Source organism: Rutidosis leptorrhynchoides, chromosome 10 (genome assembly GCF_046630445.1).
Source record: "Rutidosis leptorrhynchoides isolate AG116_Rl617_1_P2 chromosome 10, CSIRO_AGI_Rlap_v1, whole genome shotgun sequence".
NCBI lineage: Eukaryota > Viridiplantae > Streptophyta > Magnoliopsida > Asterales > Asteraceae > Rutidosis > Rutidosis leptorrhynchoides.
The window spans coordinates 156952875-157241232 of NC_092342.1; the positions used below are offsets into that span (position 1 = coordinate 156952875).

At 31.8% G+C, this 288358-nt stretch overlaps 1 non-coding gene across 1 annotated transcript; it reads right to left on the reverse strand.

The window, feature by feature from the left end:
* Nucleotides 1–126208: 126208 nt before the first annotated feature.
* On the reverse strand, nucleotides 126209–126315 carry LOC139874061 (small nucleolar RNA R71). Its single transcript, XR_011767763.1, has one exon. It is a non-coding gene; the product is annotated as a small nucleolar RNA R71 (small nucleolar RNA).
* Between the last annotated feature and the right edge of the window lie 162043 nt (nucleotides 126316–288358).

Below are 288358 nucleotides of genomic sequence, written 5' to 3' on the forward strand. Positions count from 1 at the left end.
ATACTTCATTAACAATTACACCAATTACCTTTGAATGTAATCCACTCATGTTTTAATGAATCCATTAATTATTAATCCATCCCCGTGTCCAGTCAAATGAACAATAATTTGTATTTATAAATATCCCGCCCACCGTACCCGATTAAGCGTATGTGGTTATTTATAGATACGTCAAATTGTAACCTTTATATTAAATTAATGAGGTATCGTTTAGTCAATATAAAGCCCATTAATAGCCCATAGTCTAATTTTCACAAGTGTCGTTCTTTTGTCCAAACCTCAATTATGGTACAAAGCCCAATTACCCCATCTTTAATATTTAGTCCAACATCACGATTACTTCGGTTTAAATGAGCATAATAATAACTTAGCTACGAGACATTAATTTAAAAAGGTTGAACATAACTTACAATGAGTATTAATCGCGTAGTGTTACACGGACAGAGTTTTGACTTACAAACTTAAAACATTCGCTAACATAACCTTATTATTATTAAACTTAAATTAAAATTAAAATTATAATTAAAATATAAATATAAATATATATTTGAGAGATAGAGAGTAGATGGATATATATTGGTTTACTCCATTCGTCAGAAATATGCTGCTATTTATAGATGTGGTCACACTGTTGGGCTCATGTGATCGCATGAGATTTTCTCATGCTGGCCATGCGATCGCATGGCCGCCTATTCCTGGTCACTCATCGATTAAAACGTAGGCTGCTATGATTTTTTAATATATATAATATAATATATATAATTTAATATAATTATATATATATATATATATATATATATATATATATATATATATATATATATATATATATATATTATATTCTTATGTTCCGTTGATTTGTAATTTTAGCTCCATTGACTTGCGCGTTTCTTCTCGGTTTATGTCCCGGTTCCAGATTTTTGAACGTCCTTTCGTACGATTTAATATCTTGTACTTTGCGTTTCGCAGCTCATACTCTTGTAATTTATAGACGTTTCTCATTAATCATTTGAATCACTTGGATTGTACTTTGTACTTTTTAGCGTTTTGGTCATTTGCGTCTTCAAATCGTCGAATCTGTCTTTTGTCTTCACCTTTTAATATTTAAACGAATATCACTTGTAAATAGAATAATTGCAACTAAAAGCTTGTCTTTCTTAAGGAATAATGCTATTGAATATGTGTTCGTTTTTAGCATTATCAACAGGCATGCATACCATTTCTTAATATATCAATCTATCAATGACTTAATAATAATCACGTTGAACTCGACGACTCGAATGCAACGTCTTTTGAAATATGTCATGAATGACTCCAAGTAATATCTTTAAAATGAGAAAATGTACAGCGGAAGATTTCTTTCATACCTGAGAATAAACATGCTTTCAAGTGTCAACCAAAAGGTTGGTGAGTTCATAGGTTCATCATAAGCAATAAAATTCATCATTTTGATAGACCACAAGATTTAAATACAGTACACTTATCTCGTGTACAAACCATTTTTCATAATGCTTAGCAGAGTAGGTTCATATCCTTTTCTCCCCCGTAGGTTGCCTTGCGATTTTTAAATAACTGTACACATATCTCGTGCACAAAAATAATACACATAACCTGTGTATAAAAATCATTCTCTCGATACATAACATTCAATTTGATTTCATTGCTCAACATGATAACCGAACTTAACATATAATGCGCATCAATAATATCCCCAAAATAGAACATCTCGTCTGTATAATATATAAACTTCGAAGTACTAAACACCACGCCCACTAGCTCTTCTGTCTAGTGAACATTCTGGGTGGGGGTGTTAAACCCGGTAGCTACCTTTAGGATTCGCGTGAATTAGGGCCATACCCGTTTCTAATTCTTAGGTTACCAAGCAATAATAATCAGGGAAAAAATATTCACAACAATTAGTGGCAATTATCACATCCAACTATTTCAATAATAATCCACAGAACTTCTGTCTGCATAATAATTCATTCGAGGAATGTTTTGCTTGTGTCTATCTCGTCAAACATTTATAAAAGCATTTCATGTATTCTCAGTTCAAAATATATTTCAAAAGCATTTAATAAAGCAGTTATAAAAACAGCGCATGTATTCTCAGTCCCAAAAATGTAAAGAGTAAAAGGGAGCAAATGAACTCACAATACTGTATTTCGTAGTAATTATGTATATGACGGCATTGAACAAGTGCAAGGTTGGCCTCGAATTCACGAACCTATATAATTTGTATATATATTACAACATGTAATCGTAATCGATCAAGTTTAATTTTATTATTATTCTTGTTTTATTAGTAGTTCGTATGCTATGTTATTAATTATAACTATTTTATATATTTTAAGTATATAATTAAGGTTTAAATATCAACTTCTTTATTAAGGTATTTTATTTAGGATATATATCTATTATATGTCATTTATTATAACTGTTATATTTTAATAAAAAAATCTTATATACTGTATTAAAACTTAATATTATTTTAAAAGGTAAGTTATCAATGTTAATATTTTAATTTAAAATATTTTAGTATTAGTAATAATAATAACAAAATGATGGTAGTTTTAATAATACTTGTAGTGATAATAATGTTAATAATAATAATAATAATAATAATAATAATGCTAATTATAATAATGATAATATTAGTAATGATAATATTAGTAATGATAATAATGATAATAATAACAGTGTTAATAATAATAATTAGGTTTATTATAAACTCCGTGTTTAATTTCTAACTTATAACTATAGTTCATATAACTTAATTTCATAGTCATATTCATAACTGTCCATGTTATCATATAATTTCTTAACAATTTTTCTAAAATTTTACCACAACAACTTTTATTATTATCTTTATAATATAAACGTTATTAACATGTTCGTAATCATACTAATAATAGTAACGGTAATACTACTATAATAATAATACTAATAATTTTTAATTAATAATACTAGTACTATAACTAATAGTAATTATAACAATGATATTAATATTTGTATAACGATATTAATATGATAATAATACTTGTATTATGATAATTTTAATAATGATATTCTTAACAATAATAACAATAACTAATAATAACAATAATAATAATAATAATCATAATAATAATAATAATAATAATAATAATAATAATAATAATAATAATAATAATAATAATAATAATAATAATAATAATAATAATAATAATAATAATAATAATAATAATAATAAATAAATAATAATACTAATTTTGATATGAAAACTACCTCAAAAGAAGCTAAAAAAAAATATTGCCACGAACCGGACTCAAACCCTTGATCTCTCGAATACCCTTTAACTCGTTAACCAGCTGGGCTGTTGCCCCATTTCTGAAATTATATCCACTCCAATTTTATTTATCCAGTTTATATTTTCATGTTTCACCTTCTTCTTTAATACCAATCGACTAATGAAATCAACAATCATCAAAACAAGGATTTTAAATACTTCAAATTAATAATAACAATCAACATCAATTGTTTATATTAATTGAAAACACAAAAAAAAAAAAATTTAAAACAGACCCTGCTGTTCGACGCAGGTCTTCAAAAAAAAGAAAAATTGATTTCGAATTTTATAAGGATTTGGACCATTGTTACAACATGAAGTACGTTTCAAATCATCTATAAAAACTATTGGAATCGTTAATTTAACTTAAATCATAACATAAACTTCGAATTCGTTCAAGAACAAATGTTTGACTTTTAGATTTAAAAACTTTTACTCAGAAATTCGAGTTCGTTAAGATGAATTGGAATTTGATATTTTGCAGAAAGTTTGAGTGAAAGACTCCTAACACAACTTCATTATTACTTTTTGTAATTGAATTCAAATTCTCATTTTTGAGTTTTGCACCGAGAACACTATAAGCTCAACTCTTGATTATGAATTTAAGATCGTTTTAGATAATAATTTTTACATGAAATAAGTTCTAAATTGATTTTAGAAACTTTCTGGATCTTCAATTGATCCTAAATCATAAAAATGAACTCGAATTTTATCATGAACAAAACTGTTGACTTTTTGAACTTAATGTTTGACTTCAAAATTTGAAATAAATAGAAGGGATTGGAAGTTGGAAACTTACAGAAAGTTTGCTTAGATGATTACTAACACGACTGTATTGTTAGATTTTGAAAATTGGTTTGAATTTGGTTTATGATAAAATTTCTTCGCGTACAGAGTATATTTCTAGGTTCTTTCTTTTCCCATTTTAATTAACAGATACATTTGATGTATTACTTATACTCACTAAATGTTGTTGTTTAATGACCAAATTAAAACTGACTGGTAACGATTTACAGACAGAGAAATCAATTAGCTATAGTGGATAGTGATACCTAACAAACTCAAATAATTTATCTTTCTATTTTATTAATATTAATAATTAATATTTATATTTATATTTATAATAATAATACTAATTATTAATGATAATGGTAATAATAATATCTAATAATAATACTAATATTAATCATAATAACAAAAATTATAATTTTATTACAAGTTATAATAATAATGATATTAACATTTATAATTATAATATTAATAATAATAATAATAATAACATAACAAATCAAATGTATCAATTTTTATATTATAATTTTTAATAATATTAATAGTACTGATATTAAATAATAATGTATATATCAACTAGAATTAACTTGTAATTTCATTTTATATTTTAATATTATAATTTATTAATTATGTAAGATTTATTAATTGTGTAATATATAATTTAATATTTATACACTACATATATATATATATATATATATATATATATATATATATATATATATATATATATATATATATATATATATATATATATATATATATAATTACATATTTAATTACAGACAAATTGTTCGTGAATCGTTGGAACTGATCGAAGGTCAAATGATTTCATAAAATAGTTCAAAAATTTTGAGACTCAACATTATTGACTTTGCGTATCGTGTTGAAATAATATAAAGATTAAGTTTAAATTTAAATTTGGTCAGAAATTTCCGGGTCGTCACACAAGGCCTTCTCACCTCCGAGCGGGAAATTAAGTGTCACGACCCGGAAAATTTCGACTAATTTTGAACCAAACTCACGATACGATTTCATAATTCTGACAAGATAAGCAAAATCCGTTATGTTGCGTCTCAAAAATTTTGAACTATTTTCGTACATTCATTTAAATTCGACCATTTCTGATGATACACGAATAATTAATTGTAAATAGATATGTGTGTGTGTGTGTGTGTGTATATATATATATATATATATATATATATATATATATATATATATAATAATTGAAAATATAATTTGGAATATTATATATTATTGTTACTAAAATTAATTATGTAAAATAAAATAAAAATATGATATTATGATAATTATTATTTAAAACAAATCTATATAAATAAAGTATATTAAATATATATTTTGTGATTTCAAATCTATTTTGTAAACGACAGTAACAATTAATTGTCATTCGATCGATATTAAACAAGTCTAAATGCGAACTTATGTGAATTTAAAAATAAACGATGGTATGTAACTAAGTTATATAAATTTTTGACTTATTAAAAATATATTTAGATACTTTAAGTTAAATTTTAATACTCTATACTTTGAACTTGGGATTGGGGGCTAATAAAAGGCTAACTTTTTATGATTGATTTTAGACCCTAAAAGACCGAAATAAATAATTATATTTAATATAAAAATTTAGAATTTTTCTGAATACTTTTATCCGCCATTGATTAACAACGAACCACGATATACCCACTCCGTAAAAACCATCGGTAATGTCAGACAATTTAAATTCACATGACTCATTTTGATTACTGTTAAATCATGATTCAATTGATTGATTAATGATTAAAGTAGAAATTACTGTGTATTAGTTTGATTCTTTCCATTTACTAGTATGATATATACATAAACAATGACAGTTATGAGACCACTCATTCATACAAGAAAACTTCATTATGTTAACCCTTTTTACCATCTCAAGCAACCCCTTTCTTTGACAAAGCATTACAACCAATCACTACCACCACCATGCTCACCTTTCATCACAACCCGACGGCTACACTATTTGTAAATTATCAATTTGGATGTTATTTTTTTGTGACCACCATCGATCACCAACATCCAACATGTATCATCTTTATTTTCACCTTCAAGGTTGTCTCCTTTCACCACCTACAAACCATACTATCACCCTGCATCACTTATTTTGTTATGCTTTTCCATATTTTTTTTGTCGAGAACACCAAGCAATATCATCATTTTTGCTGGCCATCACCTTATAACCTAGACCATTGCTGTCGAGCAACTTGATGCCCCGTTTATTTTCTTTTTGTCTTCGACACCACCACATACACCATCACCCTTAAATTGAATCACCAACTTATGAGTCTTCTTCTTTTCTGTCAACCAGGCCACCATCTACCACGACACCACCTTAAACCCGCCATTTGAAACCACCACTCCCACACCACCAAGAAAACCATCCTCGCACCACCATCATGTATAACCATCACTATTACTCCTGCTGCTCCACGTACCTACTAAACTGCTGCGGTTATTCTATTTCTGTTTTGGATTCACAACTGTCCACCACCAAAACCCCACTGCTACATCTACTATTTTTACTATTCTTGCTATTTGTTTTTTTCAAACCACCACAACAGCTTGCTGGTGCAGCTGAACACATCTTCAACCATCAACCAATTACAACACCACTCAAAACCCACTTCTTTCTGTTACTATTTCCACATACCACTTGATCGAGAAATCGCCAAACACCACTTGTTTATCTGCTATCATGCTGCTGTTGTTGCTATTAATTTTCATAACCCAAAAATGCCACCCAAAGTAGCCACCACCACCGTATCTGTTACTGTTTTGGTTTACTACTGCAGCTACAGTAGTGATTTAAAGATAATGATGTTGATGTGATGATGGAGCTGTTTGAGGACGAGTAGAAATGTTAAGATTACTGTGATTATGATCGATGATGGGAAGATAAAGACGATGAGGTGACGGTGGAGAAGACGATAAATAGTACGCAAGTATGATCACGATGACAATAATATAAGTTGATGATGATGACTTGATGAAGAATGATGATGATTTTATGATGATAATGATGCTTACAGTAATGGGTTACGATGGATAAAAATGATGATGAGAATCATTTAAGATGATGATGATCATGAAATGGGTTTAGTGAAGAAGAAGGATACAGAAATAAAGTTAAATATAATTAAGGGACGTTATATTTCAGAAAAGAAGAAGTAGAGTAGTTGGTTAGAGTGTTCTTGGTTTAACCAAGAGGTCTTGGGTTCGAGCCCGGGCAATGATATTTATTTTTTTAAAACCTTGTTACTCTAAGGTAGTATTCTCATTATAATAATAATTATTATTATTATAATTATAATAATAATAATAATAATAATTATTATTATTATTATTATTATTATTATTATTATTATTATTATTATTATTATTATTATTATTATTATTATTGATATCATGATTTTTATTATTATCATTAATATAGTTTACATTATTATCATTTATACAAGTATAATGAGTAATATTTATATTAATATTTATATTATTATCATTATTATGAACATAAGTATTATTATTAATATTATTATTATTAACATTATTAATAATATTATTATCATTATTACTATCATTAATATAATTATTAGTAAAATTATGATTTTTAGTATTATTATGATTATTATGATTATTATTATTAATATTATTAAGTATTATTATTATTATTAGTATTAGAATTACCATTTAACATTAAATACTAGTATTATTATATGATTATTGAAATTACTATTAAAACTATCATTTTAATAGATAAATATTTTATATATAAAAATATACTTATTAAATATACTATAATTATATTAATATTTCATATAAATATATATCAAACAAATTAATATTATTTATATAAATATTTACATATAACAAATTATTAATTTTTAATATAATATTATATTTATATATATATATATATATATATATATATATATATATATATATATATATATATATATATATATATATATATATATATATATATATAACTATATAAATATTAATTATTTTAAATATATATGCAAATTAAATATATAAGATATATAATTTAAGATATAATATATAAATTTGTTTGATTATGATTATACCTGTTAATATATATACTTGGTATAAGATCGTGAATCCGAAGCCAACCCTGCAATTGTTAAGTTCAGTCTTACGCATATTTTTACTACAAAATATCGTATCGTCAGTTCATTTGCTCCCTTTTTACTTACTTTTGAAATATATATTTTTGGGACTGAGAATACATGAAATATTTTTATAAATGTTTGACGCGATAGACACAAGCAAAACATTCCTCGAATGAATTATTACAGACTAGAAAGTTCTGTCGGTTATTATACCGAATCTTTCCCCTTATTATTATAGCTTGGTAACCTAAGATTTAGGGAACTGGCCCCTAATTGACGCGAATCCTAAAGGTAGATCTATGGGAACTGACATCCCCCATCTGGGTTACGGATGCTTTAGTACTTCGAGGTTTATATATTAAACAGCCGAGAGGTTCTGTATTTATCATACTGATTGCTTTATGCCTGTATGGTTTGGGGATATTCTTTATGCGCATTATATATTAAGGTCAGTTACCAAGCAAGGTTATATATAGAGAGAATGATTTTTATACACAGGTTTTGTGTATGATATTTTGTACATGAGATTTTTATACGGTTATTAAGAATTTTGAAAAATGGTTTCGTACACGAGATAGGTGTACTGTATTTAAAAGAAATCGCATGGACATTACAGGTGGGTATAGGATACGGACCCATTTGTACCATGCATATTTAAACCTTGTGGTCTATCAAAATTATGAAATTTATTGTTTATGATAAACCTATGAACTCACCAACCTTTTGGTTGAAACTTTTAAACATGTTTATTCTCAGGTATGAAAGAAATCTTCCGCTGTGTATTTGCTCATTTTAAAGATATACTTGGAGTCATTCATGGCATATTTCAAAAGACGTTGCATTCGAGTCGTTGAGTTTAAAAAGATTATAATTAAGTAAATGACAGATTAAGTAATTTATAGTTTGGATATTATGAAATGGTATGCATATTTGTCAATTTTCGATGTAATGAAAGTTGTCTTTTAAAAAAGAATGCAATGTTTGTAAAACGTATCATATAGAGGTTAGTACCTTGCAATAGGACCAGATGTTAAAGACTTCGTCCCGATGGATTTGGACGGGCCTTTACAGGTAGTATCAAAGCTTTGGTCTTAGCGAACCAGGTCTTGCATTAGTGTGTCTAACTAATAGTTGTTAAGATGCATTAGTGAGTCTGAACTTCGACCGTGTCTGCATGTCTAAAGTTTTGCTTATCAATTCTTGTTGGAAAAATTACTTGCTTATCATTCTTAAGTCTAGACACGTCTTACTACATTTATTGCATAGATAGTGTATAGGCAAATTCATATCTTAGCGTATCTGTTACTGTAAACTTTGCCTGACAGCTTCCGAAAGTTCATCCGTAATCTACAGAATCTTCTGTACTATATATAGGTATTCTATATCCAAAAATCATTTCATATCGAAAATCCTTTATCCGACCGTACCATATGGAACTCGCAACTATTTCAAATTCCTAGGATTCCGATAGCTATTCCGATATGGATTTCCACACGAGCTTCAAAAATAGTGCAACCAAAATGAATCACCCGATTAGTCATCTTCAATTCTGGATGAATTGGGATGGGTTCGTAGTCAACTTAATCAATGGAGACGAGAAGAAGGCGATCCTTTCCATCAACCAAATTTTCCTCTTAACGAAGAACCTAGAGCACTTACCGGTGAACCAGTCCGAAACACCATCTTCACCCTCATTTCCATAATAGCTTGCAATGACTACATAATCACTACAATCCTAAATCTTATTCAACCGTTTATTCAAACTGCCAATCATCCCGGAATAATAGAAGAAGTCAACGAGCTTCACGCTCGAGTTGTGACTTTGGAGAATGTGGTGCAAAACTTACAAGCACCAACAGTACCACCAGAATCCACAGCTGTACCACCAACAAGACAAGCCCCAACATCACACGCCTCAATATCACCATCCGTACCTCGAGAATAATCATCATCCTACATATCGTTCTACATCATTTATCATCGTCCTACGTATTGTTCTACATCAAAGATTCTTTTGTACAAACTATTAATGGTGAAAATATTTTAACGGGTAGGTAATACCCGAGAAATATTTAGATTTTACATTAATACGATATACTGTACATCCTTCAATTCTGATTCAACCGTCATTAACTATATACGTATTCGTTCACCGAAAAATAACCATTTTCATTCAAATTCAATTTCATATTTAGATTTTGACATATCAGAATCCTACAAGTGGCATAATGAAGAAATAAAGGACACAATAAAAATTGATTAGAAACAAACTAATTAACAACATGAAATTTTGTTAAGAATCCTAGCTAACTGTTCCTATATCCGTTATGACTATTTCCTTATTACATTTTATTTATTGCCATTTTAATTATCGCAATTTTAATACTCGCAATTTTATTTATCTTCATTTAAATACTATTATTTATTTTACGCACTTTATTTATTGTCATTTAAATACTGTTATTTATTTTACGCACTTTGTTTATTGTCATTTAAATACTGTTATTTATTTTATGCACTTTACGTATCGTCAGATAAATCGGGACACATGTACACAATACGTCGGATTAATTCTGAGACAATAGTTGTACAATGGGTCACGATACGTCGATTAATTCTAAGATTATATATTGAACTATATACGTACTACTAACTGTGGACTACTAACTATGGACTACTAACATTGGACTAATAACATTGGACAACTAAAAGGTATTAAAATATTGATTATAACATATGAAACTAAACATTTCTTCAAGTTTTCCACTTGATTTCATCTTAAACAATCTTTTGTATCTTGACGATTACAATCTGCGTTCAAACCCTTCAAAATTCTTGAAAACACCTCGAATTGATAAACAATGATTCAGATATGATAGCATTGAATGCTGATGAAGCAGCAAAAATTATAGATGGTCTTAATGGCCAGAAGTTTGATGATAAAGAATGTAGTATTGGAAACGCTCAAAAGAAAACTTGGTACTGGAAAACAAATTGAGCAAACTATGAAGGAGACTATTGACAAGTGGTTTCGTACACGAGATAGGTGTACTGTATTTAAAAGAAATCGCATGAACATTACAGGTGGCTATAGGATACGGACCCATTTGTACCATGCATATTTAAACCTTGTGGTCTATCAAAATTAAGAATTTTATTGTTTATGATAAACCTATGAACTCACCAACCTTTTGGTTGACACTTTTAAACATGTTTATTCTCAGGTATGAAAGAAATCTTCCGCTGTGTATTTTCTCATTTTAAAGATATACTTGGAGTCATTCATGGCATATTTGAAAAGACATTGCATTCGATTCCTTGAGTTCAAAAAGATTATTATTAAGTAAATGACAGATTAAGTCATTTATAGGTTGGATATTATGAAATGGTATGCATATTTGTCAATTTTCGATGTAATGAAAGTTGTCTTTTAAAAACAAATGCAATGTTTGTAAAACGTATCATATACAGGTCAGTACCTCGCAATGGGACCAGATGTTAAAGACTTCGTCCAGATGGATTAGGACGTGTCAAAACTCGTCCAAATCCATATGGACGAATGCAATAACATCTCGTCCCATTGCGATGAACTACTCCAAGTAATATATTTAAAATGAGCAAATGCACAGTGGAAGATTTCTTTCATACTTGAGAATAAACATGCTTAAAAGTGTCAACCAAAAAGTTGGTGAGTTCATAGGTTTATCATAAACAATCATTTCCATTATTTTAATAGACCACAAGATTTTCATTTCCATTTTTCATAAACATCATACAAGCATATAGCTGATAGGTCAGATCATGATGAGATTGAGAGAAAAGATAAGATAGAGTGAGATTCGGTATGTAGGAAGATGACTCGGTATGAGAGAGAATCGGTAAAATTACATTCCACAGCTTCTAGAACTCAGTTACAATACAATGGCTATCTAATTAGGACTACTTAGGTTCCTTATATAGCCCTCTTCTAAGGAACCTTCATTTAAGCTTAATTCACATTAACATTATACAACTTCGGGGTCCTAATAATCTCCCCCTTAGTGTTAAATGTGAACTTTACAATATAATCCTATTGTGAAATCTTGAGAGGTCCAAACGTTAGTTTCCATCGTGAGCCATCTGGTTTTGAAACTTCTACTTAATTTTCTGAAATTTGCTTAGAAGTTTTCCAGACACCCCACGCTTTCCTTGGATCTCCCTCATGTAATGGATATTCATCCATTTCCTTGAAATACCTTCTCTTTCTCTGACCACGAAGAATCTCAAACTGTCTTGTACGGATTCGGAGTTTTAAACGATCTCTGATATGCTTTATAAACTCTCTAAGACCCATTTTTGTATCAAAGTCATCAACCTTGCTTTGACGAATTTTAAGATACTTCAGTGCAACAAGTGTTCCATCTGAATATTTGTTCAGCTCTTCAGTACGAATGAACACCTTTTCCTTTTGAGAATTTACAAATACAAACCCTTCGGGTTCGAATTGCATTTGAAACATCCTCATATCCTTCAGTCCCTCCGTAAATTGATTCGGACACGTTATTCGAATCTTTCTCCTATTTGATTCGAGACCTATTTGATAATCTTCACGTCTCATCAGTTCAATTGTCTCCATCATATATATGTTCACAGCTTCCAAAGCTTGAGCTTTAGCAAACGGTTGAATGGTGATGATGCTGAGGTAGTTGTAGATGTGAATGATGTCAAGCATATCAAGATTATGAAAATCTGCTTCTGTGAACTTGTACTCTTTCTCATCTTCTCTAATAACGTGGAACTGACTGATGACGTCTTTCTTTTCACTTATCTCTACTCCGACTCGAGCAATATTCAACACTTCTGAAATACGATATTTTCTTTGAAGCCACAAATCATCTTCATCTTTGTTGATATGTTTCCTCCACATAAACTCATACCAATTCCTTTCACTTGCTGGAAGCAATCGTGAACCTATATAAGTAAACCTTTTACTCCTTGGTGTATCATTGATGCGGAAGATCTTGTAAGAATTTTCTTCGATGAATGTGTTTCGTAACGTTATAAAATCATGTTCAACTCCCAATAACAATCTTTGTTCCTAATTCTTAAAGAATATTCCATGGTTGTATTTGAATCTGGAATTTACTGTTTCACTTGATGTAGATGTACTAGAAGTTGAGCTATCATTAGCATTTATTGGATGTGAACTCGATGAGGGTGTAGAATTCGATGAATGATCAGTAGGATTTGTTACATCATCATTTGGAACATCATTATCTTCAATATGATCAAAGATATCATCATCATTTGGATTAACATAAAGATTGTCTTCATCGTCATCAGAAGAATCCATTTCATCATCACTTTCTATTACTGGATCAGGATTTCCTTCATCTACAATCTCTACATCTTCTGGAATTGAAGATACTGAAGATAACTTGCTTAAGATGACAAACCCATCATCATCCGTTTCTTCAAGATAAAAATCACTTAAGTTCAAATCCTCATCTACTAGTCCACTATCAGCCTCATTATGAACAATTGGAATTATAACTTACTCAGGCTCCTTATCATCAATTTCATTATGTGTAGAAACAATTTTTGATTCTGTTTGAACTTGTTGAGCTTGTGAAGCTAATGAAGACCTCACACCACCACCCTTGGTTGAAATGTTCAACGATAGAAATTCTCCATCTACTCCTATCTCCCCCTCATGGCTATTCTGAGGATCAGAATCGTCATGTTCATCATCACGGTGAGGACTCAAAGGAGAAGAGCAGGAAGTAAGTGGATATCGAACACGAGCACGAAACACTGCTTGAAGCGAAGTACGTCGAAGAACATCAAGATTGACTCTAGAAAACATACGATTGAAATATTCTTGCTCCAAAGCATCATAGAAATGTGGTAAACAAGAGGGTGATGATGGAAAAGTAACAATGGGAACAGCAGCAGCAGCAGCAGTACCTGTTGAAGGTGATGTCGATGGAAGTGTTTGAGTTGCCGTGAGGGCAGGAAAGGATGATTGTGCGGTATTATTCTTATATGTAGGGCTGTACATACTACTAGTCAGATTCGTGATATCCCCTTCTGATGGAGGTTGGGTAACAACCGGAGTTTTCACCGGCGAAGTTTCTTTCGAAGCATCCGCCTCCATGACTTTAGTCTCATGGGACTCTTACAGAGTAGCAGAACTACCCGTCGGTTTAGCTCTCGCAGAGATATTGCTATCTCCGACTCCTGAAATCATTGATATACCATGAGGTGGCAAATCTCTTCCAGTTAAAGACTCTTCCTCCAAACTCTGAGTTTTAGAATCCGGAAGAGAAGTGGTTTGATCCAATGGATCACTTTCATGAACCAAGGGATCAGTCTACTGGAAGTCTGATAAATATCCCGAAGGATTGTCATGTTGACTCGTTTCCATGGGACGCGGCAGAACTCCCTCATTAAGATAAGCCGGACCTCGAGACCCTATTGTACGTTGAGGCACAGGAGGATTTCCAGCCGATACGCAGGGTGCCTTTTAAAGATTTTTCGGCTCCCCTTCGGCCGTTCTGGACTTCAATGATTGAGTTTCCTCAATCGATTGAGTCAACACAGTCTTTACTACAGAGGAAGACTTTACTTCCTTAGATGCCGAAGCACCTTGCTTTGTAGGATTTATTCTTAAGTCCTGTTTAGATTGGATGGGCTTAGTGTTCTTTTTACCATTCGTGCGTTTAAATCTCTTGCCTACCGAAGCTTGCGCTTCATTTAGCGTAGGGCTTACTGTTATTATTGGATGTGATACGGAAATGGGTGAGGGTGACCTAATTGGTTCTAGGTCTTGGTCCGTATCACCAACGGTTGTAGTAACTGTTTGGCAGACGATAGGTGTCGAAGTCCTAGATCTAGTTACTCGTTGGGTTGGCGGAGTCTGAATCATCTCATCAGGCACATATCGAGTTCTCTTAGGAGAATGTTCGGGAGACGATTCAGATGCTGTTTCTAAAGTGTCGGTGTCACTGCTCACTTCGGGTGTTGTGGAAAGGGTTGGTTCAAACCTAGTTGAACTAGGTTCCTTGATCCTCACGGGTTGAGCTTGGTGTGCTGCCCTAGATCGCTTAAGGTTCACCCTAAGTGGAGGATTTGATGGTCCAGGTGGTTGAACTACAGGTTCCTCTACAACCTCTGGGGCTGGAACCGCGGCGGGTTTAACTTGTTCTTGTTGTACCGGGTTCGAAAGAGGTATTCCTACAGCCTCAAAATAAGAACGCATACGAGCGTCTTGGGGTTCAGCTAGCCTCACTAGCCAATTTGTAATCGGCGCAGTGAATTGATTATCAGATACCATCGGGGTATTCATCTTCAGCTCTCCAAATCGTTTCATCTGTAATCCATGTGTACCTGGTACAAATATATTTGCATTTCTGCAAGCATTTATAGCATCATGGATAAAGATATAGAAAAACCTTTCGCAAGGGATGTATGAACCCCTTGGCTTATCAACTTGAGCTTGAACCAAATCCCATATTAGTTCTGCATAGTCGGGAGCTTCTACTCTTATGAAAGAGTAGAACAACTTCAGCATAGGCACAGTCAGGCTGTCGGATCTACTCCTTGTCATCAGCAAGCATCTGTTGATGACTAAGATGATCACATACCACCTTGAGTGCAAATATTTCTTCTGAAACTTAGCCGGAGGAACATTGCGGGCTCCAACATAACCAAGATCGAAGACAGATGACATCATCTGCTGAGTAGCAGGAAAAGCAGGAGCATTCTGCACAACAGGAAGTCTGAATATCCTCCTGAAATCAGCCTTAGTGATACTCCTCCTCCCTTGAACTCCTCTCAGTTGAAATTCAAAACGATCTTGTGTTCCCTTTGGATTTTCAGCAGTAGGTTGTGTGACTTCCACAAACCTAATTGTTTTGTTAAGTAGCTCCAGATCTGTTACAGGTACACTGAATGTAGAGTTTAGAGCAGGCCACAGAGTGTGCCTCTCTAGAATTGCAGTCCAGTAGTTGTAGGGATTGTTGGTTTCAGAGTTGATGAAGTGATTGTTCGTCATTTAGCTGTATAAATAAGAAATAGAAGACCACAAGATATTTAACATAAAGCATATATCTCTATTCTTATTTGCCTTTGAAATCCTTTGTATATGTTTTATCTTTTATATTTTATAATTTTTATGGTTTTTCAAAGATATAAAATTCCTTTATTCTCAAATATGAACAAGTAATTGACAATCATGACATTCATACGATATTCATCACAATACAAATTCATCATGCAAAATCAATTATATAACACAAAGAATCAGAACAACACTTAGTCAATTTTTAAACACAATTCAAGCAGATTCGGTAGTCATGAAAACTTGAGATTCTGTAACCAAATAAGCTTGAGTTTACAGATCAGAAAGATATAAAATAAACATGTTAAGTGTTTGAAGATAAAAATCAGAAAGTTTCAAGGTACCAAAAGTCAGACTCGGTATCAAGAGAAGAACAGATTCGGTATCTCCAAAATTAACATAAAGTCACTCAAACATGCATATTCTATCATGTAAAATCACAACCATAATCAATTAACCACTCAATTAGAAGCAGATCAACATGTTAATCGTATGAACAGACTCGGTACAATAGACAGAACATATTCGGTAGATACAGAATCCATCAAACAATCAATTAAACATGTAATCAAACTTGGTCAAATGATAGATCAATTAATATAACTCAGAGTCGACAAGAATTCATGTTAATTAACCAAATCAATTGAGTTTAATCAAAGATTAATAGAATACGACTCAGACTCGGTATAATCAACAAAATTTCAAAATTGAGAGTCGCAATCCAGTTATTTTGATCTTTTCTGGTTGAAAAAACATTTAATTATCTCAGATCTACACGTATGTATCTAAAGCAATGATTAAAATGAAATTATACCAAAGATTTGAAGAAACAGAAGAACCGATTCGGCAGATTAGGCAGATTCGGTATGTTCAATTAGACTCGGTAGGTAATTAAGCACAGTAAGAGAGTTAGTTTGACTTTGACCCTCCTTTTATAGATACCGAAGATAAAATACCTAATGGGCTTTACCGAATGGGCCTATTTTACCGAATACAGTCCACTTTTCAAAACTTTATCAATTTAACTTCATAATCTTGATAAATTGATTTTTCCTATTAAAATTCATTTTAATCTTTTCATGGTAAACAATTCTGAGACAATTTTTGAAAACTTTGAACTTACCGAATCTGTACTGTTGGATGTCAGATTTGGTTTAATGCTTAAAATAGCATTTATTCAGTAAAAAACAAATATTTTTGGATTTTATCTTTTCCAATTTTTATGAATTTTTCAAAATAAGATTTGTACTTAAAAGAACTTTGAATTTGTGAACAAAGTACAAATCTTCAGTGATACCAATTATTAAAACGGGTTGCATACTGAGATGTATACAAGCCTTAGTGAATTATTTTAGATATAAAACAAAGAATTTATGAATTCACTTTTGAAAAACAATATTTTTAGTAATTTTCTCATTTTCTCCCTTTTTCTCCCCCTCAAAATGTGATATACAGGAATGTAAATCAGCATTTTGATAAAATTCCCAAGAAAATGAATTAACTCCCCCTTGAAATATGATATCAATGAGTTACCTCCCCCTTTCGTAACCATTGAATAATTATATCTAGGAAGTTATCATAAGTCTAAAGGCTCCCCCTTAAAAGATGATATCCAAAGCATATTTAAGTAGTTTCTCCCCCTAGAAAGTATCTACTCCCCCTAAACACAAGATCTCAAGAATAAGTCCCAACAGATCTAAGGAATATCAAGCACTATACTCTACCATGCCAATCTATTTGATCAAGAACTTTAGCCTAAGTTCATCTAAGGGCTTAGTGAACATGTCAGCCAATTGCACTTTGGTAGGCACAAAGTATAACTCTACATCCCGTTTCTCAACATGGTCCTTAATGAAATGATAGCGAATATCTATGTGTTTAGTCTTAGAATGCTGGACCGGGTTGCTTGTTATTGCAATAGCACTTTGTGAAACACAGTAAATCGGGGTCTTAGAAAACTTAAAGCCATAGTATGAAAGTTGAATTTGCATCCACAAAACTTGTGAACAACAATGAGCTGCAGCAATGTACTCAGACTCAGCTGTTGATAAAGACACACAGTTTTGCTTTTTGGATGACCAACCAACTAGCCTATTCCCTAACATCTGAATTGATCCATATGTGCTTTTTCTATCAACATGGCAATCGTCATGATCCGCATCAGTGTAAGCAGTGAGATTGAAATCGGATCCATGAGGATACCAGATCCCAAGGTTAGGTGTACCTTTAAGGTACTGAAAAATCCTAACAACCACTTTGGAATGAGATTTCTTAGGGTTTGACTGAAAGCGGGCACAGACAGTTACAGTAAGTGTAATGTCAGGTTGACTTGCAGTCAGATACATTAAAGAACCAACCATGCTTCGATAAAGCGTAATATCAAAGGGTTCTCCATTAGTATCAGCATCCAGTAAAGTCCTCATTGGGGTTGTCATTGGTTTTAAAGCAGTCATTTTAAAACTTTTTAGCATATCATTGATATACTTTGTTTGACTGAGAAAAATCCTGTTTGGTAATTGTTTTACTTGTAACCCCAAAAAGAAATTTAACTGGTCAAGCATGCTCATTTCGAATTTGTTAGCCATAAGGTCACCAAATTCTTTGCATAAGGCCGGGGACGTGGAACCAAAAATAATGTCATCAACGTAAATTTGAACCAAGAGAATATGACCGTGGTTTTTACGGATGAATAGCGTTGTATCAATCGTTCCATGAGAGAAGCCATTGTCCAGCAAATACTTTGTTAAGGTCTAGTACCATGCACGCGGTGCTTGCTTCAGACTATACAAAGCCTTTTCCAAGTAGTATACATGATTTGGATGAATGGGATCGACAAAGCCTTCTGGTTGATCGACATAGAATTCCTCTTGAAGATCAACATAGAATTCCTTTTCCAAGACGTGCCTTATTCCGAACCACAATTCCATCAGAATCCTTCTTGTTCTTAAAAATCTACTTAACCCCTATTGGTCGTTGACCCGTTGGTCTTGGAACTAATCGCCATACTTTCAACCGTTCAAATTGATTGATCTCTTCTTGCATTGCAACCACCCAGTTCAGATCTAGTAAAGCTTGAGCAACTGTTGTTGGTTCAATCTTACTAAGAAAGGCAGTGTATAGATACATATTCCAAGTAGCCCTTCGAGTTGAGACTGGAGCAGATGCATCACCAATAATAAGATCTATTGGATGACTTTTAGTCCATCGGTTGTGTGGAAGAGGTTGTACATCAGTGGTATCCATTGAAATATCAACCGTTGTTGATGTTGAGCCTTGATCCGCTTGATCTGATGTAACATTATCTAATGGATTCAGTTGAGTATCTGTAGAAACAGCTGGAGTTGTATCAACTGATGAATCTTGAATTGGTTCAAGATTATCTGTAACAGGAGGTGATAGGGAGAATGAAGAAGCAACAGGTGAATTAGTTGGTGTTGTATCTTCATCAAAAAGACTTTATTGAGTCTCTACAGTAGTTGACTGTGACGGTAACCGGTACAGCTTGAACATTTGAATTCCGTTGAGGAGCATAAAGACTATCAAACAAGCTATCCAGTTCCTCTGATGTAACCGTAGGAACATCCTTCGTCGAGAAAATTGAGTTTTGTGCAGAAGAAGAAGTAGCCAGGTTAGGATCGGTTTTTGAACTGAGTTGTTCAAAAGCCATTCCCGAAAATTCATCGAACTTGACATTTATGCTTTCTTTAATCGATTTTGTCCGTTTGTGATAAACCCGATAAGCAACTTTGTGAAAGGACCCATCCTAATCCATCCGGAAGAAGTCCATATCGATTATAAATGATTCCCAACAATTGATTACATCGCGAGGTACTTGACCTCTATATGATATATTTTACAAACATTACATTCGTTTTTAAAAGACAAACTTTCATTTACATCGATAGTTGACAGACATGCATACCATTTCATAATATATCTAACTATAATTGACTTAATAATAATCTTGATGAACTCGAATGCAACGTCTTTTGAAATAAGTCATGTATGACTCCAAGTAATGTCTCTAAAATGAGCAAATGCACAGCGGAAGATTTCTTTCGTACCTGAGAATAAACATGCTTTAAAGTGTCAACCAAAAAGGTTGGTGAGTTCATTAGTTTAACATAAATAATCATTCCATAATTTTAATAGACCACAAGATTTCATATTTCCATTTCTCATAAACATACGTCCCATGCATAGAGACAAAAATATCATTCATATGGATTGAACACCTGGTAACCGACATTCACAATATGCATATAAGAATATCCCCATCATTCCGGGATCCTCCTTCGGACATGATATAAATTTTGAAGTACTAAAGCATCCGGTACTTTGGATGGTGCTTGTTGGGCCCGATAGATCTATCTTTAGAGTTCGCGTCAATTAGGGTGTATGTTCTCTAATTCTTAGATTACCAGACTTAATAAAAAGGGGCATATTCGATTTCGATAATTCAACCATATAATTTAGTTTCGATTACTTGTGTCTATTTCGTAAAACATTTATAAAAATTGCGCACGTATTCTCAGGCCAAAAATATAAAGGGTAAAAAGGCAAATGAAACTCACACATATAATTATTGTAAAACAGTTAATAAAGTAATTGCATGTATTCTCAGCACTAAAAATGTAAAGAGTAAAAGGGGAGCAAATGAAACTCACACATATAATTATTGTAAAACAGTTAATAAAGTAATTGCATGTATTCTCAGCCCCAAAAATGTAAAGAGTAAACGGGGAGCAAATGAAACTCACATAATGTATTTGTAGTAAAAATGCATATGACTATATTGAACCATGCAGGGTTGGCCTCGGATTCACGAACCTATATCATTTGTATTTTCATCAATACATATAATTGAAATTGAATAAATTTATTTATTATATCTTAATTTATATATTATATATTTAAGTTGGGTATATATATATATATATATATATATATATATATATATATATATATATATATATATATATATATATATATATATATATATATATATATATATATATATATATATATATATATATATATATATATATATTTAAAATGGTTAATATTTATATAGTTAATATATCCATACTTGTATACATACTTGTTTAATGTTATATTTAAAAGAGTCGATAGTTTGTTATATGAAAGTATTTATATAAGTAATTTTAGTAGTTTTTGATATATATAATTAGGTGATATTTTAATATAATTTTAATATATATAAAAAGTATATTTCGTGTACAAAATATTTATTTGTTTAAAAAAAAAGTTTTTGATTTTGAAAATAATAATATTTATAATCATATTACTTACTAGCGATACTTATATTCATATTAATATTATTAATAACAATAATAATAATAATAATAATTATAATAATAATTATAATAATAATTATATTTGTAATTAAGGTTATGATAATAATAATAATAATACCAATATGATTTTATGATATTACCTAATAATAACCTTAATAATAATAATACTATTAACCAAAATTTTCAATACTTGATAATAATAATATTAATAACAATAATATTAGTAGTCCTTAATAATAATATTAATAATAATATCAACAACTAATAATAATAACAATAATACTAATAATAATATTAATAACTTGATACTAATATTAATATTAATGATAATAATAATAATACTATTAATACTTTATGATATTAAATAATAACTAAATGATAATAATAATTCCTTTAATCATGAATTTTATTATAATTATATTCATAACCAAATCTTTATATCTTATTAATCATAAACATCACATAATTGTATTAAATAACAATAATAATAACCATAGTAATAATAACTGATAATAGTGATAATAATAATAATAGAAATTAAAATAGAGATATATACCCTTGTAAAAGCTTTTCTAAAAAGAATTTGTCCCGAACTGGAATCGAACCCAAGACCTCTCAAATACCCGTTAACACCTTAAACCGTGGCTCTAATGTTGTTTTTCTGGAATTATTTCATTTCTAAATATACTTAAACTATTTTTCTGAGTCTACCTTCTTCTTCCTTCTCAAATAGTCAAGACTTGCCATTATCAAATCAATCAACTAACAAATTAGTTTCCACACTTTGAAACCCAAGCTACCTGAAATTGGTGATCTTAAATTACTAGACTCAATAGCAAAAAAAAAAAGAAAAGAAAGAAGACCTACTGCTGTTCGACGCAGCCTTTTAAAAAAAAAATTTGATTTCAATTTTTTATAAAAAATTGGACAATTGTTACAACACAAAGTATATTTTAAATCAATCCTAGAAACTATAAGAGTCGACAATTTAACTCAAATCATCACAGAAAATGCGAATTCAATTGATGAACATAATTTGACTTTTTACCTCAAAAACTTTGACTTGAAGAATTAACAATCAAAATGATAAATTGAACTTTGGAAATTTACATAGAGCTTCAATGGATGATTCCTGATAACTTTGCAATAATAGATTTTGGAGATTGATCCGAGATTGGGTTATGGATTTTAATGGGTCACGAACAAAAAACAAAAAAAAATATATATATATAGTTTCTGTTTGAGTTAAAGGATATCAGTAGGTACGCTATGGTGTAATTGAAGGATTAATGAAGTAGCAAGATAATTTTAGATTTGATCTTGTGAAAGTATCTGGCTTGACAATATATCACGAGTAGAAGAAGGAGAAAAAAAATAAAGAAAAGGAAATCAGAAGAAGAGATAATACATATTAGAGATAGTGTAGGATCTGCTTCTATATGAAAAACCAGATATTACAAAACAAAAAAAATATAATCGATGATGCCATATAATAGTTGGATGTTCGACTAGGAGTCACAAGTAGAGAGTAAACCCAAAAAAAAAAAAAAAAAAAAGATAGTAAAGACATAATTGTTACGCGTATTTATATATTATATATCCGAATTATATATATGAATTGTATTACATTCAATTTAATATTAATAATTATTAATTAATAATATATGATAATAATACTAATAATAATAATATTTATGTAAAAATACACTAACAAGGTTATATGATGAAAAATAATTTCGAAAATTATAATAGATGCTAGTTTTCATAATAATACTTTTATATTAATAATATTAGTAATAATATAACAAATCAAATTTTATATCTACATATTATATAATAATAATATCCATAATACTGATATTAATATTAATGTTACTATTAATTAGAATAATGAAAGTAATAATAATAATATTACTATAACCACTTAAGTTTTAACTTGTAATAAGAGTTCATATTTTAGCCTTACATGTTATAAATTATTTAATACTTATGTTATATAATAACCTCCTTGAATATGTAATATTTTTATAATTTATATAATACAATGTGCATATTTATTAATTATATAGAAATCATTCATCTACATATATATATTCATTCTAATAGCAAATTAGCTAATATATATGTATATATATATATATATATATATATATATATATATATATATATATATATATATATATATATTATTTTACATTTTTAACTTTAATGTTTATATTAAATTTTATTATTTCCAAATATTATTATATATATACTTATATTTATATTTACATATTTATTTACACACAATTGTTCGTGAATCGTCGGAGACGGTCAAAGTCAAATGCATTCATGGAAATAGTTCAAACATTATGAGACTCAGTTTAATAGACTTTGCTTATCGTATCGAAATCATATAAGATTAAGTTTAAATTTGGTCAGAAATTCCCGGGTCATCACAGTACCTACCCGTTAAAGAAATTTCGTCTCGAAATTTGAGTGAGGTGGTCATGGCTAACAATAAAAATGTTTTCATGACGAATATGAGTTGATAAATAGAGTTTTATCATCATTGAGTAATATGGATAAAATGATTCGATTAATCGAAGCGTATGAATGAAGCTATCACAAAAGATCGAGATGAATAAATGGAGATTTTTCCATAACTTTTGACGTAGTCGCGATTGAATTCAGGAATTCAAGGGATTTAAAGAAAATCTTCGAAATCTGAGAGATTTGATTCTTCGGCGAATAAGGAAATTAAAATCTCTATAATTAAATACGGTGATCTGCCTCGATTACTCTGTCTGATATTTCCATTATAAATTAAACTCTTTCATTCCATTATCCTCATCATTCCTATACTTTCCTTCTTAGTTCATACATCCAAAAGGTTGTGAAAATGCTTAATATAGTTCTAATCCTTAATATTTTCTAATTATCTTTTCTGTTATCCTTCTTTTCAATCTTCCACCAGAAAAATATGTTTGGTTCTACTATTACCTTAGGGTGATACTATTCTTAATTATACCGTGTCTTTATATTGCTATTCGTATTAATATCCACGGTTTGTAATTTCTGTATTATTGTTGAGCTTTATATTTCTTTTTTATATTTTGGAGCTCCATGCTATTGCTTTCTCTTCCCGGCTTCAAGTCAAACGGATAATGGCCCAGAATTCATAGATATGGAGTTTCGAATGGACACGACTAATGTTCTAAAAGAGAGATTGTAACAGCACTATCTTGATAGGTTAAATTATCAGAATTCTAGATAAAAGATAGAACTATCAGGAAGATATGTTCTCGATATGTTTAGAGATTAGATAGAATGTAAGAGTCGTGTAACATGGCACATGATGACGTTATAGTCTGTGAATCATCACGTTTCACTAGAAACTCAGCATGACTTACTATAATATAATCACGTTGATCAAGTGTCATTATATTATACTAACTCATGCTTCAGTTCCCAACACTACTTCAAAAACATTCATAATTCAAACTCAAATTTTAAAGAAATTTAGAAATTAAGGTAGTTTCCTTTATGATGTAATATGGATAGCACGAAGAGATAAATAATTTCGGACGAGAATATTTATGAAAATATCTTCAGAAATATCGAAGATATTTATGATGATATTTTGAAATCTCTAAGCTCGATGATTGATGAAGAAAGATTTTCCACAAAATTTTGACATGACTTCGGAGCAGGATATTCTCTAAAGATTTCATTGGATCCAGAACTACCTGGATTCTTTGAATATAGGATATGGTCCTTGTATTTGTCCTTGGTCTCCTTCGTGGTTAGCTCAATCCGTTTTCCAGTTCCAACTTTTCTGAGCTTTTCCAACATAATATTCTTTATCATTAAACTTCTGATGATTAAAGTCACTTACGGTTGTCTACGGTTTCTGCTGCTTCGTTCAGCTTTTTTAACATTCAGAGTATTGGTTTGTAGACTGAGTGCTTTTCAGAATTTTAGAATGAAAGATCATTATTCTAAGAGATAAATGTTATACATATAACTGTTGATGTAGATATGCTGTGAGATTTCAAAGTACTGATTACCGATTCCTCTACATTTACTGCTACCATATCTGAATCATTGGTTATCGATCCGAGGTGATTTCAAGAGAATTGTGTTTTTAGATGATTAAACGCTGAAGGTAATATGGTGGAATATAAAAGGTTCTCTGGTAACAATAAATGAGTATGCATATATATCAAGGTTATAATATGGTTGTTTCGAACGAATAATCGAAGTTGATTTGCTGGAGCTGTGACAAAATCGACTATTTTGAAAAAGAACTACAAAGTTGTTTTGGATAATAATAACACTAAAGGATTTAGCACAACAACGTGTTAAACGTTTACTCAGTTTCCAAGAGTTTTCAGGTGCATAACTATATGTATTAATCTTTTCTTCCGTAGATGAAGTGCGGTTGGTTCCTCCTATCGATTGAGGTGTTTTTCAAAATGATGAAAGGTTTGAACGCAAAATGTAATCGTGAAGATACAAATGAGGTTTAAGATGAAATCAAGTGGCAAACTTGAAGAAATGTTTAGTTTCATACGTTATAATCAATATTTTAATTCATTTTAATTGTCCAATGTTTTTAGTCCACAGTCGATAGTCCACAGTTGATAGTCCAATAATTCATATATAGTTTAATATATAATATTCGAATTAATTAATACGTATCGTGACCCGTATTCGTCTCAGACTCGATCACAACTCAAACTATATATATTATTGTAGAATCAACCTCAACCCTGTATAGCTAACTCCCGCATTACTGCATATAGAGTGTCCATGGTTATTCCAAATAATATATATAGGTGGGTCGATATGATATGTCAAAACCTTGTATACGTGTCCCGATATTTAAAGTGCGTAAAATAAATAACAGAAATTAAATGACGATAAATAAAATTGCGAGAATATAAATTGTGATAAATAAACTGCGATAAATAAATTGCGATAATTAAATTGCGATAAATAAATTGCGATAATTAAATTGCGATAAATAAAATGTAATACGGAATTAACAGTTAGCTAGGATCTTGTTAGCGTGGTTTCTTAACAAAATTTCATATTGTTAATTAGTCTGTTTCTAATCAATTTTTATTGTGTCCATTATTTCTTCATTATGCCACTTGTTGGATTCTGATAGATCAAAATCCAAATATGAAATTGAATTTAAATGAAAATAGTTATTCTTTGGTGAACGGATACGTATATCGGTGGTTGTAAATAGGATAGTAAATGATCGTTGAATCAAATTCGAAGAATGTACGGTGTAACTTATTAATGCGAAATCCAAATATTTCTAGGGTATTACCTACCCGTTAAAATATTTTCATCATTAACAGTTTGTACGAAAGAATTTTTAATTACAATCTTTATGAAAATATATATACATATATATTTCTTCAGATATAATCATGGATCTAATGAGTCAATATGATATTAAACTCATTTGATTTATTGTTAGAACAAGAATATATAATCTCTAAAACATTAGAGATTACATAATCGCCATACTGAACGAAGATAATTGATGTAGAATGATACGTAGAATGATGATTAAGTTCGAGGTATAGATTGTGATGTTGAGGCGTGTGTTGTTGTGGTTTATGTTGTTGCTGGTGGTACTATTGATGCTGTTGATGTTGCTGAAGCTGGTACGTTTTGCACCATATTTTCCAAGGCTACAGCTCGGGTGTGAAATTCGTTGACTTTTATTACTCCGGGATGATTGTCGGTAGGAATGAGCGAATGAATAAGGTTTAGAATTGTGGATAGAATATAATTGTGACGAGCTACTCTAGAAATGAGGTTGAAAATGGTGTTTCAGATAGGTTAGTCGGTAAGTGCTTCAGGTTCTTTGCCAATCGGTGAATTCGGTTGGTGGAAGGGATCGCCTTCTGTGCGTCTCCATTGATTAAGTTGACTACGAACCCATCAGATGAATTGGGGATGGATGATTGGTTGATTCATTCTGGTTATACTACTTTCGGAGTTCGAGTGGAAATTCTTATCGGAATAGCTTTCGGAATAACTATCGTAATAGCTATCAGAATCTGAGGGACTCGAACTGGTTGAGGGATTCATCTCGTACGATCAGATGAAGGATTTTCGATAAGAAATAGATTATAGGATGTAGATTAGTACCCTGTAATACATAATTTACATATGCATATATAATACTAAAATCCCATAAGTTATGGAGGAATCTACGGAAGCTGTCAGACAAAGGTAACATTAACAGATACGCTAAGATATGAATTTATCTATACACTGTCTATGCAATAGAGGCAGTAAGACATGTTTAGACTAAGAATGATAAGCAGGTAATTTCGTAAGGATGATAAGCAGATGATTTCCGACTAGAAATGACAAGCAAAACTTTTGACATGCAGACACGGTCGAAGTCCAGACTCACTAATGTATTTAAACAACTACCAGTTAGACACACTATTGTAAGACCTGATTCTCTAAGACCATCGCTCTGATACCAACTAAAAGGACCCGTCCTAATCCATCCGGACGAAGTCCATATCGATTATAAATGATTCCCAACAATTGATTACATCACGAGGTACTTGACCTCTATATGATACATTTTACAAACATTGCATTCGTTTTTAAAAGACAAACTTTCATTTACATCGACAGTTGACAGACATGCATACCATTTCATAATATATCTAACTATAATTGACTTAATAATAATCTTGATGAACTCGAATGCAACGTCTTTTGAAATATGTCATGTATGACTCCAAGTAATGTCTCTAAAATGAGCAAATGCACAGCGGAAGATTTCTTTCGTACCTGAGAATAAACATGCTTTAAAGTATCAACCAAAAAGGTTGGTGAGTTCATTAGTTTAACATAAATAATCATTCCATAATTTTAATAGACCACAAGATTTCATATTTCCATTTCTCATAAACATACGTCCCATGCATAGAGACAAAAATATCATTCATATGGATTGAACTTCTGGTAACCGACATTCACAATATGCATATAAGAATATCCCCATCATTCCGGGATCCTTCTTCGGACATGATATAAATTTCGAAGTACTAAAGCATCCGGTACTTTGGATGGGGCTTGTTGGGCCCGATAGATCTATCTTTAGAGTTCACATCAATTTGGATGTATGTTCCCTAATTCTTAGATTACCAGACTTAATAAAAAGGGGCATATTCGATTTCGATAATTCAACCATATAATGTAGTTTTGATTACTTGTGTCTATTTCGTAAAACATTTATAAAAATTGCGCACGTATTCTCAGCCCAAAAATATAAAGCGTAAAAAGGCAAATGAAACTCACACATATAATTATTGTAAAACAGTTAATAAAGTAATTGCATGTATTCTCAGCCCCAAAAATGTAAAGAGTAAAAGGGGAGCAATGAAACTCACACATATAATTATTGTAAAACAGTTAATAAAGTAATTGCATGTATTCTCAGCCCCAAAAATGTAAAGAGTAAAAGGGGAGCAAATGAAACTCACCTAATGTATTTTGTAGTAAAAATACATATGACTATATTGAACCATGCAGGGTTGGCCTCGGATTCACGAACCTATATCATTTGTATTTTCATCAATACATATAATTGAAATTGAATAAATTTATTTATTATATCTTAATTTATATATTATATATTAATTTGGGTATATATATATATATATATATATATATATATATATATATATATATATATATATATATATATATATTTAAAATGGTTAATATTTATATAGTTAATATATCCATACTTGTATACATACTTGTTTAATGTTAAATTTAAAAGAGTCGATAGTTTGTTATATGAAAGTATTTATATAAGTAATTTTAGTTGTTTTTGATATATATAATTAGGTGATATTTTAATATAATTTTAATATATGTAAAAAGTATATTTCGTGTACAAAATATTTATTTGTTTAAAAAAAAAGTTTTGATTTTGAAAATAATAATATTTATAATCATATTACTTACTAGCGATACTTATATTCATATTAATATTATTAATAACAATAATAATAATAATAATAATTATATTTGTAATTAAGGTTATGATAATAATAATAATACCAATATTATTTTATGATATTACCTAATAATAACCTTAATAATAATAATAATACTATTAACCAAAATTTTCAATACTTGATAATAATAATATTAATAACAATAATATTAGTAGTCCTTAATAATAATATCAACAACTAATAATAATAATAATAATAATAATAATAATAATACTAATAATAATATTAATAACTTGATACTAATATTAATATTAATGATAATAATAATAATACTATTAATACTTTATGATATTAAATAATAACTAAAATGATAATAATAATTCCTTTAATCATGAATTTTATTATAATTATATTCATAACCAAATCTTTATATCTTATTAATCATAAACATCACATAATTGTATTAAATAACAATAATAATAACCATAGTAAAAATAACTGATAATAGTGCTAATAATAATAATAGAAATTAAAATAGAGATATATACCCTTGTAAAAGCTTTTCTAAAAAGAATTTGTCCCGGACCGGAATCGAACCTAAGACCTCTCGAATACCCGTTAACACCTAAAACCGTGGCTCTAATGTTGTTTTTCTTGAATTATTTCATTTCTAAATATACTTAAACTATTTTTCTGAGTCTACCTTCTTCTTCCTTCTCAAATAGTCAAGACTTGCCATTATCAAATCAATCAACTAACAAATTAGTTTCCACACTTTGAAACCCAAGCTACCTGAAATTGGTGATCTTAAATTACTAGACTCAACAGCAAAAAAAAAAAAAAAAAAAAAAAAAAAAAAAAAAAAAAAAAAAAAAAAAACCTACTGCTGTTCGACGCAGCCTTTTTTTAAAAAAAAAATTTTGATTTCAATTTTTTTATAAAAAATTGGACAATTGTTACAACACAAAGTATATTTTAAATCAATCCTAGAAACTATAAGAGTCGACAATTTAACTCAAATCATCACAGAAAATGCGAATTCAATTGATGAACATAATTTGACTTTTTACCTCAAAAACTTTAACTTGAAGAATTAACAATCAAAATGATAAATTAAACTTTGGAAATTTACATAGAGCTTCAATGGATGATTCCTGATAACTTTGCATTAATAGATTTTGGAGATTGATCCGAGATTGGGTTATGGATTTTAATGGGTCACGAACAAAAAACAAAAAATATATATATATATATATATATATATATATATATATATATATATATATATATATATATATATATATATATATATATATATATATATATATATATATATATATATATATATATATATATATATATATAGTTTCTGTTTGAGTTAAAGGATATCAGTAGGTACGCTATGGTGTAATTGAAGGATTAATGAAGTAGCAAGATAATTTTAGATTTGATCTTGTGAAAGTATCTGGCTTGACAATATATCACGAGTAGAAGAAGGAGAAAAAAAATAAAGAAAAGGAAATCAGAAGAAGAGATAATACAGATTAGAGATAGTGTAGGATCTACTTCTATATGAAAAACCAGATATTACAAAACAAAAAAAAAATCGATGATGCCATATAATAGCTGGATGTTCGACTAGGAGTCACAAGTAGATAGTAAACCCAAAAAAAAAATTAATGATAGTAAAGACATAATTGTTACGCGTATTTATATATTATATATCCGAATTATATATATGAATTGTATTACATTCAATTTAATATTAATAATTATTAATTAATAATATATGATAATAATACTAATAATAATAATAATATTTATGTAAAAATACACTAACAAGGTTATATGATGAAAAATAATTTCGAAAATTATAATAGATGCTAGTTTTCATAACAATACTTTTATATTAATAATATTAGTAATAATATAACAAATCCAATTTTATATCTACATATTATATAATAATAATATTCATAATACTGATATTAATATTAATGTTACTATTAATTAGAATAATGAAAGTAATAATAATAATATTACTATAACCACTTAAGTTTTAACTTGTAATAAGAGTTCATATTTTAGCCTTACATGTTATAAATTATTTAATACTTATGTTATATAATAACCTCCTTGAATATGTAATATTTGTATAATTTATATAATATAATGTGCATATTTATTGATTATATAGAAATCATTCATCTACATATATATATTCATTCTAATAGCAACTTAGCTAATATATATATATATATATATATATATATATATATATATATATATATATATATATATATATATATATATATATATATATATATATATATATATATATATTATTTTACATTTTTAACTTTAATGTTTATATTAAATTTTATTATTTCCAAATATTATTATATATATACTTATATTTATATTTACATATTTATTTACACACAATTGTTCGTGAATCGTCGGAGACGGTCAAAGTCAAATGCATTCATGGAAATAGTTCAAACATTATGAGACTCAGTTTAATAGACTTTGCTTATCGTGTCGAAATCATATAAGATTAAGTTTAAATTTGGTCAGAAATTTCCGGGTCGTCACAGTACCTACCCGTTAAAGAAATTTCGTCTCGAAATTTGAGTGAGGTGGTCATGGCTAACAATAAAAATGTTTTCATGACGAATATGAGTTGATAAATAGAGTTTTATCATCATTGAGTAATATGGATAAAATGATTCAATTAATCGAAGCGTATGAATGAAGCTATCACAAAAGATCGAGATGAATAAATGGAGATTTTTCCATAACTTTTGACGTAGTCGCGATTGAATTTCGGAATTCAAGGGATTTAAAGAAAATCTTCGAAATCTGAGAGATTTGATTCTTCGGCGAATAAGGAAATTAAAATCTCTATAATTAAATACGGTGATCTGCCTCGATTACTCTGTCTGATATTTCCATTATAAATTAAACTCTTTCATTCCATTATCCTCATCATTCCTATACTTTCCTTCTTAGTTCATACATCCAAAAGGTTGTGAAAATGCTTAATATAGTTCTAATCCTTAATATTTTCTAATTATCTTTTCTGTCATCCTTCTTTTCAATCTTCCACCAGAAAAATATGTTTGCTTCTACTATTACCTTGGGGTGATACTATTCTTAATTATACCGTGTCTTTATATTGCTATTCGTATTAATATCCACGGTTTGTAATTTCTGTATTATTGTTGAGCTTTATATTTCTTTTTTATATTTCGGAGCTCCATGCTATTGCTTTCTCTTCTCGGCTTCAATTTAAATAGATAATGGCCCAGGATTCATAGATATGGAGTTTCGAATGGACACGACTAATGTTCTAAAAGAGAGATTGTAACAGCATTATCTTGATTGGTTAAATTATCAGAATTCTAGATAAAATATAGAACTATCAGGAAGATATGTTCTCGATATGTTTAGAGATTAGATAGAATGTAAGAGTCGTGTAACATGGCACATGATGACGTTATAGTCTGTTAATCACCACGTTATACTAGAAACTCATCATGACTTACTGTAATATAATCACGTTGATCAAGTGTCATTATATTATACTAACTCATGCTTTAGTTCCCAACACTACTTCAAAAACATTCATAATTCAAACTCGAATTTTAAAGAAATTTAGAAATTAAGGTAGTTTCCTTTATGATGTAATATGGATAGCACGAAGAGATAAATAATTTCGGACGAGAATATTTATGAAAATATCTTCAGAAATATCGAAGATATTTATGATGATATTTTGAAATCTCTAAGCTCGATGATTGTTGAAGAAAGATTTTCCACAAAATTTTAACATGACTTCGGAGCAGTATATTCTCTAAAGATTTCATCGGATCCAGAACTACCTGGATTCTTTGAATATAGGATATGGTCCTTGTATTTGTCCTTGGTCTCCTTCGTGGTTAGCTCAATCCGTTTTCCAGTTCCAACTTTTCTGAGCTTTTCCAACATAATATTCTTTATCATTAAACTTCTGATGATTAAGGTCATTTACGGTTATCTACGGTTTCTGCTGCTTCGTTCAGCTTTTTTAACATTCAGAGTATTGGTTTGTAGACTGAGTGCTTTTCAGAATTTTAGAATGAAAGATCATTATTCTAAGAGATAAATGTTATACATATAACTGTTGATGTAGATATGCTGTGAGATTTCAAAGTACTGATTACCGATTCCTCTACATTTACTGCTACCATATCTGAATCATTGGTTATCGATCCGAGGTGATTTCAAGAGAATTGTGTTTTTAGATGATTAAACGCTGACGGTAATATGGTGGAATATAAAAGGTTCTCTGGTAACAATAAATGAGTATGCATATATATCAAGGTTATAATATGGTTGTTTCGAACGAATAATCGAAGTCGATTTGCTGGAGCTGTGACAAAATCGACTATTTTGAAAAAGAAAAACAAAGTTGTTTTGGATAATAATAACACTAAAGGATTTAGCACAACAACGTGTTAAACGTTTACTCAGTTTCTGAGAGTTTTCATGTGCATAACTATATGTATTAATCTTTTCTTCCGTAGATGAAGCGCGGTTGGTTCCTCCTCTCGATTGAGGTATTTTTCAAAATGATGAAAGGTTTGAACGCAAAATGTAATCGTGAAGATACAAATGAGGTTTAAGATGAAATCAAGTGGCAAACTTGAAGAAATGTTTAGTTTCATATGTTATAATTAATATTTTAATTCATTTTAATTGTCCAATGTTTTTAGTCCACAGTCGATAGTCCACAGTTGATAGTCCAATAATTCATATATAGTTTAATATATAATATTCGAATTAATTAATACGTATCGTGACCCGTATTCGTCTCAGACTCGATCACAACTCAAACTATATATATTATTGTAGAATCAACCTCAACCCTGTATAGCTAACTCCCGCATTACTGCATATAGAGTGTCCATGGTTATTCCAAATAATATATATAGATGGGTCGATATGATATGTCAAAACCTTGTATACGTGTCCCGATATTTAAAGTGCGTAAAATAAATAACAGAAATTAAATAACGATAAATAAAATTGCGAGAATATAAATGTTGATAAATAAACTCCGATAAATAAATTGCGATAATTAAATTGCGATAAATAAATTGCGATAATTAAATTGCGATAAATAAAACGTAATACGAAATTAACAGTTAGCTAGGATCTTGTTAGCGTGGTTTCTTAACAAAATTTCATATTATTAATTAGTCTGTTTCTAATCAATTTTTATTGTGTCCATTATTTCTTCATTATGCCACTTGTTGGATTCTGATAGATCAAAATCCAAATATGAAATTGAATTTAAATGAAAATAGTTATTCTTTGGTGAACGGATACGTATATCGGTGGTTGTAAATAGGATAGTAAATGACCGTTGAATCAAATTCGAAGAATGTACAGTGTAACTTATTAATGTGAAATCCAAATATTTCTTGGGTATTACCTACCCGTTAAAATATTTTCATCATTAACAGTTTGTACGAAAGAATTTTTAATTACAATCTTTATGAAAATATATATACATATATATTTTCTTCAGATATAATCATGGATCTAATGAGTCAATATGATATTAAACTCATTTGATTTATTGTTAGAACAAGAATATATAATCTCTAAAACATTAGAGATTACATAATCGGCATACTGAACGAAGATAATTGATGTAGAATGATACGTAGAATGATGATTAAGTTCGAGGTATAGATTGTGATGTTGAGGCGTGTGTTGTTGTGGTTTATGTTGTTGCTGGTGGTACTGTTGATGCTGTTGATGTTGCTGAAGCTGGTAAATTTTGCACCATATTTTCCAAGGCTACAGCTCGGGCGCGAAATTCGTTGACTTTTATTACTCTGGGATGATTGTCGGTAGGAACGAGCGAATGAATAAGGTTTAGAATTGTGGATAGAATATAATTGTGACAAGCTACTCTAGAAATGAGGTTGAAAATGGTGTTTCGGATAGGTTAGTCGGTAAGTGCTTCAGGTTCTTTGCCAATCGGTGAATTCGGTTGGTGGAAGGGATCGCCTTCTGTGTGTCTCCATTGATTAAGTCGACTACGAACCCATCAGATGAATTGGGGATGGATGATTGGTTGATTCATTCTGGTTATACTACTTTCGGAGTTCGAGTGGAAATTCTTATCGGAATAGCTGTCGAAATAACTATCGTAATAGCTATCGGAATCTGAGGGACTCGAACTGGTTGAGGGATTCATCTTGTACGATCAGATGAAGGATTTTCGATAAGAAATAGATTATAGGATGTAGATTAGTACCCTGTAATACATAATTTACATATACATATATAATACTAAAATCCCATAAGTTATGCAGGAATCTACGGAAGCTGTCAGACAAAGGTAACATTAACAGATACGCTAAGATATGAATTTATCTATACACTGTCTACGCAATAGAGGCAGTAAGACATGTCTAGACTAAGAATGATAAGCAGGTAATTTCCTACGGATGATAAGCAGATGATTTCCGACTAGAAATGATAAGCAAAACTTTTGACATGCAGACACGGTCGAAGTCCAGACTCACTAATGTATTTAAACAACTATCAGTTAGACACACTATTGTAAGACCTGGTTCTCTAAGACCATCGCTCTGATACCAACTAAAAGGACCCGTCCTAATCCATCCGGACGAAGTCCATATCGATTATAAACGATTCCCAACAATTGATTACATCGCGAGGTACTTGACCTCTATATGATACATTTTACAAACATTGCATTCGTTTTTAAAAGACAAACTTTCATTTACATCGACAGTTGACAGACATGCATACCATTTCATAATATATCTAACTATAATTGACTTAATAATAATCTTGATGAACTCGAATGCAACGTGTTTTGAAATATGTCATGTATGACTCCAAGTAATGTCTCTAAAATGAGCAAATGCACAGCGGAAGATTTCTTTCGTACCTGAGAATAAACATGCTTTAAAGTGTCAACCAAAAAGGTTGGTGAGTTCATTAGTTTAACATAAATAATCATTCCATAATTTTAATAGACCACAAGATTTCATATTTCCATTTCTCATAAACATACGTCCCATGCATAGAGACAAAAATATCATTCATATGGATTGAACACCTGGTAACTGACATTCACAATATGCATATAAGAATATCCCCATCATTCCTGGATCCTCCTTCGGACATGATATAAATTTCGAAGTACTAAAGCATCCGGTACTTTGGATGGGGCTTGTTGGGCCCGATAGATCTATCTTTAGAGTTCGCGTCAATTAGGGTGTATGTTCCCTAATTCTTAGATTACCAGACTTAATAAAAAAGGGCATATTCGATTTCGATAATTCAACCATATAATGTAGTTTCGATTACTTGTGTCTATTTCGTAAAACATTTATAAAAATTGCGCACGTATTCTCAGCCCAAAAATATAAAGGTTAAAAAGGCAAATGAAACTCACACATATAATTATTGTAAAACAGTTAATAAAGTAATTGCATGTATTCTCAGCCCCAAAAATGTAAAGAGTAAAAGGGGAGCAATGAAACTCACACATATAATTATTGTAAAACAGTTAATAAAGTAATTGCATGTATTCTCAGCCCCAAAAATGTAAAGAGTAAAAGGGGAGCAAATGAAACTCACCTAATGTATTTTGTAGTAAAAATACATATGACTATATTGAACTATACAGGGTTGGCCTCGGATTCACGAACCTATATCATTTGTATTTTCATCAATACATATAATTGAAATTGAATAAATTTATTTATTATATCTTAATTTATATATTATATATTTAATTTGGGTATATATATATATATATATATATATATATATATATATATTTAAAATGGTTAATATTTATATAGTTAATATATCCATACTTGTATACATACTTGTTTAATGTTATATTTAAAAGAGTCGATAGTTTGTTATATGAAAGTGTTTATATAAGTAATTTTAGTAGTTTTTGATATATATAATTAGGTGATATTTTAATATAATTTTAATATATGTAAAAAGTATATTTCGTGTACAAAATATTTATTTGTTTAAAAAAAAGTTTTGATTTTGAAAATAATAATATTTATAATCATATTACTTACTAGCGATACTTATATTCATATTAATATTATTAATAACAACAATAATAATAATAATAATAATTATATTTGTAATTAAGGATATGATAATAATAATAATACCAATATTATTTTATGATATTACCTAATAATAACCTTAATAATAATAATAATACTATTAACCAAAATTTTCAATACTTGATAATAATAATATTAATAACAATAATATTAGTAGTCCTTAATAATATCATTAATAATAATATCAACAACTAATAATAATAATAATAATAATAATAATAATACTAATAATAATATTAATAACTTGATACTAATATTAATATTAATGATAATAATGATAATAATAATAATACTATTAATACTTTATGATATTAAATAATAACTAAAATGATAATAATAATTCCTTTAATCATGAATTTTATTATAATTATATTCATAACCAAATCTTTATATCTTATTAATCATAAACATCACATAATTGTATTAAATAACAATAATAATAACCATAGTAATAATAACTGATAATAGTGCTAATAATAATAATAGAAATTAAAATAGAGATATATACCCTTGTAAAAGCTTTTCTAAAAAGAATTTGTCCCGGACCGGAATCGAACCTAAGACCTCTCGAATACCCGTTAACACCTTAAACCGTGGCTCTAATGTTGTTTTTCTGGAATTATTTCGTTTCTAAATATAATTAAACTGTTTTTCTGAGTCTACCTTCTTCTTCCTTCTCAAATAGTCAAGACTTGCCATTATCAAATCAATCAACTAACAAATTAGTTTCCACACTTTGAAACCCAAGCTACCTAAAATTGGTGATCTTAAATTACTAGACTCAACAGCAAAAAAAAAATAAAAAAAAAAAAAAGAAAGAAGACCTACTGCTGTTCGACACAGCCTTTTTTAAAAAAAAAATTTTGATTTCAATTTTTTTATAAAAAATTGGACAATTGTTACAACACAAAGTATATTTTAAATCGATCCTAGAAACTATAAGAGTCGACAATTTAACTCAAATCATCACAGAAAATGCGAATTCAATTGATGAACATAATTTTACTTTTTACCTGAAAAACTTTGACTTGAAGAATTAACAATCAAAATGATAAATTAAACTTTGGAAATTTACAGAGAGCTTCAATGGATGATTCCTGATAACTTTGCATTAATAGATTTTGGAGATTGATCCGAGATTGGGTTATGGATTTTAATGGGTCACGAACAAAAAACAAATATATATATATATATATATATATATATATATATATATATATATATATATATATATATATATATATATATATATAGTTTCTATTTGAGTTAAAGGATATCAGTAGGTACGCTATGGTGTAATTGAAGGATTAATGAAGTAGCAAGATAATTTTAGATTTGATCTTGTGAAAGTATCTGGCTTGACAATATATCACGAGTAGAAGAAGGAGAAAAAAAATAAAGAAAAGGAAATCAGAAGAAGAGATAATACAGATTAGAGATAGTGTAGGATCTGCTTCTATATGAAAAACCAGATATTACAAAACAAAAAAAAATAATCAATGATGCCATATAATAGCTGGATGTTCGACCAGGAGTCACAAGTAGATAGTAAACCTAAAAAAAAAATAAAGATAATAAAGACATAATTGTTACGCGTATTTATATATTATATATCCGAATTATATATATGAATTGTATTACATTCAATTTAATATTAATAATTATTAATTAATAATATATGATAATAATACTAATAATAATAATAATATTTATGTAAAAATACACTATCAAGGTTATATGATGAAAAATAATTTCGAAAATTATAATAGATGCTAGTTTTCATAATAATACTTTTATATTAATAATATTAGTAATAATATAACAAATCAAATTTTATATCTACATATTATATAATAATAATATTCATAATACTGATATTAATATTAATGTTACTATTAATTAGAATAATGAAAGTAATAATAATAATATTACTATAACCACTTAAGTTTTAACTTGTAATAAGAGTTCATATTTTAGCCTTACATGTTATAAATTATTTAATACTTATGTTATATAATAACCTCCTTGAATATGTAATATTTGTATAATTTATATAATACAATGTGCATATTTATTGATTATATAGAAATCATTCATCTACATATATATATTCATTCTAATAGCAACTTAGCTAATATATATATATATATATATATATATATATATATATATATATATATATATATATATATATATATATATATATATATATATATATATATATATTATTTTACATTTTTAACTTTAATGTTTATATTAAATTTTATTATTTCCAAATATTATTATATATATACTTATATTTATATTTACATATTTATTTACACACAATTGTTCGTGAATCGTCGGAGACGGTCAAAGTCAAATGCATTCATGGAAATAGTTCAAACATTATGAGACTCAGTTTAATAGACTTTGCTTATCGTGTCGAAATCATATAAGATTAAGTTTAAATTTGGTCAGAAATTCCCGGGTCGTCACACTTTGTTCGAAGAATAACCGAGAAATATGGCTTGATCGCCATTTGGATCAAACTTTCCGAGGCTGTTAAAATCATTAAGCACATAGCATATACAACCAAAGACACAGAAATATTTGACATTCGGGCGTCTACCATATAATAACTCATATAGAGTTTTATCAAAACGTTTATTAACAATACAACGATTTTGGGTATAGCATGCAGTTGAAATGGCCTCCCCCCACATTTTTGGAGGTAGTTTGGAGTAAGCAAGCATCGTTCGAGCTGCTTCGCACAATGTATGATTACGTCGTTCGACTACTCCATTCTGTTGGGGGGTACGAGCAGCAGAGAACTGATGTTCAATGCCTTGGTCTTTCAAATAAGTATCAAGCGGGGTATTCTTAAATTCCGTCCCATTATCAGTTCTAATGCTCTTAACATGTTTGTTAAAAGAGAGTTAAGTCTTTTTAATGAACTCAATGATAATGACGGGGGTTTCTGACTTAGTTCGCAAAAGAAAAATCCATGTAAACCGGGTATAGTCATCGACAATGAGAAGCACATGTTTCTTGCCACCGAGGCTAGAAATACGCATGGGTCCACATAAGTCCATATGCAATAATTGCAAAGACGATGAAGTATTGGGATTTTGCTTAAGCGGATGATTAGTCCGTTTCAGCTTACCCATCGCACATGATGGACACACATGATGCTTATCATAGTGAAAGGTTGGAATACCATCAACTAAGTCTTTAGAGACTAGTCAATTGATACCCTTGTAATTCAGGTGTGACATCCGATGATAACATAACCATGAATTTTCTTTGGTAGAACGAGTAGCCAAACACATGGTTGCATGAGAAGGTGCATCATTGAGGTCAATAGTGTATAGTGAAGCACAACGTTTACCAACAAGAAGATCATTTCCTTCAGTGGATTGCACCGAGCATTGTCGACGTTCAAACAGAACTTTAAGATCTCCATCGCAGAATTGACTCACACTAAATAAACTGCACCCCAAACCTTCAACATATGAAACCCGTTTGATTGTTATGCCATTTTGCACATAATCTCTGTAACCTGTTATCGATGCAATTTCATCATTTCCAAAAGTAACCGTTCCTAGGAATTTGTCAATGAAGTTGAAAAGCAAGGATTTATCGCCAGTCATGTGTCGAGAACAACCGGAATCGATATACCAAACACAGATGTTGAAATGCTGTAAATGTGAATTTCCTAGAGTTTAGGTACCCAAAGTTTCTTGGGTCCTCTACGGTTAGTACAAACAATAAACTTTGGATCAACGACAAGATAATCACGTAAAGCATCATGCAGTTTAGATAATAAAGCATCATTTAAAACCACATTAACATATTCCAAGTAGATGTTTTGTTCACAGACGAAAATTGAAAAATATGAGATGATTTCCTAGGCCGACTAGCAGATTGCATTGGTTTGGTTGCTATTTTCTTAGTCGTGGACTTAGGAACCCATACAGATTTTTAATTCAAGTTTGGATTATGACCTGTGACATGAAAAACACCTTTGTTAGTTAGACGTCCAAACATTTCAGTTGACACATGAGATGATTGATTTTTCAAAATTTCCAATTTGATTTTACGTTCTTTTGCATCATACTCACTTAAATCAGGTTTAGAACTTGTGTGTTGTGTGGACTTAACTGATGTCATTAAAAGACTCGCTTTTGAAGTTTTTGTCATTGGAATCATAGGAATCTTTTCAGTTGACACATAACCATCTGGAGAATGAACCTTTTTGACAACAAATTGAGTTGTATAAATAACTTTTGAATCACGATTGCCAAATTGAGAACGTAGAGGATTTTTAAGAATAGTAATGGGTTTTACATCCTTAGATGTCGTTGTTCCCTTCCCCTTCTTAGTAATCCCACCAATACATTCAAGCACATTGGTTTCAACATTAGACGATTGCTTAAGTGTGTTAGCCTATTTCAGTTGAATTATCTTTTGTTTTAAGCTTTTAATCTCAAGACATAATTCTTCAGCAGATACTATCACTTCACACTCCTTAAAAGCATAGGTACATTCTTTCTTAGGCAGTGAAGGCAATTTATCACACAAAGCAAGCATTTGTTCTAATGATTGGCACTTAAGTTGCAAGTCAATATTCTCCTTTTCCAGTTGAGCTACTATACGATTCAAATTACGTACAGCAGGTAAATGCAAATAATAATCGTGCAAAGGATCAAGTTGACTTTTAAAATCTATCAAAGGTTCAATGATCGGTTCATTATGAGGTTCTATTTTTTCATCTAAAGAATTTTGACCTAGAGATTCTGTCTCAAAGAAAAAAGTTAGTTCATGTGCTAGGTCTTCACGGAAAACATTATCAGAACATGCAGGTAAAGCAGGTAGAATTGGTTTCACATCAAAAGTTGATTCATCAAACACCTCATCTATGTTAACAATGCTAGAACTAGGTTTGTTAAACACTTCATTCTCAAGCATTAAAATGTATTTCTCTAGCATGAGTGTAGGAATATAAACCAATCTACGTGTCGGCACATAATTAGCACATTGCACATTCTTTTCAGTTTCAACAAGTTCCTTCAAGAAATCAGGATTTGATTTACCCATTTTTGAATTAATTTTCTCATACATTAAGCTAATTTGATGGTATTTTTTAGATTTGCGATTAACAATAATATCATCAAAATCAGCATCAGAAGAATGCACAAAATGCGATGGTAAACCAGCTTGAAAGTAATCAGAATGATATAATCCTGAAATCTTTTTGGAAGCTCCATCTAAGATCTTAGGACTTCAAAACCCAACCCCCACTTTTCACCATGAATCATTTTTGGTCTGTTCATGAAAATTGTTTGTTTTGAAAGTTCTAAATCAATGATAGCTTTAGATTGCTCTGTACGATAGAGTTTTTCCTCATATCGAGCAAGTTGAGCTTTCATTAGAACAGACTCTTTTGACAATGAAGAAATTTTAGTGTCTTTTTCAATTATGGCGTTTTCCAAATGAATAATTTTCTTGTTTAGCTTTGAAAGTGTGGGTTCATGTTGGTTTTTTAAGTCAGAAAGATCTTTTTCTAAGAATTGAACTTTTTCTGCAAGTCGTTCAGATTTTAAACGATAATCAGTTCGTTCGACTTTAATCGGATGAATTATCTTCTTAAGATCTTCCAACTCAGTTTCCGTAGAGCTGAGTTGGAGAGTCAATCGTTGCACATCCGTTTGCAATTTGGATGAGGAAGGACTATTCTCATTTAGTTTGATTTTATCTTTTAAAAATCTTGTTTTCAGATTTTAAGCCTTTGACTTCTTTTGACGTTGAGACCAGATTCTTCATCAAGTCATTTTGCATTTTTATAAAATCATGTGAGATTTCAGTTGAATGTACCTCATCATCGACAGATGTTGAGTCAGAATTCTCCAATGTTTCCTTAGCTTTGATGAGCTTAGTCACCTTGAAAACATTTGCATGTTCCACCTCTGAGTCTGAATCATCAGTCCAGTTAAACAAAGTATCATCAACCGGTTTCAGCTCTCCCACAGTTTCCACAATCTTAGCCATCAACATTTTCTTCTTGTAGTAAGCTGCATCCTTCTTCTTAGGCATCTTGCACTCACGAGAGTAATGACCAGCTTTGCCACAATTGAAACAGATTGAATCTTCCTTCTTGGAATTATCAACACGTTGTTGTTTGGATTGGTCAGCTTTCTTTTAGTACGAGGAAGATGATGAGTGTTTGCGTTGATTGCTTGATTTGCCTTTAAACTTGTGTTTGTTCAAGGCGTTTGTGAACATGGCTGCCATCTTGACTAATTCAAGGTGAGAATCATCAACATCAGAAAGATTCAACTCTTCAGAATCAGTTGATTCTTCAACAAGCACTTTCTTGGACAAGCTTTTGGAAGTCGTAAAAGATTTGCTCTTCTTTTTGGCAATTAGGGCAAGAGGATCGCCCGGAGAAGACTCTTTCCTTCCTTCTTGAAGTTTAGACACCTCAGGTTGGTAATGCATAAGAACTCCAACAAGCTCATGAATAGTCAACTTGTCAATCTCTTTGGTAGATCGAATAATGGTTCCATAAGGAAGCCAATCAGCATTGAGCTTTTTGAGGAATTTCATGTTGACTTCAGCATGTACTTTTACAATCTTACACCTTTTCTACTCATTGAGAACACCATTGAAATGATGGTAGGTGTCCTTGAGTAGTTCTTCTGGTTCCTGCTTGAAATCTTCATACAATCCCAGAGCCTTATTCAATTTAGTAACGTCTGACATGTCATAACCTTCTTGTTGTCGTTTGATCTCATCCCATATATCTTTTGCAGTAGTGTTGCTATCAACATTTTCAAATAGCTCATATGGGATAGCTTGCATGACAATATTCTTAGCCTCTATGTCACCCTGAGCTCTTTCACGTTTATCACCAGAAAGTTCATAGACTGGAATTGGCATACCAGTATCCGGATGAAAATCAACAACTGAACCATCTCTCAGAGAAGCCCATATATGTTTAGCTTTCTCACGATTATAGTCTATGTACTGAGTGATACGATGAAGCCACTGAGTGTACTTGCCATCAAACAACACTGGAGGTCGGGAATCTGATCCAATGATAAGAGTGTCCTGAGTAGACATCTTAAATTGAAGTAGATTCGGTATAGATTCGGTATTAAACACAATCTATGATCAGGGTTCAGTATAAAATCTAACAAGAATGTCAGATTCGGTAAGTGGTTCGGTACTGTAGCAGATTCGGTAACAATTCGGTAAACCAGATTCTGTATCAGAAACTGATAAGAATCACAAGTAACACACCCAAATTTGGTATGGATTCGGTAACCACACAACTTGAAGCCTCAGAATACTTAAAACCAACGAATTAAGTGAACCCGAGATTCTGATTCGGTAAATGACTCGGTAGTCAAATTCTGTAAAATATTATGTGTAAACTCAATCCAATTCCCTTGAATTAGAATCGGTAACCTTGCTGCACAAGAAAACAAGTTAGTAACAAACAGAATATCAATGATACCAAAGATTCAGGATACCGAATGTCAACTGTAGCAGTTGACAATACCGAGTCTAAGTCTAAAACTTAGAAATATAACAGAATCCTTTCTCAAACCACACCAATTAGCTGCGTATAATCAAACCGAATGTGATAGAATCACAAACACACCACAATCTGCAACACTTAAGATGAATTTTCAGTAATGAAGCAGACTCGGTATGACGGTTATGATACCGAATGTTGATCAAATCTTCAACACTTGAAGAATTGAAGAAATTGAATCGACAGAAATGTGATTTAACACCTGACGAACACAACTGAATCTTTAAATCTTCACAAAAATCCAGAATCAAGCTTGGATTAAGCAATACCGAGAGTTTTAGCCACAAACTCTAAAAATCAACTTGATTCTCCATAATTGAAGTTAATAAGATGTAATGATGATCGAAACTCTTTCTAATAGACCTAATACACCTTCGCTAAACTTATCACAAGAATCTGAACGTCAGATTATCAAATTCGATAATACCGAATCTGATTCATTTTACCGTGAGTATTCAAATTCTGTAATCTACAATCTCTGGATCGATATAGTGATATAGAATCACTTCCTGAAAGCTATGATACCAAATGATAGGTCAGATCATGATGAGATTGAGAGAAATGATAAGATAGAATGAGATTCGGTATGTAGGAAGAAGACTCAGTATGAGAGAGAATCGGTAAAATTACATTCCACAGCTTCTAGAACTCAGTTACAATACATTGGCTATCTAATTAGGACTACTTAAGTTCCTTATATTGCCCTCTTCTAAGGAACCTTCATTTAAGCTTAATTCACATTAACTCTATACAACTTCGGGGTCCTAACAATAGCAATCTGCATAAAAATCATTCATATAGATTGAACACCTGGTAATCGACGTTAATAGGATGCATATAGAATATCCCCATCATTCCGGGACTCTCATCGGATATGATAAATCGAAGTACTAAAGTATCCGTAACCCGGATGGGGCTTGTTGGGCCCGATAGATCTATTTTTAGGATTCCCATCAATTAGGGGCCATTTCCCTAATTCTAAGGCTACTAAGCTAAAAAGGGGCATATTCGATTCGATAATCCAACCATAGAATGTAGTTTCAATTACTTGTGTCTATTTCATAAAACATTTATAAAAGCAGCGCATTTATTCTCAGTCCCAAAAATATATATTGCAAAAGCATTTTAAAAGGGAGCAAATGAAACTCATGATATGATATTTTGTAGTAAAAATATGCATACGGAGGAACTGAACAATGCAAGGTTGGCCTCGGATTCACGAACCTATATCAATTATATATGTTAATACATATAATCGTATTCGAACTAATTTATATATATATATAAATTTATTAGTTATATCATTTTTATTTTAATAACTTATATGTTTCATATATTCATAAAAGTATTAATATTGTTAAGTTATATGTATTGAGTATAGTTTTAATAGTTATTTGATAAATTAATATTAATAATATTAAATAAAAACTTGTATTATCTTTTAATAATAATAATAGTAAATATTTTTAATAATAATAATAATTATAGTAATAATAACCATGCTAGTAATAATGTTAATAATGTTAAGTTATATTATTTTAAAAATATTACTAATATTAATATCTATATATAAAATAATGATTTTAATAATAATAATTATAATAATAAAAATGAAATTTTAATAATAATGATAATGTAAATAATAATGATTCTTTTGGTAATAATAATAATAATAATGATAATAATAATAATAAAAATGTTAAAAATAATAATAATGTTAATAAAAATGAAATTACTTATAATACTAATAATAATGATAATACTAGTAAGAATAAATAAAAATGTTATAAGTTAATAATAATAATAATGATAATCCTTATATTAATTCTTAATGATAATACTAATAATAATAATAACTATAATTATAATTATGATAATGATAATATTAAAAATAATAATAATACTTATAAAGTTATTAATAATAATACTAATAGTATAATATTAGTAATAATAATAATGATACTAATTATATTAATGATAATAATAATCCTAATATTAATGTTATAAATAATTAACATATAATAATAACAACAATAATTAACAATAATAATAATAATAATAATAATAATAATAATAATAATAATAATAATAATAATAATAATAATAATAATAATAATAATAACAATAATAATAATAATAATAATAATAATAATAATAATAATATACCTAATAAAGAGTGAAATTGCCTTTGTTGGCGGCTCAAACAGATCGAGGGTAGCATAAACAAACTCGCAGAAAAATCACGGTTCAAGGATTATTCGATTCTTCAATCGATCAATCGATTCATGCAACAATTTGAGGTATAACCGGTCATCAATTCATCATCATCATCGTTTCAACATCATCATAAATCTTCATCATCGTATCATCATCATTCGAACAAATAGGCTTGATCAAGAATGGTTTCAAGGATTGTGATGGAGATTTACGGTTATTAATAGGAACAATAGCCATCGGTGGTGTTTGATTTGTTGTGTTGGTTTGAAGCGAACCGAAAATAGAAACAGGATAGTATGAAGTAGATGAACACGAGCAGGATTAGGGTTTCAGTTTCATGTATCGAATCATGGAATGTAGTGGTAATTGATCAATTATTTGTATAGGTAGTGGTAAATGATTAATTATACAACTGTTAATGGATGGCATTCCTGTTCGATTAGACACACGATGGTACAGACAGAAGTTGGAACAACTTGCAGGTGATTTTGGATTCTGGGTTTAAAATGAACAGGGGACAGGAACTAAGATGATAGGCTGCGTGTGGTGGTTAAATGCGTTGGTGATAGGGTGGTGGCATGGGAGGTTATACGTGGTGGTCCTTCGTGAGTAAGAATAGCAAACAACAATATAATTTTGCAGGTTTATCGATAGTAATACTCGATTGTAAAGTTAACACAAACACATCAGCAGTTTTGGTAAGTTTGTGTGTCTGTGACATTTGAAATAGAAAACAGATTGCAGTAGCATAGTTTTCAAGCTGATGGTTTATGATTGAATTAATTGTAGCAGTTCACGAAGGAAAGGAAGTAGAAACAGAATTGTAGTGTAGCAGTAGCAGTAGCAACATTAGTAATAAACTAAATGATCTTGGGTGGTAACGGGTGGTTTGGTTTGGGTCTGGTTTGAGTTGAAACAGAATTTAATTAGCAGCTGAGCAAGTGTACATAGCAGTATGCAGTAGCAATTGCTCGGAACAGAAACATGGCAGCAAATTAGATTTATTTCAATTAACTAGTTGATGATGGTGGTTTGTGGTTGTCATGGTGATGGAGGGTGGTGATTTGTAGTGGTTGAGTTGAATAAAATGGAAACAAAAAACATTAGTAGCAGCAGCAGGTAAGAGGAGGTCGATGGTGACCGAGATTAAATGATAATGGGTATTGTTAAACTGAGTGATGGGTTTTCATGGGTTTGTGTTTGTGTGTGTAATGGATATGTATATGTATATATTTGTAATATAGATAGATAAAATTTATTAAAGATAGATAGAGACAGATAACAAGATGTATCAAAAGTAGAAAGGGAAGAGTGGTTCCCGGTTGTGTGGTCTAGGGTGGTGGCGATTTGGGAATGAAGATGGTGATAGGTAAGTTAATGATGTTGAAGAATCAAGTAAAAGAGAGTGACATGTACAAGCATGCTATAACGTACAAAAGGTTGAGACACTTGATATACAAAAGGTTAAGATCATAAATCTATAGCATGTGCTCATTTTATATATGAGATATGTCAACAGAAATGTATGTTGTTGATACTAACATAAATGCATGTGCTCATTTTTATATATAAGCCGTATACATGGATACACAGAATCAATTGCAAGTGTCGAAATGATGAAAAAGCAAGATACTCAAAATTCATAATTCTAGTTAGGTGGCTTTAATCATAGAGACATAAAATTTCAAGTGGGGTGAATTAGGTGATATATAATTATAAGTCTAAAGGTGATAGTAACACAAACAGTAATATCTCAATCAAACACAATCAGTTTGTAACTTGGAAGGGAATCGTTTAACAAACTTTAATAAAGCAAATCATTTAATAATTAGAATAACTAATAATACTAACTATAATGATAAAGAAACGAAAGAGAAAGTGCATTCAAGCACAGTGATTTCAAATATAATAAAATTTTAAAACATAAACGTGTGAATAATTAAGAAAATTCTGACGACAGATTTAACGGAGTGTTATATCGTAGTCCGTGGTTAATCAGTGGCGGATTAAAAGTCTTCGGATAAATCCCAAAATTTTACAACAAATATATATATTTATTTATTTTATAAAGACGGACATTAATTGTTTATATTTTATTAGATAAAAATTAACTCAACTGCCCGTGCTCAATCCCAGGTAAAATATAAAAAGTGTTAAATTTAATAATTAGATCCTAAATACATTTCTAATAAGCCTATAATTTATATCACTCATTTTCGGATCACTGTTTATTTTACAAACATATAACTTCGTATTTAATTTGCTTAATATCAATCAGAACATCAAACGAGTATTACAATTACTTAATATTTATTTTTAATATGCTTTATATATATATATATATATATATATATATATATATATATATATATATATATATATATATATATATATATATATATATACACACACACACACACATACACACACACATATCTATTTACAAATAATTGTTCGTGAACCGTCGGGAATGGTCGAAGGTCAATTGTTTATATGAAATACTTCAAAATTTTTGAGACTCAACCTAGCTGACTTTTCTAATTGTGTCAAAAATATAATATCGTATCGAGAGTTTGATTTAAAATTAGTCGCAATTTTCGGGTCATGATAGTACCTACCCGTTAAAGAAATTTCGTCTCGAAATTTGATTGAGGTCGTCATAGCTAACAATAAAAATGTTTTCATGACGAATATGAGTTGATAAATAGAGTTTTATCACCGTTGAGTAATATGAATAAGACAATTCGATTACTCAAAGAGTACTAGTGAAGCTATCACAAAAGAGTGAAATGTGGAGGATAAAGATTCGTCTTACTTTTAACGTAGTCACGGTTGATTTCTGAAATTCAAGGAATTTAATGAAAATCTTCTATGGGTGTGTTTGGGTGACGAGTTTGTTGGAGCTTATGGGAGCTTGAGCTTATGATTTTAATAAGCTCCAAGTCATAAGCTTCATTTGATAGAGAAAAAAAGTAGAGCTTATGAAAATCATAACCTCTGAAAAAATAAGCTACTTTTAGTAGCTTATGAAAAAAAATAGAGCTTATGTACTGGAAAATAAGCTCCGGCTAGTTTAACAAACACTTATAAAAAATAATAAGCTCCAGCTACCAGCTTAAAAAATAAGCTCCAGCTCCAGCTCTATCTTACAAGCTCCAGCTCCAGCTACTTTCATCCAAACACACCCTATATAAGATTTAATTCTTTGGTAATTAATGAAATTATGATCCTCTTTGATTTAATGCGGTAATTTTCCTCGATTGCTATGTCTGATATTTCGCTATAAATTCATTTCTTCCGTTCCATTATTTTCATCACTCCTATACTTTCTTCCTCAATTCATACTTCCAAAAGATCCGTTAATGTGCTTAATCCTGTTCTGATCCTTGACCTCATTCTGACTATCGCAACAATCATCCTTCTATTCCAACTCATATCGGAGGAATCTGTTTACTTATACTTCGCTCTCGAGATTGTTGCATTTATAATTCTCCCGTTTCTTTATATTGCTATACGCATTGATATACATGGTTTGTAATTCTGTGTTGTTGTCGTGCTTATATTCTCCACTATATTTTGAAGCTTCATGCTTTTGTTTTCTTCCCGACTTAAAGTAAAGCGATTAAAACGTCTCGGATTTGTATGTATGAAGTTCGAATGAACATAACTAATGTTCTAAGAAAAATTTGTAATAGCACGATCTGATTTGTTAAATTACCAGAAATCACGGAACAGATAGAACTATCAAGAAATACTTTCTTGATATCCTTAGAGGTTAAATAGAATGAAAGAGTTATGTAACATGGCACATGATAACGGTATAGTCTGTGAATCATCATGTTCCATTAGAAATTCAGCATGACTTACTGTAATATAATCACGTTGGCCGGGCGTCATTATATTATACTAACTCATGCTTCAACTCCCAACACTTCTCCAAAAATCATTCATAATTTAAACTCAAATTTTATAGAAGGATAGAAACTAAAATAATTTCTTTTATGACGTAACATAGATAGCACAAGGAGATAGATAATTTTGGACAAAGATATTTACGAAGGTATCTTCAGAAATATCGAAGATATTTATAACGAAAGGTACGATGATATCTTAGAATATAAAATATCTAGAATCAAAGGATGTTGCAGAACTTTTCCGCAAGGATTTATAATAAGTGAGGAGCAAAGTATTCGCTAAAGATTTCATCAGATACTGAATCATATGGATTCCGTAAGTACAGATTTTGTGATTTATCCACAGCCTCCTTCATAGTCCGCTCAATCCGTTTTTCAGTTCCAAAACTAATCTTTTTCAAAAAACTATTCTTATTATCAAGCTTTTGGCCATTAAGACCATCTATAGCTTTTGCAGCTTCATCAGCATTCTCAAAGTTAACGAATCTGAATCATTGGTTATTGATCCGAGGTGTTTTCAGGAAATTTTGAAGAATTTGAACGCAGATTGTAATCGTCAAGATACAAAAGATTGTTTAAGATGAAATCAAGTGGCAACTTGAGGAAATATTTAACTGTAGTAGATGTAACTTATTAACGATATTTTAAATCAAAATGTGTTATAATTAATATTTCCTACTCTTTAATACTTTTTAATTATCCAAGGTTAGTAGTCCAATGTTAGTAGTCCAATAGTCCAATATATAATCTAGTTAATCAAGGTTATATTATATTGTCTCGGGATTAACCAGAACTAGTATATTATGACAGTATTTAAATGACGATATTTAAAGTGCGTAAAATAAATAACAGTATTTAAATGACGATAAATAAAATTGCAAGTATTAAAATTGTGATAAATAAATTGCGACAATTAAAATGACAATAAATAAAATGTAATAAGAAAATAGTCATAACGGGTATAGGAACAGTTAGCTAGGATTTGGTTAGTATAGATTAAAAATTTTCGTATTTAATTAATTTATTTTTAATCAATTTTATTTTGTCTATAATTTTTCTCATTGCGCTACTTGTTAAATCTTTGACTTGGATTCTGATCTGTCCAAAATCAGAATATGTATTTGAATTTGAATGAAAATGGTTGCTCTTGGGTGAACAGATACGTATATTGGTGGATGTAAATAGGATCGATAATGACTGTTGAATCGGAATTGAAGAATGTAAAATGTAATATATTTATGTGAAATCTAAATATTTCTAGGGTATTACCTACCCGTTAAAATATTCTCATTATTAATAGTTTGTACAAAAGAGTTTTGAGGTAGAACGATATGTAGAATGAAAATAAATGATATAGAACGATATATAGAACGAAAATTATGCTCGAGGTACAGATTGCGGTGTCGAGGCTGGTGATGCAGGTGTTAGTGTTGGTGGTATTGTTATTGCTGTTGGTACTGCTTGTGGTACTTGCATAGTGGATGCGATCCAAAATTCCAAATCGAACACCGTCACCTCCAAGGTTTCTATTTTACCCTCGAGTCTATGAATTTGTTCTACCCATTCTTCTGTAAGGTTTGTCAATTCTTGATATTTAGTCTGAAATCTCCTAACTTCTTCTACTAATCCTACCTGATTAGCATTCGGGAGTAGAGGACGAATACTATCTTTAACTACATCAAGTCGACCTTCGAGGTAGAAAATCCTTGCGAAAAGAGTGAAAATGATGTTGCGAACAGGTTCGCCGGTAAGCAAATCGAGTACTCTGATGTTAGGTGGTAAGTTTGGCTCGTGATACGGAGTACCTTCTTCATTTCTCCATAGGGTAAGTATTTCGCGAACCCATCCCCACTTTCTAAAGAAATCACGATAGTTGATCGGTTGGTGCGCTCCCATCACGCTGTCTTCAGAGCTGGAGGAACTCGGTCTATTCGAAGAGGTCATCTTACGCGATTACAAAAAGTTATGAAATGATTCTTGATATGAATTGAGGGCTGTATACTGGATGATATCTCCGTCTTCTCGAATACATATATATATAGCAAAAAGATTCCGTAATTTACGGAGGAAATTTCGAAAAGTGCCAAAAAAGATCCACCATAATAGATATGATAGGATATGATATTCGTCTATACATCATGTATGCAATAAATGTAAAAACACGTGTCAAGACTTAGGAATGATAGGCAGGTAATTTTCCACTAGGAATGATAAACAAAACTTATAATATGCAGCTAATGTCGAATTCCAGAATTGCTAATGCATCCTAGCGACTATCAGTTAGACACACTAATGCAAGACCTGGTTCGCTAAGACCACCGTTCTGATGCCACAAGTCAAAATCCGTCCAAATCCATATGGACGAATGCAATAACATCTGGTCCCATTTGGATGAACTACTCCAAGTAATATCTTTAAAATGAGCAAATGCACAGTGGATGATTTCTTTCATACCTGAGAATAAACATGCTTAAAAGTGTCAACCAAAAGGTTGGTGAGTTCATAGGTTTACCATAAACAATCATTTCCATTATTTTAATAGACCACAAGATTTTCATTTACATTTTTCATAAACATCATACAGGCATATAGCAATTTGCAGAAAAATCATTCATATGGATACAACACCTGATAACCGACCTTAACAGGATGCATATAGAATATCCCCATCATTCCGGGACTCTCATTGGATATGATAAATCGAAGTACTAAAGCATCCGTAACCCGGATGGGGCTTGTTGGGCCTGATAGATCTATCTTTAGGATTCGCGTCAATTAGGGGCCATTTCCCTAATTCTTAGGCTACCAAGCTAAAAATGGGGCATATTCGATTAGATAATCCAACCATAGAATGTAGTTTCGATTACTTGTGTCTATTTCGTAAAATATTTATAAAAGCAGTGCATGTATTCTCAGTCCCAAAAATATATATTGCAAAAGCATTTTAAATGGGAGCAAATGAAACTCACGATACGATATTTTGTAGTAAAAATATGCATACGGCGGAACTGAACAATGCAAGATTGGCCTCGGATTCACGAACCTATATTAATTATATATATTAAAACATATAATCGTATTCGAACTAATTTATATATATATATATATATATATATATATATATATATATATATATATATATATATATATATATATATATATATATATATATATAAATTTATTAGTTATATCATTTTTATTTTAATAACTTATATGTTTCATATATTCATAAAAGTATTAATATTTTTAAGTTATATGTATTGAGTATAGTTTTAATAGTTACTTGATAAATTAATATTAATAATATTAAAGAAAAACCTGCATTATCTTTTAATAATAATAATAATAGTAAATATTTTTAATAATTATAATAATTATAGTAATAATAACCATGCTAGTAATAATGTAAATAATGTTAAGTTGTATTATTTTTATAATATTACTAATATTAATAGCTATATATAAAAAATGATTTTAATAATAATAATTATAATAATAAAAATGAAATTTTAATAATAATGATAATGTTAATAATAATGATTCTTTTGGTAATAATAATAATAATAATGATAATAATAATAAAAATGTTAAAAATAATAATAATGTTAATAAAAATGAAATTACTTATAATACTAATAATAATGATAATACTAGTAAGAATAAATAAAAATGTTATAAGTTAATAATAATAATTATGATAATCCTTATGTTAATTCTTAATCATAATACTAATAATAATAATAACTATAATTATAATTATGATAATGATAATATTAAAAATAATAATAATACTTATAAAGTTATTAATAATAATACTAATAGTATAATATTAGTAATAATAATAATGATACTAATTATATTAATGATAATAATAATCCTAATATTAATGTTATAAATAATTAACAAATAATAATAACAACAATAATTAACAATAATGATAATAATAATAATAATAATAATAATAATAATAATAATAATAATAATAATAATAATATACCTAATAAAGAGTGAAATTGCCTTTGTTGGCGGCTCAAACAGATCGAGGGTAGCAGAAACAAACTCGCAGAAAAATCACGGTTCAAGGGTTATTCGATTCTTCAATCGATCAATCGATTCATGCAACAATTCGAGGTATAACCGGTCATCAATTCATCATCATCATCGTTTCAACATCATCACCAGTCTTCATCATCGTATCATCATCATCCGAATAAATAGCCATGATCAAGAATAGTTTCAAGGATTGTGATGGTGATTTACGGTTATTAACAGGAACAATAGCCATCGGTGGTGTTTAATTTGTTGTGTTGGTTTGAAGTGAACCGAAAACAGAAATAGGATAGTATGAAGTAGATGAACACGAGAAGGATTAGGGTTTCAGTTCCATGTATCGAATCATGGAATGTAGTGGTAATTGATCAATTATTTGTATAGGTAGTGGTAATTGATTAATTATACAACCGTTAATGGATGGCCTTCCTGTTCGATTAGACACACGATGGTACAGACAGAAGTTGGAACAAATTGCAGGTGATTTTAGATTCTGGGTTTACAACAAATAGGGGATATGAACTAAGATGATACACTGTGTGTGGTGGTAAAATGCATTGGTGATAGGGTGGTGGCATGGGAGGTTATTCGTGGTGGTCCTTCGTGAGTAAGAACAGCGAACAACAATAAAATTTTGCAGGTTTATCGATAGTAATGCTCGATTGTAAAGTTAACACAAACGCAGCAGCAGTTTTGGTGAGTTTGTGTGTCTGTGACATTTGAAACAGAAAACAGATTGCAGTAGCATAGTTTTCAAGATGATGGTTTATGATTGAATTAATCGCAGCAGTTCATGAAGGAAAGGAAGTAGAAACAGAATTGTAGTGTAGCAGTAGCAGTAGCAGCAATCTTGCGTGGTAATAGGTGGTTTGGTTTGGGTCTGGTTTGAGTTGAAACAAAATTTAATTAGCAGCTGAGCAGTAATATATAGCAGCATGCAGTAGCCATTGCACAGAACAGAAACATGGCAGCAAATTAGAATTATTTCAATTAACTAGTTGATGATGGTGGTTCATGGTTGTCATGGTGATGGAGGGTGGTGATTTGTCATGATTGAGTTGAATAAAATGGAAACAGAAAATATTAGTAGAAGCAGCAGGTAAGAGGAGGTCGATGGTGACTGAGATTAAATGATAATGAGTATTATTAAACTGAGTGATGGGTTTTCATGGGTTTGTGTTTATATGTGTAATGGATATGTATATTTATATATTTGTAATATAGATAGATAAAATTTGTTAAAGGTAGATAGAGACAGATAACAAGATGTATCAAAAGTAGAAAGGGAAGAGTGGTTCCCGGTTGTGTGGTCTAGGGTGGTGGCGATTTGGGAATGAAGATGGTGATCGGTAAGTTAATGATGTTGAAGAATCAAGTAAAAGAGAGTGACATGTACAACCATGCTATAACGTACAAAAGGTTGAGACATGTTATATACAAAAGGTTAAGATCATAAATCTATAGCATGTGCTCATTTTATATATGAGATATATCAACAGAAATTTATGTTGTTAATACTAATAGAAATGCATGTGCTCATTTTTATATATAAGCCGTATACATGGATACACAGAATCAATTGCAAGTGTCGAAATGATGTAAAAGCAAGATACTCAAAATTCATAATTCTAGTTAGGTGGCTTTAATCATAGAGACAGAAAATTTCAAGTGGGGTGAATTAGGTGATATATAATTATAAGTCTAAAGGTGATAGTAACACACACAGTAATATCTCAATCAAACACAATCAGTTTGTAACTTGGAAGGGGATCATTTAACAAACTTTAATAAAGAAAATCATTTAATAATTAGAATAAGTAATAATACTAACTCTAATGATAAAGAAACGAAACAGAAAGTGCATTCAAGCACAGTGATTTCAAATATAATAAAATTTTAAAACATAAACGTGTGAATCAATAAGAAAATTCTACCGACAATTTTAACAGAGTGTTATATCGTAGACCGTGGTTAATCAGTGCCGGTTTAAAAGTCTTCGAATAAATCCCAAAATTTTATAATAAATTTATATATTTATTTATTTTATAAAGACGGTCATTAATTGTTTATATTTTATTAGATAAAAATTAACTCAACTGCCCGCGCTCGATCCCAGGTAAAATATAAAAAGTGTTAAATTTTAATAATTAGATCCTAAATACATTTCTAATAAGCCTATAATTTATTTCACTCATTTTCGGATCACTGTTTATTTTACAAACATATAACTTCGTATTTAATTTGTTTAATATCAATCGGAACATCAAACAAGTATTACAATCATTTAATATTTATTTTTAATATATTTTATTTATATATAGATATATATATACACACACACACACACATATCTATTTACAAATAATTGTTCGTGAATCATCGGGAATGGTCAAAGGTCAATTGTATATATGAAATAGTTTAAAATTTTTGAGACTCAACCTTAATCTAATAAATATAGTCGTGTTAAAAATATAATATCGTATCGAGAGTTTGATTTAAAATTAGTCGAAATTTTCCGGGTCATGACAGGACAAGCCTTTACATTAAGTACCCGAAGATGAACGCCGAAGATTGCACTAGGATCGGCCTAGAGGATGTCAGCACTTGTAATGGTCCAGATCTAGTCTTTAAACGGTGAACGCCTTCCTTAATCTAATAAAGTTATTTTGTTACTTTAAGTTGCTTTTATCTTGCATGCTTGTATATCCGTTATAAATGTTTATTATATGTTGAATATCTTACCTGAAACTTATTATATTGTTATGCTAAAACCTTAACGGTTTAGAAGTCTAATTCACGGACTACCCTTTCCATTTACTCACGTTCCTATAACCTAGTATTAGGACCTGATCAACCCTAGAATACAAGTTAAGTAGTTATGTGTGCTTAACGTCACAATAGGGAAATAGTACCTACGTACTGTTAATCACTTATCCGTCAAAGAAGAGTTTCCCATTAAGGATGTGATTAGAGTAGGCAATATAGAGTTTAGTGAACACTGGCTTACTCAAAAGCATGATTAGCGTCAGAAGCAATGTTCTTGAGATGTTGTAAGATGATCCGGAGTTGAGTAAGTGATCGTAAAAGAGAGACCTTTAACCCAATTAGCAGTACCTTGGGATATCTAAGATTGCGCAAATGTTAATGTTAAGGCATAGTTTAGTATTAAGTGGAGGAATGTTACTGTAGTTAAACCAACTAGGATTAAAAAAAGTTGAGACTTTTCTTTAAGGATATACCACTTTATTCATGTACCTAGGATTCCATCCTTAAAGTTGTTTAAACCCTTTTAGGTTAACGTTGGGAGTAGGGTTATCTGTCTTAGCCAGAATCTTCAAAGCCTAAACTCTTAGTGACAAATTATAAGGTTCTTAACCCGATTGATTGAGGTTTAGTGTTCATTCTAGGAAGTTAAACTCTTTTAACAGTTCTCCATCAGTATCATATTCTCCATACCTATCCCTTTTTATTTTTATAGTTCATACTACCTTAGTTAAGTTTAATCTATCACCACTTGTCACTAGGGTTAACAATTTAGGCACTTTTGTCCCACATTACTGAGCAAACATACAAAAATACGAACCTAAATTATTGATGTGTGCGAGGTGTAGTACGTAATACTATTATATTTTTAATATGAAATACTGTGAAATATGGTACAAGTTTTATTTATTTATATAGATGGATATATCTAAACCTTGCTACAACACTTATAGGCAGTGTACCTTGAAATGTCCCGTTCTTATTGATTAAAAACGTTCCATATTAATTGATTTCGTTGCGAGGTTTTGACCTCTATATGAGACGTTTTTCAAAGACTGCATTCATTTTTAAAACAAACCATAACCTTTATTTCATAAATAAAGGTTTAAAAAGCTTTACGTAGATTATCAAATAATGATAATCTAAAATATCCTGTTTACACACGACCATTACATAATGGTTTACAATACAAATATGTTACATCGAAATCAGTTTCTTGAATGCAGTTTTTACACAATATCATACAAACATGGACTCCAAATCTTGTCCTTATTTTAGTATGCAACAGCGGAAGCTCTTAGTATTCACCTGAGAATAAACATGCTTTAAACGTCAACAAAAATGTTGGTGAGTTATAGGTTTAACCTATATATATCAAATCGTAACAATAGACCACAAGATTTCATATTTTAATACACATCCCATACATAGAGATAAAAATCATTCATATGGTGAACACCTGGTAACCGACATTAACAAGATGCATATATATGTCAGAATATCCCCATCATTCCGGGACACCCTTCGGATATGATATAAATTTCGAAGTACTAAAGCATCCGGTACTTTGGCAGGGGTTTGTTAAGCCCAATAGATCTATCTTTAGGATTTGCGTCAATTAGGGTGTCTGTTCCCTAATTCTTAGATTACCAGACTTAATAAAAAGGGGCATATTCGATTTCGATAATTCAACCATAGAATGTAGTTTCACGTACTTGTGTCTATTTTGTAAATCATTTATAAAACCTGCATGTATTCTCATCCCAAAAATATTAGATTTTAAAAGTGGGACTATAACTCACTTTCACAGATTTTTACTTTGTCGGGAAGTAAGACTTGGCCACTGGTTGATTCACGAACCTATAACAATATATACATATATATCAAAGTATGTTTAAAATATATTTACAACACTTTTAATATATTTTGATGTTTTAAGTTTATTAAGTCAGCTGTCCTCGTTAGTAACCTACAACTAGTTGTCCACAGTTAGATGTACAGAAATAAATCGATAAATATTATCTTGAATCAATCCACGACCCAGTGTATACGTATCTCAGTATTGATCACAACTCAAACTATATATATTTTGGAATCAACCTCAACCCTGTATAGCTAACTCCAACATTCACATATAGAGTGTCTATGGTTGTTCCGAAATATATATAGATGTGTCGACATGATAGGTCGAAACATTGTATACGTGTCTATGGTATCTCAAGATTACATAATATACAATACAAGTTGATTAAGTTATGGTTGGAATAGATTTGTTACCAATTTTCACGTAGCTAAAATGAGAAAAATTATCCAATCTTGTTTTACCCATAACTTCTTCATTTTAAATCTGTTTTGAGTGAATCAAATTGCTATAGTTTCATATTGAACTCTATTTTATGAATCTAAACAGAAAAGTATAGGTTTATAGTCAGAAAAATAAGTTAAAAGTCGTTTTTGTAAAGGTAGTCATTTCAGTCGAAAGAACGACGTCTAGATGACCATTTTAGAAAACATACTTCCACTTTGAGTTTAACCATAATTTTTGGATATAGTTTCATGTTCATAATAAAAATCATTTTCTCAGAATAACAACTTTTAAATCAAAGTTTATCATAGTTTTTAATTAACTAACCCAAAACAGCCCGCGGTGTTACTACGACGGCGTAAATCTGGTTTTACGGTGTTTTTCGTGTTTTCAGGTTTTAAATCATTAAGTTAGCATATCATATAGATATAGAACATGTGTGTAGTTAATTTTAAAAGTCAAGTTAGAAGGATTAACTTTTGTTTGCGAACAAGTTTAGAATTAACTAAACTATGTTCTAGTGATTACGAGTTTAAACATTCGAATAAGATAGTTTTATATATATGAATCGAATGATGTTATGAACATCATTACTACCTCAAGTTTAGTAGGTAAACCTACTAGAAGTGACAAGAAATGATCTAGCTTCAAAGGATCTTGGATGGCTTGAAAGTTCTTGAAGTAGGATCATGACACAAAAACAAGTTCAAGTAAGATTTTTACTCGAATTAAGATAGTTTATAGTTATAGAAATTGAATCAAAGTTTGAATATGAATATTACCTTGAATAAGAAAGATAACCTACTGTATATAACAAAGGTTTCTTGATCTTAGATGATTACTTGGAATTGATTAGAAAGCTTGGAAGTAAATTAGTAAACTTGAAGGGATTTTTGAAGTGTTCTTGAAGTGTTCTTCCTATGATGATTATAGCTTGATTCTTGAAGTGATCTTTGATGAATATGATGATTAACTACTGGAAAAATACGTTCATAATAGTGTGTGTGTGTTGAGAGAGAATTAGAAAGAGAATTGGAAGTGAAATGGAGTGAATGATGAGTGGTAATTGGTGAGTGGTGAGTGGGGTTAAAAGGAGTTCTAGTTAGTTCACTAGCTCATGGTAGAAGTTAAAATTGATTAGTCATACATGACATAATCAAGAGTGGAATCCCATGCTAGTTCCTATTGGTATATACTCATAGTAAGTACGTTTTGAAGCTGTGTATAATACGGGTAAGAATACGACTAGAATTCTTGATGAAAGAAAAGAATGGAAAAGTAACTGTAACCCTTTTCGTTAAGTATGAGTGTTTTGATATATGTCTTGAAGTCTTCCAAAAGTATTTTAATACATCTAAATACACTACATGTATATACATTTTAACTGAGTCGTTAAGTCATAGTTAGTCGTTACATGTAAGTGTTGTTTTGAAACCTTTAAGTTAACGATCTCAATTAATGTTGTTAACCCATTGTTTATTATATCTAATGAGATGTTAAATTATTATATTATCATGATATTATGATATATTAATATACCTTAATATGATATATATACATTTAAATGTCGTTACAACGATAATCGTTACATATATGTCTCGTTTCGAAATCCTTAAGTTAGTAGTCTTGTTTATATATATATAACTCATTGTTAATATACTTATGGAGATACTTACTTATCATAATCTCATGTTAACCATATGTATATCCATATATATATCGTCATGTCATTTTTACAAGTTTTAACATTCGTGAATCGCCAGTCAACTTGGGTGGTCAATTGTCTATATGAAACATATTTCAATTAATCAAGTCTTAACAAGTTTGATTGCTTAACATGTTGGAAACATTTAATCATGTAAATATCAATCTCAATTAATATATATAAACATAGAAAAGTTCAGGTCACTACAGTAACTACCCGTTAAATAAATTTCGTCCCGAAATTTTAAGCTGTTGAAGGTGTTGACGAATCTTCTGGAAATAGATGCGGGTATTTCTTCTTCATCTGATCTTCATACTCCCAGGTGAACTCGGGTCCTCTACAAGCATTCCATTGAACCTTAACAATTGGTATCTTGTTTTGCTTAAGTCTTTTAACCTCACGATCCATTATTTCAACGGGTTCTTCGATGAATTGGAGTTTTTCGTTGATTTGGATTTCATCTAACGGAATAGTGAGATCTTCTTTAGCAAAACATTTCTTCAAATTCGAGACATGGAAAGTGTTATGTACAGCCGCGAGTTGTTGAGGTAACTCAAGTCGGTAAGCTACTGGTCCGACACGATCAATAATCTTGAATGGTCCAATATACCTTGGATTTAATTTCCCTCGTTTACCAAATCGAACAACGCCTTTCCAAGGTGCAACTTTAAGCATGACCATCTCTCTAATTTCAAATTCTATATCTTTTCTTTTAATGTCAGCGTAGCTCTTTTGTCGACTTTGGGCGGTTTTCAACCGTTGTTGAATTTGGATGATCTTCTCGGTAGTTTCTTGTATAATCTCCGGACCCGTAATCTGTCTATCCCCCACTTCACTCCAACAAATCAGAGACCTGCACTTTCTACCATAAAGTGCTTCAAACGGCGCCATCTCAATGCTTGAATGGTAGCTGTTGTTGTAGGAAAATTCTGCTAATGGAAGATGTCGATCCCAACTGTTTCCGAAATCAATAACACATGCTCGTAGCATGTCTTCAAGCGTTTGTATCGTCCTTTCGCTCTGCCCATCAGTTTGTGGATGATAGGCAGTACTCATGTCTAGACGAGTTCCTAATGCTTGCTGTAATGTCTGCCAGAATCTTGAAATAAATCTGCCATCCCTATCAGAGATAATAGAGATTGGTATTCCATGTCTGGAGACGACTTCCTTCAAATACAGTCGTGCTAACTTCTCCATCTTGTCATCTTTTCTTATTGGCAGGAAATGTACTGATTTGGTGAGACGATCAACTATTACCCAAATAGTATCAAAACCACTTGCAGTCCTTGGCAATTTAGTGATGAAATCCATGGTAATGTTTTCCCATTTCCATTCCGGGATTTCGGGTTGTTGAAGTAGACCTGATGGTTTCTGATGCTCAGCTTTGACCTTAGAACACGTCAAACATTCTCCTACGTATTTAGCAACATCGGCTTTCATACCCGGCCACCAAAAATATTTCCTGAGATCCTTGTACATCTTCCCCGTTCCAGGATGTATTGAGTATCTGGTTTTATGAGCTTCTATAAGTACCATTTCTCTCATATCTCCAAATTTTGGAACCAAAATCCTTTAAGCCCTATACCGGGTTCCGTCTTCCTGAATATTAAGATGTTTCTCCGATCCTTTGGGTATTTCATCCTTTAAATTTCCATCTTTTAAAACTCCTTGTTGCGCCTCCTTTATTTGAGTAGTAAGGTTATTATGAATCATTATATTCATAGATTTTACTCGAATGGGTTCTCTGTCCTTCCTGCTCAAGGCATCGGCTACCACATTTGCCTTCCCCGGGTGGTAACGAATCTCAAAGTCGTAATCATTCAATAATTCAATCCACCTACGCTGCCTCATATTTAGTTGTTTCTGATTAAATATGTGTTGAAGACTTTTGTGGTCGGTATATATAATACTTTTGACCCCATATAAGTAGTGCCTCCAAGTCTTTAATGCAAAAACAACCGCGCCTCATTCCAAATCATGCGTCGTATAATTTTGTTCGTGAATCTTCAATTGTCTAGACGCATAAGCAATCACCTTCGTTCGTTGCATTAATACACAACCGAGACCTTGCTTTGATGCGTCACAATAAATCACAAAATCATCATTCCCTTCAGGCAATGACAATATAGGTGCCGTAGTTAGCTTTTTCTTCAATAACTGAAACGCTTTCTCTTGTTCATCATTCCATTCAAATTTCTTCCCTTTATGCGTTAATGCAGTCAAGGGTTTTGCTATTCTGGAAAAGTCTTGGATGAACCTTCTGTAGTAACCAGCTAGTCCTAAAAACTGGCGTATGTGTTTCGGAGTTTTCGGGGTTTCCCACTTTTCAACAGTTTCTATCTTTGCCGGATCCACCTTAATACCTTCTTTGTTCACTATGTGACCGAGGAATTGAACTTCTTCCAACCAAAATACACACTTTGAAAACTTAGCGTACAATTCTTCCTTCCTCAATACTTCTAACACCTTTCTCAAATGTTCACCGTGTTCTTGGTCATTCTTTGAGTAAATAAGTATGTCATCAATGAAAACAATGACAAACTTGTCAAGGTATGGTCCACACACTCGGTTCATAAGGTCCATGAACACAGCTGGTGCATTAGTTAAACCAAACGGCATGACCATAAACTCGTAATGACCGTAACGTGTTCTGAAAGCAGTCTTTGGAATATCATCTTCTTTCACCCGCATTTGATGATACCCGGAACGTAAGTCAATCTTTGAATAAATAGACGAGCCTTGTAGTTGATCAAATAAGTCGTCGATTCTCGGTAGTGGGTAGCGGTTCTTGATGGTAAGTTTGTTTAAATCTCGGTAGTCGATACACAACCTAAATGTACCATCTTTCTTCTTGACAAACAAAACAGGAGCTCCCCACGGTGATGTGCTTGGTCGAATGAAACCACGCTCTAACAGTTCTTGTAATTGGCTTTGCAGTTCTTTCATCTCGCTGGGTGCGAGTCTGTAAGGAGCACGAGCTATTGGTGCAGCTCCTGGTACAAGATCTATTTGAAATTCAACGGATCGCTGTGGGGGTAATCCTGGTAATTCTTTCGGAAATACATCGGGAAATTCTTTTGCAATGGGAACATCATTGATGCTCTTTTCTTCAGTTTGTACTTTCTCGACGTGTGCTAGAACAGCATAGCAACCTTTTCTTATTAGTTTTTTGTGCCTTCAAATTACTAATGATATGTAGCTTCGTGTTGCCCTTTTCTCCGTACACCATTAAGGGTTTTCGTTTTTCTCGTATAATGCGAATTGTATTTTTGTAACAAACGATCTCTGCTTTCACTTGTTTCAACCAGTCCATACCGATTATCACATCAAAACTCCCTAACTCTGCTGGTATCAAATCAATCTTCAATGTTTCGCTAACCAGTTTAATTTCTCGATTTCGACATATATTATCTGCTGAAATTAATTTACCATTTGCTAATTCGAGTAAAAATTTACTATCCAAAGGCGTCAATGGACAACTTAATTTAGCACAAAAATCCCTACTCATATAGCTTCTATCCACACCCGAATCAAATAAAACGTAAGCAGATTTATTGTCAATAAGAAACGTACCCGTAACAAGCTCCGGGTCTTCCTATGCCTCTGCCGCATTAATATTGAAAACTCTTCCGCGGCCTTGTCCATTCGTGTTCTCCTGGTTCGGGCAATTTCTAATAATGTGGCCCGGTTTTCCACATTTATAACAAACTACATTGGCATAACTTGCTCCGACACTACTTGCTCCGCCATTACTCGTTCCGACACCATTTGTTCCTTTCGTTCTATTAACCCCTGGTCCGTAGACCTCACACTTCGCCGCGCTATGACCATTTCTTTTACACTTGTTGCAAAATTTGGTGCAGAACCCCGAGTGATACTTTTCACACCTTTGGCATAGCTGCTTCTGATTGTTGTTGTTGTTGCGGTTATTATTGTTGTTGGGATGATTGTTGTAGTTGCTGTTATTGTTGTTGTTGTTGTTGTTGTTGGGCCGTTTGTTGTAGTTGCGATTGATGTTGCGATTGTTGGGATAATTGTTGCGATTATTTTTGTAATTGCTGTTGTTGTTGTATTGGTGATTCTTATCACCGTTTTCCTCCCACTTTCTTTTGACTTGCTTCACATTGGCCTCTTCAGCAGTCTGTTCTTTAATTCTTTCTTCAATCTGGTTCACTAGTTTGTGAGCCATTCTACATGCCTGTTGTATGGAGGCGGGCTCGTGTGAACTTATATCTTCTTGGATTCTTTCCGGTAATCCTTTCACAAATGCGTCGATCTTTTCTTCCTCATCTTCGAATGCTCCCGGACACAATAGGCACAATTCTGTGAATCGTCTTTCGTACGTGGTAATATCAAATCCTTGGGTTCGTAACCCTCTAAGTTCTGTCTTGAGCTTATTGACCTCGATTCTGGGACGGTACTTCTCGTTCATCAAGTGCTTGAATGCTGACCACGGTAGTGCGTACGCATCAACTTGTCCCACTTGCCCTAGATAGGTATTTCACCATGTTAACGCAGAACCTGTGAAGGTATACGTAGTGTACTTCACTTTGTCCTCTTCAGTACACTTACTTATGGCAAACACCGATTCGACCTTCTCGGTCCACCGTTTTAATCCGATCGGTCCTTCAGTTCCATCAAATTCCAAAGGTTTGCAGGCAGTGAATTCTTTGTAGGTGCATCCTACACGATTTCCTGTACTGCCAGATCCAAGGTTATTGTTGGTATGTAGCGCAGCCTGTACTGCGGCTATGTTTGAAGCTAGAAAAGTACGGAATTCCTCTTCATTCATATTCACGGTGTGTCGAGTAGTCGGTGCCATTTCCTTCAAAATAGTCAAATGGAACAAGTTAATCATACAGAATATTAAGAGTAGTTAATAGTATTTCGTAGCATAATATGAACTCATTTATAAAAGCTTTTTCTTCATATTAGCGTTTTATAAGTTTAAATTCGGGTAGTACCTACCCGTTAAGTTCATACTTAGTAGCTAATATACAATTCAACTATTACAATTCTATATGAAAAACTGATTGTAATAATATTTCGCGTTCAAACTTTTATACAATATTTTACAAACTTACAATACCGCTTATTTTACATAAAGCATGAAATATAGCACACAATAACTTTGATACAAGATAGTTGTGAAGATAATTCTAGCTAGTACACAAGTCGTTCAGCAAAGGCAATAAAGACACGTAATTCATACGTCCAGAAACAAGTCATGCATTCTGGTTTTACTAGGATTACTTCCCATCCTTGGTCTTGTGGAACATAACCGTTATGGCCGTTGATAAGACAGCGTGTTGTAACGTCGTCAAAGGGACGAGGGTTACGTAATGTCCAACAGTCCCGTAACAATCTAAAAACCTCATTTCTTACCCCAATTACCAACTCCGTCACTTGTGGGAACGTTTTGTTTAATAGTTGTAGCCCGATGTTCTTGTTCTCACTTTGGTGAGAAGCGAACATTACTAATCCGTAAGCATAACATGCTTCTTTATGTTGCATGTTAGCCGCTTTTTCTAAATCACGAAGTCCAATATTCGGATATATTGAGTCAAAATAATTTCTTAACCCATTGCGTAAAATAGCATTTGGGTTCTCCGCAATATATGCGTCAAAGTAAACACATCGTAACTTATGGATTACCCAATGTGATATCCCCCATCTTTTGAACGAAAGCCTTTTATAAACCAAGACATTCTTGGAACGTTCTTCGAATGTCTTACAAACTGATCTCGCCTTAAATAGTTGTGCCGAGGAATTCTGACCGACTCTAGACAAGATTTCATCAATTATGTCTCCGGGTAGGTGAAATGTCCCGTTCTTATTGATTAAAAATGTTCCATATTAATTGATTTCGTTGCGAGGTTTTGACCTCTATATGAGACGTTTTTCAAAAACTGCATTCATTTTTAAAACAAACCATAACCTTTATTTCATAAATAAAGGTTTAAAAAGCTTTACGTAGATTATCAAATAATGATAATCTAAAATATCCTGTTTACACACGACCATTACATAATGGTTTACAATACGAATATGTTACATCGAAATCAGTTTCTTGAATGCAGTTTTTACACAATATCATACAAACATGGACTTCAAATCTTGTCCTTATTTTAGTATGCAACAGCGGAAGCTCTTAATATTCACCTGAGAATAAACATGCTTTAAACGTTAACAAAAATGTTGGTGAGTTATAGGTTTAACCTGTATATATCAAATCGTAACAATAGACCACAAGATTTCATATTTCAATACACATCCCATACATAGAGATAAAAATCATTCATATGGGGAACACCTGGTAACCGACATTAACAAGATGCATATATAAGAATATCCCCATCATTCCGGGACACCCTTCGGATATGATATAAATTTCGAAGTACTAAAGCATCCGGTACTTTGGATGGGGTTTGTTAGGCCCAATAGATCTATCTTTAGGATTCGCGTCAATTAGGGTGTCTGTTCCCTAATTCTTAGATTACCAGACTTAATAAAAAGGGGCATATTCGATTTCGATAATTCAACCATAGAATGTAGTTTCATGTACTTGTGTCTATTTTGTAAATCATTTATAAAACCTGCATGTATTCTCATCCCAAAAATATTACATTTTAAAAGTGGGACTATAACTCACTTTCACAGATTTTTACTTCGTCGGGAAGTAAGATCTGGCCACTGGTTGATTCACGAACCTATAACAATATATACATATATATCAAAGTATGTTCAAAATATATTTACAACACTTTTAATATATTTTGATGTTTTAAGTTTATTAAGTCAGCTGTCCTCGTTAGTAACCTACAACTAGTTGTCCACAGTTAGATGTACAGAAATAAATCGATAAATATTATCTTGAATCAATCCACGACCCAGTGTATACGTATCTCAGTATTGATCACAACTCAAACTATATATATTTTGGAATCAACCTCAACCCTGTATAGCTAACTCCAACATTCACATATTGAGTGTCTATGGTTGTTCCGAAATATATATAGATGTGTCGACATGATAGGTCGAAACATTGTATACGTGTCTATGGTATCTCAAGATTACATAATATATAATACAAGTTGATTAAGTTATGGTTGGAATAGATTTGTTACCAATTTTCACGTAGCTAAAATGAGAAAAATTATCCAATCTTGTTTTACCCATAACTTCTTCATTTTAAATCCGTTTTGAGTGAATCAAATTGCTATGGTTTCATATTGAACTCTATTTTATGAATCTAAACAGAAAAAATATAGGTTTATAGTCGGAAAAATAAGTTACAAGTCATTTTTGTAAAGGTAGTCATTTCAGTCGAAAGAACGACGTCTAGATGACCATTTTAGAAAACATACTTCCACTTTGAGTTTAACCATAATTTTTGGATATAGTTTCATGTTCATAATAAAAATCATTTTCTCAGAATAACAACTTTTAAATCAAAGTTTACCATAGTTTTTAATTAACTAACCCAAAACAGCCCGCGGTGTTACTACGACGGCGTAAATCCGGTTTTACGGTGTTTTTAGTGTTTCCAGGTTTTAAATCATTAAGTTAGCATATCATATAGATATAGAACATGTGTTTAGTTGATTTTAAAAGTCAAGTTAGAAGGATTAACTTTTGTTTGCGAACAAGTTTAGAATTAACTAAACTATGTTCTAGTGATTACAAGTTTAAACCTTCGAATAAGATAGCTTTATATGTATAAATCGAATGATGTTATGAACATCATTACTACCTTAAGTTCCTTGGATAAACCTACTGGAAAAGGGAAAAATGGATCTAGCTTCAACGGATCCTTGGATGGCTCGAAGTTCTTGAAGCAGAATCATGACACGAAAACAAGTTCAAGTAAGATCATCACTTGAAATAAGATTGTTATAGTTATAGAAATTGAACCAAAGTTTGAATATGATTATTACCTTGTATTAGAATGATAATCTACTGTAAGAAACAAAGATTTCTTGAGGTTGGATGATCACCTTACAAGATTGGAAGTGAGCTAGCAAACTTGAAAGTATTCTTGATTTTATGTAACTAGAACTTTTGGAATTTATGAAGAACACTTAGAACTTGAAGATAGAACTTGAGAGAGATCAATTAGATGAAGAAAATTGAAGAATGAAAGTGTTTGTAGGTGTTTTTGGTCGTTGGTGTATGGATTAGATATAAAGGATATGTAATTTTGTTTTCATGTAAATAAGTCATGAATGATTACTCATATTTTTGTAATTTTATGAGATATTTCATGCTAGTTGCCAAATGATAGTTCCCACATATGTTAGGTGACTCACATGTGCTGCTAAGAGCTGATCATTGGAGTGTATATACCAATAGTACATACATCTAAAAGCTGTGTATTGTACGAGTACGAATACGGGTGCATACGAGTAGAATTGTTGATGAAACTGAACGAGGATGTAATTGTAAGCATTTTTGTTAAGTAGAAGTATTTTGATAAGTGTATTGAAGTCTTTCAAAAGTGTATAAATACATATTAAAACACTACATGTATATACATTTTAACTGAGTCGTTAAGTCATCGTTAGTCGTTACATGTAAATGTTGTTTTGAAACCTTTAGGTTAACGATCTTGTTGAATGTTGTTAACCCATTGTTTATTATAACAAATGAGATGTTAAATTGTTATATTATCATGATATTATGATATATAATATATCTCAGTATGATGTATATACAGTTAAATGTCGTTACAACGATAATCGTTACATATATGTCTCGTTTCGAAATCATTAAGTTAGTAGTCTTATTTTTACATATGTATTTCATTGTTAATACACTTAATAATATATTTACTTATCATTTAACATAATTAACTAAGTGTATCAATATCTTAATATGATTCATATGTACCTAGTAAGACGTTGTTATAGCGATAATCGTTATATATATCGTTTTCGAGTTTCTTAAATTAATAGTCTCATGTGTATGTATATAACTCATTGTTAAAATACCTAATGAGATACATACTTATAATAAAAACATGTTAACTATATATATAACCATATATATGTCATCGTATAGTTTTTACAAGTTTTAACGTTCGTGAATCACCGGTCAACTTGGGTGGTCAATTGTCTATATGAAACATATTTCAATTAATCAAGTCTTAACAAGTTTGATTGCTTAACATGTTGGAAACATTTAATCATGTAAATATCAATCTCAATTAGTATATATAAACATGGAAAAGTTCGGGTCACTACAGTACCTACCCGTTAAATAAATTTCGTCCCGAAATTTTAAGCTGTTGAAGGTGCTGACAAATCTTCTGGAAATAGATGCGGGTATTTCTTCTTCATCTGATCTTCATGCTCCCAGGTGAACTTGAGTCCTCTACGAGCATTCCATCGAACCTTAACAATTGGTATCTTGTTTTGCTTAAGTCTTTTAACCTCACGATCCATTATTTCGACGGGTTCTTCGATGAATTGAAGTTTTTCGTTGATTTGGATTTCATCTAACGGAATAGTGAGATCTTCTTTAGCAAAACATTTCTTCAAATTCGAGACGTGGAAAGTGTTATGTACAGCCGCGAGTTGTTGAGGTAACTCAAGTCGGTAAGCTACTGGTCCGACACGATCAATAATCTTGAATGGTCCAATATACCTTGGATTTAATTTCCCTCGTTTACCAAATCGAACAACGCCTTTCCAAGGTGCAACTTTAAGCATGACCATCTCTCCAATTTCAAATTCTATATCTTTTCTTTTAATGTCAGCGTAGCTCTTTTGTCGACTTTGGGCGGTTTTCAACCGTTGTTGAATTTGGATGATCTTCTCGGTAGTTTCTTGTATAATCTCCAGACCCGTAATCTGTCTATCCCCCACTTCACTCCAACAAATCGGAGACCTGCACTTTCTACCATAAAGTGCTTCAAACGGCGCCATCTCAATGCTTGAATGGTAGCTGTTGTTGTAGGAAAATTCTGCTAACGGTAGATGTCGATCCCAACTGTTTCCGAAATCAATAACACATGCTCGTAGCATGTCTTCAAGCGTTTGTATCATCCTTTCGCTCTGCCTATCAGTTTGTGGATGATAGGCAGTACTCATGTCTAGACGAGTTCTTAATGCTTGCTGTAATGTCTGCCAGAATCTTGAAATAAATCTGCCATCCCTATCAGAGATAATAGAGATTGGTATTCCATGTCTGGAGACGACTTCCTTCAAATACAGTCGTGCTAACTTCTCCATCTTGTCATCTTCTCTTATTGGCAGGAAGTGTGCTGATTTGGTGAGACGATCAACTATTACCCAAATAGTATCAAAACCACTTGCAGTCCTTGGCAATTTAGTGATGAAATCCATGGTAATGTTTTCCCATTTCCATTCCGGGATTTCGGGTTGTTGAAGTAGACCTGATGGTTTCTGATGCTCAGCTTTGACCTTAGAACACGTCAAACATTCTCCTACGTATTTAGCAACATCGGCTTTCATACCCGGCCACCAAAAATGTTTCTTGAGATCCTTGTACATCTTCCCCGTTCCAGGATGTATTGAGTATCTGGTTTTATGAGCTTCTCTAAGTACCATTTCTCTCATATCTCCAAATTTTGGTACCCAAATCCTTTCAGCCCTATACCGGGTTCCGTCTTCCTGAATATTAAGATGCTTCTCCGATCCTTTGGGTATTTCATCCTTTAAATTTCCCTCTTTTAAAACTCCTTGTTGCGCCTCCTTTATTTGAGTAGTAAGGTTATTATGAATCATTATATTCATAGATTTTACTCGAATGGGTTCTCTGTCCTTCCTGCTCAAGGCATCGGCTACCACATTTGCCTTCCCCGGGTGGTAACGAATCTCAAAGTCATAATCATTCAACAATTCAATCCACCTACGCTGCCTCATATTCAGTTGTTTCTGATTAAATATGTGTTGAAGACTTTTGTGGTCGGTATATATAATACTTTTGACCCCATATAAGTAGTGCCTCCAAGTCTTTAATGCAAAAACAACCGCTCCTAATTCCAAATCATGCGTCGTATAATTTTGTTCGTGAATCTTCAATTGTCTAGACGCATAAGCAATCACCTTCGTTCGTTGCATTAATACACAACCGAGACCTTGCTTTGATGCGTCACAATAAATCACAAAATCATCATTCCCTTCAGGCAATGACAATATAGGTGCCGTAGTTAGCTTTTTCTTCAATAACTGAAACGCTTTCTCTTGTTCATCATTCCATTCAAATTTCTTCCCTTTATACGTTAATGCAGTCAAGGGTTTTGCTATTCTGGAAAAATCTTGGATGAACCTTCTGTAGTAACCAGCTAGTCCTAAAAATTGGCGTATGTGTTTCGGAGTTTTCGGGGTTTCCCACTTTTCAACAGTTTCTATCTTTGCCAGATCCACCTTAATACCTTCTTTGTTCACTATGTGACCGAGGAATTGAACTTCTTCCAACCAAAATGCACACTTTGAAAACTTAGCGTACAATTCTTCCTTCCTCAATACTTCTAACACTTTTCTCAAATGTTCACCGTGTTCTTGGTCATTCTTTGAGTAAATAAGTATGTCATCAATGAAAACAATGACAAACTTGTCAAGGTATGGTCCACACACTCGGTTCATAAGGTCCATGAACACAGCTGGTGCATTAGTTAAACCAAACGGCATGACCATAAACTCGTAATGACCGTAACGTGTTCTGAAAGCAGTCTTTGGAATATCATCTTCTTTCACCCGCATTTGATGATACCCGGAACGTAAGTCAATCTTTGAATAAACAGACGAGCCTTGTAGTTGATCAAATAAGTTGTCGATTCTCGGTAGTGGGTAGCGGTTCTTGATGGTAAGTTTGTTCAACTCTCGGTAGTCGATACACAACCTGAATGTACCATCTTTCTTCTTGACAAACAAAACAGGAGCTCCCCACGATGATGTGCTTGGTCGAATGAAACCACGCTCTAAAAGTTCTTATAATTGGCTTTGCAGTTCTTTCATCTCGCTGGGTGCGAGTCTGTAAGGAGCACGAGCTATTGGTGCAGCTCCTGGTACAAGATCTATTTGAAATTCAACGGATCGATGTGGGGGTAATCCCGGTAATTCTTTCGGAAATACATCGGGAAATTCTTTTGCAATGGGAACATCACTGATGCTCTTTTCTTCAGTTTGTACTTTCTCGACGTGTGCTAGAACAGCATAGCAACCTTTTCTTATTAGTTTTTGTGCCTTCAAATTACTAATAAAATGTAGCTTCGTGTTGCCCTTTTCTCCGTACACCATTAAGGGTTTTCCTTTTTCTCGTATAATGCGAATTGCATTTTTGTAACAAACGATCTCTGCTTTCACTTCTTTCAACCAGTCCATACCGATTATCACATCAAAACTCCCTAACTCTACTGGTATCAAATCAATCTTAAATGTTTCGCTAACCAGTTTAATTTCTCGATTCCGACATATATTATCTGCTGAAATTAATTTACCATTTGCTAATTCGAGTAAAAATTTACTATCCAAAGGCGTCAATGGACAACTTAATTTAGCACAAAAATCTCTACTCATATAGCTTCTATCCGCACCCGAATCAAATAAAACGTAAGCAGATTTATTGTCAATAAGAAACGTACCCGTAACAAGCTCCGGGTCTTCATGTGCCTCTGCCGTATTAATATTGAAAACTCTTCCGCGGCCTTGTCCATTCGTGTTCTCCTGGTTCGGGCAATTTCTAATAATGTGGCCCGGTTTTCCACATTTATAACAAACTACATTGGCATAACTTGCTCCGACACTACTTGCTCCGCCATTACTCGTTCCGACACCATTTGTTCCTTTCGTTCTATTAACCCCTGGTCCGTAGACCTCATACTTCGCCGCGCTATGACCATTTCTTTTACACTTGTTGCAAAATTTGGTGCAGAATCCCGAGTGATACTTTTCACACCTTTGGCATAGCTGCTTCTGATTGTTGTTGTTGTTGCGGTTATTATTGTTGTTGGGATGATTGTTGTAGTTGCTGTTGTTGTTGTTGTTGTTGTTGTTGTTGTTGTTGTTGTTGTTGGGCCGTTTGTTGTAGTTGCGATTGATGTTGCGATTGTTGGGATAATTGTTGCGATTATTGTTGTAATTGCTGTTGTTGTTGTATTGGTGATTCTTATCACCGTTTTCCTCCCACTTTCTTTTGACTTGCTTCACATTGGCCTCTTCATCAGTCTGTTCTTTAATTCTTTCTTCAATCTGGTTCACTAGTTTGTGAGCCATTCTACATCCCTGTTGTATAGAAGCGGGCTCGTGTGAACTTATATCTTCTTGGATTCTTTCCGGTAATCCTTTCACAAACGCGTCGATCTTCTCTTCCTCGTCTTCGAATGCTCCCGGACACAATAGGCACAATTCTGTGAATCGTCTTTCGTACGTGGTAATATCAAATCCTTGGGTTCGTAACCCTCTAAGTTCTGTCTTGAGCTTATTGACCTTAGTTCTGGGACGGTACTTCTCGTTCATCAAGTGCTTGAATGCTGACCACGGTAGTGCGTACGCATCGTCTTGTCCCACTTGCTCTAGATAGGTATTCCACCATGTTAACGCAGAACCTGTGAAGGTATGCGTAGCGTACTTCACTTTATCCTCTTCAGTACACTTACTTATGGCAAACACCGATTCGACCTTCTCGGTCCACCGTTTCAATCCGATCGGTCCTTCGGTTCCATCAAATTCCAAAGGTTTGCAGGCAGTGAATTCTTTGTAGGTGCATCCTACACGATTTCCTGTACTGCTAGATCCAAGGTTATTGTTGGTATGTAGCGCAGACTGTACTGCGGCTATGTTTGAAGCTAGAAAAGTACGGAATTCCTCTTCATTCATATTCACGGTGTGTCGAGTAGTCGGTGCCATTTCCTTCTTAATAGTCAAATGGAACAAGTTAATCATACAGAATATTAAGAGTAGTTAATAGTATTTCGTAGCATAATATGAACTCATTTATAAAAGCTTTTTCTTCATATTACCGTTTTATAAGTTTAAATTCGGGTAGTACCTACCCGTTAAGTTCATACTTAGTAGCTAATATACAATTCAACTACTACAATTCTATATGAAAAACTGATTATAATAATATTTCGCGTTCAAACTTTTATACAATATTTTACAAACTTACAATACCGCTTATTTTACATAAAGCATGAAATATAGCACACAATAACTTTGATACAAGATAGTTGTGAAGATAATTCTAGCTAGTACACAAGTCGTTCAGCAAAGGCAATAAAGACACGTAATTCATACGTCCAGAAACAAGTCATGCATTCTGGTTTTACTAGGACTACTTCCCATCCTTGGTCTTGTGGAACATAACCGTTATGGCTGTTGATAAGATAGCGTGTTGTAACGTCGTTAAAGGGACGAGGGTTACGTAATGTCCAACAGTCCCGTAATAATCTAAAAACCTCATTTCTTACCTCAATTACCGACTCCGTCACTTGTGGAAACGTTTTGTTTAATAGTTGTAGCCCGATGTTCTTGTTCTCACTTTGGTGAGAAGCGAACATTACTAATCCATAAGCATAACATGCTTCTTTATGTTGCATGTTAGCCGCTTTTTCTAAATCACGAAGTCCTATATTCGGATATACTGAGTCAAAATAATTTCTTAACCCGTTGCGTAAAATAGCATTTGGGTTCCCCACAATATATGCGTCAAAGTAAACACATCGTAACTTATGGATTTCCCAATGTGATATTCCCCATCTTCCAAACGAAAGCCTTTTATAAACCAAGGCATTCTTGGAACGTTCTTCGAATGTCTTACAAACTGATCTCGCCTTAAATAGTTGTGCCGAGGAATTCTGACCGACTCTAGACAAGATTTCATCAATCATGTCTCCGGGTAGGTCTCTTAAAATATTGGGTTGTCTATCCATTTTGTTTTTTTATACTGTAAAATAGACAAGAGTTAGATTCATAAAAAAAATACTTATTAATACAAGCAATTTTTACATATATCATAAAGCATAAGCACACTATATTACATATATTACACCACACGAATATAACTATCTTATTCCGACTCGCTCGTTTCTTCTTGTTCGGTTTTGGTTCGTTTTGCCAAGTTTCGAGGGATATATGATGTTCCCCTAATACGAGCCGTCGTTATCCACATTGGTTTAGAAAAACCTGGTGGTTTAGAGGTTCCCGGGTCATTGTTACAACTTAAGGACTTCGGGGGTTGACGATACATATAAAGTTCATCGGGGTTGGAATTAGATTTCTCTATTTTTATGCCCTTTCCCTTATTATTTTCTTTTGCCTTTTTAAATTCAGTTGGGGTAATTTCTATAACATCATCGGAATTCTCGTCGGAATCCGATTCATCGGAGAATTGGTAATCCTCCCAATATTTTGCTTCCTTGGCGGAAACACCATTGACCATAATTAACCTTGGTCGGTTGGTTGAGGATTCTCTTTTACTTAACCGTTTTATTATTTCCCCCACCGGTTCTATTTCTTCTTCCGGTTCCGATTCTTCTTCCGGTTCCGATTCTTCTTCCGGTTCCGACTCTTCTTTCGGTTCCTCTTCGGGAACTTGTGAATCAGTCCACGAATCATTCCAATTTAAATTTGACTCTTCATTATTATTAGGTGAGTCAATGGGACTTGTTCTAGAGGTAGACATCTATCACATAATATCAAACACGATAAGAGATTAATATATCACATAATATTCATATGTTAAAAATATATAGTTTCCAACAAAAATTTTAAGCAATCATTTTTAAAGAAAACACGGTCGAAGTCCAGACTCACTAATGCATCCTAACAAACTCGATAAGACACACTAATGCAAATTTTCTGGTTCTCTAAGACCAACGCTCGGATACCAACTGAAATGTCCCGTTCTTATTGATTAAAAACGTTCCATATTAATTGATTTCGTTGCGAGGTTTTGACCTCTATATGAGACGTTTTTCAAAAACTGCATTCATTTTTAAAACAAACCATAACCTTTATTTCATAAATAAAGGTTTAAAAAGCTTTACGTAGATTATCAAATAATGATAATCTAAAATATCCTGTTTACACACGACCATTACATAATGGTTTACAATACGAATATGTTACATCGAAATCAGTTTCTTGAATGCAGTTTTTACACAATATCATACAAACATGGACTTCAAATCTTGTCCTTATTTTAGTATGCAACAGCGGAAGCTCTTAATATTCACCTGAGAATAAACATGCTTTAAACGTCAACAAAAATGTTGGTGAGTTATAGGTTTAACCTATATATATCAAATCGTAACCATAGACCACAAGATTTCATATTTCAATACACATCCCATACATAGAGATAAAAATCATTCATATGGTGAACACCTGGTAACCGACATTAACAAGATGCATATATAAGAATATCCCCATCATTCCGGGACACCCTTCGGATATGATATAAATTTCGAAGTACTAAAGCATCCGGTACTTTGGATGGGGTTTGTTAGGCCCAAAAGATCTATCTTTAGGATTCGCGTCAATTAGGGTGTTTGTTCCCTAATTCTTAGATTGCCAGACTTAATAAAAAGGGGCATATTCGATTTCGATAATTCAACCATAGAATGTAGTTTCACGTACTTGTGTCTATTTTGTAAATCATTTATAAAACCTGCATGTATTCTCATCCCAAAAATATTAGATTTTAAAAGTGGGACTATAACTCACTTTCACAGATTTTTGCTTCATCGGGAAGTAAGACTTGGCCACTGGTTAATTCACGAACCTATAACAATATATACATATATATCAAAGTATGTTCAAAATATATTTACAACACTTTTAATATATTTTGATGTTTTAAGTTTATTAAGTCAGCTGTCCTCGTTAGTAACCTACAACTAGTTGTCCACAGTTAGATGTACAGAAATAAATCGATAAATATTATCTTGAATCAATCCACGACCCAGTGTATACGTATCTCAGTATTGATCACAACTCAAACTATATACATTTTGGAATCAACCTCAACCCTGTATAGCTAACTCCAACATTCACATATAGAGTGTCTATGGTTGTTCCGAAATATATATAGATGTGTCGACATGATAGGTCGAAACATTGTATACGTGTCTATGGTATCTCAAGATTACATAATATACAATATAAGTTGATTAAGTTATGGTTGGAATAGATTTGTTACCAATTTTCACGTAGCTAAAATGAGAAAAATTATCCAATCTTGTTTTACCCATAACTTCTTCATTTTAAATCCGTTTTGAGTGAATCAAATTGCTATGGTTTCATATTGAACTCTATTTTATGAATATAAACAGAAAATGTATAGGTTTATAGTCAGAAAAATAAGTTACAAGTCATTTTTGTAAAGGTAGTCATTTCAGTCGAAAGAACGACGTCTAGATGACCATTTTAGAAAACATACTTCCACTTTGAGTTTAACCATAATTTTTGGATATAGTTTCATGTTCATAATAAAAATAATTTTCTCAGAATAACAACTTTTAAATCAAAGTTTATCATAGTTTTTAATTAACTAACCTAAAACAGCCCGCGGTGTTACTACGACGGCGTAAATCCGGTTTTACGGTGTTTTTCGTGTTTCCAGGTTTTAAATCATTAAGTTAGCATATCATATAGATATAGAACATGTGTGTAGTTAATTTTAAAAGTCAAGTTAGAAGGATTAACTTTTGTTTGCGAATAAGTTTGGAATTAACTAAACTATGTTCTAGTGATTACGAGTTTAAACATTCGAATAAGATAGTTTTATATATATGAATCGAATGATGTTATGAACATCATTACTACCTCAAGTTTAGTAGGTAAACCTACTGGAAGTGACAAGAAATGATCTAGCTTCAAAAGATCTTGGATGGCTTGAAAGTTCTTGAAGTAGGATCATGACACAAAAACAAGTTCAAGTAAGATTTTTACTCGAATTAAGATAGTTTATTGAAAGGACCCATCCTAATCCATCCAGACGAAGTCATCAACATTTGGTTCCTTTGCGATGATCGACTCCAAGTATTGTCCTTAACATGAGCAAATGCACAGCGGAAGACTTAATTCGTACCTGAGAATAACATGCTTTCAAACGTCAACATAAAGTTGGTGAGATATAGGTTTGATGCTAGCAGCGTTATAACTATGGACCACAAGATTTCATATTCATAAACATTTTAATAAAAATATTCTAAGTGGTTGAGCACTTGGTAACCATACTTAACATTTAATCACGTCGCATATTCCCTTTATTATGAAATCTTACTACACCGTACCAAGTGTAGTCACGAAACGAAGTACTGTGCAACCGTTGAATACTGGTCGTCCAGTCCGGTTGGGGTTGTCAGGCCCGATAGATCTATCAACAGGATTCGCGTTTACAATACCGCTGTAAATAGTAGTTACCAAGCTACAGGGAAGTATGTCAGTGGTACAACTCAACGTAGAATATATTTTTCAGTTACTTGTGTCCATATCGTAAAACATAAAATACATGTATTCTCATCCCGAAATATTTAGAGTTTAAAAGTGGGACTATATACTCACCTAATGTATTTTGTAGTAAAAATACATATAACATCATTGAACACGTATAAGGTTGGCCTCGGATTCACGAACCTATATTATTTATATAACTATTAAAACATGTACTTGTAGTCGAACAAGTATATATATATATTTATTAATGTTATGGTCTTTATATTAATATCTTGTATATGTCAATTTATATATTTTAAATAAATAACAATATTAGTTTAGTTAGATTTTATATTAAATATACTTTTATATAACAACCTTTCGTTTGCAAGAATTAATAATTATGGTAATACCAGATTAAAGATAATAATAGTAATGATAGTAATAATAATAATATTAATAATAAAAATAAAAGTTTTACTAAAGATAAAAGCTTTAATAATAGGGTTATGTGATAGTTTTAATAAAAATTTTAAGAATCATATCAATAATAATAATAATAATAATAATAATAATAATAATGATTTTAAACAAAAAATAAGGCTACCTTAGAAGTTTTCATAAAAATAATGTCTTAAACCGGGTTCGAACCCGAGACCTCTTGCTCACCCGCACACACACTTAACCACTCCACCATTTTTGTTTTTCTGATTAGTTTATAACCGAAAATGATTTACCCCGTTTCTGATTCTCCTCTCTATCAATCTTGATACGTTTCGTAGCAGGCCAACAGTAACCTGAGTTGGGTCGGCCCAGTACAACAGCCCAACAACATGTTCCCCGAATCCCATACTATTTCGCCCCACTTCGATAGTTTAATGACCCGGCTCGTTTTATAACACAAAGGTTTTACGGTTTGATTAAAAAAATGAAACGAAATAATCAAATGGGGTTGGTAGGGTTTGACAGGAAGATAAAGGGACAGCTCGATACTTTATCATTATCAATAATTTCGTGCATCTTCATCATCATTATCTCTTTTTTTTTTCTATCGTGATTTTTTTTTTATATACCTCATCAACATTCCTTTTTAAACGTCACACAGTAACGAGTGGTAATAAAAGTAACTCGAATTGTAGTTGAACAGAAACGATTTATCACCATAGCAGCTGTTTAGAAAAATTGGGTGTTCTCTTCTGTTGATGGGTTGTCAAATGAACAGAAACGAGTAATAATAAGACTAGACAACAGTTGTAGCAGATTATAAATGGTGGTTTTTGGTGTTTTGCTCGACAAAGAAAGAAAGAAAGAAACAACAAAGGTGCAGGTGGGTTTTTAACGGGTTGTAGCATCATCGTTTAAAATAAAAGAACGGAGTATCAGTTGTTGCTATGATATGTAATTCTTGTTGAGGTTTGGATTGCGGTTAAATAGGAACAGGATAACAGTGATGGTGATGTGGGTTTCGTTTTGATCAGTAAACAGGAGTACGTCGCAATGATTAGGAGGATAAACAGGAAAAGTATAGTAGCGGTGGTTGTTTATGTGGTTGTTTTGAGAGTGTTCTTTAAAGGTGATCGATGATGGAGATGATTGGTGGTAAGTTATAAACCAACAAAGAAGAGGTGACGGTTTTGTGGTGGACATGAAACAGAAAATAGCATGATAGTGATGAAGATAAATAGCTTGATTTGGTGATGGTTTATAAACCGAATTAGTAACAGTAATATTAATGGTTATGGTGGTTGTTTGATCTTGCGTTTAAGGTCAGAAAGATACTAGTAACAGACAGGAAACAGAATAATATGATGGTATATTCGATTGGGGTCAAGGTGACGGTGATGAATGGTTGTAGCAGGTTCTCGGTTTCAAGTATCAAGAAAGAGAGAGAGGACGAGCTAGAGAGATATGTAGTTCATGGTTGTCGATGGTGATCTTCGTGATAATGGGTTTCAAGATGGTTGGAGTAACAGAAAACGAACCGTAGGTTCATGGTTATGTTGGGTGGCTCACGATGAGACAAGAAAGAAATGAAGATGGGTTGATGATTCTTGAATGTACAGAAGAAGAGAAAGAGAAAGAGAAAGATAGATATCTTTGATATATCATATCTGTGTACATATATAAGATGGATAGATATGAAGGGAGAATGTTAAATCAACTCAATAATAGTAATAGTAATACATAATAAATTAAATTCATAATGCAAACTTCACGGATGAATTATAAGAATTTGTTACTTGTTGCTTTCACTACATACAGTAAACTAGTAGACAGAAAATGATTCCATCTCATGCATGAGCAACCAATGGACATCTTATCTAATTAAATATAATTAAAAGAACATTATAGAATTTCTATTTGAATAATTATCTATATGTTCGTATTTATTATATATTTATATATATATATAAGAATTATACATATGAAATAATAATTTTTATTACGATGTATTTTATTGTACATATTTATTTATAAATGTATATAATAGTTTATTAATGTTCATATGTTTATATATTCACATATTTATATATATCCACACATTTACAGGCAATAGTTCGTGAATCATCGGAGTCAGTCAAAGGGTAATTGATTACCTAAATATAGATTTCAAACTTTCTAGACTCAATATTACAGATTTTGCTTATCGTGTCGGAAATATATAAAGATTAAGGTTTAAATTTTGTCGGAAATTTCCGGGTCGTTACAGTACCTACCCGTTAAAGAAATTTCGTCCAGAAATTTGAGTGAGGTGGTCATGGCTAACAATAAAAAATGTTTTCATGACCAAAATGAGTTGATAATTAGAGGTTTATCATCATTGAATAATAACGATGAAAGAATTCGATTATTCTAAGAATACGAATGAAGCTATCGCAAAATAGTGAATTGAAGAAAATAAGATCTTTCCTTAGCTTTTGACGTAAACAGGGTTGAATTCCGGAATTTATGGGATTTATAGAAAATCTTCGAAATCAAAAAGATTTGATTCTTCGGCGAATAAGGAAATTAAGATTTCTCGAATTAAATGCGGTGATCTGCTTTGATTACTCTGTCTGATATTTTCATTATAAATTAAATTCTTCCGTTCCATTATTCTCAACCTCCCTATACTTTCCTTCTTGTTTCATACATCTAAAAGATTCTAAAAATGTTTAATCCAGTTCTGATCCTTGTCCTCATCCTTATTATCGCAACAATCATTCTCCTTTTCCAACTTCCACCAGAGGAATCTGTTTTCTTCTACTTCGCCCTCGGGATTATAATGTTTTTAATTCTCCTGTGTCTTTATGTTGCGATAAACATTGATATACACGGTTTGTAATTTATGTGTTGTTATCGGCTTTATATTCTCCCTTATATTTTAAAGCTCTATGCTTTTATTTTCTCTTCCCGACTTCAAGTCAAGCGATTAATGGTCCAGAATTTGTAGATATAGAGTCTCGAATGATTATAATGTTCTAAGCAGGAAGGAACGTGATAGCACGATTTGATTTTCAAATTTATCAACATCACGGAAGATAGAACCATCAAAATACATTTTCTTGATTTGTTCCGGAGTTAAGTAGGATGAAAGAGTTATGTAACATGGCACATGATGACGTTATGATCTGTGAATCATCACGTTCCATTTAGAAACTCAGCATGACTTACTGTAATATAATCACGTTGATCAAGTGTCATTATATTATACTAATTCATGCATCAGTTCCCAACATTACTTCAATAACATTCATATTTTAAGCTCGAAAGTTTACAGAATATAGAAACTAACAGTTTCTATATGATGTAACACTGATATCATGAAGAGATTAATGATTTTAGATAAGAATACTTATGAAAATATCTTCAGAAATATGGAGGATATTTATAATGAAAGATACGATGATATCTTGGAATTTCTAATATCGATGGATGATGAAGAAGATTTATCCGTAAGGGTTTAGATTCGGAAGCAAGGTATTTGCTAAAGACTTCATCAGAAATAGAATCATTTGGATTCTTTGAAGTCAAACTTATTCTTTGTGATTTGTCCACGACTTCCTTCATAGTTTCGCATAATCCGCTTTTCAGTACTAAATTTCTATTAAATATTTTCAATATAATGATACACAGGAAGCACGAGGAGGTATATAATTTCGGACGAGATTATTTATGAAAATATCCTCAGAAATATCAAAGATATTGATGATGATATTTTGGAATTTCTAAGTTCGACGGTTGATGGAGAAAGATTTTTCGCAAGATTTTAATATGACTTCGGAGCAAGATATTCTCTAAAGATTTCAACGGATCCAGAATTACCTGAATCCTTTGAATATAGGATTTGGTCCTTGTATTTGTCCTTGGTCTCCTTCATGGGTAACTCAATCTGTTTTTTTTCAATACCCAATTTTCTATCGAGCGTTCCTAACACTCCTTTCTTTATCATCAAACTTTTGTCCGTTTAGACCATCTACCATTTTTCTGTTTCCTCTGCATTTAATGCTATGATATCTGAATCATCGGTTATTAATCCGAGGTGGTTTCAGGAGAATTGTGTTTTTAGATGATTAAACGCTGATGGTAATATGATGGAATATGAAAGGTTACCTGGTAACAATAAAAGAGCACGCGTATATATAAACGTCATAATAAGGTTGTTTCGTACGAAAAGTCGAAGTTGACTTGTTGGAGCTGTGACAAAATTGGCTAATTTTGAAAAGGGATCGCAAAGTTGTTTTTGTTAATAAATGCCAAAGGATCTGATGCGGCTACGTGTTGAACTTTTACTCAATTGCCGAGAGTTTCTCAGGTGCATAACTATATGCATAAATCTTTCCTTCCGTAGATGAAGTGCGGTTGATTCATCCTATCGATTGAGGTGTTTTCAAGAATCATGAAAGGTTTGAACGCAGAATGTAATCGTGAAGATACAAATGAGGTTTAAGACGAAATCAAGTGGCAAACTTGAAGAATTGTTTAGTTTCATATGTTATATTCAATATTTTAATTCATTTTAATTGTCCAATGTTATTAGTCCACAGTCGATAGTCCACAGTTGACAGTGCAATCATTCATATATAGTTTAATATATAATATTTGAATTAATTAATACGTATCGTGACCCGAGTACATGTCTCAGACTCGATCACAACTCAAACTATATATATATATATATATATATATATATATATATATATATATATATATATATATATATATATATATATATATATATATATATATATATATATATATATATATATATATATATATATATATATATATATATATATAGATGGGTCGATATGATATGTCAAAACATTGTATACGTCTCCCGATATTTAAAGTGCGTAAAATAAATAACAGAAATTAAATGACGATAAATAAAGTGCGTAAAGTAAATAACAGAAATTAAATGACGATAAATAAAATTGCGAGAATGTAAATTGCGATAAATAAACTGCAATAAATAAATGGTAATACGGAATTAACAGTTAGCTAGGAACAGTTAGCTAGGATTTTGTCAGCGTGGATTCTTAATAGAATTTCATATTGTTAATTAGTCTGTTTCTAATCAATTTTTATTGTGTCCAATATTTCTTCATTATGCCACTTGTTGGATTCTGATAGGTCAAAATCCAAATATGAAATTGAATGAAAATGGTTATTCTGTGGTGAACGGATACGTATATCGGTGGATGTAAGTAGGATATTATATGACTGTTGAAACAGATTCGAAGAACGTACAATGTAACTTATTAATGTGAAATTTAAATAGTCCTCGGGTATTACCTACCCGTTAAAATATTTTCACCATTAACAGTTTGTACAAGAGAATTTTTATTTACAATCTTTATGAAAACATATATACATATATATTTTCTTCAGATGTATTCATGGATTTAATGAGTTAATATAATATTAAACTCATTTGCTTTTCGGTTGGAACTAGAATAAATAATCTCTAAAACTTTAGAGATTACATATTCACCATGTCGAACGAAGATAAATGAGGTAGAACGATACGTAGAACGAAGATCATATTCAAAGTACAAATGATGATATTGAAGCATGGATTGTTGATGGTACTGGTGTTGTTACTGGTAGTACTGTTGATGTCGGTGATGTTGATGAAGCTGGTACATTTTGAACCATATTCTCTGAATTGATTATTCGAGCGCGAAGTTCGTTGACTTATTACTCCAGGATGATTGTCGATCGGAACGAGCGGATGAATAAGGTTCAGAATTGTGGATAGAATATAATCTTGTCGAGTTACCCTGAAAATGAGACTGAAAATGGTGTCTCGAACAGGTTCGCCGGTAAACGCTTCAGGTTCATTGTTAAGAGGTGAATTCGGTTGGTGGAAGGGATTGCCTTCTGCACGTTTCCATTAATTAAGTCGACTACGAACCCATCAGATGAATTGATAATGACTGATTGGTTGATTCATGCCGATGACGCTGTTTTCGGAGCTTAGGTGAACATCTATGTCGGAATAGCTGTCGGAATAACTATCGGAATAGCTATCGGAATCTGAGGGACTCGAACTGGTTGAGGGATTCATCTCGTACGATCAGATGAAGGATTTTCGAGAAGAAATAGATTATAGGATGTAGATTAGTACCCTGCAATACATAATTTACATATGCATATATAATACTAAAATCTCATAAGTTACGGAGGAATCTACGAAAGCTGTCAGGCAAAGTTTACAGTAACAGATACGCTAAGATATGAATTAGCAAATACCTTAAGATACGAATTTTGTCTATACACTATTCATGCAATCATTGCAGTAATATGTGTCTAGACTAAGAATGATAAGCAGGTAATTTCCTAAGGATGATAAGCAGATGATTTCCGACAAAAATGATAAGCAAAACTTTTGACATGCAGACACGGTCAAAGTCCAGACTCACTAATGCATCCTAATGACTATCAGTTAGACACACTAATGCAAGACCCGGTTCACTAAGACCACCGCTCTGATACCAACTGAAAGGACCCGTCCTAATCCATCCTGACGAAGTCATCAACATTTGGTTCCTTTGCGATGATCGACTCCAAGTATTGTCCTTAACATGAGCAAATGCACAGCGAAAGACTTAATTCGTACCTGAGAATAACATTCTTTAAAACGTCAACATAAAGTTGGTGAGATATAGGTTTGATGCTAGCAGCGTTATAACTATGGACCACAAGATTTCATATTCATAAACATTTTAATAAAAATATTCTAAGTGGTTGAGCACTTGGTAACCATACTTAACATTTAATCACGTCGCATATTCCCTTTATTATGAAATCTTACTACACCGTACCAAGTGTAGTCACGAAACGAAGTACTGTGCAACCGTTGAATACTGGTCGTCCAGTCCGGTTGGGGTTGTCAGGCCCGATAGATCTATCAACAGGATTCGCGTTTACAATACCGCTGTAAATAGTAGTTACCAAGCTACAGGGAAGTATGTCAGTGGTACAACTCAACGTAGAATATATTTTTCAGTTACTTATGTCCATATCGTAAAACATAAAATACATGTATTCTCATCCCGAAATATTTAGAGTTTAAAAGTGGGACTATAAACTCACCTAATGTATTTTGTAGTAAAAATACATATAACATCATTGAACACGTATAAGGTTGGCATCGGATTCACGAACCTATATTATTTATATAACTATTAAAACATGTACTTGTAGTCGAACAAGTATATATATATATATTTATTAATGTTATGGTCTTTATATTAATATCTTGTATATGTCAATTTATATATTTTAAATAAATAACAATATTAGTTTAGTTAGATTTTATATTAAATATACTTTTATATAACAACCTTTCATTTGCAAGAATTAATAATTATGGTAATACCAGATTAAAGATAATAATAGTAATGATAGTAATAATAATAATATTAATAATAAAAATAAAAGTTTTACTAAAGATAAAAGCTTTAATAATAGGGTTATGTGATAGTTTTAATAAAAATTTTAAGAATCATATCAATAATAATAATAATAATAATAATAATAATAATAATAATAATAATAATAATAATAATAATAATAATAATAATAATAATAATAATAATAATAATAATAATAATAATAATAATAATAATAATAATGATTTTAAACAAAAAATAAGGCTACCTTAGAAGTTTTCATAAAAAGAATGTCTTAAACCGGGTTCGAACCCGAGACCTCTTGCTCACCCGCACACACACTTAACCACTCCGCCATTTTTGTTTTTCTGATTAGTTTATAACCGAAAATGATTTACCCCGTTTCTGATTCTCCTCTCTATCAATCTTGATACGTTTCGTAGCAGGCCAACAGTAACCTGAGTTGGGTCGGCCCAGTACAACAGCCCAACAACATGTTCCCCGAATCCCATACTATTTCGCCCCACTTCGATAGTTTAATGACCCGGCTCGTTTTAAAACACAAAGGTTTTACGGTTTGATTAAAAAAATGAAACGAAATAATCAAATGGGGTTGGTAGGGTTTGACAGGAAGATAAAGGGACAGCTCGATACTTTATCATTATCAATAATTTCGTGCATCTTCATCATCATTATCTCTTTTTTTTTTCTATCGTGATTCTTTTTTTTTTTATATACCTCATCAACATTCCTTTATAAACGTCACACAGTAACGAGTGGTAATAAAAGTAACTCGAATTGTAGTTGAACAGAAACGATTTATCACCATAGCAGCTGTTTAGAAAAATTGGGTGTTCTCTTCTGTTGATGGGTTGTCAAATGAACAGAAACGAGTAATAATAAGACTAGACAACAGTTGTAGCAGATTATAAATGGTGGTTTTTGGTGTTTTGCTCGACAAAGAAAGAAAGAAAGAAACAACAAAGGTGCAGGTGGGTTTTTAACGGGTTGTAGCATCATCGTTTAAAATAAAAGAACGGAGTATCAGTTGTTGCTATGATATGTAATTCTTGTTGAAGTTTGGATTGCGGTTAAATAGGAACAGGATAACAGTGATGGTGATGTGGGTTTCGTTTTGATCAGTAAACAGGAGTACGTCGCAATGATTAGGAGGATAAACAGGAAAAGTATAGTAGCGGTGGTTGTTTAGGTGGTTGTTTTGAGAGTGTTCTTTAAAGGTGATCGATGATGGAGATGATTGGTGGTAAGTTATAAACCAACGAAGAAGAGGTGACGGTTTTGTGGTGGACATGAAACAGAAAATAGCATGATAGTGATGAAGATAAATAGCTTGATTTGGTGATGGTTTATAAACCGAATTAGTAACAGTAATATTAATGGTTATGGTGGTTGTTTGATCTTGCGTTTAAGGTCAGAAAGATACTAGTAACAGACAGGAAACAGAATAATATGATGGTATATTCGATTGGGGTCAAGGTGACGGTGATGAATGGTTGTAGCAGGTTCTCGGTTTCAAGTATCAAGAAAGAGAGAGAGGACGAGCTAGAGAGATATGTAGTTCATGGTTGTCGATGGTGATCTTCGTGATAATGGGTTTCAAGATGGTTGGAGTAACAGAAAACGAACCGTAGGTTCATGGTTATGTTGGGTGGCTCACGATGAGACAAGAAAGAAATGAAGATGGGTTGATGATTCTTGAATGTACAGAAGAAGAGAAAGAGAAAGAGAAAGATAGATATCTTTGATATATCATATCTGTGTACATATATAAGATGGATAGATATGAAGGGAGAATGTTAAATCAACTCAATAATAGTAATAGTAATACACAATAAATTAAATTCATAATGCAAACTTCACGGATGAATTATAAGAATTTGTTACTTTCACTACATACAGTAAACTAGTAGACAGAAAATGATTCCATCTCATGCATGAGCAACCAATGGACATCTTATCTAATTAAATATAATTAAAAGAACATTATAGAATTTCTATTTGAATAATTATCTATATGTTCGTATTTATTATATATTTATATATATATATATATATATATAAGAATTATACATATGAAATAATAATTTTTATTACGATGTATTTTATTGTACATATTTATTTATAAATGTATATAATAGTTTATTAATGTTCATATGTTTATATATTCACATATTTATATATATCCACACATTTACAAGCAATAGTTCATGAATCATCGGAGTCAGTCAAAGGGTAATTGATTACCTAAATATAGATTTCAAACTTTCTAGACTCAATATTACAGATTTTGCTTATCGTGTCGGAAATATATAAAGATTAAGGTTTAAATTTTGTCGAAAATTTCCGGGTCGTTACATTTATAGTTATAGAAATTGAATCAAAGTTTGAATATGAATATTACCTTGAATAAGAAAGATAACCTACTGTATATAACAAAGGTTTCTTGATCTTAGATGATTACTTGGAATGGATTAGAAAGCTTGGAAGTAAATTAGTAAACTTGAAGGGATTTTTGAAGTGTTCTTGAAGTGTTCTTCCTATGATGATTATAGCTTGATTCTTGAGGTGATTTTTGATGAAGATGATGATTAACTACTGGAAAAATACGTTCATAATAGTGTGTGTGTGTGTGTTGAGAGAGAATTAGAAAGAGAATTGGAAGTGAAATGGAGTGAATAATGAGTGGTAATTGGTGAGTGGTGAGTGGGGTTAAAAGGAGTTCTAGTTAGTTGACTAGCTCATGGTAGAAGTTAAAATTGATTAGTCATACATGACATAATCAAGAGTGGAATCCCATGCTAGTTCCTATTGGTATATACTCATAGTAAGTACGTTTTGAAGCTGTGTATAATACAGGTAAGAATACGACTAGAATTCTTGATGAAAGAAAAGAATGGAAAAGTAACTGTAACCATTTTCGTTAAGTATGAGTGTTTTGATATATGTCTTGAAGTCTTCCAAAAGTATTTTAATACATCTAAATACACTACATGTATATACATTTTAACTGAGTCGTTAAGTCATCGTTAGTCGTTACATGTAAGTGTTGTTTTGAAACCTTTAAGTTAACGATCTCAATTAATGTTGTTAACCCATTGTTTATTATATCTAATGAGATGTTAAATTATTATATTATCATGATATTATGATATATTAATATATCTTAATATGATATATATACATTTAAATGTCGTTACAACGATAATCGTTACATATATGTCTCGTTTCGAAATCCTTAAGTTAGTAGTCTTGTTTATATGTATATAAGTCATTGTTAATATACTTATGGAGATACTTACTTATCATAATCTCATGTTAACCATATGTATATCCATATATATATTGTCATGTCGTTTTTACAAGTTTTAACGTTCGTGAATCGCCGGTCAACTTGGGTGGTCAATTGTCTATATGAAACATATTTCAATTAATCAAGTCTTAACAAGTTTGATTGCTTAACATGTTGGAAACATTTAATCATGTAAATATAAATCGCAATTAATATATATAAACATGGAAAAGTTTGGGTCACTACATACCTAATCGTAGAGTAGTGTAGTTTTTAGTAAGTCCGGTTCGTTCCACAGGGAGCTCACTAAGTTTAACGCTATATTTATTTTAAACTATATTTGTGTATATATATATATATATATATATATATATATATATATATATATATATATATATATATATATATATATATATATATATATATAAGTAGTATTATTATTATAAAAAGGGGGTTTTACCGTTTAATGACTGGTTTGTCAATTTTATGTCTTAAGTCACAATTAAAACCTAATGTAAAATATTAAATATAAATATAACTTAATTTAAAGCGTAAAGTAAATGACGATAAATAAAAATACGATAAAATAAAAGTACAAAAATAAAAAGTGCAATAATTTAAAGTACGAAAAATAAAATAACGATAATTAAAAATGCGATGAGATATAAAATAAAGGAATTATGCTTATTTAAACTTCCGTAATCATGATGTTAGACGTGTTGATTTTAATTTATTACCATGGATTAATTGTCCTTTGTCCTGGATTATTTGATAAGTCCATCTGGTTTTTGTCCATAATAGTCCATCTGTCACGACCCTACTTTTTCCGTTATCTTTTACCGTTTATTATTTAACGTCCGTTAATTGTTATTCGTGCCACATCATTTCTATGACCTATATTATTATTTAGTAATAATATATTAAATGTTATGTGTTAAATGAATATTTGTATTCATATTTTAAATTGTACGTTTCTACGTGTCGTGGATTTCTATCCGGCAAATCTTTTCGGTTTTCAAACCAACGGTCAAACTTTTGAGATTTTTAAATCCAAATTATTTTAAATATGATATTTTAATGTCATATGATTATATATAGTGTTTATATATTTTATTCGTCGCGTATTTGTTATCTCTCCGAAAAATCAATCGCGTAGCGGTGTTTTCGCGTTTCGGGCTTCGTTCGGACATTCGGGCCACAAGCTATTGAACATTTATCAAATTTGGGCCACAAGGGGCCCACCCTAGTCAATCTTGGAAACTTGGTGTTTTGTTGAACAAAAAGGAACAATACTTCTCATTTTAACCTAGCACCTTATTTTTTTTCTTTCTCTCCTCTCCATGAATGATCCAAACCTCCATCTTCATCATCATAATCGGCCAACATCATCATAGCATGGATTCTTCATTATCTCTCAAGGGCTTTTCACATAATCAGGTTCTACTCTTCAAGCTCTACGAGATTACATCCTTTGTTCTTTGATTTGGGTATACCTATGAACCCTAATTTTTCAATTATTATTCTTTTCTACCGATTATTTATGTATTTGATGTTATTATGATAGTATAGCACTTGTGTATCGTTGTATTGATGATTGTATGCGTAGAAATGCTCAATTGTGTATGTTTTCGGTTTGAAAAATTTGGACAGCGGACTATTTGATCATTTCAGTACATTTAACTGATTTTTTTGATAAATTAAAGTATCTAGATGAGTTTCTCTCATCAAGATATTAATTTTAGACTCCGGATTCATGTTATTTCGATTCCCGGAACTTAAGATGTGAATAAAATGGTGTTTAATTGAAATTAAAATATGAAAACGAATTGGTACAGGTATGGTCTGACTTTGTGACCATTTTTAGAGTCTTTAGGGTGTACTAGTATGTTAGGATTGATGATGGGATGAACTTTCATGTTCGGGTCATCGAAATCCGAGCCACGGATCACCCGTTATGACTAAAACATGTTTTTGAACGGACTAAAGATCCAAATTGATTAATGGCTGTAAGTCACGACTTGATGGCTGTTCTTGGGATGTTCTTGAGCACACTAAGGTTTTGGGTGGGTTGGTTAGGCGAAGATATATATAAGACTCGCCGAAAACTGATACCCGGGGCTCAAGTTATGACCCGACGAACTTTTAATTAAAACTTATGGTTATAAAATGGAACTTATGATATAAAATAATTATTTTCATTATTATTACATTACTTATGATATAAAAGTGATTAATTTAATTTAAGACTTATGATATACATATTTATTATATCATTTATTAATTACATTTTGATTAATTAAACTTTAATTAAACTTATGATTAATAATACTTTTATTATTAATGAAAAATACTTATGGTAAGTATTAAACTTATGTTATGAGATTATTATAATAAGACTTATAGTTATAATAAGGATTAATTAATTATTAAATTGTTATAAGGCTTAGTTATTATTTAATTATTATAATTCAATTATTAAATACTTATGATTTAATAATTTTAATTAAAACTTATGATATGATTAATAATTCATTATTAATTAATAATACTTATGATATGATTAAAATTTATTATTAAAAATACTTATATTATGATTAATATTTAATTAATTAATTAAATACTTATGCTATATTAATTATATCATTTAAACTTATGTTAACTTTATTAATTCAATTTAATTTAATTAAACTTAGGTTATGACATAATTATACACATATGACTTTAAATAACATTATAACTTATGTTATTATTATAACTTATACTTTAAACATTAATGTTGACTATGTTTGACCAAGGTTGACTTTTGAGTTGACTTTCGGTTGACTTTGACTTTCAGTTGACTTTTGTTGACTTTCTAAATAAGGAAACTTCCCTAACTTAAAAACTTTCTAAAAATAGAAACTTTCTAAATATGGAAACTTTCTAAATTTGGAAACTTTCCAAAATAGAAACTTTCTAAATTTGGAAACTTTCCTAAAATAGAAACTTTCCAAAAACAAAAACTTTCCAAAAATGGAAACCTGCTAAAAATAGAAACTTTCTAAAAATAGAAAGTGTGTGTACGTACGTTGTTCCGATCAAACCGATGCATGTTGAGTATTGTTCTATGTCTACTTACAACATGTACAATAGCTATCATACTAAGACTTGACCTAAGTTAGTTGTTTATATCGACCTGCTTTATTTATAGGTCGGCGTTGTGATCATTCCTGATCACTTTACTTTGATTGCTGTTCGCTTATTTGTATGGTTACTTCGTTTATTATTAAGGTGAGTTATAGTCCCATTTTCTATTTTATTTCTTTTGGGATGAGAATACATGCAATTTATTTTATATTTTGGACACAAGTGGAAGTTGGTTTAAATTATTCATTGTGAGTTGAACAAAAATATTCCCTAGTCTGGTAACTGTAATCACTGGTTTCTACTAGTGAACGCGAATCCTACGGATAGATCTATCGGGTTTGGCAACCCCATTTCGAGCTAGTCGCGCTAGCAATTTATAATCGGAATGTTTAGTACTTCGTAATTTGTTGTAGATGCACTTGTTCGGTGTATATTGTTTATTGTATTTGGCAAGGGTAAATAAATGGTTAAGTGGTTACCAGGTGGCTCACGAAAAATGGAATAATGTTTTTATATGTTTTCTAGCATATAATTTTGTGGTCCAAAAAGGAGTTTTTATGTTTTCAAACATAAATTTTTATGGTTTAAATTAAATATTGTTTGCAATATTAAACCTATAATTCACTCAACATTTTTTTGTTGACAGTTACTCGCATGTTTTATTCTCAGGTTCATGATTGACTGCTTCCGCTGTGCTTAGAGAGTCTGCATATTTATGATGGCAGCTTTTGTTAAACATTAACTTGCATTCTATTTCGTTACATTAAATAGTGGGTGTTTGTTGACTTTGTTTTGGTCAACTTTTGGTTAAAATATTTATGTATAGTTTTTCTAAACTTATACATTTTAGTAGATTTCCTTTATAGGAAATTATTTTTAAATAAAGAATGCAAGGTTGTTTTATTAAATTCATATAGAGTTTCGATCAAGCTGTGGGACCAAGATAACGATGGTCGTCAAGTGTACTTTTACCGGTCGTTTCAGTTGGTATCAGAGCGTTGGTTGTAGGGAATTAGGCTGCATTGATGTCGTTACCCGAGTCGATAGGGTGCATTAGTAAGTCTAGTCTACAGCCCGGCCTATAATGTATTATTATATGTGATTATTTGTATCGTATTGGTATGTATATTGTTATCATACATACATTTCTATTATGTTCTGAATCCGGGAGGAACTCCCATTCTGACTTAAACGTATTCTTCGACTCATACGAACTTATCCTTATAAGGACACCTCGGATAGTGAAACCGAGGGATGTAATTCTTGACTTCTGAAATTCTCGACATTCCTATGTCATCTATTATGGTTATGTGTTTGACGTTTGAGCTATGTTACTCGAGATGCCATTCTTGACTTCTAAATGCTCGGCATTTCAATGTCAGCTATTTTGTTTAGGTATATAACATTCTTGTTATATTACGTGCCTTTGTGCCGTTGTGCCTATGTGCTTTGGTTTTTGAACCGGAAAACGTCATTCTTGACTTTTACAAATTCTTGGTACTTCGAAGACATTTTTATGTCATCGTTACTCCTATTCACTACTTTTGATGTTTTTGTCTCTTGTGCTATCCTTAGCACACTGTTTAAGAAATTGTTTTAGAGAAATTGTGTGGAAATTCGAGGTTGATCGCGTATCCTGACCTCATGTAGTGCTATTAGAATGGAACTATGAATTAGTGAAATATAATGGCGTCAGGCCAACGTGATTATATTACGTTAATTCATAAAGAAGTCCCAATATTGTGACATGAGGAATAGAAAGCGAGTCAAAGAAAATTTTTACACTACTCATTCAGAAGTTCCGATGTATTACATGGATAGGGAAAATATTCATTATCTTACTTATGGATATACGAGAAGCTCGTTTTAACAAGATTATCTATCTCAAGCCCTATCCTTTATAACTCGCTTGTTAGCAACGGTTTCGCTCGGGAACAGTTTTGGCCCAAGGACTTATGTCCTGATAATAGTCAAAACAACATTTAACTCATTAGTTTTCATGACCTCGTAACATCTGTTGGTCAAATGTCGCACGATGATTCAAGTCCTTTACTCGATCTTCCACGATCTTACTTCAACTTGTAACCTCTGAAATACAGATACTCTGTTATCATCGGGATTTTTACACATTTGTTTAATTGGGCGGTTCTCACGGGATTTATGGGCAAATAGAAGTAATGAAATATTTTGTCATGTATACAATTTGTAAAATCATATATATATACATATGGATTCAAATGAATAAATTACCCTTACCTATTTTAGCTAGTATATACTAAATCATACCTTCAAAATTATTTTAAAAACCACTCAATTATTGAGCTGTTTGACTAAGTCAATTTATTTTATATAAAATGGTACACGTTGTACATACTTCTAAATTTACTAAGAACTTCGTTCTGTTTATGTTGTCACATCAAACGTTTAAAGCTTTTCAAAACTCCTTTGATTGATTTTATCAAATTTTCGCATTACTCTACAGAGTGTTTGGATCACAGTTCGTCTCATCCTCCGTTTAAGGATGAAACTTACCATTAAGTTCATTGATAGAAACTCTTACACCACTTTGGATGCCGATTTTATAAAATTTATTGGAAAGTATTTGCGCTCATAAAATTTCCCTCTTATGGTTGGACATGGCCGAAATGCGGACCGATAAATCAGTTTTCTGAGGTACGTTCAATGGGTACCCTGTTCTCAGGAAAGGCACTGGGTGGGTTTCTACCCCAACTGTTGTTATAGTGGGTATCATGGATGTATATTACACTAGACCATTTGAGGAGCTTCTACTCTCAATATTCGCGGTTAACCGCAACACCCTCATAAACATTAACCCTAGGATTCAATACTTTGAGGTGCACGAAATCATTTTTGGAGATTCATCCCACCTGGAGCCGACTATTCGTTATAACCCATGATTCACGTTTCTTTTCATACGCACATAAATTGAAGAATAAGGATGAATCCTAGATTGCCTCGCTCATGGTGCAAGGGAGTTCACTCTCGTTGAAATATCACACCTTTCATACGTCTTCCTTTCAGAAATGTAATGAAAATTTACTTTGAAGTCCATGATCCTCGTTATCTCCTTTGAGAGAATTGCCTTAAATATCTATGCCACCGATGTGACTACTCCATATATTTCTTCCTTCATTGTTGCAACTATATTTTATTCGTCCCAGTTCGTCCCCTTGGGGAGCTCCTGTCTTGTTTGATAAGAAGAAAGGTGGTTCGTTCCGATGGTGTATTGATTATTGCGAGTTGAACAAGCTTACGGTTAAGAACCGTTACCCTCTTCCGAGAATTGATGATCTGTTCGATCAACTTCAAGGTTTGTCCATTTATTCTAAGATTGATCGTCGTTCTGGTTATCACCAATTGCACGTTAAAGAATCTGATGTTCCGAAAACCGCTTTTCGCACCTGTTATGGTCACTTCGAATTCCTTGTTATGCCATTCGGATTAACAAATGCACCTGCTGTGTTCATGGACCTCATGAACCGTGTGTGCAGACCCTATCTGGATAAATTCGTTATTGTTTTCATTGACGACATCCTTATTTATTCTAAGAGTGATGAAGAGCACGAAGAACATTTGAAGTTGGTGCTTGATTTATTGAGAAAATAAGAGTTGTACGCTAAGTTCTCTAAGTGTGCTTTCTGGTTAAGAGAAGTTCAATTCCTTAGACATATTGTTAGTAAACAGGGAATACAAGTTGATCCTGCCAAGATTGAGGTAATTGAAAAGTGGGGAATTCCAAAAACTCCTACTCAAATTCGCCAGTTTCTAGGATTAGCAGGCTATTATAGAAGGTTCATTCAAGATTTTTCACGAGTAGCGGAACCTCTGACTGCTTTAACGCATAAGGGGAAGAAGTACGAGTGGAAGAGTGAACAAGAGTCTGCTTTCCAAACTCTGAAGAAGAAGTTAACTTCTGCACCGATATTATCACTACCTGATGGTAATGATGATTTTGTTATCTATTGTGATGCTTCGTGTCAAGACTTTGGTTGTGTTTTGATGCAACGAAAGAAAGTCATTGCTTACGCGTCACGTCAGTTGAAGATTCATGAACAGAATTATACAACCCATGACGTAGAATTGGGAGTTGTGTTCGCACTCAAGAATTGGAGACATTACTTATATGGGGTCAAATATACAGTGTACACTGATCACAAAAGTCTTCAACATATCTTTAATCAAGGACGGTGGAATATAAGGTAGAGAGGATGGGTTGAATTGTTGAACGAGTATGATTGTGAACTCCTTTAGCCATTCCGGGAAAAAGCCAATGTTGTGACTGATGCTTTAAGTCGAAAAGAGAGAGTTGAACCTCTTAGGTTTAGGGCCTTGAATATGACCATTCGAACAAACCTCGCAAGGCAGATTCTTGCAGCTCAACAAGAAGCCTTGAAGGAGGAAAATTTTGTAACGGGAAGGTCCGAGGCTTGAGTAAACAATTAGAGGTACGAACCGATGGTACTCGGTATTTTGCGGGACGCCTTTGGGTTTCGAAGTTTGGTGATCTGTGATAACTTGTTTTGGATGAAGCTCATAAGTCTAGGTACTCTATTCATCCTGGTTCAGGAAAGATGTATCATGATCTTAAGGAGCTGTATTGGTGGCCTAACTTGAAAGCTGATGTGGCTACTTATGTGGCTAAGTGTTTGACCTGTGCTAAGGTTAAAGCTGAACATCAGAAACCGTCTGGACTTTTGGTGCAACCTGAGATTCTCGAGTGGAAGAGGGAAGGTATTACGATGGATTTTATTACGAAGTTACCGAGAGTTGTGGGTGGTTATGATACCATTTGGGTGATTGTTGACCGGCTCACAAAGTCAGCTCATTTCTTGCCGATTAAGGAAACAGATTCGATGGAGAAGCTTACTCGTTTGTATTTGAAAGTAATTGTTTCAAGACATGGTGTTCATGTATCTATTAATTCAAACCGAGACAGTCGATTTATATCGAGGTTTTGGCGATCCTTACAGGAAGCTTTGGGAACTAAGTTGGATATGAGCACCGCTTAACATCCTCAGACGGATGGTCAGAGTGATAGGACCATTCAGACGTTAGAAGACATGTCACGAGCGTGTGTTATTGATTTTGGTAATGGGTGGGATAGATATTTGCCGCTAGCTGAATTTTCTTATAATAACAGCTATCATGCAAGTATTAAAGCCGCACCGTTTGAAGCTCTGTATGGTAGAAAGTGTAGGTCTCCTGTCTGTTGGAATGAGTTTGGGGATGCTCAACTCACAGGCCCAGAAATTATTCATGAGACTACCGAGAAGATCGTACAGATTAAGGAAAGATTGAGAACCGTCAGAAGTCGTCAAAAGAGCTATGCCAATAAGAGAAGGAACGTTATTGAATTTTAGGTCGGTGATCGTGTTATGTTTAAGGTATCACCTTGGAAGGGCGTGATATGTTTTGGTAAAAGAGGAAAGTTGAATCCTCGTTTTGTTGGACCTTTTGAGATCATTCAGAGAGTTGAACACGTGGCTTATCGTTTGAAATTGCCACAAGAACTCAGTGCTGTCCACGACGTTTTCATGTGTCGAATTTGAAGAAGTGCTTGGCCGAGGCCGATGAGACTATTCCTCTTGAGGAACATCATGTTGATAAACAACTCCATTTTATTGAGGAACCTGTTGAAATTATGGATCGAGAGGTTAAGACACTCAAGTAGAGTAGAATTTCCTATCATCCGAGTTAGATGGAATGCCAGAAGCGGACCCGAGTTCACTTGTGAAACTGAAGATCAGATGAGGCAGAAGTAAAGCATTTGTTCTCAAATGCCGTGTCAACCCCTGTACCTGCTTAAATTTCGGGACGAAATTTTCGTAACGGGAAGGTACTGTCACGACCCTACTTTTTCCGTTATCTTTTACGTTTATTATTTAACGTCCGTTAATTGTTATTCGTGCCACGTCATTTCTATGACCTATATTATTATTTAGTAATAATATATTAAATGTTATGTGTTAAATGAATATTTGTATTCATATTTTAAATTGTACGTTTCTACGTGTCGTGGATTTCTATCCGGCGAATCTTTTCGGTTTTCAAACCAACGGTCAAACTTTTGAGATTTTTAAATCCAAATTATTTTAAATATGATATTTTAATGTCATATGATTATATATAGTGTTTATATATTTTATTCGTCGCGTATTTGTTATCTCTCCGAAAAATCAATCGCGTAGCGGTGTTTTCGCGTTTCGGGCTTCGTTCGGACATTCGGGCCACAAGCTATTGAACATTTATCAAATTTGGGCCACAAGGAGCCCACCCTAGTCAATATTCATCCGAAATTTTGAAGGGGAGGGGGTGATGTGTCAATCTTGGAAACTTGGTGTTTTGTTGAACAAAAAGGAACAATACTTCTCATTTTAACCTAGCACCTTATTTTTTTCTTTCTCTCCTCTCCATGAATGACCCAAACCTCCATCTTCATCATCATAGTCGGCCAACATCATCATAGCATGGATTCTTCATCATCTCTCAAGGGCTTTTCACATAATCGGGTTCTACTCTTCAAGCTCTACGAGATTACATCCATTGTTCTTTGATTTGGGTATACCTATGAACCCTTTTTTCAATTATTATTCTTTTCTCCCGATTATTTATGTATTTGATGTTATTATGATAGTATAACACTTGTGTATCGTTGTATTGATGATTGTATGCGTAGAAATGCTCAATTGTGTATGTTTTCATTTTGAAAAATTTGGACAGCAGACTATTTGATCATTTCAATACATTTAACTGATGTTTTTGATAAATTAAAGTATCTAGATGAGTTCCTCTCATCAAGACATTAATTTTAGACTCCGGATTCATGTTATTTCGATTCCCGGAACTTAAGATGTGACTAAAATGGTGTTTAATTGAAATTAAAATATGAAAACGAATTGGTACAGGTATTGTCTGACTTTGTGACTATTTTTAGAGTCTTTAGGGTGTACTAGTGTGTTAAGATTGATGATGGGATGAACTTTCATGTTCGGGTCATCGAAATCCGAGCCACAGATCACCCGTTATGACTAAAACATGTTTTTGAACGGATTAAAGATCCAAATTGATTAATGGCTGTAAGTCACGACTTTGTAGCTGTTCTTGGGATGTTCTTGAGCATACTAAGGTTTCGGTTGGGTTGGTTAGGCGAAGATATATATAAGACTCGCCGAAAACTGATACCCGGGGCTCAAGTTATGACCAGACGAACTTTTAATTAAAACCTATGGTTATAAAATGGAACTTATGATATAAAATAATGATTTTCATTATTATTACATTACTTATGATATAAAAGTGATTAATTTAATTTAAGACTTATGATATACATATTTATTTTATCATTTATTAATTACATTTTGATTAATGAAACTTTAATTAAACTTATGATTAATAATACTTTTATTATTAATGAAAAATACTTATGGTAAGTATTAAACTTATGTTATGAGATTATTATAATAAGACTTATAATTATAATAAGGATTAATTAATTATTAAATTATTATAAGGCTTAGTTATTATTTAATTATTATAATTCAATTATTAAATACTTATGATTTAATAATTTTAATTAAAACTTATGATATGATTAATAATTCATTATTAATTAATAATACTTATGATATGATTAAAATTTATTATTAATAATACTTATATTATGATTAATATTTAATTAATTAATTAAATACTTATGCTATATTAATTATATCATTTAAACTTATGTTAACTTTATTAATTCAATTTAATTTAATTAAAATTAGGTTATGACATAATTATACACATATGACTTTAAATAACATTATAACTTATGTTATTATTATAACTTATACTTTAAACATTAATGTTGACTATATTTGACCAAGGTTGACTTTTGAGTTGACTTTCGGTTGACTTTGACTTTCAGTTGACTTTTGTTGACTTTCTAAATAAGGAAACTTCCCTAACTTAAAAACTTTCTAAAAATAGAAACCTTCTAAATATGGAAACTTCCAAAATTTGGAAACTTTGCAAAAATATAAACTTTCCTAAAATAGAAACTTTCCAAAAACAGAAACTTTCCAAAAATGGAAACCTGCTAAAAATAGAAACTTTCTAAAAATAGAAAGTGTGTGTACGTACGCTGTTCCGATTAAACCGATGCATGTTGAGTATTGTTCTATGTCTACTTGCAACTTGTACAATAGCTATCATACTAAGACTTGACCTAAGTTAGTTGTTTATATCGACCTGCTTTATTTATAGGTCGGTGTTGTGATCATTCCTGATCACTTTACTTCGATTACTGTTCGCTTATTTGTATGGTTATTTCGTTTGCTTTTAAGGTGAGTTATAATCCCATTTTCTATTTTAAATCTTTTGGGATGAGAATACATGCAATTTATTTTATATTTTGGACACAAGTGGAAGTTGGTTTAAATTATTCATTGTGAGTTGAATAAAAATATTCCCTAGTCTGGTAACTGTAATCGCTGGTTTCTACTAGTGAACGCGAATCCTACGGATAGATCTATCGGGTTGACAACCCAATTTCGAGCTAGTCGCGCTTGCAATTTATAATCGGAATGTTTAGTACTTCGTAACTTGTTGTAGATACACTTGTTCGGTGTATATTGTTTATTGTGTTTGGCAAGGGTAAATAAATGGTTAAGTGGTTACCAGGTGGCTCACGGAAAATGGAATAATGTTTTTATATGTTTTCTAGCATATAATTTTGTGGTCCAAAAAGGAGTTTTTATGTTTTCAAACATAAATTTTTATGGTTTAAATTAAATATTGTTTGCAATATTAAACCTATAATTTACTCAACATTTTTTTGTTGACAGTTACTCGCATGTTTTATTCTCAGGTTCATGATTGACTGCTTCCGCTGTGTTTAGAGAGTCTGCATATTTATGATGGCAGCTTTTGTTAAACATTAACTTGCATTCTATTTCGTTACATTAAATAGTGGGTGTTTGTTGACTTTGTTTTGGTCAACTTTTGGTTAAAATATTTATGTATAGTTTTTCTAAACTTATACATTTTAGTAGATTTCCTTTATAGGAAATTATTTTTAAATAAAGAATGCAAGGTTGTTTTATTAAATTCATATAGAGTTTCGATCAAGCTATGGGCCCAAGATAACGGTGGTCGTCAAGTGTACTTTGATGGGTCGTTTCACCATCGGTCATAAATATAAAGTGTGAGTGTCCTCTTCAAATTACCCTTATATCCGAAGTCAAATATTCCAACTAATTACGCAGTTATCACTTCTGTCAACAATTACACCAGTTATCACTGTATGTAATCCACCCTTGTTTTGATTAGATATGAATATTAATTTACCCACTTGATCAGTTTGAATAATCAATTACCCAACCGAATAATTAATTAAATGATTATAATAGATTCCATATGAACGTCACTAAATAGGACAACCATGATCTTTATTAATTATTAGGTTAATTAATTTGAAGATAGGTTCGACAAACTCCAATGAGTTGTCACTCAATTAGACAATACCCCCTATCTATTAATAGTCAATAGTCCAATTTCTACAAGTGTTGGTCTTTTGCCCAAACCTTAATTATGGTCCAAAGTTCAATAGCCCCGTCTTAATATTTAGTCCAACATCACGATTACTTCGGCTCAAATAAGCATAATAATAACTTAGTTACGAGACATTAATTTAAAAAGGAAGAACATAGCTTACAGTGGTATTTAATCGCATAGCGTTACACATACAGAGTTTCGACTTTAAAACCCTTAAAACATTCTTACAATAACCTTATTATTATTAACTTTAATTAAAATTATAATTATAATATAAATATAAATATATATATATAGATTGAGAATCAGAGAAACAGAAAAGAAAAAGATGATGAGAATTCGAGCAGAATGCGTGAGCTTTTATAGGCCCACTTTGAACTGTACAGCTCCGCGAGTGCGGAGCTTCGGATTCCATCTCACCAAATTGAGTTAAACGTGGGCTGCTGAATTTTATAATATATAATATAATAATATATAATTTTATATAATTATATATATATTATATTATATTCTTGTGCATAGTTGACTTATAATTTTAGCTCCGTTGAATTGTACGTTGATGCTCGGTTTATGTCTCAGTTCTGGATTTTCGAAGGCCTTTTTGTATGCTTAGATATCTTGTACTTTGCGTTTCGCGGCTTGTACTCTTGTCATTTTTAGGCATTTCTCATCAATAAATTGAACCACTTGGAGTTTACTTTGTACTTTTTAGCTTTTTGGTCATTTGCGTCTTCAAATCATCGATTCTGTCTTTTGTCTTCACACTTATTTATTTAAACGATTATTACATAAAAATAGAACAATTGCAACTAAAAGCTTTACATATTGGAAGGATATTGCCCCTAAATATATGTTCATATGGAGCAATATCAAATATCCCCACACTTGAGCGTTGCTTGTCCTCAAGCAATACAGAACTTGAAATTAAATCACGCTTTACTCGAATCACTTTTTTTATTCTCACACTTTATACATCAGTGATTTTGGTACGGCAGTATAAACAATGATAGTAACGATGTGGTTTACAGTCCCACATGACTATGAAAATTTAGATCCTTTAAGGAATTTGGATCTTTATGAAAATATTTGATCTTTTGAAAATCCATTCTAGCTTTTACCCTAGATAAGTTTTCCGGAATAACCCTTCACCGGTGTATGCAAAATATTTTTGTGGGTTTTGTGGGTTTCATATTTGAAAATTTTAGCTTAAAACTTGCGGTTTTGTATCACCCACTTGCTAACCTTGTATTAGGAAAGCAACACGTCCAGTATACTTGCTCCGTATATTACCTTTCAGTAAACTACCGTCCGGTTGTAAAGGAAAGCGTTGAACAAGTAACTATTAAGGCAATGTCTAATGACATGCTTTTGATTTTGGTCCACATCATGTCGGATGCCATTACTATCCTTTGTAGGAGCAATAGTAAAGATCACCCTATAATTTTTCTGGTCTGGCACAAGGTCCTGTATTCGACCATGCTATGCAACCACCGTTCTTATGGTTGACACCCGATTTGGTTCAGGTGACCTAACGAATTCTGATGAATACTCAGAATTTTACGTTCAATGGTAATGAACGCATTGAAAATAGGTTTTCAGAAAACAAATAGGTTTTAATTTGATCAAAATATTTTCTGGCTCAAGCTCGAGTTTAGATATCATCGAATTCCATGATTTGTAATTCTCAATCTTTAAGGTCAATCTCAAGGATTGAGTAATATCAGGCTTAAAAGCTGATTTTTAATCTTTTAAGGAGATTATCCTTTCTGGGGGTCTGATTCATTAGTCTTATCAAGCTAATTTGCACGGCACCCTCCCCATTTTACGAGACAGATCCTCTCATGGTTAGGATAAGTCTGACCACTTGGCGACCCTGTTTGATGCTGAGGTCTGTTGATTTCCTGCTGATTTTAGAGATGACTTTTCTAGATTTTTCGTCAACCTACAGCTGGTCTGGACGACGACTTCCTGACCTAAATCAAGAAGCGCGTGTTTTTTTTTGGAAGACTTTACTTCCTTTTAATGATGGAATAGATTCATCGTGTAGATCCATCTTTCTTTCAAATGTGTTACAGTAAATCGAGTAAAACTGATTAGTTTATTCCAAAGCAAAAGTACCTGCAATAATCTTGTACAAATATGTGATATATGTTTTGAAGAACTTGGTAAATTCTTCCCACACTTAGCTTTTATTCATTCTTTTCTTTGCCTTTTTATTCTCCTTTATTCCATTTTAAATGAATTCAAGCGTTTTGGGTTATTTCTCTATTTATGTTCTCTCAGAGGTAACAATAATTTTGGTATTATAACCTAGTTTTATCATTCATATATATGTATAAACATGATTTTGAATTCATTTAGTTGAAATTTTTTCAAATTTTCACAAAATTTGGCAATTAAACTAAGTGTAAACCCGAGAGAATTTATAACCCTTCCCCACACTTGAGATCTTGCAATGCCCTCATTTGCAAGAAATCAGTAAAAATTTAAATTCATGAGGGTGATTAGTGTAGAAAAATGATTAAAAATACCGAGTTTGCAAACATATTGTTTTATATCACATTTGATATTTTACTTCTTGTCGTTAAAATTAGTAGCTTTTTGCTGAACTTAATGTCAGTCTTTGAAAGTGCGTTGTTTTACCCTGTTTTGTACATAAGATAAACTATAAACATATATATAATATATATATTTTTTATAAAACCTTTATTTATTAAAATAATTTAAATGAATAATTAAAATTTGTCGTTTTAAAGCGAGTGTTTTAAAAACAAAGATTTTTGGGTTTTTAAAATTTTTTTTTTGCATACTTTAGATCAGTAATATTAAAAATAATGATAACAAAATTTTTCGCCCCGTCTTTGGGTAAAGCAATTTCGATTCTATGATCTAGTCTTTAACTCACGATAAATTTTAGAAATCAATTTTTAAACTTAATGAAATAAAGTAAATTTTGTTTTTAAATTCACACAAAACTTAAATTTAAAAAGCATATTAATTTCATACAAAACCTATAAAACAAAAATTCAGAATGGAGGGAGAAAACTAGTTCTTTAGTGTCTGCTAGTGGAAAAGACCAATCGGATTCCATTCTCGGAACTACACGAGAACAGAACAACTAACTCTAGACAACGTTTTCTTTTTAGAACATTTGAATCTCCCCACACTTAGGTAGCTGTGGTGTCGAATTTGTGATTAACTTCATTATCAATTTCTTTTGGACCATAATCAACTTGCATATCTATAACTTTTGTTTTAAGCCATTGGTCAGATTCATGTGTAATATTCACAAATTCAACCAGTTTTGCCTTTTATTTAGGCGATAGATTGGATACTAACCGGTTACATAACGTAAAGTTCCCCTTGGTTCTAGCATCGCGAATCCGTTTAATAAGTTTCTTCATTGAACCGTTAATAACGAGATCATTTAATTTTGTATCAACAACGGGGTTCTTTGTTATCAAGTCATCATTAGGTGTCACTTCATCTTCCACACACTTAGGCGTTTTATTATTGTTAAGCACTACTGTTGGAGTTGGTAAAACAATATTGTGACGACCTGAAAATTTCCGACCAAATTTAAACGCAATCTTTATATGGTTTCGATATGATAAGCAAAGTCTATTAAATTGAATTTCAAAATTTTTGAACTAGTATATGAAATCATTTGACCTTCGACTAGTTCCGACGATTCACGAATAATTAATTGTAAATAGATATGTGTGCATGTATATATAAATAACAATTCGAAATATAATTTGATGTATTATATGTTGTTGTTATTAAAAAATTAATAAAATAAAAATAGGATATTATAATAATCATTATTTAAAATATATCTCTATATATAAATAAAGTATATTAAAAAATAAATATTAAGTGATTGTAATACTCTTTTGATGTTTCGATTGATATTAAGCAAGTTAAATTCAAATTTATGTGATTTTAAAATAAACGGTGATCTAAAAATGAGTTTTATAAATTATAGGCTTATTAAAAATATATTTAGGAACTATCCGTTGAATTTAAAACTTTTTATATTTTACTTAGGGTTGTGAGTGAGTAATTAATATAATTTCTATTTAATAGTTAATAATCAAATATTATACCATAATGACCAAAATAAATAAAACTATTTAATTTAAAAATATGGGATTTTTCCGAGGACTTCTATTTGCCACTGATTAACAACGGAACCCGAAATATTATCCTTAAAAACTGTCAGCATAAATTTATTTGATTACCTACACGTTTTCTTTTCTTGTTAATTTTTAATATTTAACTATTTTAATTGTATGTGGAGTACAGATCATATCCGATTAATGCTTTTGAATAATTATTGACATCTTTTCTTGTTTACACATATGCATACATACACTAACCTATCGTTCAATCAACAATTGTATTACTTACTTCTGTTTTCTTTTCTCTTTTCTGCCTAAACCCAACAATCAATTCACATCATGTACTTGTTGAGCTACTATCACTCTTTGAGCCGAGACCATCTTTGGCTCACCACCATCGAGACCTATCTCCAACAAGTATTCGATTCCTTCTACTTTCTAACCGAGGAACACAACAAAACCCACCATTCATTCTTTCTTTCTTGTCACTGTGAACCTTCACAACATCATAACCACAACTGCCGTGAAACCCATCCACCACTATACAACTCACCACCATCGAATCCTTTTTTTTTTTTGATTTCTTGTTTCGTTGCTAACCTAAATCGAGAACCAACTGCTACATATTTTCGTTTGAGAACCAACACCATCAATCATCTTCCATCCTTGACAACCACCTCAAACGTGAACCACCACTAAACCAACCCCATTAACCCAACTGCAGTAAACGGCTTAGTTCATGCTCGATTAAGCATCTATAGGTCAGTACAACCCAAATGCTATTCGCTAATGCTTTCTGTTTTTATAAACATCGACAACTATAACAGCAGCATATATTTTCTGTTTAATGAACAACCCACCATCACTAACAGTTTTCTCCACGTGAAGCTACTACTTCATTCTCCTTTTCATGTTTCAAATTAGCCAAAACAATACCCAAAACACCCTAGTCAAACTGCTGCTAACACACGTTTTCTGTTGTTTGCCGCCATAAAATACCATTAATCACCTACGGCCACTTTCCACCGTGAACACCACGGTTAACAACCACAACCTCATCATCACAACCTTTAAACACCACCAGTTACTATAAACCACCAACTCGCCACCCTTACCACCAGCTGCTATAATCGATCCTAGCTCCTATTTTCTGTTTAATTTCGAAACAAATTTTGAAAACCCATTTAAACCATCATCTTCTAATACTCACTGTTTCTTATTTCTGTTTCGTTTAAAAATAATTAAGATGATGATGTGTGACTATGATGATTTAATTGATTGATTATGATAATTGGTGGTGGACCAAAGACCCCACGTATTGTTTCCTACCAAATTCACGAACTAAATGCTAGATATTAAATCGGTTGGACATGATTAAATTGTTATTGGGCTACATGCCACGAGTTTAGGAATTCCAATTTATGGGTATTTGATTTTACAACTTGGGCCTGCTAATCGAACTATGTATCTATTGTTTGTTGGGCCGTGACTTTGCATTTTCTATTGGGCCAAAGTAATGAAAACGATGATGGGGTGGTATTATTGATCGTGGTCATGGAACACGATGATGATGATGATAATAAGTTCATGCTAATGATATGAATAAGTTTATAATAATGATAGGATTAAGATTGTGATAATGATATGAATAAGAGGATGATGATATGAAAAGGACGATGATGTTTGGATATGATAATCGATCATGATAAGGTTAAATGAATTTCATTTGCTAGTTAAAACAATAAATCATTAAACAGCTTGTTGGTCTGGGGTTTGTTGGTTTAATCGAGAGGTCTCGTGTTCGAGCCTGGGCAGTGACATTTTATTTTTAAAGCTCCTTTCTTCAAAGGTTGTATTCTTTTATTATTATTACTTTTATTATCATGATTATTATTATTATTACTACTATTATTATCATTATTACTAAACTTATCTTTTTTTATTAAAAACTACTATTAGTATTAAAAGTATCATTTTTTATTCAAATTATCATTTTATTATTATTATTTTTATTAAGAGTACTATTATTATCATTATTATTATTATTATAAGTATTATTATATTAATGTCAGTATTATTATCATTATTAGTAAGAATATTATTTTTATCATTAATATATCAAATAAGGATTTTCTAAAGAAAAATATATTTATGACATAAAACATAACTATATTATTATTTTCGTAATAAATATTAATTATCTATATAAAAATAAATATATCTAATTAAGATATTAATGAAACATATAATTTATTAAAATAACAATTATATCATTAATAAATATATATATAAATTTGTTTGATTACAAGCTTGTGTGTTAATATATATATATAAATGATATAGATTCGTGAATCCGAGGCCAAACCTACACTTGTTCAATGTCGTCATATGTATTTTTACTACAAAATACAGTATTGTGAGTTTCATTTGCTCCATTTTTAAATGCTTTTGTAATATATATTTTTGGGACTGAGAATACATGATCTTTTATAACTGTTTTACGAAATAGACACAAGTACGTGAAACTACATTCTATGGTTGAATTATTAAACCGAATATGTCCCTTTTTAGTCTGGTAATCTAAGAATTAGGGAACAGACACCCTAATTGACGTGAATCCTAAAGATAGATATATTGGGCCCAACAAGCCCCATCCAAAGTACCGGATGCTTTAGTACTTCGAATTTATCATGTCCGAAGGGAGTCCCGAAATGATGGGGATATTCTATATGCATCTTGTTAAGGTCGGTTACCAGGTGTTCAATCCATATGAATGATTTTTGTCTCTATGCATGGGAAGTATATTTATGAGAAATGAAAAATGAAAATCTTGTGGTCTATTAAAATGATGATAATGATTGATTATGATAAACTAATGAACTCACCAACCTTTTGGTTAACACTTGAAAGCATGTCTATTCTCAGGTATGAAAGAAATCTTCCGCTGTGCATTTGCTCATATTAGAGATATTACTTGGAGTCATTAATGACATATTTCAAAAGACGTTGCATTCGAGTCGTCGAGTTCATCAAGATTATTACTAAGTCAATTATAGTTGGATATATTATGAAATGGTATGCATGCCGTCAACTTTTGATGTAATGAAAGTTTGTCTTTTAAAAATGAATGCAATGTTTGTAAAATGTATCATATAGAGGTCAAGTACCTCGTGATGTAACCAAATGTAATGTATTCGTCCAGATGGATTTGGATGGGTCGTTATAGGTAGTATCAGAGCGGTGGTCTTAGCGAAGCAGGTCTTGCATTAGTATGTCTAACTGATAGTTGTTAAGATGCATTAGTGAGTCTGGACTTCGACCGTGTCTGCATGTCAAAAGTTTTGCATATCATTTAGTGTCAAAAATTATTTGCTTATCATTCTTTAAAGTCTAGACACGTCTTACTGCCTCTATTGCATAGACAGTGTATAGATAAATTCATATCTTAGCGTATCTGTTATTGTTACCTTTGCCTGACAGATTTCGTAGATTCCTCCGTAACTTATGGGATTTTAGTATTATATATGCATATGTAAATTATGTATTGAAGGGTACTAATCTACATCCTATAATTTAATTCTTAACAAAAATTCTTCATCTGATCGTACGAGATGAATCCCTCAACCAGTTCGAATTCCTCGGATTCCGACAGCTATTCCGATATGGAGTTTCACCTAAGCTCTGAAAGCAGTGTCACCAAAATGAAACAACCAATTCATCTGATAGGTTCGTAGCCTACTTAATCATTGGAGACAAAAAGAAGGTGATCCTTTCCATCAACCAAATTCACCTCTTGGTGAAGAACCTGAAGCACTTACCGGTGAACCAGTCCGAAATACCTTTTTCACCATAATTTCCCGAATATCTCGTCATGATTACATACTATCTCAGATTCCAAACCTTATTCATTCACTCGTTCTTACCGACAATCATCCCGGAGTAATCGAAGAAGTCAACGAGCTTTGCGCCTGAGTAATGATTTTTGGAGAATATGGTGCAAAACATACCAGCTTTAGCAACATCACCGGCACCAACAGTACCATCAGTAACAGCACCGGTACCATCATCAACGCCAACAGTACCAATACCACCACCAACACCAACCGCATCGCAAACCTCAACTTCACAATTTGTCACACGAACATCAACGTCATACGCACCATAGATACCAAGGAGTACCAACAAAAATGAACGATAAAGTATTAATTCATAACTTCATTGAAGAAATATTCTGCGAAGAATATGAGGTTTCTAAAAGTTTTAGAGATTATTTATTCTAGCTCAAACCGAAAATCACATGAGTTTAATATCATATTGACTCCTTAAATCCATGATTACATCTGAAGAAAATATATATGTATATATGTTTTCATAAAGATTGTAATTAAAAATTCTTTTGTACAAACTGTTAATGGTAAAAATATTTTAACGGGTAGGTAATACCCGAGAGATATTTAGATTTCACATTAATAAGTTAAACTGTACATTCTTCGAATCTAATTCAACAGTCATTTACTATCCTACTTACATCCACAGATATACGTATCCGTTCACCACAAAATAACCATTTTCATTCAATTTCATATTTGGATTTTGACTTATCAGAATCCAACAAGTGGCATAATGAAGAAAACATTGGACAAAATAAAATTTGTTAGCAACAAAGAAATTAACTATGAGAAAAATTGTGTTAAGAATCCATGCTAACTGTTCCTAGCTAACTGATTACATTTTATTTATCGCAATTTATTTATCGCAATTTATATTCTCACAATTTTATTTATCGTCATTTAATTTCTGTTATTTAATTTACGCACTTTAAATATCAGGACACGTATACAAGGTTTTGACACATCATATCGACGCATCTATATATATTATTTGGAATAATCATAGACACTCTATATGTAGTAATACTGAACTTAGCTATACAGGGTTGAGGTTGATTCTACAATAATATATATACTTTGAGTTGTGATCGCGTCTGAAATATGTACACGGTTCACGATACGTATTAATTAATTCGAATATTATATATTAAACTTTATATGAATTATTAGACTATTAACTGTGGACTATTGACTGTGGACTGCCAACATTGGACAATTAAAATGAATTAAAATATTGATTATAACATATGAAACTAAACAATTCTTTAAGTTTGCCACTTGATTTCATCTTAAACCTCGTTTGTATCTTGACGATTACAATCTGCGTTCAAACCTTCTATGATTCTTGAAAACACCTCAATCGAGAGGATGAACCAACCACCCTTCATCTACGGAAGAAGAGATTGATGCATATAGTTATGTATCTGAAAACTCTCGGAAACTAGGTAAACGTTTAACACGTATCTGTGCTAACTCCTTTGGCATTGTTATTACAAAAGATAACTTTACATACCTTTTCAAAATTAGCCAATTTTGTCACAGCTCCAACAAATCAACTTAGACTTCTCGTTCGAAACAATCTTATTATAGCTTTAATATATATGTGTGTGCTCATTTATTGTTACCGGGGAACCTTTCATATTCCACCATTTTACCATAAGCGTTTAATCATCTAAAAACACAATTCTCCTGAAACCACCTCGAATTGATAACCGATGATTCAGATATCGTAGCATTAAATGTATAGAAAACAGAAAAATGGTAGATGGTTGATGTTATACGAGGTGTATACAAAATAGTTATGTTTTTACTACAAAATACTATTAAATACGATACAATTTTACACAAGTTATTTATTTATTTATAGAATGGATATACCTAAACCTTGCTACAACACTTATAGACATTGTACCTAATCATACAGTAGTGTAGTTTTTAATAAGTCTGGTTCGTTCCACAGGGATCTTAGCCAAGTTTAACGCTATATTTTTAAAACTATATTTGTAAATATATAAATATATATAAGTAGTATTATTATTATAAAAGGGGGTTTTTACCGTTTAATGACCGGTTTGTTGATTTTAAAACTTAAGTCAAAGTTAAAACCTAATGTAAAATAGTAAAAATAAATATAACTTAATTTTAAGCGTAAAGTAAATAACGATAATGAAATTGCGATAGATAAAAATACGATAAATAAAATGACGATAAATAAAATTGCGATAATTAAAAAGTACGATAATTAAAACTGCATTTAAATAAAATGACAGTAAATAAAAGTGCGATAATTAAAAGTGCAATTAAATATGAAATAAAGGAATTATGCTTATTTAAACTTCCGTAATTATGATGTTTGAAGTGTTGATTTTAGTTTATTACCATGGGTTAATTGTACTTTGTCCTGGATTATTCAATATGTCCGTCTGGTTTTTGTCCATAACAGTCCATCAGTCATAAATATAAAGTGCGAGTGTCCTCGTCAAATTATCCTTATATCCGAAGTCAAATATTCCAACTAATTGGGGAATTAAACTATAATTACACCAATTGTCCTTGTATATAATTCACCCCTGTTTTAATAAGTCCATTAACTATTAATCCATTCCCGTATCCGGTTAAATGAACGATTATTAGTACTTATAAATATCCCGCCCATCGTGTCCGATCGAGTGTATATGGTTATATATAGGTACGTATAATTGTAAATCTTTATATTAAATTAATGAACTATCATTCAATTAAACAAATATAAAGCCCATTAATAGCTCATAGTCTAATTTCCACAAGTGTCGTTCTTTTGTCCAAACCCCAATTATGGTTCAAAGCCCAATTACCCAATTTTAATATTTAGCCCAACATCACGATTACTTCGGCTTAAATAAGCATAATAATAACTTAGCTACGAGACATTAATTTAAAAAGGTTGAACATAACTTACAATGATTAATAATAGCGTAGCGTTACACGGACAGAATTTCGACTTACACCCTTACAACATTCGCTAACATACCCTTATTATTATTAAAATTAAAATTAAAATTAAAATTATAATATATATATATATATATATATATATATATATATATATATATATATATATATATATTACGTTGAGATAGAGAGATAGATGGTATGATAAATTCGAGCACCAGACTGCCTTTTATAGGGATGTGGCCAGAAAAAATGGCCCATGCGATCGCATTGAAATATAGCCTCCAGGCCATGCGATCGCATGGCCTGCTTTTCCTGCTCACATTTTGTTGTTTGCTTCTTGCCGACGGTTTTATAAATATATATAATATATATATATATATATATATATATATATATATATATATATATAAATTTTAAGAATTATTTATATATTATATTATATTTATGTGCATAGTTAACTTGTAATTTTAGCTCCGTTGCATCGAGCGTTGAGAGTTGACTCTGGTCCCGGTTTCGGATTTTTGAACGTCCTTTCGTATAATTTAATATATTGTATTTTGCGTTTTGCGTCTTGTACTCTTGTAATTTTGAGACGTTTCTCATCAATAATTTGAACCACTTTGATTGTACTTTGTACTTTTGAGCTTTTTGGTCGTTTGCGTCTTCAATTCGTCGAATCTGTCTTTTGTCTTCACCTTTTATCATTTAAACGAATATTACTTGTAAATAGAACAATTGCAACCAAAAGCTTGTCTTTCTTGATAGATAATGCTATGAAATATATGTTCGTTTTTAGCATTATCAATGGTCTAAACGGCCAAAAGTTTGATGATAAAGAAAGGAGTGTTAGAAACGCTCGATAGAAAATTTAATACTGAAAAGTGGATTATGCAAAACTATGAAGGGGACCAAGGAAAAATACAAGGACCAAACCCTATATTCAAAGAATCCAGGTATTCTGGATCCAATGAAATCTTTAGAGAATATCTTGCTCCGAAGTCATGTTAAAATCTTGCGAAAATTTTTTTTCTTCATCAACCTTTAAACTTAGAAATTCTAAAATATCATCATAAATATCATCAATATTTTTGAAGATATTTTCATAAATATTCTCGTCCGAAATTATATACCTCTTCGTGCTATCTGTATCACATCATATTGAAAACTGTTTTCGTTTTCAATATTCTGTAACATCTAAGTATAGATTATGAATGATTTTTGGATAAGTGTAGGGAATTAAAGCATGAGTTAGTATAATATAATGACGCTTGGCCAACGTGATTATATTTCAGTAAGTCATGCTAAATTTCTAATGGAACGTGATGATGGTTCACAGATCTCACCCTCATCATGTACCATGTTACATAACTCTTTCATTCTGCTTAACTTATGAATATATCAAGAAAATATATTCTTGATAGTTCTACCCTCAGTGATTCTGGTATTCTGACAAATCAAATCGTGCTATTACATTCTTTCTTGTTTAGAACATTAAGTTCATTCGAAACCCCATACTTACGAATCTGGACCATTACTCACTTTACTAGAGGTCGAGAAGAAAATAAAAAGGAAAAGAGCTCCAAAATATAAGAGAAAATATAAAGCCCAATAACAACACGGAGGTTACAAACCGTGGATATTAATACGAATAGAAATATAAAGATACGGGGGTATGATAAACACAATTACCCCAAGATTGAAGTAGAAGTAAACAGATTCCTCTGGTGGGAGTTGGAATAGAAGAATGATTGTTGTGATAGTCAGAATGAGATTAAGAACCAAAGTTGGATTAAGCATATTCACAATCATTGAAAGTATGGATCGAGAAAAAAAGTATTGGAGTGGTGAAAATAATAGAACGGAAGAAGTTCATTTATAGTGAAAATACCAGACAAAGCAATCGAGACAGATAATCGCATTTAATTATAGAGATCATAGTTTCCATAAATCCCAAAGAATCGGATCTTATAGATTTCTAAGATTTTCTTTTAAATCCCTTGAATTCCGGAATTCTATGAAAACATTTGAACTTTTGAAAATTAAATCTATCTTTTACCCTAGATAAGTTTTCCAGAATAACCCTTCACCGGTGTTTGCAAAATTGTTTTTGTGGGTTTTGTGAGTTTCAGATTTGAAAATTTTAGCTCAAAACTTGCGGTTTTGTGTCACCCACTTGCTAACCTTGTATTGGGAAAGCAACATATCTAGTATATTTGCTCCGTATATTACCTTTCGGTAAACTACCGTCCAGTTGTAAATGAAAGCGTTGAACAAGCAACTGTTAAGGCAATGTCCCCTGACATGCTTTTAATTATGGTCCATATCGTATCAGATGCAATTACTATCCTTGGTAGGAGCAATAGTAAAGATCACCCTATTGTTTTTCGGTCTGGCACAAGGTCCTGTCTTCGACCATGCTATGCAACCACTGTTCTTACGGTTGACACCCGATTTGGTTCAGGTGACCTAATGAATTCCAGGTGAATCCCTAGGATTTTACATTCAATGGTAATGAACGCATTGAAAATGGGTTTTCAGAAAACAAATCGGTTTTAATTTGATCAAAATATTTTCTCGTTCAAGCTCAAGTTTAGATATCATTGAATTTCATGAGTTTGAATTCTCAATCTTTAAGGTCAATCTCAAGGATTGAGTAATATCAGGCTTAAAAGTTGATTTTTAATCTTTTAAGGAGATTATCCTTTTCTGGGGGTCTGATTCATTAGTATTATCAAGCTAATTTGCACGGTGCCCTCCCTATTTTACGAGATAAATCCTTCTCATGGTTAGGATAAATCTGACCACTTGGTGACCCTGTTTGATGCTGAGGTCCGTGGATTTCCAGCTGATTTTCGAGAAAACTTTTCAAGGTTTTTCTTAGACTCTACAACTGGTCTGGACGACAACTTCCTTACCTAAATCAAGAAGCGCGTGTCTTTTTCGGAAGACTTTACTTCCTTTTAATGATGGAATTGATTCATCGTACAGATCCATCTTTCTTTCAAATATATTACAATAAGTTAGGTAAAACTGATTAAAATCGTCCAAAACAAAAGTACCTGCAATAATCTTGTACAAACATGTGATATATGTTTTGAAGAACTTGGTATATTCTTCCCACACTTAGCTTTTTATTTTATTTCTTTGCCTTTTTATTCTCCTTTATTCCATTTTAAATGAATTCTAATGTTTTGGGTTGTTTCTACATTTATGTTCACTCCGAGGTAACAATAATTTCGGCATTAACACCTAGTTTTATCGTTCATAAATATGTATAAACAAGATTTTGAATTCATTTAATTGAAAATTTTTCAAATTTTCACAAAATTTGGCAATTAAACTAAGTGTAAACCCGAGAAAATTTATAACCCTTCCTCACACTTGAGATCATGCAATGCCCTCATTTGCATGAAATCATACTATAATTATAAATTCATGAGGGTGATTAGTGTAGAAAATGGATTAAAAATACTGAGTTTGAAATTTCTAAGCTCGTCGAATGATAGATGGCACGCCTCATCGTTCATTTCTTTTGTTGTAATTTCACATATGTTTTGCGTCTTATCGTCAAAATTAGTAGCCTTTGCTGAACTTAATGTCAGTCTTTGAAAGTGCGCTGTTTTACCATGTTTTGTACATAAGATTAACTACACACACACATATATATGTATATGTATATATATATATATATATATATATATATATATATATATATATATATATATATATATATATATATATATATATATATATATATATATATATATATATATATATATGTTTTCTTTATAAAACAATTTAAATGAATAATTTTTTAAAATTTTGTTTCCTTTTACTTTAGGTAGTTTCGGTATGTTTACCTAGTCCATCCCTAGACAAAATTTAAAATTTGTCGTTAAAGTGATTGTTTTAAAAGCAAAGATTTTTGGGTTTTTTTATTTTAATTTTTATTTGGTATACTTTAGATCAATAAAATTAAAAATAATGATAACAAAATTTGTCGCCCCGCCCTCGGGTAAAGCAATTTCGGTTCCATGACCTAGTCTTCAACTTACGATGAATTTTAGAATTCATTTTTTAAACTTAATGAAATAAAGTAATTTTTGTTTTTAAATTCACCCAAAACTTAAATTTAAAAATGCATATTAATTTCATACAAAACCTACAAAACAAAAATTCAGAATGGGGGAGAAAACTAGTTCTTTAGTGTCTGTTAGTGGAAAAGACTAATCGGATTCCATTCTCGGAACTACACGAGAAGAGAACAACTAACTCTAGACAGCATTTTCTTTTTAGAACATCTGAATCTCCCCACACTTAGGTAGCTGTGGTGTCAAAATTGTGATAAACTTCATCGTCAATTTCTTTTGGACCATAATCAACTTGCATATTTGTGACTTTTTCTTTAAGCCATTGGTCGGATTCTTGTGTAATATCCACAAATTCAATTATTTTTTCCTTTTCTTTAGGCGATAAATTGGATACTAACCGGTTACATAACTTAAAGTTCCCCTTGGTTCTAGCATCGCGAATCCGTTTAATAAGTTTCTTCATTAAACTGTTAATAACGGAGTCATTTAATTTCGTATCAACAACGGGGTTCTTTGTTATCAGGTCATCATTGGGTGTTACTTCATTTTCCCCACACTTAGGCATTTTATTATTGCTAAGCACTACCGTTGGAGTTGGTAAAACAACATGGTTCTTACATATCATTTTTGTCGGTTCAACGGTTTTGGTTGGTGGAGATTTAGACTTTCGACTCACAAAGGTGATCGATTTTTCATTATTACTAAGTGTCATTCTACCCTCTCTTACATCAAATAATGCCCCGGTAGATGCTAAGAATGGTTGACCTAAAATTAGAGGAATGTTTGGGTCCTCTTCTATGTCAATGACAATAAATTCGACAAAAAAGATTAAATTACCCACTTGAACGGGTAGGTCGTCAGCAATTCCAACTGGGTGCTTAATGGTTTGATCAAAAAGTCAAACACTCATCTCTGTTGGACTTAACTCACCTACTCCTAATCTCTTATATAATGAAAGAGGCATAACACTCACACTTGCACCTAAATCTGCTAGTGCATCATACATGACACAATCACTAAGTAGACAAGGAACAATAAATTCACCCGGATCACCCAACCTGGGTGGAACTTTTGATGGAACTGTCTTCACCGGGTTTATCTTTACGGTTTTTGTTTCTTGCACTTTCTTATTCTTCTTCTTCTTTTCAGAGGTATCATAAACTTTATTACCTATTACTTGCTCATACTCAACTCCTTTTCTTGGAAACGGGATGGGTGGTTTGTATGGTGCCACCACTGGCTTTACATACTCGGGTGGTGGTGGTGGTGGTGTAACTTCTTCATTGTTACTCACATCGAAAACCTTCCCATTTTCTGGAGCTGGTTTTTCAGAATTTGTTGAGACCATATTAACATTCTCATTTCGAGGATTTACTTCAGTATTACTCGGTAGCTTTCCTTGTTCCCTCTCACTCATCATGCTAGCAAGAGTACCTACGTGTTTTTCTAGATTCAAAATGGAAGCTTGTTGAGTTTTTAATGACTGATCAAACCTCTCATTTGTTTGGGTTTGAGATGTAATAAATTGTGTTTGAGATTGCATTAGCTTTACCATCATTTCTTCCAGATTTGGCTTTTTCTCTTCGGTTTGTTGTGATGGTTTATACAAGCTAAGTCTTTGTTGATTGAAAGTGTTGTTTTGAGTTGGTTGGTTATTCGGACCTTGTTGGTTATACAAGTTATTGTTTGGTCCACTTGGATTGTAAAGAATGTTTTGATTTCGATTGAAGTTTGGCCTTGGTGGTTGATAATTATTTTGAAAATTATTTCCCGGCTTTTGGTTCATGTAGGAAACATTCTCTCGTTGTTCCATCGTTTGCTCGATGTGACAATCTTTCGTTAAGTGTGGTCCACTGCATTGCTCACAACTGATTCGTATTGCGTGAATATCTTTAGTCATCTTTTCCATTCGTCTTTCGAAAGCATCTATTTTTGCGGAAACAGAATCAAAGTCATGGCTAGAATTGGCTCTAGCAACTTAAGATGAACGAAAGATATCTTTTTCTTGGTGCCACTCATGCGAGTGGGAGGCAGTGTTATCAATAATTTTGTAAGCTTCAGTTGCGGTTTTCTTCATAATGGAACCACCAGCTGTTATGTCGATGTCTTTTCGTGTAGCAACGTCTAATCCTTGGTAGAATATTTGTACTATTTGATAAGTATCTAAACCATGTTGTGGACATCCTCTCAACAACTTTTCAAATCTTGTCCACGCCTCATATAGAGTTTCATTTGGCTTTTGCGTGAATGTAACAATTTCTCCTTGAAGTCTTACGGCTTTAGATGCCGGAAAGAATTGTTTAAGAAAATTTTCAACTAAGACATCCCATGTATCAATCGCCCCTTCAGGTAACGATTCTAACCAATCTTTGGCTTCTCCCTTTAAAGTCCAGGGAAATAACATGAGATATATCTGTTCATCCTCAACTTCTCTGATTTTGAATAGAGTACAGATCCTTGATAATGCTAAAAACGAACATATATTTCATAGCATTATCCCTCAAGAAAGACAAGCTTTTAGTTGCAATTGTTCTATTTACAAGTAATATTCGTTTAAATAATAAAAGGTGAAGACAAAAGACACATTCGACGAATTGAAGACGCAAACGACCAAAAAGCTCAAAAGTACAAAGTACAATCAAAGTGGTTCAAATTATTGATGAGAAACGTCTCAAAATTACAAGAGTACAAGACGCGAAACACAAAGTACAAGATATTAAATTATACGCAAGGACGTTCGAAAAACCGGAACCGGGACCAAAGTCAACTCTCAACGCTCGACGCAACGGACTAAAAATTACAAGTCAACTATGAACATAAATATAATATAATATTTAAATAATTCTTAAAATTATTTATATATTATATTTATTTATTAAACCGTCGGCAAAGCTAGGAAACAAATTATGTGAGCTGGAAAAAGTGGTCATGCGATCGCATGGCCTGGAGGGCAAAAAACCATGCGATCGCATGGCAGTAGGTAGCAGGCCACATCTATAAATTTCGCGTGTTTTGGCTCAGTTTTATACATCTTTTTCTCTTCTCATTCATATATATATATATTATATTTTAATTTTAATTTTAATTTTAAATTCTAATAATAAGGGTATGTTAGCGAATGTTGTAAGGTTGTAAGTTGAAATTCTGTCCGTGTAACGCTACGCTATTTTTAATCACTGTAACTTATGGTTAATGTTATTTTTAAATTAATGTCTCGTAGCTAAGTTATTATTATGCTTATTTAAGACGAAGTAATCGTGATGTTGGGCTAAAAATATTAAAATTGGGTAATTGAGCTTTGTACCATAATTGGGGTTTGGATAAAAGAACGACACTTGTGGAAATTAGACTATGGGCTATTAATGAGTTTTATATTAACTAAATGATACCTCGTTGATTTAATATATAGACTTATAATTTGACGTATTTATATATAACCACATACGCATGACTGGGTACGGTGGGCGGGATATCTATAAATACCAATAATTGTTCATTTTACCGGACACGGGATTGGATTAATAGTTAATAGACTCGTTGAAATAGGGGTGGATTACATTCAAGGGTAATTGGTGTAATTGTTAACAAAGTAGTAAAACCTTGGACTACACGCAGTCGATAACCTGGTGTATTCATTAAACAAAGTATTAAGACCTTGTTACAATTCGAATCCCCAATTAGTTGGAATATTTGACTTCGGGAATAAGAATAATTTGACAAAGACTTTCGCACTTTATGATTATGACTGATGGACTATTATGGACAAATCCGTATGGACATATCGAATAATCCAGGACAAAGGACAATTAACCCATGGTAATAAAACTAAAATCAACACGTCAAACATCATGATTACAGAAGTTTAAATAAGCATAATTTATATATTTCATATTTAATTGCACTTTTAATTATCTTATTTATTGTCATTTTATTTAATTGCATTTTTAATTATCGTACACTTAAATTATCGTACTTTTTATTTATCGCATTTTTATTTATCGCAATTTCATTATCGTTATTTACTTTACGCTTTAAATTAAGTTATATTTATTTTTAATATTTCACATTAAGTTTTAACTGCGACTAAAGTTTTAAAAATCAACAAACCGGTCATTAAACGGAAAAAACCCCCTTTTATAATAATAATACGACTTATATATATTTTTGTATTTTTACAATTATAAGTTAAAAATATAGCGTTAAGCTTGTTTAAAAGATCCCTGTGGAACGAACCGGACTTACTAAAAACTACACTACTGTATGATTAGGTACACTGCCTATAAGTGTTGTAGCAAGGTTTAGGTATATCCATTCTATAAATAAATAAATATCTTGTGTAAAATTGTATCGTATTTAATAGTATTTCCTTGTAAAAATTAATACTATTTCATATACCCCTCGTATAACATCAAGTATTTTTGGCGCCGCTGCCGGGGAACGCTAAAACGTCGAAAGCGCAACGCTAAATATATAAAAAAAAAAAATAATAATAATAATATATTCAAAAATATAAAAAGAAAAACAAAACAAAATATATATATATATATATATATATATATATATATATATATATATATATATATATATTTAAGAGTTTGTTAAATATATAAGTTTTATAAAGTTTTTTTATTTTTATTTTAGTTTGTAAAAATATAAGTTTTATATAAATATTTTTATTTAAACAGAAAAACAAAAAAAAATAATAATAAAATTATTCGGCCTAGTACTGTAGCAGCCCAACACTGAACCGGATCCAAAGCCCATGCGATCGCATGGCTCCATAACAGAAAACTCATGCGATCGCATGAGTTGACTGGACAGGTCTGAAACCTCAGACGATCAGATTAGGGTTAGGTTTTAAATAATTAGTATTATTAATTAATTAATTAATTAATTAATTAGGGTTAGTGTATTTTAATATTTAGTTTAGTTTTAGTTTATTTTGTATATTTAAGTTTTAATTAGATTTATTAGTTTTAAAATTAATACTTTTATAAAATAAATAATATAAAAATAATATTTTTATAAAAATTGTACTTTTTACAACTTTAAGTTTTATTTTTATATTTTGTATCTTTTTATTTATTTTAGTGTAATTTTTGTATTTTTCGCTCGTAATTAGTTTAAAGATATAGTTTTTGCCATAGTTATTTTTATTTCTAGATTTTTAGGCTTTGCCGTAAAATCTCTTGAATGCTTTTTCTTTAGACTAAGATTTAAGTGCTTTAGAATTTTGCGACGCCATTTTTATATTTTAGTACCTTTTTAAGTTATTGCCGTTTTGGGATATAGTTTTCTTTTAAGCTTTAATATTTTTAGACGCAACTTTTAATTCTTAGTTTTTAGACTTTTAAGTTTCGACGCGCTACTTTCTTATTTTTATTTTTCGACGCCTTTTATTTTTCGACATTTTTCGACGCGCAATCTTTTTCTTTCTTATTTATCGACACTCTAGTTTATAGGACATAGATTTTTTTTCTATTTCTTCTCTAAAATTTCAAAACGAAAAATTATTTTAAGTGGTTAAATTGATAGACATCCATTTTCTGGTTCGTAGTAATAGTTGGATTTGTACGTGGACCGGGTTATTGGAGCCAAACAGTACTCAATTATATTGAGACCAAACGAATCCTGCCCCTTTGCTGCATCTTTTGGCTATTTGAAACGTGGGCAAAATCAGAAAAGTCTATTAATTTGATAACTTATATAATTTTTCTTATTTTTATAACTAATAGGATATTCAGTGAATGCACCGAGCAAAACGTTCACCACCTTTTGTACGTTCACCACCTGTAACTCGATCAAGACATCTAGCAAATATTGTCGCCGTTGATTTTTCTTTAGAATCGTCATCCAATCGACCAAGTACTCCAATTTAAATTTCCGATAATCCATTTTTTGAACCCTACCTCACAATTGAGAACCCGGAGGATATTCAGGGACAATTCAGAGATCCTGAACCACTAATCTTTCCTCCGGAACCACCAATCATTCAAACGAAGATTGTTGAGGAACCAACCATTAAATTAGAATCCCATAGTGATTCAGATTCAACAAATTCAATCATGGAGAATCTGTAACCTCAAAGTATGGAAGACCGAATGAGAGCTAAACGCACTGGCCAAGGTCATGCAATTACTCAACCTGACATTAATGCGCCAGATTATGAAATCAAAGGACAAATTCTACACATGGTAACTAATAAATGCCAATTTAGTGGTGCGTCGAAGGAAGATCCAAATGAACATCTTCATACCTTTAACAGGATTTGTACTCTATTTAAAATCCGAGAAGTGGAGGATGAACAGATATATCTCATGTTATTTCCCTGGACTTTGAAGGGAGAAGCCAAAGATTGGTTAGAATCGTTACCTGAAGGGGCGATTGATACATGGGACGTTTTAGTTGAAAAATTTCTTAAACAATTCTTTCCGGCATCTAAAGCCGTGAGACTTCAAGGAGAAATTGTTACGTTCACACAAAAGCCAAATGAAACTCTATATGAAGCATGGACAAGATTTGGAAAATTATTGAGAGGATGTCCGCAACATGGTTTAGACACCTGTCAAATAGTACAAATATTCTACCAAGGATGCGACATTACTACACGAAAAGACATCGATATAGCAGCTGGTGGTTTCATTATGAAGAAAACAGCAACTGATGCTTACAAAATTATTGATAACACTGCTTCCCACTCACATGAGTGGCATCAAGAAAAAGATATCTTTAGATCATCTAAAGCAGCTAGAGCCAATTCTAGCCATGACTTAGATTCCATTTCTGCAAAGATAGATGCTGTCGAGAGACGAATGAAAAAGATGACTAAAGATATTCACTCAATACGAATTAGTTGTGAACAGTGTGGAGGACCACATTTGACAAAAGATTGTCTCGGTATTGAACTAACAATGGAACAAAGAGAGAATGTTTCATACATAAACCAAAGGCCTGGAAATAATTATCAGAATAATTATCAACCGCCAAGACCAATCTACAATCAAAACCAGAATTATAACCGAAATGTTCCATACAACAACCAACAAGGTCCTAGTAATCAACAAGTATCCAATAATACTTACAATCAGCAAAGACATATTTTTCAAAACAAACCACCACAAACCGATGATAAAAAGCCAAATTTAGAAGATATGATGTCGAAGCTAGTTGAATCTCAAACACAGTTTTTTCACATCTCAGAAACAAACCAATGAACAAAATGCTCAAGCATTTAGAAATCAACAAGAAGTGGTACAAGAAGTAACAAGAAGTAACTAACCTAGCAAGGTTAATAGGTGAAAGAAAACCGGGAAGTCTACCTAGTGATACAAATGCTAACCCCCGGAATGAAACAGCTAAAGCCATTACCACAAGAAGTGGTATTACACTTAAATCACCTGAAATGCCTGTAATTTCTGATGAAGCTATTCCTACTCCACAAGAACCACAATCTGATCAAGATAAGGTAAAAAGAACTAGTAGTTGAAAAGGTTAATGAAGATAACACAGTTAAGGCTAAACCTTATATTAAACCATACCAACCACCACTTCCTTACCCAAGTAAAATGAGAAAAGAGAGACTTGAAGCCGAGCAATCCAAATTCTTGGATATGTTTAAACAGATAAATTTCAATCTTTCTTTCATTGATGTGATTTCAGGAATGCCTAGATATGCTAAATTTCTGAAAGATCTAATCACAAATAGAAAGAAAATGGAAGAACTCTCGACTGTTACTATGAATGCTAATTGTTCTGCAGTGCTGTTGAATAAGATACCAGAAAAATTATCTGATCCAGGAAGTTTCACAATTCCATGTTTTCTGGGTAGTCTTAGTTCAATAGAAGCATTGGCAGACTTAGGTGCTAGTATAAATCTAATGCCGTATTCACTATACGCTAAACTAGACCTTGGAGAATTGAAACCAACACGAATAAGTATACAACTAGCAGATAGATCAGTAAAATATTCTAGAGGGATAATGGAGAACATGCTAGTTAAAGTTGGTACTTTAGTATTTCCAGTAGATTTTGTTATTCTGGACATGGAAGAAGATTCTTGAGTACCTCTCATATTAGGAAGACCATTCTTAAACACGGCCAAAGAAATAATAGACGTGTTTGGTAAGAAACTGACCCTAAGTATATAGGACGAGAGTGTTACCTTTTCTGTTGATAGATGATGTTATGCGAGGTGTATATGAAATAGCTTATATTTTACTATGAAAAACTATTAAATACGATACAATTTTACACAAGATATTTATTTATTTATAGAATGGATATACTTAAACCTTGCTACAACACTTATAGGCAGTGTACCTAATCGTACAGTAGTGTAGTTTTTAGTAAGTCCGGTTCGTTCCACAGGGAAAAATCTTTAAACAAAGCTTAACGCTATATTAGTTTTATTTTATAAAAATACAAATATATATATATAAGTAATATTATTATTATAAAGGGGGGTTTTTACCGTTTAATGATCGGTTTGTCGATTTTAAAAACTTAAGTCGCAGTTAAACCAAATGTAAAATATTAAAAATAAATACAAGACTTAATTTAAAGCATAAAATAAATAACAATAATGAAATTGCAATAAATAAAAGTGCGATAAAATAAAATTGCGATAATTAAAAAGTACGATAATTAAAAGTGCAATTAAATACAATAACAATAAATAAAAGTACGATAATTAGAAGTGCAATTAAATATAAAATAAAGGAAATTAAATATGAAATAAAAGAATTATGCTTATTTAAACTTCCGTAATCATGATGTTTGACGTGTTGATTTTAGTTTTATGCCCATGGGTTAATTATCCTTTATCCTGGATTATTTAATATGTCCGTCTGGTTTTTGTCCATAACAGTCCATCAGTCATAAATATAAAGTGCGAGTGTCCTCGTCAAATTATCCTTATACCCGAAGTTAAATATTCCAACTAATTGGGGACTTAAACTGTAACAAGATTTTAATACTTTGTTTAATAATTACACCAGGTTATCGATTGCGTGTAACCCAAGGTTTTGATACTTTGTTATCAATTATGCCAAGTGTCCTTGTACATAATTTCACCCCTGTTTTAATAATTCCATAGACTATTAATCCATTCCCGTGTCCGGTTAAATGAACGATTATTCGTACATATAAATACCCCGCCCATCGTGTCCGATCGAGTGTATATGGTTATTTATAGGGACGTCCAATTGTAAATCTTTATATTAAAATTAACAAATTATCATTTAGTTAAACAAATATAAAGCCCATTAATAGCCCATAGTCTAATTTCCACAAGTGTCGTTCTTTTGTCCAAACCCCAATTATGGTACAAAGCCCAATTACCCAATTTTAATATTTTTAGCCCAACATCATGATTACGTCGGATTAAATAAGCATAATAATAACTTAGCTACGAGACATTAAATTAAAAAGGTTGAACATAACTTACAATGATTAAAAATAGCGTAGCGTTACACGGACAGAATTTCGACTTACACCCTTACAACATTCGTTAACATACCCTTATTATTAGAATTAAAATTAAAATTAAAATTAAAATTATAATATATATATATATATATATATATATATATATATATATATATATATATATATATATATATATATATATATATATATATATATATATATATATATATATATATGTTTACGAGATAGAGAGAAAGATATGGATATATGGTACACTAGAGCTCGTGTTTTATAGGCCTTGTGAACTGAAAAAGTTGGCCATGCAATCGCATGGCTTTTGTGCCTCCAGGCCATGCGATCGCATGGTGGTAGGTGACAGCTCAAAATTCTTGATTTCTTGTTTGTCGACGTTTTAATTAAATAAATATAATATTTAAATAATTATAAGAATTATTTAAATATTATATTATATTTATGTGCATAGTTGACTTGTAATTTTTAGTCCGTTGCGTCGAGCGTTGAGAGTTGACTCTGGTCCCGGTTCCGAATTTTCGAAAGTCCTTGCGTACAATTTAATATCTTGTACTTTGCGTTTTGAATCTTGTACTCTTGTAATTTGAGACGTTTCTTATCAATAATTGAACCTCTTTAATTGTATTTTATACTTTTGAGCTTTTTGGTCGTTTGCGTCTTCAATTCGTCGAATCTGTCTTTTGTCTTCACCTTTTATTATTTAAACGAATATCACTTGTAAATAGGACAATTGCAACTAAAAGCTTGTCTTTCTTGAGGAATAATGCTATGAAATATATGTTCGTTTTTAGCATTATCAAATATTCCCACACTTGAGCGTTGCTTGTCCTCAAACAATATAGTCTTGAAATACTAGAATCACTTCTTTATTCTTCACACTTTGTACATCAGTGAATTCTTTACGGCGGTATAAACAATGGTAGTAACGATGTGGTTTACAGTCCCACATGACTATAAAATTTAGATCCATTAAGGAAATTGGATCTTTATGAAAACATTTGATCTTTTTGAAAATTAAATCTAGCTTTTACCCTAGATAAGTTTTCCGGAATAACCCTTCACCGGTGTTTGCAAAATATTTTTGTGGGTTTGGTGGGTTTCAGATTTGAAAATTTTAGCTCAAAACTTGCGGTTTTGTGTCACCCACTAGTTAACCTTGTATTAGGAAAGCAACACGTCCAGTTTACTTGTTCCGAATATTACCTTTCGGTAAACTACCGTCCGGTTGTAAAGGAAAGCGTTGAACAAGCTACTGTTAAGGCAATGTCTCCTGACATACTTTTAATTATGGTATATAACGTGTCAGACGCAATTACTATCCTTTGTAGGAGCAATAGTAAAGCTCACCCTTATAATTTTTTCGGTCTGGCACAAGGTCCTGTCTTTGACCATGCTATGCAACCACCATTCTTACGGTTGACACCCGATTTGGTTCAGATGACCTAATGAATTCCAGGTGAATTCCTAGGATTTTACGTTCAATGGTAATGAACGCATTGAAAATGGGTTTTCAGAAAATAAATCGGTTTATAATTTGATCAAAATATTTTCTCGTTCAAGTTCGAGTTTAGATATCATTGAATTCCATGAGTTTGTAATTCTCAATCTTTAAGGTCAATCTCTAGGATTGAGTAATATCAGTCTTAAAAGCTGATTTTTGATCTTTAAAGGAGATTATCCTTTCTGGGGATCTGATTTATTAGTCTTATCAAGCTAATTTGCACGGTGCCCCCCCATTGTACAAGATAAATCCTTCTCATGGTTAGGATAAATCTGACCACTTGGCGACCCTGTTTTATGCTGAGGTCCGTAGATTTCCTGCTGATTTTAGAGATGACTTTTCTAGATTTTTTATCAACCTACCGCTGGTCTGGACGAAAACTTCATGACCTAAATCAAGAAGCGCGTTTCTTTTTCGGAAGACTTTACTTTCTTTTAATGATGGAATTGATTCATCGTGTAGATCCATCTTTCTTACAGTAAATCGGGTAAAACTGTTTAGTTTAGTCCAAAGCAAAAGTATCTTTAATTATTTGTTACAGAAATATGTGACATATGTTTAAAATAACTTGGTAAATTTTCCCACCCTTGGCTTTTATTTTCCTTTTTATTGTCCTCTATTCCATTTTAAATGAATTTTAACATTTTGGTTTGTTTCTCAATTTATGTCCTTTCCGAGGTAACAATAATTTTCGTGTTAATACCTAATTTTATCGTTCATAAATATGTATAAACATGATTTTGAATTCATTTAATTGAAAATTTTGAAAAATTTTAACTAGAATTGGGTAGTCAGTATATAAGACTAGGGCTGTTCTTTATTATCATAATGCACTAGATTCTAATACAACTACTGCTTTACTAGTATTTCTAATGGTAACCAAGTGTATAAAGTAAAAATTATAAAATCCGAAAGAATTTAACCCCTTCCCACACTTAAGATCTTGCAATGCCCTCATTTGCAAGAAATCATTAACAATTTAAATTATTGAGGGTGATTAGCGTAGAAATGATTAAATTTTACCAAAGTTTCCAAACATATTGGCTTTTGTTTGCTGAATGATAAATGGTGCATATCATTTGTTCATTCCGTCTGTTGTTACGTCATATTTATTTGTTATCTTGTCGTCAAAATTAGTAGCTTTTGCTGAACTTAATGCCAGTCTTTGAAAATGCGCTGTTTTACCCTGTTTTGTACAATCGACAATATACATACATACAAATATAAACATGCATGGCAATTTGAAATGGGACTTAATATCCCACTTTTAAATCCTAAATGTGAAATATTAGTACACAATAATAATAAAAATGATAAAAATTACACAAATATCCAATAACATAAGGTTAAACATGAAAAAGTCAAAAGATAAAAACATAACAATCATAAAAATAACCAAATGGGACCAAATCAGTCTGGATAGGGGTTCCAGTTCATCTCATCAGGTAGGTTCCATTGTTGGTTATAGGTGTTCTGATAGGCTTGGTTATAGTCATACCGGTTAAAGGGTGGTCGGATATCGGGGCTGTGTGGCGGAAAATAAGCAGGTCGAGTTGGTACATAGTTATTTGGTACCTGATATGATAGCTGGCTCATGATTTGGTGCTGATGAACTAACCAGCTATCGAGTTGGCGTCGCCTATAATCCTCGTATACTCGCTCAGAGTTCCACTGCTCGTACATACTATGTCTGGCCGCGCTCGTCATTGCTTCCTCATCTATACGAACGTGGACGTCAAGAATAGCATCTCGAAAGACATCCCTAATGTCTTCCGCCTCCTCCATTTCCTCGTCTGAGCCTCTCTCTACCTGAGGATGAGGTCCCTCATAGGGTACTTCCTGGTTACGTCTACTTTTCAATACCTTAGCACCCACATAAACTTTCAATCCTAAGGGCTCAACCTGTTCTCTACAAAGATGTAATGGACCCCCTTGGTTCCTATCAACACCTAAATACTCTCCAATGAGAGTAACAAAAATACCTCCTCCTATTATACTCCCGTCCTGCATTCCGTCTACCATTTTAGATAAATAAAAAGCAACACAGTAAGGGATATTGACAAAGCTTCTAGGATCCCGAATACACTTTAGGTAGAATAAAATATGTAAGGTAATTTTTTCTTTATTATGACCTCTCTGTGTAATCGAGTTAGCCAAAAATCTATGAATAATACGAAGCTCGGCTCTGTCAATATGTGTATAGGAGTGTCCTCCTGCTCGTGTAAAAACATCAAAATGTGACATACGCCTCCAAATGGCGTCAGCGTCAAAGTTGCTATCTACCCTTTCACCATAATGAATCAAGTTTGTACAATCGGGTAGTAGCAACTCACCAGGAGTATATATCTGTAAAGCCATGCCCATGTCCAGCATGGACATTCTGTACATCCTACCGCCAAGGATAAACCTAAGAAATCTTCTATCATCTATTCTAACTATATTTGTATCAAGTGATACAGTACTCATCAACTCAACACACCATTCCTTATATACAGGTCTACGAATGGTGAAAAGACGTTCCCAATCTGTAAAAGAAGAACTGCCATACCTTTGAACTAAAAGCTGTCTAACACGGTCAGCTAGATGGACCGTTTCCAAAGGAACCCAATCGATTACCCTTGGCACCTCTACATTTTTTGTTACCAATTTGAATTTGTTCCTTTGATATGTCTCATAATCTCTCCATCTCCTATCAAATCTCAGATTAGGATGCAGAGTGTGCTCAGGAATTGTTGGGAATTCTACTGGCGGACTCATTGGGAATACTATGAATTCATCAACAAACTGTACCGGATCATAATAAGGTATGTGCTGATCAGGCTGTTGTTGTGGTTCTTGTTCGTGTTGCATTTCTGGTTCTGGTTCTGGTGCTGGTGCTGGTCGTCTAGATGATGATGCTCCTAAACCTCCCGTATCGGCTTTCTGCAAAACACTTTAAACACAAAATTTGTGCATCCAAATATGCATTAGTGTTAGCAAAATAACAACTTAAAACAATTACTATAACATATTAAATCAAAATTAAACTTATACACATTTTCACAATTTTTCACAATTCTACACCTTTTCAAATGAGCACATATGAAAATGTATACAAAGTTCATAAGCATTTAACTCAAATAACATGTCAAAATAGTCATTACTAATAATTAAACAAGTCTCAAATGGCAATTACATCAAATTAATCAAGTTCATGAATTTTGGATTTAAAAAGTCCACTTTAATCTCTAAAAATCATGTTTAGGATCAATGTTTGGATCATTTAACTACCTAAACATGTTACACTACTCAATTTAGCAATAATTCATGACAAAAATTGGCCATAACCTGTTTATATCAAAAATCCCCAAATTGCTTAAGAACACAAACCCTAGATTTCTAAAAATTTTGAAGTTTTTGGCTTCAAATCATGTTAAATAGCATCAATCTAGGTTATACATGCATAAAATACTAACAATTTAACACTAATTACACTAGAAATTAACAAAATTGCATTAGGTAAAAAATTGGTAATTATCACAAAAACTAGGAATTTATAGAGTTTAGGGGTGTAATTTTTACCATTTTGCTGAAGAATGAGAATCTAGGCATGATTAGAGCAAGAAAAATGACGAATTACGGTGAAAAATGGCGAATTTTAGAGGTGATTTGAGAGTATTTTCGTATGTTTGTGTGTTGTGGTGTGAAGAACTCAGCTCTCTGAGCTATTTGTTTCTGGCCTGCATTTGGTCCCCATGCGATCGCATGGGTTCCAAGTGCAAACCCCATGCGATCGCATGGGGTGCCGGCTACAGTACTTTCAGCCTTTTTTTTATGTAAAACCTTATACTTTATAAAACATATAATTAATAAAATTCTAAAAATTTTGTTTTCCTTTAGGAGCGAGGGCGTTTCGGATCGTTGTCCTAGTCTGTCCCTCGACAAAATTTAAAAATTTGTCAAATCAAAGCGCGGTTTTAAAAGTAAAGATTTTTGGGTTTTTTTTAATGTTTTTGGCATACTTTAGTTCAATAAGATTAAAAATAATGATAATAAAAGTTCTCGTCCCTCCCTCGGGTAAAGCAATTTCGGTTCAACCACCTAGTCTTCAACTCACGACGAATTTTAAAAATCATATTTTTAACTTAGCAAAATAAAGTAAATTTTTGTTTTTAAATTCACACCAAACTTAAATTTAAAATGCTTAAAATTAAAAAAAATTCACACCAAACTTAAATTTAAAATGCTTAAAATTAAAAAAAAATTCACACCAAACTTAAATTATATTTTTGTTTTTATACATACAAACTTATATTAAAAATATTAATTTTTGAAATATTTACAATTTTAAATAAGTTTACAATATTAAATTAATAATTTTATATTAATTGTAAAAACATGGTAAAAATAAAATTAAAAATCTTTTTGGCTTTTATCCCACTTTAATCAATCAAATATTATCAAAAATATACGCCCCTCTTTTCAGTAAAGTAATTTCGGTTCCATGACCTAATTTAACTCATGACGAATTTTTGAAATATTTTGTGTTGATTGATTAAAGATATTTATACCTTAAGAATAAACGTTAAATTTCGCAGTGATGTAATAAATTTTGAATGATATCAATAATTTCGGTCGCCAAACCTAATTTCATCGAATATCAATTTAATACTTTATAGCGAACAAATTAGCGTTTATTATCAAAAGGTTAAAAATAAAAATAAAAAAATAAAAACTGTACAGACTTACCTGTGAGATAGTATTCTTAGTGATACGATCTATCCCACTCATAAGATAGTCGGTTTAATTGGTTTTCCATAGCTACATAGGCGTAACCTCGAGCATTCAGTGTTTTTTCTTCTAAACATATGAACGGTCCGTCTCTGCATAAAGTAACAAATTCGGTGTTTGAATAGGTTTGATTATTTGAACATTTACCTCCATGTGACCATTTTCCGCATTTGTGACATCTTTCTAGGTGTCGTGCTCTTCTTTTCGCAGCGGATTTTGATTTTCCTTTACCAAATTGTAACTTATTATCTTTGCATCTGGATTCTTTTCTTACTCCGTCCAATCTTTCTCTGATTACTGATACTAGTTCACTTGGAAGTGTGTCATTATTACGTTTAGTGATCAAAGCGTGTAGCATTAGACCATGGTTTAGTTCACAGGAAGTCTTCATTTCGTAAAAACCTAAAAAAATAAAAATTCAGAATGGGGGGAGAAGACTAGTTCTTTAGGGTCTGCTAGGGAAAGACCATTCGGGTTCCATTTTCGAGAACTACACGAAAACAGAAAATCTAACTCTAACAGAAATACATATTATCCTTTAAAGACTTGATTCTCCCCACACTTAGTTAGCTGTGGTATCGAAATTGTGATTAACTTCGTTGTCAACTTCCATCGGACCATGTATGTAATGTTTAACTCTGTGACCATTAACTTTAAATTCAATCCCATTTGAATTTATTAATTCTACTGTTCCGTATGAGAAAACTCTTTTGACTATGAATGGTCCAGACCATCTTGATTTCAATTTTCCAGTAAATAGCTTGAATCGTGAATTGAAAAGAAGAACTCTGTCTCCTTCTTTGAATTCTTTTGAACTTCTGATTCTTTTATCATGCCATTTCTTCGTTCTTTCTTTATAGATTAACGAATTTTCGTATGCTTCCTGTCTTAATTCTTCTAATTCGTTTAATTGACTTAACCGTAGACGTCCAGCTTCATGTAAATCAAGATTACATGTCTTCAAAGCCCAAAATGCTTTGTGTTCAATTTCTACTGGAAGATGACATGCTTTTCCGTAAACGAGTTTAAAAGGTGTGGTTCCAATTGGAGTTTTGTAGGCTGTTCTAAAAGCCCAGAGTGCATCCTCCAATTTAATGGACCATTCCTTCGGATTTGATCCTACGGTTTTCTCTAGAATACGTTTTAAAGCTCGGTTGGTATTTTCAACTTGTCCACTTGTTTGTGGATGATATGCGGTGGAGATTTTATGAGTTACTCCATATCTTTTAAGAACTTTCTCAAGTTGATTATTACAGAAATGAGTTCCCCGATCACTTATTAAAGCTTTCGGTGTTCCAAACCTTGCAAAAAGACGTTTTAAAAAGTTGACTACAACTCGTGCATCGTTAGTTGGGAGAGCTTGTGCTTTCTCCCATTTAGATACATAATCAATGGCTACGAGAATATAGAGATTATTTTGAGATTTTGGAAATGGACCCATAAAGTCAATACCCCAAATGTCAAATACTTCACATACTTGAATGACATTTTGTGGCATTTCATCACGTTGACTTATTTTTCCGGCCCTTTGATAAGCATCACAGGATTTGCAAAGAAGGTGTGCGTCTTTGAAAATTGTAGGCCAATAGAATCCAGCATCATAAACTTTTCTTGCTGTTAGTTGAGGCCCATAATGCCCTCCTGTTGGTCCTGTGTAACAATGGTTTAAGATTTGATTGGCTTCATCTCCGAATACGCATCGGCGTATTATTCCATCTGGACAACTTTTAAACAAATGTGGATCTTCCCAGAAATAGTGTTTTATATCACTGAAGAATTTCTTTCGTTTTTGGTACGATAATCCTTTTTCAAGGAATCCACATACTAAGTAGTTTGCATAGTCTGCAAACCATGGAATTTCATTATAATCTATCTTCAATAGATATTCATCAGGAAAGTTGTCATGTATGGCCGATTCATTTAGAACTTCTAATTCGGGATTTTCAAGACGAGAAAGATGATCAGCGGCGAGATTTTCTGCTCCTCTTTTATCTCGGATTTCAATATCGAACTCTTGTAAGAGTAAGATCCAACGGATTAATCTTGGTTTGGCATCTTGTTTCGAAAATAGGTATCTAAGAGCAGAATGGTAGGTATAGACCACCGTTTTTGCTAGAACGAGATATGAACGAAATTTGTCAAAAGCAAAGACAATTACAAGGAGTTCTTTTTCAGTAGTTGTGTAATTTTTTTGTGCTCTTTGTAACTTCTTACTAGCATAATATATAGGTTGAAATCGTTTTTCAATCCTTTGTCCTAAAACGGCTCCCATTGCAAAATTACTTGCATCGCACATAAGTTCAAACGGTAGATTCCAATTTGGTGTTATCATGATTGGCGCATTAGTGAGTTTCTCTTTAAGAATATTAAAAGATTTGATACGTTCCTCTGAAAAGATGAATGGAGCATCCTTTTCTAGGAGTTTATCTATAGGAGTGGCAATTTTAGAAAAATCTTTTATGAAACGTCGGTAAAAACCGGCATGCCCTAGAAAACTCCTAACTCCTCTAACATTGGTGGGATGTGGAAGTTTAGCAATTACATCTACTTTAGCTCTATCCACTTCAATTCCTTTCTTTGAAATTTTATGACCAAGAACGATGCCTTCTTTAACCATGAAATGGCATTTCTCCCAATTAAGTACTAGATTTGATTGTTCGCATCTAATAAGCATTCGTTCCAGATTAACTAGACATGATTCAAAAGTATCACCGAAGACTGAAAAGTCATCCATGAAAACTTCCATGCATTCTTCTATCATGTCGTGAAAAATCGCCATCATGCATCTTTGAAAGGTTGCAGGGGCGTTGCAAAGTCCAAATGGCATGCGTTTGTAAGCAAAAGTACCATAAGGGCACGTGAATGTGGTTTTTTCTTGGTCTTCGGGTGCTATTGGAATTTGAAAATATCCGGAAAATCCATCAAGAAAACAATAGTAACTATTTCCGGCTAATCTTTCCAACATTTGATCAATAAAAGGTAAGGGAAAGTGATCTTTTCTGGTGGCGTCATTTAATTTTCTATAATCAATACATACACGCCATCCTATTACAGTCCTAGTAGGAATAAGTTCATTTTTCTCATTTGTAATGACAGTCATGCCACCCTTCTTAGGCACGCATTGAACTGGGCTTACCCATGAACTATCAGAAATTGGATAAATTAAACCTGCATCTAGCAGTTTAATTATTTCTTTTTTAACAACATCTTTCATATTAGGATTTAGTCTTCGTTGGCGTTGCACATACGTTTTATGACCTTCTTCCATAAGGATTTTATGTGTGCAATACGAAGGACTTATTCCTTTAATATCATGAATCTTCCATGCAATGGCTGGTTTATGAGCTTTCAACACAGAAATGAGTTGAGATTTTTCATTTTCAGTAAGAGAAGACGATATTATTACAGGTAATTCAGATTCACCATGTAAATAAGCGTATTCCAAATGGTTTGGAAGTGGCTTTAACTCTAATGTAGCAGGTTCTTCTATCGATGATTTGTATCGATATCTGTCTTCTTCTTTTAGCATTTGAATTTCTTCTGTTGTTGGTTCATATCCATTAGCTATTAGTGTAGCTAACATTTCAGGTTCATCAATTGGTTCAGTTCCTTCTCCTAAAGAACATTCTCCTGTTCCTTGTAATTCTGGAAATTCTTCTAACAATTCTGCATGTGAATCTATAGTTTGAATATAATAACGTGTATCATCTGCAGATTGCGGTTGTTGCATTGCTCTATCAACTGAAAAGGTAACACTCTCGTCCTCTATACTTAGGCCCAATTTCTTACCAAACACGTCTATCATTGCTTTAGCCGTGTTTAAGAATGGTCTTCCTAATATGAGAGGAACTTGAGAATCTTCTTCCATGTCCAGAACAACAAAATCTACTGGAAATACTAAAGTACCAACTTTAACTAGCATGTTCTCCATTATCCCTCTAGGATATTTTATTGATCTATCGGCTAGTTGTATACTTATTCTTGTTGGTTTCAATTCTCCAAGGTCTAGTTTAGTGTATAGTGAATACGACATTAAATTTATACTAGCACCTAAGTCTGCTAATGCTTCTATTGAACTAAGACTACCCAGAAAACATGGAATTGTGAAACTTCCTGGACCAGATAGTTTTTCTGGTATCTTATTCAACAGCACTGCTGAACAATTAGCATTCATAGTAACAGCCGAGAGTTCTTCCATTTTCTTTCTATTTGTGATCAGATCTTTCAAGAATTTAGCATATCTAGGCATTTCTGAAATCACATCAATGAAAGGAAGATTGACATTTATTTGTTTAAACATATCGAAGAATTTGGATTGCTCGGCTTCAAGTTTCTCTTTTTTCATTTTACTCGGGTAAGGAAGTGGTGATTGGTATGGTTTAACATAAGGTTTAGCCTTAACTATGTTATCTTCATTAACCTTTTCAACTACCGGTTCTTTTTCCTTATCTTGATCAGGTTGTGGTTCTTGTGGAGTAGGAATAGTTTCATCAGAAGTTATAGGTATTTCAGGTGGTTTAAGTGTTGTACCACTTCTTGTGGTAATGGCTTTAGCTGTTTCATTCCGGGGGTTTGCATTTATATCACTAGGTAAACTTCCCGGTTTTCTTTCACCTATTAACCTTGCTAGGTTACGTACTTCTTATTCCAAATTTTGAATAGAAGCTTGTTGATTTCTAAATGCTTGAGCATTTTGTTCATTAGTTTGTTTCTGAGATGTGAAAAACTGCGTTTGAGTTTCAAATAGCTTTGTCATCATATCTTCTAAATTCGGTTTTTTATCATCGGTTTGTGGTGGTTTGTTTTGAAAATTAGGTCTTTGCTGATTGTAAGTATTATTGGATACTTGTTGATTACTAGGACCTTGTTGGTTGTTGTATGGAACATTTAAATTATAATTCTGGTTTTGATTGTAAATCGGTCTTGGCGGTTGATAATTATTCTGATAATTAATTCCAGGCCTTTGGTTTATGTATGAAATATTCTCTCTTTGTTCCATCGTTAGCTCAATACTGAGACAATCTTTTGTCAAATGTGGTCCTCCACACTGCTCACAACTAATTCGTATTGAGTGGATATCTTTAGTCATCTTTTCCATTCGTCTCTCGACAGCATCTATCTTTGCTGAAATGGAATCTAAGTCATGGCTAGAATCGGCTCTAGCTGCTTTAAATGATCTAACGATATCTTTTTCTTGGTGCCACTCATGTGAGTGGGAAGCAGTGTTATCAATAATTTTGTAAGCATCAGTTTCGGTTTTCTTCATAATTGAACCACAAGCTGCTATATCGATGTCTTTCCTTGTAGTGATGTCGCATCCTTGGTAGAATATTTGTACTATTTGACAGGTGTCTAAATCATGTTGCGGACATCCTCTTAATAACTTTCCAAATCTTGTCCACGCCTCATATAGAGTTTCATTCGGTTTCTGTGTGAACGTAACAATTTCTCCTTGAAGTCTTACGGCTTTAGATGCCGGAAAGAATTGTTTAAGAAAATTTTCAACTAAAACGTCCCATGTATCAATCGCCCCTTCAGGTAACGATTCCAACCAATCTTTGACTTCTGCCTTTAAAGTCCAGGGAAATAACATGAGATATATCTGTTCATCCTCCACTTCTCTTATTTTAAATAGTTTGCAGATCCTATTAAAGGTACGAAGATGTTCGTTTGGATCTTCCTTCGGCGCACCACTAAATTGGCATTGATTAGTCACCATGTGTAGAATTTGTCCTTTGATTTCATAATCTGGCGCATTAATGTCTGGATGAGTAATTGCGTGATCTTGGCCAGTGCGTTTAGCTCTCATTCGGTCTTCCATGCTTAAAGGTTCCAAATTTTCCATAATTGAATTTGTTGAATCTGAATCACTAGAGGATTCTGATTTAATGGTTCGTTCCTCAACAATCTCTGTTTGAATGATTGGTGGTTCCGGAGGAAAAATTAATGGTTCAGGATCTATGAATCGTCCCTGAATATTCTCCGAATTCTCAATTGTGAGGTCGGGTTCAAAAAATGGATTATCGGAAATTTGAATTGGAGTACTTGGTTGACTGGATGACGATTTTAAAGAAAAATCAACGGCCACAATATTTGCTAGATATCTTGATCTGGTTACAGGTGGTGAACGTACAAAAGGTGGTGAACGTCTTGCTCGGTGCATTCACTGAATATCCTATTAGTTTTTAAAAGGAAAGAAAAATTATATAAGTTATCCAATTAATAGACTTTTCTGATTTTGCCCACGTTTCGAACAGCCAAAAGATGCAGCAGAGCGGCAGGATTCGTTTGGTCTCAATATAATTGAGTACTGTTTGGCTCCAATAACCCGGTCCACATACAAATCCAACTATTACTACGAACCAGAAAATTTTGATGTCTATCAATTTAACCACTTAAATAAATTTTCGTAATTTTAAGAAATTTAGATAAGAAGTAGAGAAAATTCTAAGTCCTAAAAACTAGAATATCGAGAAATAAGAAAGAAAAAGAGCGCGTCGAAAAAGGTCGAAAAAGAAAAGAAAAAGAGCGACTTATAAAATTTTAAAAACACTCGACTAACCCAACCTTATTACTATCAGTAACTTAAAATTAAAATTGCAAATTGAGATTACTAATTGGAGTGATAATTGATACATAGGTAAAAGGTGTCGAAAAATAAAAATAAGAAAGTAGCGCGTTGAAACTTAAAAAGGAACTAAAAAACTAAAAACTAAAAGTTGCGTCTAAAAATATTAAAGCTTACAAGTAAAACTATATCCCAAATGGAAATAACTTAAAAAGAAACTAAAACTTAAAAAGGCGTCGCAAAATTCTAAAGCACCTAAATCTTAGTCTAAAGAAAAAGCACTTAAGGGATTTTACGGCAAAACCTAAAATTCTAGATATAAAAATAACTATGGCAAAAATTATATCTTAAAACTAAATACGAGCGAAAAATACAAAAATTACGCTAAAATAATTAAAAAGATACAAAATATAAAAATATATTAAAAGTTGTAAAAAATTACAAATTTCATAAAAATATTATTTTTATATTATTTATTTTATAAAACTATTAATTTTATAAACTAATTAAACTAATTAAACTAAATAATACAAATTAAATATAAAAACTAAAACTAAATAATAAAAAAATACAACCCTAATTAGGGTTTTAAGTTAAATAATAATAATTATTATCCGTAATAAATGCTGATTTCAGTCAATTCTGGCGTATCTGCAGAGTTCATGCGATCGCATGAGTTCTAAGTTACCCGGCCATGCAATTGCATGGGCTAGGGTTTCGGGCCAGACACTGGGCTGCTACAGTACTTGGACTCGAGTGTTTTTTTTTTCTTTCTGTTTTGCTATTTTAATAAAAAATTATGTAATATATTTATATAAATTAAATAAAACTTATTTTTTTATAAAATAAAGATAAAGAAAATTTTTATATAACTTACAAACTCTTAAAAATATTTATATTTTTGTTTTTCTTTTTATATTTTCGAATATTTAAAACGTATTTTTACAAAAGTGTATTTTTTTTATAAAAGTAAACTAAAAATAAAATTTTTTTTTTTTATATTTAGCGTTGCGCTTCCGGCTTTTAAGCTACATTTCGATCCCTGGCAGCGGCGCCAAAAATACTTGATGTTATGCGAGGTGTATATGAAATAGCTTATATTTTACTATGAAAAACTATTAAATACGATACAATTTTACACAAGATATTTATTTATTTATAGAATGGATATACTTAAACCTTGCTACAACACTTATAGGCAGTGTACCTAATCGTACAGCAGTGTAGTTTTTAGTAAGTCCGGTTCGTTCCACAGGGAAAAATCTTTAAACAAAGCTTAACGCTATATTAGTTTTATTTTATAAAAATACAAATATATATATAAGTAATATTATTATTATAAGGGGGGTTTTTACCGTTTAATGACCGGTTTGTCGATTTTAAAAACTTAAGTCGCAGTTAAAACCAAATGTAAAATATTAAAAATAAATACAAGACTTAATTTAAAGCGTAAAATAAATAACGATATTGAAATTGCAATAAATAAAAGTGCGATAAAATAAAATTGCGATAATTAAAAAGTAAGATAATTAAAAGTGCAATTAAATACAATAACAATAAATAAAAGTACGATAATTAGAAGTGCAATTAAATATAAAATAAAGGAAATTAAATATGAAATAAAAGAATTATGCTTATTTAAACTTCCGTAATCATGATGTTTGACGTGTTGATTTTAGTTTTATGCCCATGGGTTAATTGTCCTTTGTCCTGGATTATTTAATATGTCCGTCTGGTTTTTGTCCATAACTGTCCATCAGTCATAAATATAAAGTACAAGTGTCCTCGTCAAATTATCCTTATACCCGAAGTTAAATATTCCAACTAATTGGGGACTTAAACTGTGACAAGATTTTAATACTTTGTTTAATAATTACACCAGGTTATCAACTGCGTGTAACCCAAGGTTTTAATACTTTGTTATCAATTATGCCAAGTGTCCTTGTACATAATTTCACCCCTGTTTTAATAATTCCATAGACTATTAATCCATTCCCGTGTCCGGTTAAATGAACGATTATTCGTACATATAAATACCCCGCCCATCGTGTCCGATCGAGTGTATATGGTTATTTATAGGGACATCCAATTGTAAATATTTATATTAAAATTAACAAATTATCATTAGTTAAACAAATATAAAGCCCATTAATAGCCCATAGTCTAATTTCCACAAGTGTCGTTCTTTTGTCCAAACCCCAATTATGGTATAAAGCCCAATTACCCAATTTTAATATTTTTAGCCCAACATCATGATTACTTCGGATTAAATAAGCATAATAATAACTTAGCTACGAGACATTAAATTAAAAATGTTGAACATAACTTACAATGATTAAAAATAGCGTAGCGTTACACGGACAGAATTTCGACTTACACCCTTACAACATTCGTTAACATACCCTTATTATTAGAATTAAAATTAAAATTAAAATTAAAATTAAAATTAAAATTAAAATTAAAATTATAATATATATATATATATATATATATATATATATATATATATATATATATATATATATATATATATATATATATATATATATGTTTACGAGATAGAGAGAAAGATATGGATATATGGTACACCAGAGCTCGTGTTTTATAGGCCTTGTGAACTGAAAAAGTTGGCCATGCGATCGCATGGCTTTTGTGCCTCCAGACCATGCGATCGCATGGTGGTAGGTGACAGCTCAAAATTCTTGGTTTCTTGTTTGTCGACGTTTTAATTAAATAAATATAATATATAAATAATTATAAGAATTATTTAAATACTATATTATATTTATGTGCATAGTTGACTTGTAATTTTTAGTCCGTTGCGTCGAGCGTTGAGAGTTGACTCTGGTCCCGGTTCCGGATTTTCGAACGTCCTTGCGTACAATTTAATATCTTGTACTTTGCGTTTTGAATCTTGTACTCTTGTAATTTCGAGACGTTTCTTATCAATAATTGGAACCTCTTTGATTGTATTTTGTACTTTTGAGCTTTTTGGTCGTTTGCGTCTTCAATTCGTCGAATCTATCTTTTGTCTTCACCTTTTATTATTTAAACGAATATCACTTGTAAATAGGACAATTGCAACTAAAAGTTTGTCTTTCTTGAGGAATAATGCTATGAAATATATGTTCGTTTTTAGCATTATCAATAGAGCCATGCAACAACAGCAATCTGCAGATGATACATGCTATTATATTCAAACTATAGATTCACATGCAGAATTGTTAGAAGAATTTCCAGAATTACAAGGAACAGGAGAATGTTCTTTAGGAGAAGGAACTGAACCAATTGATGAAACTGAAATGTTAGCTACACTTATGGCTAATGGATATGAACCAACAACAAAAGAAATTCAAATGCTAAAAGAAGAAGACAGATATCGATATAAATCATCGATAGAAGAACCACCGACATTAGAGTTAAAGCCACTTCCAAATCATTTGGAATATGCTTATTTACATGGTGAATCTGAATTACCTGTAATAATATCGTCTTCTCTTACTGAAAATGAAAAATCTCAACTCATTTCTATGCTAAAAGCTCATAAACCAGCTATTGCATGGAAGATTCATGATATTAAAAGAATAAGTCCTTCGTATTGCACACATAAAATCCTTATGGAAGAAGGTCATAAAACATATGTGCAACGCCAACGAAGACTAAATCCTAATATGCAAGATGTTGTTAAGAAAGAAATTATTAAACTGCTAGATGCAGGTTTAATTTATCCAATTTCTGATAGTCCATGGGTAAGCCCAGTTCAATGCGTACCTAAGAAGGGTGGCATGACTGTCATCAGAAATGAGAAAAATGAGCTTATTCCTACTAGGACTGTAACAGGATGGCGTTTTTGTATTGATTATAGAAAATTAAATGACGCTGTAGTGACCCGAACTTTTCCATGTTTATATATATTAATTGAGATTGATATTTACATGATTAAATGTTTCCAACATGTTAACCAATCAAACTTGTTAAGACTTGATTAATTGAAATATGTTTCATATAGACAATTGACCACCCAAGTTGACCGGTGATTCACGAACGTTAAAACTTGTAAAAACTATATGATGACATATATATGGATAAATATATAGTTAACATGATACTATGATAAGTAAACATATCATTAAGTATATTAACAATGAACTACATATGTAAAAACAAGACTACTAATTTAATGATTTTTAAACGAGACATATATGTAACGATTATCGTTGTAAAGACATTTAATGTATATATATCATATTAAGAGATATTCATACATGATAATATCATGATAATATAATAATTTAAAATCTCATTTGATATTATAAACATTGGGTTAACAACATTTAACAAGATCGTTAACCTAAAGGTTTCAAAACAGCACTTACATGTAACGACTAACGATGACTTAACGACTCAATTAAAATGTATATACATGTAGTGTTTTAATATGTATTTATACACTTTTGAAAGACTTCAATACACTTATCAAAATACTTCTACTTAACAAAAATGCTTACAATTACATCCTCGTTCAGTTTCATCAACAATTCTACTCGTATGCACCCGTATTCGTACTCGTACAATACACAGCTTTTAGATGTATGTACTATTGGTATATACACTCCAATGATCAGCTCTTAGCAGCCCATGTGAGTCACCTAAAACATGTGGGAACCATCATTTGGCAACTAGCATGAAATATCTCATAAAATTACAAAAATATGAGTAATCATTCATGACTTATTTACATGAAAACAAAATTACATATCCTTTATATCTAATCCATACACCAATGACCAAAAACACCTACAAACACTTTCATTCTTCAATTTTCTTCATCTAATTGATCTCTCTCAAGTTCTATCTTCAAGTTCTAAGTGTTCTTCATAAATTCTACAAGTTCTAGTTACATAAAATCAAGAATACTTTCAAGTTTGCTAGCTCACTTCCAATCTTGTAAGGTGATCATCCAACCTCAAGAAATCTTTGTTTCTTACAGTAGGTTATCATTCTAATACAAGGTAATAATCATATTCAAACTTTGGTTCAATTTCTATAACTATAACAATCTTATTTCAAGTGATGATCTTACTTGAACTTGTTTTCGTGTCATGATTCTGCTTCAAGAACTTCGAGCCATCCAAGGATCCATTTGTGACGACCTGAAAATTTCCGACCAAATTTAAACTTAACCTTTATATATTTCCGACACGATAAGCAGAATTTGTAATGTTGAATCTCAAAAAGTTTGGAACTACATTCATGTAATCAATTATCCTTTGACCGTGTTCGACGATTCACGAACAATTATGTGTATATAGACATGTATATATAATATATAATATTAACTGAAAACATTAACAAAGTATAAGATATATGATACTTTACATGAACGTATTTGTTTCGATATATTTATTGACAGAATTAAGAGATAATATCAAATGATTGAATTATCAGACACATTATGATATGATTACGGGCTTATGTTATGAGGTCCACTGTGATTTAAGAAATCTATTCTTTTTGACCACTCATTACTTAACTAGTATGATAAAATAACGATATTTATATTTTATTTTATCAAATATATATAACGATTTAAATTAATATTATATATATTTATACGCGTATTATACGTACATAGTTTTATACTTTTACTATACTTTAACTTTACCTTTACTTTACTTTACCTTTACTTTAACTTTAATAATTCATACTTTAATAATTCACTTTAATAATTCATACTTTAATAATTCACTTTAATAATTCATACTTTAATAATTCACTTTAATAATTCATACTTTAATAATTCACTTTAATAATTCATACTTTAATAATTCACTTTAATAATTCAAAAATCTATTATAAATAGAATTCAATAGGTTTTATTATTTCATAGAAACTTGAAAATATATTTCTCTAAACTCTCTCAATCGAATTACATATATATATTTACTTAGTATTATTTCAAGATATTATTAGTATACATAAAATACTACGACGGAGTTATATTCAGACGATTTCAAAATAAGTTTTCAAACGGGATAGAGCTAAGGAAATTATGGGTTATAGCTATGGAGGTTATGGATATTGTTCGAGGGTATTGCTCGTGAGGTTAACCTAACGTTTATCATTTTCGTTGCGTCTACGTACTTTCCTGCAATATTGAATCACAATATTGATACGTGAGCATTCATATATTATCTTTTATATATTAATAGTGTATCCCTGACTAGTGCTCGAGTATATATGATTATGCATGTTTGTATGCTTAGTTTCGTCGTTAAATAGTTTATGATAAATCACGAATTTGATACATATGCTACTGAGATAAGGTATATGATATGCATGTCGTTGAAAAGCTAAAGAAAAATTAATAACTTTTCATTTAGAAATTGTGTGGGTTCGATGAACGGATTAAAAGATATGGTCAACTGAATTATTATTAATTTTAATATTATTATTAAAACGATTATTATAATTGTTATCAGTTGATGTTATTACTAAAATTATTTTTATTACTAAAAATTAATATTTTTATTGAAACTATCATTTTATTATTTTTATCATTATTATTATTATTAATATTATTTAATCAAATAAATATGCGTACAAAGATATTTTTACCACACGTAATATAATTACATTAATAATCATACCACTGTATTTTTATGATATTAAGTGAATTTTATAAATTTTATTACTTGAGATATATATAAAAGTATATTTTTATCATATATGAATTTAAATATAGATTTTTATAAATGACTTGTATTATTTAGTATAATAAGATCTGATAAATATATTTAAATATATAAAACGACTATATATAAGTTATATAATAAACATGTATAGATTTTGGAAGTCATTTTGGGTCAAGTTGACTTTTGTTGACTTTTGCATGTCGGTCTCGAGCATTAGGATTGTGATACACTACGACCTGACCTAAATTGTTAGACAGATATTGACCAACATATAAATATATATATACTTAATATAGGTTCATGAATCCGAGACAAACCCTGCACTTGTTCAGTGCCGTCATATACATAATTGCTACGAAATACAGTATTGTGAGTTTCATTACTCCCGTTTTATATATATTTTTGGGCTGAGAATACATGCGCTATTTTATAAATGTTTTACGAAATAGGCACAAGTACGAAAACTAATTCTATGTGGGTTTAAACCAGAAATATACCCTTAGCTTGGTAACATTAAACTACTTGTCTATGTACGGTAGGCGCGAATCCTAAAGATAGATCTATCGGGCCTGACAAACCACATCCTGACTATGGGATGCTTTAGTACTTCGAGGTTATTTTAAACACACCTGATCTGGTGTACTTCAGAGGGTAAAACATGAACGTTAAGGCTTGTTACTGGGTGCCTACAACTTATAGAATACTTTTATACACTTGCGAGTGTACATATATTTATAAACGGAAATCTTGTGGTCTATTAATATATTGAAATGATTGATATGATAAACCTATGAACTCACCAACCTTTTGGTTGACACTTTTAAGCATGTTTATTCTCAGGTATTAAAGAAATCTTCTGCTGTGCATTAGCTCATTTTAAGGATATTACCTGGAGTCATTCATGACATACTTTGAAAGACGTTGCATTCGAGTCGTTGAGTTCATCCAGATTAATATTAAGTCAATTATAGTTGGATGTAATATGAAATGGTATGCATGCCGTCAATTTTTGATGTAAAGAAAGTTTGTCTTTTAAAAACGAATGCAATTTTGTAAAACGTATCATATAGAGGTCAAATACCTCGCGATGTAATCAACTATTGTGAATCGTTTATAATGTATATGAACGGATCCTTTCAGTTGGTATCAGAGCGGTGGTCTTAGCGAACCAGGTCTTGCATTAGTGTGTCTAACTGATAGTTGTTAAGATGCATTAGTGAGTCTGGACTTCGACCGTGTCTGCATGTCAAAAGTTTTGTTTATCATTTTTAGTCGGAAATCATCTACTTACCATCCTTAGGAAATTACCTGCTTATCATTCTTAGTCTAGACACGTCTTGCTACATTGATTGCATGAATAGTGTATAGACAAAATTCATATCTTAGCGTATCTGCTAAATCATATCTTATCGTATCTATTACCGTAAACTTTGCCTGACATATTCCGTAAATTCCTCCGTAATCTATGAAATCTTTTGATCAATATATATATAGATATTCTATGTAGTTAGAATACCACCCGATAGCCGGAAAATCATTTCGTATCAAAAAATCCTTTATCAAATAGTACGAAATGGAATTCGTCATCAGTTCAAGTTCCTCGGAAAGCAGTGTGACTGGAATGGATCAACCAATCAGCCATCATCTATTCTGGATGAATTGGGGATGGGTCCGTAGCCTCCTTAATCATTGGAGACAAGAAGAAGGCGATCCTTTCCATCCACCACATTGCCCTCTTGGAAATGAACCTGAAGCACTTACCGACGAACCTGTCCGAAACACCATTTTCTCTCTCATTTCCAGAGTATCTCGTCATGATTATATACTACACTAAATTCTAGATCTTATTTATCCGCTCGTCCGAACCGACAATCACCCCGGTGTAATAGAAGAAGTCAACGAGCTTTGCGCTCGGGTAGTGGCTTTTGGAGAATATGGTGCAAAGGTTACAAACACCAGCAGCAGCACCAGCAGCATAACCAGTACCACCATCAACAACATCAACAGTACCATTACCACCACCAACAACAACCGCATAAACCTCAACTTCACAATCTGTCCCACGAGCATCGACGTCATACGCCATGTAGATACCAAGGAATACCACAACGATGAAGTACTGATTCATAACTTCATTGGGAAAACATTCTACGACGATTATGTAATTTCTAAAGTTTAAAAATTATCTATCCTAGCCTTAACCATAAATCAAATGAGTTTAATTTAATATTAACTCATTAAATCTATATTACATCTAAAGAAATATACACATATATATTTCCATAAAGACTGTAATAAAATTCTTTTGTACAAAATATTAATTGTGAAATTTTTTTTAACGGGTAGGTAATACTCGAGAGATATATAAATTCACAATTAATATGTTACATTCTTCGAATCTGATTCAGCAAATCATCCATTATACTCCCTACTTTCACAACAATATACATTCTTTTATAGAAATCAAAACAACCATACTCATTCAAAATCTAATTACATATTCTGATTTTGAAATCTCAGAATTCGATTCAAGATATAACCGAAATCATCACTCTTATATTTCTACATCTTTCAAAACTATACTTTGACTTCAAAACTGTCCTAGAACCTCATTTCTATTCATGAAACTCACAAAAATATTTGTATCATTCAAAATCTTAGAACATCATATGTATATTAACAATTACAATATGTGTTCAAACACTTTGAAATTATTAAAGACATGCGAGATGATGATCCAACCACACATTACCCACTACCATGCACCTGAAAAGCTCTCGAAACCAAAGTTATAGTTTAACACGTATCCGTGTCAGATCCTTTGATATTTATTACCAAATATAATTTTTCAATCTCTTTCCAAAATAGACAGTTTTGTCATAGCTTCAACAAATCACCTTCATTTGTTTATATGAATAAACCTTATTATAACAATTACCCCTTCATCATTGTTACCGGGGAACCTTTCATATCTCGTCACATTAGCAGTAAACTTATCAACAACTTCATTAACCTTTGACTTAAGCCTCTCCAAAAATCCACTATACTTATTCATTAAAACCCCATCATGTACTCACCTACATCCTATAACAATAATTATCACACCAACTACTGGGAATTAGCAATCAGTATTTTGAATTTCGCGACAATTTTGCGTCAAAAGTTATATGTATACATATAACGTCTATCTCCTAGACTTACATACTTCGAATGTAAATTTTCTGAAAAACATCCCAAACTATGAACTAGTTCTCCGAAATTGAAAAAATGCTGATGAAGCAGCAAAAACTGTAAACGACTTTAACAGTCAAAAGTTTGATGATAAAGAATAGTACGGTGGTAAAGCTGAGAAAAAGAGAAGGTTTGAAACTGGAAAACGGATTGAGCAGACCATGAAGGAGGCTGTGGACAAATCACAAAGACTAAACCTGCCTTCAAAGGATCCAAATGATTCAGTGTCTACTGAAATAGTTAGCAAACACCTTACTTCTTATTCTAAACCTTCACAGACAAATCTTCTTCATCATCCATCCATGTTAAGAATTCTAAGATATTATCGTATCTTTTATTATAAATATCTTCGATATTCCTGAAGATATTTTCACAACTATTCTTATCCGAAATCTTTTATCTCTTCGCAATATCTGCGTTACAACATAAAAAGAAACTGTGTTAGTTTCTAAATTCTGAAGAAAAAAAATTCAAATTTAAAATAGGAATGTTTTTAAAGCAGTGTTGGGAACTGAAACATGAGTTAGTATAATGTAATGACACTTGATCAACGTGATTATATTACAGTAAGTCATGCTGAGTTTCTAATGGAACGTGATGATTCATAGAACATACCGTCATCATGTACTATTTACACGACTCTTACATTCTACCCAATTTCCAAACATATTAAGAACATATCATCTTGATAGCTCTATATTTTCAGATATTCTGGTAAGTTGCCAAATTAAGATCGTACCATTACGATTTTCTTCTTGGAACATTAACTATGTTCATCCAAAAATTCATATCTACGAATTCTGGACCATTATCGGCTTGACTTAAGGCTGGGAAGAGAAAATGAAAGCATGAAGCTCCGAAATATAATGGAGAATATAAAGCCCGCTAACAACCTCGAAATTACAAACCGTGTATATCAATGCGTATAGCAATATAAAGATACGGGAGAATGAAAAACACAATAACCCCAAGGTAATGGTAGAAGAAAATAACTTCCTCCGGTGGTAGATGAAAAAGAAGAATGACAGATATGAAAGTTAAGAGTATATCAAGAATCAATACTGGATGAAGCATATTAACGAATGCTTTAAAGTATGAATTGGGGAGAAAGACTAGAAGGTGTGAGCTGTGGAAATAAAGAAACGAAGGGGGTGGATTTATAGTAAAATATCAGACAGAGAAATCGAGACAGATTATCGCATTTAATCAAAGAAGGTCATGATTTTCTTAATCGCCGAAGAACCAAATCTTATTACAAAGATTTTCTTTAAATCCAATGAATTCTGGAAATCAATCATAACTACGTCATCGGTTAAAATAAATATACGTTTACTCATTTCACTCTCTTGCGATAGCTTCACTTATACTCTTCGCGTAATCAAATTGTTTTATCTATATTACTCAATGATGATAAAACTCTATTTATCAACTCATATTCATCATGAAAACATTTTTATAGTTAGCCATGACGACCTCGATCAAATTTCGGGACAAAATTTCTATAACGGGTAGGTACTGTGACGACCCGAAAATTTCCGACCAAATTTAAACATAACCTTTATATATTTCCGACACGATAAGCAGAATTTGTAATGTTGAATCTCAAAATGTTTGAAACTACATTCATGTAATCAATTATCCTTTGACCGTGTTCGACGATTCACGAACAATTATGTGTATATAGACATGTATATATAATATATAATATTAACTAAAAACATTAACAAAGTATTAGATATATGATACTTTACATGAACGTATTTGTTTCGATATATTTATTGACAGAATTAAGAGATAATATCAAATGATTGAATTATCAGATACATTATGATATGATTACGGGCCTATGTTATGAGGTCCACTGTGATTTAAGAAATCTATTCTTTTTGACCACTCATTACTTAACTAGTATGATAAAATAACGATATTTATATTTTATTTTATCAAATATATACAACGATTTAAATTAATATTATATATATTTATACGCGTATTATACGTACATAGTTTTATACTTTTACTATACTTTAACTTTACCTTTACTTTACTTTTACTTTACTTTAACTTTAATAATTCATACTTTAATAATTCACTTTAATAATTCATACTTTAATAATTCACTTTAATAATTCACACTTTAATAATTCACTTTAATAATTCACTTTAATAATTCATACTTTAATAATTCACTTTAATAATTCAAAAATCTATTATAAATAGAATTCAATAGGTTTTATTATTTCATAGAAACTTGAAAATATATTTCTCTAAACTCTCTCAATCGAATTACATATATATATTTACTTAGTATTATTTCAAGATCTTATTAGTATACATAAAATACTACGACGGAGTTATATTCAGACGATTTCAAAATAAGTTTTCAAATGGGATAGAGCTAAGGAAATTATGGGTTATAGCTATGGAGGTTATGGATATTGTTCGAGGGTATTGCTCGTGAGGTTAACCGAACGTTTATCATTTTCGTTGCGTCTACGTACTTTCCTGCAATATTGAATCACAATATTGATACGTGAGCATTCATATATTATCTTTTATATATTAATAGTTTATCCCTGACTAGTGCTCGAGTATATATGATTATGCATGTTTGTATGCTTAGTTTCGTCGTTAAATAGTTTATGATTAATCACGAATTTGATACATATACTACTGAGATAAGGTATATGATATGCATGTCGTTGAAAAGCTAAAGAAAAATTAATAACTTTTCATTTAGAAATCGTGTGGGTTCGATGAACGGATTAAAAGATATGGTCAACTGAATTATTATTAATTTTAATATTATTATTAAAACGATTATTATAATTGTTATCAGTTGATGTTATTACTAAAATTATTTTTATTACTAAAAATTAATATTTTTATTGAAACTATCATTTTATTATTTTTATCATTATTATTATTATCAATATTATTTATTCAAATAAATATGCGTACAAAGATATTTTTACCACACGTAATATAATTACATTAATAATACATACCAGTGTATTTTTATGATATTAAGTGAATTTTATAAATTTTATTACTTGAGATATATAAAAGTATATTTTTATCATATATGAATTTAAATATAGATTTTTATAAATGACTTGTATTATTTAGTATAATAAGATCTGATAAATATATTTAAATATATAAAACGACTATATATAAGTTATATAATAAACATGTATAGATTTTGGAAGTCATTTTGGGTCAAGTTGACTTTTGTTGACTTTTGCATGTCGGTCTCGAGCATTAGGATTGTGATACACTACGACCTGACCTAAATTGTTAGACAGATATTGACCAACATATAAATATATATATACTTAATATAGGTTCATGAATCCGAGACAAACCCTGCACTTGTTCAGTGCCGTCATATATGTGACAACCCGGAAATTTCCAACCAAATTTAAACTTTAATCTTTATATGTTTCCGACACGATAAGCAATATTTGTTATGTTAAATTTCAAGAATTTTAAACTATGTTGATACATTCATTCAACCACGACCAAGTTCCAACGATTCACGAACCATTAAACGAATATGATTATATATGTATATGTGTATATATATATTATAACTTGAAACGTAAACAAAATATTAGATTAAATACTTTATATGATTGTATCTGTTTCAAAATGTTTATCAATGGAATTAGAAGATAAGATCAAATGATTGAATTATCAGATATATTGAATTATGATTACAAGTCTCTGTTGAAAGGCCCACGTTGATTTGAGAAATCTTTTCATTTTAACAATATTCGGAAAATGGTAAAGTGATTTATAAATATGAACAAATTGTCAATCATTGAGAACTAGACAAAGGATAGTGGAAGATTGAATCTCATAAAGACTCGATTGATCTATTTAGTTTCAAACGTACAAAAACGTTTTCAGTTTAAAAAGAACTTTATTATTAAAACGTATATAACTTTTATAAATATCTAGAACCACTTTTGACAACTCATTACTTAACTAGTATGATAAAGATAACGATATTTATATTTTATTTTATTAAATATATATAACGATTTAAATTAATATTATATATATTTATACGCGTATTATACGTACATAGTTTTATACTTTTACTATACTTAAACTTTACCTTTACTTTATTTTTACTTTACTTTAACTTTAATAATTCATACTTTAATAATTCACTTTAATAATTCATACTTTAATAATTCACTTTAATAATTCATACTTTAATAATTCACTTTAATAATTCATACTTTAATAATTTACTTTAATAATTCAAAAATCTATTATAAATAGAATTCAATAGGTTTCATTATTTCATAGAAACTTGAAAATAGTTTTCTCTAAACTCTCTCAATCGATTTACATATATATATTTACTCCGTATTATCTCAAGATATTATTAGTATACATAAAATATTACGACGGAGTGCTGTCCGAGTGATTTCGAAGTTGTTTTTTCGAGTGGGATAAGATTAAGGAAATTATGGGTTATAGCTATGGAGGTGATTGAGTATGGTTCATGGGTATGCTCGTGAGGTCAATATAGTGTTTATCATCTCCGTTGCGTTTACGTACCTTTCCTATAATATTGAATCTCAATATTGATATGTGAGTACTCATAATTTAATTTTTACATACTAATAGTGTATCCCTGACTAGTGCTCGAGTATATAGGATTATGCATGCTTGTACTTTTGATATTGCCATTAGATAGGTTATGTTGATTCCTGAATTAGTTACATATACGATTGAGATAAGGTATAAGATATGCATGTCGTTGGAAAGCTAGCGAAAAATAGTTGAATTTTGGTTTAAGAATCACTTGAATCCTAGTAATGGTTAGAAAGTTATGAAATAAACAAATTGCATAATTAATTTCGTAATTAAAATTGCTGATGATAATTAGTGAACTAATTTTCTGGGTTATAAAAAGTGATTATTTGGATTCTACTCGTTGAGTAGATGAATTTTCATATAAAGCACGTCTCGTTTCGTTGAACGGTTGTCAAGTTATGGACAAAAGAAGTTTTGCAAATTTTGATGAAATGTCGAAACGGGAACTGAAATTCTCGCTGATCTGCGTTGTTTCATATATAAAAAAAATACCACTGAATTCTTTGCTGTAAGGTCTAATAAAAAACTCTAGCCGTTTGTCAATTCGAGTCTCGACGATTTTTCTAAAAATCATCAAAGTTGACAGTTTGGTCACATTTTAAAATTCTAAAAAGAGCTGAAACTTTTTTATTTAAAAATGTCAGTTTTGTATCAGTTGTCATGGTCGGCCTGATATGTGTTTACTCTTGCTAAAAATCATGTTATATCTTTGTGGTAACGAGAATTTGCAGGCTTTGACCGTTTGTCAATACGAGTTTTGAGGAATTTTCTAAAAATCTCCAAAGTAGGCTACTCGGTCACTTTTGTAAATTTATTAAAGCTAAAAAAATTAACTTTGAAACGCCAAAAACGCGTTGGCAACTACGAGTTGTCTAGGTTTAGTTTACTTCTGTAATATTTATGCTTAATTTTTTTGGTAATGTGTAACTTTTATCTTTGGCCGTTTATCAATCGGAGTTCCGATAATTTTTCTAAAAATAGCTGAAGTGGCCCGTTTAGTCTTGTTTGACCGAAAATCATTTTTGTATAAGTTATTATATATTTGCATGCGACCTCATTTTTACTTTGACCTTTGACTTTTGACTTTAACCTTTGACTTTTGACTTTGAACTTTGACTTTTCCTGTTAACTTTTCAGTTAACTTTTTGTGTTGATTTTCTCTAAAAAAAACCTAAAATACTATTTTATGATTATGAAACCATTTGTGTTACGTTGTTTCACACGTCACCTTTTACTAGAATCTTAATTGAGCATGAGTAATATAACATGTTACTATACTGTAGAGTTAGACTCGAGCTATAGGATAGGATTACACTATGACCTGACCTAAATTGCTATACAAATATTGACCAACATATAAATATATATATTTAATATAGATTCGTGAATCCGAGGCCAACCTTGCACTTGTTCAATGACGTTATATGTATTTTTACTACGAAATACAGTATGGTGAGTTTCATTTGCCTTTTGACCCTTTATATTTTTGGGACTGAGAATACATGCGCTTTTATAAATGTTTGACGAAATAGACACAAGTAATTGAAACTACATTCTATGGTTGAATTATCGAAATCGAATATGCCCCTTTTTATTAAAGTCTGGTAATCTAAGAATTAGGGAACAGACACTCTAATTGACGCGAATCCTAAAGATAGATCTATCAGGCCTAACAAACCCCATCCAAAGTACCGGATGCTTTAGTACTTCGAAATTTATATCATGTCCGAAGGAGGATCCCGGAATGATAGGGGATATTCTTATATGCATATTGTTAATGTCGGTTACCAGGTGTTCACCATATGAATGATTATTTTTGTCTCTATGCATGGGACGTATATTTATGAGAACTGGAAATGAAATTCTCGTGGTCTATTAAAATGATGGAAATAAATGATTATGATAAACTAATGAACTCACCAACCTTTTGGTTGACACTTTAAAGCATGTTTATTCTCAGGTGTTAAAGAAATCTTCCGCTGTGCATTTGCTCATTTTAAAGATATTACTTGGAGTCTTTCATAGCATATTTCGAAGAACGTTGCATTCGAGTCATTGAGTTCATCAAAGATTATTATTAAATCAATTTATAGTTGGATAGTGGATATTATGAAATGGTATGCATGCCTGTCAATTTTCGATGTAAAGAAAGATTGTCTTTTAAAAACGAATGCAATGTTTGTAAAATGTATCATATAGAGGTCAAATACCTCGCAATGTAATCAACTATTGTGAATCGTTTATAATGTATATGAACGGGTCCTTTCAGTTGGTATCAGAGCGGTGGTCTTAGCGAACCAGGTCTGCATTAGTGTGTCTAACAGATAAGTCGATAGAATGCATTAGTGAGTCTGGACTTCGACCGTGTCTGCATGTCAATAGTTTTGCTTATCATTTTGTGTCAAAAATTAACTACTTATCATCCTCAGGAAATTACCTGCTTATCATTTTTAGTCTAAGACACGTCTTGCTGCATTGATTGCATGAATAGTGTATAGACAAAAATTCATATCTTAGCGTATCTGCTAAATCATATCTTATCGTATCTATTACTGTAAACGTTGCCTGATATATCCCGTAAATTCCTCCGTAATTTACGAAATCTTTTGTTCTATATATATGGATATTCTATGTAATTAGAATACCATCCGATAACCGAAAATCATTTCATATCGAAAAGAAAAAAAATCCTTTATCCAATCGTACGAAATGAAATTCATCATCAGTTCAAGTCACTCAGATTTCGAAATGGAATCCCATTCAAGCTCCGAAAGCAGTATGACCGGAATAGATCAACCAATCAGTCATCACCTATTCTGGATGAATTGGGGATGGGTTCGTAGCCTCCTTAATCATTGGAGACAAGAAGAAGGTGATCCCTTCCATCCACCACATTGCCCTCTTGACGAAGAACCTGAAGCACTTACCGGCGAACCTGTCCGAAACACCATTTTCTAGCTCATTTCCAGAGTATCTCGTCACGATTATATATTACATCAAATTCTAGATTTTATTTATCCGCTCATCCGAACCGACAATCACCCCGATGTAATAGAAGAAGTCAACGAGCTTCGCGCTCGGGTAGTGGCTTTGGAGAATATGGTGCAGAGATTACAAACACCAGCAGCAGCATCAGCAGCATAACCAATAACACCATCATCAACGCCAATAGTACCATTACCACCCCAACCACAACCACGTCGTAAACCTCAACTTTACACTCTGTCCCACGAGCACCAATGTCATACGCCCTGTAGATACCAAGGAATACCAACAACAATAACCGACGAAGTATTAATTCATAACTTCATTGGAGAAACATTCCGCGCAGATTATGTAATCTCTAAAGTCTTAGAGATTATCTAATCTAGCCCTAACCATAAATCAGTTAAGCGAACCAAAATGATAGAAGGAAGAGTAGAAACCCTGACAAAAATGGTGTGTGATTAACAAGCTAAACTTGTTTTACCAACAGCATCAACAGTACCGTCAGCGTCACCAGCATCATCAGTACAGTCAACATCAGAATCAACAACACCTATAACATCACAAACTCCGTCAGCTCAAGAATCACTATGGACATCATTACGAATCAATAACCCGTATATTGTATCAACGAGTTATGAAGAATTAACTCATTCCCTTTGAAGAAATTATATGTATATTTTATATATTTTGAAATAAAAATAAATCTTTCCGTGCTAAGCTATTGTGTGTGAATCTTAACTACTCGGTTAATTCATATTACAAATATGCAATAATGTACGTCCTTCGGCCGCAACTTAACCAGCGTTAACTACAATCTCTGTCGCAATTCAACAAATTCCAATTCATAATAAATCAAGTATATATTTTATTTTACACTTTCATCATCGATGTACCCGAAAATTTTCAGATAACATCATTCGTACTTTGCGAAATTCACAAGAATTTCACGAACCGAACATCATACATCAACAAATAACGAAGTATTGATTCATAATTTCAATGTCATTAAAGAAATACTGCGTAAAAGTTATGTACTTTTTAAAGCCTTTAGGGATTATTCAATTCTAGTTTCAACCGTAAATCAAATGAGTTTAATTTAACGTTAACTCATTAAATCTATGTTACATCTGAAGAAAATATACATATATATATTTTCATAAAGACTGTAATAAAATTCTTTTGTACAAAATATTAATTGTGAAATTTTTTTTAACGGGTAGGTAATACCCGAGAGATATATAAATTCACAATTAATATATTACATTCTTCGAATCTGATTCAGCAAATCATCCATTATACTCCCTACTTTCACAACAATATACATTCTTTTATAGAAATCAAAACAACTATACTCATTCAAAATTTAATTACATATTCTGATTTTGAAATCTCAAAATTCAACTTGAGATATGACCAAAATCATCACTCTTAGATCCTTACATCTTTCACAAGCTATATTTTGACTTCAAAACTGTGTTAGAACATCAAATGTATGTTAACGATTACAATCTGTGTTCAAACCCTTCGAAAATTTCTGAAGACACTTCGAATGATGAGCAATCGAGATGATGATCCAACCACATGTTACCCACAGTTATGTACCTGAAAAACTCTTGAAACCAAAGTAAAAGTTTAAACAACGTATCCACGTCAGACTCTTTAGCATTTATTAGCAAAAATAACTTTGCGACTCCTATTCAAAGTAGCCAGTTTTGTCACAGCTCCAGCAAGTCAACATCGACTTTTCAGTCAAACTAACCTTATTATAACCTTGAGATATACACCATCGTTACCAGGGAACCTTTTACATTCCACCACATTATTAACAGATGTATCAACAACTTCATTACCCTTTGACTTTACCCTCTCCAAAAAGTCATTATAATTATTCATTGAAACCCCATCATTTACTCATTCGCATCTTGTAATGAGAATTTCCATACGAATCATTGGAAATCAGCAATCAGTATTTTGAAATCTCGCAGCATTTCTACGCCAACAGTTATATGTGTATATATAACGTCTATCTTCTGGACTTAATTTGAATGTGAAGATTCTGAAAAACACTTCGAACTACGAATTGGTTCTCCGAAAATGGAAAAATACTGATGAAGCAGCAAAAAAACTATAAACGACCTTAACAGTAAAAGTTTGATGATAATGAATAGGTGTGCTGGTAAAGCGCAGAAAAAGAGAAGTCTTGGAACTGGAAAACGGATTGAACAAAGTAGGAAGGAGGCTGTGGACAAATTACAAAGACTGAACCTGACTTCAAAGGATCCAAATAATTCAGTATCTGCTGAAGTCATTAACGAATACCTTGCTCCTGACTCTAAACCCCTGCGGACAATATTCTTCATCATCCTCTGATATTAGAAATTCTAAAATATCATCATATCTTTCATTATAAATATCCTCCATATTTCTGAAGATATTAATTTTTCTTATTTGAAATCATTTACCTCTTCGCGCTATCTGTATTACATCATAAAAGAAACTATTTTAGTTTCTAAATTCTGAAACATTCAAGTTTAAAATAGGAATATTTTGAAGTAGTGTTGGGAACTGAAGCATGAATTAGTATAATATAATGACACTTGATCAATGTGATTATATTACAGTAAGTCATGCCGAGTTTCTAAATGGAACGTGATGATTCACAGATCATAACATCATCATGTGCCATGTTATACGACTCTTGTATTCTATTTAACCTCTAAAATATCAAGAAAATATTTCTTGATGATTCGGCCTTTTCCAAGGTATTTTAGTAATTTGACAAGTCAAGATCGTGCCATCACAATTTCCTTCCTAGAACATTAACAATGTTCATTTCGAAATTCGTATCTGTGAATTCTGGACCATTATAAGCGGTGCTTAATCGCAAGAAGAAGAAACGAAAGGACAAAACTTCGAAATAGAAATTGGGGTATAAATTGCAGCAAATAAAAGAGAGCATTAACTGTGAATGATAATGATTATAGAAGACAGAAGCAGAGACTTTGAAATATAAGGGAACATATAAAGCCCAACGACAAACCAGAAATTATAAACCATATATATCGATGCATATAACAATATAAAGACACGGGAGAACTAGGAACACTATAAACCCAAGAGTATAGTAGAAGTAAATAGATTCTTCCGGCGGTAGATGAAAAAAAAGAAGAATGACCGATATGAAAGTTAGAAGTATATCGAGAATCAGAACTGGATGGAGCATATTGATGAATACTTTAAAATATGAGTTGAGGGGGAAAGAATAGAAGATGATGAAACATGACTAGGAACTTAGAAATCAACAGATTTAACTCACACAATGGCAGAATAAGTGAATCAAACCCTCTAGTGAATAAGTTATGTTTTTTTTTTGATTAATTTAGTCAAACCACAACTAAATCAAGTGTGATTAGATCAACACCTAGAGCTATTATTCACCACCGGGGTGATTTGGACTGAGAGAGAATCGAAGGAGCTCACTAGATCTGAGTGTGTGTAACAAATGAGAGGCTTAACCTAAAATGAAGAACATAAGACTTTATATACCCCTGCTGTTGACACACCCATACGATTCATTCATCACACGTACGAGTTGGCTTCATCAACCGTACGGGTGATCACTCACTCGTGTCTTATCATTTAGGTTGTAATTGTGACTTAGCTCAGTATCAACCATGCGTATGAGCCTGTCAGCCGTACTAGTAAGGCTTCACTCGTACGTCTGACTAAGTCTAACATAGTTAAACATCTAAATATCGTTCCTGTAGTTCCTGTAACCACATACAACCACGGATAGGATAATAACGAGCAATCATGGTGGCCTGTAAACTATTGTACCTTGCAATGGACGTGGGTAGATGTCTAGGGACTTGCATAAAATGCATCAACAGATGGTGTGAGTTGTAAGGAAATGAAGGAGGTGAATTTATAAGAAAATATCCGACAGAACAATTAAAATGGATGATCGCATTTAAAGCGGATCCTAATTCCCTTGATTACCGGAGAGTCAAATCTTATTAAGAAGATTTTCTTCAAATCCCTTAAAATCTGGGAATCAATCATATATACGTCAAATGATAAGATGAATCTACACTTACTCATTTCACTCTTCTATGTTAGCTTCATTCGTACTCTTCATATAAATAGATTGTTTATCCAAATTATTCGCTGATGATAAAACTCTAATTTTCAGCCCGTATGCATCATGATAACATACTTATTATCATTCACGACCTTTCCACTCAAATTTCGGGACGAAATTTCTTTAACGGGTAGGTACTATGACAACCCGGAAATTTCCAACCAAATTTAAACTTTAATCTTTATATGTTTCCGACACGATAAGCAATATTTGTTAAGTTAAATTTCAAGAATTTTAAACTATGTTCATACATTCATTCAACCTCGACCAAGTTCCAACGATTCACGAACCATTAAACGAATATGATTATATATGTATATGTGTATATATATTATAACTTGAAACGTAAACAAAATATTAGATTAAATACTTTATATGATTGTATCTGTTTCAAAATGTTTATCAATGGAATTAGAAGATAAGATCAAATGATTGAATTATCAGATATATTGAATTATGATTACAAGTCTCTGTTGAAAGGCCCACGTTGATTTGAGAAATCTTTTCATTTTAACAATATTCGGAAAATGGTAAAGTGATTTATAAATATGAACAAATTGTCAATCATTGAGAACTAGACAAAGGATAGTGGAAGATTGAATCTCATAAAGACTCGATTGATCTATTTAGTTTCAAACGTACAAAAACGTTTTCAGTTTAAAAAGAACTTTATTATTAAAACGTATATAACTTTTATAAATATCTAGAACCACTTTTGACAACTCATTACTTAACTAGTATGATAAAGATAACGATATTTTTATTTTATTTTATTAAATATATATAACGATTTAAATTAATATTATATATATTTATACGCGTATTATACGTACATAGTTTTATACTTTTACTATACTTAAACTTTACCTTTACTTTATTTTTACTTTACTTTAACTTTAATAATTCATACTTTAATAATTCACTTTAATAATTCATACTTTAATAATTCACTTTAATAATTCATACTTTAATAATTCACTTTAATAATTCATACTTTAATAATTCACTTTAATAATTCAAAAATCTATTATAAATAGAATTCAATAGGTTTCATTATTTCATAGAAACTTGAAAATAGTTTTCTCTAAACTCTCTCAATCGATTTACATATATATATTTACTCCGTATTATCTCAAGATATTATTAGTATACATAAAATATTACGACGGAGTGCTGTCCGAGTGATTTCGAAGTTGTTTTTTCGAGTGGGATAAGATTAAGGAAATTATGTGTTATAGCTATGGAGGTGATTGAGTATGGTTCATGGGTATGCTCGTGAGGTCAATATAGTGTTTATCATCTCCGTTGCGTTTACGTACCTTTCCTACAATATTGAATCTCAATATTGATATGTGAGTACTCATAATTTAATTTTTACATACTAATAGTGTATCCCTGACTAGTGCTCGAGTATATAGGATTATGCATGCTTGTACTTTTGATATTGTCATTAGATAGGTTATGTTGATTCCTGAATTAGTTACATATACGATTGAGATAAGGTATAAGATATGCATGTCGTTGGAAAGCTAGCGAAAAATAGTTGAATTTTGGTTTAAGAATCACCTGAATCCAAGTAATGGTTAGAAAGTTATGAAATAAACAAATTGCATAATTAATTTCGTAATTAAAATTGCTGATGATAATTAGTGACCTAATTTTCTGGGTTATAAAAAGTGATTATTTGGATTCTACTCATTGAGTAGATGAATTTTCATATAAAGCACGTCTCGTTTCGTTGAACGGTTGTCAAGTTATGGACAAAAGAAGTTTTGCAAATTTTGATGAAATGTCGAAACGGGAACTGAAATTCTCGCTGATCTGCGTTGTTTCATATATAAAAAAAATACCACTGAATTCTTTGCTGTAAGGTCTAATAAAAAACTCTAGCCGTTTGTCAATTCGAGTCTCGACGATTTTTCTAAAAATCATCAAAGTTGACAGTTTGGTCACATTTTAAAATTCTAAAAAGAGCTGAAACTTTTTTATTTAAAAATGTCAGTTTTGTATCAGTTATCATGGTCGGCCTGATATGTGTTTACTCTTGCCAAAAATCATGTTATATCTTTGTGGTAACAAGAATTTGCAGGCTTTGACCGTTTGTCAATACGAGTTTTGAGGAATTTTCTAAAAATCTCCAAAGTAGGCTACTCGGTCACTTTTGTAAATTTATTAAAGCTAAAAAAATTAACTTTGAAACGCCAAAAACGCGTTGGCAACTACGAGTTGTCTAGGTTTAGTTTACTTCTGTAATATTTATGCTTAATTTTTTTGGTAATGTGTAACTTTTATCTTTAGCCGTTTATCAATCGGAGTTCCGATAATTTTTCTAAAAATAGCTGAAGTGGCCCGTTTAGTCTTGTTTGACCGAAAATCATTTTTGTATAAGTTATTATATATTTGCATGCGACCTCATTTTTACTTTGACCTTTGACTTTTAACTTTAACCTTTGACTTTTGACTTTGAACTTTGACTTTTCCTGTTAACTTTTCAGTTAACTTTTTGTGTTGATTTTCTCTAAAAAAAAAAAAAAAAACCTAAAATACTATTTTATGATTATGAAACCATTTGTGTTACGTTGTTTCACACGTCACCTTTTACTAGAATCTTAATTGAGCAAGAGTAATATAACATGTTACTATACTGTAGAGTTAGACTCGAGCTATAGGATAGGATTACACTATGACCTGACCTAAATTGCTATACAAATATTGACCAACATATAAATATATATAATTAATATAGATTCGTGAATCCGAGGCCAACCTTGCACTTGTTCAATGACGTTATATGTATTTTTACTACGAAATACAGTATGGTGAGTTTCATTTGCCTTTTGACCCTTTATATTTTTGGGACTGAGAATACATGCGCTTTTATAAATGTTTGACGAAATAGACACAAGTAATTGAAACTACATTCTCTGGTTGAATTATCGAAATCGAATATGCCCCTTTTTATTAAAGTCTGGTAATCTAAGAATTATGGAACAGACACCCTAATTGACGCGAATCCAAAAGATAGATCTATCAGGCCTAACAAACCCCATCCAAAGTACCGGATGCTTTAGTACTTCGAAATTTATATCATGTCCGAAGGAGGATCCCGGAATGATAGGGGATATTCTTATATGCATATTGTTAATGTCGGTTACCAGGTGTTCACCATATGAATGATTATTTTTGTCTCTATGCATGGGACGTATATTTATGAGAACTGGAAATGAAATTCTTGTGGTCTATTAAAATGATGGAAATAAATGATTATGATAAACTAATGAACTCACCAACCTTTTGGTTGACACTTTAAAGCATGTTTATTCTCAGGTGTTAAAGAAATCTTCCGCTGTGCATTTGCTCATTTTAAAGATATTACTTGGAGTCTTTCATAGCATATTTCGAAGAACGTTGCATTCGAGTCATTGAGTTCATCAAAGATTATTATTAAATCAATTTATAGTTGGATAGTGGATATTATGAAATGGTATGCATGCCTGTCAATTTTCGATGTAAAGAAAGATTGTCTTTTAAAAACGAATGCAATGTTTGTAAAATGTATCATATAGAGGTCAAATACCTCGCAATGTAATCAACTATTGTGAATCGTTTATAATGTATATGAACGGGTCCTTTCAGTATACATAATTGCTACGAAATACAGTATTGTGAGTTTCATTACTCCCTTTTTATATATATTTTTGGGCTGAGAATACATGCGCTATTTTATAAATGTTTTACGAAATAGGCACAAGTACGAAAACTAATTCTATGTGGGTTTAAACCAGAAATATACCCTTAGCTTGGTAACATTAAACTACTTGTCTATGTACGGTAGGCGCGAATCCTAAAGATAGATCTATCGGGCCTGACAAACCCCATCCTGACTATGGGATGCTTTAGTACTTCGAGGTTATTTTAAACATTCCTGATCTGGTGTACTTCAGAGGGTAAAACATGAACGTTAAGGCTTGTTACCGGGTGCCTACAACTTATAGAATACTTTTATACACTTGCGAGTGTACATATATTTATAAACGGAAATCTTGTGGTCTATTAATATATTGAAATGATTGATATGATAAACCTATGAACTCACCAACCTTTTGGTTGACACTTTTAAGCATGTTTATTCTCAGGTATTAAAGAAATCTTCCGCTGTGCATTAGCTCATTTTAAGGATATTACCTGGAGTCATTCATGACATACTTTGAAAGACGTTGCATTCGAGTCGTTGAGTTCATCAAGATTAATATTAAGTCAATTATAGTTGGATGTAATATGAAATGGTATGCATGCCGTCAATTTTTGATGCAAAGAAAGTTTGTCTTTTAAAAACGAATGCAATGTTTGTAAAACGTATCATATAGAGGTCAAATACCTCGCGATGTAATCAACTATTGTGAATCGTTTATAATGTATATGAACGGATCCTTTCACCGTTGAAGCTAGATCCATTTTTCTCTTTTCCAGTAGGTTTATCCAAGGAACTTAAGGTAGTAATGATGTTCATAACATCATTCGATTCATACATATAAAGCTATCTTATTCGAAGGTTTAAACTTGTAATCACTAGAACATAGTTTAGTTAATTCTAAACTTGTTCGCAAATAAAAGTTAATCCTTCTAACTTGACTTTTAAAATCAACTAAACACATGTTCTATATCTATATGATATGCTAACTTAATGATTTAAAACCTGAAAACACGAAAAACACCGTAAAACCGGATTTACGCCGTCGTAGTAACACCGCGGGCTGTCTTGGGTTAGTTAATTAAAAACTATGATAAACTTTGATTTAAAAGTTGTTATTTTGAGAAAATGATTTTTATTATGAAAATGAAACTATATCCAAAAATTATGGTTAAACTCAAAGTGGAAGTATGTTTTCTAAAATGGTCATCTAGACGTCGTTCTTTCGACTGAAATGACTACCTTTACAAAAATGAATTGTAACTTATTTTTCTGACTATAAGCCTATACTTTTTCTGTTTAGATTCATAAAATAGAGTTCAATATGAAACCATAGCAATTTGATTCACTCAAAACGGATTTAAAATGAAGAAGTTATGGGTAAAACAAAATTGGATAATTTTTCTCATTTTAGCTACGTGAAAATTGGTAACAAATCTATTCCAACCATAACTTAATCAACTTGTATTGTATATTATGTAATCTTGAGATACCATAGACACGTATACAATGTTTCGACCTATCATGTCGACACATCTATATATATTTCGGAACAACCATAGACACTCTATATGTGAATGTTGGAGTTAGCTATACAGGGTTGAGGTTGATTCCAAAATATATATAGTTTGAGTTGTGATCAATACTGAGATACGTATACACTGGGTCGTGGATTGATTCAAGATAATATTTATCGATTTATTTCTGTACATCTAACTGTGGACAACTAGTTGTAGGTTACTAACGAGGACAACTGACTTAATAAACTTAAAACATCAAAATATATTAAAAGTGTTGTAAATATATTTTGAACATACTTTGATATATATGTATATATTGTTATAGGTTCGTGAATCAACCAGTGGCCAAGTCTTACTTCCCGACGAAGTAAAAAATCTGTGAAAGTGAGTTATAGTCCCACTTTTAAAATCTAATATTTTTGGGATGAGAATACATGCAGGTTTTATAAATGATTTACAAAATAGAAACAAGTACGTGAAACTACATTCTATGGTTGAATTATCGAAATCGAATATGCCCCTTTTTATTAAGTCTGATAATCTAAGAATTAGGGAACATACACCCTAATTGACGCGAATCCTAAAGATAGATCTATTGGGCCTAACAAACCCCATCCAAAGTACCGGATGCTTTAGTACTTCGAAATTTATATCATATCCGAAGGGTGTCCCGGAATGATGGAGATATTCTTATATATGCATCTTGTTAATGTCGGTTACCAGGTGTTCACCATATGAATGATTTTTATCTCTATGTATGGGATGTGTATTGAAATATGAAATCTTGTGGTCTATTATTATGATTTGATATATATAGGTTAAACCTATAACTCGCCAACATTTTTGTTGACGTTTTAAGCATGTTTATTCTCAGGTGATTATTAAGAGCTTCCGCTGTCGCATACTTAAATAAGGACGAGGTTTGGAGTCCATGCTTGTATGATATTGTGTAAAAACTGCATTCAAGAAAGTTATTTTGTTGTAACATATTTGTATTGTAAACCATTATGTAATGGTCGTGTGTAAACAGGATATTTTAGATTATCATTATTTGATAATCTACGTAAAGCTTTTTAAACCTTTATTGATGAAATAAAGGTTATGGTTTGTTTTAAAATGAATGCAGTCTTTGAAAAACGTCTCATATAGAGGTCGAAACCTCGCATCGAAATCAATTAATATGGAACGTTTTTAATCAATAAGAATGGGACATTTCAGTTGGTATCCGAGGGTTGGTCTTAGAGAACCAGAATTTTGCATTAGTGTGTCTTATCGAGTTTGTTAGGATGCATTAGTGAGTCTGGACTTCGACCGTGTTTACTTGAAAAATGATTGCTTAACAAATTTTGTTGGAAACTATATATTTTTAACATGTGAATATTATGTGATATATTAATCTCTTAACGCGTTTGATATTATGTGATAGATGTCTACCTCTAGAACAAGTCCCATTGACTCACCTAATAATAATGAAGAGTCAAATGTAAATTGGAATGATTCGTGGACTGATTCACAAGTTCCCGAAGAGGAACCGGAAGAAGAGTCGGAACCGGAAGAAGAATCGGAACCGGAAGAAGAATCGGAACCGGATGAAGAAATAGAACCGGTGCGGGAAATAATAAAAAGGTTAAGTAAAAGAAAATCCTCAACCAACCGACCAAGGTTAATTATGGTCAATGGTGTTTCCGCCAAGGAAGCAAAATATTGGGAGGATTACCAATTCTCCGATGAATCGGATTCCGACGAGAATTCCGATGATGTTATAGAAATTACCCCAACTAAATTTAAAAAGGCAAAAGAAAATAATAAGGGAAAGGGCATAAAAATAGAGAAATCTAATTCCAACCCCGATGAACTTTATATGTATCGTCAACCCCCGAAGTCCTTAAGTTGTAACAATGACCCGGGAACCTCTAAACCACCAGGTTTTTCTAAACCAATGTGGAAAACGATGGCTCGTATTAGGGGAACATCATATATCCCTAGAAACTTGGCAAAACGAACCAAAACCGAAGAAGAAGAAACAAGCGAGTCGGAATAAGATAGTTGTATTCGTGTGGTGTAATATATGTAATATGCTTTATGATATATGTAAAAATTTCTTGTATTAATAAGTATTTTTTTTATGAATCTAACTCTTGTCTATTTTACAGTATAAAAACACAAAATGGATAGACAACCCAATATTTTAAGAGACCTACCCGGAGACATGATTGATGAAATCTTGTCTAGAGTCGGTCAGAATTCTCCGGCACAACTATTTAAGGCGAGATCAGTTTGTAAGACATTCGAAGAACGTTCCAAGAATGCCTTGGTTTATAAAAGGCTTTCGTTCGAAAGATGGGGGATATCACATTGGGAAATCCATAAGTTACGATGTGTTTACTTTGACGCATATATTGCGGGGAACCCAAATGCTATTTTACGCAATGGGTTAAGAAATTATTTTGACTCAATATATCTGAATATTGGACTTCATGATTTAGAAAAAGCGGCTAACATGCAACATAAAGAAGCATGTTATGCTTACAGATTAGTAATGTTCGCTTCTCACCAAAGTGAGAACAAGAACATCGGGCTACAACTATTAAACAAAACGTTCCCACAAGTGACGGAGTCGGTAATTGGGGTAAGAAATGAGGTTTTTAGATTGTTACGGGACTGTTGGACATTACGTAACCCTCATCCCTTTGACGACGTTACAACACGCTGTCTTATCAACTGCCATAACGGTTATGTTCCACAAGACCAAGGATGGGAAGTAATCCTAGTAAAACCAGAATGCATGACTTGTTTCTGGACGTATGAATTACGTGTCTTTATTGCCTTTGCTGAACGACTTGTGTACTAGCTAGAATTATCTTCACAACCATCTTGTATCAAATTTATTGTGTGCTATATTTCATGCTATATGTAAAATAAGCGGTATTGTAAGTTTGTAAAATATTGTGTAAAAGTTTGAACGCGAAATATTATTATAATCAGTTTTTCATATAGAATTGTAGTAGTTGAATTGTATATTAGCTACTAAGTATGAACTTAACGGGTAGGTACTACCCGAATTTAAACTTATAAAATGCTAATATGAAGAAAAATCTTTTATAAATGAGTTCATATTATGCTACGAAATACTATTAACTACTCTTAATATTCTGTATGATTAACTTGTTCCATTTGACTATTTTGAAGGAAATGGCACCGACTACTCGACACACCGTGAATATGAATGAAGAGGAATTCCGTACTTTTCTAGCTTCAAACATAGCCGCAGTACAGGCTGCGCTACATACCAACAATAACCTTGGATCTAGCAGTACAGGAAATCGTGTAGGATGCACCTACAAAGAATTCACTGCCTGCAAACCTTTGGAATTTGATGGAACCGAAGGACCGATCGGATTGAAACGGTGGACCGAGAAGGCCGAATCGGTGTTTGCCATAAGTAAGTGTACTGAAGAGGACAAAGTGAAGTACGCTACGCATACCTTCACAGGTTCTGCGTTAACATGGTGGAATACCTATCTAGAGCAAGTGGGACAAGACGATGCGTACGCACTACCGTGGTCAGCATTCAAGCACTTGATGAACGAGAAGTACCGTCCCAGAACCGAGGTCAATAAGCTCAAGACAGAACTTAGAGGGTTACGAACCCAAGGATTTGATATTACCACGTACGAAAGATGATTCACAGAATTGTGCCTATTGTGTCTGGGAGCATTCGAAGATGAGGAAGAGAAGATCGACGCGTTTGTGAAAGGATTACCGGAAAGAATCCAAGAAGATATAAGTTCACACGAGCCCGCCTCCATACAACAGGCATGTAGAATGGCTTACAAACTAGTGAACCAGATTGAAGAAAGAATTAAAGAACAGACTGCTGAAGAGGCCAATGTGAAGCAAGTCAAAAGAAAGTGGGAGGAAAACGGTGATAAGAATCACCAATACAACAACAACAGTAATTACAACAATAATCGCAACAACTATCCCAAAAATCGCAACATCAATCGCAACTACAACAAACGGCCCAACAACAACAACAACAACAACAACAACAGCAACTACAACAATCATCCCAACAACAATAATAACCGCAACAACAACAACAATCAGAAGTAGCTATGCCAAAGGTGTGAAAAGTATCACTCGGGCTTCTGCACCAAATTTTGCAACAAGTGTAAAAGAAATGGTCATAGCGCGGTGAAGTGTGAGGTCTACGGACCAGGGGTTAATAGAACGAAAGGAACAAATGGTGTCGGAACGAGTAATGGCGGAGCAAGTAGTGTCGGAGCAAGTTATGCCAATGTAGTTTGTTATAAATGTGGAAAACCGGGCCACATTATTAGAAATTGCCCGAACCAGGAGAACACGAATGGACAAGGCCGCGGAAGAGTTTTCAATATTAATACGGTAGAGGCACAGGAAGACCCGGAGCTTGTTACGGGTACGTTTCTTATTGACAATAAATCTTCTTACGTTTTATTTGATTCGGGTGCGGATAGAAGCTATATGAGTAGAGATTTTTGTGCTAAATTAAGTTGTCCATTGACGCCTTTGGATAGTAAATTTTTACTCGAATTAGCAAATGGTAAATTAATTTCAGCAGATAATATATGTCGGAATCGAGAAATTAAACTGGTTAGCGAAACATTTAAGATTGATTTGATACCAGTAGAGTTAGGGAGTTTTGATGTGATAATCGGTATGGACTGGTTGAAAGAAGTGAAAGCAGAGATCGTTTGTTACAAAAATGCAATTCGCATTATACGAGAAAAAGGAAAACCCTTAATGGTGTACGGAGAAATGGGCAACACGAAGCTACATCTTATTACTAATTTGAAGGCACAAAAACTAATAAGAAAAGGTTGCTATGCTGTTCTAGCACACGTCGAGAAAGTACAAACTGAAGAAAAGAGCATCAATGATGTTCCCGTCGCAAAAGAATTTCCCGATGTATTTCTGAAAGAATTACCGGGATTACCCCCACATCGATCCATTGAATTTCAAATAGATCTTGTACCAGGAGCTGCACCAATAGCTCGTGCTCCTTACAGACTCGCACCCAGCGAGATGAAAGAACTGCAAAGCCAATTACAAGAACTTTTAGAGCGTGGTTTCATTCGACCAAGCACATCACTGTGGGGAGCTCCTGTTTTGTTTGTCATGAAGAAAGATGGTACATTCAGGTTGTGTATCGACTACCGAGAGTTGAACAAACTTACCATCAAGAACCGCTACCCACTACCGAGAATCGACGGCTTATTTGATCAACTACAATGCTCGTCTGTTTATTCAAAGATTGACTTACGTTCCGGGTATCATCAAATGTGGGTGAAAGAAGATGATATTCCAAAGACTGCTTTTAGAACACGTTACGGTCATTACGAGTTTATGGTCATGCCGTTTGGTTTAACTAATGCACCAGCTGTGTTCATGGACCTTATGAACCGAGTGTGTGGACCATACCTTGACAAGTTTGTCATTGTTTTCATTGATGACATACTTATTTACTCAAAGAATGACCAAGAACACGGTGAACATTTGAGAAAGGTGTTAGAAGTATTGAGGAAGGAAGAATTGTACGCTAAATTTTCAAAGTGTGCATTTTAGTTGGAAGAAGTTCAATTCCTCGGTCACATAGTGAACAAAAAAGGTATTAAGGTGGATCCGGCAAAGATAGAAACTGTTGAAAAGTGGGAAACCCCAAAAACTCCGAAACACATACGCCAGTTTTTAGGACTAGCTGGTTACTACAGAAGGTTCATCCAAGACTTTTCCAGAATAGCAAAACCCTTGACTGCATTAATGCATAAAGGGAAGAAATTTGAATGGAAGGATGAACAAGAGAAAGCGTTTCAGTTATTGAAGAAAAAGTAAACTACGGCACCTATATTGTCATTGCCTGAAGGGAATGATGATTTTGTGATTTATTGTGACGCATCAAAGCAAGGTCTCGGTTGTGTATTAATGCAACGAACGAAGGTGATTGCTTATGCGTCTAGACAATTGAAGATTCACGAACAAAATTATACGACGCATGATTTGGAATTAGGCGCGGTTGTTTTTGCATTAAAGACTTGGAGGCACTACTTATATGGGGTCAAAAGTATTATATATACCGACCACAAAAGTCTTCAACACATATTTAATTAGAAACAACTGAATATGAGGCAGCGTAGGTGGATTGAATTATTGAATGATTACGACTTTGAGATTCGTTACCACCCGGGGAAGGCAAATGTGGTAGCCGATGCCTTGAGCAGGTAGGACAGAGAACCCATTCGAGTAAAATCTATGAATATAATGATTCATAATAACCTTGCTACTCAAATAAAGGAGGCGCAACAAGGAGTTTTAAAAGAGAGAAATTTAAAGGATGAAATACCCAAAGGATCGGAGAAGCATCTTAATATTCGGGAAGACGGAACCCGGTATAAGGCTGAAAGGATTTGGGTACCAAAATTTGGAGATATGAGAGAAATGGTAGTTAGAGAAGTTCATAAAACCAGATACTCAATACATCCTGGAACGGGGAAGATGTACAAGGATCTCAAGAAACATTTTTGGTGGCCAAGTATGAAAGTCAATGTTGCTAAATACGTAGGAGAATGTTTGACGTGTTCTAAGGTCAAAGCTGAGAATCAGAAACCATCAGGTCTACTTCAACAACCCGAAATCCCGGAATGGAAATGGGAAAATATTACCATGGATTTCATCACTAAATTGCCAAGGACTGCAAGTGGTTTTGATACTATTTGGGTAATAGTTGATCGTCTCACCAAATCAGCACATTTCCTGCCAATAAGAGAAGATGACAAGATGGAGAAGTTAGCACGACTGTATTTGAAGGAAGTCGTCTCCAGATATGGAATACCAATCTCTATTATCACTGATAGGGATGGCAGATTTATTTCAAGATTCTGGCAGACATTACAGCAAGCATTAGGAACTCGTCTAGACATGAGTACTGCCTATCATCCACAAACTGATGGGCAGAGCGAAAGGACGATACAAATGCTTGAAGACATGCTACGAGCATGTGTTATTGATTTTGGAAACAGTTGGGATCGACATCTACCGTTAGCAGAATTTTCCTACAACAACAGCTACCATTCAAGCATTGAGATGGCGCCGTTTGAAGCACTTTATGGTAGAAAGTGCAGGTCTCCGATTTGTTGGAGTGAAGTGGGGGATAGACAGATTACGGGTCCGGAGATTATACAAGAAACTACCGAGAAGATCATCCAAATTCAACAACGGTTGAAAACCGCCCAAAGTCCACAAAAGAGCTACGCTGACATTAAAAGAAAAGATATAGAATTTGAAATTGGAGAAATGGTCATGCTTAAAGTTGCACCTTGGAAAGGCGTTGTTCGATTTGGTAAACGAGGGAAATTAAATCCAAGGTATATTGGACCATTCAAGATTATTGATCGTGTCGGACCAGTAGCTTACCGACTTGAGTTACCTCAACAACTCGCGGCTGTACATAACACTTTCCACGTCTCGAATTTGAAGAAATCTTTTGCTAAAGAAGATCTCACTATTCCGTTAGATGAAATCCAAATCAACGAAAAACTCCAATTCATCGAAGAACCCGTCAAAATAATGGATCGTGAGGTTAAAAGACTTAAGCAAAACAAGATACCAATTGTTAAGGTTCGATGGAATGCTCGTAGAGGACTCGAGTTCACCTGGGAGCATGAAGATCAGATGAAGAAGAAATACCCGCATCTATTTCCAGAAGATTCGTCAACACCTTCAACAGCTTAAAATTTCGGGACGAAATTTATTTAACGGGTAGGTACTGTAGTGACCCGAACTTTTCCATGTTTATATATATTAATTGAGATTGATATTTACATGATTAAATGTTTCCAACATGTTAAGCAATCAAACTTGTTAAGACTTGATTAATTGAAATATGTTTCATATAGACAATTGACCACCCAAGTTGATCGGTGATTCACGAACGTTAAAACTTGTAAAAACTATATGATGACATATATATGGATATATATATATAGTTAACATGATACTATGATAAGTAAACATATCATTAAGTATATTAACAATGAACTACATATGTAAAAACAAGACTACTAATTTAATGATTTTTAAACGAGACATATATGTAACGATTATCGTTGTAAAGACATTTAATGTATATATATCATATTAAGAGATATTCATACATGATAATATCATGATAATATAATAATTTAAAATCTCATTTGATATTATAAACATTGGGTTAACAACATTTAACAAGATCGTTAACCTAAAGGTTTCAAAACAGCACTTACATGTAACGACTAACGATGACTTAACGACTCAGTTAAAATGTATATACATGTAGTGTTTTAATATGTATTTATACACTTTTGAAAGACTTTAATACACTTATCAAAATACTTCTACTTAACAAAAATGCTTACAATTACATCCTCGTTCAGTTTCATCAACAATTCTACTCGTATGCACCCGTATTCGTACTCGTACAATACACAGCTTTTAGATGTATGTACTATTGGTATATACACTCCAATGATCAGCTCTTAGCAGCCCATGTGAGTCACCTAAAACATGTGGGAACCATCATTTGGCAACTAGCATGAAATATCTCATAAAATTACAAAAATATGAGTAATCATTCATGACTTATTTACATGAAAACAAAATTACATATCCTTTATATCTAATCCATACACCAACGACCAAAAACACCTACAAACACTTTCATTCTTCAATTTTCTTCATCTAATTGATCTCTCTCAAGTTCTATCTTCAAGTTCTAAGTGTTCTTCATAAATTCTACAAGTTCTAGTTACATAAAATCAAGAATACTTTCAAGTTTGCTAGCTCACTTCCAATCTTGTAAGGTGATCATCCAACCTCAAGAAATCTTTGTTTCTTACAGTAGGTTATCATTCTAATACAAGGTAATAATCATATTCAAACTTTGGTTCAATTTCTATAACTATAACAATCTTATTTCAAGTGATGATCTTACTTGAACTTGTTTTCGTGTCATGATTCTGCTTCAAGAACTTCGAGCCATCCAAGGATCCGTTGAAGCAAGATTCATTTTTCTCTTTTCCAGTAGGTTTATCCAAGGAACTTAAGGTAGTAATGATGTTCATAACATCATTCAATTCATACATATAAAGCTATCTTATTCGAAGGTTTAAACTTGTAATCACTAGAACATAGTTTAGTTAATTCTAAACTTGTTCGCAAACAAAAGTTAATCCTTCTAACTTGACTTTTAAAATCAACTAAACACATGTTCTATATCTATATGATATGCTAACTTAATGATTTAAAACCTGGAAACACGAAAAACACCGTAAAACCGGATTTACGCCGTCGTAGTAACACCGCGGGTTGTTTTGGGTTAGTTAATTAAAAACTATGATAAACTTTGATTTAAAAGTTGTTATTCTGAGAAAATGATTTTTATTATGAACATGAAACTATATCCAAAAATTATGGTTAAACTCAAAGTGGAAGTATGTTTTCTAAAATGGTCATCTAGACGTCGTTCTTTCGACTGAAATGACTTCCTTTAAAAAAATGAATTGTAACTTATTTTTCCGACTATAAACCTATACTTTTTCTGTTTAGATTCATAAAATAGAGTTCAATATGAAACCATAGCAATTTGATTCACTCAAAACGGATATAAAATGAAGAAGTTATGGGTAAAACAAGATTGGATAATTTTTCTCATTTTAGCTACGTGAAAATTGGTAATAAATATATTCCAACCATAACTTAATCAAATTGTATTGTATATTATGTAATCTTGAGATACCATAGACACGTATACAATGTTTCGACCTATCATGTCGACACATCTATATATATTTCGGAACAACCATAGACACTCTATATGTGAATGTTGGAGTTAGCTATACAGGGTTGAGGTTGATTCCAAAATATATATAGTTTGAGTTGTGATCAATACTGAGATACGTATACACTGGGTCGTGGATTGATTCAAGATAATATTTATCGATTTATTTCTGTACATCTAACTGTGGACAACTAGTTGTAGGTTACTAACGAGGACAGCTGACTTAATAAACATAAAACATCAAAATATATTAAAAGTGTTGTAAATATATTTTGAACATACTTTGATATATATGTATATATTGTTATAGGTTCGTGAATCAACCAGTGGCCAAGTCTTACTTCCCGACGAAGTAAAAAAATTTGTGAAAGTGAGTTATAGTCCCACTTTTAAAATCTAATATTTTTGGGATGAGAATACATGCAGGTTTTATAAATGATTTACAAAATAGACACAAGTACGTGAAACTACATTCTATGGTTGAATTATCGAAATCGAATATGCCCCTTTTTATTAAGTCTGGTAATCTAAGAATTAGGGAACAGACACCTTAATTGACGCGAATCCTAAAGATAGATCTATTGGGCCTAACAAACCCCATCCAAAGTACCGGATGCTTTAGTACTTCAAAATTTATATCATATCCGAAGGGTGTCCCGGAATGATGGGGATATTCTTATATATGCATCTTGTTAATGTCGGTTACCAGGTGTTCACCATATGAATGATTTTTATCTCTATGTATGGGATGTGTATTGAAATATGAAATCTTGTGGTCTATTATTATGATTTGATATATATAGGTTAAACCTATAACTCACCAATATTTTTGTTGACGTTTTAAGCATGTTTATTCTCAGGTGATTATTAAGAGCTTCCGCTGTCGCATACTTAAATAAGGACGAGGTTTGGAGTCCATGCTTGTATGATATTGTGTAAAAACTGCATTCAAGAAACTTATTTTGTTGTAACATATTTGTATTGTAAACCATTATGTAATAGTCGTGTGTAAACAGGATATTTTAGATTATCATTATTTGATAATCTACGTAAAGCTTTTTAAACCTTTATTGATGAAATAAAGGTTATGGTTTGTTTTAAAATGAATGCAGTCTTTGAAAAACGTCTCATATAGAGGTCGAAACCTCGCAACGAAATCAATTAATATGGAACGTTTTTAATCAATAAGAACGGGACATTTCAGACGCCACCAGAAAAGATCACTTTCCCTTACCTTTCATTGATCAAATGTTGGAAAGATTAGCCGGAAATAGTTACTATTGTTTTCTTGATGGTTTTTCCGGATACTATCAAATTCCAATAGCACCAGAGGACCAAAAGAAAACCACATTCACGTGCCCTTATGGTACTTTTGCTTACAAACGCATGCCATTTGGACTTTGCAACGCCCCTGCAACCTTTCAAAGGTGCATGATAGCGATTTTTCACGACATGATAGAAGAATGCATGGAAGTTTTCATGGATGACTTTTCAGTCTTCAGTGATACATTTGAATCATGTCTAGTTAATCTTGAACTAATGCTTATTAGATGCGAACAATCAAATCTAGTACTTAACTGGGAGAAATGCCATTTCATGGTTAAAGAAGGCATCGTTCTTGGACATAAAATTTCAAAGGAATGAATTGAAGTGGATAGAGCTAAAGTAGATGTAATTGCTAAACATCCACATCCCACTAATGTTAGAGGAGTTAGGAGTTTTCTAGGGCATGCCGGTTTTTACCGACGTTTCATAAAAGATTTTTCTAAAATTGCCACTCCTATGAATAAACTCCTAGAAAAGGATGCTCCATTCATCTTTTCAGATGAATGTATCAAATCTTTTAATATTCTTAAAGAAAAACTCACTAATGCGCCGATCATGATAACTCCAAATTGGAATCTACCGTTTGAACTAATGTGCGATGCAAGTGATTTTGCAATGGGAGCCGTTTTAGGACAAATGATTGAAAAACGATTTCAACCTATTTATTATGCTAGTAAGATGTTACAAGGAGCACAAACGAATTACACAACTACTGAAAAAGAACTCCTTGCTATTGTCTTTGCTTTTGACAAATTTCGATCATATCTCGTTCTAGCTAAAATGGTGGTCTATACCGATCATTCTGCTCTTAGATACCTATTTTCGAAACAAGATGCCAAACCATGATTAATCCGTTGGATCTTACTCTTACAAGAGTTTGATATTGAAATCCGAGATAAAAAGGGAGCAGAAAATCTCACCGCTGATCATCTTTCTCGTCTTGAAAATCCTGAATTAAAAGTTCTAAATGAATCGGCAATACAAGACAACTTTTCTGATGAATATCTATTGAAGATAGAATATAATGAAATTCCATGGTTTGCAGACTATGCAAACTACTTAGTATGTGGATTCCTTGAAAAAGGATTATCGTACCAAAAACGAAAGAAATTCTTTAGTGATATAAAACACTATTTCTGAGAAGATCCACATTTGTTTAAAAGTTGTCCCGATGGAATAATACGCCAATGTGTATTCGGAGATGAAGCTAGTCAAATATTAAACCATTGTCACACAGGACCAACAGGAGGGCATTATGGGCCTCAACTTACAGTAAGAAAAGTTTACGATGCTGGATTCTATTGGCCTACAATTTTCAAAGATGCACACCTTCTTTGCAAATCCTGTCATGCTTATCAAAGGGCCGGAAAAATAAGTCAACGTGATGAAATACCATAAAATGTCATTCAAGTATGTGAAGTATTTGACATTTGGGGTATTGACTCTATGGGTCCATTTCCAAAATCTCATAATAATCTCTACATTCTCGTTGCCATTGATTATGTATCTAAATGGGCGGAAGCACAAGCTCTCCCAACTAACGATGCACGAGTTGTAGTCAACTTTTTAAAACGTCTTTTTGCAAGGTTTGGAACACCGAAAGCTTTAATAAGTGATCGGGGTACTCATTTTTGTAACAATCAACTTGAGAAAGTTCTCAAAAGATATGGAGTAACTCATAAAATCTCCACTGCTTATCATCCACAAACAAGTGGACAAGTTGAAAATACCAACCGAGCTTTAAAACGTATTCTAGAGAAAACCGTAGGATCAAATCCGAAGGAATGGTCCATGAAATTGGAGGATGTACTCTGGGCTTTTAGAACAGCCTACAAAACTCCAATTGGAAACACACCTTTTAAACTCGTTTACGGAAAAGCATGTCATCTTTCAGTAGAAATTGAACACAAAGTATTTTGGGCTTTGAAGACATGTAATTTTGATTTACATGAAGCTGGACGTCTACGATTAAGTCAACTAAACGAATTAGAAGAATTGAGACATGAAGCATTCGAAAATTCGTTAATCTATAAAGAAAGAACGAAGAAATGGCAAGATAAAAGAATCAGAATTTCAAAAGAATTTAAAGAAGGAGACAGAGTTCTTCTTTTCAATTCAAGATTCAAGTTATTTCCTGGAAAATTGAAATCAAGATGGTCTGGACCATTCATAGTCAAAAGAGTTTTCCCATATGGAACAATAGAGTTAATAAATTCAAATGGGATTGAATTTAAAGTTAATGGTCACAGAGTTAAACATTACATACATGGTCCTATGGAAGTTGACAATGAAGTCAATCATAATTTCACCACCCAAGAAAACCCTCAAAATGAAAACATAAATATGTTATCAACAACATATGAAAAATCAAAATTGGAAAATAGGGAGGATTCAAATTGGAGTGATGAAGAAGAATTCTTATACAAACCTCCCATTCCAAGAAACGAAGAAAAATGTGAACAAGAAGTTCAAATAGAAGTGAAAGAACCAAGAAAAGAACACCCGAAAAAGGTTTACAAACCAACTCGACTTACTAAAGCAGAAGACCCGGGTGAATTTATCATTTCTTGCTTGCTTAATGATGGTGCTGTATATAATGGACTCGCAGATTTAGGAGCAAGTGCAAATATTATGCCTCTTTTCTTATACAAAAGATTAGGTATGGGTAAATTAAAACCAACCAAAATAGGTGATCAATCATTTGACCTAACCATTAAACACCCAGTTGGAATAGCAAATAATTTACTTGTTAACGTGGGAAGTTTGACCTTTGTTGCAAACTTCATAGTGATTAATATGGAGGAAAACCTTGATATTCCTCTAATTTTAGGTCGCCCATTTTTAACAACCACCGAGGCATTCATTGATGTAAGAGAAGGTAGAATGACACTTAGGGATGGTGATAAATCGATCACCTTTGTGAACCGAAAGTTTAGATCTCCACCAACCAAAACTGTTAAACCAATAAAAATGCATAAGTGTAGGGAAGATGAAGAAACACTTAATGATGATCCGATCACAAAGAACCCCATTGATGATAAGAAATTAGATGAACCCATTTTTAACAGTTCAACGAAGAAACTTTATAAACGGATTCACGATGCTAAGATTAAGGGAAACTTTAAGTTATGTAACCGATTAATATCCAATTTATCGCCAAAAGAAAAGGCGATGTTAGTTGAATTTGTGAAAGTTACGGAGGAAATCAACAAATGGATTGAAGTAAAAGTCAAAGATATTCAAGTTATTGATGATCCAATTGAAAATAACGTTAATCACAATTTCAACTAAGTGTGGGGAGAATCAAGTCTTTAAAGGATAATATGTATTTCTATTAGAGTTAGATTTTCTGTTTTCGTGTAGTTTCCGAGAATGGAATCCGAATGGTCTTTCCCTAGCAGACCCTAAAGAACTAGTCTTCTCCCCCCATTCTGAATTTTTATTTATTTTAGGTTTTACGAGATGAAGACTTCCTGTGAATTAAACCATGGTCTAATGCTACACGCTTTGATCACTAAACGTAATAATGACACCCTTCCAAGTGAATTGGTATCATTAATCAGAGGTAAATTGGACGGAGTAAGAAAAGAATCCAGGAACGAAAATAATAAGTTACATTTTGGTAAAGGAAAATCAAAATCCGCAGCGAAAAGAAGAGCTCGACACCTTGAAAGATGTCACAAATGCGGAAAATGGTCACACGAAGGAAAATGTTCGACGAATCAGACATATTCCAATACCGAATTCGTTACTTTATGCAGAGATGGACCGTTCATATGTTTTGAAGAAAAAACATTAAATGCTCGAGGTTACGCCTATGTAGCTATGGAAAACCAATTAGTCTGACTATCTTATGAGTGGGCTAAAGCAGGTCACTAAGAATTCTATTTCACAGGTAAGTATGTACAGTTTTTATTTTTATTTTATTACTTTTAACCTTTTGATATTAAACGCTTAATTTTTCGCTATAAAGTATTAAATTGGTATTCAATAAAATTAGGTTTTGCGACCGAAATTATTGATATCATAAAAAAATTTATTACATCACTGCGAAATTTACCGTTTATTCATAAGGTATAAATATCTTTAATCAATCAATCTAAAATATTTCAAAAATTCGTCAGGAGTAAAACTAGGTAATATAGTCGAAATTACTTTACCGAAAAGAGGGGCGTATATTTTTGATAATATTTGATTGATTAAAGTGGGATAAAAGACCAAAAAGACTTTTAATTTTATTTTTACTTTGTTTTTAAATTAATATTAAAATAATATTGTAAACTTTTTAAATCAATATATTTAAGTTTGTAAATATTTGAAAAATTAATATTTTTAATATAAGTTTGTATGTATAAAAACAAAAAAAATATAATATAAATTTGGTGTGAATTTTTAAATTTTTACTAATATGAATTTTTAATTTTATGCATTTTAATTTTAAGTTTGGTGTGAATTTAAAAACAAAAATGTACGTTATTTTGCTAAGTTAAAAATATGATTTTTAAAATTCGTCATAAGTTGAAACTAGGTCGTTGAACCGAAATTGCTTTACCCAAGGGAGGGACGAGAAATTTTATTATCATTATTTTTAATCTTATTGATTTAAAGTATGCCAAAAACATTTAAAAAACAAAAAAAAATCTTTGCTTTTAAAACAATCGCTTTAAAACGACAAATTTTAAATTTTATCGAGGGACGGACTAGGTAAACATACCGAAACTACCTAAAGTAAAAGGAAATAAAATTTTAAAAAATTATTCATGTAAATTGTTTTAATAAATAAAGGTTTTATAAAAAAAAATATATATTATATATATGTTTGTAGTTTGTCAATTGTACACAACAGGGTAAAATAGCGCATTTTCAAAGACTGACATTAAGTTCAGCAAAAGCTACTAATTTTGAAGACAAAACGAAAAAAAAATGTGATGTAACAACAAGACGGAATAAACAAATGATGTGCACCATTTATCATTCAGCAAACAAACGCCAATATGTTTAGAAACTTTGGTAAAATTTAATCATTTTTCTACGCTAATCACCCTCAATAATTTAAAGTGTTACTGATTTCTTGCAAATGAGGGCATTGCAAGATCTTATGTGTGGGAAGGGGTTAAATTCTTTCAGATTTTAAAAAAAATTTAACTTATACACTTGGTTACCGTTAAAAATACTAGTAACGCAGTAGTTGTATTAGAATCTAGTGCTCTCTGATAATAAAGAACAGCCCTAGTCTTATATACTGACTACCCAATTCTAGTAAAATTTTTCAAAATTTTCAACACCGAAACTAGGTATTAACACCGAAATTATTGTTACCTCAGAAAGGACATAAATTGAGAAACAAACCAAAATGTTAGAATTCATTCAAAATGGAATAAAGGACAATAAAAAGACAAAGAAATGAAAATAAAAGCCAAGTGTGGGAAAATTAGCCAAGTTATTTAAAACATATATCACATATTTTTGTACAAATAACTGAAGATACTTTTGCTTTGGACAATACTGATAAGTTTTACCTGGTAAATTGTAATATATTTGAAAGGAAAGATGGATCTACACGATGAATCAATTCCATCATTAAAAGGAAGTTAAGTCTTCCGAAAAAGACACGCGCTTCTTGATTTAAGTCATGAAGTTGTCGTCCAGACCAGCTGTAGGTTGACAAAAAATCTAGAAAAGTTATCTCTAAAATCAGCAGGAAATCCACGGACCTCAGTATCAAACAGGGTCGCCAAGTGGTCAGACTTATCCTATCCATGAGAGGATCCGTCTCGTAAAATGGGGAGGACGCCGTGCAAATTAGCTTGATAAGACTAATGAATCAGACCCCCAGAAAGGATAATCTCCTTAAAGATTAAAAATCAGCTTTTAAGCCTGATATTACTCAATCCTAGAGATTGACCTTAAAGATTGAGAATTACAAACTCATGGAATTCGATGATATCTAAACTCGAGCTTGAACGAGAAAATATTTTGATCAAATTAAAACCGATTTGTTTTCTGAAAACCCATTTTTTAATGCGTTCATTACCATTGAACGTAAAATCCTAGGAATTCACCTGGAATTCATTAGGTCACCTGAACCAAATCGGGTGTTAACCGTAAGAACGGTGGTTGCATAGCATGGTCGAAGACAGGACCTTGTGCCAGACCAAAAAACTATAGGGTGATCTTTACTATTGCTCCTACAAAGGATAGTAATTGCATCCGACACGATATAGACCATAATCAAAAGCATGTCACGGGACATTGCCTTAACAGTTGCTTGTTCAACGCTTTCCTTTACAACCGGACGGTAGTTTACCGAAAGGTAATATACGGAGCAAGTAAACTAGACATGTTGCTTTCCCAATACAAGGTTAGCAAGTGGGTGACACAAAACCATAAGTTTTGAGCTAAAATTTTCAAATCTGAAACCCACCAAACCCACAAAAACAATTTGCAAACACCGGTGAAGGGTTATTCTGGAAAAGTTATCTAGGATAAAATCTAGAATGAATTTTCAAAAGATCAAATGTTTTCATAAAGATCCAATTTCCTTAAAGGATCTAAATTTTTATAGTCATGTGGGACTGTAAACCACATCGTTACTATCATTGTTCATACCGCCGTATCAAAATCACTGATGTATAAAGTGTGAGAATAAAAAAGTGATTCGAGTGAAGTGTGATTTTAATTTCAAATTCTGTATTGCTTGAGGACAAGCAACGCTCAAGTGTGGGAATATTTGATAATGCTAAAAACGAACATATATTTCATAGCATTATCCCTCAAGAAAGACAAGCTTTTAGTTGCAATTGTTCTATTTACAAGTAATATTCGTTTAAATAATAAAAGGTGAAGACAAAAGACAGATTCGACGAATTGAAGACGCAAACGACCAAAAAGCTCAAAGTACAAAGTACAATCAAAGTGGTTCAAATTATTGATGATAAACGTCTCAAAATTAAAAGAGTACAATCGCATGGCCTACAAATTATGTGAGCTGGAAAAAGTGGCCATGCAATCGCATGGCCTGGAAGGCAAAAAACCATGCGATCGCATGGCAGTAGGTAGCAGGTCACATCTATAAATTTCGCGTGTTTTGGCTCAGTTTTATACATCTTTTTCTCTTCTCATTCATATATGTAAATATATATATATTATATTTTAATTTTAATTTTAATTTTAAATTCTAATAATAAGGGTATGTTAGCGAATGTTGTAAGGGTGTAAGTTGAAATTCTGTCCGTGTAACGCTACGCTATTTTTAATCACTGTAAGTTATGGTTAATGTTATATTTAAATTAATGTCTCGTAGCTAAGTTATTATTATGCTTATTTAAGATGAAGTAATCGTGATGTTGGGCTAAAAATATTAAAATTAGGTAATTGAGCTTTGTACCATAATTGGGGTTTGGATAAAAGAACGACACTTGTGGAAATTTGACTATGGGCTATTAATGGGTTTTATATTAACTAAATGATACCTCGTTGATTTAATATATAGACTTATATTTTGACGTATTTATATATAACCACATACGCTTGACTGGGTACGGTGGGCGGGATATCTATAAATACCAATAATTGTTCATTTTACCGGACACGGGATTGGATTAATAGTTAATAGACTCGTTGAAACAGGGGTGGATTACATTCAAGGGTAATTGGTGTAATTGTTAACAAAGTAGTAAAACCTTGGACTACACGCAGTCGATAACCTGGTGTATTCATTAAACAAAGTATTAAGACCTTGTTACAATTCGAATCCCCAATTAGTTGGAATATTTGACTTCGGGAATAAGAATAATTTGACGAAGACTTTTGCACTTTATGATTATGACTGATGGACTATTATGGACAAATCCATATGGACATATCAAATAATCCAGGACAAAGGACAATTAACCCATGGTAATAAAACTAAAATCAACACGTCAAATATCATGATTACGGAAGTTTAAATAAGCATAATTTATATATTTCATATTTAATTGCACTTTTAATTATCTTATTTATTGTCATTTTATTTAATTGCATTTTTAATTATCGTACTCTTTAATTATCATACTTTTTATTTATCGCATTTTTATTTATCGCAATTTCATTATCGTTATTTACTTTACGCTTTAAATTAAGTTATATTTATTTTTAATATTTTACATTAAGTTTTAACTGCGACTAAAGTTTTAAAAATCGACAAACCGGCCATTAAACGGTAAAAACCCCCTTTTATAATAATAATACTACTTATATATATTTTTGTATTTTTACAATTATAAGTTAAAAATATAGCGTTAAGCTTGTTTAAAAGATCCCTGTGGAACGAACCGGACTTACTAAAAACTACACTACTGTACAATTAGGTACACTGCCTATAAGTGTTGTAGCAAGGTTTAGGTATAACCATTCTATAAATAAATAAATATCTTGTGTAAAATTGTATCGTATTTAATAGTATTTCCTTGTAAAAATTAATACTATTTCATATACCCTTCACATAACATCAATCCTATTAAAGGTTCGAAGATGTTCATTTAGATCTTCTTTTGGCGTACCACTATATTAGCATTGATTAGTTACCATGTGTAGGATTTGTCCCTTGATTTCATAATATGGTGCGTTAATGTCTGGTTTAATAATGGCGTGACCTTGGCTCGTGCGTGTGGCTCTCATTCGGTCTTCCATACTTAGAGGTTCAGTTACTTCCATAATTGAATTTGTTGAATCTGAATCACTAGAGGATTCTAATTTAATGGTTTCTTCCTCGACAATTTCTGGATGAGTGATTTGTGGTTCAGGAGGAATGATTAGTGGTTCAGGATCTCTGAATTGTCCTTGAATATCCTCCGGATTCTCAATTGTGAGGTCGGGTTCAAAAAATGGATTATCGGAAATTTGAATTGGAGTACTTGGTCGACTGGATGACGATTCTAAAGAAAAATCAACGGCGACAACATTGGCTAGATGTCTTGATCGAGTTACAGGTGGTGAACGTATGAAAGGTGGTGAACATTTTGCTCGGTGCATTCACTGAATATCCTATTAGTTATAAAAATAAAAATTATATAAGTTATCAAATTAATAGACTTTTCTGATTTTGCCCACGTTTCGAATAGCCAATAGATGCAGCAGGTAGCCAGGACCCTTTAAATCGGAAGCCCACAACTCGCCACTAACAAATCCAACTATTACTACGAACCAGAAAATTTTGGATGTCTATCAATTTAACCGCTTAAAATAATGTTTCGTTTTGAAATTTTAGAGAAGAAATAGAAAATTCTATGTCCTAAAAACTATAGCGTTGAGAAATAAGAAATAAAAAAAGCGCGTCGAAAAAACGTCGAAAAATAAAAGGTCGAAAAATAATAAAAAGAACGTAGCGCGTCGAAACTTAAAAGTCTAAAAACTAAGAATTAATAGTTGCTTCTAAAAGTATTAAAGCTTAAAAGGAATTCTATATCCAAAACGGTAATAACTTAAAAAGTACTAAAATTTATAAAACGGCGTCACAAAATTCTAAAGCATCTAAATCTTAATCTAAAGAAAAAGCACTTAAGGGATTTTACGGCAAAGCCTAAAAATCTAGAAATAAAAATAACTACGGCAAAAACTATATCTTAAAACTAATTACGAACGATAAAAATACAAATATTACGATTAAATTAATAAAAAGATACAAAATATAAAAATAAACTTAAAGTTGTAAAAAGTACAATTTTTATAAAAATATTATTTTATATTATTTATTTATAAAAGTATTAATTTTATAATTTATTAAAACTAATTAAAACTAAAAATACAAATTAAATAAATAAAACTAAAACTAAATTAATTTAATAAGTAACCCTAATTAGGGTTTTAATAATAATAATAATAATAATTAATACTCCGTAATTATTGATGTACCAGGTTCAGAGCCGCGTGTCAGAACTTCTCATGCGGTCGCATGAGTTTTTGCCGTCGGATCCATGCGATCGCATGGCCCAAATATTCAGCTCACAAATTGGGCTGCTACACTGTAGCCTTATTCTTTAACTTATTTTTTTTTTTTAATTTTCTGTTTTATAATTAATTAAAGTATTTATATAAAATTAAATAAAAACTTATATTTTTACAAACTAAAATAGAAATAGAAATATTTTATAATTTATATATATTTAACAAACTCTTATATATATATATATATATATATATATATATATATATATATATATATATATATATATATATATATATATATATATATATATTTTATATTTTTATATTTTTGATTATTCTTAAAATTTAAAACGTATTAAAACTTAATAAAAATCTTTTTTTTATATATAGCGTTTCGTTTCCGATGTTTAAGCAGGTCCCCGGCAGCGGCGCCAAAGAAACTTGATGTTATGTGAGGTATATACAAAATAGTTATGTTTTTACTACAAAATACAATTAAATACGATACAATTTTACACAAGTTATTTATTTATTTATAGAATGAATATACCTAAACCTTTCTACAACACTTATAGGCAGTGTACCTAATTGTACAGTAGTGTAGTTTTTAGTAAGTCCGGTTCGTTCCACAGGGATCTTAGCCAAGTTTAACGCTATATTTTTAAAACTATATTTGTAAATATATAAATATATATAAGTAGTATTATTATTATAAAAGGGGGTTTTTACCGTTTAATGACCGGTTTGTCGATTTTAAAACTTAAGTCGCAGTTAAAACCTAATGTAAAATATTAAAAATAAATATAACTTAATTTTAAGCGTAAAGTAAATAACGATAATGAAATTGCGATAGATAAAAATACGATAAATAAAATGACGATAAATAAAATTGCGATAATTAAAAAATACGATAATTAAAAGTGCATTTAAATAAAATGACAGTAAATAAAAGTGCGATAATTAAAAGTTCAATTAAATATGAAATAAAGGAATTATGCTTATTTAAACTTCCGTAATCATGATGTTTGAAGTGTTGATTTTAGTTTATTACCATGGGTTAATTGTCCTTTGTCCTGGATTATTCAATATGTCCGTCTGGTTTTTGTCCATAACAGTCCATCAGTCATAAATATAAAGTGCGAGTGTCCTCGTCAAATTATCCTTATATCCGAAGTCAAATATTCCAACTAATTGGGGAATTAAACTATAATTACACCAAGTGTCCTTGTATATAATTCACCCCTGTTTTAATAAGTCCATTAACTATTAATCCATTCCCGTGTCCGGTTAAATGAATGATTATTAGTACTTATAAATATCCCGCCCATCGTGTCCGATCGAGTGTTTATGGTTATTTATAGGTACATCTAATTGTAAATCTTTATATTAAATTAACGAACTATCATTCAATTAAACAAATATAAAGCTCATTAATAGCCTATAGTCTAATTTCCACAAGTGTCGTTCTTTTGTCCAAACCCCAATTATGGTTCAAAGCCCAATTACGTTGAGCGTTGAGAGTTGACTCTGGTCCCGGTTCTGGATTTTCGAACGTCCTTTCATATAATTTAATATCTTGTATTTTGCGTTTCGCGTCTTGTACTCTTGTAATTTTGAGACGTTTCTCATCAATAATTTGAACCACTTTGATTGTACTTTGTACTTTTGAGATTTTTGATCGTTTGCGTCTTCAATTCGTCGAATCTGTCTTTTGTCTTCACCTTTTATTATTTAAACGAATATTACTTAATGGATAATGCTATGAAATATATGTTCATTTTTAGCATTATCAATGGTCTAAATGGCCAAAAGTTTGATGATAAAGAAAGGAGTGTTAGGAATGCTCGATAGAAAATTTAATACTGAAAAGCGGATTATGCAAAACTATGAAGGGGACCAAGGAAAAATACAAGGACCAAACCCTATATTCAAAGAATCCAAGTATTCTGGATCCAATGAAATCTTTAGAGAATATCTTGCTCTGAAGTCATGTTAAAATCTTGCGAAATTTTTTTTTTTCCATCAACCTTCAAACTTAGAAATTCCAAAATATCATCATAAATATCATCAATATTTCTGAAGATATTTTCATAAATATTCTCATCCGAAATTATATACCTCTTCTTGCTATCTGTATTACATCATATTGAAAACGGTTTTAGTTTTCAATATTCTGTAACATCTAAGTATAGATTATGAATGATTTTTGGATAAGTGTAGGGAATTGAAACATGAGTTAGTATAATATAATGACGCTTGGCCAACGTGATTATATTTCAGTAAGTCATGCTAAATTTCTAATGGAACGTGATGATGGTTCACAGATCTCACCCTCATCATGTACCATGTTACATAACTCTTTCATTCTGCTTAACTTATGAACGTATCAAGAAAATATATTCTTGATAGTTCTACCCTCAGTGATTCTGGTATTCTGACAAATCAAATCGTGCTATTACGTTCTTTTTTGTTTAGAACATTAAGTTCATTCGAAACCCCATACTTACGAATCTGGACCATTACTCGCTTTACTAGAGGTCGAGAAGAAAATAAAAAGGCAAAGAGTTCCAAAATATAAGAGAAAATATAAAGCCCAATAACAACACGGAGGTTACAAACCGTGGATATTAATACGAATAGCAATATAAAGATACGGGAGTATGATAAACACAATTACCCCAAGAGCGAAGTAGAAGTAAACAGATTCTTCTGGTGGGAGTTGGAATAGAAGAATGATTGTTGCGATAGTCAGAATGAGATTAAGAACCAAAGTTGGATTAAGCATATTCGCAATCATTGAAAGTATGGATCGAGAAAGAAAGTATTGGAGTGGTGAAAATAATGGAACGGAAGAAGTTCATTTATAGTGAAAATACCAGACAAAGCAATCGAGACAGATAATCGCATTTAATTATATAGATCATAATTTCCATAAATCCCAAAGAATCGGATCTTATAGATTTCTAATATTTTCTTTTAAATCCCTTGAATTCCGGAATTCAAACGTGTCTACGTCAAAAGCTAAGGCGAATCTTTATTTTCTCAATTCACTCTTTTGTGATAGCTTCATTCGTACGCATCACATAATCGAATCATGTTATCTATATTGATCAATAATAATAAAACTCTATTTATCAACTCATATTCGTCATGAAAATATTTTTATTATTAGCCATGACGACCTTACTCAAATTTCGGGACGAAATTTCTTTAACGGGTAGGTACTGTGACGACCCGGAAATTTCCGACAAAATTTAAACTCAATCTTTATATGGTTTCGACATGATAAGCAAAGTCTATTAAATTGAATTTCAAAATTTTTGAACTAGTATATGAAATCATTTGACCTTCGACCAGTTCCGACGATTCACGAACAATTAATTGTAAATAGATATGTGTGCATGTATATATAAATAATAATTCAAAATATAATTTGATGTATTATATGTTGTTGTTGTTATTAAAAAATTAATAAAATAAAAATAGGATATTATAATAATTATTATTTAAAATATATCTCTATATATAAATAAAGTATATTAAAAAATAAATATTAAGTGATTGTAATACTCGTTTGATGTTTCGATTGATATTAAGCAAGTTAAATTCAAATTTATGTGATTTTAAAATAAACGGTGATCTGTAAATGAGTTTTATAAATTATAGGCTTATTAAAAATATATTTAGGAACTATCTGTTGAATTTAAAACTTTTTATATTTTACTTAGGGTTGTCAGTGAGTAATTAATGTAATTTCTATTAAATAGTTAATGATCAAATTTTATACCATAATGACCAAAATAAATAAAACTATTTAATTTAAAAATATGAGATTTTTCCGAGGACTTATATTCACCAATAATTAACAACGGAACCCGAAATATTATCCTTAAAAACTGTCGGCATAAATTTATTTGATTACCTACACGTTTTATTTTCTTGTTAATTTTTAATAATTAACTATTTTAATTGTATGTGGAGTACAGATCATATCCGATTAATGCTTTTGAATAATTATTGACATCTTTTCTTGTTTACATATGCATACATACACCAACCTATCATTCAATCAACAATTGTATTACTTAATTCTGTTCTCTTTTCTCTTTTCTGCCTAAACCCAACAATCAATTCACATCATGTTCTTGTTGAGCTACTATCACTCTTTGAGCCGAGACCATCTTTGGCTCACCACCATCGAGACCTATCTCCAACAAGTATTCGATTCCTTCTACTTTCTAACCGAGGAACACAACAAAACCCACCATTCATTCTTTCTTTCTTGTTACTGTGAACCTTCACAACATCATAACCACAACTGCCGTGAAACCCATCCACCACTATACAACTCACCACCATCGAATCATTTTTTTTTGTTTGATTTCTTGTTTTGTTGCTAAGCCAAACCGAGAACCAACTGCTTCATATTTTCGTTTGAGAACCAACACCATCAATCATCTTCCATCCTTGACAACCACCTCAAACGTGAACCACCACTAAACCCACCCCATTAACCCAACTTCAGTAAACGGCTCAGTTCATGCTCAATTAACCATCTATAGGTCAGTACAACCCAAATGCTATTCGCTAATGCTTTCTGTTTTTGTAAACATCGACAACTGTAACACCAGCATATATTTTCTATTTAATGAACAACCCACCATCACTAACAGTTTTCTCCACGTGAAGCTACTTCTTCATTCTCCTTTTCATGTTTCAAACGAGCCAAAACAATACCCAAAACACCCTAGTCAAACTGCTACTAACACACGTTTTCTGTTGTTTGCCGCCATAAAATACCATTAATCACCTACGACCACTTTCCATCGTGAACACCACGGTTAACAACCACAACCTCATCATCATAACCTTTAAACACCACCAATTACTATAAACCACCAACTCACCACCCTTGCCACCATCTGCTATAATCGATCCTAGCTCCTATTTTTTGTTTAATTTCGAAACAAATTTTGGAAACCCATTTAAACCATCATCTACTAATACTCGCTTTTTCTTATTTCTGTTTCGTTTAAAATAATAAAGATGATGATGTGTGACAATGATGATTTAATTGATTGATTATGATAATTGGTGGCGGACCAAAGACCCCACGTATTATTTCCTACCAAATTCACGAACTAAATGCTAGATATTAAATTGGTTGGACATGATTAAATTGTTATTGGGCTACAGGCCACGAGTTTAGGAGTTCCAATTTATGGGTATTTGATTTTACAACTTGGGCCTGCTAATCGAACTATGTATCTATTGTTTGTTGTGACGTGACTTTGCATTTTCTGTTGGGCCAAAGTAATGAAAACGATGATGGGGTGGTATTATTGATCGTGGTCATGGAACACAATATTACTAATGATGATGATGATGATGATGATAAGTTCATGCTAATGATATGAATAAGTTTATAATAATGATAGGATTAAGATTGTGGTAATGATATGAATAAGAGGATGATGATATGAAAAGGACGATGATGTTTGGATATGATAATCAATCATGATAAGGTTAAATGAATTTCATTTGCTAGTTAAAACAATAAATCATTAAACAGCTTGTTGGTCTAGGGTTTGTTGGTTTAATCGAGAGGTCTCGTGTTCGAGCCTGGGCAGTGACATTTTATTTTTAAAGCTCCTTTCTTCAAAGGTTGTATTCTTTTTATTATTATTACTTTTATTATCATGATTATTATTATTATTATTACTATTATTATTATCATTATTACTAAACTTATCTTTTTTATTAAAAACTACTATTAGTATTAAAAGTATCATTTTTTATTAAAATTATCATTTTATTATTATTATTATTATTATTATTATTATTATTATTATTATTATTATTATTATTATTAATTATTATTATTATTATTATTATTAAGAGTACTATTATTATCATTATTATTATTATTATAAGTATTATTATATTAATGTCAGTATTATTATCATTATTAGTAAGAATATTATTTTTATCATTTTTATCATTAATATATCAAATAAGGATTTTCTAAAGAAAGATATATTTATGACATAAAACATAACTATATTATTATTTTCGTAATAAATATTAATTATCTATATAAAAATAAATATATATAATTAAGATATTAATGAAACATATAATTTATTAAAATAACAATTATATCATTAATAAATATATATATAAATTTGTTCGATTACAAGCTTGTGTGTTAATATATATATAAATGATATAGGTTCGTGAATCTGAGGCCAAACCTACACTTGTTCAATGTCGTCATATGTATTTTTACTACAAAATATAGTATTGTGAGTTTCATTTCCTCCCTTTTTAAATGCTTTTGCAATATATATTTTTGGGACTGAGAATACATGCGCTTTTATAACTGTTTTACGAAATAGACACAAGTACATGAAACTACATTCTATGGTTGAATTATTAAACCGAATATGCCCCTTTTTAGTTCGATAATCTAAGAATTAGGGAACAGACACCCTAATTGACGCGAATCCTAAAGATAGATCTATTGGGCCCAACAAGCCCCATCCAAAGTACCGGATGCTTTAGTACTTCGAATTTATCATGTCCGAAGGGAGTCCCGGAATGATGGGGATATTCTATATGCATCTTGTTAAGTTTCGTTACCAGGTGTTCAATCTATATGAATGATTTTTGTCTCTATGCATGGGACGTATATTTATGAGAAATGAAAAATGAAAATCTTGTGGTCTATTAAAATGATGATAATGATTGATTATGATAAACTAATGAACTCACCAACCTTTTGGTTGACACTTAAAAGCATGTCTATTCTCAGGTATGAAAGAAATCTTCCGCTGTGCATTTGCTCATATTAGAGATATTACTTGGAGTCATTCATGACATATTTCAAAAGACGTTGCATTCGAGTCGTCAAGTTCATCAAAATTATTACTAAGTCAATTATAGTTGGATATATTATGAAATGGTATGCATGCCGTCAACTTTTGATGTAATGAAAGTTTGTCTTTTAAAAATGAATGCAATGTTTGTAAAATGTATCATATAGAGGTCAATACCTCGCGATGCAACCAAATGTAATGTATTCGTCCAGATGGATTAGGATGGGTCGTTATAAATATGGTTCTTACCAATCATTTTTGTTGGTTCAACGGTTTTGGTTGGTGGAGATTTAGACTTTTGATTCACAAAGGTGATCGATTGATCGATTTTTCATTATTACTAAGTGTCATTCTACCCTCTTTTACATCAAATAACGCCCCGGTAGATGCTAAGAATGGTCGATCTAAAATTAGAGGAATGTTTGGGTCCTCTTCTATGTCAATGACAATAAATTCGCCTAAAAAGGTTAAATTACCCACTTGAACGGGTAGGTTGTCAGCTATTCCAACTGGGTGCCTAATGGTTTGATCAAAGAGTCTAACACTCATTTTTGTTGGACTTAACTCACCTACTCCTAATCTCTTATATAATGAAAGAGGCATAACACTCACATTTGCACTTAAATCTGCTAGTGCATCATACATGACACAATCACTAAGTAGACAAGGAATAATAAATTCACCCGGATCACCTAACCTTGGTGGAAGTTTTGGTGGAACTGTCTTCACCGGGTTTATTTTTACGGTTTTTGTTTCTTGTACCTTCTTATTCTTCTTCTTTTTTTCAAAGGTATCACAAACTTTATTACCTATCACTTGCTCATACTCAACTCCTTTTCTTGGAAACGGGATGGGTGGTCTGTATGGTGTCACCACTGGCTTTACATACTCGGGTGGTGATGGTGTTGTAACTTCTTCATTGTGACTTACATCTAAAACCTTCCCATCTTCTGATGCTGGTTTTTCAGAATTCGTTGATACCATATTAACATTCTCAATTCGAGGATTTACTTCAGTATCACTCGATAGCTTTCCTTGTCCCCTCTCACTCATCATGCTAGCAAGAGTACCTACGTGTTTTTCTAGATTTAAAATGGAAGCTTGTTGAGTTCTTAATGACTAATCAAACCTTTCATTTGTTTGGGTTTGAGATGTAATAAATTGTGTCTGAGATTCCATTAGCTTTTCCATCATTTCTTCTAGATTTGGCTTTTTCTCTTCGGTTTGTTGTGGTGGTTTATACAAGCTAGGTCTTTGTTGATTGAAAGTGTTGTTTTGAGTTGGTTGGTTATTCGAACCTTGTTTGTTGTACGAGTTATTGTTTGGCCCATTTGGATTGTAAAGAATGTTTTGATTTCTATTATTTCCCGGCCTTTTGAGTTGGTTGGTTATTCGAACCTTGTGTGACAACCCGGAAATTTTCGACCAAATTTAAACTTCATATTTATATTATTCCGACATGATAAGCAAAGTTTGTTAAGTTAAATCTCATGGATTTTAAACTATGTTCATACATTCATTTAACCTCGACCAAATTTCGACGATTCACGAACCACTAATTAAATGGATATGATTATGTATATGTGAATATATATTATAACTTGAAATGTTAACAAAGTATTTAAATGTATAATACTTTACATGAACATATTTGTTCAATATATTTATCAATGGAATTATAAGATAATATCAAATGATTGAGTTATCAGACACATTGTGATATGATTACGTGTCTATGTTGAAAGGTCCACTTTGATTTAAGAAACTTTTCCTTTTTAACGGTATTCGAAATAATTGGTAAAGTGATTTATTGGAAGGAACAAAAGTGTCAATTAACGGGAACTAGACAAGGGTTAGTGAAGATTCCCATTTGATTTTCAATTTATGCTTTATAATAATTGTCTCGTAACTTTTGATAAGATAAACTATTAAACTTGTATATTAATTAATGTGGAAGTAAAATTGTAGAATATAGATAACTCAGAAAATGGATATCGACAAGTTAAGTAAATTAACGTTTTACATTAAAATGATTTTATACGTTTATCTAACCTTTAGACTTTATATCACGTTGCACCAACAAACGTTAAAAACTTGAAATCTATTAAAAGTATATTTAATCTTACTTTTCTAAAACCTTTTACGATATAACAACTTCTACTATTTTAATCTTTTGAAAAAAATGATTATTTTATATATTTAGTTTTAGAAAAACAAAGTTATCATAGTTGATTTAAACGTATAAAAACGTTTCAGTTTAAAAAGAACTTTATTAATTAGGACGTTTTATAAGATAATTTGTATATGACTTTTGAAGAATTTAAATAAAGTTTATATTATAAATTACAAATATATAAAGCGTTTCAAAAACGTAAACGTGATTTGATATAATATTTTTCTACTATCTAAACGATTTCAAAATAAACTTTAAAAATATAATTAGTTTTGAAAGACTAAATATTGTATTATTACATATTTCAATATGAACAAATTTATATTTTTTTAAAGGATATATATATATATATATATATATATATATATATATATATATATATATATATATATATATATATATATATATATATATATATATATTGCAAGTGACAAAATATAACATTTAATGGATGATTTAAAATGATATATTTTGATAAACAACGAGACTTTGATTTATGGAAGCAAATGACCACGACACTCAAATATAAAAGTTATACTTTGGGTAATATAGGCTTTAAATGATTAAGTCTAATTATTGATAAAGGTACACGTCGCGTAACGTAAAGTGCTAGTTTTCTGAGCGTACGAAAAGTCGTTCGAGAAACTGGAACCAGGACATGAGTCGAGTGACAACGTCCATGTCATTAGAACAAAAATTACATTTTTACCATGCTCGTAAATATAATATATTATATAATTAATTATATAAATTAAAGAATAATATATATATATAATAATAATACACGGGTGTCGGCAAGAAAGAAAATGGATACCAGCGGCCATAAGTGTGATGGCCCCGTCAAAACACTTAACGGCTCTGTCACTTGGTCCCACAGCTTGATCAAACTTAAATGAATTTAACAAACGACATTGCATTCTTTTATTTCAAAAGTTTCCCAAAAAGGAAAGCATACCAAAATATGTAGTTTAAAAGTAACCCAACATGTTAATTAACCAAAGTTGACACAAATTTAAATTATCCAAAATCAGAATGCAAGCTTAAGTTTCATAAATTGTTTCATTAACATCTGCCCAAATGCATGCAGACTCTTCTAAACACAGCGAAAGCATCACATAAACTCAAGTACATGTGAAAACATGCGAGTAAACTGTCAACACAAAGGTTGAGTGAATTATAGGTTTAAATAATTGAATAAACTTTAGACCACAAGATTTAAAAATGTTAGAAACATTAAACATTATTCCATTATCAATGAGCCACCTGGTAACCACTTAACCCTTTATTTACCCTTTCCAAACACAATAAATGATATACATCGGACAGTGTATCTACAACAAAATACGAAGTACTAAACATTCCGATTGTAAATTTCTAGCGCGACTAGCTCGAAATAGGGTTGTCAAACCTGATAGATCTATCCGTAGGATTTGCGTTCACCGGTAGAAACCAATGATTACAGTTACCAGACTAGGGAATGTTTTTGTCCAACTCACAATGAATAATTTAAATTTAATTGTCACTTGTGTCTAAACGTGAAATAAAATGCATGTAATCACATCCTAAAAATATACTTTGAAAAGTATGTAAAAACGGGACTATAACTCCCCTTAATAGTAACGAAGTAACCAACACAATTAAGCGAACAGCAAATGAAGTACAGTGATCAGGAATGATCATAACGTCGACCTATAAATAAAGCAGGTCGATATAAATAACTAACTTAGGTCAAGTCTTAGTATGATAGCTATTGTACATGTTGAAAGTAGTCATAGAACAATACTCAGCATGCATCGGTTTGATCGGAACAGCTTACGGACACACACTTTCTATTTTTAGAAAGTTTCTATTTTTAGCAGGTTTCCATTTTTGGAAAGTTTCTATTTTTGGAAAGTTTCTATTTTTGGAAAGTTTCTATTTTTGGAAAGTTTCCAAATTTAGAAAGTTACTATTTTAGGAAAGTTTATAAGTTAGGAAAGTTTTCTTAACTAGAAAGTCAACAAAATTCAACTTTAAGTCAAAGTCAATCGAAAGTCAACTCAAAAGTCAACCTTGGTCAAACATAGTCAACGTTAATTTTAAAAGTGTAAGTTGTAATAATAATGTAAGTTATAATGTTTATTAGAGTTAAATATGTCTAATTATGTCATAACATAAGTTTAATTAAATTAAATTGAATTATTAAAGTTAATATATGTTTAAATGATATAATTAATATAACATAAGTATTTAATTAATTAATTAAATATTAGTCATAATATAAGTATTATTAATTAATAATAAATTTAAAATCATATCATAATTATTATTAATTAATAATGAATTATTAATCATATCATAAGTTTCTAATGATAATTATTAAATCATAAGTATTTAATAATTATATTATAATTAAATAATAACTAAGCCTTATAATAATTAAATAATTAATTAATCCTTATTATAAGTCTTATTATAATAATCTCATAACATAAGTTTAATACCTATCATAAGTATTTTCCATTAATAATAAAGTATTATTAATCATATGTTTAATTAAAATGTTAATTAAATCATAAGTAATAATTAAATGATATAATAAATATATATCATAAGTCTTAAAATTTAATAATTACTTTTTATATCATAAGTAATTAAATGATAATGAAATTCATTGTTTATATCATAAGTTTAATAATTAATCATAAGTTTTAAATCAAAAGTTCATCGGGTTGCCTCTTGAGCCCCGGGTGTCGGTTTTCGGCGAGCCTTATATATATCTCCGCCTAATCAAACCACCCGAAACATTGGTGCACTCAAGAACACACCAAGAACAGTCTACAAGTCGTGGTGATCAGCCATGACACCACTTGGAACTTCAATTCAATCAAAATCGTGTTTTAGTCATAACGGGTGATTCGTGGCTCGGATTTAGATGACCCGAACATGAAAGTTCATCCCATCATTAATCCTAACACACTAACACACCCTAAAGTCACCAAATATGGTCACAAAGTTGGACCAAACCTGGTTCATATCAATATCACATTTCAATTTTAACAAAATACCACTTTGATCATATCTAGGGCTCCGAAAATCGAAACGACATGAATCCGGAGTCTAAAATTAATATCTTGATGAGAGGAACTCATCTAACTACTTTATTTTCACTTTTATATCAGTCACAATTCCAGAATTAAACAAAAATCTGCTGTCCCAATTAAATCAAACCAAAAACATATGTATTTGAGTAATTCTACGCATACAAACACCATTACAACAAAAAGTAATCATCATACTATCAATATATAATCAAAATACAGAAAAATAATGAAAAATCAAAAGTTCTAGGGTTAGGGTTTATACCCTAAACGATTATCAAGAAGTATAATCGCGTAGAGGACGATTAGTAGAACGCGTTGGTGTTAATTAATCCTTGATCCATGCAAGCTTTTTGATGAAGAATGATGATTTTGGGGGTGTGCTAGGCGATGGCTCAAAGGAGGGAGGAGAGGAGAGGTTGAGAGAATTTTAGATAATTAGGTTTCTAATTTTTGTGAAGTGTAAATGACATGGGAAAAGTGGAAAAACAAGGGAGTACTCCCTCCCCCTTAGCATCAGCCGAAAATAGGATGGGGTAGGCCCCATAGTGGGCCAATTTTTCTATTTGATAATTCCTTGTGGCCCGAACGCCCGGTCGAAACCCGAAACGCGAAAACACGTTTACGCGATTAAAAATCCGGAGAGATAACAAATACGCGACGAAAAATAAATATAAATATTAAAAATAATTATATGATCTTAAAATATCATATTTAAAATATTTAGGATTTAAATATCCCAAAAACTCAACCGTTGGTTTGAAAACCGAAAAGATTCGCCGAATGGAAATCCGCGACACGTAGAAACGTATAATTCAAAATATGAATACAAATATTCACATAACACATAATAATTAATATATATTATTACAAAAATAATAATATAGGTCATAGAAATGACGTGGCATGAATAACAGTTAACGGTCGTTAAATAATTAACGGTAAAAGATAACGGAAAAAGTAGGGTCGTGATAGTACCTTCCCGTTACGAAAATTTCTTCCCGAAATTTAAGCAGGTGCAGGGGTTGACTCAGCATCTAGGAACAAATGCGGGTACTTCTGCTTCATCTGATCTTCACGCTCCCAAGTGAACTCGGGACCGCGTCTGGAATTCCATCTAACCCGGACAATAGGAATCCGGCTCTACTTAAGAGTCTTAACTTCTCGGTCCATAATTTCAACAGGCTCCTCAATAAAATGTAGTTGCTTATCAACATGAAGTTCTTCCAGAGGAATAGTCTTATCAGCTTCGGCCAAACACTTCTTTAAGTTCGATACATGAAAGACATCGTGAACAGCACTGAGTTCTTGTGGCTACTTCAAACGATAAGCCGCCGGTCCAACTCTCGATGATCTCAAACGGTCTAACAAAACGAGGACTTAACTTTGCCCTTTTACCAAAACGGATCACACCCTTCCAAGGTGATACCTTTAACATAACACGATCACTAACTTGAAATTCTACATCTTTCCTTCCCCTATCGGCATAACTCTTTTGCCGACTTCTAGCGGTTCTTAATCATTCCTTAATCTGTACGATCTTCTCGGTAGTCTCATGGATAATTTCTGGACCTGTGAGTTGAGCATCCTCAACCTCATTCCAATAGACAGAAGACCTACACTTCCTACCATACAGAGCTTCAAACGGTGCGGCTTTAATACTTGCATGATAAATGTTGTTATAAGAAAACTCAGCTAGCGGCAGATATTTATCCCACCCATTATCAAAATCAATAACACACGCTCGTAACATATCTTCAAACGTCTGAATGGTCCTTTCACTCTGACCATCTGTTTGAGGATGATAAGCAGTGCTCATATCTAACCTAGTTCCCAAGGCTTCCTGTAAGGATCGCCAAAACCTCGATACAAATTGACTGTCTCGGTCCGAAATAATAGATACAGGAACACCATGTATAGAAATAATCTCCTTCAAATACAAACGAGTGAGTTTCTCCATCGAATCTATTTCCCTAATCGGCAAAAAGTGAGCCGACTTAGTGAGTCGATCTATAATCACCCAAATAGTGTCATAGCCACCCGCAACTCTCGGTAACTTAGTAATAAAATCCATCGTAATTCCTTCCCACTTCCACTCGGGAATCTCCGGTTGCACTAAAAGTCCGGATGGTTTTTGATGTTCAGCTTTAACCTTAGCACAGGTCAAACACTTAGCCACATACGTAGCCACATCACCTTTTAAATTAGGCCACCAATACAGCTCCTTAAGATCATGATACATCTTTCCTGAACTAGGATGAATATGAAATGTCCCGTTCTTATTGATTAAAAACGTTCCATATTAATTGATTTCGTTGCGAGGTTTTGACCTCTATATGAGACGTTTTTCAAAGACTGCATTCATTTTAAAACAAACCATAACCTTTATTTCATCAATAAAGGTTTAAAAAGCTTTACGTAGATTATCAAATAATGATAATCTAAAATATCCTATTTACACACGATCATTACATAATGGTTTACAATACAAATATGTTACAACAAAATAAGTTTCTTGAATGCAGTTTTTACACAATATCATACAAGCATGGACTCCAATTCTCGTCCTTATTTAAGTATGCGACAGCGGAAGCTCTTAATAATCACCTGAGAATAAACATGCTTAAAACGTCAACAAAAATGTTGGTAAGTTATAGGTTTAACCTATATATATCAAATCATAATAATAGACCACAAGATTTCATATTTCAATACACATCCCATACATAGAGATAAAAATCATTCATATGGTGAACACCTGGTAACCGACAATGACAAGATGCATATATAAGAATATCCCCATCATTCCGGGACACCCTTCGGATATGATATCAATTTCGAAGTACTAAAGCATCCGATACTTTGGATGGGGTTTGTTAGGCCCAATAGATCTATCTTTAGGATTCGCGTCAATTAGGGTGTCTGTTCCCTAATTCTTAGATTACCAGACTTAATAAAAAGGGGCATATTCGATTTCGATAATTCAACCATAGAATGTAGTTTCACGTACTTGTGTCTATTTTGTAAATCATTTATAAAACCTGCATGTATTCTCATCCCAAAAATATTAGATTTTAAAAGTGGGACTATAACTCACCTTCACAGATTTTTACTTCGTCGGGAAGTAAGACTTGGCCACTGGTTGATTCACGAACCTATAACAATATATACATATATATCAAAGTATGTTCAAAATATATTTATAACACTTTTAATATATTTTGATGTTTTAAGTTTATTAAGTCAGCTGTCCTCGTTAGTAACCTACAACTAGTTGTCCACAGTTAGATGTACAGAAATAAATCGATAAATATTATCTTGAATCAATCCATGACCCAGTGTATACGTATCTCAGTATTGATCACAACTCAAACTATATATATTTTGGAATCAACCTCAACCCTGTATAGCTAACTCCAACATTCACATATAGAGTGTCTATGGTTGTTCCGAAATATATATAGATGTGTCGACATGATAGGTCGAAACATTGTATACGTGTCTATGGTATCTCAAGATTACATAATATATAATACAAGTTGATTAAGTTATGGTTGGAATAGATTTGTTACCAATTTTCACGTAGCAAAAATGAGAAAAATTATCCAATCTTGTTTTACCCATAACTTCTTCATTTTAAATCCGTTTTGAGTGCATCAAATTGCTATGGTTTCATATTGAACTCTATTTTATGAATCTAAACAAAAAAAGTATAGGTTTCTAGTCGGAAAAATAAGTTACAAGTCGTTTTTGTAAAGGTAGTCATTTCAGTCGAAAGAACGACGTCTAGATGACCATTTTAGAAAACATACTTCCACTTTGAGTTTAATCATAATTTTTGGATATAGTTTCATGTTCATAATAAAAATCATTTTCTCAGAATAACAACTTTTAAATCAAAGTTTATCATAGTTTTTAATTAACTAACCCAAAACAGCCCGCGGTGTTACTACGACGGCGTAAATCCGGTTTTACGGTGTTTTTCGTGTTTCCAGGTTTTAAATCATTAAGTTAGCATATCATATAGATATAGAACATGTGTTTAGTTGATTTTAAAAGTCAATCTAGAAGGATTAACTTTTGTTTGCGAACAAGTTTAGAATTAACTAAACTATGTTCTAGTGATTACAAGTTTAAACCTTCGAATAAGATAGCTTTATATGTATGAATCGAATGATGTTATGAACATCATTACTACCTTAAGTTCCTTGGATAAAACTACTGGAAAAGAGAAAAATGGATCTAGCTTCAATGGATCCTTGGATGGCTCGAAGTTCTTGAAGCAGAATCATGACACGAAAACAAGTTCAAGTAAGATCATCACTTGAAATAAGATTGTTATAGTTATAGAAATTTAACCAAAGTTTGAATATGATTATTACCTTGTATTAGAATGATAACCTACTGTAAGAAACAAAGATTTCTTGAGGTTGGATGATCACCTTACAAGATTGGAAGTGAGCTAGCAAACTTGAAAGTATTCTTGATTTTATGAAACTAGAACTTTTGGAATTTATGAAGAACACTTAGAACTTGAAGATAGAACTTGAGAGAGATCAATTAGATGAAGAAAATTGAAGAATGAAAGTGTTTGTAGGTGTTTTTGGTCGTTGGTGTATGGATTAGATATAAAGGATATGTTATTTTGTTTTCATGTAAATAAGTCATGAATGATTACTCATATTTTTGTAATTTTATGAGATATTTCATGCTAGTTGCCAAATGATGGTTCCCACATATGTTAGGTGACTCACATGGGCTGCTAAGAGCTGATCATTGAAGTGTATATACCAATAGTACATACATCTAAAAGCTGTGTATTGTACGAGTACGAATACGGGTGCATACGAGTAGAATTGTTGATGAAACTGAACGAGGATGTAATTGTAAGCATTTTTGTTAAGTAGAAGTATTTTGATAAGTGTCTTGAAGTCTTTCAAAAGTGTATGAATACATATTAAAACACTACATGTATATACATTTTAACTGAGTCGTTAAGTCATCGTTAGTCGTTACATGTAAATGTTGTTTTGAAACCTTTAGGTTAACGATCTTGTTAAATGTTGTTAACCCAATGTTTATAATATCAAAAGAGATTTTAAATTATTATATTATCATGATATTATGATGTACGAATATCTCTTAATATGATATATATACATTAAATGTCGTTACAACGATAAACGTTACATATATGTCTCGTTTCAAAATCATTAAGTTAGTAGTCTTGTTTTTACATATGTAGTTCATTATTAATATAATTAATGATATGTTTACTTATCATAATATCATGTTAACTATATATATAACCATATATATGTCATCATATAGTTTTTTTACAAATTTTAACGTTCATGAATCACCGGTCAACTTGGGTGGTCAATTGTCTATATGAAACCTATTTCAATTAATCAAGTCTTAACAAGTTTGATTGCTTAACATGTTGGAAACATTTAATCATGTAAATATCAATCTCAATTAATATATATAAACATGGAAAAGTTCGGGTCACTACAGTACCTACCCGTTAAATAAATTTCGTCCCGAAATTTTAAGCTGTTGAAGGTGTTGACGAATCTTCTGGAAATAGATGCGGGTATTTCTTCTTCATCTGATCTTCCCGCTCCCAGGTGAACTCGGGTCCTCTACGAGCATTCCATCGAACCTTAACAATTGGTATCTTGTTTTGCTTAAGTCTTTTAACCTCACGATCCATTATTTCGACGGGTTCTTCGATGAATTGAAGTTTTTCGTTGATTTGGATTTCATCTAACGGAATAGTGAGATCTTCTTTAGCAAAACATTTCTTCAAATTCGAGACGTGGAAAGTGTTATGTACAGCTGCGAGTTGTTGAGGTAACTCAAGTCGGTAAGCTACTGGTCCGACACGATCAATAATCTTGAATGGTCCAATATACCTTGGATTTAATTTCCCTCGTTTACCAAATCGAACAACGCCTTTCCAAGGTGCAACTTTAAGCATGACCATCTCTCCAATTTCAAATTCTATATCTTTTCTTTTAATGTCAGCGTAGCTCTTTTGTCGACTTTGGGCGGTTTTCAACCGTTGTTGAATTTGGATGATCTTCTCGGTAGTTTCTTGTATAATCTCCGGACCCGTAATCTGTCTATCCCCCACTTCACTCCAACAAATTGGAGACCTGCACTTTCTACCATAAAGTGCTTCAAACGGCGCCATCTCAATGCTTGAATGGTAGGTGTTGTTGTAGGAAAATTCTGCTAATGGTAGATGTCGATCCCAACTGTTTCCGAAATCAATAACACATGCTCGTAGCATGTCTTCAAGCGTTTGTATCGTCCTTTCGCTCTGCCCATCAGTTTGTGGATGATAGGCAGTACTCATGTCTAGACGAGTTCCTAATGCTTGCTGTAATGTCTGCCAGAATCTTGAAATAAATCTACCATCCCTATCAGAGATAATAGAGATTGGTATTCCATGTCTGGAGACGACTTCCTTCAAATACAGTCGTGCTAACTTCTCCATCTTGTCATCTTCTCTTATTGGCAGGAAGTGTGGTGATTTGGTGAGACGATCAACTATTACCCAAATAGTATCAAAACCACTTGCAGTCCTTGGCAATTTAGTGATGAAATCCATGGTAATGTTTTCCCATTTCCATTCTGGGATTTCGGGTTGTTGAAGTAGACCTGATGGTTTCTGATGCTCAGCTTTGACTTTAGAACACGTCAAACATTCTCCTACGTATTTAGCAACATCGGCTTTCATACCCGGCCACCAAAAATGTTTCTTGAGATCCTTGTACATCTTTCCCGTTCCAGGATGTATTGAGTATCTGGTTTTATGAGCTTCTCTAAGTACCATTTCTCTCATATCTCCAAATTTTGATACCCAAATCCTTTCAGCCCTATACCGGGTTCCGTCTTCCCGAATATTAAGATGCTTCTCCGATCCTTTGGGTATTTCATCCTTTAAATTTCCTTTTTTTAAAACTCCTTGTTGCGCCTCCTTTATTTGAGTAGTAAGGTTATTATGAATCATTATATTCATAGATTTTACTCGAATGGGTTCTCTGTCCTTCCTGCTCAAGGCATCGGCTACCACATTTGCCTTCCCCGGGTGGTAACGAATCTCAAAGTCGTAATCATTCAATAATTCAATCCACCTACGCTGCCTCATATTCAGTTGTTTCTGATTAAATATGTGTTGAAGACTTTTGTGTTCGGTATATATAATACTTTTGACCCCATATAAGTAGTGCCTCCAAGTCTTTAATGCAAAAACAACCGCGCCTAATTCCAAATCATGCGTCGTATAATTTTGTTCGTGAATCTTTAATTGTCTAGACGCATAAGCAATCACCTTCGTTCGTTGCATTAATACACAACCGAGACCTTGCTTTGATGCGTCACAATAAATCACAAAATCATCATTCCCTTCAGGCAATGACAATATAGGTGCCGTAGTTAGCTTTTTCTTCAATAACTGAAATGCTTTCACTTGTTCATCATTCCATTCAAATTTCTTCCCTTTATGCGTTAATGCAGTCAAGGGTTTTGCTGTTCTGGAAAAGTCTTGGATGAACCTTCTGTAGTAACCAGCTAGTCCTAAAAACTGGCGTATGTGTTTCAGAGTTTTCGGAGTTTCCCACTTTTCAACAGTTTCTATCTTTGCCGGATCCACCTTAATACCTTCTTTGTTCACTATGTGACCGAGGAATTGAACTTCTTCTAACCAAAATGCACACTTTGAAAACTTAGCGTACAATTTTTCCTTCCTCAATACTTCTAACACCTTTCTCAAATGTTCACCATGTTCTTGGTCATTCTTTGAGTAAATAAGTATGTCATCAATGAAAACAATGACAAACTTGTCAAGGTATGGTCCACACACTCGGTTCATAAGGTCCATGAACACAGCTGGTGCATTAGTTAAACCAAACGGCATGACCATAAACTCGTAATGACCGTAACGTGTTCTGAAAGCAGTCTTTGGAATATCATCTTCTTTCACCCGCATTTGATGATACCCGGAACGTAAGTCAATCTTTGAATAAACAGACGAGCCTTGTAGTTGATCAAATAAGTCGTCGATTTTCGGTAGTGGGTAGCGGTTCTTGATGGTAAGTTTGTTCAACTCTCGGTAGTCGATACACAACCTGAATGTACCATCTTTCTTCTTGGCAAACAAAACAGGAGCTCCCCATGGTGATGTGCTTGGTCGAATGAAACCACGCTCTAAAAGTTCTTGTAATTAGCTTTGCAGTTCTTTCATCTCGCTGGGTGCGAGTCTGTAAGGAGCACGAGCTATTGGTGCTGCTCCTGGTACAAGATCTATTTGAAATTCAACGGATCGATGTGGGGGTAATCCCGGTAATTCTTTCGGAAATACATCGGGAAATTCTTTTGCAATGGGAACATCATTGATGCTCTTTTCTTCAGTTTGTACTTTCTCGACGTGTGCTAGAACAGCATAGCAACCTTTTCTTATTAGTTTTTGTGCCTTCAAATTACTAATAAGATGTAGCTTCGTGTTGCCCTTTTCTCCGTACACCATTAAGGGTTTTCCTTTTTCTCGTATAATGCGAATTGCATTTTTGTAACAAACGATCTCTGCTTTCACTTCTTTCAACCAGTCCATACCGATTATCACATCAAAACTCCCTAACTCTACTGGTATCAAATCAATCTTAAATGTTTCGCTAACCAGTTTAATTTCTCGATTCCGACATATATTATCTGCTGAAATTAATTTACCATTTGCTAATTCGAGTAAAAATTTACTATCCAAAGGCGTCAATGGACAACTTAATTTAGCACAAAAATCCCTACTCATATAGCTTCTATCCGCACCCGAATCAAATAAAACGTAAGCAGATTTATTGTCAATAAGAAACGTACCCGTAACAAGCTCCGGGTCTTCCTGTGCCTCTGCCGCATTAATATTGAAAACTCTTCCGCGGCCTTGTCCATTCGTGTTCTCCTGGTTCGGGCAATTTCTAATAATGTGGCCTGGTTTTCCACATTTATAACAAACTACATTGGCATAACTTGCTCCGACACTACTTGCTCCACCATTACTCGTTCAGACACCATTTGTTCCTTTCGTTCTATTAACCCCTGGTCCGTAGACCTCACACTTCGCCGCGCTATGACCATTTCTTTTACACTTGTTGCAAAATTTGGTGCAGAACCCCGAGTGATACTTTTCACACCTTTGGCATAGCTGCTTCTGATTGTTGTTGTTGTTGCGGTTATTATTGTTGTTGGGATGATTGTTGTAGTTGCTGTTGCTGTTGTTGTTGTTGTTGTTGTTGGGCCGTTTGTTGTAGTTGCGATTGATGTTGCGATTGTTGGGATAATTGTTGCGATTATTGTTGTAATTGCTGTTGTTGTTGTATTGGTGATTCTTATCACCGTTTTCCTCCCACTTTCTTTTGACTTGCTTCACATTGGTCTCTTCAGCAGTCTGTTCTTTAATTCTTTCTTCAATCTGGTTCACTAGTTTGTGAGCCATTCTACATGCCTGTTGTATGGAGGCGGGCTCGTGTGAACTTATATCTTCTTGGATTCTTTCTGGTAATCCTTTCACAAACGCGTCGATCTTCTCTTCCTCATCTTCGAATGCTCCCGAACACAATAGGCACAATTCTGTGAATCGTCTTTCATACGTGGTAATATCAAATCCTTGGGTTCGTAACCCTCTAAGTTCTGTCTTGAGCTTATTGACCTCGGTTCTGGGACGGTACTTCTCGTTCATCAAGTGCTTGAATGCTGACCACGGTAGTACGTACGCATCGTCTTGTCCCACTTGCTCTAGATAGGTATTCCACCATGTTAACGCAGAACCTGTGAAGGTATGCGTAGCGTACTTCACTTTGTCCTCTTCAGTACACTTACTTATGGTAAACACCGATTCGACCTTCTCGGTCCACCGTTTCAATCCGATTGGTCCTTCGGTTCCATCAAATTCCAAAGGTTTGAAGGCAGTGAATTCTTTGTAGGTGCATCCTACACGATTTCCTGTACTGCTAGATCCAAGGTTATTGTTGGTATGTAGCGCAGCCTGTACTGCGGCTATGTTTGAAGCTAGAAAAGTACGGAATTCCTCTTCATTCATATTCACGGTGTGTCGAGTAGTCGGTGCCATTTCCTTCAAAATAGTCAAATGGAACAAGTTAATCATACAGAATATTAAGAGTAGTTAATAGTATTTCGTAGCATAATATGAACTCATTTATAAAAGCTTTTTCTTCATATTAGCGTTTTATAAGTTTAAATTCGGGTAGTACCTACCCGTTAAGTTCATACTTAGTAGCTAATATACAATTCAACTACTACAATTCTATATGAAAAACTGATTATAATAATATTTCGCGTTCAAACTTTTATACAATATTTTACAAACTTACAATACCGCTTATTTTACATAAAGCATGAAATATAGCACACAATAACTTTGATACAAGATAGTTGTGAAGATAATTCTAGCTAGTACACAAGTCGTTCAGCAAAGGCAATAAAGACACGTAATTCATACGTCCAGAAACAAGTCATGCATTCTGGTTTTACTAGGACTACTTCCCATCCTTGGTCTTGTGGAACATAACCGTTATGGCCGTTGATAAGACAGCGTGTTGTAACGTCATCAAAGGGACGAGTGTTACGTAATGACCAACAGTCTCGTAATAACCTAAAAACCTCATTTCTTACCCCAATTACCGACTCCGTCACTTGTGGGAACGTTTTGTTTAATAGTTGTAGCCCGATGTTCTTGTTCTCACTTTGGTGAGAAGCGAACATTACTAACCCGTAAGCATAACATGCTTCTTTATGTTGCATGTTAGCCGCTTTTTCTAAATCACGAAGTCCTATATTCGGATATACTGAGTCAAAATAATTTCTTAACCCGTTGCGTAAAATAGCATTTGGGTTCCCCGCAATATATGCGTCAAAGTAAACACATCGTAACTTATGGATTTCCCAATGTGATATTCCCCATCTTCCGAACGAAAGCCTTTTATAAACCAAGGCATTCTTGGAACGTTCTTCGAATGTCTTACAAACTGATCTTGCCTTAAATAGTTGTGCCGAGGAATTCTGACCGACTCTAGACAAGATTTCATCAATCATGTCTCCGGGTAGGTCTCTTAAAATATTGGGTTGTCTATCCATTTTGTGTTTTTATACTGTAAAATAGACAAGAGTTAGATTCATAAAAAAAATACTTATTAATACAAGTAATTTTTACATATATCATAAAGCATAAGCACACTATATTACATATATTACACCACACGAATATAACTATCTTATTCCGACTCGCTCGTTTCTTCTTGTTCGGTTTTGGTTCGTTTTGCCAAGTTTCTAGGGATATATGATGTTCCCCTAATACGAGCCATCGTTATCCACATTGGTTTAGAAAAACCTGGTGGTTTAGAGGTTCCCGGGTCACTGTTACAACTTAAGGACTTCGGGGGTTGACGATACATATAAAGTTCATCGGGGTTGGAATTAGATTTCTCTATTTTTATGCCCTTTCCCTTATTATTTTCTTTTGCCTTTTTAAATTCAGTTGGGGTAATTTCTATAACATCATCGAAATTCTCGTCGGAATCCGATTCATCGGAGAATTGGTAATCCTCCCAATATTTTGCTTCCTTGGCGGAAACACCATTGACCATGATTAACCTTGGTCGGTTGGTTGAGGATTCTCTTTTACTTAACCGTTTTATTATTTCCCCCACCGATTCTATTTCTTCTTCCGGTTCCGATTCTTCTTCCGGTTCCGATTCTTCTTCCGGTTCCAACTCTTCTTCCGGTTCCTCTTCGGGAACTTGTGAATCAGTCCACGAATCATTCCAATTTACATTTGACTCTTCATTATTATTAGGTGAGTCAATGGGACTTGTTCTAGAGGTAGACATCTATCACATAATATCAAACACGATAAGAGATTAATATATCACATAATATTCATATGTTAAAAATATATAGTTTCCAACAAAAATGTTAAGCAATCATTTTTAAAGAAAACACGGTCGAAGTCCAGACTCACTAATGCATCCTAACAAACTCGATAAGACACACTAATGCAAATTTTCTGGTTCTCTAAGACCAACGCTCTGATACCAACTGAAATGTCCCGTTCTTATTGATTAAAAACGTTCCATATTAATTGATTTCGTTGCGAGGTTTTGACCTCTATATGAGACGTTTTTCAAAGACTGCATTCATTTTAAAACAAACCATAACCTTTATTTCATCAATAAAGGTTTAAAAAGCTTTACGTAGATTATCAAATAATGATAATCTAAAATATCCTATTTACACACGACCATTACATAATGGTTTACAATACAAATATGTTACAACAAAATAAGTTTCTTGAATGCAGTTTTTACATAATATCATACAAGCATGGACTCCAATTCTCGTCCTTATTTAAGTATGCGACAGCGGAAGCTCTTAATAATCACCTGATAATAAACATGCTTAAAACGTCAACAAAAATGTTGGTAAGTTATAGGTTTAACCTATATATATTAAATCATAATAATAGACCACAAGATTTCATATTTCAATACACATCCCATACATAGAGATAAAAATCATTCATATGGTGAACACCTGGTAACCGACAATGACAAGATGCATATATAAGAATATTCCCATCATTCCGGGACACCCTTCGGATATGATATCAATTTCGAAGTACTAAAGCATCCGATACTTTGGATGGGGTTTGTTAGGCCCAATAGATCTATCTTTAGGATTCGCGTCAATTAGGGTGTCTGTTCCCTAATTCTTAGATTACCAGACTTAATAAAAAGGGGCATATTCGATTTCGATAATTCAACCATAGAATGTAGTTTCACGTACTTGTGTCTATTTTGTAAATCATTTATAAAACCTGCATGTATTCTCATCCCAAAAATATTAGATTTTAAAAGTGGGACTATAACTCACTTTCACAGATTTTTACTTCGTCGGAAAGTAAGACTTGGCCACTGGTTGATTCACGAACCTATAACAATATATACATATATATCAAAGTATGTTCAAAATATATTTATAACACTTTTAATATATTTTGATGTTTTAAGTTTATTAAGTCAGCTGTCCTCGTTAGTAACCTACAACTAGTTGTCCACAGTTAGATGTACAGAAATAAATCGATAAATATTATCTTGAATCAATCCATGACCCAGTGTATACGTATCTCAGTATTGATCACAACTCAAACTATATATATTTTGGAATCAACCTCAACCCTGTATAGCTAACTCCAACATTCACATATAGAGTGTCTATGGTTGTTCCGAAATATATATAGATGTGTCGACATGATAGGTCGAAACATTGTATACGTGTCTATGGTATCTCAAGATTACATAATATATAATACAAGTTGATTAAGTTATGGTTGGAATAGATTTGTTACCAATTTTCACGTAGCTAAAATGAGAAAAATTATCCAATCTTGTTTTACCCATAACTTCTTCATTTTAAATCCGTTTTGAGTGAATCAAATTGCTATGGTTTCATATTGAACTCTATTTTATGAATCTAAACAAAAAAAGTATAGGTTTCTAGTCGGAAAAATAAGTTACAAGTCGTTTTTGTAAAGGTAGTCATTTCAGTCGAAAGAACGACGTCTAGATGACCATTTTAGAAAACATACTTCCACTTTGAGTTTAACCATAATTTTTGGATATAGTTTCATGTTCATAATAAAAATCATTTTCTCAGAATAACAACTTTTAAATCAAAGTTTATCATAGTTTTTAATTAACTAACCCAAAACAGCCCGCGGTGTTACTACGACGGCGTAAATCCGGTTTTACGGTGTTTTTCGTGTTTCCAGGTTTTAAATCATTAAGTTAGCATATCATATAGATATAGAACATGTGTTTAGTTGATTTTAAAAGTCAAGTTAGAAGGATTAACTTTTGTTTGCGAACAAGTTTAGAATTAACTAAACTATGTTCTAGTGATTACAAGTTTAAACCTTCGAATAAGATAGCTTTATATGTATGAATCGAATGATGTTATGAACATCATTACTACCTTAAGTTCCTTGGATAAACCTACTGGAAAAGAGAAAAATGGATCTAGCTTCAATGGATCCTTGGATGGCTCGAAGTTCTTGAAGCAGAATCATGACACGAAAACAAGTTCAAGTAAGATCATCACTTGAAATAAGATTGTTATAGTTATAGAAATTGAACCAAAGTTTGAATATGATTATTACCTTGTATTAGAATGATAACCTACTGTAAGAAACAAAGATTTCTTGAGGTTGGATGATCACCTTACAAGATTGGAAGTGAGCTAGCAAACTTGAAAGTATTCTTGATTTTATGAAACTAGAACTTTTGGAATTTATGAAGAACACTTAGAACTTGAAGATAGAACTTGAGAGAGATCAATTAGATGAAGAAAATTGAAGAATGAAAGTGTTTGTAGGTGTTTTTGGTCGTTGGTGTATGGATTAGATATAAAGGATATGTTATTTTGTTTTCATGTAAATAAGTCATGAATGATTACTCATATTTTTGTAATTTTATGAGATATTTCATGCTAGTTGCCAAATGATGGTTCCCACATATGTTAGGTGACTCACATGGGCTGCTAAGAGCTGATCATTGAAGTGTATATACCAATAGTACATACATCTAAAAGCTGTGTATTGTACGAGTACGAATACGGGTGCATACGAGTAGAATTGTTGATGAAACTGAACGAGGATGTAATTGTAAGAATTTTTGTTAAGTAGAAGTATTTTGATAAGTGTCTTGAAGTCTTTCAAAAGTGTATGAATACATATTAAAACACTACATGTATATACATTTTAACTGAGTCGTTAAGTCATCGTTAGTCGTTACATGTAAATGTTGTTTTGAAACCTTTAGGTTAACGATCTTGTTAAATGTTGTTAACCCAATGTTTATAATATCAAAAGAGATTTTAAATTATTATATTATCATGATATTATGATGTACGAATATCTCTTAATATGATATATATACATTAAATGTCGTTACAACGATAAACGTTACATATATGTCTCGTTTCAAAATCATTAAGTTAGTAGTCTTGTTTTTACATATGTAGTTCATTATTAATATAATTAATGATATGTTTACTTATCATAATATCATGTTAACTATATATATAACCATATATATGTCATCATATAGTTTTTTTTCAAGTTTTAACGTTCGTGAATCACCGGTCAACTTGGGTGGTCAATTGTCTATATGAAACCTATTTCAATTAATCAAGTCTTAACAAGTTTGATTGCTTAACATGTTGGAAACATTTAATCATGTAAATATCAATCTCAATTAATATATATAAACATGGAAAAGTTCGGGTCACTACAGAATAGAGTACCTAGACTTATGAGCCTCATCTAAAACAAGTTGTCGCAGTTCGCCAAACTTCGGAACCCAAAGACGTCCCGCAAAGTATCTAGTACCATCTGCTCGTACCTCAAATTTCTTAGCCATATCTCTTACGTTCTCTTTCACAAAATTCTCTTCTTTTAAGGCTTCTTGTTGTGCCTCAAGAATCTGCCTTGCGAGGTTCGTTCTAATTGTCATATTCAAGGCCCTAAACCTGCGAGGTTCAGCCCTTTCTTTATGACTCAACGCATTCGCCACCACATTGGCCTTACCCGGATGATATAAAAGTTCACAATCGTAATCATTCAACGTCTCAGTCCATCTTCGTTGTCTCATGTTCAACTGTTTCTGATCGAGGATGTATTGAAGACTTTTGTGATCTGTGTACACAGTACTCTTGACCGCATACAAATAATGTCTCCAAATCTTAAGCGCAAAAACAACGGCCCCCAACTCTAAATCATGAGTTGTATAGTTCTGCTCGTGAATCTTCAATTGACGTGACGCGTACGCGATAACTTTCTTTCGTTGCATCAAAACACAACCAAAGCCTTGACGCGAAGCATCACAATAAACAACAAAATCATCATTATCCTCAGGTAGTGACAATATCGGAGCGGTAGTCAACTTCTTCTTCAAAATTTGAAAAGCAGCCTCTTGTTCATCCTTCCACTCATACTTCTTCCCCTTGTGCGTTAAAGCAGTCAGAGGTTTAGCAATATGAGAGAAATCTTGAATGAACCTTCTATAGTAATTTAACCTGCTAATCCTAGGAACTAACGAATCTGAGTAGGAGTTTTCGGAGTTTCCCACTTTTCAATCGCCTCAATCTTAGAAGGATCAACTTGTATCCCTTGTTTACTAACAATATGTCCAAGGAATTGACCCTCTCGGAACCAGAAAGCACACTTAGAGAACTTAGCATATAACTCTTCTTTTCTTAACAGATCGAGCACCAACTTCAAATGTTCTTCATGCTCTTCATCACTCTTCGAATAAATAAGGATGTCGTCGATGAACACAATAACGAACTTATCTAGATAGGGTCTACACACACGGTTCATGAGCTCCATGAACACAACAGGTGCATTTGTCAATCTGAACGGCATAACAAGAAACTCAAAGTGACCGTAACGGGTGCAAAAAGCAGTTTTCGAAACATCAGATTCTTTAACATGCAACTGATGATAGACGGAATGAAGATTGATTTTTGAATAAACAGATGAACCCTGGAGTTGATCGAACAGATCATCAATTCTCGGAAGAGGGTAACGGTTTTTAATAGTAAGCTTGTTCAACTCATGATAATCAATGCACAAACGAAAAGAACCATCCTTCTTCTTAACAAACAGCACATGTGCTTCCCAAGGGGACGAACTAAGACGAATAAAACCCTTGTCTAACAACTCACGGAGTTGACTTGACAACTCCTGAAGTTCGGAAGGCGCAAGTCGTAAGGAGCACGTGCTACAGGAGCAGCACCGGGAACAAGATCAATTTGAAATTCTACCGCGCGTTGCGGCGGAAGGCCAGGTAAATCTTCAGGAAATATCTCGAGAAAATCTCTAACAATATGAACATCTCCAACGCTCTTCGTATCTTAATCGGAATCAACAACATGGGCTAGAATAGCATGACAGCACTTGCGAAGATGTTTAAAAACTTTCAAAAAGCTAATAAGATTTAACTGTCTGCATTTCTTATCTCCAAAAACCATCAGCGGCTCTCCAACCACATTAGTAATACGAATAGATTTATCATAACACACAATCTCAGCACGATTCGCAGACAACCAATCCATCCCAATAACAATGTCAAAACTACCAAGTTCAATCGGTACCAAATCTATCTCAAAATCACTACCAGCCAAATTTATGTTACACATACAATACACAGTCTTAGAAGTAAGCACCTTACCATTAGCTATTTCAACAACATAAGTATTGTCTAAAGGAGTTAACAGTGTTTTGATTTTTGGACTTAATTTACTCGACACAAAACTCAAATCAGCCCCTGAATCAAATAGTACATAAACTGATAAATCGTTGACCGAGAACGTACCCGTAACAATTTTAGGATCTTCCTCAGCATCCCTGGCATTAATGTTGAATGCTCTTCCACGTGTAGTCTCTGCAGTCTTCTTGTTAGGACAGGCTTCGCGGAAATGCCCCGGCTTTCCACACTCGTAACAAACTCTCTGATTACCACCATTATTCGACTTTCCATTACCATTACCATTCCCACCTCTATTACCAGAATTATTACTACTATTACCACCTGCAGCAGGAGTAGCAGAACCCGGCAGAAGCACCGTACAATCTTTTGAAATGTATCCCTGCTTGGAACAATTCTTACAAGTAATGGTAGAGTAACCATCATGAGCTTTGTAACATCGAGGACACACACGCTGACTGCGATTATTCGAACCAGAAGTATCCTGCTTTTTCTGCTGACTTTGGCTTTGATTGCGGTTATTATCCCACTTTCTCTTCCCATTATCAGCTTTCTTAACAGTCTCTTCACTGGGTTCGGTTACAGCAGCCTTGCTTCTTCTCAAGATCTTATCATTCAACTTATGAGCCATAGACATCGCGGCCTCAATTGTCTGGGGCTCACTAGACTCATCCCCATGCTCAATTTTCTCAGATAACCCATCAATGTAAGCTTCAATCTTAAGATTCTCATCAGCATAGACATTAGGACACAACAAAGTCAACTCAAAGAATCTCTGCTCATAGGCATCTAATTCGGTGCCCTTCATTTTCAAGTTTTTAAGTTCAACCTCAAACTTCTTAAGTTCACCTTAGGACGATAGCGGGTGATCATTCTTTCCTTGAAATTATTCCAAGTTAAACCATAAGCCACATCATTTCCCAAACTGTTAACCAAATTGTTCCACCAGGTCAATGCACTATCCTTAAGAGTGCAGCTAGCAAAACTAACCTTGTCCTCCTCTCGGACTTGACTAACCCTGAAAATAGACTCTATTTTCTCGAACCAGCGGGTAAGTCCTATGGGTCCTTCCGTACCACTGAATTCCTGTGGACGACTTGCCATGAACGTTTTGTGGGAGCATCCCACCTGATTGTTGTTATTTGCATTAGCAATAGCATTTGCTGCCATAGCAGCAGCTATCCCTTCAGTGATAAGACGTTGCATACGGGCTTCGTTGGACTCTCTAGGAGGCATGATCTTCAAAACAGAATAACACAACCGTTAGTACTAAAAATAATACCAGTGTTATAACGGAATAGATCGAACATGAAAAGATTAACCATTAAAATAATAGTCAGTAAATACTATGAGTAATAACATGACAGTTATGATAGTTATAGAAATAGCTACCACATGCATACATATTTTATGATAACATCATACAACATACATAGCACCTAACATAATGATCTACATTACGCATAATATAACATGCCAAGAGTCACAACATCAGAAATAAAATGTGATAATGATAATAGATGTCATAAAAATAACCATCCATACATAATGAAAAACATCCCATAACAAAACCTTAATATAATCCTCGGCAAAACGCCATACATAATCCAAAAATGTATGTATGAAAGGACATTAAGTCTTATGAAATAAATTATCAATCATGAATCATCATATCACATCTGCTTAGAGCGTGTGTGATAAGCTGGGCCAACATGAGTCTCGGCAGGAGGCTCATACTTCCGCAACTTTCCTTTCACTTCTTCCAACTCTGCCTTCAAACCACGAACTGTGCTGTCGAGAGCCTCGAACTTAGCATCAACTTCACGGTTATGCTTACGATTCTCGAACCCAACATTATTCTTGAAGCTAACAAACAAATCCATAATAGCTCGAATTTGGTCCATCATCTCGTTATGCGGAAAAGTACGCATACAATCACTAAGAGTATTAATACGCGTCTTGTCGGTGTAAGCTCTATTCATGTGAGTGAGAGTGGAAAAGTAGTAGTGAACGGGATCATCGATCAAAGGTTGATCAGCACGGCGTCTTTCAGTAGCCGAAGGAGCAGGAGCAGGAACGGAGTTGTTGCTCGAAGTCGACATCTGCAAACAGTAAAACCACAAACCATATACCAAATAGAAATAAATGCTTATGATATATCTCATACGAAATGAAATGCATAATAATGCTATAGAAAAAGGGTCGGGCTGTAGACTAGACTCTAATGCACCCTAAGAACCACGTGTTGACCACATTAAGACCGCCTAGTTTCCTACAACCAGAGCTCTGATACCAACTGTGATGGCCCCGTCAAAACACTTAACGGCTCCGTCACTTGGTCCCACAACTTGATCAAACTTAAATGAATTTAACAAACGACATTGCATTCTTTTATTTCAAAAGTTTCCCAAAAAGGAAAGCATACCAAAATATGTAGTTTAAAAGTAACCCAACATATTAACTAACCAAAGTTGACACAAAACATTGTCAACAAACCTACAAATTTAAATTATCCAAAATTAGAATGCAAGCTTAAGTTTCATAAATTGTTTCATTAACATCTGCCCAAATGCATGCAGACTCTTCTAAACACAGCGAAAGCATCACATAAACTCAAATACCTGTGAAAACATGCGAGTAAACTGTCAACACAAAGGCTGAGTGAATTATAGGTTTAAATAATTGAATAAACTTTAGACCACAAGATTTAAAAATGTTAGAAAACATTAAACATTATTCCATTATCAATGAGCCACCTGGTAACCACTTAACCCTTTATTTACCCTTGCCAAACACAATAAATGATATACACCGGATAGTGTATCTACAACGAAATACGAAGTACTAAACATTCCGATTATAAATTGCTAGCGCGACTAGCTCGAAATGGGGTTGTCAAACCCGATAGATCTATCTGTAGGATTCGCGTTCACCAGTAGAAACCAATGATTACAGTTACCAGACTAGGGAATATTTTTGTCCAACTCATAATGAATAGTTTAAATTTTATTGTCACTTGTGTCTAAACGTGAAATAAAATGCATGTAATCACATCCCAAAAATATACTTTGAAAAGTATGTAAAAATGGGACTATAACTCACCTTAATAGTAACGAAGTAACCAACATAATTAAGCGAACAGCAAATGAAGTACAGTGTTCAGGAATGATCATAACGCCGACCTATAAATAAAGCAGGTCGATATAAATAACTAACTTAGGTAAAGTCTTAGTATGATAGCTATTGTACATGTTGCAATTAGTCATAGAACAATACTCAGCATGCATCGATTTGATCGGAACAGCTTACGGACACACACTTTCTATTTTTAAAAAGTTTCTATTTTTAGCAGGTTTCCATTTTTGGAAAGTTTCTATTTTTGGAAAGTTTCTATTTTTGGAAAGTTTCCAAATTTAGAAAGTTGCTATTTTAGGAAAGTTTATAAGTTAGGAAAGTTTCCCTAACTAGAAAGTCAACAAAAGTCAACTGAAAGTCAAAGTCAACCGAAAGTCAACTCAAAAGTCAACCTTGGTCAAACATAGTCAACGTTAATTTTAAAAGTGTAAGTTGTAATAATAATGTAAGTTATAATGTTTATTAAAGTTAAATATGTCTAATTATGTCATAACATAAGTTTAATAAAATTAAAATGAATTATTAAAGTTAATATAAGTTTAAATGATATAATTAATATAACATAAGTAGTTAATTAATTAATTAAATATTATTCATAATATAAGTATTATTAATTAATAATTAATTTTAAATCATATCATAAGTATTATTAATTAATAATGCATTATTAATCATATCATAAGTTTCTAATTATAATTATTAAATCATAAGTATTTAATAATTAAATTATAATTAAATAATAACTAAGCCTTATAATAAATAAATAATTAATTAATCCTTATTATAAGTCTTATTATAATAATCGCATAACATAAGTTTAATACCTATCATAAGTATTTTCCATTAATATAAATTATTATTAATCATAAGTTTAATTAAAATGTTAATTAAATCATAAGTAATAATTAAATGATATAATAAATATATATCATAAGTCTTAAAATTTAATAATTACTTTTTATATCATAAGTAATTAAATGATAATGAAATTCATTATTTATATCATAAGTTTAATAATTAATCATAAGTTTTAAATCAAAAGTTCATCGGGTTGCATCTTGAGCCCCGGGTGTCGGTTTTCAGCGAACCTTATATATATATCTCCGCCTAATCAAACCACCCGACACATTGGTGCTCTCAATAACATACCAAGAACAGTCCACAAGTCTTGGTGATCAGCCATGACACCACTTGGAACTTCAATTCAATCAAAATCGTGTTTTAGTCATAACGGGTGATTCGTGGCTCGGATTTAGATGACCCGAACATGAAAGTTCTTCCCATCATTAATCCTAACATACTAACATAGCCTAAAGTCACCAAATATTGTCACAAAGTTGGACCAAACCTGGTTCATATCAATATCACATTTCAATCTTAACAAAATACCACTTTGATCATATTTAGGGCTCCGGAAATCGAAACGGCATGAATCCGGAGTCTAAAATTAATGTCTTGATGAGAGGAACTCATATAACTACTTTATTATCACTTTTATATGAGTCATAATTCCAGAATTAAACAAAAAGCTGCTGTCCCAATTAAATCAAACCGAAAACATATGTATTTGAGTAATTCTACGCATACAAACACCATTACAACAACAAGTAATCATCATACTATCAATATATAATCAAAATACAGAAAAATAATGAAAAATCAAAAGTTCTAGGGTTAGGGTTTATACCCTAAACGATAATCAAGAAATATAATCGCGTAGAGGACGATTAGTAGAACGCGTTGGTGTTAATTAATCCTTGATCCAAGCAAGATTTTTGATGAAGAATGATGATGTTGGGGGTGTGCTAGGTGACGGCTCAAAGGAGGGAGGTGAGGAGAGGTTGAGAGAATCTTAGATAATTAGGTCTCTAATTTTTGTGAAGTGTAAATGAAATGGGAAAAGTGGAAAAACAAGGGAGTACTCCCTCCTCCTTAGCATTGGATGAAAATGGGATGGGGTGGGCCCCATAGTGGGCCAATTTTTCTATTTGATAATTCCTTGTGGCCCGAACGCCCGGTCGAAACCCGAAACGCGAAAACACGCTTACGCGATTAAAAATATGGAGAGATAACAAATACGCGACGAAAAATAAATATAAATACTACATATAATTATATGATCTTAAAATATCATATTTAGATTTAAATATCCCAAAAACTCGACTGTTGGTTTGAAAACCGAAAAGATTCGCCGGATGGAAATCCGCGACACGTAGAAACGTATAATTCAAAATATGAATACAAATATTCACATAACACATAATAATTAATATATATATTATTACAAAAATAATAATATAGGTCATAGAAATGACGTGGCATGAATAACTGTTAAAGGTCGTTAAATAATTAACGGTAAAAGATAACAGAAAAAGTAGGGTCGTGACAATAAGCGATCATGCGATCGCATGATAGAACCATACACATCCCATGCGATCGCATGGGATGGCTGGATTGGTTAGATGCTATAAAATGTACGAGTTTTGGTCCAGTTTATCTATCTATCTCGATCTCTTTACACACACATATATATATTACATATTATTATTATTATTATTATTATTATTATTATTATTATTATTATTATTATTATTATTATTATTATTATTATTATTATTATTATTATTATTATTATTAAGATTATTATTATTATTAATCTTAATATTATTACTAGTAGTATTAGTGTTAGGATTAATATTATTATGTATACATAAAATACTACGATGAGGTTCTGCTCGCGTGTTTTCAAAACGGGTTTTATGAGTGGGATAGGGCTAAGAAAATTATGGGTTATAGCTATGGAGGTGATGGGTAATGTTCGGGGGTATGCTCGTGAGGTCGATCTAGTGTTTATCATCTCCGTTGCGTTTACGTACCTTTCCTGCAATATTGAATCTCAATATTGATACGTGAGCACTCATAACTTAACTTTTAAATATTATTAGTATATCCCTGACTAGTGCTCGAGTAGATATGATTATGCATGCATGTATGTTTAATTTAGTCGTTAGATAGTTTTGATGAACCATAAGTTAGTTACATATGCAGTTGATATAAGATATATGATATGCATGTCGTTGGAAAGCTAATGAAAAATTAAGAACTTTTCATTTAGATATTGAATGGTTTCGATGAACGGATTAGAAGTTATAGCCAATTGAAATTTTGTATTATTATTAAAAATGATTATTATTATTGTCGTTATAATTATTATCTAATTATTAATATTATTATTATATTTCTTATTATTATTATTATTATTATTATTATTATTATTATTATTATTATTATTATTATTATTATTATTATTATTATCATCATCATTATCGTTATTAATAAAAGACATTATTATTATTTTTATTATTATTACTATCGTTATTATCGTTAAAGTTATAATTAGTATTATTATTATCATTAAAATAGTTATTAGTATTATCATTAATATTATCATAATATTTATTATTATTAGTATTATTATAATTATAATTAAAACTAATATTAGTAACATCTAATTATTATGATTAATATTATTATCATTATTATGAACGCGATATAAAAGATGACTAAAACCTATTAACAAATTGATTAGGAAATAATGAATATCTGTATCATAATGAAATAAAAATATTGTAAGATATTGATTTAGATTAAAATATCATTTTCATTATTTTTATCAATATTATTATTAAAAGTATTATTAATATTAAAACCATCATTTTTACTAAAATTATTATTTTTAATAGAAATATCATTGTTATTATAAAATATCATTATTACTATCATTTTAGTATTTTTATTATCATAATAACATTTTTAGTAATTATAAATATTGTTATTTTTTCTAATAAAATAATAATAATTATTATTACAAAATAATACAACTTTTACTTACTATTATTATTATCAATATTATTTTTTAAAATAAATATGTGATATAAACATACTTTACTACGTGTATTATAATTACATTAATAATACCAATCATATTATTTTTATGATATTAAATGAACTTTATAAATTTTATTACTCAAGATATATAAAAGTATATTTTTATTATATAAATTTTAATAAAATTTTATTTATTAATAAATGAATTATATTATTTACTCTAATAGATCTGTTAAAATATTTAAAAATATAAAATGACTATATTTAAACTATATAATAATCATGTATAAATTTTGAAAATCATTTTGAGTCAAATTGACTTTTGTTGACTTTTGCATAGTAGTCTCGAGCATTAGGATTGTGATACACTATGACCTGACCTAAATTGTTAGAAAAATTTTGATCAACATATAAATATATATAATTAATATAGGTTCGTGAATCTGAGGCCAACCTTGCACTTGTTCAATGACGACATATGTATTTTTACTACGAAATACAGTATTGTGAGTTTCATTTGCTCCCTTTTTAAATGCTTTTGCAATATATATTTTTGGGACTGAGAATACATGCGTTGTTTTTATAAATGTTTTACAAAATAGACACAAGTACTTGAAACTACATTCTATGGTTGAATTGTTATACCGGATATCGCCCTTGTTGAACTTGGTAACCTAAGAATTGGTGTTTATTATAATTGCCACCAATTGACGTGAATCCTAAAGATAGATCTATGGGCCTTGACCCGTCCCAGTCAGAGAATTTGAACTGCTTTAATACTTCGATTTTATTTTTTTGGGGATATTCTAGATGCATTTTGTTAATATCGGTTACCAGGTGTTCAATCCATATGAATGAATTTTAAACACTTGCGAGTTTACGATTATTGAATAAATGAAATCTTGTGGTCTATTAAAATTATGGAAATGATTGATTACGATAAACTAATGAACTCACCAACCTTTTGGTTGACACTTAAAAGCATGTTTATTCTCAGGAATTAAAGAAATCTTCAGCTGTGCATTAGCTTATTTTAAAGATATTACTTGGAGTCACTTATGGCATATTTCAAAAGACGTTGCATTCAAGTCGTTGAGTTCAATAAAGATTATAATTAAAGTAAATGACAGATTAGGTCATTTAAAGTTGGTATATTATGAAATGGTATGCATGCCTGTAAACTTTCGATGAAATGAAAGTTTGTCTTTTAAAAACGAATGTAATGTTTGTAAAATGTATCATATAGAGGTCAAATGCCTCGCCATATACCCATATGTTATTGTATTCGTCCTTATGAATTAGGACGGGTCGCTTCAGTAAGTTTTTGGCGCCGCTGCCGGGGATCAAATTTTCTATTTGTTAAGGTAACCGTTGATTTTGTCAAGATATCTGAGATTCTTAAGTGGTATCTAAGAAAGACAATTATACACGGACTTGGTTGTTGGATTTTCTGAACAGTCTCCAATTATATTGGAACGAAAAGGATCCTGCCTCTCCGTTGTCGATCTGGACACTTGTTTTAAAAGATAAATTGATAAGAAACACATATGCTTAATAAACAGAGAGTTTGCCGGTATAGGATTTAAAGTCGCCATTATAGTAAACCCTTTTTAAAACTACAAAAACAAAATATTAATTATGGTATTAATTTCTGTAGATTCCAGTTCAAACTTAACCGATTACGAAGAAAGTGCGAAAGGCAGTTGCTTACCATCAAATTTGGAAACCGGAGAAGTTTTCCTTTATAAAAATAAAAATGAAATAAGTATGAACCCTGATGAATCTCATCAAGAACTAGTTCTTGATCCTTGTAGTCCAAGAAGCCGGATAACTTCATCCGACTTAGAGATTTCATTGCTTTTAGATAAGTTTTACTCAAATGAACCAGGATTCGACCCTCTTCATGATCCAAAAGGGAGACTCAGTCTTAATGAACTCCTTGTTGGTACTATTTTCCATATAGCGGCTGTAAGGTACCAGTACAGGACAATAACAGTCTAGCGTTAAGCGATAAAATGTCGATTGATGTTTACCCTCGGGAAGTAATCCCTGTAGACCCAGAACATGGATGAGAAATCTGTATGGTGGCCTCAATCAATCTTTGGATCAATCTGTAATTGATCTGTGTAGCGTTCTGTTATTAAGCGGTTAATGTTTTTAGAGTGAGAAAGAACTGTGTGTGAGAGAGAAAGTGTACTTCTCTCTGACTGAAGTTCAGATGTGAAATGTGGTGACCCAAGGGGTCTATTTATAGGCGTAGAATGTCCGAAATTCTCGAGAAACACGTGTCAAACGTTGATTAATTCTGTTATATGAAATATCTGGAACCGACTTTAGCGTTGCTGACGTGGCTGCGTGTCGCTCACGCGCCTAATCAAAGGGCTTAAGCATAGAAACTGCCTACAGGGCTTACGCATGATGTTGGACGGCCTGCTAAGCGCTGGACGACAAATGATGAAATCTGTCAAATATTACTATCTTTTATGCTTTTTGATCCATTCTTCTGTACGAAAACGATGCTTTTATGCGTGTATCCCCTAAGATACACCATTAAGTCCCCTAGTGTTAGCCCCAATTCTTGCTAAGGTCGATCGGTTTAGTAAGTGTAAGTGGGTTTAGTTGTTAAGAACAAGTATTAAGGTGATAAGGTTGAGAGAGATACTTGCAAGAAGTGAAATGGGAAATAACTCAAATAAACTAAAAAGTGGGTGGGAGGTTGCTTTATATACTAGCAACCTCCTTTAGTTACAATAGTGGTAAATAACAATTACCATGGTTAAACTAACTAATACAATAATAAGTAAATAACCTATTACATTAATAAGTCTAAAACCAAATGCCACAAATAATAGACAATATTCATTGTCAACAATCTCCCCTTTGGCATGGGGTTTTCAAAATAGTGTTGGTTGCCAACAGTCTTCTCTTTGTCAACAGTCTTCTTCTTGATTGTCAACCATTAGACCTTTGCATGGGTTTTCAACAAATGTAATTTTCCCTTGATCATTCTCTTGCAGTTTCTTGTGCACCCTTCTTCTGGGCTTTGATTTTCGTTTGAAGCTATGACGCTTTTGATGCTGTTAGCTTTGAACATGAACTTTTACATAGGATGAACTGATCTGGGAGTGTTATGGTTGATTTGTTCTGTCTTCTTCTTTAGTTCGGGCGGGCGATGAGGTCTTGATCTTTGACTTTTGATATGATCTTGTGTAAACCTCTTTTGCTCCCCCTCAAATGTTGAGTCTTCTTTTTCATGATCGTGAATGGTTTTTTTTTAATCGTTTTTCATTCTCTCCACATAATGAATATGGTGTACCGTGTTCAGCACATGTAGCATGAATATGGCATCCCGTGTTCATCGTAAAACAGCAGAGAGAGCATGTATGATTATCGTTAGAGAGGGAATGTGTACCTGCTAAGAAGAGACAAATAGGTTAAGGTAAAAGTTTGATCCTCAGGGAAAACATGGTCTTCATAAACCGTTTTTGGTTTTGTAAAATTCAAGCTAGTTGTTATACTAGACAGGTTTAAATCAGGCATGCTAGCTGTTGCACTAGACAAGTTTTCTAAAACCAAAACTATTTCTGGATTTGGGGACCTCACCGGTATTGGTAGGTCCAAGTTTAACCTCGGTGGATGTTGAGGATGACTGGTCACCGAAGTTCCAGTTGGCGTTATCAAGCTATCCACCTCCATGATTAAAGTATCATGGGACTTTTGTGCGACTATGTCGCTCTTGGTTATACCAAGTCTTCCAACTGTACCTAACACCGCGTTGGTGCCGGTCGAAATCGATGTAATGTAGGAAGATGTCACATTGCATCCTGAAGTCATTGATATGTCATGAGGTGACAAATCTCTTTCAGTTGTTGTACTCTCTAAGGAGTATGTGTGGTCAGGCTTAAAGGCTGATTGATCGTTAAGGTGATCATTGAGATGACCCGTCCTAATCCATAAGGATGAATACAATAACATATGATTACATTGCGAGGTATTTGACCTCTATATGATACATTTTACAAACATTGCATTCTTTTTAAAAGATAAACTTTCATTACATCGAAAGTTGATAGGTATGCATACCATTTAATAATATCCAACTATAAATGACCTAATCTGACATTTGCTTAATCATAAACGTTAATGAACTCAACGACTTGAATGCAACGTCTTTTGAATTATGCCATGAATGAATCCAAGTAATATCTTTAAAATGAGCAAATGCACAGCGGAAGATTTCTTTAATACCTGAGAATAAACATGCTTAAAAGTGTCAACCAAAAGGTTGGTGAGTTCATTAGTTTATCGTAATCAATCATTTCCATCATTTTAATAGACCACAAGATTTTCATTTCCATTTCTCATAAATATACATCCCATACATAGAGATAAAAATCATTCATATGGTGAACACCTGGTAATCGACCTTAACAAGATGCATATAGAATATCCCCATCATTCCGTGACTCCCTTTGGACATTATAAATTCGAAGTACTAAAGCATCTGGTACTTTGGATGGGGCTTGTTGGGCCCAATAGATCTATCTTTAGGATTTGCCTCAATTAGGGGCCAGTTCCCTAATTCTTAGATTAGCAGACTAAAAAGGGGCATATTCGATTTCGATAATTCAACCATAGAATGTAGTTTCAATTACTTGTGTCTATTTCGTAAAACATTTATAAAAGCAGCGCATGTATTCTCAGTAACAAAAATATATATTGCAAAATCATTTAAAAAGGGAGCAAATGAAACTCACAATACTGTATTTCGTAGCAATAATACAAATGACGGCATTGAACAAATGTAGGGTTCGCTTCGGATTCACGAACCTATGTTAATTATAAATATTTATATGTTGGTTAATATACGTCTAACAATTTAGGTCAAGTCATAGTGTATCACGATCCTAATGCTCGAGACTGTCATGCAGAAGTTAATAAAATTTTTTTAATCCAAAATGACTTTCAAAATCTATACATGTTTATTATATAACTTAAATATAGTCATTTTATATGTTTAAAAATATTTAACAGATTTTATTAGAGTAATTAATATAAATCATTTATTAATAAATAAAAATTTATATTAAAATTTATATATAATAAAAATATACTTTTATATATATCTTAAGTAGTAAACTATATAAAGTTCACTTAATATCATAAAAATATAGTGGTATGTATTAGTAATGTAATTATATTATATGTGGTAAAAATATCTTTGTATCACATATTAATTTGATAAAATAATATTGATAATAATAATAAGTAAAAGTTGTACTATTTTGTAATAATAATAATAATAATAATAATAATAATAATAATAATAATAATTATTATTATTCTACTAATAATAATAATATTTATATTTACTAATGATGATATTAATTACGATAAAATGATAATCCTAATCACGATAATTTTAATAATAACGATACTTTTTAATATTAACAGTAATAATAATAATATTTTATAAAAATTAAAATTCTATTAAAAATTATAATTTTTAATAATAATAATAATAATAATGATATTTTATAATAACAATGATATTTCTATTAAAAATGATAATTTTCGTAAAAATGATAGTTTTAATATTAATAATACTTTTAATAATAATAATAATAATAATAATAATAATAATAATAATAATAATAATTAGATAATAATTATAACGACGATAGTAATAATAATCATTTTAACAATAATAATACTAAAATTAATAATAATTCAGTTGACTATATCTTTTAATCCGTTCATCGAAACCACACGATTTCTAAATGAAAAGTTATTGATTTTTCGTCAGCTTTCCAACGACATGCATATTATATACCTTATCCTAGTAGCATATCTATTAAATTCATGATCTATCATAAACTATTTAACGACGTGATTAAACATACAAGCTTGCATAATCATATATACTCGAGCACTAGTCAGGGATACACTATTAATATATAAAAGATAAAATATGAATGCTCACGTATCAATATTGTGATTCAATATTGCAGAAAAGTACGTAGACGTGACGAAAATGATAAACACTAGATTGACCTCACGAGCATACCCCCTATCCATGCCCATAACCTCCATAGCAATAACCTATAATTTCCTTAGCTCTATCCCGCTCGAAAAACTCATTTTGAAATAACTCGAACATACTCTCGTCGTAGTATTTTATGTAGTAATAATAATAATAACAATAATAAGACTAATAATAATATTAATCTTAATAATAATAATAATAATTATTATAATTATAATAATAATATAAATAATAATTACAATGTAGAGGGAGTAGATAGATGTATGTGTGTGTTGTGCAAACTGAAAACGTTCGAGCTTTATAGCATCTTTCCTGACTCTCACTGCCATGCAATTGCATGATTTGATAGGCATATGGCCATGCGATCTCATGGCCACCTGTGTCCAGCCTGTCTCGTCTGTTTTACTCTGCCGACACCCAATTTATATTTTTTTATATATAATATATTTAATTTATATAATTAATTATATATTATATTATATTTACGTGCATAGTTGATTAGTAAAATTAGTTCCGATGACTCGTACGTTTACTCTTGACTTAAGTCCTGGTTTCGGTTTCTCGAACACCTTTTCATACGCTTAGAAAACTAGCACTTTATCTTTCGCAACTTGTACATTTATTAATAATTAGACTTAATTCACCAATAACTATATCACTCAAAGTGTAACCTAATCATTCAAGTGTTTTGGTCATTTGCTTCTATAAATCAATGTCTTGTTATATATACATATGATAATATAATTTTAAATTAAAACGTTTTGTATCTAATTAATATTATATTAAATCCCTTTGTAAAGTATATATATATATTTATACTTATATTAAAAATATAAATTAGTACATATCGTGAAGAGACCCGTCCTAATCCATAAGGACGAATACAATAACATATGGATACATCGCGAGGTATTTGACCTCTATATGATACGTTTTACAAACATTGCATTCGTTTTTAAAAGACAATCTTTATTTACATCGAAAATTGACGGTATGCATACCATTTCATAATATATCAAACTATCAATGACTTAATAATAATCTTGATGAACTCAACGACTAGAATGCAACGTCTTTTAAAATATGTCATGAATGATTCCAAGTAATATCTCTAAAATGAGCTAATGCACAGCGGAAGATTTCTTTCGTACCTGAGAATAAACATGCTTTAAAGTGTCAACCAAAAGGTTGGTGAGTTCATAGGTTTATCATAATCAATCATTCTATAATTTTAATAGACCACAAGATTTTCATATTTATAAATAGAACCTCTCGTCTGCATAAAGATAAAATCATTCATATGAATTGAACACCTGTTAACCGACATTAACTTTAATGCATAGAATATCCCCAAAGAGAACCTCTCATCTGTATAATATAATCTCGAAGTACTAAAGCCATCCATAACCTGAATGGAGGTTGTTAGGCTCAATAGATCTAACTTTAGGATTCGCGTCAATTAGGAACAGAACCTCTCGTCTGCCTAATTCTTAGGTTACCAAGCTAAAAGGGGTGATATTCGGTCTTATAATCCAACCATAGAATGTAGTTTTGAGTACTTGTGTCTATTTCGTCAAACATTTTTAAAATTAGCGCATGTATTCTCAGTCCCAAAAATATATATTGGAAAAGCATTTAAAAGGGGAGCAAATGAAACTCACAATACGATATTTTGTAGTAAAAATATTCATACGACGAAACTGAACAATGCAGAGTTGGCCTCGGATTCACGAACCTACATCATTTATATATATATTAAAATACATACTTGAAATTGAACATTTTCATTTATTATAACTTTATATATTATATATTTAATTTGTTTATATATTTGAAAATGAGTATTATTTGTATATATATATATATATATATTTTATTTTTTTATTTTTTTTAAAATACCTAATTGGTCATATATACGAATATTTATATAAAGATCGTTAATATAATTAATTTATAATTATATGTAATATTACTTATAAGTATATTTTTATATACAAAATAATATATAATATTAATAATAGTAAATAAAAGTTGCATTTGATTATGATAATAACATTACTTATAATAATAATAATTATAATAAGAATCCTAATAATATTAATTATACTGGTATTAAAAATGATAATAATAATAATAATAATTATGTAGTCGTAATGATATCAAAATAACAATTTTTGGTAAAAATGATGATAATTTCTAATATTAACATTACTAATAATGATAATCATATTAATAATACTTTTGTTACTAATAACAGTAATAGTACTAAAAATGATACAATACTAATATTCATGAGAATAATATTAATTTGTATTATGATAGTAATAATAATACTTAACTTAACAATAAAAATAATAATATTTATTTTTTTGTAATTATAATCGTAATAATAATAATAAATGATATTTACTACTTGTATTAGTAATAATAACAATAATTATAATATTTATATAAGTGATAATAATAATAATCTTTATAACATTAATAATAACAATTATAAATAGCAATAAGAATAACAATAATAATAATAATAATAATAATAATAATAATAATAATAATAATAATAATAATAATAATAATAATAATAATAATAATAATAATAATAATAATAATAATAATAATAATAATAACAATAATAAAAATTTTAATGTAGAGAACTACCTCAAAAAGCTTTCCTAAAAAAATGGCATGAACAAGACTCGAACTCGAGACCTCTAGCTACCCCATAACCATACTTAACCATTGCTCCATTACTGTCTTTCTGTTTTATAATACATGCGATTTAATATAACCCATACTATTTGTGTTCTAATATCTTTTTCTTCACAAAGAACTAGTCGACCAGAGATCTTAATTCGCTTTAATTTGGAACCTGAGTATATTCGTTTGAGTCCCAAAGATAGCAGCTATCATCTATTGTGAAAGAATCAATTCTAATACATTTTCTAATATCATAATCGAGTATAAACAGGTCCTGTCATCTTCATAACAACTTCAAACTTAAAATCGAAGTTTGATGCGTTTTAAGCTTCAATTGCTTCATAAAACAGGTACCAACTCATTCACTAAACACTCGTAAATCATCTTCATACCTTAAGACAAAACAGCCATCACGAATTCGATCAATCTTCGTTCGTTTGACTTTTTGTTTATAAACTTTGACCATCAAATTAACAATCAATATAATGAATATAAGCTTGAAAATTAACGGAGAGCATCACTAGATGATTCCTGATAACTCTACACTAATAAATTTTGGTGTTTGATTCGAAAAATGGATTTTTGGATTGAAACAGATCACGAAAAAAATTGGGTTTGTTTCTGTGACTTTCTCTTTGATTCTCCAAATAGCAGTAGTGAATATATATCGTGAAAGTGATCAATTTTATATAGTAGTATGATTTGATCGAAAAATTGTATTATAGTGATTAGGATCGACAAGAACTCACGGGCAGGAGGAAAAAGAAAATGAATCAGAAGTGAAATAGAATAAAATAAGGATGATGGTGATATATAATCAACCTCGTACATATTTGTTTTTATATTTCATTTTTTTAATATTAATAATTAATAAAAATTAATGATAATAATGTTAATATTTAATAATAATAATAATTATTATCTTAATAACAAAAATGATATTAATAATAATAATATCAAGCAATACTAATTAAAATAAAAGTAATAAAAATAATGATAATAATAATAATATTATTAATGATCGTAATAATAAATTGTATTATTGTCTATTAATAAAAAAATACTAAATATGATAATCATATTAATAATTTTGATGTAAAAATAATAATGAAAGTAATAAGTATAACATTTATATTTTACTTCTAAATAAACTTATTATATTAATATTACATATTATGAATTATGTAATATTTGATACTTACATAATAACATATATTGACTATTTAATATTCATATATTTTATATATATATTACATATAATTTTAACTATATATAGAAATCATATACATGTATTTATAGATTCATTTTAATTCAAATGATTAAATTATATTTTTATCATTATATACCTTTATATTTATACATATATATCTATATATTTATTAGAAACATTTGTTCAAGAATCGTCGAGAACGGTCGAAGTTAAATGAATACAAGAAAACAGTTCAAAAGTTTTGAGGCTCAATATTACAGACTTTGCTTATCGAGTCAAAATATTAAATCGTATCGAGTGTTTGGTTTAAAATTAGTCAAAAATTTTCGGGTCATCACAGTACCTAGCCGTTAAAGAAATTTCGTCCCGAAATTTGAGTGTGGTTGTCATGGCTAACAATAAAGATGTTTTCATGACGAATATGAGTTGATAAATAGGGTTTTATCACCATTGAGTAATAAGGATAAAACGATTTGATTACTCGAAGCGTACGAGTGAAGCTATCATAAAAGAGTGAAATGAAGAAGTTAAAGATTTGTCTTAACTTTTGACGTAGTTAGGGTTGAATTCCGGAATTCAAGGAATTCAAAGAATATCTTGGAAATCTATAAGATCTGATTCTTCGAGATTTAAGGAAATTTAGATCTCTTTAATTAAATGCGATGATCTGTCCCGATTACTACGTTTGATATTTCCATTATAAATTTACCTTTTCCGCTCCATTAGTTTTCACCACTTCTATACCTTCTTTCTCAGTTCGTATATCCAAAAGATTATAAAAATCCTTAATCCGGTTCTAATCCTTGTTCTTATTCTGACTATCGTAATGATCATTCTTTTTTTCCAACTCCCACCAGAAGAATCGGTTTATTTCTACTATGCTCTAGGGATTATTGTATTTATAATCCTTCCGTGTCTTTATATTGCTATACGCACTGATATCCACGGTTTGTAATTTCGGTGTTGTCATTGGGCTTTATATTTTCCCTTATATTTTGGAGCTCTTTGCATTTTTATTCTTTTCTCGACCATTAGTAAAGCGAGTAATGGTCCAGAATTCGTAAGTACGAGATTTGAAATGAACATAACTAATGTTCTGAGAGAGAGATTGTAATAGCACGATTTGACTTGTCAAATTACCAGAATTCAAGATAAAAGATATAACTATCAGGAAGATATGTTCTTGATATGTTTGGAGATTGGGTAGAATGTAAGAGTCGTGTAACATGGCACATGATGACATTATGGTCTGTGAATCATCACGTTCCATTTAGAAACTCAACATGACTTACTGTAATATAACCACGTTGATCAAGTGTCATTATATTATACTAACTCATGCTTCAGTTCCCAACACTTCTAAAAAAACATTCATAATTTAAACTCGAAGGTTTACATGATATAGAAACTAAACAGTTTCCTTTATGATGTAATACAGATAGCACGAAGAGATAATTGATTTCAGATAAGAATAGTTATGAAGATATCTTCAGAAATATCGAGGATATTTATAATGAAAGATAAGATGATATCTTAGAATTTTAGAATCATAGTGTGATGAAGAAATTCATTCACAATGATTTAGAGAAATTTAAGGAGTAAGGTATTCGTTGAAGATTTCATCAGAAATAGAATAATCAGGATTTTTAAATACAGAGTTTGGTCCTTGTGTTTGTCCTTGGTCTCCTTCATGGTTTGCTCAATCCGTTTTTCAGTATCAAAACTTTTGAGTTTTTTTTTCCAGTATGTTACTTTTTATTATCAAACGTTTGATTGTTTAAACAATCTTCAGTTTTCGCTGCTTCATCAGCTTTTTCTAGAACTCAGAGATCTGATTCGTAAGCTAGAGTGCTTTTCAGGAATTCAGAGATTCCGAATTGAAATTCATGAGTCCAGAAGATATACGTTATACATAGATATATAACTGTTGACGTAGGAACACTATGAAATTCGAGAATTAATGATTAATGCTTCCCGGTATTTAGTGTGGCAACTATCGTTACAGGATGTCGATGAGTACATGATAGGGTTTCAATGAACGAATATAATGGTTTTTTGGAGAGACTCAAGCCAATGAGTAATGAAGTTGCTGGTAAGTTTACTGCTAATGTATTGGGATATAAATGGTTTCCCGGTAACGATGACGAAGGGCGAACTTATATATCAAAGTTATAATAGAGTTTATTTGAATAGAAGGTTGAAGTTGATTTGCTGGAGCTGTGACAAAATTGTCTAATTTGAAAAGGAATTGCAAAGTTATTTTCGATAATAACAATGCCAAAGGAGCTAGTACAGACACGTGTTAAACGTTTACTCAGGTTTCGAGTATTTTCAGGTGCATAACTATATGCATAAATCTTTCCTTCCGTAAATGAGATGCAGTTGGTTCTCTCGATTGAGGTGTTTTCAAGAATTATGAATGGTTTGAACGCAGATTGTAATCGTTGAGATACAAATGAGGTTTAAGATGAAATCAAGTGGAAAACTTGAAGAAATGTTTAGTTTCATATGTTATAATCAATATTTTAATTCATTTTAACTGTCCAATGTTAGTAGTCCACAGTTAGTAATTCAATAATTCATATAAAATATTCGAATTAATTAATATTTATCGTGACCCATTGTATACATGTCTCAGACTCGATCACAACTCAAGGTATATATATTATTTTAGAATCAACCTCAACCCTGTATAGCTAACTCGATCAATACCGCATATAGAGTGTCTATGGTTATTCCAAATAATATATATAGATGACGTCAATATGATATGTCAAAACATTGTATACGTGTCCTGATATTTAAAGTGCGTAAAATAAATAACAGAAATTTAAATGACAATAAATAAAATTACGAGAATGAAAATTGCGATAAATAAATTGCAATAAATAAATTGCAATAAATAAATTACGATAAATAAAATGTAATACGGAATTAACAGTTAGCTAGGAACAGTTAGCTAGGATTTTGTTAGCGTGGATTCTTAACAGAATTTTTCATAGTTAATTTGTTTGTTTCTAACAAATTTTATTTTGTCCAATGTTTTCTTCATTATGCCACTTGTTGGATTCTGATAGGTCAAAATCCAAATATGAATTTGAATAAAAATGGTTATTCTGCGGTGAACGGATACGTATATCGGTGGATGTATGTAGGATAGTAAATGACTGTTGAATCAGATTGGAAGAATGTACAGCGTAACTTATTAATGTAAAATCTAAATATTCCTCAGGTATTACCTCCCCGTTAAAATATTTTCACCATTAACAGTTTGTACAAAAGAATTTTTAATTACAATCTTTATGAAAACATATATACATATATATTTTCTTTAGATGTAATCATGGATTTAATGAGTTAATATGATATTAAACTCATTTGATTTACCATTAGAACAAGAATATATAATCTCTAAAACATTAGAGATTACATAATCATCATGTCGAATGCAGATAAATGATGTAGAATGATTCATAGAACGATGATTATGCTTGAGGTACAGATTGTGATGTTGAGGTGTGGGATACGGATGTTACTGTTGGTGGTGGTACTGTTGATGCCAGTGTGCTGCTGGTACTTGTAACCTTTGCACCATATTCTCCAAAGTCACTACCCGAGCACGAAGTTCGTTAACTTCTTCTATTACACCGGGGTGATTGTCGGTTCGGACGAGCGAATAAATAAGATCTAGAATTTGGTATAGTATATAATCGTGACGAGATACTCTGGAAATGAGAGAGAAGACGGTGTTTTGGACCGGTTCGCCGGTAAGTGCTTCAGGTTCTTTACCAAAAGGTGAATTCGGTTGGTGGAAAGGATTGCCTTATTCGCGTCTCCATTGATTAAGTTAACTATGAACCCATCCCCAATTCATCCAGAATTGATGATGGCTAATTGGTTGATCCATTCCGGTTACACTGTTTTCGGAGCTTGAGTGGGATTCCATTTCGAAATCCGAGGGACTTGAGCTAATGACGAGTTCCATTTCGTACGATTCAATAAAGTATTTTTCGATATGAAATGATTTTTGGATGTCAAATGATATTCTAATTACATAGAATACTTATTTATAGCATAAAGATTCCGTAGATTACGAAGAAAATTTCGAAAGTTGTCAGGAAAAGGTAACAGTAATAGATATGCCAAGATATGAATTTTGTCTACACACTATTCATGCAGTCGATGCAGTAAAATGTGTCTAGACTTTAAGGATGATAAGCAAGAAATTTTCGACACGGAATGATAAGCAAAACTTTTGACATGCAGACACGGTCGAAGTCCAGACCCACTAATGCATCTAAACAACTATCAGTTAGACACACTAATGTAAGACCTGGTTCACTAAGACCACCGCTCTGATACCACATGAAGCGACCCGTCCTAATCCATAAGGACGAATACAAAAACATATGGATACATCGCGAGGTATTTGACCTCTATATGATACGTTTTACAAACATTGCATTCATTTTTAAAATACAATATTTCTTTACATCAAAAATTGACGGCATGCATACCATTTTATAATATATCAAACTATCAATGACTTAATAATAATCTTGATGAACTCAACGACTCGAATGCAACGTCTTTTAAAATATGTCATAAATGACTCCAAGTAATATCTCTAAAATGAGCAAATGCACAACGAAAGATTTCTTTCGTACCTGAGAATAAACATGCTTTAAAGTGTCAACCAAAAGGTTGGTGAGTTCATAGGTTTATCATAATCAATCATTCCATAATTTTAATAGACCATAAGAATTTCATATTTATAAACAGAACCTCTCGTCTGCATAAAGATAAAATCATTCATATGAATTGAACACCTAGTAACCGACATTAACTTTAATGCATCGAATATCCCCAAACAGAACATCTCATCTGTATAATATAATCTCGAAGTACTAAAGCCATCCATAACCTGAATGGGGGTTGTTAGGCCCAATAGATCTATCTTTAGGATTCGCGTCAATTAGGAACAGAACCTCTCGTCTGCCTAATTCTTAGGTTACCAAGCTAAAAAGGGTGATATTCGGTCTAATAATTCAACCATAGAATGTAGTTTTGAGTACTTGTGTCTATTTCGTTAAACATTTATAAAATAACGCATGTATTCTCAGTCCCAAAAATATATATTGCAAAAGCATTTAAAAAGGGAGCAAATGAAACTCACAATACGATATTTTGTAGTAAAAATATTCATACGACGAAACTGAACAATGCAGGGTTGGCCTCGGATTCACGAACCTATATCATTTGTATATATATTAAAATACATACTCGAAATCGAACAATTTCATTTATTATAACTTTATATATTATATATTTAATTTGTTTATATATTTGAAAATGATTATTATTTGTATAGTTATATATATACATATTTTAAAAATACCTAATTGGTCATATATATGAATATTTATATAAAGATCGTTAATATAATTAATTCATACTTATATGTAATATTACTTATAAGTATATTTTTATATACATAATAATATATAATATTAATAATAGTAAACTTGTTGCATTTGATTATGATAATAACATTACTTATAATAATAATAATTATAATAAGAATCCTAATAATATTAATGATACTGGTATTAAAAATGATAATAATAATAATAAATATGTAGTCGTAATGATATCAAAATAACAATTTTTGGTAAAAATGATGATAATTTCTGATATTAACATTACTAATAATGATAATCATATTAATAATACTTTTGTTACTAATAACAGTAATAGTACTAAAAATGATACAATACTAATATTCATGAGAATAATATTAATTTGTATTCTGATAGTAATAATAATACTTAACTTAACAATAATAATAATAATAATATTTATTTTTTGTAATTATAATCGTAATAATAATAATAAATGATATTTACTGCTTGTATTTGTAATAATAACAATAATTATAATAATTATAATATTTATACAAGTGATAATAATAATAATCTTTATAACATTAATAATAACGATTAGAAATAGCAATAAGAATAACAATAATAATAGTAATAATAATAATAATAATAATAATAATAATAATAATAATAATAATAATAATAATAATAATAATAATAATAATAATAATAATAATAATAACAATAATAAAAATTTTAATGTAGAGAACTACCTCAAAAAGCTTTCCTAAAAAAAATGCCATGAACAAGACTCGAACTCGAGACCTCTAGCTACCCCGTAACCATACTTATCCATTACTCCATTACTGTCTTTCTGTTTTATAATACACGCGATTTAATATAACCCATACTATTTCTGTTCTAATATCTTCTTCTTCACAAAGAACTAGTCGACCAGAGATCTTAATTCGCTTTAATTTGGAACCTGAGTATATTCGTTTGAGTTCCAAAGATAGCAGCTATCATCTATTGTGAAAGAATCAATTCTAATACATTTGCTAATATCATAATCGAGTATAAACAGGTCCTGTCATCTTCATAACAACGTCAAACTTAAAATCGAAGTTTGATGCGTTTTAAGCTTCAATTGCTTCATAAAATAAGTACCAAATCATTCACTAAACACTCGTAAATCATCTTCATACCTTAAGACAAAACAACCATCATGAATTCGATCAATCTTCATTCGTTTGACTTTTTGTTTATAAACTTTAACCATCAAATTAACAATCAATATAATGAATATAAGCTTGAAAATTAACGGAGAGCATCACTAGATGATTCCTAATAACTCTACACTAATAAATTTTGGTGTTTGATTCGAAAAATGGATTTTTGGATTGAAACAGGTCACGAAAAAAAAAATTGGGTTTGTTTCTGTGACTTTCTCTTTGATTCTCCAAATAGCAGTAATGAATAAATATCGTGAAAGTGATCGATTTTATACAGTAGTATGATTTGATCAAAAAATTGTATTATAGTGATTACGATCGATAAGAACTCACGGGCAGGAGGAAAAAGAAAACGAATCAGAAGTGAAATAGAATAAAATAAGGATGATGGTGATATATAATCAATCGCGTGCATATTTGTTTTTATATTTCATTTTTTTATATTAATAATTAATAACTATTAATAATAATAATGTTAATATTTAATAATAATAATTATCTTAATAACAATAATGATATTAATAATAATAATATCAATATCAAACAATACTAATAATAATAAAAGTAATAAAAATAATGATAATAATAATATTATTAATGATCGTAATAATAAATTGTATTATTGTCTATTAATAACAATAATACTAAATATGATAATCATATTAATAATTTTGATGTAAAAATAATAATGAAAGTAATAAGTATAACATTTATATTTTACTTGTAAATAAATTTATTATATTAATATTACATATTATGAATTATGTAATATTTGATACTTACATAATAACATATATTGACTATTTAATATTCATATATTATATATATATATATATATATATATATATATATATATATATATATATATATATATATATATATATATATATATATATATATATATATATTACATATAATTTTAACTATATATAGAAATCATATACATGTATATATAGATTCATTTTAATTCAAATGATTAAATTATATTTTTATCATTATATACTTTTATATTTATACATATATATCTATATATTAATTAGAAACATTTGTTCGTGAATCGTTGGGAACAGTCGAAGTTAAATGAATGCAAGAAAACAGTTCAAAAGTTTTGAGGCTCAATATTACAGACTTTGCTTATCGAGTCAAAATATTAAATCGCATCGAGAGTTTGGTTTAAAATTAGTCGAAAATTTTCGGGTCGTCACATACCGAATGTAATTGAAATATCTATTTAATAATATAATATTTGGTTTTTCAAAACTATTTATATTTCAAAGTTCATTTTAGAATCGATTAAATAATAGAAATTATTATATCATATAACATTTATATTTTAAATCATATAATTTATTCATGCATCAAATTCTCATAAGTTAACATATCTAAATATCAATTGATTCAATAATCGAATACTAATATCGTTTATTACATAATTCTAAATATATATAAATACGTTTTTAATTACACGTTGGAAGTTATATATATATATATATATATATATATATATATATATATATATATATATATATATATATATATATATATATATATATATATATATACGTTTCACATAACACTTTTTATTACGTAGACATTTATCTATAACTAGTAAGTATAACGTTATACGTTTAATATTTTGCTAACGTTTACAAGTCATAAAATAGATTTCCTAATATATTTACATATCAATCAAACCGTTTAATATTTTATTAATATTTCTCTATTTAATAATCGCACATATGTATATATTCATACATATCTATTTACACATAATTGTTCGTGAATCGTCAAGAGCAGTCGAAGGGTAATTGATTACATGAACATAGTTCAAAGTTTTTGAGATTTCTACATTACAGACTTTGCTTATCGTGTCAGAAATATTAAATCATATAAAGATAAAGTTTAAATTTGGTCGAAAATTTCCGGGTTGTCACAGTACCTACCCGTTAAAGAAATTTCGTCCCGAAATTTGATTAGGATGGTTATGGCTGACAATAAGTATGTTTTCATGACGCATATGAGCTGAAAATTAGGCTTTTATCATCATTGAGTAATATAGATAAAACAATTCGATTTTTATGAAGAGTACGAGTGAAGTTATTACAAAAGAGTGAAATACATAAATGTAGATCCGTCATATCTTTTGGCGTAGATAGGATTTATTCCCGGAGTTCAAGGGATTTAGAGAAAATCTTCGTAATAAGATTTGATTCTTCGGTAATTAAGAAAATTAGGATCCTCTTCGGTTAAATGTGATAATCTGTCTCGATTACTCTGTCGGATATTTCACTATAAATCCACCCTCTGCGTTTCCTTATTTCCACAGCTCACACCTTCTATTCATTCTCCCTCAATTCATACTTTAAAGCATTTGTCAATATGCTCCATCCAGTTCTGCTTCTTGATATATTCCTAACTTTCATATCTGTCATTCTTCTTTTTCATTTGCCACCGGAAGAATCTATTTACTTCTACTATACTCTTGGTTTTATAGTGTTCTTAGTTCTCCCGTGTCTTTATATTGCTATATGCATCGATATATACGGTTAGTAATTTCTGGTTTGTTGTTAGGTTTTGTATCTTCCCTTATATTTCGATGTCTCTGCTTCTGTCTTTCTATAATCATTGACATCCACCGTGTGACAACCCAAAAATTTCCGATCAAAATTAAACTTAATCTTTAAATGATTTAATGTTTCTGACACGGTAAGCAAAGTCTGTAATGTTGAGTCTAAAAAATTTTAGAACTATATTCATGTAATCAATTACCCTCTGACTGTGCTCGACGATTCACGAACAATTATGTATATATAGATATGTATATATAATATATAGTTATATTAATTGAAAACGTTAACAAAGTATTAGATGTATAATACTTTACATGAATGTATTTAACTCAATATATGTGTAATATATTTATCGACGGAATTAGAACATAATATCAAACGACTGATTTATTAGATATATTATGATATAATTATGGGTCTCTGTTGAGAGGTCCACTTTGATTTAGGAAAACTTTCATTTTTAACGGTATTCGAAATAATTGGTAAAGTGATTTATAAGTAGGAACATAGTGTCAATTAACGGGAACTAGACAAGAGTTAGTGGAGTTTCCTGTTCTATTTCCTATATATGCGTTAACTAGTTAACTTTCATATTATTTAGGGTGAAAGTGAAATTTTTGGAATATAGATAACTTAGAAAATGGATATCGTCAAGTTAAGAAAAATGACGTTTTACATTAAAATAATTTCGTACGTTTATCTAACCTTCGGACTTTATCTTACGCTTCATTAACAAACGGTAATTTAAAAACTTGAAACTCGTTATGAGTTATATATGATTTTAGTTTCTTAAACAAAAACGTTTTGCGATATAATAGACCTTTATTATTAAAACGTTTTTATTTAAATAACGTAATTTGATTATATATATTAAGTTAGAATATTAATTGTTAGAACTGATTATATAAATAACTTCTACTAATATAATGATTTTGAATGTAATATAATTTGATTATTAAAATGTTTTTATTTAATAAACGTTTGTGCATAAATGAGTTATTTCAATTTTAAGCTTTAAAATGAAAACGTTACGAAATAATACTTTCTATTACTTAAATGATTTCAAAATATATATAATAAGCTTTGAATATAATTAGTTTTGAAATGTTATATTATTAAGATATTTCAATTATATATAAAATGTATAAACTTATATTTCTAAATAAAAAAATATATATTTTACAATGTGATAAATATAATATTAATTTATTTATAAAACGTTTGATTTAAAATAATATATTTTGATAAACAATGAGACATTGAATTATAGAAGCAAATGACCAAAACACTCGAATGAATAAGTTACACTTTTGAGTGGGATTGTTTTTCATTGATTTGAGTCATGTTATGTACATAGGTACATTACACGAAACATAAAGTACTAGTTTTCTAAGCGTATGAAAATGCGTTCGAGAAACCGAAATCGAGACATAAGTCGAGTGACAATGTACGAGTCATGGGAACTAAATTTACAATTTAACTATGTGCGTGAATTTAATATAATAAATAATTAATTACATAAATTTAATATAATATATATAATAATAATATAAACTGCCGGCCACCCCCAGTAATTCATATATGAGCTGTAATTCGAAGCCATGCGATTGCATGTGAAATGTCCCGTTCTTATTGATTAAAAACGTTCCATATTAATTGATTTCGTTGCGAGGTTTTGACCTCTATATGAGACGTTTTTCAAAGACTGCATTCATTTTTAAAACAAACCATAACCTTTATTTCATAAATAAAGGTTTAAAAAGCTTTACGTAGATTATCAAATAATGATAATCTAAAATATCCTGTTTACACACGACCATTACATAATGGTTTACAATACAAATATGTTACATCGAAATCAGTTTCTTGAATGCAGTTTTTACACAATATCATACAAACATGGACTCCAAATTTTTTCCTTATTTTAGTATGCAACAGCGGAAGCTCTTAATACTCACCTGAGAATAAACATGCTTTAAACGTCAACAAAAATGTTGGTGAGTTATAGGTTTAACCTATATATATCAAATCGTAACAATAGACCACAAGATTTCATATTTCAATACACATCCCATACATAGAGATAAAAATCATTCATATGGTGAACACCTGGTAACCGACAATAACAAGATGCATATATAAGAATATCCCCATCATTCCGGGACACCCTTCGGATATGATATAAATTTCGAAGTACTAAAGCATCCGGTACTTTGGATGGGGTTTGTTAGGCCCAATAGATCTATCTTTAGGATTCGCGTCAATTAGGGTGTCTGTTCCCTAATTCTTAGATTACCAGACTTAATAAAAAGGGGCATATTCGATTTCGATAATTCAACCATAGAATGTAGTTTCACGTACTTGTGTCTATTTTGTAAATCATTTATAAAACCTGCATGTATTCTCATCCCAAAAATATTAGATTTTAAAAGTGGGACTATAACTCACTTTCACAGATTTTTACTTCGTCGGGAAGTAAGACTTGGCCACTGTTGATTCACGAACCTATAACAATATATACATATATATTAAAGTATGTTCAAAATATATTTACAACACTTTTAATATATTTTGATGTTTTAAGTTTATTAAGTCAGCTGTCCTCATTAGTAACCTATAACTAGTTGTCCACAGTTAGATGTACAGAAATAAATCGATAAATATTATCTTGAATCAATCCACGACCCAGTGTATACGTATCTCAGTATTGATCACAACTCAAACTATATATATTTTGGAATCAACCTCAACCCTGTATAGCTAACTCCAACATTCACATATAGAGTGTCTATGGTTGTTCCGAAATATATATAGATGTGTCGACATGATAGGTCGAAACATTGTATACGTGTCTATGGTATCTCAAGATTACATAATATACAATACAAGTTGATTAAGTTATGGTTGGAATAGATTTGTTACCAATTTTCACGTAGCTAAAATGAGAAAAATTATCCAATCTTGTTTTACCCATAACTTCTTCATTTTAAATCCGTTTTGAGTGAATCAAATTGCTATGATTTCATATTGAACTCTATTTTATGAATCTAAACAGAAAAAGTATAGGTTTATAGTCGGAAAAATAAGTTACAAGTCGTTTTTGTAAAGGTAGTCATTTCAGTCGAAAGAACGACGTCTAGATGACCATTTTAGAAAACATACTTCCACTTTGAGTTTAACCATAATTTTTGGATATAGTTTCATGTTCATAATAAAAATCATTTTATCAGAATAACAACTTTTAAATCTAAGTTTATCATAGTTTTTAATTAACTAACCCAAAACAGCCCGCGGTGTTACTACGACGGCGTAAATCCGGTTTTACGGTGTTTTTCGTGTTTCCAGGTTTTAAATCATTAAGTTAGCATATCATATAGATATAGAACATGTGTTTAGTTGATTTTAAAAGTCAAGTTAGAAGGATTAACTTTTGTTTGCGAACAAGTTTAGAATTAACTAAACTATGTTCTAGTGATTACAAGTTTAAACCTTCGAATAAGATAGCTTTATATGTATGAATCGAATGATGTTATGAACATCATTACTACCTTAATTTCCTTGGATAAACCTACTGAAAAAGAGAAAAATGGATCTAGCTTCAATGGATCCTTGGATGGCTCGAAGTTCTTGAAGCAGAATCATGACACGAAAACAAGTTCAAGTAAGATCATCACTTGAAATAAGATTGTTATAGTTATAGAAATTGAACCAAAGTTTGAATATGATTATTACCTTGTATTAGAATGATAACCTACTGTAAGAAACAAAGATTTCTTGAGGTTGGATGATCACCTTACAAGATTGGAAGTGAGCCAGCAAACTTGAAAGTATTCTTGATTTTATGAAACAAGAACTTTTGGAATTTATGAAGAACACTTAGAACTTGAAGATAGAACTTGAGAGAGATCAATTAGATGAAGAAAATTGAAGAATGAAAGTGTTTGTAGGTGTTTTTGGTCGTTGGTGTATGGATTAGATATAAAGGATATGTAATTTTGTTTTCATGTAAATAAGTCATGAATGATTACTCATATTTTTGTAATTTTATGAGATATTTCATGCTAGTTGCCAAATGATGGTTCCTACATGTGTTAGGTGACTCACATGGGCTGCTAAGAGCTGATCATTGGAGTGTATATACCAATAGTACATACATCTAAAAGCTGTGTATTGTACGAGTACGAATACGGGTGCATACGAGTAGAATTGTTGATGAAACTGAACGAGGATGTAATTGTAAGCATTTTTGTTAAGTAGAAGTATTTTGATAAGTGTATTGAAGTCTTTCAAAAGTGTATAAATACATATTAAAACACTACATGTATATACATTTTAACTGAGTCGTTAAGTCATCGTTAGTCGTTACATGTAAGTGTTGTTTTGAAACCTTTAGGTTAACGATCTTGTTAAATGTTGTTAACCCAATGTTTATAATATCAAATGAGATTTTAAATTATTATATTATCATGATATTATCATGTATGAATATCTCTTAATATGATATATATACATTAAATGTCTTTACAACGATAATCGTTACATATATGTCTCGTTTAAAAATCATTAAGTTAGTAGTCTTGTTTTTACATATGTAGTTCATTGTTAATATACTTTATGATATGTTTTCTTATCATAGTATCATGTTAACTATATATATATATCCATATATATGTCATCATATAGTTTTTACAAGTTTTAACGTTCGTGAATCACCGATCAACTTGGGTGGTCAATTGTCTATATGAAACATATTTCAATTAATCAAGTCTTAACAAGTTTAATTGCTTAACATGTTGGAAACATTTAATCATGTAAATATCAATCTCAATTAATATATATAAACATGGAAAAGTTCGGGTCACTACAGTACCTACCCGTTAAATAAATTTCGTCCCGAAATTTTAAGCTGTTGAAGGTGTTGACGAATCTTCTGGAAATAGATGCGGGTATTTCTTCTTCATCTGATCTTCACGCTCCCAGGTGAACTCGGGTCCTCTACGAGCATTCCATCGAACCTTAACAATTGGTATCTTGTTTTGCTTAAGTCTTTTAACCTCACGATCCATTATTTCGACGGGTTCTTCGATGAATTGAAGTTTTTCGTTGATTTGGATTTCATCTAACGGAATAGTGAGATCTTCTTTAGCAAAACATTTCTTTAAATTCGAGACGTGGAAAGTGTTATGTACAGCCGCGAGTTGTTGAGGTAACTCTAGTCGGTAAGCTACTGGTCCGACACGATCAATAATCTTGAATGGTCCAATATACCTTGGATTTAATTTCCCTCGTTTACCAAATCGAACAATGCCTTTCCAAGGTGCAACTTTAAGCATGACCATCTCTCCAATTTCAAATTCTATATCTTCTCTTTTAATGTCAGCGTAGCTCTTTTGTCGACTTTGGGCGGTTTTCAACCGTTGTTGAATTTGGATGATCTTCTCGGTAGTTTCTTGTATAATCTCCGGACCCGTAATCTGTCTATCCCCCACTTCACTCCAACAAATCGAAGACCTGCACTTTCTACCATAAAGTGCTTCAAACGGCGCCATCTCAATGCTTGAATGGTAGCTGTTGTTGTAGGAAAATTCTGCTAACGGTAGATGTCGATCCCAACTGTTTCCGAAATCAATAACACATGCTCGTAGCATGTCTTCAAGCGTTTGTATCGTCCTTTCGCTCTGCCCATCAGTTTGTGGATGATAGGCAGTACTCATGTCTAGACGAGTTCCTAATGCTTGCTGTAATGTCTGCCAGAATCTTGAAATAAATCTGCCATCCCTATCAGAGATAATAGAGATTGGTATTCCATGTCTGGAGACGACTTCCTTCAAATACAGTCGTGCTAACTTCTCCATCTTGTCATCTTCTCTTATTGGTAGGAAGTGTGCTGATTTGGTGAGACGATCAACTATTACCCAAATAGTATCAAAACCACTTGCAGTCCTTGGCAATTTAGTGATGAAATCCATGGTAATGTTTTCCCATTTCCATTCCGGGATTTCGGGTTGTTGAAGTAGACCTGATGGTTTCTGATGCTCAGCTTTGACCTTAGAACACGTCAAACATTCTCCTACGTATTTAGCAACTTCGGCTTTCATACCCGGCCACCAAAAATGTTTCTTGAGATCCTTGTACATCTTCCCCGTTCCAGGATGTATTGAGTATCTGGTTTTATGAGTTTCTCTAAGTACCATTTCTCTCATATCTCCAAATTTTGGTACCCAAATCCTTTCAGCCCTATACCGGGTTCCGTCTTCCCGAATATTAAGATGCTTCTCCGATCCTTTGGGTATTTCATCCTTTAAATTTCCCTCTTTTAAAACTCCTTGTTGCGCCTCCTTTATTTGAGTAGTAATGTTATTATGAATCATTATATTCATAGATTTTACTCGAATGGGTTCTCTGTCCTTCCTGCTCAAGGCATCGGCTACCACATTTGCCTTCCCCGGGTGGTAACGAATCTCAAAGTCGTAATCATTCAATAATTCAATCCACCTACGCTGCCTCATATTCAGTTGTTTCTGATTAAATATGTGTTGAAGACTTTTGTGGTCGGTATATATAATACTTTTGACCCCATATAAGTAGTGCCTCCAAGTCTTTAATGCAAAAACAACCGCGCCTAATTCCAAATCATGCGTCGTATAATTTTGTTCGTGAATCTTCAATTGTCTAGACGCATAAGCAATCACCTTCGTTCGTTGCATTAATACACAACCGAGACCTTGCTTTGATGCATCACAATAAATCACAAAATCATCATTCCCTTCAGGCAATGACAATATTGGTGCCGTAGTTAGCTTTTTCTTCAATAACTGAAACGCTTTCTCTTGTTCATCATTCCATTCAAATTTCTTCCCTTTATGCGTTAATGCAGTCAAGGGTTTTGCTATTCTGGAAAAGTCTTGGATGAACCTTCTGTAGTAACCAGCTAGTCCTAAAAACTGGCGTATGTGTTTCGGAGTTTTCGTGGTTTCCCACTTTTCAACAGTTTCTATCTTTGCCGGATCCACCTTAATACCTTCTTTGTTCACTATGTGACCGAGGAATTGAACTTCTTCCAACCAAAATGCACACTTTGAAAACTTAGCGTACAATTCTTCCTTCCTCAATACTTCTAACACCTTTCTCAAATGTTCACCGTGTTCTTGGTCATTCTTTGAGTAAATAAGTATGTCATCAATGAAAACAATGACAAACTTGTCAAGGTATGGTCCACACACTCGGTTCATAAGGTCCATGAACACAGCTGGTGCATTAGTTAAACCAAACGGCATGACCATAAACTCGTAATGATCGTAACGTGTTCTGAAAGCAGTCTTTGGAATATCATCTTCTTTCACCCGCATTTGATGATACCCGGAACGTAAGTCAATCTTTGAATAAACAGACGAGCCTTGTAGTTGATCAAATAAGTCGTCGATTCTCGGTAGTGGGTAGCGGTTCTTGATGGTAAGTTTGTTCAACTCTCGGTAGTCGATACACAACCTGAATGTACCATCTTTCTTCTTGACAAACAAAACAGGAGCTCCCCACGGTGATGTGCTTGGTCGAATGAAACCACGCTCTAAAAGTTCTTGTAATTGGCTTTGCAGTTCTTTCATCTCGCTGGGTGCGAGTCTGTAAGGAGCACGAGCTATTGGTGCAGCTCCTGGTACAAGATCTATTTGAAATTCAACGGATCGATGTGGGGGTAATCCCGGTAATTCTTTCGGAAATACATCGGGAAATTCTTTTGCAATGGGAACATCATTGATGCTCTTTTCTTCAGTTTGTATTTTCTCGACGTGTGCTAGAACAGCATAGCAACCTTTTCTTATTAGTTTTTGTGCCTTCAAATTACTAATAAGATGTAGCTTCGTGTTGCCCTTTTCTCCGTACACCATTAAGGGTTTTCCTTTTTCTCGTATAATGCGAATTGCATTTTTGTAACAAACGATCTCCGCTTTCACTTCTTTCAACCAGTCCATACCGATTATCACATCAAAACTCCCTAACTCTACTGGTATCAAATCAATCTTAAATGTTTCGCTAACCAGTTTAATTTCTCGATTCCGACATATATTATCTGCTGAAATTAATTTACCATTTGCTAATTCGAGTAAAAATTTACTATCCAAAGGCGTCAATGGACAACTTAATTTAGCACAAAAATCTCTACTCATATAGCTTCTATCCGCACCCGAATCAAATAAAACGTAAGCAGATTTATTGTCAATAAGAAACGTACCCGTAACAAGCTCCGGGTCTTCCTGTGCCTCTACCGCATTAATATTGAAAACTCTTCCACGGCCTTGTCCATTCGTGCTCTCCTGGTTCGGGCAATTTCTAATAATGTGGCCTGGTTTTCCACATTTATAACAAACTACATTGGCGTAACTTGCTCCGACACTACTTGCTCCGCCATTACTCGTTCCGACACCATTTGTTCCTTTCGTTTTATTAACCCCTGGTCCGTAGACCTCACACTTCGCCGCGCTATGACCATTTCTTTTACACTTGTTGCAAAATTTGGTGCAGAACCCCGAGTGATTCTTTTCACACCTTTGGCATAGCTGCTTCTGATTGTTGTTGTTGTTGCGGTTATTATTGTTGTTGGGATGATTGTTGTAGTTGCTGTTGTTGTTGTTGTTGTTGTTGTTGGGCCGTTTGTTGTAGTTGCGATTGATGTTGCGATTGTTGGGATAATTGTTGCGATTATTGTTGTAATTGTTGTTGTTGTTGTATTGGTGATTCTTATCACCGTTTTCCTCCCACTTTCTTTTGACTTGCTTCACATTGGCCTCTTCAGCAGTCTGTTCTTTAATTCTTTCTTCAATCTGGTTCACTAGTTTGTGAGCCATTCTACATGCCTGTTGTATGGAGGCGGGCTCGTGTGAACTTATATCTTCTTGGATTCTTTCCGGTAATCCTTTCACAAACGCGTCGATCTTCTCTTCCTCATCTTCGAATGCTCCCGGACACAATAGGCACAATTCTGTGAATCGTCTTTCGTACGTGGTAATATCAAATCCTTGGGTTCGTAACCCTCTAAGTTCTGTCTTGAGCTTATTGACCTCGGTTCTGGGACGGTACTTCTCGTTCATCAAGTGCTTGAATGCTGACCACGGTAGTGCGTACGCATCATCTTGTCCCACTTGCTCTAGATAGGTATTCCACCATGTTAACGCAGAACCTGTGAAGGTATGCGTAGCGTACTTCACTTTGTCCTCTTCAGTACACTTACTTATGGCAAACACCGATTCAACCTTCTCGGTCCACCGTTTCAATTCGATCGGTCCTTCGGTTCCATCAAATTCCAAAGGTTTGCAGGCAGTGAATTCTTTGTAGGTGCATCCTACACGATTTCCTGTACTGCTAGATCCAAGGTTATTGTTGGTATGTAGCGCAGCCTGTACTGCGGCTATGTTTGAAGCTAGAAAAGTACGGAATTCCTCTTCATTCATATTCACGGTGTGTCGAGTAGTCGGTGCCATTTCCTTCAAAATAGTTAAATGGAACAAGTTAATCATACAGAATATTAAGAGTAGTTAATAGTATTTCGTAGCATAATATGAACTCATTTATAAAAGCTTTTTCTTCATATTAGCGTTTTATAAGTTTAAATTCGAGTAGTACCTACCCGTTAAGTTCATACTTAGTAGCTAATATACAATTCAACTACTACAATTCTATATGAAAAACTGATTGTAATAATATTTCGCGTTCAAACTTTTATACAATATTTTACAAACTTACAATACCGCTTATTTTACATAAAGCATGAAATATAGCACACAATAACTTTGATACAAGATAGTTGTGAAGACAATTCTAGCTAGTACACAAGTCGTTCGGCAAAGGCAATAAAGACACGTAATTCATACGTCCAGAAACAAGTCATGCATTCTGGTTTTACTAGGACTACTTCCCATCCTTGGTCTTGTGCAACATAACCGTTATGGCCGTTGATAAGACAGCGTGTTGTAACGTCATCAAAGGGACGAGGGTTACGTAATGTCCAACAGTCCCGTAATAATCTAAAAACCTCATTTCTTACCACAATTACCGACTCCGTCACTTGTGGAAACGTTTTGTTTAATAGTTGTAGCCCGATGTTCTTGTTCTCACTTTGGTGAGAAGCGAACATTACTAATCCGTAAGCATAACATGCTTCTTTATGTTGCATGTTAGCCGCTTTTTCTAAATCACGAAGTCCAATATTCGGATATATTGAGTCAAAATAATTTCTTAACCCGTTGCGTAAAATAGCATTTGGGTTCCCCGCAATATATGCGTCAAAGTAAACACATCGTAACTTATGGGTTTCCCAATGTGATATCCCCCATCTTTCAAACGAAAGTCTCTTATAAACCAAGACATTCTTGGAACGTTCTTCGAATGTCTTACAAACTGATCTCGCCTTAAATAGTTGTGCCGAAGAATTCTGGCCGACTCTAGACAAGATTTCATCAATCATGTCTCCGGGTAGGTCTCTTAAAATATTGGGTTGTCTATCCATTTTGTGTTTTTAAACTGTAAAATAGACAAGAGTTAGTTTCATAAAAAAATACTTATTAATACAAGCAATTTTTACATATATCATAAAGCATAAGAACACTATATTACATATATTACACCACACGAATACAACTATCTTATTCCGACTCGCTCGTTTCTTCTTCTTCGGTTTTGGTTCGTTTTGCCAAGTTTCTAGGGATATATGATGTTCCCCTAATACGAGCCGTCGTTGTCCACATTGGTTTAGAAAAACCTGGTGGTTTAGAGGTTCCCGGGTCATTGTTACAACTTAAGGACTTCGGGGGTTGACGATACATATAAACTTCATCGGGGTTGGAATTAGATTTCTCTATTTTTATGCCCTTTCCCTTATTATTTTCTTTTGCCCTTTTAAATTCAGTTGGGGTAATTTCTATAACATCATCGGAATTCTCGTCGGAATCCGATTCATCGGAGAATTGGTAATCCTCCCAATATTTTGCTTCCTTGGCGGAAACACCATTGACCATAATTAACTTTGGTCGGTTGGTTGAGGATTTTCTTTTACTTAACCGTTTTATTATTTCCCCCACCGGTTCTATTTCTTCATCCGGTTCCGATTCTTCTTCCGGTTCCGATTCTTCTTCCGGTTCCGACTCTTCTTCCGGTTCCTCTTCGGGAATTTGTGAATCAGTCCACAAATCATTCCAATTTACATTTGACTCTTCATTATTATTAGGTGAGTCAATGGGACTTGTTCTAGAGGTAGACATCTATCACATAATATCAAACACGTTAAGAGATTAATATATCACATAATATTCATATGTTAAAAATATATAGTTTCCAATAAAAATGTTAAGCAATCATTTTTAAAGAAAACACGGTCGAAGTCCAGACTCACTAATGCATCCTAACAAACTCGATAAGACACACTAATGCAAATTTTCTGGTTCTCTAAGACCAACGCTCTGATACCAACTGAAATGTCCCGTTCTTATTGATTAAAAACGTTCCATATTAATTGATTTCGTTGCGAGGTTTTGACCTCTATATGAGACGTTTTTCAAAGACTGCATTCATTTTTAAAACAAACCATAACCTTTATTTCATAAATAAAGGTTTAAAAAGCTTTACGTAGATTATCAAATAATGATAATCTAAAATATCCTGTTTACACACGACCATTACATAATGGTTTACAATACAAATATGTTACATCGAAATCAGTTTCTTGAATGCAGTTTTTACACAATATCATACAAACATGGACTCCAAATCTTGTCCTTATTTTAGTATGCAACAGCGGAAGCTCTTAATACTCACCTGAGAATAAACATGCTTTAAACGTCAACAAAAATGTTGGTGAGTTATAGGTTTAACCTATATATATCAAATCGTAACAATAGACCACAAGATTTCATATTTCAATACACATCCCATACATAGAGATAAAAATCATTCATATGGTGAACACCTGGTAACCGACAATAACAAGATGCATATATAAGAATATCCCCATCATTCCGGGACACCCTTCGGATATGATATAAATTTCGAAGTACTAAAGCATCCGGTACTTTGGATGGGGTTTGTTAGGCCCAATAGATCTATCTTTAGGATTCGCGTCAATTAGGGTGTCTGTTCCCTAATTCTTAGATTACCAGACTTAATAAAAAGGGGCATATTCGATTTCGATAATTCAACCATAGAATGTAGTTTCACGTACTTGTGTCTATTTTGTAAATCATTTATAAAACCTGCATGTATTCTCATCCCAAAAATATTAGATTTTAAAAGTGGGACTATAACTCACTTTCACAGATTTTTACTTCGTCGGGAAGTAAGACTTGGCCACTGTTGATTCACGAACCTATAACAATATATACATATATATTAAAGTATGTTCAAAATATATTTACAACACTTTTAATATATTTTGATGTTTTAAGTTTATTAAGTCAGCTGTCCTCGTTAGTAACCTATAACTAGTTGTCCACAGTTAGATGTACAGAAATAAATCGATAAATATTATCTTGAATCAATCCACGACCCAGTGTATACGTATCTCAGTATTGATCACAACTCAAACTATATATATTTTGGAATCAACCTCAACCCTGTATAGCTAACTCCAACATTCACATATAGAGTGTCTATGGTTGTTCCGAAATATATATAGATGTGTCGACATGATAGGTCGAAACATTGTATACGTGTCTATGGTATCTCAAGATTACATAATATACAATACAAGTTGATTAAGTTATGGTTGGAATAGATTTGTTACCAATTTTCACGTAGCTAAAATGAGAAAAATTATCCAATCTTGTTTTACCCATAACTTCTTCATTTTAAATCCGTTTTGAGTGAATAAAATTGCTATGATTTCATATTGAACTCTATTTTATGAATCTAAACAGAAAAAGTATAGGTTTATAGTCGGAAAAATAAGTTACAAGTCGTTTTTGTAAAGGTAGTCATTTCAGTCGAAAGAACGACGTCTAGATGACCATTTTAGAAAACATACTTCCACTTTGAGTTTAACCATAATTTTTGGATATAGTTTCATGTTCATAATAAAAATCATTTTCTCAGAATAACAACTTTTAAATCTAAGTTTATCATAGTTTTTAATTAACTAACCCAAAACAGCCCGCGGTGTTACTACGACGGCGTAAATCCGGTTTTACGGTGTTTTTCGTGTTTCCAGGTTTTAAATCATTAAGTTAGCATATCATATAGATATAGAACATGTGTTTAGTTGATTTTAAAAGTCAAGTTAGAAGGATTAACTTTTGTTTGCGAACAAGTTTAGAATTAACTAAACTATGTTCTAGTGATTACAAGTTTAAACCTTCGAATAAGATAGCTTTATATGTATGAATCGAATGATGTTATGAACATCATTACTACCTTAATTTCCTTGGATAAACCTACTGGAAAAGATAAAAATGGATCTAGCTTCAATGGATCCTTGGATGGCTCGAAGTTCTTGAAGCAGAATCATGACACGAAAACAAGTTCAAGTAAGATCATCACTTGAAATAAGATTGTTATAGTTATAGAAATTGAACCAAAGTTTGAATATGATTATTACCTTGTATTAGAATGATAACCTACTGTAAGAAACAAAGATTTCTTGAGGTTGGATGATCACCTTACAAGATTGGAAGTGAGCCAGCAAACTTGAAAGTATTCTTGATTTTATGAAACAAGAACTTTTGGAATTTATGAAGAACACTTAGAACTTGAAGATAGAACTTGAGAGAGATCAATTAGATGAAGAAAATTGAAGAATGAAAGTGTTTGTAGGTGTTTTTGGTCGTTGGTGTATGGATTAGATATAAAGGATATGTAATTTTGTTTTCATGTAAATAAGTCATGAATGATTACTCATATTTTTGTAATTTTATGAGATATTTCATGCTAGTTGCCAAATGATGGTTCCTACATGTGTTAGGTGACTCACATGGGCTGCTAAGAGCTGATCATTGGAGTGTATATACCAATAGTACATACATCTAAAAGCTGTGTATTGTACGAGTACGAATACGGGTGCATACGAGTAGAATTGTTGATGAAACTGAACGAGGATGTAATTGTAAGCATTTTTGTTAAGTAGAAGTATTTTGATAAGTGTATTGAAGTCTTTCAAAAGTGTATAAATACATATTAAAACACTACATGTATATACATTTTAACTGAGTCGTTAAGTCATCGTTAGTCGTTACATGTAAGTGTTGTTTTGAAACCTTTAGGTTAACGATCTTGTTAAATGTTGTTAACCCAATGTTTATAATATCAAATGAGATTTTAAATTATTATATTACCATGATATTATCATGTATGAATATCTCTTAATATGATATATATACATTAAATGTCTTTACAACGATAATCGTTACATATATGTCTCGTTTAAAAATCATTAAGTTAGTAGTCTTGTTTTTACATATGTAGTTCATTGTTAATATACTTTATGATATGTTTTCTTATCATAGTATCATGTTAACTATATATATATATCCATATATATGTCATCATATAGTTTTTACAAGTTTTAACGTTCGTGAATCACCGATCAACTTGGGTGGTCAATTGTCTATATGAAACATATTTCAATTAATCAAGTCTTAACAAGTTTAATTGCTTAACATGTTGGAAACATTTAATCATGTAAATATCAATCTCAATTAATATATATAAACATGGAAAAGTTCGGGTCACTACAGCATGGCCATGCAGTGTAAACCCCATGTGATCACATGGGGTGCAATTTCAGAAATTGTCTATAAAGCTCGCGAGTTCTGGTTCTAGGCACACACACATCTCTTAATCTCTATCTATCTGCTTTATATATATATATATATATATATATATATATATATATATATATATATATATATATATATATATATATATATATATATTATTAAGATTAATATTATTGTTAATAATATTATACATAAAATACTACGACGAGGTCATGCGCGAGTTATTTCGAAACGGGTTTTACGAGCGGGATAGAGCTAAGGAAAATATGGGTTATAGCTATGGAGGTTATGGATATGATTCGGGGGTATGCTCGTGAGGTCAATTTAGTGTTTATCATCTCCGTCGCATCTACGTAATTTCCTGCAATATTGAATCACAATATTGATACGTGAGCATTCATATCCTATCTTTTATATTAATAGTGTATCCCTGATTAGTGCTAGAGTGTATATGATCATGCATGCTTGTATGCTTAATTTCATCGTTAAATAGTTTATGATAAATCACGAATTTGATACACATGCTACTGAGATAAGGTATATGATATGCATGTCGTTGGAAAGCTGACAAAAAAATAATAACTTTTCATTTAGGAATCGCGTGATTTTGATGAACGGATTAAAAGTTATGGTCAACTGAATTATTATTAATTCTAAATATTATTATTATTATTGTTATCGTCATTATTATTATCGAATTATTATTATTATTATTATTATTATTATTATTATTATTATTATTATTATTATTATTATTATTATTATTATTATTATTATTATTATTATTATTATAAGCATTATTAATAAAATTGTTATTATTATTATTACTACTATCGTTATTATCACTAAGGTTATTATTGATATTATTATTATTATTATTATTATTATTATTATTATTATTATTATTATTATTATTATTATTATTATTATTATTATTATTATTATTATTATTATTATTATTATTATTATTATTATTATTATCATTATAATAATTACTACCTCTGTCCCAATTAGATAGTCCTGTTTTTCCATTTTGGGATGTCCCAAATTAATAGTCCACTTCCATAAATAGAAAGAAAAGAGGATATTTGATTGGTGGATATGAAGAGAGAAAATATTTCATTGGTGGATAAATGAAGTTAGTGGGATTTCCTAAAACTGTGTGCCATTTTTCTGTGGACTATTAAATTGGGACGGAGGGAGTATTAGTATTATCATTAGTATCATTATAATTAGTATCATTATCATAAAAACTAATATTAGCATCATCTAATTATTACGATTAATATTATTATCATTATTATGAATGCGATATAAAAGAGAATTAAAAGATATTAAACAAATCGATTCGAGAATAATGAGTATGAGTAACATTATGAAATTAAAATATTGTTAGATATTGATCTAAGAGAAAATATCGATTTTATTATTTTTATCATTATTATTATTATTAAAAATATCATTTATATTAAAACTATCATTTTTATTAAAATTATCATTTTTAATAGAAATATCAATGTTATTATAAAATATCATTATTATTATTATCATTTTAGTATTATTATTATTAAAAATTATCATATTAAATGGAACTATTATTTTTATAAAATATTATAATTATTACTATTAATATTAAAAAGTATCGTTATTGTTAAAATTATCATGATTAGAATTATCATTTTCTCATAATTAATATCATCATTAATAAATATAAATATTGTTATTATTATTAGTAGAATAATAATAACTATTATTATTATTACAAATTAATACAACATTTATTTATTATTATTATTATCAATACCATTTTATCAAATGGATATGTAATACAAAGATATTTTACCACATGTAATATAATTACATTAATAATATATACCACTATATTTTTATGATATTAAGTGAACTTTATAAATTTTATTACTTAAGATATATAAAAGTATATTTTTATTATATATAAATTTTAATATAAATTTATTTATTAATAAACGATTTATATTATTTACTCTAATAAAATCTGTTAAATATATTTAAAACGACTATATTTAAGTTATATAATAATCATGTATAGATTTTGGAAGTCATTTTGGGTCAAGTTGACTTTTGCATATTGATCTCGAGCATTAGGATTGTGATACACTGTAGAGACCCGTCCTAATCCATCCGGACGAAGTCCATATCGATTATAAACGATTCACAACAGTTGGTTACATCGGGAGGTACTTGACCTCTATATGATACATTTTACAAACATTGCATTCATTTTTGAAAAGTTAATCTTTTGTTACATCGACAGTTGATGGCATGTATACCATTTCATAATATATCTAACTATAATTAACTTAATAATAATCTTGATGAACTCAATGACTCGAATGCAACGTCTTTTGAAATATGCCATGAATGACTCCAAGTAATATCTTTAAAATGAGCAAATGCACAGCGGAAGATTTCTTTCATACCTGAGAATAAACATGCTTTAAAGTGTCAACCAAAAGGTTGGTGAGTTCATTAGTTTAACATAAATAATCATTTCTGTCATTTTAATAGACCACAAGATTTTTATTTCTCATAAATATACGTCCCATGCATAGAGACCAAATATCATTCATATGGGTTGAACACCTGGTAACCGACATTCACAATATGCATATAAGAATATCCCCATCATTCCGGGATCCTCCTTCGGACATGATATAAATTTTGAAGTACTAAAGTATCCGGTACTTTGGATGGGGCTTGTTGGGCCCGATAGATCTATCTTTAGGATTCGTGTCAATTAGGGTGTCTGTTCCCTAATTCTTAGATTACCAGACTTAATAAAAAGGGCATATTCGATTTTGATAATTCAACCATAGAATGTAGTTTCACGTAGTTGTGTCTATTTTGTAAATCATTTATAAAAGTTGCGCATGTATTCTCAGCCCAAAAATATATAGGGTAAAAAGGCAAACGAAACTCACCTAATGTATTTTGTAGTAAAAATACATATGACTATATTGAACGATGAAGGGTTGGCCTCGGATTCACGAACCTATATCATTTATATATATATATTAATACATATAATCGTAATTGAACAATTTCAATTAATATAACTTATTTTATATATAATATATACTTAATTTGTGTATATTCATTTATAATTACTAATATTTATATAGTTTTATTAATATATTTGGTTAATATTATTATAAAAATATTTAATTGGTTATATATGAATTTTTATATAAAAACGTTAATATGATTAATACATACTTATATGTAATATTATTAAGAGTATATTTTTTTATATACAAAAATATTTACTTGGTAACATAATATCAATAACAGTAATAAAAGTTGTATTTGCTTTTAATGATAATAATACAACTACTTATGATAATAATAAAAATAATAATGATATTCTTATTAAAAATGATTCTTTTAATAATACTATAGTTGTTAAAATAATAATAATGATAATAAGAATAATAATACTTTTACTAAATGATATTTATAAAAATAATATTTTTTAAAAATAATGATAACAACAATAATATCAATGATGTTAATAATAATAATAATAATAATAATAATAATAATAATAATAATAATAATAATAATAATAAATGTTGGTATTGAAAACTACCTTCCAAAGCTTTTCCTAAAAATAATATGCCTCAATCCGGACTCGAACCCAAGACCTCTCGGTTAACACACACAACACCAAACCACTCAACTAAAATTATTTTTCTGATATTATTTGAAAACTAATTATATTTAACCCGTTATGTTTCTGTTTTATTTTCCTAATCCATACATCCTTAACTACTATTAATCATCTTCATTATCCTAATCGTACACGTCACCATCTTTAAACCCGTTACATCATAACCACCATCATCATACCTTTCATCAAGATTAAAATCATAAAATCATAATCATACTAATTATCATTTTCCTTACACGATCATAATCATAAATCATAAATCATCATCTTTACTCGCATCATTACTACTTAATTTACTCGATTGCTATCAACAGTGTAATTTATCATAATCGATCATCATAAACCGTTACCATCGAATATTAATATAATCGTAATTATCGTTTTCTGATAAATGTGGTTGTTGATTCGGCCCAAACAACACATGGCAGCCCAAAGATAAGATGACCCATTTATATAGCCCAAGAAACAACTAAAAAGCCCACGGTGTAACCAAAGTTTAATTAGGCAATTAAAAGGGTGTCGGTGTTGGTTGATAGCGATAGAGAAGAAAAGAAACAAGAACTAGCAGCAGCCCAACAAGCGGTTCTCGTTATTGTGTAATCGGAAAAGAAAATGGAAGCATAAAAGCATCTCTTATCTACCGTTCGCTGGTCGGTTATTTGGAAGAAAAAAGACGGCAACAGTAGTAGAAAATAGTGGCGTATGGTGATGGTGTTTTGCGATGGTTGATGGTGGTTTCAGGTCTGCAATAACATCGTAGCAGTAGCTGTAGCAAGGTAGCGTTTGTACCATAAAACAATAGTGAACACAGGAGATAGTTGAAATGTCCCGTTCTTATTGATTAAAAATGTTCCATATTAATTGATTTCGTTGTGAGGTTTTGACCTCTATATGAGACTTTTTTCAAAGACTGCATTCATTTTTAAAACAAACCATAACCTTTATTTCATCAATAAAGGTTTAAAAAGCTTTACGTAGATTATCAAATAATGATAATCTAAAATATCCTGTTTACACACGACCATTACATAATGGTTTACAATACAAATATGTTACAACAAAATAAGTTTCTTGAATGCAGTTTTTACACAATATCATACAAGCATGGACTCCAAATCTCGTCCTTATTTAAGTATGCGACAGCGGAGGCTCTTAATAATCACCTGAGAATAAACATGCTTAAAACGTCAACAAAAATGTTGGTGAGTTATAGGTTTAACCTATATATATCAAATCATAATAATAGACCACAAGATTTCATATTTCAATACACATCCCATACATAGAGATAAAAATCATTCATATGGTGAACACCTGGTAACCGACATTAACAAGATGCATATATAAGAATATCCCCATCATTCTGGGACACCCTTCGGATATGATATAAATTTCAAAGTACTAAAGCATCCGATGCTTTGGATGGGGTTTGTTAGGCCCAATAGATCTATCTTTAGGATTCGCGTCAATTAGGGTGTCTGTTCCCTAATTCTTAGATTACCAGACTTAATAAAAAGGGGCATATTCGATTTCGATAATTCAACCATAGAATGTAGTTTCACGTACTTGTGTCTATTTTGTAAATCATTTATAAAACCTGCATGTATTCTCATCCCAAAAATATTAGATTTTAAAAGTGGGACTATAACTCACTTTCACAGATTTTTACTTCATCGGGAAATAAGACTTGGCCACTGGTTGATTCACAAACCTATAACAATATATACATATATATCAAAGTATGTTCAAAATATATTTACAACACTTTTAATATATTTTGATGTTTTAAGTTTATTAAGTCAGCTGTCCTCGTTAGTAACCTACAACTAGTTGTTCACAGTTAGATGTACAGAAATAAATCGATAAATATTATCTTGAATCAATCCACGACCCAGTGTATACGTATCTCAGTATTGATCACAACTCAAACTATATATATTTTGGAATCAACCTCAACCCTGTATAGCTAACTCCAACATTCACATATAGAGTGTCTATGGTTGTTCCGAAATATATATATATGTGTCGACATGATAGGTCGAAACATTGTATACGTGTCTATGGTATCTCAAGATTACATAATATACAATACAAGTTGATTAAGTTATGGTTGGAATAGATTTGTTACCAATTTTCACGTAGCTAAAATGAGAAAAATTATCCAATCTTGTTTTACCCATAACTTCTTCATTTTAAATCTGTTTTGAGTGAATCAAATTGCTATGGTTTCATATTGAACTCTATTTTATGAATCTAAACAGAAAAAGTATAGGTTTATAGTCGGAAAAATAAGTTACAAGTTGTTTTTGTAACGGTAGTCATTTTAGTCGAAAGAACGACGTCTAGATGATCATTTTAGAAAACATACTTCCACTTTGAGTTTAACCATAATTTTTGGATATAGTTTCATGTTCATAATAAAAATCATTTTCTCAGAATAACAACTTTTAAATCAAAGTTTATCATAGTTTTTAATTAACTAACCCAAAACAGCCCGCGGTGTTACTACGACGGCGTAAATCCGGTTTTACGGTGTTTTTCGTGTTTCCAGGTTTTAAATCATTAAGTTAGCATATCATATAGATATAGAACATGTGTTTAGTTGATTTTAAAAGTCAAGTTAGAAGGATTAACTTTTATTTGCGAACAAGTTTAGAATTAACTAAACTATGTTCTAGTGATTACAAGTTTAAACCTTCGAATAAGATAGCTTTATATGTATGAATCGAATGATGTTATGAACATCATTACTACCTTAAGTTCCTTGGATAAACCTACTGGAAATGAAAAAATAGATCTAGCTTCAAAGGATCCTTGGATGGCTTGAAAGTTCTTGAAGCAGAATCATGACACGAAAACAAGTTCAAGTAAGATCATCACTTGAAATAAGATTGTTATAGTTATAGAAATTGAACCAAAGTTTAAATATGATTATTACCTTGTATTAGAATGATAACCTACTGTAAGAAACAAAGATTTCTTGAGGTTGGATGATCACCTTACAAGATTGGAAGTGAGCTAGCAAACTTGAAAGTATTCTTGATTTTATGTAACTAGAACTTGTAGAATATATGAAGAACACTTAGAACTTGAAGATAGAACTTGAGAGAGATCAATTAAATGAAGAAAATTGAAGAATGAAAGTGTTTGTAGGTGTTTTTAGTCGTTGGTGTATGGATTAGATATAAAGGATATGTAATTTTGTTTTCATGTAAATAAGTCATGAATGATTACTCATATTTTTGTAATTTTATGAGATATTTCATGCTAGTTGCCAAATGATGGTTCCCACATGTGTTAGGTGACTCACATGGGCTGCTAAGAGCTGATCATTGGAGTGTATATACCAATAGTAAATACATCTAAAAGCTGTGTATTGTACGAGTACGAATACAGGTGCATACGAGTAGAATTGTTGATGAAACTGAACGAGGATGTAATTGTAAGCATTTTTGTTAAGTAGAAGTATTTTGATAAGTGTATTGAAGTCTTTCAAAAGTGTATAAATACATATTAAAAAACTACATGTATATACATTTTAACTGAGTCGTTAAGTCATCGTTAGTCGTTACATGTAAGTGTTGTTTTGAAACCTTTAGGTTAACGATCTTGTTAAATGTTGTTAACCCAATGTTTATAATATCAAATGAGATTTTAAATTTTTATATTATCATGATATTATCATGTATGAATATCTCTTAATATGATATATATATATACATTAAATGTCTTTACAACGATAATCGTTACATATATGTCTCGTTTAAAAATCATTAAGTTAGTAGTCTTGTTTTTACATATGTAGTTCATTGTTAATATACTTAATGATATGTTTACTTATCATAGTATCATGTTAACTATATATATATATCCATATATATGTCATCATATAGTTTTTACAAGTTTTAACGTTCGTGAATCACCGGTCAACTTGGGTGGTCAATTGTCTATATGAAACATATTTCAATTAATCAAGTCTTAACAAGTTTGATTGCTTAACATGTTGGAAACATTTAATCATGTAAATATCAATCTCAATTAATATATATAAACATGGAAAAGTTCGGGTCACTACAGTACCTACCTGTTAAATAAATTTCGTCCCGAAATTTTAAGCTGTTGAAGGTGTTGACGAATCTTCTGGAAATAGATGCGGGTATTTCTTCTTCATCTGATCTTCACGCTCCCAGGTGAACTCGGGTCCTCTACGAGCATTCCATCGAACCTTAACAATTGGTATCTTGTTTTGCTTAAGTCTTTTAACCTCACGATCCATTATTTCGACGGGTTCTTCGATGAATTGAAGTTTTTCGTTGATTTGGATTTCATCTAACGGAATAGTGAGATCTGCTTTAGCAAAACATTTATTCAAAGTCGAGACGTGGAAAGTGTTATGTACAGCCGCGAGTTGTTGAGGTAACTCAAGTCGGTAAGCTACTAGTCCGACACGATCAATAATCTTGAATGGTCCAATATACCTTGGATTTAATTTCCCTCGTTTACCAAATCGAACAACGCCTTTCCAAGGTGCAACTTTAAGCATGACCATCTCTCCAATTTCAAATTCTATATCTTTTCTTTTAATGTCAGCGTAGCTCTTTTGTCGACTTTGGGCGGTTTTCAACCGTTGTTGAATTTGGATGATCTTCTCGGTAGTTTCTTGTATAATCTCCGGACCCGTAATCTGTCTATCCCCCACTTCACTTCAAAAAATTGGAGACCTGCACTTTCTACCATAAAGTGCTTCAAACAGCGCCATCTCAATGCTTGAATGGTAGCTGTTGTTGTAGGAAAATTCTGCTAACGGTAGATGTCGATCCCAACTGTTTCCGAAATCAATAACACATGCTCGTAGCATGTCTTCAAGCATTTGTATCGTCCTTTTGCTCTGCCCATCAGTTTGTGGATGATAGGCAGTACTCATGTCTAGACGAGTTCCTAATGCTTGCTGTAATGTCTGCCAGAATCTTGAAATAAATCTGCCATCCCTATCAGAGATAATAGAGATTGGTATTCCATGTCTGGAGATGACTTCCTTCAAATACAGTCGTGCTAACTTCTCCATCTTGTCATCTTCTCGTATTGGCAGGAAGTGTGCTGATTTGGTGAGACGATTAACTATTACCCAAATAGTATCAAAACCACTTGCAGTCCTTGGCAATTTAGTGATGAAATCCATGGTAATGTTTTCCCATTACCATTCCGGGATTTCGGGTTGTTGAAGTAGACCTGATGGTTTCTGATGCTCAGCTTTGACCTTAGAACACGTCAAACATTCTCCTACGTATTTAGAAATATCGGCTTTCATACCCGGCCACCAAAAATGTTTCTTGAGATCCTTGTACATCTTCCCCGTTCCAGGATATATTGAGTATCTGGTTTTATGAGCTTCTCTAAGTACCATTTCTCTCATATCTCCAAATTTTGGTACCCAAATCCTGTCAGGCCTATACCGGGTTCCGTCTTCCCGAATATTAAGATGCTTCTCTGATCCTTTGGGTATTTCATCCTTTAAATTTCCCTCTTTTAAAACTCCTTGTTGCGCCTCCTTTATTTGAGTAGTAAGGTTATTATGAATCATTATATTCATAGATTTTACTCGAATGGGTTCTCTGTCCTTCCTGCTTGTAACGACCCGGATTTTTCCGATCGTTTTACACTTATAAGATTAATATTTACATAAATTAAACCTTACCAACATGATAAGCAATCTAAATTGTTGAGACTTATGTTTTTGAAAAGAGTTTTACACAACGTTTGACCGTCCAATTTGACCTATGATATCACGAACTATATAACATACGATAATTATACGTTTGTGTATATATATGTATTTTTATATATTTAACATGATCTAAGAATGTTTTAACATCTCATTGTGTACTAATAACAATGATTTATAAGTATGTTTTGAGACTACTAACTTAAGTTTTCAAAACGATAACTATATGTGACGTTCTTCGACTTAAATACTTAAAACTTATAATGCTTATACATGTATTGTATAGATATGTATTTTATCACTTTTAAAGGATTTATATACATAAAACAATATAAGTATATTTACAAAAGATAGCTATATTTGAATCCTCGTTCCGTTTTCTCAAGATTTTTATACGTATATCTAGGGTATATGTACCCGTATCATACCCAGCTTCTATACTTATTTACTATTGGTATATACACATCACAATCACTTTATTAGCAGCCATGAGTCAGCCAATTTTGGATCTTAGCATGCATGATTAATCAATTTGGCATATTACAAGACTTTTGCACAATATTACAAATTTATACATCTTTTCACCACCATTTATACTCCATTCCATTTTCATTTTTACTACACATTTTCTCTAACCAAAAACACACTCTTAGGAACCTTAAGTGGTCTTCACAATCTCAGCAAATAACCATGAAGATCTAGCTTCAAAAACAACCCTTAATCATCATAAGAAAATCCATTCAAGAACACTTCAAAAATCCTTCCAAGTAAACAAGTTTACTTCCAACCTTTCAATCCAACTCCACCACTCTTTTGATTCTAGGATTTTTCTCATCTCTTACATTAACTTTGTCCAAGTAACTTGAGGTAGTAACCCTATTCATAATCTTATTCAATTCATATTCATATAGCTATCTTATTTTGCGGTATAAAATTTTAACAACAATAACATAGTTTGAATGATTTCAAACTTGTTCGCAAACTAAATAGATCCTTCTAACTTGACTTTTAAAACACTTCAAGACCTGTAATATATCATAATGATATGCTAACTTAACAAGATATAACTTGGTTTTACAAAGAACACCTTAAAAACTGAATCTACGTCGTCGGAGTGCAACCGGGGGCTGTTTTGGGTTGGATAATTAAAAACCATCTTAAGCTTTGAATTGGAAGTTTATATTCTGGAAAAATGATATTTCTTATGAATATGTTAACACATAAAAATTTCATGGTTTAACTCAAAGTGTAAGTATTTTTAGAAAAATGATCATTAAATGTTGTTTTTATGATGGAAAATGATCACTTTCATAAGTTTCACCAAAGTTTGACCTATAACCTGTGATTTTGAATACAACCTAAGGTATTTTCAGTTCATATTCTTAAAATTTGACTCGATCCAAGGAAGTGGCAAGTTGAACCAACAAAAACGGAGTTGTAATGAAGAAACTACGACTAAAACAAGATCGGGTATGCGAAGCTAGTTTAGCTACGAAAATATTTGGAGAAAAATTAAATTAATCATATATTTCTAATTAATATGGTATTTCATATATATTTACTTATGATTTGATTTTATATATTTCAGGACCACCCGTAAACAACACGAGAAGATTAATCATAAGACCTCATGATTGTACGCAACACGTCATTTGACAACACGGTACTTTATGTACGCAACACGTCATTTGACAACATGGTACCATGGGTCAAGATTAATTCTGATCAATACGAATACTATGGGGTCTTTATTTATTTTATTGAGCAACTAATTGTGGACCACTAACATCGGACTGCTAACTACGGACTAAGAAAATATTAAAAGTATTAAAAGTATATATATATATATATATATATATATATATATATATATATAACGATTACTTAAAAAGAAAATATGTTGATATATTATATATATGGTTAGGTTCGTGATATCTATCAGAGACCAAGTCGTGATAAATACCTTCAAGGCAAAAGTGAGTATATAGTCCCACTTTTAAACTCTAAATATTTCGGGATGAGAATACATGCATTTTATGATTTACGTTATGGACACAAGTGATTAAAAATATATATTCTACGTTGAGTTGTACCACTGGCATACTTCCCTGTAACTTGGTAACTACTATTTACATGAGGTATTGTAAACGCGAATCCTGTTGATAGATCTATCAGGCCTGACAACCCCAACCGGACTGGACGACCAGTATTCAACGGTTGCACAGTACTTCGTTTTGGTGACTACACTTGGTACGGTGTAGTAAGATTTCATAATAAAGGGAATATGCGACGTTGATTAAATGTTAAGTATGGTTATCAAGTGCTCAACAACTTAGAATATTTTTATTAAAACGTTTATATATGAAATCTTGTGGTCTATATTCATAACGCTGCCGGCATTAAACCTATATCTCACCAACTTTATGTTGACGTTTTAAGCATGTTTATTCTCAGGTGATAACTAAAAGCTTCCGCTGCAACATGTTGAATTTAAGCAAGATCTTAAGTATGCATATTTGTGTAAAAAATAAAACTGCATATCGGAGGATTCGTAATGTAAAATATGTTGGAGGTCGTATTGTTATTATCACATGTAAAGTTTGTAAGTCTAAGATTATCGCTAAACGATAATCATTATTAAGTTGTTTAAACCTTGTATTTGTAATAAAAGCTATGGTTTGTATTGTAAAAACGAATGCAGTTTTTGAAAAATGTCGCATATAGAGGTCAATACCTCGCAATGAAATCATATGTTATTGTATTCGTCCTTATGGTTAAGGTTGGGTTATGACACTACTCAAGGCATCGGCTACCACATTTGCCTTCCCCGGGTGGTAACGAATCTCAAAGTCGTAATCATTCAATAATTCAATCCACCTACGCTGCCTCATATTCAGTTGTTTCTGATTAAATATGTGTTGAAGACTTTTATGGTCGGTATATATAATACTTTTGACCCCATATAAGTAGTGCCTCCAAGTCTTTAATGCAAAAACAACCGCGCCTAATTCCAAATCATGCGTCGTATAATTTTGTACGTGAATCTTCAATTGTCTAGACGCATAAGCAATCACCTTCGTTCGTTGCATTAATACACAACCGAGACCTTGCTTTGATGCGTCACAATAAATCACAAAATCATCATTCCCTTCAAGCAATGACAATATAGGTGCCGTAGTTAGCTTTTTCTTCAATAACTGAAACGCTTTCTCTTGTTCATCATTCCATTCAAATTTCTTCCCTTTATGCGTTAATGCAGTCAAGGGTTTTGCTATTCTGGAAAAGTTTTGGATGAACCTTCTGTAGTAACCAGCTAGTCCTAAAAACTGGCGTATGTGTTTCGGAGTTTTCGGGGTTTCCCACTTTTCAACAGTTTCTATCTTTGCTGGATCCACCTTAATACCTTCTTTGTTCACTATGTGACCGAGGAATTGAACTTCTTCCAACCAAAATGCACACTTTAAAAACTTAGCGTACAATTCTTCCTTCCTCAATACTTCTAACACCTTTCTCAAATGTTAACCGTGTTCTTGGTCATTCTTTGAGTAAATAAGTATGTCATCAATGAAAACAATGACAAACTTGTCAAGGTATGGTCCACACACTCGGTTCATAAGGTCCATGAACACAGCTGGTGCATTAGTTAAACCAAACGGCATGACCATAAACTCGTAATGACCGTAACATGTTCTGAAAGCAGTCTTTGGAATATCATCTTCTTTCACCCCCATTTGATGATACCCGGAATGTAAGTCAATCTTTGAATAAACAGACGAGCCTTGTAGTTGATCAAATAAGTCATCGATTCTCGGTAGTGGGTAGCGGTTCTTGATGGTAAGTTTGTTCAACTCTCGGTAGTCGATACACAACCTGAATGTACCATCTTTCTTCTTGACAAACAAAACAGGAGCTCCCCACGGTGATGTGCTTGGTCGAATGAAACCACGCTCTAAAAGTTCTTGTAATTGGCTTTGCAGTTCTTTCATCTAGCTGGGTGCGAGTCTGTAAGGAGCACGAGCTATTGGTGCAGCTCCTGGTACAAGATCTATTTGAAATTCAACGGATCGATGTGGGGGTAATCCCGGTAATTCTTTCGGAAATACATCGGGAAATTCTTTTGCAATGGGAACATCATTGATGCTCTTTTCTTCAGTTTGTACTTTCTCGACGTGTGCTAGAACAGCATAGAAACCTTTTATTATTAGTTTTTGTGCCTTCAAATTACTAATAAGATGTAGCTTCATGTTGCCCTTTTCTCCGTACACCATTAAGGGTTTTCCTTTTTCTCGTATAATGCGAATTGCATTTTTGTAACAAACGATCTCTGCTTTCACTTCTTTCAACCAGTCCATACCGATTATCACATCAAAACTCCCTAACTCTACTGGTATCAAATCAATCTTAAATGTTTCGCTAACCAGTTTAATTTCTCGATTCCGACATATATTATCTGCTGAAATTAATTTACCATTTGCTAATTCGAGTAAAAATTTATTATCCAAAGGCGTCAATGGACAACTTAATTTAGCACAAAAATCTCTACTCATATAGCTTCTATCCGCACCCGAATCAAATAAAACGTAAGCAGATTTATTGTCAATAAGAAGCGTACCCGTAACAAGCTCCGGGTCTTCCTGTGCCTCTGCCGCATTAATATTGAAAACTCTTCCGCGGCCTTGTCCATTCGTGTTCTCCTGGTTCGGGCAATTTCTAATAATGTGGCCCAGTTTTCCACATTTATAACAAACTACATTGGCATAACTTGCTCCGACACTACTTGCTCCGCCATTACTCGCTCCGACACCATTTGTTCCTTTCGTTCTATTAACCCCTGGTCCGTAGACCTCACACTTCACCGCGCTATGACCATTTCTTTTACACTTGTTGCAAAATTTGGTGCAGAACCCCGAGTGATACTTTTCACACCTTTGTCATAGCTGCTTCTGATTGTTGTTGTTGTTGTTGTGGTTATTATTGTTGTTGGGATGATTGTTGTAGTTGCTGTTGTTGTTGTTGTTGTTGTTGTTGTTGTTGGGCCGTTTGTTGTAGTTGCGATTGATGTTGTGATTGTTGGGATAATTGTTGCGATTATTGTTGTAATTGCTGTTGTTGTTGTATTGGTGATTCTTATCACCGTTTTCCTCCCACTTTCTTTTGACTTGCTTCACATTGGCCTCTTCAGCAGTCTGTTCTTTAATTCTTTCTTCAATCTGGTTCACTAGTTTATGAGCCATTCTACATGCCTGTTGTATGGAGACGGGCTCGTGTGAACTTATATCTTCTTGGATTCTTTCCGGTAATCCTTTCACAAACGCGTCGATCTTCTCTTCCTCATCTTCGAATGCTCCCGGACACAATAGGCACAATTCTGTGAATCGTCTTTCGTACGTGGTAATATCAAATCCTTGGGTTCGTAACCCTCTAAGTTCTGTCTTGAGCTTATTGACCTCGGTTCTGGGACGGTACTTCGCGTTCATCAAGTGCTTGAATGCTGACCACGGTAGTGCGTACACATCGTCTTGTCCCACTTGCTCTAGATAGGTATTCCACCATGTTAACGCAGAACCTGTGAAGGTATGCGTAGCGTACTTCACTTTGTCCTCTCCAGTACACTTACTTATGGCAAACACCGATTCGACCTTCTCGGTCCACCGTTTCAATCCGATCGGTCCTTCGGTTCCATCAAATTCCAAAGGATTGCAGGCAGTGTATTCTTTGTAGGTGCATCCTACACGATTTCCTGTACTGCTAGATCCAAGGTTATTGTTGGTATGTAGCGCAGCCTGTACTGCGGCTATATTTGAAGCTAGAAAAGTACGGAATTCCTCTTCATTCATATTCACGGTGTGTCGAGTAGTCGGTGCCATTTCCTTTAAAATAGTCAAATGGAATAAGTTAATCATACAGAATATTAAGAGTAGTTAATAGTATTTCGTAGCATAATATGAACTCATTTATAAAAGCTTTTTCTTTATATTAGCGTTTTATAAGTTTAAATTCGGGTAGTACCTACCCGTTAAGTTCATACTTAGTAGCTAATATAAAATTCAACTACTACAATTCTATATGAAAAACTGATTATAATAATATTTCGCATTCAAACTTTTACACAATATTTTACAAACTTACAATACCGCTTATTTTACATATAGCATGAAATATAGCACACAATAAATTTGATACAAGATGGTTGTGAAGATAATTCTAGCTAGTACACAAGTCGTTCAGCAAAGGCAATAAAGACACGTAATTCATACGTCCAGAAACAAGTCATGCATTCTGGTTTTACTAGGATTACTTCCCATCCTTGGTCTTGTGGAACATAACCGTTATGGCCGTGGATAAGACAGCGTGTTGTAACGTCGTCAAAGGGATGAGGGTTACGTAATGTCCAACAGTCCCGTAACAATCTAAAAACCTCATTTCTTACCCCAATTACCGACTCCGTCACTTGTGGGAACGTTTTGTTTAATAGTTGTAGCCCGATGTTCTTGTTCTCACTTTGGTGAGAAGCGAACATTACTAATCCGTAAGCATAACATGCTTCTTTATGTTGCATGTTAGCCGCTTTTTCTAAATCACGAAGTCCAATATTCGGAAATATTGAGTCAAAATAATTTCTTAACCCATTACGTAAAATAGCATTTGGGTTCCCCGCAATATATGCATCAAAGTAAACACATCGTAACTTATGGATTTCCCAATGTGATATCCCCCATCTTTCGAACGAAAGCCTTTTATAAACCAAGGCATTCTTGGAACGTTCTTCGAATGTCTTACAAACTGATCTCGCCTTAAATAGTTGTGCCGAAGAATTCTGACCTACTCTAGACAAGATTTCATCAATCATGTCTCCGGGTAGGTCTCTTAAAATATTGGGTTGTCTATCCATTTTGTGTTTTTATACTGTAAAATAGACAAGAGTTAGATTCATAAAAAAAATACTTATTAATACAAGCAATTTTTACATATATCATAAAGCATAAGCACACTATATTACATATATTACACCACACGAATACAACTATCTTATTCCAACTCGCTTGTTTCTTCTTCTTCGGTTTTGGTTCGTTTTGCCAAGTTTCTAGGGATATATGATGTTCCCCTAATACGAGCCGTCGTTTTCCACATTGGTTTAGAAAAACCTGGTGGTTTAGAGGTTCCCGGGTCATTGTTACAACTTAAGGACTTCGGGGGTTGACGATACATATAAAGTTCATCGGGGTTGGAATTAAATTTCTCTATTTTATACCATTTCCCTTATTATTTTCTTTTACCTTTTTAAATTCAGTTGGGGTAATTTCTATAACATCATCGGAATTCTCGTCGGAATCCGATTCATCGGAGAATTGGTAATCCTCCCAATATTTTGCTTCCTTGGCGGAAACACCATTGACCATAATTAACCTTGGTCGGTTGGTTGAGGATTTTCTTTTACTTAACCGTTTTATTATTTCCCCCACCGGTTCTATTTCTTCATCCGGTTCCGATTCTTCTTCCGGTTCCGATTCTTCTTTCGGTTCCGACTCTTCTTCCGATTCCTCTTCGAGAACTTGTGAATCAATCCACGAATCATTCCAATTTACATTTGACTCTTCATTATTATTAGGTGAGTCAATGGGACTTGTTCGAGAGGTAGACATCTATCACATAATATCAAACGCGTTAAGAGATTAATATATCACATAATATTCACATGTTAAAAATATATAGTTTCCAACAAAATTTGTTAAGCAATCATTTTTCAAGTAAACACGGTCGAAGTCCAGACTCACTAATGCATCATAACAAACTCGATAAGACACACTAATGCAAAATTCTGGTTCTCTAAGACCAACGCTCGGATACCAACTGAAATGTCTCGTTCTTATTGATTAAAAACGTTCCATATTAATTGATTTCGTTGCGAGGTTTTGACCTCTATATGAGACGTTTTTCAAAGACTGCATTCATTTTTAAAACAAACCATAACCTTTATTTCATCAATAAAGGTTTAAAAAGCTTTACGTAGATTATCAAATAATGATAATCTAAAATATCCTGTTTACACACGACCATTACATAATGGTTTACAATACAAATATGTTACAACAAAATAAGTTTCTTGAATGCAGTTTTTACACAATATCATACAAGCATGGACTCCAAATCTCGTCCTTATTTAAGTATGCGACAGCGGAAGCTCTTAATAATCACCTGAGAATAAACATGCTTAAAACGTCAACAAAAATGCTGGTGAGTTATAGGTTTAACCTATATATATATATATATATATATATATATATATATATATATATATATATATATATATATATATATATATATATATATATATATATATATATATATATCAAATCATAATAATAGACCACAAGATTTCATATTTCAATACACATCCCATACATAGAGATAAAAATCATTCATATGGTGAACACCTGGTAACCGACATTAACAAAATGCATATATAAGAATATCCCCATCATTCCGGGACACCCTTCGGATATGATATAAATTTCGAAGTACTAAAGCATCCGGTACTTTGGATGGGGTTTGTTAGGCCCAATAGATCTATCTTTAGGATTCGCGTCAATTAGGGTGTCTGTTCCCTAATTCTTAGATTACCAGACTTAATAAAAAGGGGCATATTCGATTTCGATAATTCAACCATAGAATGTAGTTTCACGTACTTGTGTCTATTTTGTAAATCATTTATAAAACCTGCATGTATTCTCATCCCAAAAATATTAGATTTTAAAAGTGGGACTATAACTCACTTTCACAGATTTTTACTTCGTCGGGAAATAAGACTTGGCCACTGGTTGATTCACGAACCTATAACAATATATACATATATATCAAAGTATGTTCAAAATATATTTACAACACTTTTAATATATTTTGATGTTTTAAGTTTATTAAGTCAGCTGTCCTCGTTAGTAACCTACAACTAGTTGTCCACAGTTAGATGTACAGAAATAAATCGATAAATATTATTTTGAATCAATCCACGACCCAGTGTATACATATCTCAGTATTGATCACAACTCAAACTATATATATTTTGGAATCAACCTCAACCCTGTATAGCTAACTCCAACATTCACATATAGAGTGTCTATGGTTGTTCCGAAATATATATAGATGTGTCGACATGATAAGTCGAAATATTGTATACGTGTCTATGGTATCTCAAGATTACATAATATACAATACAAGTTGATTAAGTTATGGTTGGAATAGATTTGTTACCAATTTTCACGTAGCTAAAATGAGAAAAATTATCCAATCTTGTTTTACCCATAACTTCTTCATTTTAAATCCGTTTTGAGTGAATCAAATTGCTATGATTTCATATTGAACTCTATTTTATGAATCTAAACAGAAAAATTATAGGTTTATAGTCGAAAAAATAAGTTACAAGTCGTTTTTGTAAAGGTAGTCATTTCAGTCGAAAGAACGACGTCTAGATGACCATTTTAGAAAACATACTTCCACTTTGAGTTTAACCATAATTTTTGGATATAGTTTCATGTTCATAATAAAAATCATTTTCTCAGAATAACAACTTTTAAATCAAAGTTTATCATAGTTTTTAATTAACTAACCCAAAACAGCCCTCGGTGTTACTACGACGGCGTAAATCCGGTTTTATGGTGTTTTTCGTGTTTCCAGGTTTTAAATCATTAAGTTAGCATATCATATAGATATAGAACATGTGTTTAGTTGATTTTAAAAGTCAAGTTAGAAGGATTAACTTTTATTTGCGAACAAGTTTAGAATTAACTAAACTATGTTCTAGTGATTACAAGTTTAAACCTTCGAATAAGATAGCTTTATATGTATGAATCGAATGATGTTATGAACATCATTACTACCTCAAGTTCCTTAGATAAACCTACTGGAAATGAAAAAAATAGATCTAGCTTCAAAGGATCCTTGGATGGCTTGAAAGTTCTTGAAGCAGAATCATGACACGAAAACAAGTTCAAGTAAGATCATCACTTGAAATTGAACCAAAGTTTAAATATCATTATTACCTTGTATTAGAATGATAACCTACTATAAGAAACAAAGATTTCTTGAGGTTAGATGATCACCTTACAAGATTGGAAGTGAGCTAGCAAACTTGAAAGTATTCTTGATTTTATGTAACTAGAACTTGTAGAATATATGAAGAACACTTAGAACTTGAAGATAGAACTTGAGAGAGATCAATTAGATGAAGAAAATTGAAGAATGAAAATGTTTGTAGGTGTTTTTAGTCGTTGGTGTATGGATTAGATATAAAGGATATGTAATTTTGTTTTCATGTAAATAAATCATGAATGATTACTCATATTTTTGTAATTTTATGAGATATTTCATGCTAGTTGCCAAATGATGGTTCCCACATGTGTTAGGTGACTCACATGGGCTGCTAAGTGCTGATCATTGGAGTGTATATACCAATAGTACATACATCTAAAAGCTGTGTATTGTACGAGTACGAATACAGGTGCATACGTGTAGAATTGTTGATGAAACTGAACGAGGATGTAATTGTAAGCATTTTTGTTAAGTAGAAGTATTTTGATAAGTGTATTGAAGTCTTTCAAAAGTGTATATATACATATTAAAACACTACATGTATATACATTTTAACTGAGTCGTTAAGTCATCGTTAGTCGTTACATGTAAGTGTTGTTTTGAAACCTTTAGGTTAACGATCTTGTTAAATGTTGTTAACCCAATGTTTATAATATCAAATGAGATTTTAAATTATTATATTATCATGATATTATCATGTATGAATATCTCTTAATATGATATATATATATTAAATGTCTTTACAACGATAATCGTTACATATATGTCTCGTTTAAAAATCATTAAGTTAGTAGTCTTGTTTTTACATATGTAGTTCATTGTTAATATACTTAATGATATGTTTACTTATCATAGTATCATGTTAACTATATATATATCCATATATATGTCATCATATAGTTTTTACAAGTTTTAACGTTCGTGAATCACCGGTCAACTTGGGTGGTCAATTGTCTATATGAAACATATTTCAATTAATCAAGTCTTAACAAGTTTGATTGCTTAACATGTTGGAAATATTTAATCATGTAAATATCAATCTCAATTAATATATATAAACATGGAAAAGTTCGGGTCACTACAATAGTAGTAACCCGTATCACCTTTATTCGTTATCAAATTTGTCACTGTTCATCGACTGGGTTTTGAAATCGACAGTTAAAAGGTGGTGGTGAGAATGACATCAAATTGGCCGAAGGTGGTTTTTAGGTATTGTTAATCGAAAGCATGAAACAGAAATGAAACATAAGTGGGTTTAGTGAAGGGTGATATTAAGGTGACGAGGGTTCGAGGTTCACGATGGTGGTGAGTGGTTATAGGGTGGTCGAAGCTCGATGATGGTGGTGACGGTTCTCCGGTGATGGGGGTTGTTGAAGAAGGGAAGGAAGAAGAAAATACAATATAGAGGGTGATATAGGTGGAAATGATTCTGTGTATCCATATATATATATATATATATATATATATATATATATATATATATATATATATATATATATATATATATCAATACATATCTATAACTATAACTAATAATTAATAATACTAATATGATATTAAAATTAGAAAGTGGGATGTGAGGAAACAAAATATGTAAACGGGTGTGATGGTGTCTTTCTTAAGATGCATATAATATATATATATATATATATATATATATATATATATATATATATATATATATATATATATATATATATATACATAAAGTAATAATATAGAATGAAAATAGAAAGAAAGGTGTTATTGTGCGGATGTTGACTAGTAACATAAAGGAAAGAAGAATTTTTTGTTTTATCATGCAAAGCATCTTTATCACATATCATATAATAATTTAAAAGGATACAGTAATCAAAATAGTAATATATTTATATTTCAGTAATTCTGATTCGATCACATTGTGTCTTGGTTCAATTTACGGAACCAATTGAGAATAGAATTTATAATATAATAATAATAATATAATAATATATTAATTATTCAATCATAAGTTTTAAACCAACGTGTCTAAACAGTAAACTCAATAGTATAGAAGCCATTTTAATTTGGTTGTTTCTACTGACAGCTTTCATGGAGTGCTATATCGTACTCTGTTGAAAATCAGTGGCGGATAAAATTATTCAGAAGAATCCAATATTTTTAAATTAACTATATTTATTTATTTTAGTCTTTATGGTATAAAATTCGGTCATTAACTATTAAATAAAAATTACATTAATTATTCATTCCCAACCCCAAGTAAAATATGAAAAGTTTTAAAATTCAACAAATGGTTCCTAAATGTATCCTTAATGAGCCTAAAATTTATATAACTCATTTTCGGATCACCGTTTATTTTAAAATAATATCAGTTTGAATTTAACTAGTTTAATATCAATCGGAACATCAATGAGTATTACAAGTATTTAATATTTATTTTTAATATACTTTATTTATATATATAAATATATTTTTAAATAATAAATATTATTTCAAATTATACTTCAAATTATATACACACAAATCTATTTACAATTAATTGTTCGTGAATCGTCAGGAATAGTCGAAGGGTAATTGATTACATGAACACAGTTCAAAGTTTTTGAAACATCAACATTACAGACTTTGCTTATCGTATTGAAATCAAATAAGATTTAAGTTTAAATTTGGTCGGAAATTCCCGGGTCATCACAATACCTACCCGTTAAAGAAATTTTGTCCCGAAATTTGAGTGAGGTCGTCATGGCTAACAATAAATATGTTTTCCTGATGAATATGAGCTGATAAATAGAGTTTTATCATTATTGAATAATACAGATAAAATAATTCGATTATTCGAAGAGCACGAATGAAGTTATGGCAAAAGAGTGAAATGAATAAATGAAGTTTCGTTTTAATTTTTGACATTGTCTTGGTTGAATTCCGGAATTCAAGGGATTTAAAGAAAATCTCTGAAATCTAAAAGATTTGATTCTTCGGCGAATAAGGAACTTAAGATCTCTATAATTAAATACGGTGATCTGCCTCGATTTCTCCGTCTGATATTTCCATTATAAATTAAACTCTTCCCGTTCTATAATTTTCGCCATTCCTATACTTTCTTTCATGGTTCTTACATCCACTAGATTATGAAAATGCTTATTTCAGTTCTGATCCTTGATATTTTCCTAATTATCATTTCTATCATCCTTCTTTTCAATCTTCCACCAGAAAATTTTGTTTCCTTCTATTATTACTTTGGGGTGATTCTATTCTTAATTCTACTGTATCTTTATATTGCTATTCGTATTAATATCCACAGTTTGAAATTTCTGGGTGGTTGTTGAGTTTTATGTCTTCCCTTATATTTCGATGTCCCTGCTTCTGTCTCCTATAATCATTGTCATCCACAGTTAATGCTCTCTTCTATTTGCTGCGATTTATACCCCCCTTTCTATTTCGGAGCTTCATGCTTTTGTTTTGTTTTCGCAAGTAACGGTCCAGAATTCATAGGTGTGGAGTTTCAAATGAGCTTAATGTTCTAAACAAGAAAGAACGTAATAGCACGATTTGATTTGTCAAATAACCAGAATTACTGAGAATAGAACTATCAAGAATATATTTTCTTGATATGTTCGGAGGTGAAGTAGAATGAACGAGTCGTGTAACATGGCACATGATGACGTTATGATCAGTGAATCATCACATTCCATTAGAAACTCTGCATGACTTATTGTAATATAATCACGTTGACCAAGTGTCATTATATTATACTAACTCATGCATCAGTTCCCAATAATTACTTCAATAACACTCATATTTTTTTTATTTTTTTTAAACCTCGAAAGTTTACAGAATATAGAAACTAACAGTTTCTATATGATGTAATACTGATAGCAAGAAGAGATAAATAATTTCGGACGAGAATATTTATGAAAATATCTTCAGAAATATAGAAGATATTTATGATGATATTTTGGAATTTCTAAGTTCGATGGTTGATGAGGAAGATTTTTTCGCAAGATTTTAACATGAGTACGGAGCAAGATATTCGTTGAAGGTTTCATTGGATCCAGAATTACCTGGATTCTTTGAATATATGGTATGGTCCTTGTATTTGTCCTTGGTCTCCTTCGTGGTTAGCTCAATCCGTTTTCCAGTTCCAATTTTTCTGAGCTTTTCCAACATACTATTGATTATCATCAAACTTTCGATGATTAAGGTCGTTTACGGTTGTCTATGGTTTCTGCTGCTTCATTCAACTTTTTCAACATTCAGAATATTGATTTGTGACTGAGTGCTTTTTAGAATTTCAGAATGAGAGATCATAATTCTAAGAGATAAATGTCATACATATAACTGTTGATGTAGATATGCTGTGAGTTTTCAAAGTACTGATTGCTGATTCCCGGTAATTGTTATGGCAGTTCTCGTTACCAGATGCGGATGAGTATATGATAGAGTTTCAATGAATAAATATAATGATTTGTCAGAGAGATTTAAGCCAAAAAGTAACGAGGTTGCTAGTACGTCTACTGGTAATATGGTGGAATATAAAAGAATTCTCCGGTATAAAAAGGGTAATTGTATATATCAGGATTATAGTAAGCTAATCCGAGTGAAAAGTTGAAGTTGACTTGCTGGAGCTGTGACAAAACTGGCTAATTTGGGAAGAGATTGCAAAGTTATTTTCAGTAATAACAACGTCAAAGGAGCTAGTACAGATATGTTTTAAACATTTACTCAAGTTCCGAATATTTTCAGGTGCATAACTATATGTATCAATCTTTTCTTCCGTAGATGAAGTGCGGTTGGTTCATCCTCTCGTTTGAGGTATTTTCAAGAATCATGAAAGGTTTGAACGCAGATTGTAATCGTCGGGATACAAATGAGGTTTTAGGGTGAAATCAAGTGGCAACTTGAAGAATTGTTTAGTTTCATATGTTATAATCAATATTTTAATTCATTTTAATTGTCCATTGTTGGTAGTTCTCAGTTGATAGTCCACAGTTAGCAGTTCAATAATTCATATATAGTTTAATATAATTTATTTGAATTAATTAATACGTATCGTGACCCGTGTACATGTCTCAGACTCGATCACAACTCAAATTATATATATTATTGTAGAATCAACCTCAACCCTGTATAGAGAACTCGATCATTACTGCATATAGAGTGTCTATGGTTATTCCAAATAATATATATAAATGCGTCGATATGATATGTCAAAACCTTGTATACGTGTCCCGATATTTAAAGTGCGTAAAATAAATAACTGAAAATTAAATAACGATAAATAAAGTGCGTAAAGTAAATAACAGAAATTAAATGACGATAAATAAAATTGCGAGAATTAAAATTGCGATAAATAAAATGCGATAAATAAATTGCGATAAATAAAAGGTAATACGGAATTAACAGTTAGCTAGGAACAGTTAGCTAGGATTTCGTTAGCGTGGATTCTTAACAAAATTTCTCATACTTAATTTGTTTGTTTCTAACAAATTTTATTCTGTCCAATGTTTTCTTCATTATGCCACTTGTTGAATTCTGATAAGTCAAAATCCAAATATAAAATTGAATGAAAATGGTTATTCTGTGGTGAACGGATACGTATATCGGTGATCGTAAATAGGATAGTAAATGACTGTTGAATCAGCTTCGACGAATGTACAGTGTAAATTATTAAGGTAAAGTCTAAATATTCCTCGGGTATTACCTACCCGTTAAAATATTTTCACAATTAACAGTTTGTACAATAAAAAGTTTAATTACAATCTTTACGAAAACATATATACATATATATTTTCTTCAGACTTAATCATGGATTTAATGAGTCAATGTGATATTAAACTCATCAGATTTATGGCTAGAACTAGAGTACATAATCTCTAAAACATTAGAGATTACATATTTGCCATTAAGGATAAAGATAGTTTATGTAGAACGATTCGTAGAACGATGATTATGCTTGAGGTATAGATTGCGAGTTTGAGATGTGTGATGATGTTGTTGTTGTTGGTATTGTTTATGCTGATGATGCTGCTGATGGTGGTACTATTGCTGTCGGTGCTACAAGTGTTGTTGGTGCTGAGGTTGATGATGATGTTGGTGTAGTAAGTATAGCTTCTAATTCACGCACCATTCTTGTCAGGGTTTCTATCCCTCCCTCTATCATTTCTATCCATCCACTCATCTGATTCGATAGATCTTGATTATCAATTCAAAGTTCCCTAACTTCTTCTAATATTCCCATTCAATTGGTGTTCGGAAGTAGAGGTTGAATATTTTCTGAGATTGCAGTAATGCGACCTTCGAGGCGGAATATTTTAGCAATAAGGGTGAATACATTGTTGCGCATAGGTTCACCGGTGAGTACATCGTTTTCTCCGATGTTAGGAGGTAAGTCTCGGACCCACCCCCATCTCCTCCAGAAAGAAAAATAATTAAATTGTTGAGGAACTTCTGGTTCATTGACTTCGGAGTCTGCTTCAATGTACATCTCGAAATTGCTTCCAAAACTAATGGAATCCAAGCTAGGTGTAGGATCCATCTCTCACGATCAGTTAAAGGATTTTGATATGAAATGATTTTCGAATATCAAATGATATTCTAATTATATATAGAATATCTATACATACTTCCAAAGATCCCGTGAGTTACGGAGAAACTTAAGGAAACGTTTCAGATAAAGTCTACAGTGACAGGTACGCTAAGATGTGGATTAGTAGATATGCTAAGATATGACTTTTGTCTATACATTATTCATGCAATCATTACAGTAAGATGTGTCTAGACTAAGAATGATAAGCAGGTAATTTCCTAAGGATGATAAACTGATGATTTCCGACAACAATGATAAGCAAAATTTTTGACATGCAGACACGGTCGAAGTCCAGACTCACTAATGCATCCTAACGACTTATCAATTATACACACTAATCCAGACCTGGTTCGCTAAGATCACCGCTCTGATACCAACTGTAGAGACCCGTCCTAATCCATCCAGATGAAGTCCATATCGATTATAAACGATTCACAACAGTTGGTTACATCGCGAGGTACTTGACCTCTATATGATACATTTTACAAACATTGCATTCGTTTTTGAAAAGACAATCTTTCGTTACATCGACAGTTGATGGCATGTATACCATTTCATAATATATCTAACTATAATTAACTTAATAATAATCTTGATGAACTCAACGACTCGAATGCAACATCTTTTGAAATATGCCATGAATGACTCCAAGTAATATCTTTAAAATGAGCAAATGCACAGCGAAAGATTTCTTTCATACCTGAGAATAAATATGCTTTAAAGTGTCAACCAAAAGGTTGGTGAGTTCATTAGTTTAACATAAATAATCATTTCCGTCATTTTAATAGACCACAAGATTTTTATTTCTCATAAATATACGTCCCATGCATACAGACCAAATATCATTCATATGGGTTGAACACCTGGTAACCGACATTCACAATATGCATATAAGAATATCCCCATCAATCCGGGATCCTCCTTCGGACATGATATAAATTTCGAAGTACTAAAGCATCCGGTACTTTGGATGGGGCTTGTTGGGCCCGATAGATCTATCTTTAGGATTCGCGTCAATTAGGGTGTCTGTTCCCTAATTCTTAGATTACCAGACTTAATAAAAAGGGCATATTCGATTTTGATAATTCAACCATAGAATGTAGTTTCACATACTTGTGTCTATTTTGTAAATCATTTATAAAAGTTGCGCATGTATTCTCAGCCCAAAAATATATAGGGTAAAAAGGAAAATGAAACTCACCTAATGTATTTTGTAGTAAAAATACATATGACTATATTGAATAATGCAGGGTTGGCCTCGGATTCACGAACATATATCATTTATATATATATTAATACATATAATCGTAATTGAACAATTTCAATTAATATAACTTATGTTATATATTATATATACTTAATTTGTGTATATTCATTTATAATTACTAATATTTATATAGTTTTATTAATATATTTGGTTACTATTATTATAAAAATATTTAATTGGTTATATATGAATTTTTATATAAAATTTTAATATGATTAATAAATACTTATATGTAATATTATTAAGAGTATATTTTTTTTATATACAAAAATATTTACTTGGTAACATAATATCAATAACAGTAATAAAAGTTGTATTTGCTTTTAATGATAATAATACAACTACTTATGATAATAATAAAAATAATAATGATATTCTTATTAAAAATGATTCTTTTAATAATACTATAGTTGTTAAAATAATAATAATGATAATAAGAATAATAATACTTTTACTAAATGATATTTATAAAAATAATATTTTTTAACAATAATGATAACAACAATAATATCAATGATGTTAATAATAATAATAATAATAATAATAATAATAATAATAATAATAATAAT